The sequence below is a fragment of the Mesoplodon bidens genome (genome assembly GCF_964165515.1).
Source record: "Mesoplodon bidens genome assembly, chromosome: 5".
NCBI classification, from domain to species: Eukaryota; Metazoa; Chordata; class Mammalia; order Artiodactyla; family Ziphiidae; genus Mesoplodon; species Mesoplodon bidens.
Window position 1 is genome coordinate 43,082,412 of NC_138161.1, and position 236,847 is coordinate 43,319,258.

The following is a 236,847-nucleotide window of genomic DNA, read 5'->3' on the forward strand; positions in this document are numbered from 1 at the left end:
TTCTAGTTTTGCTTTTTGCCCATCCCTACTAGATAAGTCTACAAGTCACTGGTGAGTAGGCAAGATAGGAAAGTCACCCAAAGCATGAGTGCCTAAAGACATACTTGTTGTGTATTCCCACCTTCTTTTAAAAATGGTTATTGCTTGCCCCATATTAGGAAAATATATATATATATACCATTACACAATACATAGGCCATCTGGAAACTGTTCCACCATGAGGAATATATACTACAATGCACTGCAGTCCAAGTAAATAGTAAAGAAACCATAACTTGTTAACTATATAAAATGCATACCACTGAAAATGAAAATCAAAATAAATAAGATAAACGTATTCAACCCATTTCTAAAATAGTGGAGTTAACCTGAAATAATTCTGTAAATTCAGGAATTCTTGAGGTCAGCTTATCAAGAGGCTCCTAGATGATGTGGCTTCTTCTAAGCTATTGGTGTACTAGGAGAGTAATATATCTTTGAATTTTTCCTCCTCATCTACAATGGAAATCACAATAACTTAAAGAAAACTAACAAACAAGGAGAAGGAGACAAAGTTTTGCTGATAAAAATAAGGAATGTGCTCAACAGTAGAAAGATCAAGCCAATAGACGCTCATTCATGACACTGTATATCCTGGCATTCCACTGAAACAACCCAGAACATTTTAGAAACTCAAGCTTTCAGGTTTAACAGTTCTAAAACTTTCACTCCATTTTATTTTTTGCATGTAATTAGAGAACTGACAGTAGTAATTTTAGGTAGAATGACCGAAGTTTGCATCAGATTGAAAAGTGGGGAATAGGTTTCAAATAAATATATATTTCCCAAAAACAATTTATAACAGACTGTAACTTGCAGGTCATTTGTGCAAAATTAAAGTTCACCTTATATATATATTTTTTTGTCTGCAGTCTGTGCTCTTCTTAAATAACTCTTACCTCAAAAGCACTTCAAAATCTATGTTGCTAAAATTCCATACATACAATTTCTAAGTTTTCACAAAGTATTGTCAGCAACTCCTCCCATGAATAATAGAAGCCAACATACAAGCTGTAGAACTCAACAACTAAAGCCTCTTCCTTATATTTGAAACCGCTAGTGACAGTCCTGACTGTTTATCAAAGAAATTTTTTCCCACACTTTCTGCTCTTTACCTCTCACACCAGTGTTTTGAGAACCTCTGGTCTAGTCCAATAGCACTCAGCACACACGTCTACAAATAAAGCTGTAATTCAGTTACAAAAACTCTAAAGCTTAAGACCATCAATAAAAGAAGAGACACACAAAAGTAAGCACAAATTCCCAAATCAGCACAAAAGTAAAATCCTCAGATGCAACAAGAGTGAAGAGCTAAAAAGAAGAACCCTTACTCTACATATCCTAATCACAGGTCCCACTTCAATCTTCTTTTTTTTGCTGTTGTATTTTTTTTTAAATATATTCTTCCTTTATATGAAAGTCATGTCAGTGATCTATCACAGCAAACATATCCAGATGGAAAAACAGAAAAATGTTCTCCAATTTACACTACAGAATGGACAAAAGGGCTTAGGTTTAATATCCACTACTACATAAATAAGTCTCTTAGGTACCCTTGCATTCTCCAGTTTAAAAAACCTTTAATTTCAGCATGTGGAAGATGTAGCCACACTGGGCTGTTATTTGTAATAGGTCTTGCCCTCCCTCTCTCCTACAATACTCCACAGAGTGATGAGCAAATGTATTCCCATTACAGTTAAAGAGTTTGGAAATTAAAGCTATCAACCCAGAGGTAGATAAGTAAAATCCTCACTTTATGAAAGTTTTCCAGATGTCTTTACATCCGCTTTTTTCCCTTAAGGCAAAGAAGAACCAATGTGGGAAACCCTGATATTTTAAATAATTCCCTTTCTGTCTGGCAGTTTTTCCTGCACAAGTCAGGCTCCATGTATGATGCTACTTATACCTTTTTTGTCAGACTGATGTTCACAGTCACATGCATAGTGTAAAAACTCAAACATTCTGTTTCTTCTAAGCTCAACAACTACCACTGAATGTAAACTTAGTTGCTTTGACATGGGAAATTATGACAGAAATTTCAATTAAACAAACTATGCTCTTTTCCAAACGGTCCCTAAGGCCAGATTCTCATAGTCAGTGATACATAAATGTCATTGCAATCATTCCAAATAGGTTGCTAACATATGCAAAAATCAGAGTAGTCAACTTTTTTAAGCTGAGTGACCTATCAATAATACCTCACGGTTATTTAAACCTGGTCTCCAAGGATTTCAATATGTTTTATTTACCCCCTGCCACTCAAGTTACAGGTAGGATGTAGACAGAGTTAATATTAAATAAATTAATTAATAAATTTAGAATTAAATAAATTTAGGCAAAAGCACTTTGAAATCAAGTAGCAACCAAGAAGACAGAGTGAGGCAAGAGTGAATCCAGTACCACCTAAGAGAATGAGAAAGTGAACATGATATACTAAATAGAGAGGAAAAGAGAACGGGGGAAGAGCCAGCACAGTTGGGGAGGTGGAGTGGGCTGACTGTTGCACATCTTTTCCAGTAGCAAATGGGGAAGTGGTGTTCCCATTGTGCAGATGGGTTGCTCTGATGACCTCTAGGGTATCTGAAGCTCTGGGTCATGAAGACAGGCAATAAATTTAATTCCATCCTTTATTTCCTCTTCACTAATACTCAAAATGATGACCTTTTTTAAAACATAGAATAAGTTTATGTTTTAATTTCATGTGAAATTCATTGGTAACTCCTGGGCACAAAAACAATAGTGATGAACACAATTTATCCAATTTTAAAGCAAGAAAGGATATTAGAGCTCATTTTCCCAATTATTTCCCTTGTAAAAAGGAAACTGAGACCCAAAAAGGTTACATGAATTGTTCCAGATTATACAACGAACAAGGAACAGAACTGGAACTAGAACTTAGCTCTACTTACTCCCGGTGTCATGTTCCTTCCTTACTTCATCCCTCGTGATAGCTGAGGAATTGCGATCTCTAACCTCGGTCACATTCTGTCTCACTGGTCTACCTTGTTCCTGGGCACCCTGGTTGGCAGCACCCTCCATTCCTTCTCCCTGCACACGAGGGCTGGAGCACCGCGATGGCACCCAAAGCGTCTCCGCAGGGGGGTGGGCACCGTAGCCTGAGGCAGGGCCGGCTCTGTGAGGCCTGGCCTTGGGGAGCATCTTCCATCCTTCACTCTTTCCCCCACTCTCACCATTCTGGCCATTCTGCTGGTCACTGTGTCGCATCCCGTGCGACAGGGAACGCCTCTAGAACGATTCCGCTCTGCTACACATTGACTGCCCCCGCAATCTTTTCTCCAACACAAACTCCACAGTCTCTCCATCCCCTACACCGCGAGAGGACTTCCTGGGTAATTCTTTACGGCAGTCGGCTGTACAAATACATCTTCCTTGGAGTCCTTCCTGTTGAGGAAACCATATCCGTTTCTTACAGTGAATATTTGTTCTCAAAACCTTCCTCGTGTTGTTCTTGCGGTGCCCGCCGGCAGGCGGAGTGGAAGTGGATAGTGCCCGCCGGCAGGCGCGGGGAAGTGGATGTTTCCCGCCGGCAGGCGCAGCGGAAGTGGATGTTTCCCGCCGGCAGGCGCGGTGGAAGTGGATGTTTCCCGGCTTGATGTTAGCCGCGCTGAAGCGGGGAGGCTCGGATGCGGGGTGTCGGCCTCCCAGCTCACGGGTGCGGCGGGGAGGGGGGAGGGAGGGACCCGGGCAGCTGCGCTCCTCGCGGTGTGACGGTAACTCGGACGGCGGCAGGGCTGCCCAGGGCCCACGGGGGTCTGCTCTCCACTCCCGCTCCCGATGGAACTCGGCAACACGTTTCTTGAATGGCTAGTACGTTGGAATAATGTCCTAAAAGCAAGGCCTCATTTCATTCTTCAGAGTTTTACTAAATTGGAAATAAACTATGACTTATGAAAGGAATATGGCTGGGTTTTTACTAGAAAGTACTGTTAGCTGTGGAAACCTATGTTGTGTTCTAAGCAAGGGCTCTCTTTTACGGTCATTTCTTTATTGGATAGTCAGAAGACTGGCACAATTAGTTTTTTGTAACATTGTGACTGAACCCAATTTTGATAAGCCTTATGCCTTAATTTCTGTCTTCAGTTCAACCTGTATCCAAAGCTTCAAGTAAAATAGAATTTCTAACTCCAACTGTGCGTGTTTCCCCTTTCGGTATGTTATTGAACTTAAAATTACATCCAACAGTTGAGGCTTCTAGGTACCGTATGTAATGTTTATTTTGCAAGAAAATGTGGATGATTGTTCCAACACAAAGAAGCAAAGGCAAATTTTTCTGGTGAGAATACATATGTGAATTTTTAGAGGTATTATGGTTTCCCTGGGGCACATTTATTACAGTTTTTGACGCCTAGAAATTTGCAGTATCTCACATTATAGGGGAAGAGGACACATGACTGGTTTTATTTTTTACTACTGTGTAAAATAGTTTACTGAGTTCCGTGTAAACACACTATTTTTCTAATGGTATATTTTGCTTCTACTGATAATGTATTTTGCAAACAAAGCCTTTAAGGATAATAGGTTCTTCAGACTGAGAATGGAAAGCAGGCTTGATGTCTGACTTGAAAGCGACTGTGAATAAAGGTCAGCAGACAGCATCGATATCTGATGGTTTCTCATCAGTGCCTCACAAGGCAATTTCAAGCCAACAAATATTTATTGAAAACTTACTCCACTGTAAGCCAAACCCTGTTCTGGGTTATTATTAGTTCCTGTTCATATGGTCTATAGACAAACTTTAGAATAGCGACTGTGAAGATACCTGGTCTACCTAGGCAGAGGAGGAAACCATCATGGTAACTAAATCTGAGTTTTCACACCAAAATATGAAAAACAATGTAGGTTCTTCTGTCTTTCAAGGGTCCTACAGAGCAAATTTGGGTGACTGTCAAAATGAAGGATTATGTTATACTAATTGACAAAAAAGTAAAAGACTTTATTTCCAATGTTCAGCTTTATGTGTTCTTTTAGGTGTTTGACCTGATATATGAAGTATGGAATCACCCATGGTGACAGTACTTGTATAAAAACTGAAGGTTCAGACTTCCCTGGTGGCACAGTGGTTAAGAATTCACCTGCCAATGCAGGGGACACAGGTTCAATCCCTGGTCTGGGAAGATCCCATATGCCGCAGAGCAACTAAGCCCGTGTGCCAAAACTACTGGGCCTGCGCTCTAGAGCCTGCAAGCCACAGCTACTGAGCCCGCGCGCCTAGAGCCTGTGCTCCACAACAAGAAAAGCCAGCACAATGAGAAGTCTGCACACCGCAATGAAGAGTAGACCCCGCTCACTGCAACTAGAGAAAGCCCACACGCAGCAATGAAGACCCAATGCAGCCAAAAAATATTTTTAATTTTTTTAATTAAAAAAAACCCCTGAAGGTTCTCCTTTTTCTTAAAGATTCTGCCATATTCTATATTTTTAAAACGAGCTCCATTAAAACTAGCGCTTCTAGCAAAAATCTTGCTGTTTCCATTGGAAAGGCATATGGAATTACTGAGCAGTTTCCCTTGTGTACTCAAGAATCTTAAAATAAGAATGAGTTTCACAAATGTAAAGAGATGAACAAGAAGAGAGGAACAAAAGTGAAACCCAAGAAAACCTATAAGTTGGCAAGATGTATCCAGTCAACCAATGGCATACGTGGTCTCCCAAAGACCTAATGCCCTGAGGACAGATGTGAGAATGGGAAAGACAAAAAGTAGGAAGGAGCTATTCCCATTTGGAAGATCTGAGAGGATTTCAAGAAGAAGGTATTATTTTAAATGAGATTTGATTTAGAGTTTCAGACAAGTAATAATTCTGAAAAAAACACATAAGTGCCCATAAAAATCAGGTGTGTAAGAAATATATTCTCAGCACAGAGGGTCAGCTGCTGCAGGCCAGCAAACAGGTGAGGGTGCAGCATAGATGCATCAGCTCGGTAGCTGGAAGCCAAGGAAGCCTTGTGAGTTGGGAGATCTGCAGAGCTGGCAGGTGCAGAGGCAGCCCATGTGGTTGGGAGATTGAGCAAATTAGTTGTGTGTGTGTGTGTGTGTGTAGTGTGTGTGTGGGGGGGTGGTTTCTCACTGTCAGGGAAGAGATTTACAGACATGGACAGAGAGAAGGATAGAAAGAATCTTCAGGAGAGTTTAAGTAAGACATATTAGTATGAATTCTTTTTTACAATTCTAAGATACATATAACAATATACAGAGATATATGAATATATGTACATGTTTTTCCTAGTTCTGTTTTCTGAGAGGTCCTTGAAGCAATGCCATCCCAATAGCAATGATCATGTCAAATACCCAGATCTTGGTTTCTGAACACCATCCTCCATCAGAAGGAACCAAGAGCCTCTTAGAAAAATGGCTGATTCCAGGGCTGGGGTGAGGCAAAAACAAGATGAGCCTGGAACATCTTGTTATGCCAAATATCAAGAAAATGCAAAAAAAGACATAGGAGTCAGCTTGGGAAGCCAAACCTATAACAATTTGTATCAAAATAATTAACAAGAGTAATGGATTACTAACTCATTGAACAAAATATGACTTTGTAAGTCCATAAATAATAAACTAAAAAATAACAAAATAAGTCCATATAATATAAACAACTAAATAAACAAATGAATAAATAGACAAAAAGGAAAATCTCTTCCTTATAGTAGAATGACAACTAATAAATGAAGATAGAGTGATGAAAATGGAAAATCACTCATTTGACAACTATTGTAGACTCATGGCTGATTCAGAAGGAAGTCATCAATGAATGCTAAGGCTGGTTGGAGGTTTGGTAAGTTACAGGAGAGTAGTACACTATCAGAATTTCTCCTTACAGAAAACTAATAAATTACAAAGGGAGAAATTGTGATGCCTGGAACACACGAAACTGACCAAGTGATCAAATTAACATCACTAGTGGTAGGATGACTCAACTTCTGTGCCTCCATTATAATGAACGGAGAAGGGCACAGTGTGATTTTGGTGCTATTTTTGCCAAGAATGCATGGCCTGAGTGGGGTTAGGAAAATAACATCATTTGAACTCATGTTGAGGATCAGATTATCAAGACCCTTAGGGAAACACTGAGGAATTGTTCTAGACTGAACAAAACCAGAGTCATGACGACTAAATGCAATGTGGGTTTCTAGATCATGAAGGAAAAAGAAACATTGTTGAGGAAATTGCTGGAATTTAAATGTTGTCTGTGTATTGGATGGTAGTGTTGTATCATTGTTGATTTTCTCATTTGGAGGCCAGTAAGAATGTACTATAAGGGAGTTTCCTTGTTTCAGAGAGGTAAACACTGTAATATTTAGGGGCAATGAAGGATCACAACTGCAACTTGTTCTCAAATGGCTAGACAAATAACAATGGGTATATACATATATCAAGAAAGGCTGAGAGAATACATACAGAATCAGGGTGGATAGGATGAGGCAATTCTTTGTACTACTCTTGCGATCTTTCTACAGGTTTGACATAATTTCAAAATAAAGTTTAAAAAAGAAACATGACCTTATATTCTATTACTCAGTGTCATTTCTATGTCGAGCCACATTTTACTGAAATGACAATTAATCACAATGAATTCTAGGTTTTCCCTTCTCCAGGAATGTGTCTAACCTGTTGGGGTTGTTGGGAGGGCTGACATGGTGCCAGGCATGGAGGGGTCTGGCCCTCCTCATCCTTGGGTCATCTTCCAAGGCTCGTCTGGACAGAGGAGTCCATCACCACCATTTAGCCCCGCTTTCTCTTCTGCTTCCCACCATTACTGCCTCTGGAGCCCCTCCTTCTTATACATGCCATGTCCATACATGCCATTCAGCTTCTGTGGGTGCCTTTCCCCCCTCTTCACTAGGCTCACTGGACAAATCCCTTTTCTCTTTATGAGCTGTAGCAAGCAACCTCTGTGAGACAAGACATTACCTGTCCCTTTCTTCTTCTGGGTCTACCCTTGTCACTTGCCTCACATCTCTCCCAAGTCACTCTCCCTCACCTAGCCCTGGTTCTGGGGAAATTAATTTTTTTTGAGGGGAGAGAGAAAGTTCAGCCTGGGTTCTAAGTCTACATGTTAAGTTTTTCTCAGAAGTAGCTGCAGTAAACTCTAGTGGGGTCAGATTTTTGGAGAGATATTTTCTCTTCTGTTTTCAACACAGAATTATTTTTCATCCATAATAATAAATACAAAGCCAAGTATCTGCCTGCATGAAGCAGGAGAGTGCAGGATGTAAGTGGAGAACGTTAGGTTAGTTAATATGTTGGAATGGAGTATAACGTGATATTCATCCTGGGACCTCACTCTGAGAACCACTGGCCTAACCTAATATTGTCCCCAGAAATCAATTTCCTGGCTTTATTTGTAACTTACAGAAAGTTCACGAGTTTTGGAATCTGACCAAATCCAGGCTCAAATATTTATATTGCTTCTCTCTAGCTATGTAAACCTAGTCAAGTTGAATTCCAATAATCCAATACTTTTACCAGATTTACCAGAATATAATTATGTAGCATCCATATGACTATTTTCCTGAGGATTTGAATACAATATTGTTATGGACTGAATGTTTGTGTCCCCCAAAATTTATTTGTTGAAATTCTAGCCCCCAATGTGATGCTCTTAGGATGTGGGGCCTTTGGAAGGCAATTAGGGTGGAGCCCTCATGAGCAGGATTAGTGCCCTTATTAAAAAAAAAACACCAGAGAACTTGCATCCTCTCTCTCTGCTCTTTCTGCTCTGTGAGGCTACAGTGGGAAGTCTCAGTCTGCCACCCGGAAGAGGGTTCTCACCAGAAACTGACATGCTGACACCCTGATCTCATTCTTCCAGCCTCCAGAACTGTGAGGAATAAATAACTGATGTTTATAAGCCACCCATTCTATGGATTTTTGTTATAGCAACCAGAACAAAGATAAATGTCATGTTGAATAAATGAACAGAAATTTGTTTTATTTGTCATAATTTTATCATAACAGTATAGTTTACTTCATGATTTTTCAAGATTAGAAAGATAACAAATCTCTGACTTACTTATTAATCAAATAGAAACCATAAGTGAAATGTGTATTGCGGAGAAAGTCCATAATTTCAGTAGGCAATGAACTGTGTGGAGCCTGTAAGGAGCAGGAGTATGGTCTGTATGGGTACCTTCATAGAACATCTTGAACAGCATCCCCCTCATCTTCAAAAGTAGATATAATGAAACTAAGCCTCAAACTACATGACCCATAGCCGAGCCACGGGTGCTAAACATGCATCACAGGAGTGAGCCAGATTTCCTGACAGCTTCCTGTGAAGGAATGTTTCCTTTTGAGGAAAGGTGTTTTGTGAATCACAAGTCTAGCCAGAGCTTCCTTCCTGAAAAAGCCAGAGACCCTGGAAATAATCAATTGAATCAAATAGCAAATCCTAATAAAAATTTTAGAATATTATGATATATGCCTCAGTGCATCAGTTAGTCAGGATCCTCCAGAAAAATAGAACCAATTTTATATTTAAACAAATATAAATAAAGATAGGTAGATAATACACATATATCACATATATGTGTTACATATATGTAGAGACAGAGAGACAAATGTAGAAACAGAGACAAAGAGAGACAGATATACAGAGAAAGAGAGACTTATTTTAAGAAATTTACTTTCATGATTGTGGGGACTGTTAAGTCCAAAATTTCATAAGGAAGACAAATATACTAGAAGTTCAGGTAAGTGTTAAGAGTTGATGTTGTAGGGGTTCTTTTTTGAATTTAATTTTTTTATACAGCAGGTTCTTATTAGTTATCTATTTTATACATATTAATGTATATAGGTCAATCCCACTCTACCAGTTCATCCCACCACCATCACCCTGCCCCTGGCTTTTCCCTCTTCGTGTCTATATGTTTGTTCTCAACATCTGTGTCTCTATTTCTGCCTTGCAAACAGGTTCATCTGTACCATTTTTCTAGACTCCACATATATGCATTAATATATGATATTTGTTTTTCTCCTTCTGACTTCACTCTGTATGACAGTCCCTAGATCCATCTATGTCTCTACAAATGACCCAATTTTGTTCCTTTTTATGGCTGAGTAATATTCCATCGTATATATGTACCACATCTTCTTTATCCATTCATCTATTGATGGGCATTTAGGTTGCTTCCATGACCTGGCTATTGTAAATAGTGCTGCAATGAACATTGGGGTGCATGTGTATTTTTGAATTATGGTTTTCTCTGGGTATATGCCCAGTAGTGGGATTGCTGGGTCATATGGTAATTCTATTTTTAGTTTTTTAAGGAAACTCCATGCTGTTCTCCATAGTGGCTGTACCAATTTACATTCCCACCAACAGTGCAAGAGGGTTCTTTTTCTCCACACCTCCAGCATTTGTTGTTTGTAGATTTTCTGATGCTGCCCATTCTAATTGGTATGAGGTGATACCTCACTGTAGTTTTGATTTGCATTTCTCTAATAATTAGTGATGTTGAGCATCTTTTCATGTGCCTTTTGGCCATCTATGCGTCTTCTTTGGAGAAATGTCTATTTAGATCTTCTGCCCATTTTTTGACTGGGTTGTTTGTTTTTTTAATATTGAGCTGCATGAGCTCTTTGTATATTTTGGAGGTTAATCCTTTGTCAGTTGCTTCATTTGCAAATACTTTCTCCCATTCTGAGGGTTGTCTTTCTGTTTTTTTATGGTTTCCTTTGCTGTGCAAAGGCTTTTAAGTTTCATTAGTTCCCATTTGTTTATTTTTGTTTTTATTTCCATTTCACTAGGAGGTGGGTCAAAAAGGATCTTGATGTGATATACATCAAAGGGTGTTCTTCCTATGTTTTCCTCTAAGTGTTGTATAATGTCTGGTCTTACATTTTGTTCTCTAATCCATTTTGAGTTCATTTTTGTGTATGGTGTTAGGGAGTGTTCTAATTTCATTTTTTACATGTAGCTATCCAGTTTTCCCAAGCACCACTTATTGAAGAGACTGTCTTTTCTCCATTGTATATCCTTGCCTCCTTTGTCATAGATTAGTTGACCATAAGTGCGTGGGTTTATCTCTGGGATTTCTATCCTGTTCCATTGATCTATATCTCTGTTTTTGTGTCCATCCCATATTGTCTTGATTACTGTAGCTTTGTAGTATAGTCTGAAGTCAGGGAGTCTGATTCCTCCAGCTCTGTTTTTTTCCCCCAAGACTGCTTTGGCTATTCGGGGTCTTTTATGTCTCCATACAAATTTTAAGATTTTTTGTTCTAGTTCTGTAAAAAATGCCATTGGTTATTTGATAGGGATTGCATTTAATCTGTAGATTGCTTGGGGTAATATAGTCATTTTCACAGTATTGATTCTTCCAATCCAAGAACATGGTATATCTCTCCATCTGTTTGTGTCATCTTTGATTTCTTTCATCAGTGTCTTACAGTTTTCTGAGAACAGGTCTTTTACCTCCTTAGGTAGGTTTATTCCTAGGTATTTTATTCTTTTTGTTGCAGTGGTGAATGGGATTGTTTCCTTAATTTCTCTTTCTGATCCTTCATTGGTAGTGTATAGGAATGCAAGAGATTTCTGTGCATTAATTTTGTATCCTGCAACTTTACCAAATTCATTGATTAGCTCTAGTAGTTTTCTGGTGGCATCTTTAGGATTCTCTATGTATAGTATCATGTCATCTGCAAACAGTGACAGTTTTACTCATCTTTTCCAATTTGGATTCCTCTTATTTCTTTTTCTTCTTTGATTGCTGTGGCTAGGACTTCCAAAACTATGTTGAATAATAGTGGTGAGAGTGGACATCCTTGTCTCATTCCTGATCTGAAAGCAGGAAATGCTTTCAGTTTTTCACCATTGAGAATGATGTTTGCCATGGGTTTGTCATATATGGCCTTTATTATGTTGAGGTAGGTTCCCTCTATGCCCACTTTCTGGAGAGTTTTTATCATAAGTGGGTGTTGAATTTCGTCAAAAGCTTTTCCTGTATCTGTTGAGATGATCATATGGTTTTTATTCTTCAATTTGTTAATATGGTGTATCACATTGATTGATTTGTGTATATTGAAGAATCCTTGCATCCCTGGGATAAATCCCACATGATCATTAATGTGTTGTTGGATTCTGTTTGCTAGTATTTTCTTGAGGTTTTTGCATCTATATTCATCGGTGATATTCGTCTGTAATATTCTGTTTTTGTAGTATCTTTGAATTTGGTACCAGGGTGATGGTGGCCTCATAGAATGAGATTGGGAGTGTTCCTTCATCTGAATTTTTTTGGAAGAATTTAAGAAGGATGGGTGTTAGCTCTTCTCTAAATGTTTGATAGAATTCACCTGTGAAGTCATCTGGTCCTAGACTTTTGTTTGTTGAAAGATTTTTTTTTTTTCTCTTTGCTGTACAGTTTTTTTTTTTTTTTTTTGAATAGTCACCTTCTATTGAGAAGTTTTTTTCCCTGGGCCTGGTCTATAGCATTAACGCAGTTTTTCTCCCAATGCTTCTCAGTCCTTCTCATTCAGAAGTTTACTTCCTTTGCAATGTTATGATAGATGTTCTCATATGTCTCACACAGATGAACTTGCACTTTCTGTTTTTGCCTATAACATCTTCTAGGGCCTGAAAATCCAGCTCTGGCAGTAAATGGAAGCACTTTAACAAAGAACAATGTCAGGTATAAGCTGGAATAAATAGGCCTTTCCCAAGTTCTCCCAGCAGCTTGGTCACAGTCTATCTACAGGGTCTGAGGTCACCTGGTAGGAGAGATTCTAATAAAATAGTTGCCCATTTCTCACTTAGTGTCTCTCCACATACATGATGAGATGCACTCGTAACATAGCAATACAATTACACAGCATTTGAATTTGATGCTAGTACCTATCACTGAACAGGTATTCAATAAACCTATTTTGAATGAATGTAAAGTAATCCTGAAAATTCAAATTAGTATTATAATGACTTCACCAGGCTATTGATTTTTCTTGTTAAATTAATATTGATTCTTCTTGTAAATTTTATATTTATCATCAAGGAATCAGGGTGCATGTGAGAAGTAGGTTTTCAATTATTACACAAAGCAATTAAATATCCAAACCTATAAAAAATCAGGCCAATGTGTGATCTTAATATGTGAAATACTAGTTTTTGCTGACTGCCAAAAGTATAGTATCTCTATTGGGAGTACTCTGTCTCATTTGTTACATATGGAATAAAATCTCTTATATAGCTTTCATGTATCAACCCAGTCATTTTAGACACAGGAGCCATTCAATTTCCATGTCTTGGGCCTATTCAGTTGTTTGTCCAAAACTCTCAACAGAGAACTACAATGCTCAGTCACTCAACTTCTTATTAGATCACCCTAATGACTAAATAAGATGTTATATTGACAGCAAGAAAAAAAATGTAAAACCCACTGTAAGAAACAAGTAGGTCCCTTTAAAAAGTGTATAAAAATAACCTAAAAAAAAGAGAGACGGTAATTATGTGACATGATGGAGGTGTTAGCTAAGGCTATGGGGGTCATCATTTTGCAATGATAAGTGTATCAAATTTATCCATTGTACACCTTAAACTTACACAATGTTGTATGTCAATTATGTCTCAGTAAAGCTGGGGGGAAAAAAGAAAAAAAGTGTGACCAATACATGCCACGATAACAGTGATTATGTTAGTTAGTGGGGTTATGAGGGATTTTAATTTTCTTCTTTTAATTTGCATTTTCCAAACTGTCTTCAATAAATATAAATTACTTTTATAATAAGAAAAACAAAAAAGAAACAAGTAGGTCTGCGAAACTATTTTTTCAATAATATCTTCATGTTTTCTTTTTCTGCACCTCAACCCAATATTTCCCTCCATCGCTACCAAGAATATAGTAGACAACTACAGGAAAACAAAAGCCCCTAAATATATTAATGTTAAATGATAGCATACAAAACAACAAAAATATTATTCTAACGAGTAAGTGGGAAGTTAAGGAAAATTCCCAATCTGCTGGTGATCGGGACCAGAGATTAGCGTAATGTAAACTAATGTACATGCTAATTCTACATGCAATACAATAACAAACATGGTTTGCTAAGTTTAGAGTCTTGGACTTTTAGCTAAAACAATTACTATAAGATGATTTCATTTTTTTAACATTAAATTTTCAGGAAATTGATCTATAATGCAGAAAGCTGCTAAAAAGATAAATCAATGTATTAAATAAAAATAAAGGGGTAGCTTGAACTTACAATAATTGTTTAAAAAATTTCTAAGTTTTTCAGAGACTAACAATTTTGGAGTAGCAACAAGTATGGATATACTTAAAGTAACAGCAATTCTTAGAATCAAAATCCCTTAAAAATAATTTGCTCATAGAGAGATATTTAGTTGGGTAGACTGAGAGTTCAGAGCCCAGAGAGAATGAGAGAGGCTCAATGAGGCAAGGAACAACTGCTAACTCCGGCTGTCTATAGTTTTACTTGGTGGCTGCAGCACAAGCAAAAGGGTTAGAGTCCAAGAGGCAACAGCAGTAATTAGTAGAGGTGAAAATGAACACACTTAGTGGTGGAGATAAAAGAAATATTTAGTAAAAGAGTAAATATTAAATGAGTCTACAGTATGATCTAGATCCTGTATCAGAACACTTAAAGCACTGCCACTTTAGGGTTCAGAAGAAAAGAGGTTAAATACCACTGCTCTAGTCCCATTTCTTTATTCTATAGATAAATATTCTTAACCATAATGGAAAAATAATTTCCAAAGCAGCAAAGCTACTTAGTGGCAGAATTAGCACTAAAACCCAGGTCTCCTGGACCCCATTTTTTTTACCAAGTACACCATAATGCTTTAGAGAATACTTTTATTAATGTGTTTGGACAATTCAGTGAATCATTGTGAAACTAGATATTTCAATGTTCTGTTGCTGAATAATTTTAAAATGCTGGTGTGTTTTGTTAGCCATCACGTTAAACTTATCCAGAGCAAAAGAAACAGCAAAACACACATAATGAAAAAATGTAGCCCTTCTAGACAATGCTTATTAACTGGAAATAGCATTCTTTACTTTATAATTGCATAGAATTTTATAGTTAAATTTAGAAGAATAATAAATACAAGTTTTTGCACATATTTGAAAAGTTTTCTCTTTGGAGTAAAATTTTCTTGTGATCTTTTTATATATCATCTATTTTCATAAAAGAGAAAGCACCTTTGCTGTGTCAAATGTGGTATAACAAGGTTTTCATTAATTAGACCCATTTCATCTGGGTCTTAATGAATTAATACGAATTTACTGGGCAAAGAATGGTGATAGGAATAGAGAGTATTCCCTGGAGAAGAAATAACCTGAGCAAAGAGCCAAGTTATACAGGTGGCAGATCAGAGTGAGAAAGACCCATGGAAGAGTCTTTGCAGGCTCATGTAATGGTCCAAGTGAAAGATGATCAGTAGAGAACAGTGACAGTTCTACAGATTAGAAAGATTCAAGAAAATTCTGATCAAAACATCTGCATGACTTAGGGACAAACTAGAGATGAATAGTGAGAGAAAACAGAGAGTTATTGAGCATGACATCAAGTTTTTAGCATGGGAAGCTGGGTGGCTGGTGATGCCTTTAACTGAAATTAAAGGACACAAGGAGATAAGCAGAATTGGCCATACTTAGGCTGTGGTTCTTGATGGAATCCACATGTGTTTTCTTGGTTGAGCTGAAGATTAGATTTAGCATGGTGATGGTTATGGTAGGTAGACTTCTAAGATGGCCCCCAGTGATTCCTATGTGCTAGAATTCATACCGTTGTATAATTCCTTCCCCTTACGAGTGAGTTTGGGACTTCCCCAGTGGTCCAGTGGCTAAGACTCTGAGCTCCCAATGCAGGGGTCCCAGGTTCGATCCCAGGTCAGGGAACTAGATCCCACATACCACAACTAAGAGTCTGCACGCCACACCTGAAGATCCCACACTTGGCAACAAAGATCCTGCGTGCCGCAACTAAGACCCAGTGCAGCCAAATTAATTAATTTTTTTTTTTTTAAAAGAGTGAGTTGGATCTAGTGATTTGTGTCTTACCAATAAGATATGACAAAAGTGATAGGATGTCACTTCCATTATTAGGTTAGAAAAATTGTGACTTCCACTTGGCTAGCAGATTCTCTCTCTTGCTGGCTTTGACAAAGCAAGTTACCATGTTGGAAAAGCCCACATAGAACAAACTGAGGGTAGCCTCCAGCCAACATCCAGTAAGGAACTGAGGCCTTCTGTTCAACATCCCTGAATCCTGCCAGCAACCATCAGTATGAGCTTCAAAAGGAGATCCTTACCCATTCAAGTCTTCAGGTGAGACCCCAACCCTAGATGACATCTTGATTACATTCTTACAGGAGATCATAAAGCAGAGGACCCAGCTAAATTTCTGACCCACAAAAATTGCCTAGATTTCTGACCCACAAAAATTATGAGATAATACATGTGTGTTCTTTTAAGCCACTAAGTTTTGGGGTAATTTGTTTCACAGCAATACATAACTAATACAGTGGTACTTAAAATTATGTGAGCAAATGAGATTTAAAATAAATAAATAAAAGTTATCCCAAAATCAATCTTTCAAGGAAATCAGAAATATCCTTTGGGGGCTTCCCTGGTGGCGCAGTGGTTAAGAATCCGCCTGCCAATGCAGGGCACACGGGTTCGAGCCGTGGGCTGGGAAGATCCCACATGCCGTGGAGCAACTAAGCCTGTGAGCCACAACCACTGAGCCTGCATTCTAGAGCCCGTGAGCCACAACTGCTGAAGCCTGCGCCTCTAGAGCCCGTGCTCCACAACAACAGAAGCCACCGCAATGAGAAGCCCGCACAACGAAGAGTAGCCCCCGCTCGCGGCAACTAGAGAAAGCAAAGACCCAACGCAGCCAAAAATAAATAAAAATAAAATAAATTTATTTTAAAAAAAGAAAGAAATATCCTTGGGCTCCTACCTTTTTTTTTTTTTTTTTTTTTTTGCGGTACGCAGGCTTCTCACTGTTGTGGCCTCTCCCGTTGTGGAGCACAGGCTCTGGACGTGCAGGCTCAGCAGCCATGGCTCACGGGCCCAGCCGCTCTGCGGCATGTGGGATCTTCCCGGACCGGGGCACGAATCCGTGTCCCCTGCATCGGCAGGCGGACTCTCAACCACTGCGCCACCAGGGAAGCCCCCTATCTTCTTTTTAATTACCGTTTCTGGGTTCCCAAATTCTCAGTTCTTTAATCTGTCACCAGGTCTCCTTGTCAAAAAAGGAAATAAATCTGGCAAATTTAACACTAAACAAAAAAACCCAGCCAATGTCAGTCTAGATATGTCAAGCTGGATGCCCAGTACCTAAAAAAGAAGCCTGAGTCTTCATGATATCCCAGAAGAGAGATAAGTGATTCATCTGCTGATGTCAAAGGAACCAAAGGAGGGCACAGGGGCTCCCCCCAAAGCCCATGAAGGGGCACTATGAAGGAAAGAATCACCTACTGGCCCCAGAGAGCACACATCAGCTAATGATGGTACAATTTCCAGTCAGATCTCTCCAAATCCCCCACTTTACTTTCTCCTGCTCCCTCCAAACCTGCAGGATAAGACACAGCAGCTAGCGATGGAGGGAGCTAACAAGTGGTGAGAGCAAGGTGATGCGGTGGCTCAGGACTGGTGGAAGAAGGAGGAGAAACCAAACATGGCTCCTTCCCTGCTGCAGATTTCCATATTGAGGCTGCTCAATCTGAGGTTGGAGAAAAGACTTTGACAGTAAATCAAGCCCACAGCCTTTACTAATATAGTCCCAGACATCCTGTTTACCAATTTGAGACTATGCTCTAGACATAAAGTTAATGGAAGACCTGTTACGTAAGAATGATAGAAAAATCATGGTGCCTGCATCTATCTTTATCCCTGAAGAAATAGCCTCACTGAACACATTTTGAATGGGCAGGAGGAAACAAAAATGAAGTTGCCTTTTAACTATGTCATATGATATACTTGTTTGTTAACTTATATATATTTAATAGTGATTTGATTACAGGGAAATAAGAGAACCATGAAATTCCACTTGTGATGTAGATGATGCAGTATTCTGGATGGTTTGTTAAAAAGAAAAAAATTGATGTCTGGACTTAAGAACATTTATGCAGCATTTTTATTTTCTATCCATTGAGACAAAATTTTTATTTCATATTCAGCTTCCTAGAAACCAAAAAACTCAAGGAAAACCTCAAATGTGTAAACTTTACTATCAAAAGTAAGTGTCACACCATACCCTCATGAACACAGTTTTCCTAAATCTACTCTCTAAAAATAAATTCTCATTAAGTGTGGGATCTATACTAAGAGATGCAAAACAGAATCGAAATAGAAGCAAAGATGCCTAAAGCCCAGCTCTTTACCAAATCTCTGGCATCAAAACTTGCATTTGATGCAAGTGCATCAAATATTGCACTTTCAAAAAATATTGGCATATGTAATTAGTTTCCTATAGCTGCTGTAACAAATGACCACAATCTTGAGCTAAAAATAATAGAAATTTATTCTCTCACAATTCTAGAGACCAGAGATCCAAAATCAGTTTCATGGAGTTGAAATCAGGTGTTGTCAGGGTCCTGCTCCCTCCAGAAGCTCTAGAGGAGAATCCTTTCCTTGCCTCTTTCAGCTTCTGGTGGCTGCCCATATTCCATGTCTTCTGGCCACATCACTGCAAGCTCTGCCTCCAGTGTCACATTGCATTATTCCCTTTTCTCTGTGTAGAATCTCCATCTGCCTCCCTCTAATAAAGATACATGTGGTTGCGTTGGGGACCCATATTGATAACCTAGAATAATCCTCTCAGCTCAATATCCTTAATTTAGTCACATCTGTGAAGACCATTTATTCCGAAGTGAAGATAAAGGAAAACTTCACTTAAAATGGAGTTAAGATTCACTTGTTATACAGCAGAAACTAACACAACATTGCAAAGCAGTTATAATCCAAGAAAGATGTTAAAAAAAAAGAAAGAAAATGAAGGTTAAAAAAAGGAGTTAAGAAGGCCTGAAGGGAGAGCTCCCATGCATGTACCACTTGCTGCAGCCTGAATAACCAGCAAGAAGTAGAAAGATAAGAATTATTTTAACAAGGTCTGTTTGTATATCTCTTAGTATAAAATCCTCTCAGTCTCATCTTTTTACCCATGATTAAAAGAATGTTACTTTTCTTCTGGTACAAGGAAGAACATTTTTTCACATGGGAATTTCATCTCCTGCTTTTAAGAAAAGGAAGGAAGATTCCTCCCTGCCCCAAGCAACAACACACTAACCACTGCTTGCAGCCAATGAGAAGCAGCCACAACCTTGAATTCTTGTCTTTCTCCAAAGAACTTTTGTTCAAAACAGCTCTCCCCTATTTCCCCCTAAAATTTAATAAAAGCAAGCCCCTCTCTGTCTGGACTTGCCTATGACCCACAATATCTTGTCCGTTCCAAATTGCAATTCTCTGCTATTCCCAAATAAACTCATTTTCCTGGTTAAAAAAATAAAAATTAAAAAAACAAAAAACCTGGCTGCTTTATTTTTTTTAATAAATTTTTTTAAAATTTATTTTTGGCTGCGTTGGGTCTTTGTTGCTGCACGCAGGCTTTCTCTAGTTGCAGCAAGCAGGGCTACTCTTTGTTGCAGTGTGCGGGCCTCTCATTGTAGTGGCCTTTCTTGTTGCAGTGCACAGGCTCCAGGTGTGCGGGCTTCAGTATTTGTGGCTCGCAGGCTTAGTCGCTCTACAGCATGTGGGATCTTCCCGGACCAGGGCTCAAACCCGTGTCCCCTACATTGGCAGGTGGATTCTTAACCACTGCGCCACCAGGGAAGACCCTGGCTGCATTATTTTTGAGATTGACACCAACATAAAGTAGCATTCCCAGGTTTCAGTGGCTATATTTTGGGGGATCATTTTTCAGCCTACCATGACACATGAACAGCAATAGATACATCACATGCAGAATAAGACTTTTAATCCACCTGTATACTTTAGGTAATAAACTAGCACTCAAAATTTAGAAATTTGCTGGATTTCAATAACATCTTCATTAATGTAATTAATTCTCATATTGTAGCTATAGATGCAATTTTTAGTTCTCAGTAGTGAGAATGGAATAGACTTCTGGAAGCCAAGGTGTTAGTGGAATGGTCTGTGTAAACATGGGACCAGATTATTATAAAATTCCATTACTCACAAATGCTTCTACTAGGAGCACTACACACGGAAAGGAAATTTATTGCTCTCCCTTTAAGAGAGTAAAATCTAAAATAGCTCAATGTGGGACCTTAGCTCACCACAGAATTTTAATGCTGGACAGGATCTCAGCCCTTCATCCTTACTTTTCAGAGAAGAAAACTGAGGCTCAGTGAGACCTGCTCACACATCCCACAGCTAATAAGTAGCAGAATGAGATCAGAATACTTCCTCACTCCTCATCCATGCTCCTCCTTTTGAGCTATGCGACTCTCTTTTTTGTTTGTTCATTTACTGAAATATAAGCTAGTTTTAAGCACTCTCCTGTTTAGGTTTTTCAACCCTTAGAATTAATTAGTATTTAAGCGTTTATTTCTGGATTTAGTAACATAAATATTCTTACTGACCTCTTACCAACAAAAGTCTGATCTGCAAAAGAGGAAATTCAGGAAGACAGTGCTTAGCACTCAACTGCTATCAGGTTAATTCAAAGGAGTTGGTTCAGTGAAGATTTTAATGTGCACAAAAGGAAACAGAACCTGCAATTGCACTCAGTACAGATATATCTAGCAGCAGCAGTGAGCAGGACTGAATTTGTAACAGCTGGGGAAGTTCCCATCCACAAATTAGAGATGCAGAAATTTTCTCTCCCACACCAAACAAGTTGGTTTGTGGTTTTCTAAAAGATTCACCGGCTATATATCTATTCTTTCTCATGAAGAGAGACTTGATAAAATGGCAAAATGTCACTCCGATATCCTTGTAAATCATCTGCTTTCAAGTTTACCGGGCGAGTTTAGCAAGGAGACAGTCTATTACAACATAAGCTGCCCTTGTGTCTCTTAGTTAAGAAATCCAACTTTAAAAAATCTGAATGAGTAGGTGATTTTGAAATGATTTCATTCTTGTAGTTGCTCATAACATAAAATGAGATGTTACAATGCAGTCCAAACTTTTTCTCAGAATATTATATATCTTGTTTAGACAGAACTCCCTGTTATTATTTATTCATGCCAATATAAATTATTCTCTTCAAATGAACTCAAGTCATGTAAACTCTGGCTTCCAGGAACCACAGCATGCTTTCTTTTTGAGAGATGTGAATTTCACCTCATTCCTTGAAAATTGAAAAATCAAATAACAAACAAGCCCAGTGTTTACAATCAATACCTAGTTCAGTAACTCCTTGAGATTGACTCCAGTGTGAGTTGCAGTCCTGGGAGTATTAAGAACTTGGAATCTTTTTTGCTATCAACTCCAAAACAAAGATGAACTATGGTAGAGAGTTGCCTTTATTATGGGGATCTGAAGGGGGGTTCTGGCTTGTTTTATTTATTTTAAAGCCAAAAGCCAATTCAAGGATGATGAATGGTGTCAGTTTGACAGCACCAAAGACTGAAATTCTTCATTTCTTCCAAGGTTTAGCCTGGTAATGCCTGCAATTTCTTTTACAGTTTACACGGCAAAGTGCATTAACTCTTACCTGGATAAGCTGATTCTAAAAGTGTGGTATCGGGATCATGATCTATTCTGACAATTCCTTTTCTCCTGATAGCCCTTGTAAGTATGAGGGTAGATATAATAAAAGAGATTCTTTTTACTTTTAAAGAGGTTTTTTTTTTTTTTTTCAGTTGGAACTGAATAAAGCCTTCTGATTGAATTTATTCAGGTCAGCACACTGATTGAAGGCTAGATCTGGTCTGGACCTGACCCCAACAATGACTGTTCTATGAGCCCAATCTCAGATGGGGTTCAGATTTATTGACCTGAATTTTGCCAGTTTGAAAGAATAGTCTCAGGGAAAGTTGACACTTACACAGTCTACCTTTCGACTTTAACAAAAACTTTACCCTGCTCTTTGGTTGACACCAATAATAGTGGTGATATAGTGGAATGGATATTCCTTTGTTGCTGAGGGACATCGTTGGACAAGGAGAGAAAAAGTCATGTTCAGCTAGTCATTACCATCCAGGTAATAATGACTTCTGGTTGCTAATAGACAATTGGGTTTTAAATGAGATTTATTTTCTCTGAGGCAATTTGTTTTTCACTTATTCACTCCTGTAAGTGACTAATTTACAGCATTTAAACATTTTTATTGAAATAATTATAGAAACTCAATAAAAGGATGGAAGACTTATTTTATTATTTCTTAGGCATTCTTTTCTTCAACTTTTTAAATATTACGTGTACTTTTTAAGAGAAGGCTATCAGTAGAGATTGAAGCTGAGTCTATATGAATAGTAGTCGAAAGTTTGCAGAACCATTATGATAATAAAATTTTGCTGAAGTAATGATGTTAATTAAATTTGTGGAGCAACCACAATGTAACAGCTATTGCTAGAAACTTTTGGCATAATAATGAAAATATAACTTGCTTTAAGGTGTTTATAATCACCTTAGAAAAACAATAATAATACACTGAAAAAAGTAGAAATGTGAAACAAAACTTGTGTTACCATCATATAGTGCTTGTTCTTATAAAAATTAGTCTCCTTTAGAGTGAATCATTTTTTATTACATAGTGAAGTGTTAAATAACGTGGCATGGACTCCAAATACTGATGGAATTCAAATAAAAAATAAATTAAATGAAGTATGGAGTATTTGAATTGTGAACTAGAATTTGGAAAAAAAAAGAAAGTATTTTTAAAAAGTAGGGTTGGAGGAGGACATTGCCAATTAAAAAATACTATCAAACACATGAATAAGCATGAATTGTATTGGAACAGTGAGGCTTTCTCATTTCGCTGGTGGATGAGACACACTTTGAAGTGACCTTAATGAATATTGTTTTTTCCTTCATGCAAAACTTTTAAGAAGTGAAAAACTGAGTGATAGTTAGGATAATTTCAACCCACATCAAAAAAATAAAGCAAATCATAGCAAATTAAGTTGGAGGGTGAAAAAAGACAAAACACAATTCCTCCTCTTAAAGGGTTGAATTTTGGAGTTAAGATTTGCTGCCCACAAGCTTGACAGGAGATTTTTTTAAATCTCTTTCTTGATTTAAAATGATGAAAGCTAAATGAGGAATTTTCTTGAATTCATTACACTTATTTAGCACTTCATAGTTTACAAGTCTAATCACTTATATTACTTATTTTATCCTAGACTGGAGACAGAATAGCTGATTCAAGTGTCATTATTTCCTAGCTGTATGCCTTTGATCTTTCCTTTTCATATTCCTTTTGAAGTTTAGTTTTCTCTTCTGTTATATGAAAATAATAATACTTACCAAGTAGAGTTGTAAATATTTTAAACATGTAGTGCTTGGCGGAGAGTTGGAACTCAAGCATGAGTCCACTATTTAAAAGATGATGTAATCCAGAAAAAGTCAGGTAACTTGCCAAAGACTTCACAGATTGAAGGGATAGACATAATAGTTGTCTTCAGAACTACTATTCTGTGATTTTTCTACTATATTGTGTAGCTTCAAATATAATTTCACATATGATCAAATTGATTATTATGAGAGTCTCTAGATATATTTTTATTTATATTTAACAAGGCCAACATCACTTGTATATTTAAGTGGTATGTGTATCACTGTTATGCTTCTTAAACTATGTACCCATGGGGTGTATGCTGTGTGCTATTGTTTTTCAAAATCACAGATTAAACTTGGAGCACCTTAAAAATGGGGGAAGAGCAATATTCTATATTAAAATAAGCAACCGTATATAAACCATATATAATAAGGTAGACTTTTATTTCTTAATAAAACCAAAAAAATTTGCTTATAGAAGTTTGTTTTAGATCATATTTCAATCCCTAGTTTATATGATCATATTTTCTGCTGTGCTTGGTACTTTCGGGAGGAAGTTTTGATGAGAAATGAAATACCATGTTCAGGATCACAAATGAGTTTGTGTCTCCCAGAAATCTACATTTCCCACAATATAGATTAGAGATTGGCATTGTTTCTAAGCCTCTCTTCATATTGTAATTTCTATATATTCTTATATCTACTCTTTCTCATTTCTCTTTTTCCTCCATTTCAAAGGAAGGAGTATTAAGTATACAATAGCCAAAGGCAACCTAAGGAAGGAAACAAGCCAAACACTTTATGATATGTATCCTGTATTCTAAAGGACATGATTTTCTTGGGGTAAAATTTAAATTCTTGACTATATTAAATGCTCTCATATCAGCGACATACATGCTGGATAGTAAACTTTAAACTCAAACTTCTATACTGCCCTTTGTGATGCTGGGGCTGGAAGTCGTTAACCCATATTTCTGCTTTACTTGGCTGGATTCCTGTTGGACTGTGCCAATAGAGGGAGCTAGAGGGAACCTGGAAAACTGAAGGAGAAAAGATGCTGCTTCCTGTTCTTGTCCCAGGGACCCCAGGACACACCTTCTAACTACCAGTGACACTTCTTCAGTAAGCACAGTTAATTCCAATTTGCAGCTTTTCCAACATTCCCATCCTCTTACTTTAAATCATTGCTTCAGGCACTATTTCTTTTAAAATCTTTTCCTAAGGGCTTTGGTTATTATTGCAAACACCAATGACAGATTTTTGCTTGTTTTTCTTTTTCTTTTTTTTTCTCCAAATTGATCTGTGTCAGAAATGTCAAGAGCAGTCATACTATCTCTCATCTCTCCCCCAAGTATTCCGGATGGGTTGGGTAATCTCCTTTTGTGATTACTAAAGCGAGTATTCAAATAATTAAAATAAAATTTGTCTCAACACTACACACCATGAGACCATGAGATCTTATTTCAAACCCTGTTTAAATGTGTCCATATAAAATATTATTGAATGAAATAATTAATTTGGACTTACAAGTTTAAAAATTCTCTTGAGAGCTTCTATGGGATTAGAGACTTTTTTTTTTTCATTTTCCTCACAGATTCAGCATAAAATACACCAAAATACTAAACCACTATAATTCTCACATCTGTTTTTCCTACTTTATACATCAAAGTCTTCAATTTTTTCTTTTTTTTTTTTGTTCTCTGTGTAATGCTGTAAAGAGCCTTGTGAAACAAAATATTTTCAGTTTGCTACCCTTTCATAGGAAATGAATACTCACAAGTTGCTTTTTAAAATATTTTTTAAACTCTTACTTTGAAGATTTTTAAATCTTCTAGAAAAGGAGAAAGAGTGATATCATAAATTCCCGCATACCCATTATGATGGTTAATTTTACATGTTAACTTGGCTGGGCCACCGTGGCCAGATATTTGGCCAACCTTATTCTAGATGATTCTGTGAAGGTGTTTTAGGATGAGATTAACATTTAAACTAACTTTGAGTAAAACAGACTGCCCTTTATAGTGTGGATGGGCCTCATCTAATCAGATGAAGGCTTGAACAGCACAAAAGACTGGCCTCCTTCAAGCAGGAGAAAATTCTGCCAGTGGACAGCATTCAGTGGACTGACTTCAACTGTACCATCTCTTACCTGGTCTTCAACTTGCTGACCCATCCTAGAGATTTTGGACTTGTCAGCATCCATAACTGTGTGAGCCAAGTCCCTATAATAAATAAATAAATACACACACGCACACACACACACAGACACACACATCCTATTTTTGGTTCTATTTCACTGAAGAACCCTGAATAATACACCCATCATCACCATTACCAGTTGGCAATTGCTATATTTACTTAATCTATTTTTGAGTATAATAATTTAGAGTAAATACAGATATCATGGCATTTCATCCCTCAATATGTCATTACATTACTATCTGTAATCTCTGAAAGTAATGTTTCCCTGCATAAGAAAGTACTATTATTACACTTAATAATAAACTTAATAATTCCTTATATCATTTAATACTCACTTCATCTTAAAATTCTCCCAATGGTCCAAAAAAATGTCTTGTTCAAACAAGAAGCCAGTTAAGAACCAAATATTATGTTGGGGTGTGATGACACATAATACTTTATAGATAATGCTGTGTACCTCATATTGCATCACAGTAAGAAACATAATGTCTACACCATTTGTGATACTAACATTGAACTCCCTGTTTAAGGGATGATGGCCTGATCCCTCCCCTGTAAAGTTACATCTTTTTCCCTTTGTGACCTTCAAATAATCTTTGTGATGATATTTTGGCATCCTGTGAATATCTGTAGCACTCTTTCATCTAGTGGTTTCATCACCCATTAATGATCTTTCCCTGAATCAAATATTTTATTAGAAGTTGCAGAAAACAGTTAGCAGAATTTCCAAAGATAATTTATTGTAGTATTACAAGGGAGCCAGTTCTATTCCCCATCTCCTCCTAATTTGTTTAACTCTGAACATGTTAGCATGGAAATTTGGGTTGTCGTGGCTGCAACCAATAAAACCAAGTAAAAGAGAATTACTCTGGATGGAAGACAGCTTACTTTAAGATCTGGTTTGTATAAGATGAGGGGAGTCTGAAAGAGTAGTAACAGAAATATTGATGTTCAGAATTCCCAACCTCCATGTCACTATAAAAAAATTATTTAGTATGTATTATATGAGATTTCCTGATAGAATGAGGAATAGATAATAGATAAATTATGCTTGGCAGTGCAAATCAAAGAGCTAATAGCCTGAACTTTTTCCCAGCTTTATTGAGGTGTAACTGACAAAGAGTTGAATTATTTTTATAAAGACCTAATTAAATGACATTTAGTGTATGTAACCTATTAACACAGTTTTTACCTATTGCCATGTATTTTTGTATGGTTTGGAGAATTTTAAACCTTTTTTCGTCCCACTTGTTTCTCCTATTCACTTTGAGTCAAAGGTTTTGAATCTCTGAGCTTCACCTCTTTGGCATTAGATTTTCACCTTTTACCTACCACTGCATATCTTCCACATATATAAACTTACCTTCAACTTTACTAAGTCTGTGGTGAAGGAACACCCACTGAGAATGAATGGAAAAGACATTAAACTTAAGAGATATGGGAATTTAGAAATTAACATTTTGATAGGAGTAAGAAGATTCTGAGACAATACTGGAAAAAAGCCAGCTCTGTCTAAGTTTTTGGTCTGCTCTGGTGGATTGTGGAGGTTTAATTAAGATCCCAATAGACTTTTGAACTCAGAATACTTCTTCAAACTCATTGAACCCTTTGAGGTTGACTTGTTGCTAATATTTTTCCATTTTAGGGTAAGATTTTCCATTGACACTCACCAGTACCACCTCAATGTGGATAAGTAGAATAGGAAGTTCAAGATCACTGAACTCTTGTAAAATGACTTATTTATTGTTTTTACTTAATTCCTCAAACATACTTTGTGGGCTTTTTACTACTATTATTATTAGATTTTTAAGGTCTATTTTCCATTCAGTGGCCCTGATCTTCCTAGGAAAATCCTGAACAACAGAGACAGCTGTTAAAAGAATGAATTCACTAATTTGTTTCATATTGGGAAAATAAATAGTGTAACAAGTAACTTACCTTATTGTTTATTTCATAAGGGATAGTGTGGAAAATGTCCACTCATGACTTAATTGCAATAAAATAAATAGGATTCAATTTGTATGCTTTGGTTGACAAATTTTCCAGAGTAGAACTGTTCCAAATTAAAATGAGAATCTGTCTTCACAAGCTTGGTTGTTTTTTGTCTATCTATTTATTTATCTTTTAGTCCAAGAAAAATTCAGTGTTGAATAAATTATTCTCTGAAATCCAGATGGCATGCAAGAGTCTGCTCCTTAAAGTACTCCAGCATTTAGTCTGCATGCCATTCTACCATGGGAAGTAAAATAAGAAACAGCATCTACTGAGAAATGAAAGGTTTCTGTAGATTATAAGTATCTCATACACTGACATTATCAAATTGTTCTGTTTCAATAATAGAGTGTACTCATTTCACCTATTTTTAAAATGGCATATTGCTTTCTTTAAATGTACATCTCATTTTTTTTTCATTTTATTTCAATTTTTCCTTTTCCCTTCTTCACTCAAGAACTTACTGGTCTATTATGGACTGAATGTTTGTGTTCTTCTAAAATTTGTAATCAGAAAACCTCACCCCCAAAATGTGACGGTATTAGGAGTTGGGGCCTTTGGAGGTAATTAAAATTAGATGAGGTCATAAGGGCAGACCCCTCCTGAATGAGATTAGTGGTCTTATAAGAGTCATTAGAGAGGACTTCCCTGGTGATGCAGTGGTTAAGAATCTGCCTGCCAATGCAGAGGTTAGAGCCCTGGTCCGGGGAGATCCCACATGTCGCAGAGCAACTAAACCCATGCACCACAACTACTGAAACTGTGTTCTAGAGCCTGCGACCCACAACTACTAAAGCCTGCACGCCACAACTACTGAAGCCTGTGCTCCTAGAGCCTGTGCTCCACAAAGAGAGAAGCCACCATAATGGGAAGCCCAAGCATCACAACGAAGAGTAGCCCCCGCTCTCTGCAACTAGAGAAAGCGAGCATGCAGCAACAGAGACCCAATGCAGCCATAAATAAATAAATAAAATTTTTTAAAATAAAGAGTCATTGGAGAGAGTGCTTTTCTATTATCTGCCATGAGAGGATATAATAAGAAGACAGCCATCTACACCAGTAAATAGGTTCTTACCAAACACTGGATCAGCAGGCATCTTGATCTTGGATTTCCCAGCCTCCAGAACTGTGAAAAATAAATGTATCTTATTTAAGTCACCCAATCTATGATAATTTGTTATAGCAGCTAGAAATGACTAAAATTGTCTAAGCTAAATAATTGTACATCACATACAAAAATAATATCTTTGAAAGATAATGCTGGTCAACTTCAACACTACATAAAAATACTGTGTATCTCGTTTTATGTTTTTACTTCTTACTCAAAAGATCCAGTGTCTTGCAATTCACAAATTTATCTTCTTTCTGGACAAACTTAAAATTAATGCCCATCAGAATTATTGTGCGGTTCAACACAACTTTGCTTTTCATTTTTGCCTGGCGCCAGTCAAAGTGAAGACAAACCCACAGCCAGTTCCTGTGGGGGCACAAAACATCAATTTGTGTTTCTCTACGACCACCACAGGCTAACTGATGTCTAACCTGGGCAATCCTCAAGAACATCCAACCATTTAGGAATGCCTTTCCTATGCTTTGTCACCTCAGAAAAAAAGTGAGGAAGAGAGTGAGATCAGGGGAAACAGCAAGGAAAGGGAGTGATTGAGGAGAAAAGAAAAAAGACAATAGTTGGGAAGCATTTACTGTGGATTTCTGATTTTCTTTGCAATGTTCTCTAACAGTTCTGGAATAAAGGACCAGTGTAACATGATGTACAACTAGTAAACTATGCAAAAATGGGTAGTTTTACAGAGACCATTAATTAAATTAATGAATGCTCAAAACCAAATAAAAATATTTTATTGATTTTATTAAATATTTTATTAAATTTTAATAAATATTTGAGATATTAATTTCAAGCAGTTAGATAATGTTAACACACTAACTTGAAAAAATGTGTCACATGTTTGCCTCAATTTGTAACATTTAGCTGTAGAATAATTTAGGAGCTTTACTTTGCTTTGAAAACATTTTCCAAAGCAGTTTATTATACTTCTCTGTTTTCCTTCTCTTTCTTACATCCAGCCACCTTCCAGGTTAAAAATAAGTTTTTAAAAATTTTGTACTAAAACTCTTGTCATTCTTTATAAGTAGGTACATTAGATTTAATATAAATGATATCCAATAAATCTATAAATTGCTGAGCAATGTATAAACTCCTGTTGACTTCTGCCCTTGTCTTTTTGGTGATCCTGAAATAAAAGAAAACTATTTATGATTGATTACTTGCTATGATAGAGTACTGCAAGAGAAGATGTGATTAGTGGTAAACCAAAGAGGAGATTCCAATTTATACCCTCAAAGCTTGTTAACCATGTACAGCGTGGCAGAATGTATTTTCAAAAAATGGTCCCAGCAATGTTTCTCGTTACACAGCAATATTTTCAGATCCTTGCCATTCCCCCATCAAGAAGTAAGTCTATTTTCCTTCCACTTAAAATAGAGTGGTACTGTATAAATAAAATGTACCACAAGTGATGCTGTGTGACTTTGAGGCTGAGTTATAAGTGATGACATGGCTTCTGCTTGGCTTTCTAGAGCTCTTGGGACACTCACATTTGGAACCTACCCACCACATGGAACTTGTAGATGCTCAGCCAACAACCCCTGCTAAAAGCCCAGACAACTGCCAGTATCAGTTGCTGGACATGTGAGTAAATGATTCCAGTCCCCAGCCTTCTGGCTGCCCCTGTGGACACTGAGTAGAGCAGAGACAAGCTGAATCTGCTAAGCTTTGGCCAACTGAAAATCTGTGAGCAAACTCCATGTCGTTTTGCTTTTAAGCCACAAAGTGTTGTGGGTTTTTTATTGTTATGGATGGAACTGTGTTCCCCCCAAATCCATATGTTCAAACTCTAACCCCTAATATGACTGTATTTGGAGGTAGGGCCTTTAAGGAGATAATTAAGGCTAAGTGAGGTCATATAGATGGTGTTTTAATCCAACAGGACTGGTGTCCTTAAAAGAAGAGGAAGAGAAAACAGGGGCGCACTCATGCAACCCCTCTTGCTCACACACGCTGTTGCTGTCCCTGTCTCTGTCTCTGTCTCTGTCCCTCTCTCTTTCCACGCACATGCAGAGGAAAGTCTATGTGAAAACACAGGGAGAAGGTGGTCTTCGGCAAGCCAGGAAGAGAGAATTCACTGGAAACCAACATACTGACACCTCAATCTTGGACTTCTAGCCTCTAGAACTGTGAGAAAATAAATTTCTGTTGTTTTAACCACTCAGCCTGTGCTATTTTGTTATGGCAACCTGAGAAGATCAGTACAGATTTTGGTATTATGAAGTAGGGTTTTGCTATTAAAAAAAAAAAAAAAACACCTAAAGATGTGGCAGAAACACTGCCAGCTGGGACTAAAGAGGACAGGGAAAATGGGACAGAAGGAAGGAAGGCTGTTGGATTTCAGGGATTCTATAGGACGGAACAAAAAGAGCTTTCCAACTCTGAACATGCATTATTCTTCACGAAAAGGGAAAAATGATCTTGAAGGCAATTCAGAGACAATCAGGAATGGCACTCCCACCACAGACCCAGGGGACAAGACTGTTTTCCTCAATGATTTCAGAAGGCAAAGCCATCTCCTCAGTTTCTGTGGGCTAGGATGATGCTGCCCAGTGCCCAGGGGCAAGGCCACCCCACAGAGCCACAGAGGTGAGACTGCCACCTAGAAATGTGGGGGTGACACTACTACCACCCTGAGGCCCAGACACAGAGCGCTGAGCCAAAGAGGATTATCCTCAAGCCTTAGGATCTAATGGGATTTGACTTGATTGATTTGACCCCTTTCTTATTTCTAATTTCTCCCTTTTGGAGTAGGACTGTCTATCCTAAGCCTGTCCCACCTTGCTTATATTTTGGAAGCAGATAAAATGTCTAATTTCACAGATTCACAGCAGGGGAGGAATTGTGAGTCAAGAAATATACCTCAAGTCTCACCTATACCTGATTTACATGAATTTTAGATGAGACTTTCAACTTGGAACTGATGCTGGAATGCGTTAGCTGCGGGGAGCTGTTGGGATGGGGTTGAGGCAGGAGGTAGATGGGCTCCAGGCTAGGCATTTACAGTTGGCCTCCTGTTTACACTTCCTGGGGAAGGAGGCAGGTGGTCTCTAGGCTAGATATTTACTACCAGCCTCCTGTTTGTACTTCAAGATGGAACTAACAGGAACAGGGTAAATAGCTGGACTTTGTCTCCTGTGGACACTTTAAGATAACAGTCGTGGCGGGAACAGAGCGGGGCTAAACCCTCTTTGAGTAAAAAGATGAAGAGGTCACATATTACCCATCCTTGTGGCACGGGAGACACTGCACATGTGCAGAAAGGCCCCGTGGGGGTCAAAAAGGAGGGGGTGCCACCCCATAATAGGTGATGCCAAGCCCCCCCATAGGCCTCCGGGAGGGAATCCATCTTGGAAAAAAAGTTGTGCATGCCTGTTGGGGAGGTGCCTAGGGCAGGTCAGGTGTGGAAAAAGAAACCAGACAATTGGCCAAAGTTTAAAAAAAAGACCTGGAAGAACTGCCCTATATTAATGACTTACCCACCTCTTTACTGTGCTCCTCCTCATTAGGGAGGACGCCCACACTCCTGTCGGGGTGTGTATTTCTGCCTTGCTTCTGTTTTAAATAAACTGTTTCTCTGTGTGCTCTCCCACTTGCTGTGCTGTGTCTCTAATAATAAACTTTGTACCTGTTTTTTACAGTTTTTGCCTCCTTGAGAAATGCATTTTTCAGTGGGGGCAAGAACTGAGGGAACTTTGCTTCTAGCCTCTAGATCCTGGTGGACTAGAGGATAGGATTCCTGGTTTTCACCCAGGCTGCCCAGGTCCAATTCCTGGGCAGGGAACTAAGATCTCGCTTCAAGCCACCATTCACTGCTGTCTCTCCAAGATCAGGGTGAACGTATGGCATATGAGAAGGACATGAATTTTGGAAGTGAGTGGGCAGAATGTTATGAACTGAACTGTGTTCCTCCAAAGTTCACATGTTGAGGCCCTAACCCCCAGCCTGACTGTATTTGGAGACAGGGTTTCTAAGGAGGTAATTAAGATTAAATGCCATCTTAAAAAAGAATGAAGTTGTGCCATTTTCAACAACATGGATAGACTTGGAGGGTATGGTGTGTAGTGAAATAAGTTAGAGAAAGACAAATACTGTATGATATCACCTACATGTGGAATCTAAAAAATAAAACACACTAGTGAAATAATAAAAAAAGAAACAGACTCAGTTACAAACAAAAAACTAGTGGTTACCAGTGGCAGGGGTGGGGGGGCGGGGGGGGAGACTAGATGGAGTAAGGGAATAAGTAAGGGTACAGACTACTATGTACAAAATAAACAAGCTACAAGGATGTATTGTACAGCACAGGAAATATGGCCAATATTTTATAAGAAATATAAATGGATTATAACCTTTAAAAATTATGATTCACTATGTTGTACACCTGAAACTTATATAACATTGTAAATCAACTATACCTCAATTAAAAAAAGGAAAAAAAATAAGACCCTAATCCAGTATCCTTATAAGGTGTCCTTATAAGAGGAAGAAAAACCAGGAGCATGAGTACACAGGGAAGAAGCTATATGAGGACACGGCAAGAAGCTGAATGTTAAAATACCCTTCTTCCTTACTTCCCTAAAGTACTTATCAAAAGGGTATGAAATGATCTTTGAAATGTGTTCTAACTACACATACTACAATGGCAGAAAATATCAGGCTAAACCATTTTATTTTATTCCATAATGAATTGTTCACTATTCTGCTTTCTTAAACATTTTCTTCTAAGCTTCTATTATATAAAATGTTGATGGTCGTATCTTGAGAGAGAAGAGATACTTAAAAATAGAATTGAAATTATAATAAGTGTCTCTAGTGGGTATAAGAGTGTAAGAAAGGAAGGAAGGGCTTCCCTGGTGGCGCAGTGGTTGAGAGTCCACCTGCCGATGCAGGGGACACGGGTTCGTGCCCCGGTACAGGAAGATCCCACATGCCGCGGAGCGGCTGGGCCCGGGAGCCATGGCCGCTAAGCCTGCACGTCCGGAGCCTATGCTCCGCAACGGGAGAGGCCACAACAGTGAGAGGCCCGTGTACCGCAAAAAAAAAAAAAAAAAAAAAAAAGGAAGGAAACATGCTGTTTTGAATAACAGATGGAATTTGTTGACACTCAAATCCATCATTTTAACATTTGAGGGGAACTACCAAAGACACATATGCTGAAAATAGGAAAAAAAAAAAAAAGCACACTACTAAATAGCACAATATTAAATTGTTTCATACAACATTTGTTTATGTCTACAAGGTGCAACAAATTATATTGGACTGTGTCCTCAAATTGTAAATAAAATAAATTTGAGTTTGCGCATGTAAACATAAAATCTCCCTCTACTTGATTTATATTTGTTTGTCTATATTTATTTACTTCCTCTTCACATTAAAACTATGATCTTTAAATTTTCTGTATTTATAATATACGAAGAATAATTTCTTTCCATATCTCAGGTATGATTTATTTTTCTTCCTGATTGGGGAAATGGGCTAATTCCCACAGATTATCCGACATTATAGATGGTTTCATTACCTTTGTTTATTCTGATATTATTCAGTTGTCAACTTGATGGTGACTATAAGACACAAGCTAGCAAAAAAAGAGTTTTTCATTTTGATATCAAGAAGTCATTAGGATTAACAAATTAATGTTTATCAAATTACCCTGAACACTTATGTGTATGGTTCTGCATTAGTACAAAGGATTATCTCGTAAGCCAAATTAACAGAAGTGAACAACATGGCAAAACAAGAATCATCTGCTTTTAGGAATTAGGTAATTATATAGAATTAATGGAAAGGAATAATAATTAGTGAATACATAATACTTACACAATAATCAGTTAACACTTTAAAAACAATTAACTTTCCTAATGACCATTTTCAACAAAATTAATGTAGCTTGCATGAGTAGCTGGTAACAACTAAAATACTAATAGCTCCTCATTACAGCACTGCCAGAGGGTGTAGAAAGAATACAGTGAGAGCAAACATTCATGTTTTTCATTAGTATACTCCTCACACTTCTTTTGCTAAAAACTAATAATTCTCCTTCAGAAAACTTAGCTTTAGTAGAATTTAAGTGATAAAATGTATATGCATACATTTACATCACATGTATATATGCTATAAATACATATCAGTATTTATAATTACTGTATTTAAATGTATTAATTTTAGAGGAAGTAATTTTTAAACTATCTCAGTATCATCTTTAACGCTTTCTCTTTCCTTCTTCTAATATTCAGTCATCTACCAATTTGTGTATTTTTTCCCTTCTAGACCTACTTCAATTTTTCCATTCCACATGCTCCCAACACTACATGATGTCCTCTAGGTATCTTGCTTTGTTTTTAGATCCTACATTTTATCTTATACATCATCAGCAATCTTGTTTTCCCCCTAAAACATAGTTTACAACTAGGTCTTAACCAACTCAAAAAGTATCAATGGTTCCCCATTGCTTATAAGATAAAACCCCAACACTGCAGCCTGACATTCAGTCTGATCAAAGTCCAATTCAGCCTGACATTCAGTCTGATCAAAGTCCAATTCAGCTTCCTTCTCAAATCTTACTTCACTCTTCTATTCCTGTTTTTTAAATAGTTCTTGCATGAATTAGGTGGCAACCCTTCTTTTCCTAAAGTTAATAATTCAGACATTCAATGATAACATGATGATCAAAACTCAAAAGTATTCTAAGTTGCCAGCTATTGTAATGATCTTCCAAACTATGCTCAACTTTCTCATTAAGGTAAGTATTCCGAAAAATAATTAGTTACTAGTTAGCACCAGAAAGAGAACTAAGTCCTGGTCAAGGAAACAATAAGATAAAACCTTCCTGCTATGACTATACCTGCTTCTAAGTGCTCTTTGATTACTGCCAACTCTTTCCAGGATAGTGAGTATATGCTGTAAGAATTTGTCTTCTTTTTCTCATGCTTGACTTTTGGACATTTGCCTCAGGATCTTATCAGTTGGGTGGCCCTAGGTTTGCCCATCATAGACTCTTCCATACTGCTATTGGCAGAACATCTCGTGGTAGTCTTTTTGGAACAGGACATTTAGCTAAACTATAAGGGGAAAAATGGTATGTGAGAGACTAAGCCCACAATATTGTCTCAAATACTATTAAGGGGCATCACTATAATAAGAAGGAGATCACATTAAGAGATGGGTCTCCTGAGAAGATGAACAGAGCACAGAGACAGAATGAATTAAACACTGTGTGGTGTTAAGTACAGGGAGACCTTAGACGTTATTTAGTCCAAATGCCTTATCTTGTAAACAAGATCCAAGAGATATGGAGTGACTAGTATAGGGTTCTACAGTGAGTCAGTGAATGTGATATAATTTAAAAATGAGCATTCTGACTGCCGCCTGATCCAGTTTTTCCACTAATCCACATCCTATATTAGGGGTCTCCAAAGTGGAGGGCATGCACTCCAGGATGTGAATAAACCAAACCACTGTACTAAGTGTAGAAAATGTTAGCATTTCTAATTGTATTTACTTTTTAAATTTAAAAGAATAAAAGAAATAAGTCATTAAGTTTTACAAGATTTTAATAGACAGGTTGACACTAGTCCCTTCGGTAGAGCAACATACATGTCAGATGTTCATGTCACCTACAGTATTCAGCTGACCTAAGGAAAGAGTGGAACATCTACATTTAGGAGAAATGGGACAGAGGTTCCTTCATTTATACTTTGTTTTCATTTTATTGATGCATGTAGTAGTCTACATTTGCACCAGAAAGTGGATTTTTACATTTCCTTACTCAATTTTAACCCATAAGTGAACTTACAAATTGTATTATCCAGTTTCAACTAAATTAAACCTACATAAAGTGGGCAAGTGGTTAAGATTACATTATTGCTAATCCTAGTATGAGAACCTCACTGACCACATTGCAAAATAAAATCAATGACAGCCTAATCAGATCTGTCAAGGTATCAACATAAATCTATTAAAATTATTAAAAAAATGATTAAAAATATGAACATATATCCACGGTCAGTAACAAATAATCTCACCCTAAATGTATATTTTGCATAGAGATATTGGTTAATGATAATGGTATTTGTAAATATATTAACTAAATGAATAAATAAATAAATAGCTGCTATAGTCAAAAACTGCTCTAGTTAAGTAACTGGATATCAAATAACAATAGGCCAAAAACTGAAAAGGATCCAAATGTTCATCAACAGAAGAATGGATAAGCAAATTGTGGTATATTTACACAATGGAATACTACTCTGCAATAACAAAGAAGGAATTGTGTATACAATCAACATTTGGAGCTAAATCTTTGAAGTGCTTTGCTGATAACATGAAGCTAGATCAAAAGAAAAAAGAACATACCAAGTGATTTCATTTGTATGTAGTTCAAGTTGAAATTCTATGGTGATACAGATTAGAACAATTGCTAAGGGATGGGAAAGGAATGGAAAAGGACATGGGAGGTCTTTCTAGGATGATGAAAGTGCTCTGTGTCTGGTTTGGGGTATTGGTTATACAGCTGCATACACTTCATTAAAATTCATTAAGTGGTACATATGATGTCTCTCCATTTCACTGTGTACAAAGTTTGCCTCAAAAAATTCCAAAAACACACATTTAAAAGAACATCAGGTGGAATTCACACTTTTATCTGAGGCTCCCATGTTCTAGATTTTTTTATATGATACTACAATTTTCATTTATATGACCACCTTTCCTCCTTATTGGGGGTGGATACTGTGACTCATTTATTCCTGATTTATTCTACCACACACAGAATATCCTTGGCACTAGCTCAAGGCAGGTGTTGTTGAACAAATAAATGAAAGAGGCACTACATTTTATTTACAAGTTGTTTAATGTCCTTTTAATTAGTGAGCAGTTCCCCCACAATAACTTCATGAGGAAGCTTCTCATTGCTCCTAGAACAATAGTAAATAAATTTCTCCAAGTCCCTGAAGGCATCTTGGACTTTGAATCAGCCAGCTTTGGGCCCCAGTGGGTTTCTTACTACGTTGGGGCCTTACGTAAATCAGTTAACCTCTCTGAGCTCATTTTCTCATTGATGTAAATGACAATAACAACACCCAAGACAAAAGGCATTGAGGATTATAAGCGATATAGAAAAGCACTAACAGACAGTATGACACATGTAATAAACATGCCATAAATGTTAGCTTTATTCCCACATTCTATAAGCAATGTGAGTGCATTTCTCCTGCAGTCATCAAAATAATACAGTCAACTATTTCTCTCAACCTTTAAATGTGTGCAGATGGCCAGAGAGATTCAGTAATTAACCTCTTGTTCCTGCATAATTTAGAGTCGCCAAGCTACTTCTCTCCAGTCCTCTGTTTTTAATTTAATGTGACTGGGTAAGTGGAAGTGTTAAGCTCCACACATTTTGTGGCTTGTGTGTCAAAAACCCTCTTTTAAACCCACGAGAAACTTCCTTCAGAGCAAACCAAAACTCTTTCAGTATGTGACAACTGAATCCAACAGCTCCTGGTAGAATTCAGTTTTATGAGACTGATAAATTACCTAAGAAGCTTCCCCCCTTCCACTTATTGTTTTACTGCCTACCTCATCCCAAAATGTGGTGTGTCAGTTGTTTCCTGCTAACTGCCTCATAAGATATCCCATTTAAGAAAGCAAAAACTGGTGGGAAGAAAGCCAGCAGTCTATTCTGTTCTCTGTGAATATCTTATTAAAAAAAAAAAAGAACAGGCAATGTTTTATTTGTAGCAATAAATCTGAACTCTAAACTTAAGAAAGGGAAGGTTTTTCTAGACTCACAAGCCATGAGCTATCACTGGAAATTCACAAGTCTCTATCTAACAAGTCCTAGTTTCCAATCTACTGGCATGTCACATTAAGCCTACAGATCACAGATATAATAAGCCCTGAAATTTTAACTTTCATGGAACAATATCTACCAACTCCTTTATATATGCAATACATTCAAATTTAATGCGTGTGGTTTCAAGAAGAAAACTTTGAAGCTGGAAACTAGTCTCTTGATACGAAAATATTTAGATTTTAGTACTTTAACATGGAATAATTTTTCCTGAATCCTTCCATTCCTACCACATTTTCTAACTAAGTCAAATAAGGAAATAACTAATTTAATTTAATTAACTAATTTAAATAAGAAAAATGACCTTTATTTAACAAAGTGGTACTTTTACTGGACATGATGGAGGGAGATTCATGCAACCTTAGATGATTGCCAAGCCCACAGTATCCTCCTAAGGAAAGTGGCCAGAACTGGTCCATTCCTGCATATGATGCTTTCAAATGTATATCGAGTGAAACCAACCTCAGTCCTTTGGCCACAACTGACTACAGCAATAATCAGTGTGCTAGTCAAAGACAACCACACTGGAGCAGGTCAAAAGTAAGGCCAACCATCTCTGAAGGACTTCATTCTGAAACTCTACCCAATAAACTTACCCCAAATTGAAAGATTATAAGCTAAGCCAATCAAATCCTCATATATTTAGAAACATAAATGTTAAGTGAAAAAATGTCTCACATTCCTATTAGATCCTAGATAATACTGAGTTATGGTTTCAGTTCTCCAAAAGGGGTAGTATATGTGTCAATCTTAGAAGAACTTTCAACCCAATATTTCTGTATAAACTTAATAAGCTCCCTTTGCCAAGGCAATTCCTGTGTGCCTCTTTCTTGTGGTATTAAAGAATCTGACTGATAAAACAATACCAGTGCTGGGAATAATGTATTTATTTTTATGAGTATAACAATAATAAAATAAAATAAAGCCTTAGTATTGACATCATAGACCATATTTCTTACTTGCAGCTTTCCTTACCACTGGGAACATGTTTAAAGGGAATACAATTTGAAGGAACAAAAGGAATTAATTTAGCAAAGCAGTTGACTGTGAAAAATGTATCATTGAGAGACAAATACTAATTGCAAATAAATAAATAGCCTAGTTCATTGTACTAAACTCCCATTTTCCTCAGGCTGGGCCTAGGTAAAAAGTAGAGCTTTGTTTTAAAATAAAATGTTGGCAAATATCAAGTATGAAATGAAAATTCTCCCCAATTCAGACCACGAACCAATTCCGATCATTATTGACTTGCCACCAACAAAAGCAGATAACCAGAAATAAGGTAAACACAAAGGCTACCCAGACAAAAATAAAGAAAAACACCAAGTCATAGCCAAATTTCTTAAATAAACTCTTAGAAAGCAACGTGGACTATAGTTTGGATCATATCAATATCTAGAGTGGATAGTAATTAGATACAGAGGGCTTTTTTATTTTATCATAGCTAATCATTATTTCTCCCATAACTTTGCTTTCTCAATAATGTAAGCCCTGAGTGCAGTTTACACAAATGTCTTATACTTCTCCATAATATATGCTATCCTATTTATAATGTGCATCTAATTACATCTAGTCAAGAAAAGATTAATGATATTTTGCTATTTATAATTGGTTTTAGCCATTATATTTAGCAAGTCTTCTTACCATTCACTTTCTGTTAAAGGAATGTGGTTTCATATATTTCAATGAAACTAAGTATTTTCTCATTTTTAGTCTTGTCTTTCTGATTTTAGCCCTCATTTTTTTTGCAATAATTTGAAGATGTGGATGTGTTTTGCTACTCCATCCATTATATTCCACCTTCTACATACCTGGCCTTGAAATGTTTTACGATACCTCTTCCTCCTGCTTTTCTTGCATGGTGACTCCAAACCAGACTCATCCTCCCTTTTTATCCCAACTTCCCTTCTAACTCCAATCACAACCCCACTTTGTCCTCCTTTCTGTTTGATCTTATTCTAACTCTAACCCAGAAACTTGTGTATATGTTTGTTTTTAGTTGGAGGCGTTGAATTCGTTTTGTGGAGATGATCTATTCCAATAGTTAACTGAACTAATTAGTCTTAGGTAGTAGAAAGGAACCAAAGTTATCAGAAGTGAGTTAGGTATTAGAAGCCAAGGGTGAAAATCTTGATATCCAAAAAGAATATTGTATTTAAATAGCTATCAGCTTTACTTGAGGTTAACAACATGAATTAAAATACTCAAAGGCACCAACCTAGAATCTGACACACTATTAGATTGCAAATTCAAAACCAACTTTAGGAGTTGGCCCACGTTTTTCAAAATGGCAGAACAAATATAGCTTGGCTGGTGAGCATAACTATTCTTCATCTACCCACCACTTATCTAAGGGCAATTTAATTCAATCAGCCCCATCCAAACATTTACTAGTATTCTGTAAGTGATGGTCATCCATGGCAGATATTGTGAAAAATAGAACAATAATTTCAATATAAAAAGTATTCCTCCCTACACAAAAGGAGACAAAGGAAGGCCTGAAACTCAATCTTAGGTACTAAGCATTCTAGTGACTTTGCAATTTTAAATTAAACTAGCCTTTTACAAAGGAGTAGACGATGGATTTTAAATCTAGGAAATGAAACGTATTCTAAACATGCGTTCTGATAGTTCCCTGTACTTCTTAGTAGTGAGAGATACAGAGAAATGTAACTTCAAAGTTTTTAAAGTGCAGTGGACTTATTAGTCCTTGTACTCCACACAAATCATCTAAGAAACAGGCTGTCTTTTGAAACTCTAAGGCCATGAAATAAAATAAAGCTAAACTTAAAGCATTTGCCCCTGAAATTCAGAGTTCAAGTTGCACTGGAATTTCATTATTCAAATGCAACTTTTCAGTAACATCAGATGAGGTTCTTTTTTTGGCTCAGGAGCTCAGGCTATAGTGATGGAAAATTGGAGGGTCATTCCTGGGTCTGATAACACCGATATCTGTGATTGGATTGGTTGGTTTGTATTCATGATTTATGAAACAATCTCTAAGTCAATATTTCTAGAATTCATAGAACCTTAGAGTGGAAAGGGACCAGAGGTGTCACCTGCAGATAGATGACGTAGTGATGGAAATGGAATCTTATGACTACTTAGAGGAGAGAGAGCATTAACACTGGTTTCTCTGCCTCTTGGAGCAGTGTTTTATTCCACTAAAACAAATACAGAGAAAAAAGTTTCTGTCCACTTGGTCGTATTTTTTGGTTCCTAGACCCTTTTACACACTAACACTGTTTTCCATGTCTCTAGGCTCTGCTGGAGTGTTATTTTTCAACGTTTTCTGTTGTAATTGCCATTTATCTAAGCAAAAGGATAATTTTAATTGACTCCTTTTTGGCTTGCATCTCAGCAGAAAATGTGAAATTTCAGCCCTAAGCTATTCTTTCAAATAATAAATACTTTATTTTTATTTGAACCAAAATTACATTTCTTAAGCATGTGCCAAATTGTGGTTCCAAAACACTAAAATGTTATGTGTAGCCAAAAGGAAATACTTTTCTTTTTGTTATAAGAGCCCTTATCTAAAGAGCAAAGGATTCGACTATCAATTCAACATTTTACAACACTCTTATTCTAAATGGTCTGAAAGTATGCTCTTATAATTTTAAGTGGAATGCATAACTCTCCTCAACAAATTAATTATTTATATATTGGCAAAAAAAATTATATATAAATCAGGACGCTATTTCAGTCACCAGGAATAACTCATTAAAATACAGCTGAGAGGGCTTCCCTGGTGGCGCAGTGGTTGAGAGTCCGCCTGCCGATGCAGGGGACACGGGTTCGTGCCCCGGTCCGGGAAGATCCCACGTGCCGCGGAGCGGCTGGGCCCGTGAGCCATGGCCTCTGAGCCTGCACATCCGGAGCCTGTGCTCTGCAACGGGAGAGGCCACAACAGTGAGAGGCCCGCGTACCGCAAAAAAAAAAAAAAAAAAAAAAAATACAGCTGAGTGAAAAAATAGAGAGCCAACACACAAGAAAACCAAAGGAAATAGAACAATATGAAATCTAAGATTCATGTTAAGAGTTTCATTTGCATATAGAAGAAAAAAAAGTGAATACAGACTTCAGGAGCTGAAAATCATAAAACAAAGTAAATTTGACTAAAGCACAAGAGATAGACTAACAAGAAACAAAAAGGAAGAGTCACCAGAAAACAAAAATATTCTTGACTAAGATTCTTACTTTTTGTCTGTGATACAAACTCTGATTTTCCACTGCATGTCTGTTTAATTTTGTCATTTCTACGGAGGAGTAAGAAATCAAATAAAGAGAGGAAAAAATGTATCAGAAAAACCTTCTCCTTAGCCAAATTTTAGGAAAGAAATTTCCAGGATCTGGAAATTGAGGGGAGGAATGCATAAATGGAATGGTAACAGGATTAAAAGAGGCCCAGTCAGCCTTTTTGATCATCTCCAGTAATGACTAATATCAGTCATGGCTGGACCTGCAAAGCTTCCAGCCCTGCTGGGTAACCATCTGAGTATTGAACTAAATGACCCTCCATGATTCTCAAATACTGTAGTAGATCAATTGCATTTTAACATTTGCACAGCTGGTTATTTGGTTAAATGTGGGCAATTCCCCAAGTTCTCATTTGATTTTGGAATGTATTTGTTCACTTAAAACACAGTGTAATGTGCTGCCTTGGGTAGTGTATTTGTACCAGGGGAATTCATTCAGCAAACCTGTGTTCCCACAAGCAAAACATCCCTCCTGGAGAGATGGTGGAAGGCATTCCAGCTTCACTAGTCATAGCCCTAAATACACACTATCTGATAATGGTTATTTTTAAACAGGGATGCTGTTAAGATTAGTAAAAGGATCAAAAGCTAAAAAAAAAAAAAAAAAGGTCCAGGTGGCAAAATTAGTCCCCAAATTATTTATGATCCACTATGCAATTTATCAAATGTTGCCTGAATTTTCCTATGTATAGTTAGAAAGCAACCCAAAGAATTTGGCCACAAAATACCAGAAAAATTGCCCACAGATTCTAAAATAATTTGGTAGGACAAATATTGAAAATTGTTACTAATAAATGTTAAGTTATGGCATCTTAAGTATATCAGAGAGCTCTTAAGTCTTTTTATTTAAAAAAATGTATATTCTTTTTTCCTATTATATGGGGATTTATTTCAACCACCCAGTGAGGAAAACAAAAGCAATGTTTTTCCTTCCTCAGAAAGGAATATAGGTGACATTATTGGATCAATTTAATCCTAGCAGCCCTCCATAGCTGCTCCCAACGGGGGGCTTTAAGGCGTTTCTGCTGCTGTTGTTTAACAGTGAGCCCCTGGTCCCAATCCTCAGATTCTTTCCCCTAAAGCAGATTCTTCTTTCCAGTTGTTGTAGCTCCAGGAGAAAAATACTTGGATATTAAATTTGTTCAATTGCTTCTTATGGAAAGACTGCCTACATGATGTTTATACCCAACCTCTCTAAGTCTCAGTATCTCCCTCTGTGATGGGGAATGATTTCAAAATTTACCTCAAAAAGTTTTGTGAGAAATAAAAGAGTGATTCATGTAAAGTATATGGTACAGCATCCAGCAGTTAGAACATGTACCATGGATGTTAGCTCTTATGATCAAGTGCCCTACTAAAATACAAAGAGGCAAAGACAAATCTTAAAAGGAATTTGTAGCTTAATATTTAAGACAGAAAGAGAGCACAGGACAGAAAAAGAGGATACAGAATAATACCAAAAGGCAAAAGGCACTTTTAATTCACTTCACTTTAATTCATGAAGTCATATCTGCTTCAAGCTCTAATTAGATGCTAAAAGGATGAAAGTTGAATTGATTCTCTCCTCTGTTCCTTTTTTTTTCCTTTACAGAACATTCGATCTTTTTCAAACAAGGGCTACAGCAATATTCCATTTCTGAACATAATGGAAATTAGTTAACACTATGATATTTTTATCTGTTTATATCTTGTGCACCTAAAATAGCACCTATAAAGAAGAAGTGGGAAGTGGTAGTCAAGAGTGGGCTCTGAGTAATGAAAAACCTTACAGGTTTGACAAAGCTGTACTTAAAATATCTCCAAAAAACAATCTGACATGGATAGAAATATGCGCATGCATGAGTCTTTTGTATTTTTAGATGCTTCAGAATTCATTATTTATTTAAAAAGTAAGTGAAAATAAGCATGTATATGGTTGCGTGAGTACAAAGTTAAGAAAAAATGGAAGTCAAAGAAACCTTCCCTAGAATTGTTCAGGTGTCAGCATTGCCATTTACACCTTCATGGACAGAATTAATTATTTGTTTTGCCAGTTGTTTCCTAGAAAATTCTTGAAATTAAAGTTTTGTTTCTTTTGCAAAGAGGTGAGGAAGGATCAGAATAGCAGGAACCGACCCCAAGGGGTTAATGAGGGTGGAAGAGATGGAAGGGAGACAGGGCTAGGTAACTGGTACAGCTGGGGATCGTTAATGGCAATCAAGGGCCACTATAAACAAATCAGCAGGAAATAAGAGAGGCTCTCCATTTTCCTGGCCTAGTAGCAGGAACCATCTGGACAGAGGGAATTTGGCTTAAAGCTCTCATAAGGGAACTTGGCTTTTTTTTTAAGCACTCCAGAATAGTAGGTCACTGAAGTAAACAAATTGAACCTGCTTGTGCTATAACAGATTAAATTACTATCACAAAATATGAAATCCGCAATGGATATGACTAACACAATAATATAGGAAGAATTTTACAGCTGGGAAAAATGGGTATAGTTTTAAGAGTAGCCAGGGAAACTTAAAGAAAGGAGAGAAAAGAAGAAAAAAAGTTATTGGTTTATAATATATATATTCTATTCTCCAGAGTTTAAAAGAGAAATCATAGGTTGTATAATAGCATCCGAGTCAGCAGAACTGGTGAGCATGATCAAATCTGTTTGATCTCTAACATCTCTTAGGCAGTCCTGGTTCAGGGAACTGCTAATGAGGATGGAAGTAAAGAACAATCTGGAAAAACAGCCTGAAAGGCTTTCCCTCCAACAAAAGGAATGGCTAGTCACAACAGAAAGAATGGCAACAGCCCAAGGATAGCTTTTTCCAAGACCTTTCCTTCTGTCTGTACATTTACAAATCTCCATCATCTCTGCCCTACTTCCAAATGTTTACTACATACAGACGAGGCTCCAGATCTTTTTTATTTTTTCATTTTTTTTTAGCTTAGCATTCGCTTTACTCTCTATGTCTCCCTTTGTTTGTATGCATAGGATGCAACATTTAACTACCAAGGGGACAGATAGGCTCATCACCAAAGGGTAAGGGAATTCTCCATCTGTGAATCAGCAAGGTGAATTAGCTCTTTTTCTCCTGACTTCCTTTCTCTTTTTCAGATGTCGACTCTGTAAGGCTGACCTTTCAAGTATTGAATCTAGTCAAAACATGGACTTCAGAAGTTAAACTAAAGAACTGATATAAACTCAAGTTAGCCCCTGTATTTAACATTACTTTGCATTTTTTTTGTTTCTGATGGTTATGAAAAAATGGATAGTAAAAAGTCGCTATGAAATATATTCACTAGTGCTATCAGTTGGGTAATTTAATCCTAAGGGATACCCTAAAGATTTCTGGCCCCATGGAGTTGAGCTTAAACAGCCAAAAATGGCTGTTAGGCTTGCATCCAAGTTGTAGTCTCCATGTACAGTACTATACTGTGTAGTTAAGAGGACCATGCAAGGCAGAATCTCTGTCCTACCATTTAGCAGCTCTGCATAACTGGCAAGCTGCATAACCTCTCTGAAATTCCATTTTCTCATCTGCAAAATGGAGAAAATGTCACCCACTCACAGTGTTGCCAGAAGACTGAGCATTTTAATGTGAGGAAAGTCCTAAGCGTGGTGCAGACACAAAGAGCAGGCTCTTTTAAGATAAATTAGTTCATTTCTTTTTTCTGGGAACTGCTTTTGAAAAATTTTATGACTTTACTCCATTTTAGGCAGACTCATTTGACTTGTACTCAATTGTGAAATTATAAATGTTTTGCTGTGCATAGTTCTACCTCTCCTTTGTCATTATTTTTTGTCAAGTGCATTACATGCACACAATTCCCACAAATAAAAGCAGAAACAATTTCTTGGTTTTTGCTTTTCTCTCCTGGGCAGCAATTATAATTTGCTTGAAGCATAGTTTAAGTCATCAAATACATTTCCCTATGGAGTCATTGCATACCACCTATCTAAATATTTTTTCTGCTGATTTATTTATTTATTCTTTGGAATAAAAATAAAGACAGCCATATGACAAAAAATATAATTTACTTATCCAGCAGTCTTACAAAATGTGTGTACATCTTCAGTACATTCACCCTTTATTTACAATGATGATTTCAAATATCATAGTGGTTTTAAACTAATTCTATGCCTTCTAAAATTCTTCATTTGTATTTATACACAGGAGAGATTTCCATTAATCACAGATTACACTTGAAGAAGGAAAAACTTAGTTATAGGACCAGACATGGTGGAGTTATTCTTTCTTTCGATCATTAAATTAATAAACATGTATGGAATACTTAGACGTGCCAAACTCTGCTAGGCACTGAGATATGACAGTGAAAAAAATGCCTTGTCCTTATGGGGCTTAAACTGTGGAGTGGAAGATAGGAAATACATAAATAAGATATGTGATGTGCTAGATTGTAATCAGTGCTAAGGAGATAGAGCAGGAAGAGAAAATATGAAGTGTAGAGATGGGAGGGTGAATTTTTAAACATTGACTTGTGTGGCTCACTGTAAAGGTAAATTTTGATGAAAAACCTGAAAGCACAGAAGAGCTTAACTCTACCAATATCTGAAGGAGCAGCATTTCAAGGAGAAGGAACAGCAAGTGCCAAGTCCCTGAGTCAGGATTATGCTTGGCTGTTTGTGGAAGAACAGAGAGGAGGAGCATGGCTAGCACGAAGAGAACAAAGGGAGGAGAAGCAGAAGAAAATGACAGAGAAGTAGTGGTAGCTTAGGCAGGAAGAGCCCTACCTTTGTCTATTCTTTGAATCAGTAATAAAAATTGTCTAGAAAATAATTGGAATTTTATTATCCTGTAAAATATGTACCCCAGATTAAGATACCTTAAATAGAACTTTTTAAAGAAGGAATTAGTCTTCTGGCTAGTCACACCAAAACTCTTTATGTGCATGCATATTACCTATAGTGGGTCTTCTGTATACATCATCCTTGATTTAATCTAAGGCTAAAAAAATATATTGGAGAAAATATGACCACTGAATCTATTTTTTTCCCTTCTAAGACAAATCACAAGGTTAATCATTTGATAATTTACCTTTAATTTAAAAATATGGTAGAGGTCAATGGAATCCATTTTTTAAAAAGGCCATAAAGCAATGGGTAAGAAGCTTTCCACACTAAAAAAAAACAGTTTATACTCCATGGCTAAGGAATCTAAATCTACAATGCTCAGTGAAGAAGATTCCTTCAGAAACTCCTTGAATTCACTGTAGGGGAAAATCATTAACAGCAGAGTATTGACAGGTCTATAAAATGATCTAATTGCTTTATAAATTTAAGACAAAAAATGCTCAAACTGAGGCATGAGAACTTTTAATGAAGTAAAGGTTTAAGTACTGAACCTCTGTTACAGAGTGGGGCATTGTTAGAAGGGTCAAATTCAGCTGACATCAATTAGGCAAGGAGGCTGCCTCGCCTAATTGATGAAGAGGAGGATGCTAGATGTCCAAAGAGGAAATGACATTACCACCTAATGGGGAGGACAGATATTCCTTTAAAAATCACACTGAAATTTAGAACCAAAATGAAACCAAAGGCTTTCAGGATCGTTTTTATAACTTCAAGTATAAATTTACTGAGATAAAATAGAAATCTTTAACTAGGGTATGTGAAACATATCCAACAGTATTTACTTACTAGTAAAGAAAACAACATGCTTTTCCTTGATTATTTTGAATTGTTTAGCCATTTCTCTATATTGTAGCCATTATGAAATTTACACTTCCCATATCTGATTGTTTTGCATCTCAAAAAAATTAGTGTCTATCAGTAGAAACACAATCATTTTGATTTGTGAATAATAATGCTGACCTCTGAAAAGGAAAAAATATACAGGAACCAGTTGGGAATTTTCTCTCCCCCTGCCTAGGAAGATAAAAATAGGATGAAAATAGGACACAATTTGGTTTCTATAATTCTAACCCTTCCATTTCATGTGGATAAGAGAACCATTGAATATCAGAAGGTACCTTAACACCCACCACCTCTAATATTACATTCTTCTTCCTGATCAGCACCTATCAGGATTAATATTTACCTGAGCTATCCAACCCAGATCAGTTTAAGATTTACTGTGAGCCAAGCTTAATGGGAATTTATCAGTTTGCTCAATGGTGGCAAACAAAACCTGGAGATGGTCTATTCTGCTCATGCAATTCCTGCCCTATGCTTGAAGATAAGAGCCCTACTACTCACCACCATCACACAGCAGCCATCTCATCTATCTCTTAGCGCTACCAACAGTGTGCTACCAATGTTTCCTCTGGATCTCAAGGTCCCAGAATTTCTTCCCAGAGTTCTAAGATGGATGGGAGGAAGAGAGGAAGATGAATAGTCTTAGGCAGAACCCCAGCCTGGGATTTCTGATTGTTGCCAATCTGATCTTCACCGGATGAGCAAACCATCCTAATACCTTGAACGAGACTCACCTTGAAAAGTTATACTGGTCAAAATCTGGTAAAATTTGACCCCATTTCTCTTAGAACATGGCTTTTTACATCCTGTTAGGTGACATTCTCTGGGACTTGTGTGTACTGCTCACATCTTCCCCTTTTTTTCACTTCCTTCCTGCCCCACCCCACACGATACAGAGGTGGTTGCCCATGTGTTATGCAGTTATGCTTTGAATATAGATGATGGTTATGAAATAATTCTTCCCCGAGTGCTAACGTCTCTCTACAACAAGGATATTCTCATTTCCCACCTATTAAAGTTCTGTGTACAGTTTGATAAGGCTCTCCGATGTATTCATCCTAAGGAACTTAGAAAAATGGAAAAGTTATATTTTACTTACACTTGCCTCCACACTTCTGAAACTACCATAAAATACCAATAAAATGGAGATCCAGGAATGCAGCTGGATCTATGGATCAGCCTTTAAAAGTAGCCTCAAATTTATGACTTTGTTAAATTTTGACAGTTACATGGTCTTGCCATGCTTAATATCAACTGGCATTTGATACAAAATGTTATGATTCAATTAGTATATTTATTATCCAGTAAAACTAGAGAGGGATCTTGTTTTATAATTTATCAAATTATTTCACATTGATTAGGTATTATAATTTGTTTTCAGGTAACCTTATTCACCACCAACAACAACAAATACATGGAAAGATGCCATGAAAACTTTTGTCTAGGCTGATCTGCACACGCAGAGTAGGAGTTTCCCTATAGTCACATCCTACCTAAACTTAATCCATTTGGGTCTTTTCTTCTATGAAGTCTAAGAAACGGGAGCCATCAAAAAAGTCACTTCCGACCTAGAGTCTGTCATACAGAGTGAAGTTAGTCAGAAAGAGAAAGACAAATACCGTATGCTAACACATATATACGGAATTTAAAAAAAAAATGTCATGAAGAACCTAGGGGCAAAACGGGAATGAAGACGCAGACCTACTTGAGAATGGACTTGAGGATATGGGGAGGGGGAAGGGTGGGCTGTGACAAGGCGAAAGAGAGGCATGGACGTGTATACACTACCAAACGTAAGGTAGATAGATAGTGGGAAGCAGCCGCAGAGCACAGGGAGATCAGCTCGGTGCTTTGTGACCGCCTGGAGGGGTGGGATGGGGAGGGTGGGAGGGAGGGAGATGCATGAGGGAAGGGATGTGGGAACAGATGTATATGTATGACTGATTCACTTTGTTATAAAGCAGAAACTAATTAAAAAAATAAATAAATAAACTTAAAAAAAAAAAAAAAAAAAAAAAAAAAAGTCACTTCCAAGTAAATTAACCTTAAAGTGTGATAAATAACTGTCCTCTATCTATCTCTCCACATACATATATATACATGATAAATTCTACTATTTTTATTATTCTCAGTGTAATATAATCTATTATAAATTCTATTATTTCTCCACACACACTCTACCCTTGTAACTTCTATATACAAAACTTCTTCTCACTACCAAAGCCATAATTGTCTCTTTTTTGCAGCATGACTCAATCCATGCTCTTAAAATGATTTCTCGTAACATTTCTAATTAAAACTCACAGCTTTTTTGTCATTTAAATTCACACTGATCTATCTCTAGCTTTCAATGCCTATCTCTCTTTTCTACTCTCTTGTAAACTCACAGCAGCCCACAATATCAACCTTCCCAGCATTCGTCCTTCCTCCCTGAAGATTTCCATAGTTAATAGAAAGAAGCTGGCACCCTCTTCTCCCCGACTACAACATAAAATCTTATAATTTCCCTTCTACCTTTTTTCCCAGATTTATACACATCAATTTAAAGTGATTTTTAAATAAATTTTGCTTTAAAAAGAGCTAAGGCTTGCACATTTTATGTGTCAACTTATTTAGTCTTCACAACCACTGTGTGAGGTAAGTACATTATTAGTCCCATTTTACAGGGGAAGAAACTGAGGCACATAGAAGAGAATTGCCAAATGTCACGCATTAATAAGTAGAAGAGCTGGGATTTGAACAGAGGCATAATGGCTCTTAACCGGGACACTAATCTGCTCCTTTGCACTCAATATTTGTCCTTTACTTTTATTTTTAAAGCTTATGCATCTCAGGTGTCTGTTCTAGTATACTAAAAACGCTGTTACAAGGACAATGCAGTTTAATTCAAACTATATTTGAATTTTTTTTAACATCTATTAATCTTTAGGAGCTGATGTTTTCAGAAGACTAATTTGGACAATGTCGTACAAAAATGCTAATACATAAGGAAAAAAGACAAGGAAGAGATGAGAGAAATATGATGAAGCAGTATAAATAATATATTTGCTGAGATTTTCTTTAGGAAATTCATCATCTCCTTTCAAAGTTCTCTACTGCCTCAAACCATTGCCGAAAGATTATATTAATATTCTAGTCCCTTCAGATGGATTACTTGCTTTGTCAGAGGTATTTGTTGTGGGTTTTGGCGGGTTGGACTAAAATATACCTCAAATGTTAAAATCGTGTTGCTGTTTACAGTATACTTTTATATACATTATTTTACTTAATTATACCTGCCATGACCTCTTCCTTTTTCCTGACTTGGAGTAAGTAAAAGTGACGTAGATGTGGGAATGAATTTCTTAGGCTAACCTTTAGAAAATGAAAGCAGTTCCTCATGATACACATACATCTTCCCTTTCCTAAGAAGTAAATAACTATCTTAATCGGTAAGAAGGTTTAGGCTACCATTGCAGGAGCATCATTTTATGTGTCAGTTTCTGCTAAACAGTAATCAAGACAAAGAAATGAGAAAGGTTTGAGAGCCAGTGTCCATTCCCACACAGTGGTAAGTGTGTACAGTTCTATCTTTACCATGACCTAACTTTTTATGGAAAGATATGCATGGTTAAATTACCACAATTAAAAACTAACTCTCTCTCTCTCTCTCTCTCTCTCTCTATCTCTCTCTCTCACACACACACACAAATAAATATAAAAGAATCATTTTATTAATGGATTAATATATATCCTTTTCTTTTATAAACTTTAAATTAAGTAACAGCTAATAGAAAATAAGTAGGTGGTCTCTTATCTGGTATTATATATTCCTATTTAAGGGGAAATGTGTTAGGTTTAACAGAACAATTGCAGTTAAATGAATTGTGAAAGTGAATTTACTTTGAATATACTGTACTGCCTTAGATTCCTATTATTTGAGGTGAAATTTTATACTTTTTATATTGTTTTTATATTTCATACTTTTAAAGGCCCTGTTCCACAGAGTTTACAACAAAAACAATAACTTAAAGATTTTTACTGGTCAGCAAATAACAGTAGATGAAGTTCGAGCTTTATTAAGGAAAAAAATCACCTCACTGATGCTATTCTTTATTCTGCAACCAAAAATTTTACAATTAACAGGAAATAGGCCAGTTGTTTCTCCAGTATAGATTTTTTCATAGAAATTCTTGTGCTGTGATTGCCAAGAATAGATTTCTACATCTGCTTAATGGTCACTGAAGAAATGATACATTTTCAAAGTAAACCAATCAATTCCTTCAAAAGGTCTCTAACTTTAATATAATAAAAACAGAACAAAACATAACAAAGTCTTCTGAAGTGCTTAAAGAATGTTGCAAAGTGTAAGTTTTACGCCCATAACATTAATAAGAACCAAGTGCATCTCTAAACTGAGAAAAAGAGTCATTATTCTCTCTGAGTTTGTGACTAAATCACTAGATATGCACCAAGCTTCATGACTGTGAGTTTTCCTTTCACAGAAAAGGAATTACTCAGCACATTTTTACCACCCAGCAACACAGATAGCCTGCAATTATGTTTAAGACAAATCCATATTGTGGAATCAAACAATCACTGCTGTATTAAAATTCTCAGGTAACCCAAAGATTGTGTTAACTCACAAAATCAATCAGATTGATGTTTGAAGTCCACAAAGAAGTCACTGTAGCTGTTCTTCAACTATTCCTTTGATTTTTTTTTTAACTTCCTACCCAAAAATCAGACCCTGATACTGGCAAGTTGAATTAAAAACCTGTCATAGAGACATCTGTAAATGATACTGTAACCAATGGCCATGGCCAGACCCCAAATTTAATTATGTGTGAATGATAAATAAAACGGAAAAAGTTCCAGACTTAACTAACATGGTGAACATTAAATAGATCCAATGGATATTATATTTAGAAAGTCCCAACATTTAACAGGCATATAACGCAAATGCAGTATTTTTCTTTGTATCACACACAACACTAGTCGTGAATGAGAGCATGCAACAATTGATTTAAAACCTTTCTGAACTGCGGGTGTATTTTTCTCCACACAAATACATCACTGATGATACCACACTGCTCCATTAATGAAGAGACTAGGCCAGTGTCAGGCTAATAACATGAATCAGAAGACAATTCCTTGTCACCCACCAGAACCTGCTCATTTTGTTCCTCTGGGCTAAATACAAAACACTTTTTATGTCATTCAGATTTTTTTCCAGTTTGAGATATCTTCCAGGAGTCTATTTTTGTTCCTGTGCTTGAGGAGTGGTGACTTATATTCTGGCCTTTAGTTAGCAATGTCTTTTAATGCCTGTGTGGATCACCGAGGCAAATTAGCAAAGATGGCAAATGCCAGCATTCCTCAAGTGGTGAGCCAGCTGCTGGAAAAACATGTATTCAATGACACTCACTAATATTTGCAAGGTAATAATAAAGAGCAAAAGCTCTGGAGCCAGAGTGTCTGAGTTCAAGTTCCTGTCCTGCTACTTTCTGTGTCTTTGGTCAAGTTACTTAACCTATCTGCACTTCAAGTGCCTCAGTTGTAAAAGGAAGATAATTGTAAGGTTGTTATGAGAATTTAATGAATTAATATGAGTATGTAAAACTCTTAAAAATATATACTAGTTATATTGTTATATCTCATAATTTACAGTTACTCAGAGGACGTTTTGACACTATAACCATGTTCTCTGTTCCCAGCAGAAAGTGTAGTTTCTTTATTTATGCCACTGGTTTTTAAACTTGACTGCACATTGGAATCATCTGGGCAATTTTTAGAAATACTCATAACTGGTATAGGCTACAGACTAGGCATTAGAATTTTCAAAAGTTTCCTAGGTTATTCTAAAGTACAGTCAACTTTAAGAACCACTGATCTATGCTTTTTTTTAACATCTTTATTGGAGTATAATTGCTTCACAATGGTGTGTTAGTTTCTGCTTTATAACAAAGTAAATCAGCTATACAGATACATATATCCCCATATCTCCTCCCTCTTGCATCTCCCTCCCACCCTCCCTATCCCACCCCTCTAGGTGGTCACAAAGCACCGAGCTGATCTCCCTGTGCTATGCTGCTTCTCACTATGCTTCTTCTTACTTAGATGGGACACCTCTAAATAAAGAGTCAGAGTGAGGTTAAAGATAGATAATGCTATTTCCTAAAGTTCCCTATGGCCCACGATGGTTGTTCTTAATCTTTAGTGTACATCAGAATTTTGGGGAGGACTCATTAAAATAAAGATTGCTAGCCACACCATAGAGTTTCTGAATCAGTAGGTCTAAGACCCAAGGGTTTGCATTTCTAACAAGTTCCCATGGAATTCTCATGTTGCTAGTCCAGTGATCAGGAGTTGTGGCAGATGAGCATATAGTAAGGACCATGCTATTTACAACTTAAGTATGGCCTGTATTAGGGTTCTCCACAAAAACAGGATCAAAAATATATGTGTGTGTATGAAGAGAGGGGGGTGGAGAGAAAGAGAGAGAGAGATTTTAAGGAATTGGCTCACACCATTGTACAGGCTTGGTGAGTACAAAATCTGTAGGGTAGGCTGGCAGGCTGGAGGCCTAGGGAACTATTGCAGTTTGAGTCCAAAGACAATCTGCTGGCAGAATCCTTTCTTGCTTGGTGGAAGTCAGTCTTTGTTCTATAAAAAGCCTTCAACTGATTGGTTGACACTCACCCACATTTTGGAGGATAATCTGTTTGATCAAAGTCCACCAATTCAAATGTTAATATTCCCCAAAACACCTTCACAGAAGCACCCAGAATAATGTTTGCCTAAATATCTGGACACCATGGCCCAGACAAGCCGACCCACAAAATTAACCATACATGTTCTCATCTGTACACAAGTGTTGAATTCAATATGAAAAAGAAGTAAACTTTCTTCTCCAAATTTCTTTATTATTGCAAGTTATCATGGAAAAAAGTTCAGATTAATCAGATAGTGATAGAAACAGTAAGAAAAGTTGAATGATCCAAAGTGATTGAGCTTGGTCATAAGAAGTTGCAAAGGTCTCAGAGTATTTAGTGACCCAACAGGAAGAGCTTTCTAAATAAAGTTTTGAGATGCTTATGAAAAATAGACACAGGATTCACTCTGGATACAATTATGATGATGGCTCTTCCAAGCAACTCGTCTACATTGGTGACAGGGCTCCAGCACTGTTATAAACCCTCTAAGTTTGTCCTATTTTCTCCATCAAAACATGTGTCCTGTGGTCTGATCCCAAATGTTCCTGATCTCAGCTGTAACTGTAATAACAAATCAAACTAGAGTGTTAATATGCCATGAGATGCAGAGATGATTTGCTGACACTGACGATCTTTATGTGGCTTAATAAACCAAACTCCCGCCAAAATTATTTTTCCAAAGAGCTGCAAATGCACAGCAGAACTAAGCACATGAAGGAACTTATTTTTCACACTGGGGTCTATTGCAAGATTAGAATTAGTGGGAGAGCTTTTTCAAAATATATGCTGAGTCACTATGCACATAGGATAGAGTACTATAACCAGTGTTGGGATTGTTCCAGATAATTCAAATAAAACCCCCTTCCCCCACCAGTGGTTCTCAATCCTAATTGTGTATTAAATCAACCTGTGAGCTTTATTATATACAGATGCCAGGGCTCCTCCTTAATCCAATTAAGAAAGAACATCTATGATGGCTAGGGAATCAGTGTGTTTTAACAGCTCCCTGGGTGATTCTAATATGCAGCCAAGGTTGAGAACAACTGCCTTATATTAAGAAGAAATTGTAAACCATGAAGTCACTGAGTTTGTAAGGAAAACTGACTACACTATTTACCATAAAATATATAAAACCTTATGGTATAAGTTCTACTATGTATAGTTACAAACTTTGTATTTACAGTCAACTGAAGTTAGAAACAGCCTAGTATGGGAGGAAGTTTTGGGGAAAAACAAATAGAGATCTTAAGCACCTTCTAATTTCTCATTCTCTCAGCTTTATAATTTTCACACATTGAAAAATTCTTATCATTGAAAAATATCACTATGAGTACACCAGGTTCTTAGGCATAACAATAATTTTTCATATAAAATAATGATTAAAAAGAGGTTTTTTTCCCCCTAAGTGGGCTTCTTGTTTGCTAGTTTAACAATCTTGAAAGACAAATGCCCTGCAACCATCCTGAAGTGTTCTTGTAACATTTGATCAAGTAGGGACCCTGTCCTAAATCAAATGAGGAATCACTACAGTTCTAACCCAGACAGAAGCTCAATAAGTGCTATTGATTGGCTGGTGGAGGATGAATTGTCTTAACCTGTTTAATTTCCAAGGTATTTTAAATATAAATTGTTTAATATATGTATTTAAATAAGATGTATTTAAATACTTTGATTTTAGAAAAACAATGTAAATCTTCAGAAAACGTTTATACTACAAAAGTTTTTGTCAATCGCAAAGAGGTAACTTGGGAAGAGATCAAAGAACTAATGCATACAAAGAATAAGAAATATTGCAAACTATTATTTCCAAAATTTTCAGATTTTAGTTTTAAGAATATTTTAGGTATTGGGGAAAAAACATTAAGCTACTACAAATCCTTATTCAAAGGAGGCACTCTATAAATAAAATAATCCAAGTGTGAAATTGTGAGTGGAGTAGGCAGGTATCTTCATGGTCAGATTATAAAGGTAACTGCTATAATGCCATACTTTCCTCCCCATATTCCAAAAATTATGACTGAAATGAAAATGTTGTTAAGTATAGTTTTAAGCACTGATTACTTGAAGTAAATACTGCTGAGAAAACTAGTACTCCCAGTGAATTAAAGTAACTTTAACAGGCTATTAACTGAAAGCCCTTGGTGTGAAGAGCAAGATTAGAGGCTTCCAAACAGCATCAAAGTCCATGTTTGTCTACTTTTCAGAAATTGAAATAATGAGCCTCATTTACACCTTTTCAGCATCAGTCTCTCTATCTGAAAAGATGCAAATAACACTGTAGAGCTATGGAATGTTGGAACCACTTACAATTGATGTATATGAACATAATTTTTATAGCTGAAAAATTTGGAAATCTAATATATTTTCACATAACCTTAAATATAGAAATAGAAAATATTTACCAAGAAGAGTAAACTCAAATGGAATTTGAGGGAAGACATTGGGATAATTTGTTAGTACCGAAACAAAAATTTTCCAAGACTTTACCAGTCTAATAAACTAGTCTACAGTAAATGAGTATCACATTTAAATTATTTCAATTATTTTAAGATAACACATTTTATTAACATGAAATTCCCAAGTGAGTAATGCTGGTGATATTTTTAATGGTGCATTTTGTTATATTCATTTTAATTTATTTAATTTTTCAGTAATGTTTCATTTTATTTGTAGTTGTGCCATAACTAAAATAACTGCAATCATATTTGCAAATAAAAAGGTTTAATGAGATTTAAACATAATATTAATATTAATTTTGTATAATGTTAATGATTGTGATACTTATTTAATTATATAATTTTATAATTATTTTAATTCAATTATTAAATTAATTATATTACAATATTAATGATATTGTGCATAATTAAATGCAAATATTAAATATTTTAAATGCATAAAATTGAAGCATTTTACCATATTATATGTATATTATTTGTAAAAGTCAGTTTTGATATCAATACTCAGTTCTAATACTACTTCTGTCCTAAACTTGCAAAACAAGTTTTTTGTTTCATTTTTTAAATGGTTAAGAAATGTTTTATTCAATCATTACATTCACATAGATCTCTTTAGAAGTAAAACTAAACTCTTATAGAAAACATACTTTAATTAGATCTTAATTTTAAAGATATATACTGAAACGGTAATTATATTTGGGTACATAGTATATAAATAAAACATGAATTATTATGAGCCAAACAAAGGTTTTCAATTTTAAATCTCTGCTACTATAGTCACAATTTCAGTCAGTGAAAATATATATAAACCTCTGTAAGTGATAATTCCCCACTATTGTTTAATAGCCATTGATATGCTATGCATTTCCTGCATAGTGCTGGCCTCATTAACAGCTCAAACTAAGATATCTTTGAAAGGATGAGAAATGCCACTAATCAGGCAAATCTTCCTGGATCATCAATTTTGTTGGAAGATTTGGGAGGCACAGAGTCAGAAAAGAAATTATTAAACTAGTATATAATTTAAAACATTTTTTTATATTAAAACAAACACTGATATCATGGAGATAAGGATAAGTCCCCAGAATTTGTAGGATTAAACAGATGTCAAACATATTTGATACAGATGCTTCAGGCTACACTTCTGCCACCTGGGACACTCACCACTCTCCTCAGCTTCAAGGAGGACTTCGAGAAAAAGTTTGAGACATATGGCTGTAGACCCTTCCTCTTGCTCATTGAACTGTCAACTACACCTCTTACCCTGCATTATACAACCAAATTATTGCTTTTTTGTTTAAATTCAACAGGTAATGAGAATGTATTATGAACCCAGCACTTTAATATACATTTAAAGAGATACTCAAGGATAAAACACAGTCATTGAGGAAAGAAAGAAAGCATAGTAATTTTTGCAGCTTATAGGATTCAATAAGCATATAGGACAGATGTATAGAAAATAATACATTTTAGTAAACCTCACAACATTTCCCACAAGAAATATAATAATTACTAAGCACACATGAGAAAAGGAGAGAGGCCTGAGCATTAAAGTGAGGAGTACACACTGCTCTAAGACAAGAGACTTACTTTTGTTCTTAAAAGAATTGGATAGAGAAGAAGGGGGCAGACAACCACATTTGGAGGAACACCCTGAGTAAATTCATATCACTGGCAATAATCAGGATCTGAGAAACATTATAAAGAAAGAAATAGGGACTTCCCTGGTGGCACAGTGGTTAGGAATCCACCTGCCAGTTCAGGGGACACAGGTTTGATCCCTGGTCTGGGAGGATCCCACGTGCTGTGGAGCAACTAAGCCCATGCACCACAACTACTGAAGCCCTCACACACTAGAGCCTGCATACCAGAACTAGTGAGCCCACACGCCACAACTACTGAAGTCTGCACACTCTAGGGCTCGTGTGCCGCAACTACTGAGCCTGCGTGCTGCAACTACTGAAGTCGGCGTGCCCAGAGCCCATGCTCTGCCAACAAGAGAAGCCACCACAATGAGAAGCCCACGCACCGCAATGAAAAGTAGCCCCCGCTCACCGCAACTATGGAAAGCCCGCATGCAGCAATGAACACCAAATGCAGCCAAAAATAAATTTAAAATTTTTAAAAATAATAATATGTTTAACTGTACATAATAAAAAATAAATAATAAAATAAAATAAAATAAAGAAATGATCAGCCATGAAAGATTGGACAAGAGTGAAGATGACAATTAAAGATTTCTAAGTTCCAAACCTGAGAAAACAGGAAAACAATGCCAAGGTAAGTCTGAGGGGAAATTTCACGAGAGAAAAGCTTGAGCTTGGGTTTGAATATGTTGAATTTTCAGTCACTGGGGGGACAGCAAGAAGAAAATGAAGGGTGATATTAACACTTGACCAACATGAAAGTGACAAGGGAAGATTACTGTTACCATTTCTGCTGCTGAGAAAAGCACAATCACTAATTTTTTTTTCTTTTTTTATCACAGCTTCTCTTCCTTCTATATGAAACACACAGCAATGGATATTCTCAGTGAAGGTTTCAGTGGAATCCTTAGGACTCCACAATTTGCAGTATCACTGAGGAATGAAGTTCAACTCAGGGACATTGAGTCAAGCCTGCTTCCACAGATTTTCTTATAGGCTCACTTTCCTACACTCAACAAAAGTTTTTCTAACCCTTCCAAGAGTCTTCTAACTCATTAACTTGAACTTTACTCCAAGGATGCTAGAAAACTGCATGTCTGGTGAAGGGGCCTAGGATACCATGGTAAAGAGTAAGTAAGTGACCCAATCACCCTTGCATCCTTTCACTCTCTGGAAAGATGGCAAGCTCCCTACCAGGAGATGAGCAAAATGACCACAGAGTTTCTTACATTTGGCAACCTGATGTCTTCTAGAAATATAATGTAACCCAAGTAACAACTAGGCCCAGGTGATCCAGGCTCAGCTCAGACTTACAGTCAAAGAAACATAATATTGTCATCCCTCCATAACTTCTGGGGATTTGTTCCAGGACACCACCCCCGCAATACCAAAATGGTGCAGTATTTGCAGATAACATATGCATATCTGCCCATATACTTTAAATCATCTCTGTATTACTTCTAATACCCAATATACTGTAAATAATATGTAAATAGTTGTAAGTACAATGTAAATGCTATGTAAATAGTTGTCAGTGCACAGCAAATTCAAGTTTTGCTTTTGGGGACTTTCAGGATTTTTTTTTTTTTAATGTTTTCCATGGTTGAATCCTCAGATACAGAACCTTGGAGACAGAGGGCCAACTGTTGAGTAACTGGAAGGAATTAAAAGATATTCAAATCATTTAAAGATGTCCTTTATAAAATAGCAACAGGATGGAAACAGACTTTAAAAACTACAAATCACCTTAAATATCCATTTTTCCCACTTTTATAACTCTTAACATTCCCACCACATGGATAGAGCAACTCCTGAAAATCTTCCTCTCTGATACTCTCAACTCCCAACCGAGCACCCGACTCAGCCCCACCATCCCGCGAGCATCTTTGCCTTTCCTTCCTCTCTCACTCTTCTTCAGTCGCTGTTCTTTTTTTCTCTTCCCAAAGTAAATACTCCATCCTCCCTTTTTTTATTTTTTCCTTTTTTTTTTTTCTGTTTTATTTTAACAGCCCAAAGCAGCATCAAAGTAACATAAGAACTGAAAGAATTTTCCTTGGAGGCCAGAGGCAAAGAGAAAAGAGGGGACAAAAGTGGGGAGGGGTAAGCATTCACACATTACCATTTTTTGTTCCCATCACATGTGAATACTTAGTTTCCAAATAATTTACTTATTATGTTTTATTGTATTCTCAAACTCCAGGCTCTTGAGAAGACAACTGGAATTCTCTCGGGAGGTCTGCAGATCATTCTCTTTTAGGACCCCTTGGGCTTTTGGAATCAGTGGGAAACAATAAAAATCTCCATAGTTAAGTCACAGGACAGAGACCTCAAGAGTTCTCTAACCTTGGAGACACAAATGTCCTCAATGCTTCCCTGGCACCTGAGATGAAATGCTGGCACAGTGCAGTGCTAGGTGCTCATGGATGGATCTACAGCTCTGCATTGCCACTCAACAGGAGGCAAGTGTGGGATTTCTGTCTACCCCAAGAACTAGTAAGTTGACATTTCCATGTTGCTTCTTTTTCTCACAGACTGTGTTTTGTCCTATTTTGAATTTAATGAGTAAGGAGAGGGATTTCCCTGGTGGTCCAGTGGTCAACATCACCTTCCAATGCAGGGGGTATGGGTTCAATCCCTGGCTGGGGAGTTAGATCTCACATGCCTTGTGGCCAAAAAACCAAAATGTAAAACAGAAGCAATATCGTAACAAATTCAATAAAGACTTTAAAAATGTTCCACATCAAGAAAAAAATGAGTAAGGAGAAGTTAATGATTAACCAAATTTTATTTAATTTTTTAAGTGTTAGAGTATTACCAAGAAAGAAAAAACCTATAAAAACATAGAATATGCTCCTTTCTTTTCTAAAGTGTCCAAGGAATTTTAAGTTACTGGTGGTAAACATCCAGCTAAGTAGAAATTTTTTTATATAAACTACTAGTTTCAATTACATAAAGTATAAAAATACATAAATATCCTTTGGCACATAGTGGGACCTTAATAAATATTCATAAACTAATCATTCTCCATCAAGAGACTAAGTTATTGACAGTGGTTGCAGATAATAGTCTCTTTACCAGAAAACTAAGATATTTCTTTTTTCTGAAAAACAAAAAATTTTAAGCAAATTTGCCCTTAAGGAATCTAATTTCAGGTAGTTTATTTGAATCATGTCCTCTACGATAATTGCACACATTTTAATATTTACTATAAATGTATCAGGGAGTGCTACATTCTTAATCTTCATTTACAGAATGAGAAATCACAGTATTTGAGTCTGAAGGAATAGGGGTTGTAACTATGGTAGGATATGTACTTCCTACTCAACCTGTCCAGCTCTAATTCAATTATGTGATATGTAACTATCCATTATACCCACCTAACTGTTTATTCAGCTGAGTAAAAAGACATCAACCTAAGTAGCACCAAGTGGTTTCAGATATTACCTAAGTGCAAGATTGCTTTATAGACATTATAGAATTATAATTGCATAGTAGATAACAATTATGTGAAATGGATGAAAATCATCCGGAATGAATGAACTCTTATTTAAAGTATATTATGTACCACTTAAGAAAAATGCTGAATACTTTAACTGGGATGAAAGAAAATTTGAAATAAAGTTCCTTAATTTGGGAAAGCTATTCTGTGGATGCATATGTTTAATAGCATTATAAAATATCACTTCTAAGACACCATTATATTTGCAGACAGCATATTCTTAGGTCACAGAGTTATGATTCGTATATATCAAGTCACTTAGCATGCTGGCAAGTGTTGCCAGCCTGAAATATAAAACAGAGAGGATAATAAAACTTTAACAAGCAGCAATAAAACTAATGAAATATAATCTCAAACATACTACTCTAATTCATCCAGAGAGGAAACACAATCACCCGATCCTGAGGATGAGGAAATGAAGCCAGGTCCATAAAAACACATATTCATCATAGTAACATGGGTCATTTTAGAGTTAGAACTAAAGAGAATTCAAGCTGGTTATAGCAGTGTAATTATCATGGCCAAATAGATGAGGATGACAGGATGAAGCAGCAGTTCACAAATGCTTATTTTGGCTCTATATGTAAAGCTATGGAAATGAAAATATTGATGTTATTTTTAATAGGGATAATCTTTCATGCTGAGGACAGAGAAATTTCATGACAGACTGAGCAGCACTTAATAAGTTAGTTATGACTTCCAAGATTAATATGTAAGTGGGTCACAAGTTTATTTACATATGGTTTGTATGTGCCTATAATAACCATGCAATAAAGTCCAAAATAACTTCAGGTCGATGTTTATTACTGTGTCCCTTGAGGTTGTAATTTGACAATTGTGTGTTTCCCCTCATTCCTTGTCTTTCTTGTCTGATTTTGAGAACTTAGAATTCCAAATTTAAGAGTAAGGTAGGAGAGAGGAGGAGAGAGAAAGGGAGACAAAAGGAAGAGTGAAAAAGAGAAGAGCGAGGAAGGGAAGGAGGTAAGAGGGAAAGTGCAATTTGTTATGTGAGTCCTTTCTCTGTACCTTTGATGTTCTGCACACAAAAGTGATTTAAGTCAGGCAGCTAAATAATAGAGAATGGACTTATCCAGAGATGAAATCAGATAGACAAGCTTTCCTTTTCTTTTAATAGACAACCTCTATGATTGTGCATATAGTATAGTTTACACATCCAAATAAATCAGTAAAGAGAAACGGGTCAATAGTTGTTCCTTCTCAGAAGCATCCACAAGACAACTAGGAGTTCTGTGCTTAGTTTCCCACCATGGAAGATTTAGGGAAAAATTAGAGGCATTCATATCAATGATTGACTTCTATTATCCAAGGAGGCTGAGGAAACACATAATGGCAAGTGGGGTCAAACAATGAATAAGACAGGATATGGGATAATATGAGTAGAAATAAAGAGCAAGATGGTATACAGAGATTATATAAAAGTTTGGAATTTCTGTTAATCAAAGGGCAACCTAAATAGACTAGCAGGAATTTTTTCCTAACAGAATGAACTCACAAACAGATTATCTGTCACAGGCTGAATTGACTGAAGCATTTTAAGCAACTCAAACTAATAAGGTGCTTGAAATACAACAAGGGAAAAAATTGTGTCACATGAAAATCGTATGAATATAGGAATGAATTTTTCTTTTTTAAACCTAGGTTTTATCGGAGTAGAAAACAGAATATAAGGTTTAACTCTAATATAAATAATCACATTCATCTTACTTGCTTTCTGTTGTCTCATATTTCTTTTTAAAATAAGTGTACTCCTACCAATTGGTTTTATTTCAGTTTGGTTGGTAGGCGTGCTAATGTTGGCCTCAAAATTGTCCCCTTTTAAAAGACTCACTGTTTCTCACCTGTCCTGGAATTTTAATATCTAGGTAATATATTTTCCATCTTTAAAATTATAATATTTATTTTATTACTTACCTCTGAGGGGTGTCCTGAGAATAATACAAGAGGAAAAGAAAAAAATAAAACACTTTACAGTAATGAAATACTGAAATAAATGAGGTTTGGAAGAGTTATACGTTGACAAAAAGTTAACACTACTATTTTACTACTCAATATAAATGGATGATCATTCTTTTTACTAAAAATAGAACCAAACAACTATGCCATTAACATCTACCTGCTTTCACTGATTACTAATAATTCTATCAGTCTACGGTGGGAGAGGGGGAATTCTCAATATAAAGAGCATATACTGATAATATTTTTAATATTAAAAATGTTCTGTGAAATAGGAAAACCGAGTTAGGTCACGTTCATGTTTTAATGGAAAATTTGAGTTGTCAGGTTATACAGTTTGAAAACGACTTTTTTTTTTTTTTAAACTTGCTTTCATTGTAAGGCATTCGTTTAGCGCCATCGTGTGGTAAACCAAGCACATACCAGTTTATTTGAAGTAGTGTGAAAGTCCCAAAAGAGAAAGAATGTGCTATTTGTTTGGGTCCATGCTGATAAACTTCATCTTCTCAAAAAGAGCCTAGAAAGAGTAAACTGTAATAAATTCATACCACAAATCTAAGCCCAAGCACTTATTTGCCAGCGGGCTTGGTTAGTGTGTGCTTGAATTCAGAACGAAATCGACATTAGCTGAGAAGACCACAGGGAGCTAATAATATTTCCCATTTCAGAACTGTTCAATATTCTGGGTATCATATGTTAAGACAACAGACGTGAAGCTGACCAAAGCACCTTCTTTAATGTTACCCCATAGCCAGATCTTCTTCTAAAACACCTATCAACTGTTCAAAATTGTGTTCTTTATGTAATTATTTCCAAAATCAAAAGTTACAGTTAAAATGATAATTTATAACCATAGTTCCTTTTTTATCTCACTAAAAAAATCTGGGGACAGGAATAGACAAGTTTGCCCCATATTATTTTCACATATGAGGCAAATCAGAGCAATTTAAATTGGAAATATTAAACACACAGCATGATATTGTACTTTTCTCACATCATTTGCATTTATTTTCAAAAGTACAAAATCAAACATTAGTTCCAACTCTCTTCTAGTTAATTTTCAATATCATCTCTAATACTGAGGGATGGGTATAATCATTCAAATCATGATCACAATGAGATTATTTTAACAAATTTATATTTTACATGTTAAAATTTTTCTTCCAAGGTCAGAACATGGAAATCAAAAACACAAGTTGGTAAGGGACTGATTCTGGATTGAAATACAAAAGTTCTTTTAAAGCCTTTAAAATTCTTTTTCAGAAAAAACACATTACAGAAATTTAAATATAGCAAAGACCACAGAGAAATGCAATTCTGTTAATGACTCTTTCACTTTAGAAAGTATTAAATGAGCCGGTGAAATTTTTGCCTTTAATTGATAGCATAAAGAGAGAGAAATGGGGTCATTTCATTTAAACTCTGTGTTCTTTATATATTGTTTTAAGAAATGCCAAGTACTTTCAAACATATTATTTCAGATTATAAAATTTAAATATGCCAATCAGTTTTGTAATACAAAATCCTAGTTTACTTTCTTCTTTTCCCTTCTCTGTAAAACACCAACCACAAGAGTTTAGGTAGATTAAGAGATACAAACATCCAGTTGCAAAATAAATGTCATGGGTATGAAATGTACAGTGTGGGAAATATGATCAATAACTATGTAATATCTGTGTGGTGACATATTTTTAAAAAGCACCTATCACAAGTTTCTTATTAGATTGAAAACATAAAATTATCAACAGATATAAAATCAGAAAGAGCTTAGCTATGAATTGAAATTTTTGGTCTTAAGCTGTCACTAATTCTATAATTTCCTTCCATTTAACATAGTGTCATTCTACAACACATTAATAAGTTTATAATAGTTCATATAAAATTAGTTTGTTCTGTTGAAATTTAGTAGAAAAAACAAAAGGATATCTGTATATGAGAGAAAAGAAAAAAATGACCTAGTAAGTAAATATCCTAATGAAGAAAGAGAAAAAAAAAATGTGTTGAGTAGAGATAGAAATTATCTAACCCAAAGATAAGATCAGCACTATTATTTTGGTTATGAGTGTCTATTACGGAAAACAAAACAAACCCAATAAATAGACATAATAAAACAAATAGATTGCCTAGAGAAATATTGAACACTCTTAAAGGACTTAATAATTAAGGAAGGTGGAACCATATTAGGACCAGTCCACAAATTTCTTAACTGTTTGACAAAAAAATTTAATTCAGCCATCATGCGTTTTGATACAATAGATGTATCACGGGCAGCTGCCAATGGTAGGGCTGAAAATGTAAAGTCTCCCACATCTTCAGCCTTCGTGAAAGGGAGAAATGGCTTCCAGTAGATTTGGCTATGGCGTAATATCAAGGAAGGAGTATCGGTCAGCTTTATAGATAAATGTCTGTTGTCTTAAGGACAAAGAAGAATGGAGGCAATCTTTAGTCAACATTCTTTTGACTGCAAGTAACTGAAACTCATTTGAGATGGCTGAAGCAAAGAAGGGCATCTGTTATATGGATATAAGTGTACAGTGCTAGTCAAAGAGTGATCCAAAGAACACGATGGGATTAGTTATAGAATATGAGATTAAGCACTTAGAAAGCTATGTAACATTTGATAGAGTAATTTTTTTGTCTACTGATTCTGTAATAAAATCTGTATTAGTTTTTTGTGGCCACAGTGACAAATTACGATAAACTTGGTGGCTTAAAACAACAGAGATTTATTCTCTTATGGTTCTGGAGACTACTCCAGCCATCCTCTTTAAAAGGAGGGCCTTGAGCTAGTGAAGCATCTTTGCCAGCATAAGCAGAGAGCAGGAAGTTCTTGAGAGTTTACAACCACCACTGCCTCCCAAGGTGGCTGCAAGCCAATGAATGATTGGTAAGGGAATATGAAAGCCCAGCAACTTTGCCTTGAGTCAGGACAAACAGTGCATTGTAACTTACATTCTAAAATCCCCTGCTGGATCAAGCTGTCACCACCCTTGCTTGAAATAGCACCTTTGCTGCTTACCTTCCCTCACTCCCTTACCAGTTTATCTGGGAGCACTTCCTCAATAAATTACTTGCATATGAATTCCTTGTTTAAGGTCTCCTTATATTGAAGAAACTGACCTATCACAAAGAGTATTTCACAGACAACTTATTTAATGTCCCTTTAGCTTGGAGAACCCAACCTAAGACAAAAGCTATCTTATACATAGAGCAAGACAAGCATCTATAACGAGGACTGAAGAACCAGAATCAGATCATCCAGCTCTCTCTCTCTGGGCCTCCGAAGCCTTGTGAACTCTTCCCTCTGCTTCTTGCTGCATGTCTATTTTATTTTTGTTTCTGCACAGATCCATCTCTGCTTTACTGTACCTGACCATAACTTTCCATTTAACTTTTGGGTCTCGATTTGTAATTTCTTTTCACTTAATAAAGTAACTTTCCACAATTTATTCATAAATTTTGCAATATTTTTATATAGAAGTTTATTTCAGTGAACTTTAATGGAAAAGAAGTATCACTCCACAGCTCTAAAGATTACAAAACTCTGAAGAAGATTTTAAGAAGATTCACCTCTGTTAGAAGATTACTCTCTTTTAAGAGAAGAGATACATGGTATGGACAAAAACCACCCAAGCTCAGGCTACAGCCGTTATCTGGAGGAAAACATGATGAGCCTCATTCTTGGGTCTTGGAGAACAAACTGAGAGAAACCTTGAGAGGGAGACATATCCTGAACCAACAATGTACTTGTCTTTGAATACAGAAAAGGCTTAAATGTGATATAGAAAAAGTCATTAACAATTAAACTATTTACTGAAGAATAAAACCTTGATTTGGCCAGTGGTAGTTTATTGGTTAGAATAATTTAAGATAACTTTCTTACTAATTATGATTAAAAACAATATTACTGTTATTATTAAAAAAGATAGCTAACATTTACTCAATTCCTGTTATATACCAAGCATTGTATTTAAATCTCTACCTGTAAAAGCTCATTTACTTGTCACAATGATATTTTGATATGTGTATTATCCCCTTCTCAAAGATTTCAAAACTGAAGCTCAAAAGGTAGTAACTCACTCACCGTCATATAGCTAGTAACCTGGAAGGCGAACCTAGACCTTTGTTACCAAAGCCCAAGTCATTTCCACCCTTCAAGTGTTATGGTGTTAATGGAAGGGATCCATGAAGACTGTAAGGTATACCACATACGCACAGGTTCTATTGCATGCCCTATCCAGTTTCTCAGAACATGCACACATGTCCTCTGCATTGGTGGGGGGAAAACCCTCATCTGGTTCCATGGGAGAACTTTCAAACAAGCTTAAGTGTTCCTAACTCCAGAATGAATTTAATGTAATTAGACAATGCAGAAGAATACACAAAATGATCCCTCATTCCATTGTGATTATTTAATTTTTAAAAACTGACTGGTTATAACTGAAGCCACTGAATAATGTTAAACAAGGGAAATAGGTCTTGATTGTCTTTGGTGAAAATGGGAAATTAAATATGGCTTTGTCCCACTGAAGCTTTATATCAGAATTTAATGCTTAAGAAAAGACAGTACAGTGGAAAACTACCACCTTATGGAAGGCCAGAAAAATAACAATATACACTTTAAACTATTAAGATTAACTGAGATATAGAAATTAATGAAAAAATATAAAACTTCATTATAATCTGCATCATAGTTATTTTATTATCTGTACTTCAGTAGGTTAATTTGAACCACATTTACAGATCCCTAAACACCACGCATCTGTCATTGACTACACATTCATGATTGTGTTAAATAATTAAAGCCTAATTCAGTACAGTATGCCTGAAATAAATGTTTGACTCTGACTCAGGCACTGAGTTTGATTCTGAGGATACCCATATGAGGAATCCATGGGTCTTGTTCTCAAGGAGGGAGCTTACAATCTTGCTATAAAATAAATAAGTTCTTGTTCATTCAATGTATATGTTGAATGAGAGAGAGATGGAAGGAGAGACACATTCTCTTAGGAACTGGGGATCAAAGGTGAGGGAAAAAAAGATACCGTTTCTGCTTTAACGTTGTACACGAGTAAGGTAGATGGATATTAATAAATAATCATTACAAATAAGTAAGGCTATGAAGTATATAATAGGAGAAACTGATCTATGATGATTAAGCTGAGATTTGATGGCAGAGTCAGGGCGAGCTAAATAAAATGAAAGGAGGATGCTGGTGGATTTTTAGAGTAAAGGAATAACGTGCTAAAGTCCTGTGAATAACCATTTGAGAAGGCATTTGAGTGAGTGACTTGAGAGCAAAGAATGGGGGCATAGCAAGTATGAGACTCGTCTGGTAATGTAGGCCGGACTGTGCAGAAAGTAGAATCCTAAGGTGAAAATGTTGATCTTCATCTAGGAGCCATGGAAGCCACTGAAGAGATTTTAATCAGAGAGTGGAGACTAGATCACTGAGTAGAACAAATAAAAAGAGCAAGCATGTGGATAATGAACAACCAGAGAGCAAATGATTACAGCAATACAAGAGCAAGGAGCTAACATCAACAAAAATATACGAAAGCATAAAAATGTTTGGTCAGAATACAGACAGAATGATTCATACTTTCTAGAGTAAAACAGAAAGTCTTCACAGAAATAGCATTAAGTGTGGACTTGAACAGTGATTAGAAGTTTGGCAGGGGCGAGTGAGGGAATGATATTTTATGCAGAGAAAACAGCATGATCAAATCAGTGGAAGCTTAAAATGAAGATTCTTGAGAGTAGAAACTCTTTCTGGTGCTTTTTTTTCCCCTTCGGTCCTCAACAGTTATCATAATGCTTGTCATACACAAGTTGTTCAATCAATGAATGTGTTCAGAAAATAAACGCATCCAGAGGAGCTGAACTGTGCACTGCATAGAAGAAATTCAAGAGAGAGAATGACAGTGGAAACACAGGCAAGACGATGAGTTTGAATTTCTTCCTCTAGGTAGTAGATAGTCAAAGACAGTATTAAGGCACAAAAATAACTTGATGGACCTTTGTTTTCAAAATATAAATATTAAGAAAAAAACAGTGAATCGAATACAAGGAGATTAGAAAGTTGAGGCAAAAAGACACCAAAGAGGTGGCTTCCCTGGTGGCGCAGTGGTTGAGAGTCTGCCTGCCGGTGCAGGGGACACGGGTTCGTGCCCCAGTCCAGGAAGATCACACATGCCGCGGAGCGGCTGGGCCTGTGAGCCATGGCCGCTGGGCCTGCGCGTCCGGAGCCTGTGCTCCGCAATGGGAGAGGCTACAACCGTGAGAGGCCCACATACCGGGGGAAAAAAAAAAAAAAGACACCTAAGAGGTGAATGCATAACCCAAATATATAAGCAATGTGAGCCTAGGGAAGGAGAACTACAGTGGTAATTGAGAAGCAGTAAAAAATCCCCAAACTATTTTAGTGGTAGAATTGATGAGACTTGGTAACTAAATGAATAAACTATGAGGGGAGCAGGGGAGAAAGAAGTATGAGGTCACAGATGAATGAGGTTTTTAGAAAAAGTGCCTAAGTAAATGATGATCATTTTATTTAAGATATAAGAACACAACAGGAAAAAAAGACTTGCAGGAATTAATAAAAGTGCAATTTCGGGCTCTATTTAATTTTGCAATGCCAGATATGTGTTGTGGATATGCTAAAGATACAGAATAAAAGCTCACCATAAGTTGGGGCCAGAGATAAATCTTTGGAAGCCATCTTTAAAGAGTTTGAACACTCCAAATAGAATAAGCACAAGATGAGTAAACTCAGCAGTGCAGCAATTTATACTAAGTCACAGGAGATAAAAGGGGTTTCCTCTTGGAGCATCCATTTTACTCTATGGCAAAGAATTTCAAGCATTTGCCATGAAAAACATAATTAAAACCTCACGGTAGATACTTCTTGCTGAAAGAATTTAGTTTTCAAGAAGAGGTTATGGAAATGATCCCTGAAATATCTAGAAGAAGAAAAAAAACATTAGGGAGAGAAGAATCTGAGGCAAATGAAAAAGTATCATATGTTGAGTTAACTGAGAAATTTTATGAATAGGAATGGCTAGTATCAATCTGTAGTTATTTTTTTAATGATACACTTAACTGACATCTGGTGCATTGAAGGGGTTCAAAACAAGCCTCCCCAAAATGTGCCCCAAAACTTTTGCATGAGGATTATTTCGAGCTAAAGGCATTGAGACCCTGCAGGTTCAAGAGAAACTTCTGCCTCTTCTTTAATTAAGTAGGAGAATTTAAATTGCTCTTTCCCAGATTAAGAGTTATGATCAGATATAAATTTTATCCAAGTGGCCCATATATATGGCAGGGCACACATCTAATTATCCAACATCTGCTCTTCTACTTATCATCCTATGAATGACCCACTTGTCCTTGAAAGCCCCAGGCCCCTATCCCATTTCTTATCTCAGGGTGGCATATATACTTTACTTTACCTTTCTGTCTTTGAACCCCTCATATATGTGGGGTCTCTAACCCTCCCATGGATGTGACACTCCTGTACATATAAAATTAAATTTGATTTTTCCTGTTATCATTTCTTATGTCAATTTAATTCTTAGACCAGCCAGAAAAACTTAGAAGCGTAGAGGAAAGGTTTTTTTTTCCTCCCCCATAGCACCAAACCTTTAGTAACTCTGCTACACTTACAAACACCAGCCATGTTCAGGAAAATTTGGAAAAAAGAGTTCCTCTTCTATATCATCTGGTTGATACTGTCCTCACAGGTATGGATGGTCCTAGAAGGATAATGTAATAGTATATAAAATGAACTACACCAGAAGCAGCAGGAACTCAAAGTCAGAGGTGACTAAGGAAAGCTTGAACACCCTCCCTAAGACCCACACATACCACACCCCCAGGTCCCAGAGAGATGGAGAGGGACTCATAGGACATGGGATGAGGTTCAAGCAAAATAATATAATACTAATAATTCCCAAAGACAGACTGCCTCATTTGACATCTTAGTTATACCTTTTATTAATTAAACAATGGTGTATATAATATTGACTAGAACATAAAATCTACCTGAATTAAGATAAAACTCAGAACTTCAAAGTGGTTTTGTGCTTAGGGTGAAAAACTTCAGGTTATGCTTCTAAAACCCCCCAAAGACACAAGTTCACTCTCCTATGCTGTCAGAGCTGATTTTCTAGTTTGCAAATCAACTAAAAGAGAAGACAGGAAATGCCATGAGAAATTATGACATCAGCCACGGAAGATGAGATTTGGAAAAATTCACATTGAAAGGATGACTTTACCAGAATTGCCAAAAAAAAAAATTTTTTTTTTTCCAGAGAAGCTGGAAAAGAAGCCTGAGAGAGAAATGACACAAAATCCAAAACCTAAGAGTGCTTCAGATCTGATAGGAGGCCCTGGTCAACAGGGTCAAATTTGGTTAAAAAATCTTTGAGAATTATAATTAAGACCTTCAGTTTGGCAAATGGGAGGTCAATGGTGGTTTGCACAAGAGCAGTTTTAGTGGAATAGCTGAGTTGGGTGGTGAGTTACCTTATAAACACAAGATTTTTTTTTAAATGAACAGGAGAATCTGGATTACTCTCTTGAGAAGTTTAGCAGTGATGAAGGGAAAGAGAAAAACAGGTAACAGCCAAGAGATAAGACTTGATTTAAGGTCTTTTTTCAGAATGGAGAAATCATGAATAAGCTTGTAGACTAGGGAAAACAGGCAGAAGAAAAATACTGATTAAGAATGCAAGGAATGCAGTTATTGGTGGCATAGGGTACCCACAAAGTGGAGGAAATAGGAAAGGATCACATTGGACAGGATGAATCTTGGGCAAGAGAAACGCTGCTTTCCCTCTGCATTGGGAAGAAAGGGATGAGAGAGAGTGGAAAGCTAGGTAGGCTGAGAAGACTGTGGGGTCTCTGTCTTCTCAGGGAATTTAGACCTTAGGTGAGGGCTGAAGGTGCAGTGTTGAGCTCAGGCATGAAGAGATAATAAAAGTCTGTTAAATTTGTGGCAAAGGGGGTAAACTGGAGAGAAGTGAAAGAATTAGTGAGTACGTTGTGAAGGCACTAACTGGCACTGAATGACTGTAAAGTAGCTGATTATATGTTATGTGAATTTTACTTCAATTTTAAAAAAGTAGTGAGCAACAGTGAAAGTCTGAAAAGCGGCAGTCAAGGTTAGTATGAGACAACAAGAAGAGAAGTAGGATGCTCAAAGAACATGAGGTGTTCTGCTAAATGTGTTACAGTTCTGTTTTGACTTTACTGACTTGACAAAAAATTGACTGAAATATGAGTTTATCTTCAAAGGTAGAAAGAGAGAAAAAGCAGTATCATAGGCAAAAATAGAAAATATACAAAAGGAAAACATGTAGTGGGATATTGGGCATTTAAGTCAGGAGAGGAAAAAACAAGTCTGTTAAATGTAAATAATTGGAGGGTTTTTGTGTGTGTGTGTGACTGAGTAGAATTCATTTGAATTATTCCCAAGGATGTCAAAGTAATGATGAAACACTCCTTTTGTAAAAGTATTTGAAAAATAATGACATGTGCAGGTTGATATAAAAGTTGAGGATTTCCTCTGAGACAGTTCTGGCAAGATTTGTGGATGTGGGCTGTTCATCAGTAATATGAGTCATGTGTTTTGCCTGGGACATGAAATTCCAAGAATCAGGAGGAAAATAGGGTGCATCTTTGCATGTCAATATCTTCCTTAAATTGGTAATATCTCTTTAGAGTGCAATGCCTTTTACCCTAAATCATTTTGTTTGCATTTGAGTAAGGATGGCTCATTCTTGCTTCCTTATGGACAGAACACAAACACAGAAGTCTTCAATGTTTCCCTCCATCTCCTGCAAATGTTTTGCTATAAACACTCAGCTCCAAAAAACTTTGTCAAAATATTCTTTCTTCTAGACAAGATGATGGTGAAGCATGATATAGCTAATCTCAGCATGCTACAAAAGTACTTACTAAAGCTCACACACCTCATTCTTTTTACCTTATTCCTTGTTCTCCCTTTAACCTTCATTGGTGCAATGATTTTAATGAGCCTAGCTTTTTCAAGTATCCATGGAGTCATTGGTATTTTAGGAGGTAGGGAGGTTGTCTAGAAGCAGCTGTGGATTCAAAAATATTAAATAGTGTTTTCCCTGTACACAAATGTTTGCAACCTAGTTGGAAAGAAAGTAAAGCAAGAACATATAAACAATAGAATTTATTTATTTATTCAAAAAAATGTTTTGCTTACCAAATGCCAGGCACTAGGGTACAGGTAATGTCCCTCCTTTCATAAAAATTATAGTCTATGGGAGGACATTGTAAAGAAATAGTATACACAGAAGTATATACAAATGTGGTTAAGTGCTACAAGGGAGAGTGGATGGATTGATTTGGGAATGTCTGAATAAAGATGGGGAGGGCTCTCATAGCGGAATGAAAAACATAATAAGCAAAAGCAAAAGAAAGACAAATGATTAAATGATACCTGTGAAGGACCACAAAATAAATGACCTGATGAGGTAGAGATGATGGCTGGGGACAGTAGGAGGGGAAAAGGTTATGAAGGATCTTGGGAACCCTCCAGAGAACTTAAACATAAAGCAATGACTGGCCAGGGAAGTAGTCTGTTTCAAAATGAGATTAACAATGGGACTAGCATTTTTTGTCTATAATAAGGATTTACTCTTTGTCCTCTGACAGGAGAATTTTGCAGGTGAGGAAGAAGGTAGAAGTCAGGTAAAGGAACTGAGGACGTGTAGCAATTTGTCACATCTGTCCCTCATTACCATGGGTTTTATTTATGCACTAAACTGAAAGCATGAGTGGAGAGAAAGTGGATGCAAAGTGCTACTTTAAAATCTAAGTTATTAAGAACAAAAAAGAAAAGCATTTAATCATATTATTAAATTTGGCCAACTCATAATAAGTATTTTGTGCTTCTTTTCTCAGCCCTAAGATACACTTTATATGTGGTACATTTTATCATGAAATTAGTAGAGCTAAATATTTCTTAAATTTGAAGTATTACTGAGTAGTCTCATGAATGCAGAGTAATAGAAAGTCACTAGAATAATTTTGAAATACACGTTCTTTTCCTGACTTAACCTCAACATGGCCAAGAGACCACTTTTCTAAATCTAATAGCCTGATGCTTTCCAGTTTCCAGTCAAGCATGTAGGTAATAATAAAGCAGATTTTAAAACTACTATCAAAAACACAGCTTTATTAATTAAACTGATTTTTTTCCTTATTTGAGTTATTTAGCATCTCCCATTCTACCCACCCAAAGAGGCCTTATATTTGTTTTTAATAAAAGGGATTTTAAAAATTAAAAAGCAGAAGAACAAAGCATTGAATAATAACTGCCTATATAATGGACTAGGTCATGGAAAATAATTTTTATTTGAATAAATCTATGGTCTACAAGTGAGGGCTAGCTTGAATATGAAATTCTAGAGTCTTCTTTCTATTTTCTATACCACACAATCAGCTATCTGAAAATTATATAGAAGAACCACAATATATCAATGTTCTAAAGTAATTCCTGCAGGAAGCAATATTAGAGGAACTGCACCTAATTGAATTATGCTAGTTAATTATTTCCTAGGTTCCTTACCTTCCCCCTCATATAATTTACAAGAGAGTCAGAATCTATTTCTTTTATTAAATGAACATTAACATGAGTGCTTAGTGGATTAGCATTTCTATTCTTGCACCATAATGAATCTGAATGTATGTTCTAATGGTATTAGTGAAAATTGTGATGGTGTAGACACATAACATTAAATACATCTTTTAAGCTTTTCAAATTTTACCCTTTTTCTAAATCTGGCACTGTCAAACAAAGGGACAGATTTGAGCCACTTTCGATCAAGTGGAAGATACAGTCTCTTCTTCAGCACAAAAATGGAACCAGGTAAAACAAAACAGCCTGTTACCATTTTCAAGAAAGGCCTGAGACAAAATTGGAATGTTTCAGTGAATAAAGTTAGATCTGTAGAAATCACTCCTTTCAAACCTATTTGTGGACTTTCACATGGCAAGTTTCTGGTCCTGTAAAACTTTCAACCATTGTGATGCCACGATTTTAATAAATTCTATGAATTCAGCCAAACTTCCTCTAATAATAACAATAATAAAAATAACAATAACAAATGCTTATATATCACTTATTATGGGCAATTTAATCTTCACATCAACCCAATAAGCTAGGCACAATTATTATCCCATTGTACAGATGAGGAAATAGACACAGAGACAATAAGTAACTTACCCAAGTTCACACAGCTAGTTAGTGATGGAACTGGCATTTAAACCAAATAGTATGACTCCAGAATTCATGCTCATAATACTAACATGATATTCCTCTCAGTCTCTCTGTTCTTTCAAATTTTAACACCAATTTAATATGAATCTTAGACATATAATAAATGTAATGGGATGAATGATGCTACACCCACCCCCCACCAAGAAAAAGGTATGGCCATGTCTTAATCCCCCAAACCTATGGATGTTACTTTACTTGGAAAAAACGTCTTTGCACATGTAATTAAATTAAAGATATTGAGATGAGGAGATTACCCTGACGGGCCTTAAATCAATCCTGGAAAGAGAGATGCACAGAGGAAAAGATATACACAGAGAAGAAAGCAGTGTAACGATGGAGACAGATTAGAGTGATATGGTCACAAGCCAAGAAAGCCAAGGAATGCTGACAGCCACCAGAAGTTGGAAGAGGTAAGGAGTGGATTCTCTTTTAGAGCCCCCAGAGAAAGCACAGCCCTGCCAGATTTTGTACTTCTGGCCTCTACAACTGAGAGAATAAATTTCTGCTGTTTCAGGCCACCAACTTTGTGGTAATTTGTTACAGCAGCCTCCAGAAATGAATACAATAAACAATGAGTTGGCTTTGGATGACTACACTGGAAACACATTTTGAGAAATTGTTGAGGGTGATGTTCTGGAGCCAGCTCGGACAGGCTGGCAAGAGTCGATTTTTGAGTATTGAAGAATATTGCCAACTGGCTGTTAAACTGCTACCAATCAGGGGTCCCCTCACCCCCCAAAGTCACTTTCCCATTTCACCACTACCTCTACTTTAAGCAGTCTTGGGAGCTAAGGTGGTTCACTCTTAGCCTGGGTCTCCAGTCTCTTCAGTTCTCACTCACTGCAGCTAGTAGCCTCTAGACTCTAACAATAGGAAATGTCTTCCTTTCATTAGGAAAGGAATCTTATGTCCTATAGCTAGTTTTAATTATTATTGGTACTATGTATAGGGATAGGAAGAGGTGTGGATAAAACAAGATAGGAATATGAAGAGCTACTAAACATGAGGACTTTTATTATAATAGACCTATTATAAAAGCTAGTTAAGGGACTTCCCTGGTGGCACAGTGGTTAAGAATCTTCCTGCCAATGCAGGGGACACCGGTTTGAGCCCTGGTCCGGGAAGATCCCACATGCCGCAGAGCAACTAAGCCCATGCGCCACAACTACTGAGCCTGCACTCTAGAGCCTGCGAGCCACAACTACTGAAGCCCATGCACCTAGAGCCCGTGCTCCAAACAAGAGAAGCCACTGCAATGAGAAGCCCATGCATGGCAATGAAGAGTAGCCCCCGCTCACCACAATTAGAGAAGCCTGTGCGCAGCAACAAAGACCCAACGCAGCCAAAAATAAAAAAAAATTTTTTTAAAAAGCTAGTTAAGCAGGGCATATTCAACACCCCACCACCACCGTTTCTCTCTACCCATCTCATACACATACTTCTACTCTAACATTAATTTTATATTTTTATAGAATAATTACTGAGATCAGATATGCTCAAGCCAAAAGACATTTTAACTAAAAACTTGGGGGTATGGTGACTGCCTAAAACCTAAAAACATGACTCTACTGCCTGAATGGCTGTCGATTTACCCTATGCTTTTTCTTTCTAAATCAAAACTTTTACCTAATGCCCGGCTACAGAAAACCTTCTGTTATGAATTGAATTTTATTCTCCCAAAATTCATATGTTGAAGTCCTAACCCATGTTATCTCATAATGTGTCCTTATTTGGAGACAGGATCTTTACAGAAGTAATCAAGTTAAATGGGGTTGTTAGAGTGGGGCTTAATCCAATGTGACTGTTGTCCTTTGAAGGAGGGGAAATTTGGAGACAGACATGTAAGAAGGGAGAAGATGTGAAGATACAGGGAGGAGATGGTCATCTACAAGCCAGGGAAAGAAGCCTAGACCAGATTCTCTCCTCATAGCCCTTAGCAGGAACCAAACCTGCCAACACTGCCATCTGGCTTTTTACCATCCACACCGGGCTGCTGAAAGCACTAGGGGCAGGGTGTACAATACCCACTCGGTGCAGTTCCTGGATAGTTTCTTCTATTCCTTATGTTCCCAGTTGGCATTTTCCTTCAGCACTGGTTTGATTGCTCTAACCCACCAACAGAGGTTTGCAGGGTTAGACCTTGTAGGATACCAATGTCCAATACTTTCTCTGGTTTTGGGCATTCTCATGGGGGAGAATGCCCAATTTTCATTAGTAAAGGGATCTTCCTGACTAACCATTTGCCCTTGGTAACTATCAATGGCACAGAGGGGGCTAGAAAACTTCTGAGGGAGACTGTGTGTTAGAGTACTTTCAGCTCCAGTGGTCCTCACCTGGAGGCAGTGCTGGCCTGCATCCTATACTCAGGCTATGGGAGGCACCCACCTCTAATAGGACTGTATCCCTGAGGCTGGAGCAAGCAGAGCATCAGGGATGGTAGAGGCAGGTGGGGCAGGTCTGAACTTTCCACAGGCTGACCAGCACAGTGTTGGGTTACCAATCTATCTGTTTAGCTGTGGTCCCGACAGCAATGAAGTCAAACCACATTTGCTTCTGGGTTACTTTTACCAGACCCTTTACAGCCAATTAGGATAGCCTTTTGGCTTTCCGAGCTCCCTCTGTCTCTGGTCTTTCCCCTAGCCCATACCCATTCTTGGAATTTGTATTTCCCCAGATTCCATTCCTTAGGGTCCTACTCAGGCTTTGTCACAAGGGCTGGGACCTTAATCCATAGCAGTTTGCACCCTCTTAGCTTTGCAAAACACACACTAAGATTTCCAACTTCTTATCCTGCTCTCCCACCTTGTCTGCTCAACATCATAAATGTCTTGTCCCACACCTGAACTCAGTGTGGATATCAGAGTCCCATACAGCATCAGTATACAACAGCATACTGCGGGTGGACTGGAGTCGCTTGGCTTTCATTTCTGCAGCGAATGTGGCCTTATCACGGTCTTCAAAGACAGGGATGTAGGTGGCCTGTCTCATTCCCAACTCCCTAAGAATTCATTGTACCTCCTCTGTATATTTCCAGGGTCCCACATGACCAGGGATTCCCCCTCATTGAGCCAAGCCTCTCTGGAGGATAGAATAATCCAATCTACAAGGCAGTGAGTCCCTTGAACACCTTTCCCACCCAGCACCGTGCAGGTGCTGCTGGAGGGCAGGTGATGTTGCTCATTTTCTCTGCTTCCTGCTGGTCAAAGAAATGCCATCGCCCCCCATATCCTATAACCACACTAACCATGCCTGGATACTTTCCCTGGCCTTTTGCTGGAACTTGGCAACTATATCAATAAGCTCAGAGGGAAAATATTTTCTCATCATGAATGTTTCTTGAATTGGGGGCTGTCCTGCTGGCTGGGATCATTGTTGCTGTGCTTTTGCTTTCCTTTGTATTAGGGGTCAGATGGGCATAGGATATTTCTTCCATTTCACTATTACCACAACATCTTCCTCTTCACTCTCCTCACTTTCCCAGGGATTCCACCCCTTAGGGTCCTAATCAGGCTTTGTCACAAGGTCTGGGACCTTAATCCATGGCAGTTTGCACCCTCCTAGCTTTGCAAAACACACATTAAGGTTTCCAACTTCTTATCCTGCTCTCTCACCTTGTCTGCCAGCCCCTAAACTAGCAGAGCAGTGGACACCTGCACATCCCCTTCTCTAACCTTAGCTCTTCTTCCAACTTTCTAACCTGAGCTTCAGCCTCTAGTTGGGCATCAGGATTCAGCGACCTACCCACAGCAGAGGTCAGCTCACTGGACAGCCATGTATTTCTTTTCTCTGCTGCAGTGCACTCTACACAGTTCCTCAAACAAGTGCACTAGACCAGCTGGTGTTTTCAAGGGCACCCGTGTACTCACATAGCAGTCCACAAGCATCTAACATACAGAACACCCCCACTACCCCACATGGAGGTCAATGGCCAATCCAGAATTTCCTCCAACAATGCCTCTCTTCCTGCATTCATTTCTTGGGTCTCCTGCCTAGCTTGCCAATTGCTAGTTAGAAACCTCAATAAGGAGGTTTGAAATCTGAAATCTGAAACTGGCCCCGTATGTGGAGGGCAGGGAGACACCAAAGAAATTGGCAGGCCACTCCAGATTGGTAGGTGGGAGGTCTAATAAGCAGAGGTGGGAGGTTTAATAAGCAAGGGAACTTACTTATATATAGTTTACTTACTTATAGTTTCAGGCAGCTGCAAGACAAGTGATTTCTGCACCTACCTGCCAAAATCTTAAGAGTGTCTGAAGAGGCCTCAACGGGGTTCAGTCATGTGTACCATCCAGATGGTCTCAACAACACATTGATCTCTCAAGGCTGCATTCTTGCAAATGGCTTCCACTGTGGGAACAGGGGAGAGTGTATATTCTAAGCACAGGGGAGGGGATGAGGAACCTCCAATTGCCCAGATCCAGCTCTCGGATCAAATGGGGGTCACGTCCTCTTGATTCTTCCTCCAACACTATGTCACCACATATTGTATTTACAATAAAAACATCTGTAGGAAGTACAGAGGTTTGTTTATTTTTCCTCAATTTTAGAGCATTCATGTTTAGTGGAGATTATCTAAAGTAATTTTGTTTCCGATTGCAGCTTCGTCAATGGCAGATTTGAGATATTTGTTCATATCTACATGCCAAAATCTTTAAAATCTGATTGCTGAGTTCCCAGTAAGTTTTTAAAAATCATAATTTTGACAGCAACATAGTCCAGTTCATCTAGAAATCCATGTACATATACCTATGCAATATTACAGACAGCACTTGTTTATATTCCAAACTTCTGATACAACCAAATAAAACAATAAAATCAGAAAGTATGAGAATTTGCAAAAGAACTATGTAAGTTTTACCAAGACTCTCTAAACTTGTATAAAGATAAATTCAAGAGAAAATTTGATATTTCAATCCAAAAAGGGTTGTTTTTAGAACATTTTTAAGAGCCATAACAAGCACAGCATGAAACTCATAGAAGAGTTTGCCTCAGCAGATCCACTGCCAAAGCAGTATTTTCTTAACAATGGAAGAAGATGATTTAGAAAAAAGAGTTATCTGCCAGATTATGTTTTATGCCAAAAATTTGGTTTTTTTTAGAACCATACCCATTTTCAGGCTTTTACTTTCTGCATGAAAAGTATACTTAAAGTGAGTTTTTTTACACAACCATTATTTTTCATAAGGTATAAAAGGTATATTACATACTAGAATAAGTTACTTTTCCTGTGGTAGAAGGGGGAATTTTTGGTATGTTTTTCATAAAATCTTTTTATCAAAAACATGGCAAAATAAGACACTTTAAAAATGGGTTGTAGAAATATAGCTTTTACTGAATGACTTAAATAAGAACACTCCTGAAAAACAGCAGGAAATTTTATTTCATGGTGGGCATCTACAAGGGGTTGCCAGGACCTCTTCTTTGAGGTTGCCTGGACTCTCATCACCATCCCACCCACCTCGCTTCATAGGAGATGCAGATTTCTGTGATGCATCTTAGAATCACCTGTAGGGTCTTAACAACTCTCTATTGCCCAGACTGCACACAAAATCAGTTAAAAGAGAATCCTGGGCTGGAGCCTGGAGGCTGAAGGCTGGAGTCTAGAGGCTGGGGGTAGGGGTGGAGGAGAGGAGGTGAGTGGTCAGTGTGTTTAGAGGTCCACAGGTGATTTCACTATGCAGCCAAATTTGAGAACCACTAGTTTAATGTAAGCCCACTTTGCCTTCACACCATTGTTGATTGGTTTGGTATTGAGCACCTAACCCAGGCTGAGCCAATCAGATCTTTCCCTTGGAATTCTGAAACTGTGACTGAAAGGTAATAATGATTATTACTCTGCCATGTCTGAGCTGTATGTGACTTGAACATGTAAATTCAGAAGCAGTTGGCAGCCATGTTCCATAATGTAACTGAAGAACTGAAGACACCAGTAGGTATTGTTAGAGCAAAATGTAGTTGCTCAGAGAGAAACAGCGAAGAGAAACAACACTGAGGAAATTTCCTTAGTTCACTATAGCAATCCAAGCTCCAGAATAGTCTTTCATCCCTTGAATTCCATAAGTTAACCAAATACATTTCAAAAAATTCTCTTTTTGCTTAAGCTAGTTCCAGTTGAGTCTGTTATTTGCAACCAATAGGGTCCTAACTCGTTTATGTCAGTAGCAGTGGAGCATTTAGTGTTAAGTATGGAGAGTCTGATTTTTGTTTACTATAAAGAGCTTTCTAACAGTCAGAGCTGACTGTGGCAGACATGGAAGTGTGCTGTTTAGACCAGGTTCAAGAGAACTTGCTACAGGGAACAGAGTTGACTGACAGCCCCATTCCTGGCAGAATGTTAGAAGATCATCATCCCTATCTACTTCTATAGAGGATTACTGATGACAGATTTCAGGGACACTTTGGGGTGTACACTCTCTAGCAGCTACTTGGCCAAGAGCTCCAACTCCAGGGCACAGAACATCATCTCCACACCAAGCTATTGTTGCCATCCTCACCTTGGATAAACTAGCTGAGCAGCCTCTTCTTCTTCCTGCCTCATTCTGTATTTTTCTATCTCTTATTCTTTCTGACTTTGTCTCTATGTCTCTCTTTTCTATAACTTTCCTGTCTCATTTAACTTTTTTCCCTTTTAATTTTTATCATTTTCCTCATTTCCTGCTTTGTTTTCTCAGACATACTCATCTTTTTATTTATCTCTATGTCTGCCTCTCTTTCTTGTTTTTACTTCTGGCACTCTCTCCCTCTTTCATTCCCTTTGTAATTTGTTCTTTCTTTCTGTCTCTCCTTTCTGTATGCTTGGCTCATCTTCCTTTGCTCAACCTAATTTTTTTCTCTTTCTGTATTTACCTGGTCTTTTCTTCTGTTTCTCTTTCCTCTCTCCATTTGTTCTTCTCTCACCTTTTCTTCTTTCACCTTTGTCTTTCAAATTTCTATTGCTACCAAATTATCTCTGTCTCTCTTTAATCTCTTTGTAGATCTCAACTTGTCACTGCCTACTTTTATTTGTGTCTACAGAAAAGTAGATACTGCTTTTTGTATTTTTTTTCTCTATCTCTACCTTACCTTCTTCACCCAGTATCTTTTTGTATTCTTTGCTTCCTCTTTTTCCTCTCCTTTATTCTTCATTTTGTATCTTACCAAATGTTTCACTCTGTTTTTGTATCCTTATCTTCTCTCATTTTCTCTTTTCTTCATTGACTTTTTTTTTTTTGCAGTACACAGGCCTCTCACTGTTGTGGCCTCTCCCATTGCGGAGCACAGGCTCCGGACGTGCAGGCTCAGCAGCCATGGCTCACAAGCCCAGCCGCTCCACGGCATGTGCGATCCTCCCGGACCAGGGCACGAACCCGTGTCCCCTGCATCGGCAGGCGGACTCCCAACCACTGCGCCACCAGGGAAGCCCTCTTCATTGTCTTTTTCTCTCCTACTGGCTTTGTTCATATACACACATACATACCCCTATTCCTCTCTATCCTTTTCTCCTGTCCCTATTTCAAACTCATTTTTTTGCTTTATGTTTGTGTGCACGTGCTTGCATGCATGTGTGTGTGTGTGTGTGTACACATTCACATGCACACAGGAGACAAAAGAATGGGGAGAAGGGTGCATGAGATTAGAGAGGTACTCGGAGCCTGGATCTGTGGCTTGTTACTCTGGTTAACCAGGGGAATCATCTGATATAGTTGTCTGGGATGGGGCCAGTGAATCTAATAAGCATTTGGGTTGAGATCCACTGGTTTAAAGATGAAAGCCCTTAAAAGCTAGGATTAAATATATGTACTTCAAGCAATGACTGATAGGGAAACAAAAGAGGTTTTGAGGATTATAGTGAAATAAGATCTCTTGTGACAGATCATCTGAAAACATTGTGGAGAATAGGACTTGGAAGCAGAGAAACTAATGGAAATTCATATCTATCTTATTGGGCCTAATTCAAAATAGCACCTTACTAGGTTTCCATTTGAAATCCATTTCTTCCTCCCCATAACCCCCTGCAAATGCTTATGTCTGTTGCAGCTCTTGCCAAACTTGGGTCAATATCTGAATTACTTCTCCATTTGTCTGCTATCCCCTAGACTGTGAATATACTGACAACAGGACTAGGGCACTTTCTCCATTGTTTTCCTAGGACAGTATCTAGCCCAGAGTTCTAATTACAGTAGTTCCTTGGTATCCAAGGAAGATTGGCTCTAGAAGCTCCCCAAGGCTACCAAAATCCAAGGATGCTCAAGTCTCTTATATAAAATGGTTTCATGTTTGCATATAACCTATGCACACCTTCCTGTATACTTTAAATAACCTCTAGAGTACTTGTAGTACGTAATACAATATAAATACTATGTAAGTAGTTGCCAAGGTGTGGCAAATTCAAGTTTTGCTTTTTGGAGCTTTCTGGAATTATTTTTTCCTGAATATTTTCCACCTTTGGCTGATTGAATCTGCCTATGCAGAACCTACAGATACAGAGTGCCCACTGCATGTAAGTTTTCAGAATCATTATCAGCATTTGCTTAATTGAATTAAATAATACACATTTGTCTCAAAACCATTAAGTTGATAATATTGTCAGCTAATACTCAATGAGACAGCAGGTTATATGTAGAGCTGGAGACAGAATTTGTTCACACCAACAATATAACATTTACTAAATGATGGGATAACTAGTAAGAATATAGGTGCACTATAAAGTTTTGAATGTGGCCGTGGACTCTTGAGCTAGACATCCTGGGTTTGAATATTACCCTGACAACTTGCTACATATACAAAGAAGTCTAAGACTGTGCTATTTTCTATACCCAGCTCTTAATTTCTGTGGCTACCTTGTACATGCCAAGTTGGCTCATGAAGATACTCATCTCTGAAGGCTCCAGCCTCACTCCCAGTGTTCAATATGCTTTGTTTAATTACGTTTTTATATTTATTACATTTATATTTATTATTTATATAAATAATTTATTATTATTTTATATTTACTATTTGTGAACACCAGATAATAATGTTAGATCCTTCTTATGTCAGCTAGATATTGTCCCAATCTTCCTTCTCTTCAAACCAATTTAGAGAAACACCAGAGTTAAGCAAGTGGTTTTTCCATCTGGAGACTAGTTACAGAATGAGATTTCAGATTCCACCATTTGAAACTTGAACAAGAAAGAGAATGTCTCACTAGTAAACTGCAAATTTTATCATATTATTTCTCTCATAGGATTAGGGTTATTTTTGGAGAAGGCTTCTTGTGGGAAGTAGGTTAGCAAAAAATGAGTCTGTAAGTCCACTGGATGCTATTCTTATCCACAGGCAATTGCTAAACCATGGCAGGTCCAGAGCACTGCAGAAGTGGTTGACTGTGGCTCAGGAAACACCTCACAGCCTCAGTGCTCTGCTACTTGTTTCAAACCTCTCTAAGCTCAGTTCCCCTCTATTTCTGACCCTCTTAGCTTCACATATCTTGGTTCAATCTGCTTTGGTAATCTGGCCTTGCATTGTTTATATTAATATGTACCAGAAAGCCTCATAGGGTGCCTCCCATGTAACTGCCTCTCACCTTCACACTCTGTAAACATGAACACAAGATAGCCATGGGCTAGGACTAGACCCAAGCACATCACTGGATGAACCTCTGACCAATGCCTCTTCTACAGGAGAAGATCCAATTTTCAAATAAAAGTTCTCTGTTAAAGCTTGAAGCCTGGTATAGCAAGTAACTCATGTGCAAGATCACTGTCAATTCAGTCTCATTTGTAAAAAACAAACTACTCCTATATAGGAGCAATGATTAAGTTTTATTGCTTCAATTTCTGAGGATGACCTAAAAAGGCCCAGCTTTGTAACTCCAAGGAACAGGAGTTTGGGGTCTACCATGGGCCTAATTGAGTATTATCACTTCCTATTCAGTTGAACTTAGCTCATTAGACATTTTACTACCTTTGACTCCACATGCACAGAGTAGGTGCTCGATGAATATTCATTGCTGGACGAATTAGAAATTTATCACACCTGTCCCTAGAGGTTCCAGAGTCCCTGTCTTCTCCCAAGCTCATGTTATTAATAGCAATATCAAGACATCTGAAGTGAAATTATTTTAAATATCACAGTCTTCTTCTATACTGACCATAGAGATTAAAGGCCTAAGGGATTTCTAAAAGAAATAAAGGCAATTATTAAACAGACATACAAAAAAAGTCTTCTCTGCAGCAATAATACCAGTTCCAGAATGAAAAGAAAATTGGAAATATTCTGTAAGACTCACATATGGTGACTGAGACTGCAAGTACGATTTCCAACAGGAGAATGAGGTGAATAACTCTGTTCTCACAAATTAACCATTATTTTCACTAATATGTAACCCATCTCTGTAAATGGTAAAGTCTAGGGGAAGTCTGCAATGACCCTGTCGCTTAGATTTTTTTCATGACGCAAAGCTCAAATAGCACCAAATATCCTGTTTGGCCTTCATGAAATCACTGTTCCCTACTACTCTTTAAAAGTAGGAATCTGTATATCTTGGCAAAGATCAAGATCAAAGATCTAGACCCCTTCTCTTTCTAAGTCATATGTAAGTGCATCTCAAGATAGATACAGTTTATAAATGAGCCTCTGGAGCCTCTATGAAGATCACTGCATGTTGGAAAGTTTCTGTTTTCCATGGGAAATGGGAAATTGATCTCCATAACTATCCTTGTATCTGGGCATAATTAGATGAGAATCAGAGAACTCCTCCCCAAATAAAATTCATTTTTTCCTTTCTTCCTTTTTAAAAATTTTCATTTACTTTCAGTTTTACTACTTCCTTGCTTTTTTACACCACTGTAATTATCAATAGTTGCTTGCTGAAATTCATCAACCACAGTCCATGATGGTAATCAGGAGAGAAGCTACATCAAATAAGATTATCTAGCACAATTTCTGGCACATGTCAAACACTCAATATATGTTACTTTTGCTTTTCTTCTCTTTCTGAGCATCAGTCTACAACTCAACCATAACTATTAATCAAATATTTGAACTTTGTCTTTCCTAAAAAACTACTGTGCTGAATGAAGAGTTGCATGTATATTTTTGTAATTTTATGTTCTGTTCAAAGACGTGATAGAAAAGAGATATTATTCATATAAATTTTTAAAATATCAGCAATTAATTATGTTTAACATGATGTACAATACCTATAGAGGAAAAAGGTTTATTTTCTAAAACTGTCAGTGAAGCATCTGCTACATACCTAATGTGAATGGTAGGTTTGAGAGGGACAAAACTGCCAACTGAAATGCATTACCAGCAAGTACCTAGCAATCTTACCTCCTTACTTTAAAGATATATTACAAAGACACAATATTAACTGTGTCCCTCTGTGCTTATCCTCTCATTAAAATCTGTTCTAGTTTTCATAGTTCCTTTTGTTCTTCAACAATCACATTCTAGGAACTAACTCTGGCAACTGAAGTTTGATCCAGGGAGAACTATGAACGTCCACATTATTCATTCTCTCATTCATTCTTTCCATCCTTAGGTTCTGCCTTTTCTAATCTATAGCTTGTGTGACCCACACAATCAAATTTAAGGAAAGTACCCATCCCAGGTTTCTACACACATTCGAACACAATCTAGAATCTCATCCTCATAAAATCCAATTACTAAACAGCAAGATTCATGTGTTGCTCTCATGAAAATTTGTCCCACTTATTTTCTAATTCAGTAAAGCTACTGGTTCAAATGTGAAACCAGGTGAAAGAAAGATGAAGTCTTAGCTGGTTCCCCTGAGGGACTGTTTTGGAATAAAGCTTTAAGGGCTTCCACTTGATTCATACTTAATAGGCCAATGTCTCTTCTGCCTTCATGAGGAAAAAACGAAAACAAAAAAGTATCTGCTCTGATCAATAGTGTCACCAGCAAATCCCATTAACAATTTCTGGGTAATAAAATAAAGTCTAACCTTTTTCTTTTCCTTTGTGCTCAAGTCTAGGTTCACTTGTTCACAGGGGGCCACACGTGGAGGCCTCACACCTGCCCTTCAGACCAGAGTTCCTCCTAAGAAACCGTGCCAGCACCTTAGTTTAGGGGCCCATGTGCAGAAGCGCCAAGCAGGACCCTCAGTTCAAGATGGCGGCGGCGGGCCATGTGCAGAGATGCTGCGCCAGGCACTGCGATCTGGAGCGTGAGCAGCACAGCTGCGCCGGCCGGGGGAGAACCCCACCCCCTCCTGCTGAGATCCTTGTAAAGCAGCCCCTCCCACGGCCTGTCGGGAGAGCGTGTGCTGCGTGTGCTCTAGAGCGGGAGCTCCTCCACCTCTCCATTCTCTCATTAGAGAACAAAGCTTTCCTTTGCTTCTGAACACAACTCAGTGTCCTTCTATTGGTTCAAGCTACACCAGGCAGAAGGTCCTTTATTGGGGACCGACTTGGGAGGGACTGGTAACAGTGGTATTTAGTCACGTGTACTTTTGTTTGGATTCCAACAAAGGCTTAACTTCCTTGCCTTCCCCCCACACACACACACAAGATATTTAAACACTAGTTCATGATGATAAAATTAAATTTTACAAACATAAAAATGAAATGTCATTTGTAGCAAAAAAATGAAAATTAAAAATTTTTATAGGTTTCATTATTTAATTTCTAGACAGAACAGAAGAATATTTTTAATGCGATTTGTATCACAAGAGAATCTTGTTTTCTTGAAAAAGGACCTTTTTAAAATTCCAGGTTAAAGTACCACGAAATAATCAAGGTCTGCACATCACAGATAAAACCCTTCAGCTATTATTGAAACATAAGTATAATTACACACTGGAAAAAGATATTATCAGCAGAGAAAAGATGCCTTAAGTATTCTTTGTCTTTTTCCAAACTGATGGACACGAGTGAGCTCTAATATCATTATGTTTAGAAATGGCTTCATCCAGATCCAACTGTACACCATTAATGTTCACTTCCATACAGCCATTATAAAAGGCATTCACTGGTGTGGCACTGAATGGAACATCTGTAAAAACAGAATATTAAAATATTAGCCCAGGATTAGCATATTACTTGCTTATAGTTAGAGGAATTATTCAGACTGCCCATTTCCAACCAAAATCTAATCCTAAAGGAAAAGTTAATAATGTAATTCTGTTCAATAAATTCATATTAAGTGACTCCTGTGTATATAAGGTATTGTGCTTGGCACTGAATTCAGCATAGCATGAGTTCCTCTGATTTCGTAAACAGTTCCAGCCAAACCTTAGGTAAAGAAACATACTTTAAAAAGAGTAGAAAATAGCGTATTCTTCCTTGTGATGTTCTACTTTATTATTTCCTCTTTAAATCTGAGCGATAGTTTAAGCATTATTAATTCATTTTTTCAACTCAAAATTATAGTTATTTGGAAATCTTTTTTAAATGCCACAATAAATATATCTCTTTTATTTTTGCTGGAATTCTATATTTTCCAAAGAAATAGTGTCTTGCTGAGCATACAATAGCAGGTCTTGATAGGGAATTCACTGTTATGCAATGTTTGGTGTTCTGAAAAATAACAGTTTTAATAATACTTCAGTAAATAGGGCCTCTAGGCCTTTCTACACTTTCACTCTCCTTATCAAACTTAATACTTAGGTGACACCCTTGGATTCCTAAGAACTGTGGTTCATCTTCAAAACATCCATCTCTCTACTTGCTTCCTCTTTTTTTGGCATCTCATCTCCATAAATTTTAATCCCAATGGATATTCTTCAGCCCTTATTCTTCCTCCTCAGTGTCTTATGCAAAAATATATATATATACTTCAAATGCCCCACTTCTAACTTGCCAATGTAGTGAATAAGTCCATACTTTTCTATGGGCTCATAGCATCTTTTAAGAAAACCTTTCAAGTCTGGCTGACTATCATAGGTTATACCACTATTATAAATATCCTCAGAATCATCTATTTCCCCTGATTTTTAATTCATAACATGCAATTTAACATGCCTATTTTGCATATCAATTAATTTACCCAGCCCATAGTTCACACTCTCAACGTCTCAATTTCCAGTTCTCCTCAATTTTTCCTCACTCTTTTTCTAAACACATCTTGCCTAAAGTCAGTTCTCAGTGCTGTTGCCAAAGTCCTGGAACCACTGAAATTCTGATATTTTCACTGCTTTTGAACCCTTTCATTGTTTGTTTGATTTCCTAAAATTGCATTCAACTAATTTGTGAATAAGGTAGTAGGTGGAGTTCAATGCAGAATTCATTCATTTGAACTGTAATTTTACTTCCTAATAATTAATCACGTTAATGTAACTATGTATCTATATCTATCCATGGATCTATCTATCTATAGGTCTATTTATAACTTTTGCAGCCTATTTACTTCTTTTTTCTTTTTGTATATCTTGGCCGCGCCGCATGGCTGGCAGGATTTCAGTTCTCCGACCAGGGACTGAACCCGGGCCATGGCAACGAAAGCACCGAATCCTAACCACTAGACCTCCAAGGAATTTTCCTACAGCCTGTTTACTTCTATTCCCCCAAAACCCAGATAAAATTTCCATATATGGGAAATGAACACACTGAGCAGTTAAAGTAACTTAATGAAGGTTACTAGAAGTCTAGACATCAAACTCAGAATTCTCCCCATGAGAATAACATGCAAATGGTATTTGAAAATGCTTCTAAAAAACTTTCTGTCTCAATTTTTTTGTCATTTAAAGAAAAGTGTTGATGGCAATTTTATGTTTTCCAATATTAACTATTTTTCCTCCAGTTTTCCCCATCTTGGTAAATGGAATCTTCACCCATGCAACTGCTCATGCCAAATACCTAAGAGCTTCTTTCAATCATTAATTTCTAATAACTTTGTTTCTCACATACATCTCCAATCTATTCACTGTATATTATCTCCACTGCCCTCACCCTAGTACAGCAGCTTCCCCAGCTTCCTCATCTGCAAAATGGAGATAACAATAGTACCTACCTCACAGGACTACTTTAAATATCAAATGGGTTGATATAATTGAAGCACTCTGAACAATGCCCAGACTGTTTATTATGCACTAAATATGCACGATGGCAGTATCGTTGTCACTACTGTGATTATTTCTGCTTCTCCATCTGAACTACTTCAGTAGCCCCCAACTCATCTCATCCACTTTTGTCTCCCACCTGTCCATCTCCATCCATTATGCAGGGGAATTTTTTTAAACTTCATTATTGATATACCGCCTCCTTGTCTAAAACTTTTTAATGATTCTCAAGGCTCTAATAATAAGATGCACGACACTGAACCAGGTCTACAAACCTCCCACCCACCCACCCATTTCACAGCCTCCTCTTGCAGTACCATCCCCCTTGCCCAATGTGCTCTCACCATACTGATCTTCTATATATTCCTCAAGCATGTCAACCCCTTTCCACTTTGCCATGGACACTTTTACCTGCATACTAGCTCCAGTCTCCACCCTCATCACCTGGTTAACTTCATTTAATCCTTCAAATATCAGATTTGTATCTTATTGCCTTCTTCAGAGAGCTTGTTCCTGGCCCCCATAACCAGATCAAGCCTCATTTTCAGGCTCTAATAGCAACCCCTCCTTTTTTTTCATAGAAGTTATGAATTTTTTTTATATTTTCCTAATCACTTGTTTAATATCTACCTCTGCCTCTAGATTGTAAAGGCCTTAAGAGGAGAGATCATATCCATTTGTTTATTGCTGTGTCCCTACTGCCTGAGACGTAGGTTCTTAATAATATTGGGTGACTGATGGTTGAATTGAAGAATAAATATTAAACTCAGAAGATAACTGTGAGGATAAAGCGAAATAATAAATCATCTCTGGGTAGGACAGTCAAATGCAGCAAAGCTTGGTTAGTTTCAGTTTACCATTAAATAAATTAAATGTACCAATAAAATGTTCATGCAAACCCCCAGAAAAAGAATAATGGATACTGGAATTTTCTCTTCCCTTCTGATGCCCCTTTACTCTAATTACATATGCTGTATATATAGATATAGATATAGATAGATAGATAGATGCTGTTTTACTACAATTACATATTTAAAATACTATTAATTTCATTTAAAATATACTTTTTAAAACTGAAGAAAAAGTAAGAAGATACCTGGAAGGCCACCCAAGTAAGTGGCCACTGTTTCTTTCATTGCTTTGTCCAAGATGGCAAATTGTCTTTGAAAGTCTTCAGAGTGGAAGCTGTCTTTTCTATTTTGAGTCAACAGCTCCAAATTGTTTCTGTTGACTCTAATTTCCAGAAGGGATTGTTGATTAGAACACAGACTTAGGGCCTCTATCCGAGCTATTACCATATTTTCAACAGATACCAGGATATCCTGAAGAACAGAGCAAAGACGCAATATAAACATGTACTAACGTTAATGCTGCTTAAGAGAGATTTTAGTTTGTGAAATTCAAAAACAGAATTTCAATGAGGTGGGGAAAAGTATGATAGAACTTTGAAATTTATTTAAATGAAAAAACTACTATTATCGTAATCATAATTTTAAAATACACATTAGTTTTAAAAACTCCAGGTTTAGCTAAGATATACACGTATAGCAGGTTCCGAAAATTCAATAAACTAACAGCATTGTCTCACCAACAATGGGAACCAAAGTAGTGTCTTAAGCAATACATTTCTGTTTATGAGCCTTCCTAATTTCAAAACCTACGTATGGAAAAGGAAGGAGTTGAATCATTCTTTGTTGGGGAAAAGACTTGGAAATTTTGAAGTGCTTTAGTAAGCACATGCCAGCAAGACTGAAAGGTTTATTTGTGCCACACAAGAAATCCTGTAGACTTGGGACAAATTTTATGAAGTCTCTGAGAAGGAAAAACCAGGATTGCCAGCAGTAAGTTACAGAGTATTTACCAGAAGGTTCTCTCTCTATATATATTTTTTTTCTGAACTTTTCAAACTGCTGATAAACTAAATTACTCAACTTTTTGAGGGTCATCTATGCATCTAGCTTCCTGGAGTGTAGAGGAAATATAAAAAGAGAGAAAAAATAAAATCAAAACGAGGGAAACGGTTGTTATGATGCCTCTCAGATGGTAGAAAGATAGTCTGAAGTGTTTACTTAGGAATCCAAGATACCAATGCTAAGTGAAGCCTATACTTCCCAAATACAGCTTAGCTGAGGAAATCTGTTACTGTGTTATACACATGCATATCCTGAACTCAGGAAAAGTCAGCTGAGAAAATGTTCCAGAATGATCAATATTATGTGGAATAATGTTATGAAATGTTGTTCACAGATCATAAGAAGGCAATCTGACACATCAAAAAAAAAAGGGGGTTGTGGCCATGAAGACAAACACAGAAAAGATAAAATAAATAAAATAAATATCAAAGACATGGCACTTGTTAACCTCCTCTACCATGTGAATAGAGTGTTGAAGGCAGGATTTCCATTTTGCTTAAAGAACAAAACAAACAAGCCAAAAAAAAAAAGCTGAAACCCAAATGTAGCAAGCTCCTGTGGTCACTGGAGACAAAAGCTCAGCAGGATCTTTTTAGGTTGCTTACAGTTAACCACCAGAAGCTCCCCCCATCCATCCTTTAAGTGGCAAATAGCATCCCTTTTTATCACTACAGGCATTATTCAATTATATGTCTCTTTCTAAAAGCCACAGAGAGCATCCAAGCCAACCGCTGGCACAAACAAAAGCTGCTTGCTGTAACTTGGAATCCCCCCACTGTGGATGACACAAAGACAGAACTATTAGCCTCTAATAGAAGTTGAATAATACAGATCTGATAACTCTCATGTTTTCTTCTATCCAAGAGTTTTTCCTGTGCTTTCTCCTAATTTCAAGGCAGAGTTGCCAGCAGGAAGCCAAATAGACTGGTTTTAGTTTTCTGTAGTCTTTCCTAATTTACTTATGGGAGAAAAGATTAAGAGTGCCAGAAAACACAAAACATTATAATTAGGCACTGAACATTTCAGAGTGGATTGCAGTCAGACTCACTTCTATTTTGTTAATACATACAAATTCCCATGATACTTCAAAGATTCTGAATAAGGGCAGATCTCTGGGTACTCAGAGAAGACTCCAAGCAACCTTTGTGTGAGTCTGCCTAATCTGAGCTATAGACTGCAATAGGCTTTTCCATTGCCCCCCTCCCACCCCTTTACTTGTTGGTTCAAACCTTGGAAATAAGCCAGCAAAAAAGTAACAATAATGAATATCTATTGAATCTTTAATGATGTGCTAAGAGGTTGTGCCAAATAGCTTATATAAGTTATTTAATTTTGCACTTTGAGGTAAATACTGCAATTTTACCCATTTTATGGATTAAAAAAATTACAAACCAAGGATCATAAAGGTTTAAAGTTACCTGAAGTTCTTCAGTGGTGGAGTCCACCAAGGACAAGGCAAAGGGCACTGTGTTACTGGAAACCAAGGCCAACATAACACCGGTGCCCGACGATGGGCGAATATTCAAGGACACATTTATTTGCCAAGCCTCAGGATTGGATACATTCTCTGCTTAAACAATGAAACAGAAGCAGGATCAATGTCCTCCTAAGGTGCACCAGAAGGAATTAAGTATAATCTTATCAATACTCAAAGCTATCTTTGTGTGATACTAAAGATTTTAGTCCTCTTTTTCAATGATCTATATAACCAAGGCAAAACAAAGCAAAAGAAAAACAGTTTTTAATGCAGGCAAGAAACACAGATGGAGCCTCATCCTTTTGTTCTTCCTACAATTCTGGATTGTGGTGTTCAGGATTACTATGAATTTTCCATTTGCTCTTTAATAGCTCTTCCTTCTGTCATATATTCTCCAGTGGTCAAATCTCAGAGTGGTTGTAGTTTAAAGTACACATTAGAAGAAAGTTCAACACATTTATTGTACTATTTCAGAGGGAAAATTTGGGTATAGCTGCCATCCCCCGCCCCACTCCTCTTCCATATAGGGGTCAGATTAGAGCAGTGGGAAAGCAAAGTATGATTTCTGTACATAGGGGTGTGGGATGGTTTAATGGTAGAGAAATACTCTGAAGTCAATAGTTAACTTTGAAATTCTAATAGGAACTCTTGTGTGATTCTCTTATCATAATACTTAACATTCTTTCTCTTAATTACTAGGTCAATTGTCTACCCAACTAGAGTGTAAGCTCTACATGTCTCAACCATCACTGTCTTCCTCAGCAGTCACTTAACAAATATTTGTTGAATTAATATGATTTCAAAATAGTTTGATTTCTGAAAATATTACTTTACAATCTGAATGCAGTCTTCATTATTCAACATAAAGTAATGTATAACAATAGCCCAAATACTACTTGGAGGCTTTAAAAAGGTGGATGTGAATGGAGAAAATAATTTTCCTTTGACAAGATATTCTTCCATTTAGCCACATCTAATACTATAACATTTTTCACTATAATCCTTTAATTCCCATGCAAGAGAAAAAAAATGCATATAATCATTTTGAAGTAAGTAAATTTACTCTAAGATATTAACAAACTCAAACTAAAATGAACATGCAAATGTACAGAAATTATAATGTAACATTAAATATTAATTATAAAGTAGGTCACTTTCATATTATCTGTGAAATAACTAATTACTTATGAAAGTAATTTCTTTCAGGTGCAATAAAACTCTTATTTTCATTTTCTTTTCAGAGATTTTTTTGTCCTTTGAACAAATTGTGGGCCTAGTTTTTGCCTATGTCCAGTCATCAACTCAATTTAAACTTAAAAAAAAAAAAAACCTTCATATACAGAACAGAGCTAAAGTTAAAGACATTGTATTAATTTATGTTAGGAAACAGAAAGCACTAGTGTAAGATGCTTTCTTAAAACTGTAGTAATACTTTTTAAGGCTGAAAATAAAAAATTTAAAATACGTTTTTTTCTTAAAGCAGAGATATCAAATCAACACTAAATTTATAATACACATTGTTAGTAGCTCAAATAATGAACTCCTAAAACACAAAAAGACAGAGACACTAATAAAATAATTAAGATACACAAATACCTAATAAACATATGGTGAGATATTCAACTTCAGTAGAAACTGGGATAATAATTAGAACTACAAGATTTAATTTTTCTACTCTCAAATTAGAAACAAATCCCAAGCATAAACTTTCTTCTGTTGGTAAAAGTATAAATTGATAAATCATCTTTGGAAGAGAATCTGATTGAACAGTAGGAATTATACCTTTGCATAACCTTTGATGGAGAGAATCTGAGATTCTCTCCTACAGAATTAATCACATGAGGGTACAAGGATAAATATCCAAGGATATCCCAGAAGTATTATTTGTAAAGGTAAAAACCTGGGGTCGGTTTGGCAAGAGTCCCTGTTCCTATTAGACTATAGAAAACCGCAGAGAGTACTGTTCCCATTCTTAAAACAACAAAAGACCAATTATCTATATAAGTACAGCTTTTCTTGAACTATCACCAAGAGCTGAGGTTGCAGAACAACTGACTAGAAACCTAAAGGAAGACAGGTGCTTCGAGGGAGAAACAGGAGGAGAGTACTCTCTTAGCCAAGGCAGACAACAAACACTATACAATTTGGTAAAAAGAATGTAGGTAAAAATTTTAACAAAATGCTGAAGTCCAAGTAGGGGCTGGTGTGAGAATATAGAAGCCAGGGAAACTGCAAACACATGGGAAATTCATACCCATTCAAAGGATCTTACTGGGTGCTCAAGAGAAAAACTGGGAGAAGAGAAAGAGATTAGAGAAAGTTTCCTTCCTAGTACAAGCCCAAGGGGAGAGGAACAGCAACCTGCAGGAAAGGCACAAAGTCTCACCCAGATCACTCTTTGTCTGCTCTAAGCAAGACTTAAAGCATTAGGGGAAAGGCAGCAAACCTTATTGCTATGAGGTCACATCAAAATCCCATTGCACCTACAGATTAGGGAATGAAAATAGCAAAAAAACAACAACAACAACAACAACAAAAAATCATTTACTCTGGGGAAGGAGCAGGAATACACCTTGAATCCTGACCATTAGATATCTCCCTTACTGGTGGGCAGGAGCAGGGCAGTGGAAAGTCCACACCCCTGAGACACAGGAATGTTAACACCTGTCTAAGACTGAATCTGCACCAGAACATTAGAGAATGCTCCTCTGACCCCCAGACCCTTCTAAATTGCTAGCAAATGTCAAGTAACAACTAAGAGCACTTCTGGGAGTGAAACAAGACCAGGGAGAGACACTTTCTTGAGGCAAATGAAAGGAATATCTAAAGCTGAGGGTAGATCAGTTATTAAGAAAAATCCTCCGGCCACTACCCTAAGCACAAGGTATATTAAAGGAACTTGAAGGGTAGTCATGGAAACAAGAAAACCGAAGCAGCTCAATTCTTGACTAGATTGATTCAAGTCCCCTCATTAAGTGTCTAGCAAAAGGAGAGCTGTACTCATCTCCAAATATAAATATTATTTATCTCAGTCTCTACTGTTTTATCTGACACCCACCTTTAAACAAAAATTATTAAATGCAGAAGGAAGCATGGAAAAATGACCCATAGTCAAGAGAAAAAGCAATCAATATGACCAGATTTAGATATGACACAGATATTGGAACTGTCAGACAAGGAATTTAATTATGATTAATAAGTTGAAGGCTTGGGTGGAAAAGATGGACAACATGCATGAACAGATGGGAAATTTTAACAAAGAGGTGGACATTTTAGGAAAGGATTAAACGGAAATGCTAGAAATAAAGATGAATACTTTTGATGCATTAATCAGTAGACTCAGTACAACTGAGAAACTGGTGAACCTTAAAACAGGTCAATTTAACTTACCCAAAATTAATCAGATTATGTGCCAGTAACCTTTAAGTAACAACATAAGCATATTCAACTACATTTTTTCTGCCAATATACTTGGAAAAATTCTATTAAAAATATATAACAGTATGAATAAGCCTAACACTATATCTGGCACATAGTAAGTACTCAACAATGTTTACTGAAGGAATTATTGCTGTTTGTTAATGAATAAATTTAAACAGTAATGAGAAAAGAAAGATAAAATGGGAAATCACTTACTATAATCTATGCTAAATTGAGCAACTCCAGAACCAGGATAGTAGGAACCCTTCTCCACAGTGACAAGACAATGTTTATTTTGTTTTTCTTGAATGATTTCCTTTACTCCTGAAGCTCCTTGATTCATCAAATTCCAGCCTCGAATACATCCATCTAGACGAGGGTTAATCTAACAATTTAAAATATAGATCAATGAAAGCATTTTAAACTTAAAAAAGACAGACTCATAAGTGAAGTGGCTTAATTGATTATAGATATAGGTTTTCATTTAGAGGCAAAATTCTTTCTTTGATGACATTTTAAAGTATTTAAAATATTTTGAATTTTATCTAAATTTTGTTCAAGGTGTCCTTCAGATGGACAGTCTTTTTCAGTAAAAGTGAGCTTACGCCATCAGAGACCTCCACTGGGATCCTAATGATTTTTAACACCTCAAGCCCCACCTGCCCCATCTGCGTCATCCAGCACTAACTCTTCTGCTCTCGAGTTCCATATATGCTTCTAGCTGTGCCCCTGAGTTCTAAGCTGCTTTCTGTTTTTCTTTAATTGCATTTACAACTAGGTTTGTCTTGCCATCAGACACTAAGCCTCTTCAGGAACAAAAGTGTTTGCATTCTTCAGTCTCACCAAAGCAACCAGCCACATTCAAGACATGCAGCCATTTCACAAATAGTTGATTCTTTTTGAGTAATTTATTTTACTTTAAAAATGTCTTGATTTATCAATTTCAAAGGACAGGTATATTCACTCTGACATGAGTTAACTAATTCAGGTTTTATAGCATATCACAGAAATCTTTTAAAAGCTAAGGTAACTGAAATTTGGATACAAAATGGTCAATATTTAAGTTAAATCAGCAAGTGTAAAATTGGCAGAGACACGACTTCAAATGAAAAATTTTAAACTCTTCAAGGTCATTGATTAGTCTCCTTCATGAAACCTTTTCTATGGTAGTTAGTCAAATATCACATACAGAAAATCATCTGTTATATCTAACTTCAATTTATGACAGGCTGCAGTTATATTCCCACAGAAGATTTTTCTTTTTAAAACATTCCACCTTATGTGCTATCCTTATCTCCCAAATTTTGGTCCTAAAACAGACCTAAGAAAGTTATTTGACAGGCTTCTACAAAATCATGTAATTTTGGACTCAAATATATGTATTTATATGTTTAATGGCTGAGTATGGACTATTATGATGTTAACGTTGAACTGATACTTGGAGAATTTTTGAAAATCTACTTCTCCATGAGTAATGCTGGGAATTTAAATGGGCTCAAAAACACTACATTCATTTTCTTATTTCCTTAATATAATTTCAAGGGTTGATAATGTTATTTTTCCATGTTCAATTCAAGTTTTCACAGTTGGTGTGTTCAACAAAATATATTTGACTCTCAGAAAAACACATTTTCAAATCTATTACAGATGAAGGAATTCATCCATGTTGAATGATATAAGCTTGGATCGTTACCGGTCTAATGAGTGCATTCTCCACTTTCCGAGGTATTCCTGCAAAGTATACTTTGGTTTCTAGAAACCCATTGGTAGGCTTAAAAAGGCTTTCAGGTTTATTTATATTCATTACAGCTTCTTTAGCTATTTTTACACTAATACTCTGTTCTAGTTCTTCCACGGAGACCTATAATTAAAAAGACAAAAATTATCAAACAACCAAACATTACTGCATTTCATTTGAAACACCATGATTGAAAAATCCTGTTATTATTCCAGTATATAATTTTCCAAAGTAATCATTTTACTGTACTTGTTAATTTGTTCCAATACATTTGAAATGTCACATTAGTATAAAGGTGATAAAAATGTGTTTTAGTGTGGTAATTCTTGATCGAAAATTAAATCGACACCATATTTTAAAGTTTAAAAATCAATATTTTTCCATTACATTTAAACACCCATGTATAATATATATCTTTCAACACCAGTGTGCCATAAAATTAACAGTTTAAAAAAAGAAAGTGAGTCACTCTACAAAATCTTAGAAAACTTTTAAGTGCCCTTATTTTGCATTTGTCTGATAGTATAAATATGAAATCAATAAGGTAAATCAATTTTTAATATAAATTAAGAGAAGTTAGTACATTCAATATTCTGTTCATTATGCACAAATTATATTTTATTTCAAAATTCAAAGATAGTTGAGGTCATAAGAAAGCACAATACATTAAATTAAATTGGGTTTTTCCAATTTTGAAAGTAGTTTGGATTGCTAAAAAAGGTTGGAAGTAGTGGTAACCAACAATAATAATAATAAAAAAATCTTCCCTGGACTTCCCTGGTAGCCCAGTGGTAAAGAATCCCCCTTCTAATGCAGGGAAAGAGGGTTTGATCTCTGGTCGGGGAACTAAGATCACCACATACCGAAGGGCAACTAAGCCCATATGCCACAACTATTGAGCTTGCGAGCCTCAACAAGAGCCCACGTGCCGCAAATTACAGAGCCCACGGGCTCTGGAGCCCGCGAGCCACAACTAGAAAGAGAAAACCCGCACGCTGCAACTAGAGAGAAGCCTGAGCTCCGCAATGAAGAGACGGCGCGCCTTAACAAAAAGATCCCACATGCCTCAACATAGATCCCGTGTGTCGCAGATAAGACCTGATGCAGACAAAAAAATAAGGAAAATAAATAAATATTTTTTAAAAAAATCTTCCCATAAAGGCAATTTGAAGAACCACTGCTGCAATCTCCTTATGTAAAACTGTAGGACTCAAAATGCAAACTCTTCGTTTACTTATCAATCAGGGAAGCCAAACAATAGGCATATTAAAGCACAACTACAGGAAGGAAAAAACTATGCTCTAAAGTAAAGTAAATAAATTTGGTAACATTTACAGATTTAAAGTTGGTCAAGGCTCTGTCCTTAATATAACCAGTCACCATCATTTTATTCTAATGATTATTCCCTCCTTGAAAGATGTTCTTAACTTAGCCTCCAGGACCTCCATCTGGCTTGCTTCTCCTCACACCCCTTCTCAGCCTTCTTTGCTGGATCCTCTTCTTCTTCTCAACCTCTATAATAAGCCCCAGAGTTCATCCCTCTAGTCATGCAAATATTTTTAAAGGGGGCTTTCCTGCCCCACTCTAGGGCAAATTTGGGGGTGGTGGGCACTTTTAGTTTTCACAGTAAGAAGTATGCTGACATTGCAAGATGCTAGACACACCCTGCAATATGCAGGATAGTCATGCAAAATAAATAATAAAATATCCAATATCCTACAAATTTTCTGAACATTCCTAGTAGATATTCATGTAGGGTATACTCATGCTTATAATTACCTGTGTTTGTGTGTAATATAAACACAAAATATCTGTTGCACCATTTCAGCATTCACTGAATTTTTCAAGAATGTAATAATCTTGTAAACAAAGAACAGACTGATGTTTGTTTTGTTTGGATTTTTATCAAGATTTTCTCACCATTTTGGAAAATTACTATTACTAATGGCAACACCATTTATGCACTTATGGTCTTTGAGTTGCCAATACAACACCCCCCAGCATGTCTTCAGTTGTAGCTTTCATGTTATTCTATGTATAGGAGTAAGCTTTGACAAATATTATAGTTGAACTTGAGCATTTACATATGGAAGTATATATTACTTTTTAAAAATTATTTTCTTTTTTATATAATAATTAGAGCATTATATTGGATGTGATAGATTTTAAAACCATAGATTGACAATAACCAATCTCAGGGCCTTTAAAGCCCTCTTTACACTGAATACCAAAAAGTTTTTATCTACCTTAAATTGAAGGCTGGACCTTCAATTATATACAGAATCTGACCACTTCTCACCACTCCCACTATCAACACTCCAGTCAAAGCTGCCATCTTCTCTCCATTGTGTTACTGCCATAGTCTCCTAACCCCACATCCTATTCTGTCCATACTCTCTACTGTCTAGTTTCCACAAAGCCATTAGGTCCTAACCAGGATTATCTTTTAACATGCAAATTAGATTATGTCACTTCTCAAAATCATCTAAGTTAGCCTAAGACTCTGTACTTGCTGTTCACGTGACAGAATTATCTTCCCCCCAAAAGTTCTCCGGTCTTGTGCCCTCAAGTCTCTTTCTAATGTAATCTCATCAGAGACGGCTTTCCTGATTCCATATGCACACTCACCATCATCATTCTCTATTGCCTGGCCTCGCTTTTCTTTTTTCTCATAGCATTAATCACTATCTGACATGTCTATTTGTTGATGCATTTGTGGTTTTCATCTCACCACCACAATGCAAGCTCCATTAGAGCAGGGACTTTGTTTTATTCACTGTTGTATCCCCACCACCTAGAAGAAGGAATAGCACATAAAGTGCTCAATAAATATTTTGTTGAATAAATGAAGTTATTATACAAATTATATATTTCCCACCAATATTAGGATTATACCCAACTATGAAATATAATAATCACTTACAAAGTAACAATACTTATTCCTACAGGTTGTAGCCATTCTAATGACTTAATCATTACACATTCAATTTTTTTAATCTGAATTACAAAACAATTCTGTTATATGCTTTAATTCTAATTTCTTATTTTTAAAGTATTTTATTTAAAATTTAAAAATAATTTAATATTAGTGAAACAATTGCTATAAAGTGAATAGTCCAGTTTACAGATTAATTTAACTTAACCACTTTGTCATTAATTAAAATTAAAATACTTATTTAAAGTATTTATTTATTTGAAATAATTTCTGTGCTGCATAAATTTGTTTGAAACAGTATATAATTCTTTAATAAATCATCAGGATTAAAAGTTAGTAAAACTACCATGCTCCCATACAATCTCTTAAATATAAAAGATATGGAGTGAAAAAAGAAATGTTATTTATTGCGGGGGGAGGTAAAATGCATAAATTGTTACAATATTGAATTACAATTTAAAGAAAAACAGCCAGCACCAAGTTTATTACCAGAGTCAAGTTTTTTTCTGACTTGCTTATTGTTCTTAAACTTTATTTTTTATATAAACTTGTATTCAGTTTATAGACGGAGATTTTAATTTAAGTGTTTTAGTTAAAACATGGGCATAGGGCTTCCCTGGTGGCGCAGTGGTTGAGAGTCCGCCTGCTGATGCAGGGGACACGGGTTCGTGCCCCAGTCTGGGAAGATCCCACATGCTGCGGAGCGGCTGGGCCCGTGAGCCATGGGCGCTGGGCCTGCGCGTCTGGAGCCTGCGCGTCCGGAGCCTGTGCTCCGCAACGGGAGAGGCCACAACAGTGAGAGGCCCGCATACCGCAAAAAAAAAAAAAAAAAAAGAGAAAGAAAGAAAAAAAAAACCATGGGCATATCATTAAATAATAGTTTCTTTTTAACAAGAATCATAAACATAGGAGACAAATAAAATGAAACTGAACAGCTACCTTCCATCCATCCCGAATCCTGTCTTTAATAATATCACTCATGAACAGTTCTTTAATAAACACTACTTGCAACTCATGATAACTTCACAGATAAATATTTACCTTCTTCTTTATACATATTATATCCTACCTAGAAATTTATCTAAATTCATCTTCAAACAGCTGATATTTTCAATTTGTATAAGCTCATTAGAAAAAATTCTGTTCACTGTCTTTTGCTGCAAAACTGATTTTAGCAGTTTTAGATAGGTGATTTAGGCATTAAAATGTATTATTCAGCTCATTGGAGATATAGCTGTATGCATCAAATATTCTAGATACAGATGTAGTGGGAAAGATGTAGTAACAAAGATACACTAATAAGCATCAGAAGTCAGAGAATTTTAGTGACTTCTCTGACAGTTGCTTTTGATCTTGTGAAGACACTATTCTTTTAGAGTTAGGAGCCCAAAATCCATGGCTGCCAAATGACAGCCAGCCCCCTTGTGGTGAACCACATCTGCACCCAGCTGTTCTTTATTACCACCTTCCTGTAACATATTTCACATTATATTGTATTAGTTCATAATGCAGCATCAGCTACTAAACTGTGAGGTACTAACCTCAAGAGCAAGGACAAACTCTTGCTATAGTTTTAGTGCCTTGAACTCAGGGATGTAGCACTTTAAACGTGCTCACTAAAAGCTTATTGAGTATATGACTGCAAGAGTGGATAAATATAGAATGAAATAATTTAGTGATGACTTTACATGGCTGCTCAACATGGACCTCTTGTCAGTTCCCACAGGCTTAGAAAGTGTCTGTTTGGGGCACAACATTCTTCTCTCAGCTGTTCTCTGCTGAAAGTAGCATTGATTTAATTGCGGAAAGGAATTCTCCCCTCTGTGGACTAACAGTAATCCCTCCTCCAAGTAATTCCTTCTCCACGAAAAGTTCCATTTTAATACAGTAAATTAAAGTGCTGTTCTTGATTATTAAAATAAAGACTCACTTTTAGGGATTATCTAAAAATGCTAGTTTTTAAGCACTATAATTGGTACCAGCTAATGTATCCTGTTTGTACAAACTGATTATACCTACATGATAATATTTAAAATTAAATTAAATTTTTTATTTTGTTACTATGTGTATTTCTCTTTTACATTAAAAATATTGATGGCTATTCAGTGTAGTTGTCCTTGATCAGTGGTCTTTGAATAACCCCTGACCTATAGAAGCGATATCACTGTACACCCAGTGACAGCCACTAAAAAAGGTAAAAAGTTAAGGACAGAGTAGCTGTCTTTAACAAAGCAAATAACTGAAAACAACTTCAGTTATGGGAAATCTGCAATATATTGAGAGATAATAACTTCTCAGGTTGTTTCAGGGATTTACAGCATGTAGAATATACTTCACACAACATCAGATAAACCCAAAATTATTTTGCTTTGGTATCACTATTAAAAAAATGATCAATGATTTTATACAAATTGCATCAAAGTGGAAAGATTCTTTATGAATTCAGCAAAACGTACCATATTCCATAAACCATCATTAATAACTTTGCCTCCAGTTGTGATTTTGGCTGTATATTCATTCTTAAACTGAATTTCAATCTTTCCCTCACGAAGTGCAATCAGGAACCAAGCTGACTGATCAGAAGATTCTGCATACAGGATAACACCTTCTGAATCATATGTCCGGAAATCAAATTCAGCTGAAAATCTAAACAATGGACAAAGAGAGAGCCTAATAGTAAGAAATATTGAAGACTATGTTATTCTCTTTTTTCTTGTACTGCAAACAGCAATACGTGGAAAGAGCCAACTCTCTTTCCCTGGAAAAAATAAAAGAGAAGGGCAGGATTAAGCTGTTCTTGTATTATCTCTGGCTCTATGTGTGTTTAAAATCAAGTTATTATACTTTCTTGCTTATTTGTGGAATCTTTTTTCCCAATGAAAAGATGCTTTGATAATTTTTCATCTTTTGGCATTTGTTTTGAAGGCACTCTTTAAAATGCTGGAATACTCATGTACAAATATTAGGCATATTGTCTTTCTCCTGGAGCCTTTTATACACTATATAATCTGACATTAAGATTCCTTTTTTTTTTTGCTATATCCATACGTGATTAGTAAAAGATGTTACAATTCCATGATTGAAGTTTATCCATCAAAAAGCATATTTTCCTATGATTTCATATATGTCCGGAAGGAATCACTCACAGAGATATACAAGATAGCATCTGGATGATTGCAAGCATAATTAAGACTTCATGTGTGGTAAAGGAATGTAAAGTCAAAAAGTTTTAAATGTATCTGTTCATTTAATTTCAAAAGCTCTCCCAAACCCTAATTGCATAAATCACTATACTAGAGTACATGGAAGGAGAGCTTAAAAGATATAGACATGTGTTTGGGGCTATCAGAGCTCTGATAACACCTGTTGCTGTTAAGACTCTGCACATATATGTATGTAGCTGCTACAGGGGAGGAAAAAATCTTAAGGATGCTAGACTAAAAACTAATATATATCAATTCAGTGCCCTTAGGATACTTTAATGAGAATTAGCATTAAAGTTTCCAAGGGACCAGCAAAGCGAAATGACTGAAAAAAGATAAACAGGGAATAGGAAAAATAGTTGTATAACTATTAGTCATCTGAGTTAAGTTAAAATAAAGGTAATTTAAGTTAAAAATCAAGCATTCAGATAGTTACTAAATAAGGCAAGAAAGAATCCCACACTCTTTCTTATTCCACATATAATAGTATAGTGATAGAGGCACCATTTGCATGGGGCACAAATCTACCTCAAATGGAACAAAGAAAAAGTGATAGAATAAACTTTTTAGTCTTTAGAATTCCAAGAAAATATTATAAAGAGGTAAATGTGGAATAAAGTATGTTGGGTAGATAACAGTGTAGTAGGAATTTACTGAACTCAGATTATATTAAAAAGAACCATTTTGCTTCGAGTAGGGACTTCTGTTCTCTTTCATATTCATCACATTTTGCTGATGTGAAGCATATATTATCTTGCCAAAACCCAAATCTATGTACGCTCAGGATCTTATAGAAGTTCATCCTATTATGGAGATAATTTCCTTCTCTTTGTAAAATCATGCTAAACCAGTAATTCAAAGAGTCGTGTTCTGCACATTTTCTGTCTGGAATACATCAGCGTACTGATTCATTATATTGGGCAACATTTCATTCTTTTTCAGAAGTATTGTAGAGTGAAAAAAAGTAAATCTGCTAACTTTGGGGTAGGGCAAGTATTTGATCATGGGAAACAGAGCTGAAGGAATTTGCAAAAAAAGAAAAAATAAATTAAAAAGTGTTAGCTGTTCTTTGTGTTCGTTACACAGGTGGCAGCTTATAAAAATTCATCAAGCTTACATGTAAGATACATGTACATTTCTATGTTTATATATATATATACATTTATAATACTTCAATAAAAAGTTTAAACTAAACAAATAATAAACAAATAAATACTGAAAGAAATAATTGATCCAATTTGATCCAGTGTTACAGCCCAAGCATTTGTGAATTGTGAAAAATGAATACCTCTGAAAGTGCCTGAAGGTATATAATAATGAACTCTTCTCTCTCATTCTCATTACTCTCATAGCAAGTAAAGGTTGTCTACAATCTATATCACTAGAAGATAGTATTTGCTCTGAGATGTTAAAGGGGAAAACCACAACTTGGGGGAAACGAGAGTGTCAAAAGAGCACAATTAAATCAGTGAATAAATTTCAATGTTCCTTAATGATAAAATTTCTATGGATTGAGTTGAATTATTTAATGAATAATCACTCATATATCTAATGAATTAAATTCTAAATATTCATGCTTATCTAATTAAAATATTTTAAAACTTGGACTCTATAATCAGTCTCAAATGTTTCCTTTCCATTATTCCAACAAAATTGTGAAATTCTTTTCCTAGTTCCAACAATGTATGGTTCTGAGAAAATTTGATAATTAAAGTAGAGTCATGACTCAAAAATAGAAGCAAATACTCCCTCCCGAAAGTCAACCTAACTACAGGAACGGCAGATAAAGTACCCAGATAGTCAACTAAAATCATGTGATGCATTCCTTTAAAATACTACTTAAGCAATCTTATATAGTTTCCTTAATAATTATGAATATAACTATATTCTAAAAGCAGTATTTTTAATATTTCTCATTACTTAATTTTTAACATGTATAAAGAATGAAAATTTCACAAATACATTAAATCTACTTTCCCAGCTTCTTAGTAAATATGTATTCACTAGGAAAGGAAGAACTATGGGTTAAGATAAAATGGTCATTGGAGAAAATCAGCCTAGAACGACCCCAAATGATTCAAGCATGAAAATTACGTGTAAAGATAAAAATGAACTTTAGGGTACCTCATATCATCTGACTGATAATACACCTAACTTATCTGATAATAAAATTTCATACATTTTAAACCTTTCAGTCACTTCTTTTCTTATGTCCTGACTTGCTTATCTCTAGAAATTATCATTGACATTGGTACCTCACCTGGTGATTTCCGGCAAACGAAATTTTAAATACAAAACAACCCCTACAAACTGCTCTGCCAAGTAAAGCAATTCATAATTTTTGTCAAGGTTCAAAGGAAGACACACTGGAACAGCCTGGAGAAAAAGCAACAAAACAAACAAAAAGCGTAGGTTACTGCTTGGTGTTTGTGTCAGGGTATCATCCTTTCTCTATTTCCTAGTATTCTTGTCAAATGTATCCTCTGTGATACACTAAAATAAATTAAGAACACCCATGGTAATAATAAAGCAGTATCTTTTACTTCCTTGTATAGTCCATCAGTATAATCTCCAAGAATACACATGTTTTAAAGTCTTATTAAGCCAAAATTTTTCTGAGCAAAAATTTGCTATCTAGATAGTAAAGGGAATGCTGGAAAACCTGAATGGGTTAAATATAAAGTAATATATCACTGTAATCTCCAAGGAATTCACACAAAAAAAGTGATTTAGAGTCATCTGATGTAACATCAAGGTTTTTTCCTTCTAAGAGCAAAAACAAACATTAAAATGGAAAGTTTTTTAAGGGAGAAGTTCTTGGGCATACATACAGGGATATTCTGGGGGGAACTGTGTAAACAGCACTGTATTAAATCTAGGTCCAGAAATAATATCTCATTTCCTCTTAGAACTTCCATAAATCTATTCCAAGGTAGATGGTAATGTGTAACTACAACAAACACTGAAATAATAGAAAACCAAATTACAAAATAGACATGAACACAATACAGTCCAATGAAGTACTACCAAAGTTATTACGTATGCCAACTAGCTTACCTTACCTTTCTTTACCAAGTAGGTGTCATAACATGAAATGTTACATTTTTTGGACATACACAGCTTTCTCTGGGTAGCAGATATAGAGGTATGTGTAAATTCATGATTAAATCATTATTTAGTTTAGAGCTTTTTTTACTGTCTGCTTCATAAGCATTTGAAATTTCACTTTAACTTTTAAAAATTAAAAGAGATTCAAGAATTTGACCAAAGATCACTAACATGTGATCCTTATTTAGGAAAAAAAAAAGAGCTTCAAATGTTGACCTATTTATTACAATGGAAGAAGAACTAGAACCTACCCCCAACATTCAATTTCTGGATCAATTATGAATTGAATTTTAGTAACTAAAAGCAATTTTGAGAGATACAAATTAACAAAATTGACCTCTTTGAATTTCGATATACTTAAACCCCAACTAAATCCTACTCTGACAAAGTTGTTCCCACCTGAGATTTTATGAGCACTCCTGCAAGTACTAACATGCCTGCGGCACGATCAAACTTGTCAGTGTGCGATAAAGAAAAGCAGACACTGGAAAATGTTTTCTCTAAAGTTCTATGAAAAACTTTTTTCTCACAAAGAGGAGTATAAACCTCAGCTTTTCTTAGTGTCTTAAATAAACATACACTTTGCATTTTATAAATGTACAGGCTATACAGATGAGCACTCTCTGAACTGTGGCCCTGCAGCTTTTCTTTTTTTTAATCCAGTCACTAATTATCCACAATGTTTACCACTTACATGACCAAAATTAGTAAAATAGATTGTGACTCATAGCCTGCTTTGAACTATAGCAATTATGATAGACATCTGTATTCTCTCGATTTATCTCAACTATGTGGAGAAAAGTACCTGGTTCTTTCATTTTAAAAAAGAGATGGGAAGGTTAGCCTTGCAAAATGTTACCTCACAACTCTTCTGATCTTGAGCAAGTTTGAATCCTTTCTTCCCATCACAGTAACAAGAGTAACCTCCAGGGTGATTGACACAAAGTTGAGCACAGATGTTCTCAGAGCATTCGTCCACATCTGGGGTAAAAGAGAACATAAATTTTAATATCTCCTAAATGTTCAATCCCACAGAAGAAGGACTATGTTGATTTTAGTATGAGATAATCAATGATAATAAATCCTTAGTGAAAGAAAATCCTTTGACATCAAATCACATTTATACACTGGCCATGGAAATTTAAGTGAGTTACAAGTGTAATTTCTATTTATTTATATACCTGACCAACAAATTTAATGAATAACTTTCAGTAATTAATAATTAATAAAGATATAACAATTATATTAATTTTATGATTTTGAAGAAAAAAAGACTGAGAGTCTCCACGTAACTGTCACATCTGATCATATGAATTCCATTGACACTACTTCTTAACTCTTTGCTTTGAAGAAAAGGAAGGGAAGGGAAGGGGAGAGGAGGGGAGGAAGAGGGAGGGGAGGATAGGAAGATAGGGAAGGGAAGGGAAGAAAAGATCTCTTTTAATTGAAGGTTAATATAATTGGAGATTAAATGAACATATCAAGAAAATTTCACTTTCCATAATGCAATGATTACTGGTGACAATAAATGTAAGGACATATATTTATTTCTTATGTAAAAACACAAAAAACAAAAAAACAAAAAACCTGACTGTGCTATTACCTCCCATACTGTGAAATCTTCTATATGGTACCTGTTCCTACATCATATTTTAAGAAAATCATTCTTGAAAAGCTGCAATAAGATACTTCAACTAAAGTACACTTCAGAGCTACCTACGATCCTTGACCTTTTTGATGAATACACCCTGTGATCTTTGAAAATTCCCAAACTCAAATACTATTATAGCATTTAAGTTCTCCCTTAAAATGCCTTAAAATAGACCCCCCAAGTTAGTTAACCCTCAGTACCATAAAAATTGAATAGTATAACTAGAGTAATAAAGTATTATATATTTATATAAATATATTTATATTTTCACATTAATATATTTTTTTAAAAATCTGTCATTCATTGAATATAACTACAATATTGATGATGAAGTTGGCTAATAATAAATCTGCAAATGCTTAGGGCTTACTACAGTAATTTCCACCTGGAGTGTTGGGAGAGTAGAAATGGTGGGTTGGGAGGATATTTTTCAGTGAGTGCATAAGGATATAACACATCAAAATCTCAAAAGGAGTACAAATAGTTGAAAAAAAAACGATTCTAAGATTATTATCAATTTAGGCAAACTCATAGAGACAGAAGTAGTTGGAGGTTATCAGGGGCTGGGAAAGGGAGGAGGGGGAATTTATTGCTTAACAGTTACAGAGTTCTGTTTGGAAAAGTTTTGGAACAGATATGGTAATGGCTGCATAACTGTGTGAATGTAATTAATGCCCCTGAATTGTACACTTAAAAATGGTTAAAGGGCACATCTTATATATATATTTTGTCACAATAGAAAAATTATTGATTTGATTAGTTTTAGTCATGGTATTAAATTCATTTTGAAATTTTAAAAAATTCAAAGGAGGATATGAGATAATTTATATATATCCACACTTTAAAAAAAAATCTCTCTAACACAGTGGTCCCCAACCTTTTTGGCACCAGGGACTGGTTTCGTGGAAGACAATTTTTCCACGGACGGTGGGGGGATGGTTCAGGAGGTAATGTGAGTGATGGGGGGCGACAGGGAGTGGCAGATGGAGCTTCACTTGCTCATCCGCCCCTCACCTCCTGCTCTGTGGCCTGTTCCTAACAGGTCGTGGACCGGTGTAGGCCCGGCCGTTGGGGACTCCTGCTCTAACACATCTAAGCTACCTGAGGCACACAGGACAGCACCACTGGAGCCAAACGATGTAATCATAAGCTCCAAGGGGTTCTCCCAAAACCACAGGCACTGACATTACTAATCAGTACTTCTCAAGGTTTTAGAGCTTGGTTATCATTTGGTTATGAAGAGATTTTCTTTTACATATATTTAAGTATAATAGAACTAGGTCATTTACTATTTTACAATAAAAGGCACACTGATATATGCACAGAAAATCATTGAAAAGCTTGGTATAAAACCGAAGGTTTCTAACCACCCTTGTTGTAACACCCACGTGATTTTTAAATTTGCCTTTCTTTTTGTGCATGTGTTCTTCCTACGAGCTTGAAGTTCTTTTTATCTTTGAATATTATAAAATGTGTTTTTTCCCTGGTGGCGTAGTGGTTAAGAATCCGCCTGCCAGTGTACGGGACACGGGTTCGATCCCTGGTCCGGGAAGATCCCACAAGCCAGAGCAACTAAGCCCATCCACCACAAGTACTGAGCCTGCTCCCTAGAGCCCGTGAGCCACAACTACTGAAGCCCGCACGCCTAGGGCCCGTGTTCCGCAACAAGAGAAGCCACCGCAGTGAGAAGCCCACACACGGCAATGAAGAGTAGCTCCCGCTCGCTGCAACTAGAGAAAAGCCCGTGCACAGCAATGAAGACCCAACACAGCCAAAAGTAAATAAATAAATAAATAATTTTAAAAATGTGTTATTTTGCTTCTATCATATATGGGAGGTCTCCAATTCATATACAGTGTAGAGGGCCAATCAGATTGCATACTACTAAAGAACCAATGCTTCTCATATCAAATCAGCGTGCAAACACCCTCTTCACCACCAATGACACCACCAGAACTTTACCTTCACAAGACTTTGATATGGGATTGTATCTGTAGCCTTCACTGCATTCACATTCAAAGTCTCCTGGGATGTTCTTGCACACAGCTGTGCCACAAATGCTTGGCTTCACAGAGCATTCATCCACATCTATAAATGAAACCAGTATATTAAAAAACATTTTTCCCATACCAGAAGATACTAGCAAAGACCCTTTGATTTGTGTTTCCTGGATCTAGTTTAATATATCTAATGAGACAACAAAGTGGCCTGGGAATAACAAAATATTAAATCTATCATCGTATATTAGTTCACTAAATATGAGTTCTTTATACAAATACATAGGGAATTTGATTGATGGTTGCTATTTCCTTTGTTGTCACGTAAAAGAAAAAAAAGCGCTTTTTTTTTTCTTATCTAGCAGGATACAGTATGAAAATAAATGGAAGAAGAGACTCATCATATTCTTAATATGTATTCTTAAATACATGTTTCTGAAATATGGTCTTAACAGCATATTTGCTCTGCATTATCACAAATATAAAAAATAAAAATGAGATGGCTCATCAGTCTTACACCTTTCCTTTGGAAATGGACAATAGCTAAATCTGCATACTATTATTGTGGCTTAAAGTATTCAAGAGTGATTCAAATATAAAATGGGATTGGGTAAGGTGTTAAAGTATTTATAAAGTGCAGCTAATTCAGCATAAATTTTAGTGTTAAATTACTATTCCAGAAATTTCAGATGCATTTATTATATTACATAGTAGAGTAGGAGACGAAGTATTGATTGCAACTAGTTACTGAATAAGCACCTGTGAGAAAAACAAAACAAGTGACAGAAATAGTTCAATAGAAGTGTAATTATTAGTGAACTCTTTTCATTTGTACTCTCTGAGGAAAGGTGAGCTCAGAATGAAAAATATATTTTCTACTCTAAAAAGCTGATATTGATAATTTAATTTTTCCACAGACTAATAGCCAAATTTTCAGACATTTCTCTATTTAAAATGACCTGCACAAAAAGAAATGAATCAATCCCTTGTGGTAAGGGAATTTTTCTGTATGTTGATTGTATTGGTGACAATATCCTGGGTGTTATAAGGTACTATAGTTTTGTAAGATTTTACTATCGGGAGAAATTGGGGAAAGGGTACATGGGATCTCTTTTTATTATTTCTTACAACTGCATGTGAATCTACAATTACTTCAGAAATACTTACTTTTCTAAAAAGAGCTATAAAATCCATATTTTCAACAGAAAGTAAAAACATATGACTAAATTTATTTGGTTTGAGGCATATTACAAGGACTCATTTAAATCATATGAGTGTCGGTTATAGCACGTACATTTTATGACTCTACACTGACATCTAATGTCTGATGAAAAGTTTTATTCTTGCATTTTTGCACATTTACTGGCAGCTTAATCCCAGCCATATCCACATTTTAGCAAAGGCCCTATTGTAACAGTTGTATACATATTCTTCTTCTAGGTCTGTATTTTATTACTTAGGTATCATGGATAAAAGACTATGTAAATGAAGAATACAAGAACATACATTCTGATCATCAGAGACACTCATTTATAAGAGAACTTTTTGTTAAGGTGTATTAGCTCAATGGATAAGGATTAAATTCCTATTAATTAAAAATATAAATCACAAATTCTTTAGCAGTATAGACTATTCAAGTATTTAGATGTAGAAGTTTTAATGGGTATTATTTGCTTGTGGAATGTATATGGTATCCCTTCATTATAATGGTTTTCTATAACTGGTGTTTTAATGATATTGATATTCTAAATCTCTAACCTCAAACACCTTCAATTAGGCAAACAAGAAAGATATATAATCTGAAATTGGATAACTGCTCATAATAAATCGTTAGCTTATACAGTTCACCTTAGAGTCACTCATTTGCACTTTAAATGATATTATAGTAAACTATGCTAGACTAAACACTACAATGCAGTGAGGGACAGACCACTCCTTGAATATGAATTCAATTTAAGGATTTACCAAAGCAGATATGAATAGAGTTGAAAAAGAAAACTTGACATTTTAACTTACTAAATTTTTTTACTTCATCACAAAAAGAGGAGAAGTGGGGGGAGAAAGAAAAAGAGAGGGGGAGAAGGAGGAAGAGAGGGAGGGAGGGAAGAAGGAAGAAAAGGAAGGAAAGAAGGAAGAAAGGAAGGGAAGGAGGAAAGGAGAGAAGAAAGAATAACTTGCTCCCATTTTCTAAAGGCAAAATTTAACTCCAGGCTGGAGAATTTCATTTTTAGTCATCCACGTACCTAGCACTTATATTTGAAGATTTAGTAAAGGTAGTTAAAGCAGTCTAATGGAAAAGACATTATGCAGAAAAAAGAAAGGTAAAATTTGGGGGAAAGAGAAGCATAATTTAAAAAAAAAACAAATACAGTAGTAAAATGACTTAAAAAGCTAAACTAACTGACTGGAATTATTTAAGTCTGAAATTACAAAAGAAAAAAAAGTTATGACCAGTGATGTGATCTTAGATGTATAAAGAGAAGGAAAACCAGAGTTTCGTCTTTTTCAAAATCACAACAGGAAATGAGGTGCAAGATGAAGGGTTTATATTGGAAATTAGAAAGGTATTTCTGACAAGAAAGTATAAAATACAGTGAAAGAAGTTATTAAGGATTGTGGTGATTTATTTGTAAACCGTTTATCTTATCGGAATAAAGGATATAATATTATAGTGTCTGGAAGAAAAAGGATAAACAATGATTTCACAAAGACTGTAGTATACAAGGGCTTGCATTTTATCACCATATAATGAAATTCTTCATTAAAACACGTGCATGTACACACATGCACACACAATAAGAAGACAACAAAATACTCTGTGAATAAAAAAATACTCTATAAACAATAAACCAAAGGCAGTCCCATAGTATCACAAGGTTTCAAGGTAGATAATAATGTATACTTATTACAAGCACTCACCACCTACGAGTTTTCCAAGAATTTCCTGGGGAAATTCCTCTAACTGAATTTTGCTCTCACATAGTAAATACCTTTTTAGTCTACCTTCTTACTCTTACCTTTGCAGTCCTTTTTATTTGAAAGCATAACAAAACCACTTTTACAGGAACAGTGGTAACTTCCAGGTGTATTATCACAAATCTGGCTACAACCTCCATTTACATTTGAAGGACCTTTGCATTCATTTATATCTAAAAAGGAGGAAATAAGTTACTTTTAAAGTAATAAAACCTTCAGAGAACTTATCAGGAGGCCAACCCAGATGAGCCAGCTGGCTTTATTATACATACCAAATTCACACTTCTCTCCTTGCCAACCTGATTTACAAATGCAAGTGAATGTAGCTTGGCCATCTTTGCAGGTCATATATCCATCTTCATTGCATGGCAGAGGATTACACTGGTCTGAAATGGCTGAAGGAAATATATATCTATTTAATTTTTACCACATGCCATGGTAAAATAGAATTATACGCCCTTTAATAAAATCCTGTGCACAAAGCTTATGGTCAATGGAAAAATATTACAACTCATTCCTTCAAATACTTTTTCATTAAGAAAAGTAGATCCATTAGACAAATCTTTATAATTATTTTGTAAAAGGGAACTACTTTTATATTTGCAAATATATACAGTACTTTATAACTGTAATTTAATATTCTTTTCATATATTACCTTATTTGATCCTTAAAACAATTCCATGAGGTAGGCAGAACAATAAAACTACTCAATATCAATAGAAATAGTGTAGTATCAATAGAAAAATTTGGAACTTCCAAATTGGGCTAAGATAGAATAACAGGGACCAGATTTATTCTCCTGCTTTAAATAAATAGAATTCTAGTCAAATGGTTTTCAGACATTGGGCAACAGGTAGCAGAATACTGTGATTCCTAAGGAGGGACATTTTCTTCATGAAATGTCACAGCACTTTATCACTATCTTAAATGATATGCCCATTTGTGTCTTGACTTATTTGTGGTCACTCTCACCTCACTAGACATTGCAATGGTCCCTGGCTCCTGCATGCTTCCACACCTGTTTCTCCAGCCTTCCTAGCTCATCTGCAATTTCCTTCCATCCTTCCTTTACATTCTCCTTTGCTTATGTTAGCAAAGCAAACTGTTACTTGCAAACAAAAAAATTTTTAATCTAATTAAAACCTAATTACTGAACTTTTCAAAAAAGTCCTCATAAAATCAAATTTTTTGAAAATTAGGTATTAGTTAAAATGACAGGAAACAGGTTAATCAGGAAATTAACAAATTATTTTTCTGTCCTTTGGTAAATAAAAAAAATAAAGTATGAATTAAATATACACATTTAGGCAAACTGTTTTACTTGCGTAGTTACAACTAATTTTGAATTATAGAAAATACACATGAATGAATATCTCAATAATGCCAATGCTGCATGTAAAATATTCACTGGACAAACATCCCAATTTACAAGTTGCAATTTCACCTTTTTCTCTCTGACTCTAAGTCAGGAAATTGATAAACTAGAGACAAGTAATCTATGAGAATTATCACTAGGCCTTATGTGAACTTCAGGGGGAAAAGGCTAATCTGATATCACAAGATTTTCCACATTTATATCGTTGATGCCAAAAGTCAGAAAAATAAACGTGGTTCCACTTTGACCTATTAATCAACTGTAACATTTGGTCATAAGTACATGATTATGCAACAACAGCCAAATTAAAGCTCTTGGGAATAAAATTCTGAAGTCAATGACCTAAAGTTTGGCAAACAAGGAACACTTCAATTTAAACATTAGGTGGAAAATTCATTTTAAGTAAAACAGCAGCATTTACTTCTAAAAAACATTCCTTCAGGGAGTTCCTTGGCGGTCCAGTGGTTAGGACTCAGCGCTTTCACTGCTGTGGCCCGGGTTCAATCTCTAGTGGGGAAACTAAGATCCCACAAGCCACACAATATGGTCAAAAAGAAAAAAAAAGAAAAAAAATTCATCTTTCGTGTACATTGCTGTACACATACATACATATATGTATGATATTTCAATAAAAAGTTTAAACTAAATAAATAATAAACAAATAAATAAATACTGAAAGAAATAATTATTTGGCCAATTTGATCCAGTGTTAGAGTCATGTGGCATGGCCAAAAAAATAAAAATAAAAAAAATAAAAAACATTCCTTCAAATGCATTTTGAGAATACCTCCTTGCTGGGCCTTGCAGTCCTTCAAGGGCTCATTTGTTGATTTTTAAACATTAGTTATATTTATATGGGGGTAATTTACTTGCAGGTTTTTGTTTTGTTTTGTTTTTTAAACTGATGGTAGAGGTGTTTACCATTGACACAGCTCCTTAGGTCAGGGTAAGCATTAGTTGACAGACGAGCAGCAGTGAATAATCCAGCTCTGAAGGAGCCAAGACAACCTGTAAATACAAACAAGTGTAATCTTAGAGCAGGCACACTTACTTGATCTGAAATCATGGTAGAAATTATCCAAAGTGGTAGAATATTTATGCTTCTGTAGATTTACATGATTCAGCATTCAAAATGTCAATCCTAAATGTTTCCATCCACCTTTTTGAAAAATTAAAAATCTACAAGCAAGATTGCAATAAACACAGAATCATGAAAAATAGATTTATAGAGGCTTCTCTTTGGAAAAGAACCTTAAAGCCAGAAGTGAAAAATATCTTGAATTAGTAGGGAAATTTATTGCCACATAAATCTATGTTCTTAATTCTGTAGCAGAGACCTAAAGTCACCCTCAAATCTATAGGCCAGAGCTTAATTTAGAAATTGTCTATAATTAAGTCAGTAGAATAAGTCAGTGTTTCTGGTTGCAGTAGGCAACTTCCAATACTTCCAATGTTGCATAGAGACTAACAAAATAATATTTGTATAATGCCTCAGTATTACAAAGCAGGTTTACTTTATTCATTTTATTTCTTACTAGAACTCTGTGAAATTAGATATAGCAATCTGGCAGAAATAACAGCTGAAATAATAGAGATAAAATATGTACAGACTTTAAATTAACCAGGTGTCATTTAGTGCCAACAACATAACATTTCTTAATAGCCACTGAAGACATTATATGTATCAGTTCATTGGACAGATAGTAACCAACTCACTAAAAAGGTGGTCTTTTGGTTATCTTTTGCTGAGTAACAAACAACTCCTGAAATTAGTGGCTTAAAATAATCATTCTATTTTGCTCATGATCTGTGGATCAAATTTTTAGAAAGGGTTTAGTTAAGCTGTTTGTCTCTGCTGCACATGGGATCAGCCAGGGTGGCTGGGTCTGGAAGATCCACCTCCTGGATTGTTTTTCACTCATATGTCTGACAGCTCAGGTTCCTTAGCATCTCTATCTCCACACGGTATGCCATGCTTCAGGGCTTCTCCATGTGGTTGAGTTTCCCTGAGCATGCAGTCCTAAAGTGGCACTGCTTTCATGGTACCTAGCTTGCAAGAGGAAGAAGGCAGAAGTTGCCAGGCCAGTTAAGAGGCATTGTATCACTTGCACCATAGTCCACTGATCAAAGCAGTCTCCGGGTCCACCCTGATTTGGAGGAGGGAGAAAAGGATAGATTCCACATAGTGATGGGGAAGTGGCAAGATGACATTGCAGAAGAGTATGTGAGATGGGAGATATTTTTGCAGCCACCTTTGGAGAGTGCAGTTTATCACAGATGGGTTTAAAGGCTCATTTGAAGTCAGTGTGTATATTCCTTTCCAATTGCTTTTGTGACAAATCAACACAATCTTAGTGGCCTAAAATAACACAGATTTATTATCTTACAGTTACAGGGATCAGAGGTCTAAAATTAAGGTGTTGTTAGGGCTGCATTCCTTCTAGGAACTCCAAGGGAGAATCTATTTCCTCAGTTTTTTCAGCTTCTACAAGCTACCTGCATTCCTTGGCTCATGGCCCCATCCTCATATCACTCTCAACTCTTGCTTCATTGCCATATATCCTACTACCAACTCTGACCTCCTGCCTCTCTTGTTTAAGAAAATTTGTGACTACATTGGAACCACCCAGATAATACAGAATAATGTCTCCATCTCAAGATCCTTAACTTAATCTTCAAAGACAACATTTAAGGTAACATTAGAGGTTCTGAGGACAGGACATGAACATCTTTAGGGGGTCATTATTTAGCCTACCAAAGTAGGTTATAATATTTTCCCATAGAAACAATACTTTACATCATTGTGGTCTTTCTAGAGGCCCAGTGAGACCTAGGCAATCTTAAGTCTTGAGTATTCTTTGCCTGAATTCATTTGTCCCTCCTCTTGAATCACCCACTCCCAGAATTATCTTATTCTAGTGTGAACATTCCATTAGGATTCTCATTTGTAAGAAAGCCTCATTTTGCACTTTTGGACAAATCTGACAGCTAAAATTTGAAACCCTTAAGCTAGAGGTTCAGGTGAAATGACTTCATATGGTGATTAGGACCCCAGGCCAGATTACAAAGTAGGTTTAACCCATAAAGCACCTTATATATGAGTCCATACGTGATAATGTTTTTTTGGAAACCTGCATTTAGAATTACAGTGGGAAGAGCAAGTTGCATGGCTATTCCAAAGCAGTGCAATCCCGATCCCTTACCTTCCCACTTCTCCTTCTTGCTGCCCAACAGGAATGGAGGAAGTTGGAGAGAATGAGTAGGAAGGTGAGAGTTGGAGAGAGATTGCCTTAGCTTTTGTAGCCTGAAACAGAAGCTCTCCTAAGAAATGGAATTAGAACTAGAAACTTGGGCCATCAGGCAGGAAAGCCTAAGAAAGAGGCACTTTCAGGAGAGGTTCCAGTGGTCAGGACAGAACATCCTAGAAAGAAATCTTGGTTCTAGACTACAACAGTTCCTATATCCATATTATTATATGATCATATTTTGTAACTTTCTATGATTATATTTTATTTTATAATCTTTATTTTATGATTATAAATCCATTCTATGTTGGGTTTATAGTATTTCCCCCTTTTGTCCTACACTTTTTGTTTTGGCATTTCTTCTTTCCCTTTTTTCTTTTTCCTTGATTATTCTTGCCAGAGGTCAGTCTAACTTACTTTCCTTACTTTACCTTTTCAAAGAATGAGAATTTCTTTTGTTAATCTTCTCTTTTGTTTTCCATTTAACTTATTTCTATCTCTACTTTTGTTATTTCCCTACTTTTTATTACTCAGGGCTTGCTCTGTTGTACTTTTAAAAATTTGCTTGATTTGAATGCTTAGGTTCTTTTTTAACTATCCAATCTGTCCTCTTACTGCTGCCTCAGCAGTCAGAACCCCAGGTCCCCATACTAGGTCAAACAGCCTTCAGTCTATCCATGGGTTTCTCACATTTCTTGTTGTTTTCATTTTATTTTGTTATTATTAGTGCCTGGAATGCTATTGTTTCTCTTGAGACGATTTTAAGAGAAGTCAGCAGTCTGAGCTAATCCACCAATCTGGCAAGAACTAGAAACTAAAAACTATTTCTGAGGTTTACATTTTGGCTCAGAATTTAGCATTCTTTCCAAGAAGTTCTTCTCCCATTAATTTAATCATCCATTCTATTGGGTGATATTTTAAAGGCCAACATAGATGGCAGAGTGTATTCCATTTTCTAAGGAAAAGAACACAACTTAAAAACTTATCTTTATATGATGAAGAGTATATAATGCAGAGTATTTCTGCCCAAATTCCATGTTTTCAGTGCAGTATATAGATAGACTAATGTGATTTCTGAACACTTACAACTCTAAATCCAAACACTGCCAAAAAGTATGGGTTAGTATTAGTGGTCTAATTTCTTGGGTGACCTTATCTCACTGTAAGGAGCTCCCAGCATGAGCTGTGGTAATTAGTAAAATTACTGTTAGGTTTACCAGAGACAAAATTATAAAGGTTCCCCCACGCCCCAGTTAGGACCATTGGCCTACAGGATATACACATCAAAAGACAGAAAGACTTAGAGTATTTCTTTTCTGTTTTCAACAGTGGAACTCATCACATATGCTTGTAACTAAAGACCAAAATATAAAATGTGAATCAAAAAATATATCATAATAAAAAGTATTTGGGGGGACTTCCCTGGTGGCACAGTGGTTAAGAATCTGACTGCCAATGCAGGGGACCCGGGTTTGATCCCTAGTCTGGGAAGATACCACATGCCGTGGAGCAACTAAGCTTGTGTGCCACAACTACTGAGCCTGCGCTCTAGAGCCAGCGAGCCACAACTACTGAGTCTGCGTGCCACAACTACTGAAGCCCATGCGCCTAGAGCCCATGCTCTGCAACAAGAGAAGCCTGCGCACCACAATGAAGAGTAGCCCCTGCTCACTGCAACTAGAGAAAGCCCGTGTGCAGCAATGAAGACTCAACATAACCAAAATTGAATAAATAAAATAAATAAATATTTTTAAAAGTATATTTTTGTTTCACTATATAAGTCAATTAATAATAATACTTTACATCTGAAGAAAGTTTGACATAAAAGAATCTATTTACATACATATACTTATTTGATATTCCCAACAGCTCTGAAGTTAAAAAATATAGTTATAGTGTAACTTAAATACAGAACCTGAAAAGTTAAAGTTTCCTAAACCGACACAGTAGAAATTTTTATGTCTGAGACTAGAGTCCACATCATATTATTATTATTATTATTATTATTATTTTTTTAGGACTTGGTTTTTCTATCATGCTTCCAAATAAGATAGGCAAATAAAAGAGAAAGTTGGGTAGAAACAGAGGCAGCTGAGAGGAATGGAAGGAAAAAAAGAAAAATATTTTATCTAACTTTTCCAAAACACATAATGTTGTATTAAAATGTTATTTATGTTTATCCAAATGTACTCTGTGATCAAAGGTATGTTATCTTCCAGAGTGTTTATGCCTGCAGAAACACAGCCTCATTACATGGACCTAAAAAACAAGGATTAATACTATATTTTAATGTAAGCTTATAATTTTAACAGCCAAATATTGTCTATTTTAATTACAAAATATTTAAATTCCTACCTAAAATGAAGAGACTGAAATAGTCTTGATAGTCTAGCTTTTCTTGACTTTAAGAGTATAAACCTTTAATTTTTGCTTTAGAAAGTAAGGAGTTAAAGCATAAATTTACAAAGAAGAAATGTTTTTCATGGATGTATATCTCAGACATGACAGCTAAAGTTTTTAGAAAATCTTGTTGAATTTTCATATCTAAAGTCATAAATAATATCACTACACAATTTTTATAGTATCCTCTTTCCAAATTTGAATGAAACGGCTTAAGTCTGTTATTAGCAGCTAGAAAAGGGAAGGTAAGGAAAGAAAAGAAAATGGGACTAGAGGAGAAGTTAGGGGAAAAAAAATGAAGAGAACTAGCATGACATATTTTACTAAGTGCTTTGAAAACATTACCTCATTTTATTTCTTGCTAGAAACTTATTAGGTAAATTGTTACTATCCATTTGACAGATTGGAAAACTATAACTCATAGAGGTTAAATAATTTTAAGATCTTGCGGGAGATAAATGTTCGATGGGAATTAATAAAAAGAAATTATAAAAAGTCAACTGGAAAACACCCAGAAGCCCAAGAACAGAAAAGGGTCATGCTATGGAGTTCTAAAGAGAGATACCATTGAACCGATGTCCTGCAGTTGATGAGAGGGTGAAATGAGAGGCAGTGTATTATAGCTGGGTCTCCTTGACTCTGAATTTGCCACAAAAATAAGACTGACACCATCGTTGACATTCAAAAAAGGGAAGAGTAACCACTTCAGAGTAACCACTATGAAAAAGAGCACTTGGTTCAGAAAGGGTCTTCTCCCAATGATGTTGGGCTCTTATCTTGTTAATTGTCCTGAAGGGTAAATGTAAGTACATACCATCAATTCAATGTAAGGCTCCCTAGGAAAAGGGGAAAGGTATATATAGTCCCCTATCTACAGATGGTTTCTGGGATCTCTGCATGGGTATTCAGAAGTAAAACAAAAACAAAGTGTAATACCCTAAACTATAATTAAACCCTAAAATTTCAAGAGAAATGAGAGTTTAATAGAAATAGTTATTTGCTATATTATATTAACAACACTAAACTGCATAGTTATTACTGTATATCAGAGTACATTCCTACTTTTTTTTTGTTTCAAGGAAGATTTACTTTTCAGTTTTGCAGGCCTTGGAGTCTCACATTGGCTAGCATGAGAGTGAGGTAGAAAGATGCACAGATGGGGACTATTCTGAGCTCAGAGGAGGAGGGAGAGCAAACCTCTGTGGGCTGGACCTACAGAGAATCTCATCAGAAAGACGTGTACAAATGCTACTCCACTTTCATTCTTTGGAAATGCTGACAAGTCTCCAAAAAATATTAATAAAATATTTTTATATTTATTTAAAACAAACTGTAGCCTTTTAATTGACATTAGTTGAAATCATCTAATCTCTTTAGATATGGAAATGCTACCTCACTCCTTTTGCTTTTGTATCCAAAGGCAAAACATGGATGGGATATTGTAGGAAATGAGGAAATGGTGTTGCAAAGTGGGAAGTTGTTAACAATTTCTCTCAATATTTAAATGACAATTATGTCACAAGCTCTGGAGAGTGTAGAGATCTTTCCTTTCATTAAAAGATAACCCATGAAAACTCATGTACTTATAGAGAATATTGTGTTACCTAAATATAACTTTGCATCAGCTCAGTGACTCCTTATGAGAAAGACAAAAAAATGAAAAAGACTAAAAGTCAAAATGTCACACAGTAATTAAAAGAACCATTCCAAATTCATCTACATGACTTGAAATAAAAGAACAGAAAATTTGCATATAGAATGAAACAGATCTTACTCCCGAGGCTAATGAAATTGTACTGGATGGAATATATATGAGTGGAGGGTTGGACTTCATCATATTTAAGTTTTCTTCCATTTCTAAGATTATATGATTGAGGTCCTTTGAACTTACCTAAATATTTTGGATAAAAATATTCCTAGAAAAAAAAAGAAAAGAAAAAATATATCTTAGCAAATCTAAATTTCACTATAAAGTTAAAATGATTTTAAAATGTGTTTTTATATTAAAGATGCAATAAATTACATATAAATGTTATTTCCACATTATAGCATTTTTTCTATAGTAAAATATATACCAGGAGTAGATGACTAATAACATTAAGCCATAAGATGCTTAGGCTTAAAGCAATAGTGATCAATTAAATCATGTTTCAAAGGCTTCTAAACTGAAAACAGGCTCCACTGAAAACAGGCTCCACTGAAGATGTTAAATGTGACTATATATGCCCCCTTCACGTAAATCTTTTAATTTTTCCATGATGGTTAGATACCCATTTGATACATCTCACATCATGCTGAGTACACACACCAGATTCATTGCTGAATAACAGGAACATAATTTGAATTGAATTAAAGTGGACATTTACCTTTTAGCATCTTATGTACATGTAATACCTTACTTATAAATTGGTTATGTACCAATAATTTTTCTGTAAATCAGTAATTTGGACTATGGAAAGCACTTCAGCAAAAGGAGAAAAATGTTAAAAATGAATTCTGATGGTAAGGTTCCCAGGCTAGTTCACAAAAGCCTTCTTAAGCCATAATACATCCAATATGCAGCATTAATAGCATAAGAACTCCTCATGAGAAACCAGTGTTTCTACACAAAAACAACCTCAAGCACAGAACATAACTTTCATCCAGTACACAATTAAAGTCCTCATTCCTTCCTCCTCTCACATATAAACCTACACAACACTTAGCTACTAGTTTATAAGATGAGATCTCCCACTAAGCAATTCAGACATCAGTGTTGTCATCTACAGAACAAAAGCCAGGATATAAACAATGATGAATTGGTTCAAAAGGAGATGATGTAATGGGGAAAGGATTATATTAGGGACAGTGGGGAGACAAGCAATAAGGTGGACCGCGAGTGTGGACTAGGGTATGAGGGCTGTGGGCAGGGAGTGTCTGGAGCAGGATAGAAAGTGAGAAGCAATAACAAATGGGTTTTTTTTCTTCTTTTATTTCTCCCATTTCTTCCTTACTCTCTCCGTCATCTCTTTCTCTTCTGTCAATAACACAACTGTCAGAATGAGTGGAGGAGAAGAAGCACATAAATGAGTTTCTTTTCTCTACTCTTTTCCCTCCCCTCCATATGGCTTCTGTCTCACTCCCCATTTGCTACTCAGAGGCTAAGCTATGAGAACATATTTACAGTGTTAGATATACATGCTCAAGTATTTATGGGTAATATAATCAAATGAAATCTTGAGCATGCAGGCTTGCCTTAAAATGTTCCAGCAAAACAAAACAAAAATTACAGTGGGTGGGGTAGAGAATAGGCAGAACAAGAATGGCAGATTGTTGATAATCATTGAAAGGGAAAGTAGGTATATTGGGATTTATTATATTCTTCTCCCTACTTTGGGATATATTTACAATTTCCATAATAAAAATAAATTTGTGTATGTGTGTGTGTGTATTTATCTGTTTCCTACACAATATGAGTACACTGTTATATTGTGTGAAATAAAATATTTTTGTCTTAATTGCTTTTCCACAACAGGCAACAAAACTAAGACAAACATTTTGATTCAATCTTGGAGAGTGTTAAAAATGAATCTTCGGGTACCTTGGGAAAAATTCCCTTTGAAGCTATTAGAGTAGGTGGAGATAAGAGGATTAAAGGGCAATTCCAGAAAACACAAGTTATTACTGTCTTGGACAAGTTCTCTAACTATAGACAAATGGTTCCTGCTTCTTATGGCTCATCTAGTCTCATGGTTCCAGGAACTAAGGCAGAGGTAAAGGAGGTACTTTGCATATGTTTTCTCCCTCATTTTCTTTTGGTTATACAGTTCATCTCAGGGGAAAAAATCTGAGATAACCCTGAAGGTTATCAAACTTGAATTCTTCACCCTAATTCGAAGAGGCACTATTTATATTCCTGCTACCCACAGAACATGTTGAAGAACCCCTTTCTCTAGGAAAATTAGGGGACTCAAGATCAGATCTAGGGGCTCCATATTTCTGTATGATATTTAGGGGTCTTTGTGATTATTTTATTCTAGACTAAATTGGAAAAATGTATACACTAAAGGTATAAATTCCAACCACAGAGACTATTGATGATTTACAGTGGGCTGAGGAAAATTCCCAACAGTTTATGGAATAAATTAAAAGTATTCTCAGGGAACACAGTACTGTAATGACCCTTTATTAAGCATTTACTGAGTACCTATTATGTACCAAGCTCTGAATTAGAGGCTCTGTTTTCTAAAGCTTGGTTTAAAATGCCAATGGAGAGAATTAATGAAGCATAGTGATAACAATGTAGTCACACACACACACACATGCACACACACACACTTGAGGTGCCTTCCCCTCACCCAACACTACAAAATCCTGGTTGGGAGAAAGTAGTTACGCACCATGAGGTTCATACTATTTGTGATAATTAGGTATAGTTGAATTATAGTTTGGTCAGAGCACATTGGTTTTGGCAAATAATGTCTCCCTAACAAGCCCACTTTCCTTTGAAGGTAATTCCTCCTGAAACGCTTCAGTGGGTACATGTGGAAGGTGATAAACACAATCATTAACTTTAAAAAGAAACACAAGGGAACACAGACTCAAGCTGCAAACATTCCACCTGTAACTGTATGTCTAAGTATGCTAACTTACCACTTTTCATGAATTCTTACCGTTTCAGGGTCATTTTCAAAGACCTCCCTGGCTTCTTCTTTATTGCACAGTTCTTCAATGCATTCTCTTTCAAGATTACCCTTTTTTGTTTCTTCAATCAAAGAATTTGCACGGCTTTTCCTAACCAGGACTTGTGAAGCATCTTGCTTCGACAAAACTGAAGAAAAACAAAAAAAGTTTACATGAACAAATCTTTCATTTCTCCACCTAAAATATTATATTAAGCAATGATATATTATATAAATCATTTTCTGTCGGTAAATTGTATGCCATTTAAAGTTAGTATGTTATTTAAAGTTATGCCTGCCTCAGGACTTCTCTGGTGGCGCAGTGGTTAAGAATCCGCTTGCCAGTGCAGGGGACATGGGTTCGAGACCTGGTCTGGGAAGATCCCACATGCCACGGAGTAACTAAGCACATGTGCCACAACTACTGAGCCTGCGCTCTAGAGTCCACAAGCCATGACTTCTGAGCCCGTGTGCTGCAACTGCTGAAGCCCACGCGCCTAGAGCCTGTGCTCCTCAACAAGAGAAGCCACTACGATAAGAAGCCCCTGCACCAAAACGAAGAGTGGCCCCTGCTCGCCGCAACTAGAAAAAGCCCGCGCGCAGCAGCGCAAAGACCCAATGCAGCCATAAATAAATAAATAAATTTATTAAATAAATAAAAATTAAAGTTATGCCTGCCTCAGTAGGGTTGAACTGAGGAAAACACGTGGATACATAAGCACTTTAGTTAACAGCTCAAAGAGCAGTTTGGTGTGTAGCTACAGCACTTGTCTAATGAGCTACACAAATTATTCAAGCTTATGCTTGAGGTCAAACATACCAAACAATAATTTAATGTTTACCTCATTATGACTACATTGGTAAAAGCATCATGCTGAAATGACTATAAAGTCATAGCCACAGCATCTTTAAAGTTAGAGTAACAAACTTTCTCAGTTTTAATGGAAAACTTGTGTGATCTCTGTGGAGAAAGAGAAATGCAGGAGTACAGTCCAATCAGCTATTTGAAAGATACCTGATAGGCTAAAACACCTGGTTATTTATACAAACAAGAAAATAAGATTCCATGGCAAAAGGAAGACCTTATGCAAAGCACAAAATACAGAAGAGAAAAAATCAGTAACTTTGAGTATATAAAAAATTTTAAGCAGTTGACAAACGATGATAAAAATAACAAAGTTCAACATCAAGCAACAGATTGCAGGAAAATATTTCCATCATATATAACAGAAAAAATTACATCCAGAATTTATAAACAACTTTTGCAAATTAAAGAAAAAGTAATACAACAATATGCCAACCAATACAGGAATGTGTGCAAGGTTAAAAACAAAATAAATAATATAAATAAAATATAAACAAAGCAATACCATTTACACATCACTACAGAGAAAAATTAAAGTAGCCAATAAACATGTGAAAAGATATTTAACATAAATTTTTAAAAACAATTGGATTTTTGCCTAATAGATTTGCAAAAATTTAAAAGTCAGATAATATCAAGTATTGGTGAGTGTAAGTGGAAACAAGTATTCTTGTACAATGGTGGTAGGAATATAAACTGATAGGTATTATTTGAAGGTAATTTGGTAGTATCTGAAAATTAAAAGTACATATACTCTTCAATTCAACAATTCTGCTTCTAAGTAGGTCCTACAGATATGCAAGTGTTGCTGAAAAAGGTATGTATAGAATGTTTATTGAAAGATTGTTTGGAGACTTCCCTGGTGGCACAGTGGTTAAGAATCCGCCTGCCAATTCAGGGGACACGGGTTTGATCCCTGGTACGGGAAGATCCCACATGCCGCAGAGCAACTAACCCCGTGCACCACAACTACTGAGCCTGCGCAGCAGCTACTGAAGCCCGCGCGTCTAGAGCCCATGCTCGGCAACGAAAGAAGCCACTGCAATGAGAAGCCCATGCACCGCAATGAAGAGTAGCCCCTGCTCACCACAACTAGAGAAAGCCCACACGTAGCAACGAAGACCGAAGGCAACCAGAAAAAAAAAAAAAAAGAAGATTGTTTGTATTATCCAAAAATTAGAGGACTTCCCTGGTGGCACAGTGGTTAAGAATCCGCCTGCCAATGCAGGAGACATGGGTGCGAGCCTTGGTCCAGGAAGATCACACATTCCATGGAGTAACTAAGCCCGTGCGCCACAACTACGGAGCCTGTGCTCTAGAGTCCGTGAGCCACAACTACTGAAGCCTGCACACCTAGAGTCCACGCTCCACAACAAGAGAAGCCACCAAGATGAGAAGCCCATGCACCACAACGAAGAGTAGCCACTGCTCACTGCAACTAGAGGAAAGCCCACACACAGCAACGAAGACCCAACGCAGCCAAAAAAACAAAAAAAAATAGAAATGACCTAAATACGTATCAAGAAGGGAATGAAAAAATAAACTATATAATACATTTGTACAGTAGAATAATATGTGGCTATTCAAAAGAAGGAAGATATTTTTGCACTGAAGATCTCCAAGATATACTATTAAATTAAAAAGTGCAAATTGTAGATGCTACATCTATAGCATAATCCTATATATACCAGCCATACTTGTAGATATGTAAACATCATGTGGACAAATACATAGAAAAGATACTCAAGCTACAATCTGCAATTATATTTGAAGAAAAGAATGGAGAGTATGAAGTTTGGGCCTTATCATTTTAGAACGTGAATAGAACATTGTTTTTTAATGAAAACATTTTAACTCACAAGTAAAATCTACAAATAACTTCTTTTAATCCTGATTTTTAACCACAAATGGTTATTTGACTAGGAAGATGAGCAAATAATATAAATAGCTAAATTTATTTTTCTCTTGTTTCTCTTATAACTCTGTAAATAAGAATTAATCAAAAGTGGACAACAGAATGAAGAAAAAGAAAAGCAAAAGGACTAATTAATCAACGCTCACCATAATTATTAGTTGAATAACTGAACATCTTTCAAGAGAGAATTACATTTATTTATCTATTTTAATTTTATATGGGTTTTCTCACTTACCAAAACAGAAGTTTAAATATGATGATTAACCAGCAAAAGTGTTTGAGTTATATTTTTAACCCTATCTCTCACCATCTTTATCACTGCTCAAGATCAAATCAAGGCTGTGTGCGTCTAAAAGATGTTATTCTGTGAGCATGCCACCCGCCAAGTGTATTGCTAACTGATAAATGGCAGCCCAATCAACAATGAAAGGGTCTGACATTGCAATTATCTCATTTATTTGAAATAGTTTTAAGCATGCTACTTGATAATAAATATAGCAAAACCTTGGCCCCTCTGAACTTCAAAGCAAATATGTAAGTCTTTCTGAAAAAACAATAACACTTTGTATTAAAGATAAATATTTTGATACAATAATAAAACAACCAAGGTCAGATGCAGTTGGAAAACAAAACATAAACATCACTCCTTGGCATTTCTTCCTTACAGAATATTAAGTTTTAGAATGCAGAGGTTAATATTGATATTTAGGAATATCTCTTTGCCTATAAGGGCCCCCACTGCAGGACACAGACCAGCTGTAATAACACATCCTATATTCATGTTTGGGGAAGTTCTCAATTGTCCAGAGAGAACCAAGGTGTGGTTTAAAGGAATGCTCACATACATTTATAAAGCTAGAAGGAAACAAAGTAACCTCCATTATTTCAGAGATGATGAAAATCAGGAGCATACAAGATATTTGCTCTAGGTTATAAAGCTAATAAATAGCAAAAGTACAACTTAGATCACAGGCATCCCAATGCTCAGACTTGCAACCAACCATTACTATTTGCTGCTGTTTTTCAAAAAAGAAGGATAAGTTTCACTGTCTCAGATGATAAGAGGAATATTAAAAATGAAAATTGTTACACCTCTGACCTAAAGGATAATGAAGCTAATAAGTTAAAAAATAATTTTGTCTAAATAAATTTTGCCTGAATTTGAACGTTTATGTTTTAGTTCATCTGGGTTCACCTCAATAATACTTCCAATTGGCATGATACTTAAACATTTTCAAAGCGTATATTAATGATTTCATTTGATCCTCATATAAATAATGATATATATTACAGGACAGAATTATCATCCCCATTTACCTACTGAAGAAATTGGAGCTAAAAGAGGTTACATGGTTTTTTCAAGGTCATAGAGCTACAAAGTTGTGCTATTGGGACAGGAATTTAAATGTACCCATCCTCCTAGTCCAACGCTCTTTCTTCTATGTATTCTGCCGCTTAAATGCCCACAATGTACTTGATCTAAAAAAATTAATTATGTGGTTGTGTAGTGGACATGTTTGGTATCTTAAATAAGACATTTACTGTCCCTTATAAAAAAGATCCATCCATCGAACAGAGTGTGCTTTCAAAGGAGTCTACTATTCCTTGTCAAAAAGATACAAACATAATATCACAGATCCAAACTAAGAACTACAGAACTGTAGGATGAGACAAATACATGTTCCAAAGTGTTTTTATCAGCTGGCTCAAAGTCAATCTGCCCAAAAATATCTACCCTGTTGTCATGCAGGAATGTCTAAAAAGTTCCATTATTTATCATAATAATAACTATGGCACCATAAGCACATAAATGCTCTTTTTGCATTATCTCCTATTAATCCTATCACAACTGTTATACACATGAACTAACTGAAACTCAGAGAAGTTGAGTTTAATCTTACCAAGTTCACACAACTGAGAACAGTCAATCAAGCCTGCCTCCAAAACCCATTCTCTTTCTGCATTGGCACATTGTCTCTAATTATTTGTTTCACTTCTTTAGATCAAGAAGTTTTTCAAGAAAGTCCTTGTGAAAACACATCTATGTGCTTGAAAAGTGTTACATTCAGATTCAAATTTTTAGGTTATAATGTTTAGTTATGAGTCTTTCAAGATTAGAAATATGACTGAATATGCTTGATTTTTTTTAACTTAACCTGAACAGTGACCATAGAAGTTGAACAATTATGTCAATAGCATAAACCATTAGGCAAACATTAACTAGAATTCTTTTTTGAAATTGTCTTCACAGCCTTCACATGTTCCCTTCAATATTTTCTGTGGGGACCAATTTTTTTTTCAACATAAATTTGACTATATAACAGAGAGTAATTTATTGTTGTTGGTACTTCACTTAAGCAGTAATAAGGATAGTGAGGTTAGCATTGCCTCTACTCACAGGAAAATTCCCTCACAGTTCAATTCAGTTTGACCTTGGTCAAGGATTAATGAAAAATGTTAAAAGCCCCTTTCCCACTTAGTTGTCCAAGCTTGCCACCCTCTGTTCAGAGGGGTCAGGACCACAGAGCTGCAGGTTGTCCAAAACTGATCAGTCAGATACGGGTCTAAGAGGAGGAGGTCTAAGCTTTAGGATAGTTCATCCTCTGAATCTCTTCCATTCTGCTCTCTTGTCTTTGCAAAGATGGTTCTCACATTCCTCCCTCCAAGAGCTCTTCTCTTTTTAAATTCTGTTTTCTGTCTCTCTTTTGGCCCTTGTTATTTGGCATCCCAAGAATGAAAAACTGTCCCTAAAAGAATGTGTCTGAGAAGGGAATTTTAGGCTAGCATTTGGTTTGGCAGAGTGTTTGAATCTTTGTTTCTTCTTCACTGTGGGACGGGGTCAGGGAAAATGGCATTCAATGTACAAATAGAACAATTAGATAATACTTTGAGATATAATTGTGCCTCCTATGTCTCAACTGTTGAAATGGCATGTTTTGCTTACAAAAAGGCTGATAAAAATAGAATCGCATCATATAGGAAAACCATTAGTTAATAATGATGGGAATTTTATTTTACAATTTTATTTTAAATAATCACATATTAATTAAGTATAAAATCTTTCATTTTTATCATAAAGATTTATACCACAGAAGATTTATAATTGAGGAGGGATATTAAAAATGTGAAGTTTGCAAGGACTAAGAAAAAATCAAAATAGATTTTTAATTAGGCATTCATCAGCCTACATAATTATTACCAACTTTAAGAAAAGCTTGTGTTAGCCTTCAGAAATAACTGCTATGTCTGTATGTATGTTATACTTCCATTTTTTTAAAGTTTATTTTTTTTAAAAGAGAACTAATATACTACCTAATGCACTTCTCTACATTTCACATTTTGTTTAGTATTGAGGACTATGCTGCTGAGCAACTGTTTCTTCTCATATTATTATATTAAGGGTTAGAAAAACTTTAGAAAAAGTATTCTATAAAGGTGAACCATGCCTCTGTCTTTCCAGAGGACTAAGCAATACATAGGCTGATGAGAAATAATTTAAGAGAATCAAATATCATAAGAGGTAGGTCTGGATAGGTTTAAATCTGGGAAACAAAAAGAGGATATAATCTGTGAATTATATGTTGCACATATAAAGGTGAGTTCTATAACATTTGGATTAGAAAGGATGAGGGTTGGCATTTATTTAGAAGTAGGAAAGCCAGTGTCATTAAAAAAATGTGACCATTGACCCCCATTCTGGAACAGATCAATGAATGGGTAGGGAAACAATGCTTGAACTGTTCAGCCACAACAGAAGTGAAACGGACCCCTCCTTACTTGCAGATTTAATTCTAACTAATTTACAGCCCCTAGTCTAGGGGGAAAAAAAGAGTAAATCAAACACTCTAACCAATTCTCCCCAAGATTAAACCTTTGCTTTAGCCATAGACAGAGAAAGCAGTACATTTTACTCAATAGTTATTCCTTCCAAACAACAAATACGTCTACCCAAAAGACAGAACAGGCAGCTTATTACACAGAAAAAAACTACATTGTCCATTCCTGTTATGTCATGTGTTTGTTCTTGGTAAGTGATAAATTAAGGTACTTCTTCTGAAGGAACTCGGAGTTCAGATTTTGGCAAGGTCTGAAGAGGAAATTTCTAGAGCCCTGTCTTTTCTTCTCTAGACCACTACACTGCACACTGACTACACTTTCTGAGGCTACAATGGGAGGTCTCTTTTTAGGATGTTCAGCAAGATATTCACGTAGTTAGCTGGCTTTGTCTTTTTTATCTCCTACACATTAGGACACCAAAACACTATCTGATTCGATGTCACGTAGCAAGAGGTTACAGCACAGTAAACGTCTTGTTTTTGTTCTATTTGACCTATTTTGTTAGGGTGGCATCAATTAATATAATTAGTTCACTGGCCTGTGTCTGTATTTACGTTTGGAAAAGCAAAAGGCAACAATAAGAGAACTGGCCTAATTTTGCAATACCCCACTTCCTGCAACATCTCCCAGATCTCCCCAATAAGCAAGTCTGAAGCACGCTTAGAGGCTTAGAAAGACTCTAGATCTTAATGGCTTCCCTTTTGACTCTTAGGATATTACTATTTTTTAAGTGCTGATGTGGAAATGAGATTATTTGGAATATTGGTAAAGCATCGAGTAGGTGTTTATAATTCAATATAATTTCTACCAGCCTTTCAGAACCCCCTGTTGACTTTCTAAAAGGCCATAAGACACAGTCTAAATAACAATGGAGTAAAATGATAACTTAGGAAAGGAGAGAAAATGATTGGGATAAGGAGTCAAGGAAAAGAAGGAAAATAAAACAAGTAATAAGGAAAGGTGCATTTAACATATACCATGTGAGAGAAGGAGTTATTTTCAAAGAGTCGTGTCCTCCTTACCTTGACAATTGCCCTCGACCAATTCTCACAAAGTCTCCTAAAGAGAAGCCTGCCCAGTTACCTAGGACTGATAACAAGTTTCCCAAAAGCAATGTCCTGTTAGAAAAACAGACCTCAACAACCACAGTAGAACCCTAAGCCAGCTACCTAGTCAATCTAATCAACTTAGGATTGTCTTCAAAAAATATGAAATAACAGCTAAAAATCACTAGATATTTGCATAAAAATAATAACATGAAAGAGAAGGTCAAGAGGAACATACAGACTCCAAAGGAAATAAAGGTAATTGAAGACACAGAAGATAACTTTAAAAAATCTATAACTAATATCCTAAATAAATTGAGAGAACCTGGCATCCATAAAACAAAAGTATGCTATGAAAAAGAAGTAGAGAGCTAAAATATGATTTCAAAATAAAAAACTTAATGGATGAACTGAAAAATAGAATGGACTACTCCCCACCCCCCAAAAAGTCAGCCCTTTTTCATTCCTATCACACTGACAAAGATTTTAAAAGTTAATATCCAATGTTGGCAAAGATGAGAGGAATTAGACACTTAAAATCTACTTTTTTTTTTTTGCTGTACGCGGGCCTCTCACTGCTGTGGCCTCTCCCGTTGCGGAGCACAGGCTCCGGACACACAGGCTCCGCGGCCATGGCTCGCGGGCCCAGCCGCTCCGCGGCATGTGGGATCTTCCGGGATAGGGGCACGAACCCGTGTCCCCTGCATCGGCAGGCGGACTCTCAACCACTGCGCCACCAGGGAAGCCCAAAAAATCTACTTTTAAAATCAGATTTCCAAGGAAAATCTAATAATTTGTGCCCAAAACCTTCAAAATAGGTGCACTCTTGAACTGTTGTATATAGGATGGATAAAAAATGAGGTCCTACTGTATAGCACAGGGAACTGTATTCAATATCCTGTAATAAACCAAAATGGAAAAGAATATGAGAGAAAATGTATATATATGTATGTATAGCTGAATCACCTTGCTGTAAACCAGAAACTAACATAACATTGTAAATCAACTGTACTTCAATACAATTAAAAAAAAAAAAAAAAAAACAGTAATTGGGGGCCATCTTGGAGGCTGTCTACCACAGGCCAAAATGATTTTTCCCTTTGGATGTTTCCTGTATTTTGTTATTGATATTGTGTTTTTCCCCTGGGTAGATATTTTTAGAATTTTTCATTACATTTGAGAGTAAGATTTTCCACCAGTTTAAAAAAAAAAAAATAGGAGCACTCTTTAGATATTCAGCTAAAAATTCAATTGCTAGGACATTAAACTGAGGAAATGAACATGGACATATGTAAAAAAATATACATGAATATGTTCATCAAAATACTGTTGATACAAGCAAAACATTGGAAATAATTTAAATGTCCAAAAATATGATTTTAGTTAAATATATTACGATGAACATATATAAAGGAAAATTATAAATCTACTTTAAAGTGTGACATAGATTTTAATTTATTGATATAAAAACAATTATCATTTTTAGATGAAATATCAAGTTACAAATAATATGTAGAGCAAAATTCCATTCTTTTGCTTATATATTTTAATTTCTAAGAATGTATATATATACAGACAAAGGGGCTTAGAAGAATATAAAGCAAAATGTTACATAGGTCTCTTGCTAGTGAAACTACAGATGCATTTTTTTAGCACATTATATTAAGCGTGGATTACTTGAATGGTTTAAAGATGTAAGGAGATAGTAGGATATAGCTGGTAGTTTAAGTTGAGGAATGATGTCCCATAAGGACAGAAGGTCAAATGGAACCCTAGGAAACTCTAACATTTCCGGAAAAGGAGAGATCATCAAAACGACAGAAATAGAGTTAGTAACACATACATATGCAGAGAGAGAAAGGAAATTTGAAGATAATGCTTATAGACATAAAAGGAGGTCAATTTCAAAAGGATAAGTTTCAAGTGTCAAATGTTGCCAAGAAGTTATTAATAATAATTACTACTATTTAGGATGAGAGCTAAAATGTATACAGTTGGGTTTAACAATAGGATCACCATTAACATTCTCAGTCCCCAATACAGTGGGAGGGTGAGAAGAGAGGAGACCTCCAGAATAAACTATTTCTTCAAGAAGATCAAATGAGAATAGGAAGAGAAAGAGTGGGTGATAACTTTAAACAGAGGCAGAGAAAACGTAACGTTTTCCTAAAGTCGGGAAGGTACATCACGGAATAGCTGTGAAACTCAATGAGAAAATGCTATTTTGAAAGATGGAAAATATCATATAATCGCAGGAAGTTACAGTTTTACCATTTTTACGGAGATTTAAAAGCCAGCATTCTTGAATGTGTCCTTTTAAAGTCCATTCCAAAAAATGGACCAGAGGACTAAGAAGAATTATGCTAATGGCCTAGAACCAGTAAGAGCCCGTCCCTATTACCACTCCTCCATACAAAGACTCAGAATCTATGTGGGTAAACCATCCTTATTTTATTTTCCCTCAAGCCTGGAGATTTCAATTTCTATATTTGGAACAATGTAATATAAATGAAGGGGTTTTCCCCATACTAGACCTAATAACACTTAATTTATTACGTATAGAAAAAACAAAACCACAGCTTTAAAAAATTAAAGCAACGTTTGCACTTTAAAGTTAGCCTTAGAAACCCCAGTTCCTAAAGGTCGTCTGTTACCCTCACATCTAATAATTTTTTACTGAAGACCTTCCCTACAGCTGCGTTCTCCTGCCATGGGGCTCAGCTTCTTTTCTCCCTTCTCTGACATCCTCTCCCCTTCTCTTTCCCTGGCCACTGTCTACTGCCACCCCTGCAAATTTCTGTTCACTTCTTATGCAGAATCATTTATCTATCTTCTCTGCTATGGCCTTACAGACCAGAATGATTCAAACTCTAAGTGTAGGAATTACCTGAGGGTCTTGTTAAAGTGCATATTCTGAGTCAGTAGGTCTGAAGTGTGGTCAGAGATACTTCATTTCTAATAAACTCCCAGGTAAGGCTGCTGCTGGTCCATGGACTACACTTGAATAGTAAAGCTATAGACCATGTTTTGGAGACTTTACTTTCTAAATCTAAAGCCATTTTCAAGGTAATTTCTAAAATAATAACAGTTCTCACCATAGGAATAATTTCAATATCAACTGCTACAATATTTTTTTCAAGCTGCCACATTAATAGCCAACTTAATGTCATTATACTAAGTCATCGGCTGGTCTGTTCGTAGGCATGTTAATTATGCTCTCTCTCTATCACAAATTTTATTCAGATGGTTAAAGCAGCCTTACACTGTGTAATATACATCACCAAAGGTTTAAATGGGCAACAAGTAGTTGTGCTTCTCTTAGAGGAAGAAACAGTAATCTTAACCTTGGAGGAAAAATGTTTGTAGCAGAGACAATGCTGACCAAATATTCCATGTGCTTCCTTGCATTGGAAGCAGATATGAGTTTTGTTACTTCCACGCTAAGACGGTTAAGAACAAGTACGAAACTGAGTTATCTGTACTGAGGTGGATGGACCTAGAGTACGTCATACAAAGTGAAGTAAGCCAGAAAGAGAAAAACAAATACCGTATGCTAACACATACATATGGAATCTAAAACAAAACAAAACAAAATGGTTCTGAAGAACCTAGGGGCAGGACAGGAATAAAGATGCAGACGTGGACTTGGGGACACTGGGAGGGGGAAGGGTAAGCTGGGACGAAGTGTGAGAGTGGCATGGACATATATACACTACCAAACGTAAAATCGATAGCCAGTGGGAAGCAGGCGCATAGCACAGGGAGATCAGCTCATGGCTTTGTGACCACCTAGAGGGGTGGGATAGGGAGGATGGGAGGGAGATGCAAGAGGGAGGAGATATGGGGATATATGTATATGTACAGCTGATTCACGTTGTTATAAAGCAGAAACTAACACACCATTGTAAAGCAATTATACTCCAATAAAGACATTAAAAAAAAAAAAAAGAACAAATACGCCTCCTCCATTGTTTTCCTTTCTTGTGGGGACATTGGATGCCATGTGTTCCAGATGGTACAACTAGAGATGTAAGAGATTTACACAAACCACATTGAACTTTACACGACTAAAAAATAAACTATTATTTTACTAAGTCACTGAGATTCAGTGATTTGGAGACTAATCTGAAGATTTGTGGATTAAAGTGTTATCACACCATAGCATATCTCACCCTAATTAACATAAGATTATGAAAAATTTAAACTAATGCCTATATTCAATAATGTGCTAATTTGCTCCTTCATTAATTCTAAAAATAAAAGAGTTCTAGTGAAAGCATAAAACACATAGATAAGACAGAGTACTTCAGCTTATTCCTTGAATAAAATAAACAATAAAGCAAAAGAATGAAAAAAAGCCCTAAATATATTTAAATATTAGAGAATAGCACCAAGAAAATATCAATTTTCTAAATTACCCTATAATATAAATGGGGAAATAAAGACCTTAGAAACCTTTATCACACATCAATCCATGAGCCAAAAAAAAAAGGAACAAAATCTTATAAAATATCCTAAAGTCTGAGAAGGCTAAGGACAGATCACCTGGTATGGTTGGGGAGGATCAAAAAGGAGGACTGGGCTTCCCTGGTGGCGCAGTGGTTGAGAGTCCGCCTGCCAATTCAGGGGACGCGGGTTCGTGCCCCTGTCCGGGAGGACCCCACAAGCCACAGAGCGGCTGGGCCCGTGAGCCATGGCCGCTGAGCCTGCGCGTCCGGAGCCTGTGCTCCGCAACGGGAGAGGCCACAACAGTGAGAAGCCCGCATACTGCAAAAACAAAAAACAAAAAAAACAAAAACAAAAACACCGCAGATGCCTCCTACTGATTTTTTAGAAGCAAACCGCCATTTTGTGGAGAGGATCACATGGTGGGAATGGTGGGTGCCTTCAGCAGCTAAGGGCCTGAGTCCTACAGCTGCCAGAAACAGAATTCTGTCAATAATCTGTGAGTTTGGAAGAAGATTCCAAGCTTCAAATGAGATCTCGGCTCTGGTGGACCCCTTGATTTTATCCATGTGAGAACCTGGAGCAGTTCCCTGAACTTGTGCCTGGACTTCTGACCTATGAACCTATGAGATAATAAATTGTGTTGTTTTAAGATGCTAAGTTTGTGGTAACTTGTTATGCAACAATAGAAAACTAATACTCAAGGCATATATAATTTTGAAATTGGCTGAATGTATTACTATTGCTGATTTTGTTCCATGTGCTAGCTAGAGCCCCAGCTTCAGTTCTAACAGCTGGTGTGGTTAGCTAATGCTATCGCAGACAAAATCTTGGCACACACTGAACAACACTGAAATGCCAGACATTCCTTGACATAATATCAAAGAAAGAATAGGAGTCAGATGTTCTGGCTTGAATTGTTCATGTGGCTCCTACCTGTTCACCTCCTCACGTATCCACCCCACTCCCTAACGAAGAAAAGAATATATTTTCATGACTATCATAGATTATTGAGGAAATCACCAGAATTTTTAAAAAGCATTGTACTGGCTGTTCTCCCTAGGTAGGAAATCTTGCTGGGAGGGGCTGCAATGAAAATGGGCTCCCGGATCTCAGGTGGGATGGGAGGAATCTGGGTGGCTGAGCTTAGGTAGCAGCCTGTACTGACCTGAATCAAAGTCAGTGATCAAATCTTGGAGAAAGGATTAACAGACAAAGCTCTCCCAAAATTAGATGGAAAGACAACCCACAAAATTCTTCACTAAGTTTTTCACCCCAAACTCTCTGGGTTAGCAAATAGAGGCCGTATAGTCACAATACAAAGAAATCACCACCTCGCTTTAATTACCAGTCGAATCAGTGGATGAATACAGAACCTCTTGAATGAAGGAGAAGAAAGACGCCCTTGAGGAAGCATCTGTAAACTTTTCTCCTAGTTTTCTCCAAAGCAAGAAAAATGCACCAGGTAACTGCACTAAGGAAAAAGACTCTCAAAACTTTATTATTAGATGCCTAAGATCTAAGATCAAAACACCTAAGATCTAAGGTATGCTGTTCAGAATTGAGGATTATGGGGCTCAGTTGATAAAGGGAATTCTGTCCTGAAACTATAGGCTCAATCAGACTCAATCTTCAAACTGTGATTCCTTCTGATTCCTTCCCCAGGCCTAAGAGCACTGAACTATTTTCAGCAAAAATCTGGTCATGTCAGAATATTCCTGCTCAAGTGAGAAACAAGTTGTTATATACCTGGCTGTCCATTACTAAGATGGAAGAATAGATTTTGATGGACCTCTTATTTTTGAGGCATATTCCACTTTTAGATGTTCTACTCTGAGCTTTTTACTATGAGTCCAAAAGCTGCCAAGTGTAGGTGGAAACCAAAATAAGAGAGTGCTGTCTAGCTAGTTCAAAGTTCATTTCAAACAGTCTGTGATGTAGCCGAGCCAGTGACTCATCAGATCTAATTGGGCTTAAATTGTCCATAGGACATCAGGGTACTCTTGAGAAATCCTAGCAAGTCCCAGAAGAAGAATTTCAGTAGTGATCCCTTTGAGTTGGGAGCAAGTCACGTTTGTTTCAGCAATTATTTTCCCTTTGAGAATCTATTCCTGGTGTCCTTTTGGACTTTTGGGAGGTGAAGATCTGATCACAGGACAATGTGATTTGAACAGCTCATCATGAACTAGATGTTATGTTTTTCATCTAGCCATAAATTTAGCTATGACAGCAGCTCAACTGTGAAATGTTCAAATGGTATGAATGGAATGAGCCTAAAGCACCACTAAGTGGCCTGGGCCAGTTTCTCATTCTCCTGACTTCTTTCCCTCCCTCCACCTCCCTTTATGGACTCATGAGGAAAGGCCTACAACCAAGAATGAAAAGGAAAAGATGCCTCAGTGTGATGTATCAACATGAGCCAGAGGTAGACCTGCTACAAAGCTACAGCCAGAAATGAACTACAGCCTCTCTCAAGGGTGATCCTGAAGAGCACAGGAGAAATAAAACCTTCACAAGGGGCAGACAAATAAGCAGTTATTTCTCATTGTACACTTTGCTTAGAATGAGAAATTATCAGAGATCAGAATCTTTGCTACTTTCTCAATAGTTACAAATGGTCTGTCCAGTTGTTCAGAGACCTGTAAAGAGTTAGATCTTAGGCCTAGAAACAAGGAAGTTTGGGCAAGAATTGCCCCAGAGCTGAGAATATTTGTGTTCCAAGTGGATAGCCCCATACCAGGGAGGTTCTTAATTATAAAAGGGGGCAGAATGGCCCACTTAATGATTGTCAGTTGTGGTTCTTCTCAAGGTAATCTAGTGCAAGGCTCACAAACTCAAAAATCAACAAGTGTCTGATAGGTACCATAAACAAGGGAAGAGAATTTGGTGACAAACAATGAGGAATGTTTGGAATTATGGCAAACTGGAGAGGATATAATCTATCTAAAGAAGGTAGCTCTGCATCAGCTCTAGCTGAACCTTTTTTTTTTAAGATTTTTTTTGATGTGGACATTTTTAAAGTATTTATTGAGTTTGTTACAATATTGCTTCTGTTTTATGTTTGGGGTTTTTTTTGGCCACAAGGCATATGGGATCTTAGCTCCCTGACCAGGGATCAAACCTGCACCCCCTGCATTGGAAGTCGAAATCTTAACCACTGGACCGCCAGGAAAGTCCCAGCTCTAGCTGAATCTTGCTGTGTTGGAATGTGGGCCCAGAATTGCCAGATCTTCCTTTGTTTTTCAAAAGAAGTTATAAAAACAAAATTTTGGATGAAATTTTCTGATTTTTAAATTGCTATGAGGACCAACACACAACTCTGTGGGTACATATGGCCTTCAGGCTGTTGCTTTGTATCACTCAGTTTAGTGCTTGTTAAATATTCATAAAAAGGCAGCCATGGTGGCAAGGATGGAGACTACATGTAGACTCAGTTACACAGACTTTCCCTCATGAACGGTCACAGGCTCTTGCTGTTAGAAGAATTGCTATTCATTCAGCTGTTGTACATCAGACAGATTACAAAAGCCAACCAGTTACCTGATGAATGGTTAGGGCACTTTTTTTATGAAGGAGCAGCAAATTGGACTCAGAGGTAGAGACATTTATTCTTTATTTGGATTTAATTTTTCCATCAGCACCACTACTGGAAGACTTGTTCAATGCTTTATGCTAAGCCATACAACTTTAGAATTAACTCCACAATTAAAGAAATAAGTCAACGGGATGATTATTATGCTTTTCATTGGTCTTATTGTGTACTCTAAGACCTGGAAAGAGCTAGCCTTATGGAATTATGGACTGATCAATTATTGAGGGCTTAGTTATTGCCTTTTGAGACACAGTACTAGCTTCCAAAATGTGTTTTTTTTTTTAAAAAGTGGTACATTCGCTGAACCAGCAATCATTAATATTTGGTGCTCTTTTGCCTAAAGCCAAAATACACAGGTTAGGAGTGAAGGTAGAAAGGGAAGAAGTACTTGTCATGATTTGATGGTTAGTGACTGAGTCGAATTGTGTCCTTTATAAAAATGGTGAGGTCCTAATCCCCCAGTATCTATGAATATGAGTTTATTTGGGAATAGGAGCTTTGCAGATGGTCAAGTTAAGAAGAAGTAATAAGAGCAGGCCTTAATCCAACGACTGACATCCTCATCCAAAGGGGAAATTTGGAACAGAGACAGACATGTATGGAGGAAAGATGATGTGAAGACACAGGGAGAATGCCATCTACAAGCCAAGAAATGTCTGAGGCTACTAGAAGCTAGGACAGAGGCATGGAACAGCCCTCAGAAGGAACCATTTCTGCTGACACCTTGATCCCAGACTTCTAGTCTCCAGAACTGTGAGACAATAAATTCCGTTGTTTAAGCCACCCAGGTCGTGGTACTTTGTTATGGCAGCCCTAAGAAACTACAGTAAGTCCCCTGCATACGAATCTTCAAGTTGCGAGCTTTCAAAGATGTGAACATGCGTTCGAGTGTCCAATCACATAAGTTAGTTCAGGTGTCTGGGGTACACTGTCACGTGCGTGCATCCTCTAAAAGTGGTTGTGCTTTTGTGTACTTTACTGTATAGAGTACAGTAGTACAGTAACTTTATTTCAAGCCCAGGATGTCCAGAAGCAAGAGTAAAAGCAGCGGTGATGTAGCTGGTACACCTAAGAAGAGGTTCATGATGCAGGAAATGCCAAGGGGATTTTCTTTATTTGAGGAGGGACTGTTAGTTTTTGAGGCACAGGAACCAAATGTAGAATTGTACACGAAGGTTGCAGCAACCATTCAGAAAGCAATCCAGTGCTACCGTGTCATCTATGACAAGAAAAAAAGAGCTGCTCCCCAGACATTGCTGGATCATTTTTATCAAGAGGGTAGATAGAATTGAATCCAGCAAGGAACCAGAACCTGTGCCATCAGTGTCAGGCGTGAGTGAAATTGCAGCTTGCCGTCCATCTCCTATTGCTGACGATCCTTCAGCTCTACCGTCTCCCACCTCCTCTCCCTCCTCCAATTAGTAACTCTTCTTGCCTGTTCACTTGATGCCAGTCCCTGTATGCCAGCTGATGTACTGTACTACTGTACTTTACAAGGTACTGTACTGTAAGATTAAAAATGTTTATTTTTTGTGTTTGTTTTTTATGTAGTATTTGTGTGAAAAGTATTATAAACCTATTACAGTACAGTACGATTGTGTTACTTGGATACCTAGGCCAACTTTGTTGGACTTACGAACAAATTGGACTTACGAACTCGCTCTCAGAACAGAACTCGTTCGTGTGTAGGGGACTTACCTAACTGACTGACCTGTTCTCAAATTTTTTGGTTTCTTTCTTTACAAGTAGTTTCCGTTCATCTAGAAATTGGGAAACCAAGAAGGAATGCATTCACTAGGAAACCTAACTTATTTTCCACTGAATTAGAAGCTGAGACTGCTATGTAGCCATTTCAAGTTCTTTACTCCTGTTGGAAAAAAAGAGAGAACTATGCTGAAATGACAATAATCAAGGCAAAATAGTGTAGTTGCCACATACAAGTCAGGGTCAGAAGTGTTGCCTCTCCAGGATGACTACTATACACAATAGAAATTGTAAAGAAGAGACAGATACAATCATCCATAGGTGGGAACAACAGGGTTCAGGTTCTTCCTGAATAAGGGTGTGGTACATCTCATTGAGTAGACAAAAAGATCAAACATGAGGAACTGCTTAAAAGCAGGAGACATATGAATTGAGCAGTGAAGGAAGAAGTCATAAATACCAGCTCTAGCTTAAAACCAAGAGAGACAGGCAAGCCCTAAAGCCAGTACCTGTATTCCCTTGCTTGTCTTTTTAAAATTATTTTCTGGAATATAGGATGTGTTGGTATACTACGATGTATCATTTCATCCATAAAGCACAGCACATTGACACAGAATTGTGACAGAACTAGAGGAGGCAAGGACATCACCTGGTGATACTAAACTAGGAAATGGTAGCCTTGAGCCTTCCTCTCTGAGTGTGGTGGCTGGAATCTCTTGAAGAGGAGGTCCTTTCTGCCGTACATTAGTTATTTGCATTGTATTAGAAATATCTGCATTATATTTGAAATGTTTTTCAAATGGTATTCATGGAAAGAAGGCATGTGTGTATGTTGTACAGCCAGTAATTGGAATGTGTAGACTTCTCTTGTTTCTGCTTCCTTCCCAGGATCCATTCCTTTGTGGGAGCTGTCCTTCTGGCACTCCACCTGATTCTACTGAGCTGTCAACCACAGGACTCCAAAAACAAGTTAAGCCAAAATAATCAGGCTCTCTTTTCTAAGAAATTCAATCATGAACAGGTATGCACAGAACTAGAAGGCAGTTAGAACTGAGTCATCTGATGGCAGCTCCTCACATAGTGAGCACATGAGTTCTCACTATATAGATCACCTAAATGCCCAAGTCCCTGGCTTCCCTAGGCCTGGTTATTCAACATGCCATTAAGTAGGTCTTCCAATAAATCCGCTCAGCTTTCTTTTTTCCTCTATTTTTCTTTCTTCCTTCCTCTTTTTAATTCCTTCCTTTCTTCCTTCCTTCCTTTCTCCCTTCCTTTCTTTTTCTTTCTTTCTTTCTTTCTTTCTCTTTCTTTTTCTTTCTTTCTTTCTTTCTTTCTTTCTTTCTTTCTTTCTTTCTTTCTTTCTTTCTTTCTTTCTGCTTTAGTTAGCAAGAGTCTGTACTGTTGCTTGTAGCTAAAGATTAATTAATATATGTATTATCAGGCTTCTCATATTTTTTCTCACAGTATTTTGAAAGTTTAAATATGCATATAGATCATTTAGCTATTAAAGAGGATATTGAACTTGGTGGGCAGAAAAGGTCTATTATGAAAAGCATGACTGTATATCCTAGATAGGATTAATGGCAAGAGAATACAGCATAGGGTGTTGTTGTTGTTGACGATGCTGTACACCAGATATTGTCTCTAACTCTTCCAGCACCAACCCCAACTCTAACCTAAGCTTGATAAAATCTCTCCATCAGTGCAACTTTTTGGACTCTGAAATAAAGGAAATTTAAGAAAAGACAAAGATAGATAAACAGTAAAAGAAATGGTCAGAGAAAGAAAGAGGAAAGCAAAAAAGAGAAGGAAAATATGAGTCAGTAATGTCAAGGGTAGACTGCACCTAAGCAGAAGTGGAAGTCTGGAAAGGGCCAAATTAGCACAGCCAAAGGGGACATCCCCTTTCTTCTATTTTTCTTCACACAGCCTTTAGTGTGGTATACAATATATAGACAGCATAAGTTTTAAATCTATAGAGAGACAGATACACATATACATATAGATACAGATATAGATACAAGCATGTATGAAAAGTCAGTTCACATCTCTGAACAATTTCAAAAAAGTTGAACTGGATGATTTCTCAACTATCTCAAACCTAAAGCTGTGATTTTTAAACTTTTTCTTTAAATAGTGATTGTATTTCTATGGACTAAACAATAAATCAAATACTTGGAATTCGAATTCCATCTCAAATTTACAATCTTAGGGAGTAAACACATTCCATCTGTATCTCAGTTTTCTCATCAGTAAACCAGAAATGATTTTTAATCCAATTAAACTAGAATTAAAGAACTAATTTATATACGCTATCAGTGTCTATATATAACAAGATTTCTCCATATGTATGGTTTGATTATCTCTGTATAATGCACATAGACACACACATCATTTTTTAACTCTGCCTAGATTCCATGAACATGTAACAATCTCTACAAAAAGAAAGGGTTTAGCCAATTCCTGTGGTGACAAGCAGTACGTGTGGCAGGCCATTTTTGCCTTTTTCTTCTCTCTATAACACTGTTATCATGTTTTATGTATTTACCCATATAGTTCTTTGTAAGCACCATTAACAACCTTGTTCTCTGGTACAGAGTTCAACAAGCAGACCCCTGAGAGGACAATGCATGGCCGTCCAGTCCACAAATGATTATCAGTGGCAATGTACTCTAGGCTCCCATGGATGGGAGGGTCATGGCTGGCTCTGGAGGATGCATTCTATGTATTTTGTTGGCTTCACTTGTACACTCTAAAATCATATTTCCCAATAGGAAGTTGTCTCAGTCTGTGTAGGGGTCAATAAAAACCTTTCTGTGGGCTTCCCTGGTGGCGTAGTGGATGAGAGTCCGCCTGCCGATGCAGGGAACATGGGTTTGTGCCCCGGTCCGGGAAGATCCCACATGCCGCGAAGCGGCTAGGCCCGTGAGCCATGGCCGCTGAGCCTGCGCGTCCGGAGCCTGTGCTCCACAACGGGAGAGGCCACAACAGTGAGAGGCCCGCGTACCGCAAAAAAAAAAAAAAACAACTTTCTGTGATGAGAGCATACTCCATATGTTTAAGTGTTATTCCCAAAATCTTGCCTTGCGATGTTCACATTATTTCCTATGTTAGTCTTTTCATATTGATTACAATTTACCAGTTATTTAGACCCAGTAGTTTTTCATGTTTTAATTATCCCCTCTGTGATTATTTTTTCTCTCCATTTCCAAATGTTCTTTTCTCTCTTCAATGTTTTTTTGTTGGTTTTCACTTTCATGAACTTTCATTTCATTCTGGTAGAATATTTTAGTGACTTCCAAAATGGAATGATTGCATTCCAGGAGAGTGTGCAAGATAATTCATTAAGGTACAGAAAGAAAACACCAGTGCTACTGTTCAGATTTATTTTGACTTTATCCTTTAAAAACTCATTTAAATATACGTAATATAATGTTCATATAGTATACTAGGTCAGAAGTGCAGGTGTGTAATAAATAACTATTAAAAAAATAAAAACACTGGTTATCAGACAAATACTTGATTGTCCTACTGAACTATATACTTAATGAGTTACTGTATGTGCTCCATATATAGGCTTAATGATAGAGGTTTGTATGTTGAAATTCTGCTATTGTGAGTCTTTAATATAAAATCAACAAATGTTGTTTTAGCCTTTAAATTAGAATTTTAAAACACCTCATTCATCCTGATCTGTAACTAATAAAAACTAATAAAACTAGTAGAATGTTAGTAAATTCCTACTTAAGTCTCCTGACATTGTCATCTTTGAAAAGTTTACACTGGAGCTTTAACCAATCTAAAAGCTATGGTGTAATTCAGAGTTTATCTCTCCCATGCCATTTCCTGAGAATAAAACATAGCACAAGTAAGCATTTTTGACCAGAGAGCATGCTTAACCTTTAAAGAACAAACGAATTAACTGACAACTAAGATGCACTAAATGCCTTGATATCCCTATATATATATAGAGAGAGAGAGAGAAAACTCAGTATCCTGCCTTGAATCCAGGCATGGGAACATAAAGAACAGGAAACACAAAGTTAAAGTACAAAGAACGCATGCGATGACCTCAGATCAGTGGCACTCCGTCAAAAATCCTCAGTACGAAATTATCTGAGAACTACAATATTTAACAGTCCTTTTGATTTCAAGGTTGAAAAAATGACATCTCCGTATTGCTACGCAAACCCGCACTCATCCCCAAATAATTCGTGTGTCAATGTTGAGATAAGGAAACCAAGCTCAAAGTCCAGGCATTGCAGAGCGGAGGTAGGTTGCAGCAGGGGGTGCTGGTTGGGGACAGGCGCTAGTACAAAGAGAAGACAGAGTGGGCTGACTTTCTTCTCTACTTTTATACTGTAATGTGCTCATCCTTGTCCTCTGACTGGGAACTTCAACTGTTTGGGGCAAATGGGTACGTGTTCTAATTCCTTCATTGATATTTAGTATCACTCTTGTTCTAGAATCTGTCCTGTAGGCAACACTTGATTACCAGAGCAGGGTGAATATTGACCCTGCCTCCACCATTACACTGCCCGCTAGATCCACGGCTGATGGAAGCACTTGCTGGAAACTTTCTAGGAGGCTGCAGCCCTAGAAAAGAAAATCCTCCCAGCAGGGCTCGGAGTTCAGTTGGCAATGCTGAGAGAAGAAGACAAGACGCTAATGATTACTCACAGTTCGCCTCCAAGACGGGAAGCACTAGGGCGAGGCACGCCAGCAGCGCCCCAGAGCGCCCACCCAGGACCCTCATGGCGAAGCGCGCGGAGGCGCGGGCGGGGACGGTGGCGCGTCGCGGCGGGGACCCTTGCGCTCGGCGTGTCGCGGGGCTGCGACTGGAGCGCTGCTGTCTGAGAACTGCGGCGCGGCGGCGCCTGCGAGCGAGCGCGCCCGCGGAGCAGCCGAGCCGGGGGCGGAGGGGACGGCCCGCTCCCAGCCCCCAGCCCGACGGGGACGTGATAACAAGGACATTTCCTGGAAGCTTTTCTTTTCGGAGCTGGGGGCAGGGCTCAGGGAGAGTGCTGAAGGCCTAGTAAACACTGCCGAGACATCTTCCTCGCCCTTTCCCAAACTCCAGCGTTTCGTTCCGGTGTCCGGAATGTGAAGTTTGCCAAGGAAAAGGGGACGCAAACGCAGTAAAACACACACACACACACACACACACACACACACGCAAAACACAACCTCCAGCGAGCCGGAGTGGAAGGTGGAGTGGCCAAGAATACTTTGAGGACTCAGAGGTCGGGTGTCCTGGCTTAGAAGGAAAAGATCTTGAGAGACTGACATTGGGGATGAAGATGTTAACCAAAACCTAGAAGCGAAATGAGAACTCTAGGAAGGCTACAGAGAACAGAGATACTGGAATCAAATGTGATAGTTTTGATTGTCTACATTTTTGTTTTGTTCTTGAATTTATAGCATAAAAAAACTATAGCAAAAAAATGTTTTGGGAAAAAAGAGAATATCAAATTCTATCACCTTCAAACAGCTCGTTTTTGGTTTTTGCATGTTACCTCTGCTTTTTGTGCTTAGGCAAGCGCATTTGAAATATGTTACTTAATGTTTAAGGCTGCCTTTGGAGCTAAACCTCCTGGATTCAAATGACAATGCTCGGCAGCTTACTAGTTGTATCATCCGTAAAATGGAGATAGTAGTAGGTTTTCACGGTGTTAACAGAAGAATTTAAAGAGATAACACATGTGAAGCAATTAGTGTGTTAAAGAGTAGCACACAGTTAAGGCACACTTACTACTATCATTCCAGTATTTCTGCCCAGTGAACAATATCAGTTGATTTCCTGTGTGTGTGAGTGAAAGTCAATAGGCTGATGATCTTTCAAGGGTATATTCCAGCTCTAGCTTTCTGTGGTTTTATGATCCAGGTGGATGAAAGTTGATATTAGAGTCACTTTTTCTAAGAAAATTTCCAAAGGAATTGTTGAATATATCCTTATTCTTCCCTCTTTTAAATTCTCTTCCTTCTTGCTGTGTCTGAATCTACATGTCAATCTATTCACCACTTTATTCCCACCCCAAGTGACTTAATTATAAATATAATTCTAATCTCGGTAGAATTGTTTGGTGGACTAGCAATCAGAACATAAAACAAAATGACCTTTAAATACTATATTTAATTATTGAATATTTAAATGCATTTAGGTCATGAGTCTTTCCTCATTTGTTAGGAAGAATTAGAAGTAGAATATCAATTTTGAGTTCTCAAAATTTCACTAGGGAAAACTTCCAAAATCATGAATCAACAGCGTTCATAACAAATCATCTCCCATACAGACATTAAAAAATATAAAGAGTATGAAGAAAGAAATGTTGGAGAAATGCAAGGTACCTAAAGGAAAAATCTTGATCTTTCAAAGACTCCAACTGAATGTGAAGTTTTAAGTCATTTTAAGACCACAAAGTTACATCACAGTGCTAACAATAGTTGTTCATGTGTCCTACCTACACTGTAATGTTGAACTTTGAAAAATAATACCCTGAAATGTTTAAAATGAAATTTAATAATACATCCTTGGATAAAATTTTCAAGTTTTTAATTTATTGCATAAGTTCACTCTGTGAAGATGATTTTGCCTTTAGCTCAATATTGTTTAACATTTGGTCAATTTCACTTGGCCAAAATTTGTTTTCAGTATACTTTTAAATATGCAATTAAATCTTATTCAAAATATAACTGCTAATCTAATCCCTTTTCTTAGTCCTAATTCTAATACCATTCCCTCACCCAGTTTTACATTTCTCCATGTAATCTTCTACTGGTATTTTGTCCCATTTACTTATTAATTATGTCTATTACCTGCATCCTCATCTCTCTCCACCATGCCAGCTAAAAATTGGCACTTGCCATCTGCCTCTACAAAGATTAAGTCACTAGCCACTGCAGCCGCTGACCTTCAACACACCCTGAAAGGAGTTCCGGGTAATCAGGAATTAGGCACTCTGTGCTCTGGGAAAAACTGACAGAACAGGCCTTCAGATAGTTAGATAATTTCAGAAGATTTTATGAGCCCAAATTCTTTCATCTTCTCATATCTAGAAAAGAAGTAAAATCATTAACAGTGACATCTGCTCCTCGTCACTAGCAGCAAGCCTCTGCCAAAATGTGTGCTTGACTGCATGTACCCCCGGGGCTTCACTAAAGTCATATATAATACTGACTTTCCCCCTGCCTCTTTAGAGCAGTGCCTCAGAGGTATCTCAGATGCTCTTTCCCAGGCTATAGTACTCATTTTGCTCCCAATAAAACCTAACTTGCAACTCTCACGTTGTGCATTTTTTTTTCAGTCAACAACCACTAGAATCCATGAGGGCAGGAATTTTTTAATGTTTGTTCACAGCTATATTCCTGGTGCCTAGAACAGTGACTGGTACATAAACATTCAACAAAATTCAGTTTAACAATATAAGTCTGGGAGGGGATTTCCCTGGTGGCACAGTGGTTAAGAAACTGCCTGCCAATGCAGGGGACACTGCTTCGAGCCCTGGTCCAGGAAGATCCCACATGCCGCGGAGCAACTAAGCCCGTGCACCACAACTACTGAGCCTGCGCTCTAGAGCCCGTGAGCCGCAACTACTGAGCACATGTGCCACAACTACTGAAGCCCATGTGCTTAGAGCCCGTGCTCCGCAACAAGAGAAGCCACTGCGATGAGAAGCCCGTGCACCGCAGCTAAGAGTACCCCCGCTGGCTGCAACTAGAGAAAGCCCACGTGCAGCAACCAAGACCCAACACAGCCAAATATATATATATATATATATATATATATATATATATATATATATATATATATATGGGAATATTTATGCCCAAATATCAACAGTGATCATTTTCAGTGGTGGGGTTATAGATCATTTTCTTTTTGCTGATTTATGTATTTTACTTTTCTACAATAACCTTTTAATATTTGCTTTGTAAAAACAAACAAATACTACAGTAGTTAAACCACAGGCATTGAGGACCTGTCTTGTTTTATTTGTTTGTTTGTTTTAGATAGAGTGATTTTTATGGTTGTACTTTAAGACTGTTATTTGTTAAATGCTTACAAAATGGATCAGATTAGAAACCAAGTAATATTTATACAAGAGATAACAAGTGTTGGTGAGGATGTGGAGAAAAGGGAACCCTTGTTCACTGTTTGTGGGAATGTACACATCAGTACAACCATTATAGAAAACAGTACAGAAGTTTCTCAAGAAATTAAAAATAGAACTACCATATGATCTGTAAACATAGAGTGTTGCCCACGATTCCAGTTCTACAAGGATCAAGTCATTAGCCACTACACTCACTGACTTACAAATACATGCTGAAAGGAATTCAGGATAAAGTGTTCTGTGTTTTGGATCTATGGGCCCCTAGATAGTTAAGAAGTGTATCTAAGGAAGAATTTCAATGACCCCAGATTCTTGAATCTTCCTATACATAGACAAGCACTAAAATCCTTAACTGGAGATATATGTTTATGTGATTAGCAGTAATCTTTTACCAAGATGTATGCTTGACTACATGTATTTTCCAGCCAAAAAATTCATATATATATGAACCTCTTCAGAGCAGTTCCTCAGAGCTATCTGAGAGGCTGTCTCCTGGGCTACAGTCCTCAGTAAGTCTTGAATAAAACTCAACTCACAGCTGTTATGTTGTAAGGTTATTTCCCAGTCAGCAGATCTGACGATTTCACTTCTGGTTATATATCCAAAGGAAATGAAATCACTCTCTTGAAGAGACATCTGTACTCCCAAATTTATTACAGCATTATTTACAAGAGCCAACAATGAAAAAAACAACCGAAGTGTCCATCAACAGATGAATGGATAAGGAACATGTGAAATCTATCTATCTATGTTGCACATTTATGTGTGGCAGTAGGGCATTATGCTAAGTGAAATAAACCAGACAGAGAAAGACAAATTCTGCATGTAATCACTTACATGTAGAGTTTTTAAAAAGTCAAATTCATAGAAACGGAGATTTCATGGGTTTCAGGGGTTTCAGGGGCTGAGGGGTGGGGAAATGGGGAGAGGCTGATAAAAGGGTACAGACTTTCATTTATAAGATGAATAAGTTTTGAGGATCTAACCTATAGCATGGTGACTATAGTTCATTATACTGTATTGTATACAGTATAATTTGCTAAGAGAGTAGCAAATTCTCACAAAAATAAAAGGAGAAAGAAGGAAAGGTAACTATGTGAGGTGGTGGATGTGTTAATTAATTTGATTGTGGAAATCATTTCACAATGTATACATATACATATATATGTATACATACATTTTCACATATATCAAAGCATAAGATTGTATACTTCAAATATATTACAATATTATTTGTCAATTTTACCTCAATAAAACTGGAGAAAAAAAGTAACCACGTGACACTTAGGATGCAAATTCAACAATCTCTGGGAGATGAAACAAGAGTCTTAATTAGGATGATGACAGCAAGATTGTTTTTTTCATTCAGAACAAACTAGGTTGTACTGTAGTCAAACAGCCACAAAATTATAGTAGCTTAAAATAAGTGTTTATTTCTTGTTCATAGGAAGTCTACTACAGGACTTTCTAGGCAGCTGTCTTCCATGTGTTGGCTCAGCATTCCACGCTGTTTTTATATTGTAGTACTTCAGAGTTAAAGTAGGCTTCCACAGTTACCATCGCAAGGGATGATAGAACATGGAGAATTGTGGACCAGCTCTTAAATGCTTTCACCAAGAAGTGATATAACCACTACATTCACATTTCACTGAACAAAGCAGGTCCCATGACTTCAAGAAGGTGGGAATAACTATCACATGTACTTGTAAAAGAAAAAGAGAACTGGAAATAGTGAGCAGCACACATGTCTACCAAACCACTTAATATATTGAAAAACGAATAGTCAGCTAGTTAACTAACTGACTAGTACCAACTGTATGTTGGTACCAGAAATGTTTGGTAATGTATCACTAACAGAATTAAGGAAGACATGAAATAGAGCAGGGGTTGAGTATAGTTCCAGAAATGCTCAAGGATAGTAAGTGTAGTAGGGCTCTTCAGGCACAGAAATAGTTATTAGACTCTCCAAGAGAACATGTTTTTTAAAAGCGAAAGCAGAGGGATAAGGTCAGATCTTAGAGAATACATATAGGAAGATGAAAGAGGAATAACCAGTGAGATCAGAAGATAACCATAAGAGCATATAATTGTGAAAAGCCAAGGGAGGAAAGAATTTTAGAAGAGTTAACTATATTAAATGTAGTTACAGAGGTATTATAGTGTCTGGACAGGACAGTCTGGGCAGAGACAGTCTAGCACTGATGAGGAAGGGCCGGTTAGTTAGGAAAACCAGATGAGGTCATACAGCCTTGAGCAACTGGAAAGAAAATTGAAGTTATCAAGGCAGGACAATGAGAATAGTGAACAAGATCCCTAGCAGTTTGGAGACAGAGGTAGGGGGATATATACCATAAATATTTATGGGACAGGTGACACCAACTTCAAAAATCTGCTATCTATTATTTGTTAGAAATTGCACCTGAGCTTTATTTCTCTCATTTCATCACCTTAGCAACCCTGCAAAGTAGGTATTTTCATTGTCATTTTACAGATAGGGTACTTAAGTTCAGACCCAGTAAGCTGTAAGAGATGTATATGTGTTTGAATTAGGGTTACACGAATTAGTAAAAGACAGAAAATAATTTTAAAACTAGATCTACCTTAATCCCAAACCATTATTTTCTCTTGGATACACTGGGCTGCCCAGGGCCCTCTCTCCTTTTACCAGGATTTGAAAATATATATTTAAGTGGAGACTAAATGGACACACGGGTCCCTACATATAATGCATTCATTTTTTTCCCTATAGGAATGGATTTGTCCTTTACTTATTTCCAAAGAATATAAAGGAAAAGCACATATTACATATCTCTTTAAATAAAATAAAGCATGTTACAAAACAGCCAGTAGATCATGCTCTCCATCTTGCAGAAACCAAATAGCTAGCAATCTATGTATCCAAAAATCCTGGAAAGAATATACATCAAAATATTAACACTGGTTATCTTTGGGTGGTGAGTGTGAGATCTTATTTTCTTCATCTTGTTCCTTTTTCAGTCTTTTTCACACTTTCTACAATGAGCATATTATTTCTTTTGTAAACATAACCCCACACACAACAAATATCATAAATTTCCATTTCACATTTTATGTAACAAGCAGCAATAAACGTTATACAGATTAAAACTTCACTCTCATCTGAACTATTGGATAGTTAGCAAATGAGTTTTCCCCTCGTTCTTAACTTAATTGCCCCAGAGTATTGTTTCTGTAGTTGTGCAGCCAGAGTTGGCTGGAATTCCACAGGATCCTCATCCTTGCTTCATGAAACAAAACAAAACAAAACATGGACAAGACCTGAGATCTCTGGATCTCAGTTGGGGTTGGAGACAGACGAGGACAGCACCCTCACACAGTTTGGATGGGTATGCAGATCGGTCTTAGCCTAAGATCTGTCGGAAATCCCTCAACTCATTTCTAGACGCTTCCGTTGCCTAGTTACGAGAACCACCTTCAGCTCCCCCCTCCCTCTTCAAGACCACTCCCCCTTCTCCCTCCCACCTCTCCGGCGGGGGCGGGGAGCCGGGCCGCTTTAGCCACTCAGAGCCCTCTGCGGTGGGTCGTCGAACGATGATTGGAGAAGTATATGGGCGGTGCTTGGGGAGGGCTTTCCGCGCCTGGGAGGAACGTCAGCACGTCGACGCGGGGGTTTTCTCTCGTCGGCCCCGCAAACCGTTCCCCGGTCTGTGAAACTGCGCCTTTGGCCTCGCTGTGCATGGGCGAGGAGCGCAGTCCTCCGCTCGCTGGTTGGCGCGGTTATTGGCCTTGGTTCTCGGACTGACCGCCCTCACCTCCCTCCCGGCCTCTCCTCCGGGCCCATCCTCGTCAGGGGCGCCTCGCAGCGGCGGCGGCCCCCAAGACTCGGCCCAGTACAACTAGCGGCCCATCTCCGCTCCGGGCTCGGATGGGAGGTGGCGGGAGGAGCGGCTTGGAATGTTCAGTCTGATGGCCAACTGCTGCAGCTGGTTCAAGCGGTGGCGGGAGCCCGTCAGGTAGGCTGGAGCCGGTTGGCCTGGTGTCTTCCTGGGGGAGGGGGACAGCTGCGCCCCAAGGGTCGGACGGGGCGCCGCCTGTCCTCTCTGCGCCTGGACGAGTCTCCCAGGCCGCAGGGGATGCTTTCCCTCCCAGTTTGATAATATCCCCTCAGGGAGCGATAGGAGAACGTAGACTTAATGTTTAGTTGCAGTTAAGTTCTCATCCGTAATGCTTATTATTGTTATAATTTAAATGGATCCTAATTTCTTAAAAAGTTGTGGATTGTGTGTGTGGTGTGTGTGTGTGTGTAATTGTGTATTTTTCCTCTGAAACTTTTGTAATGGGAATTTTTTTTTAATAGGGAAGAATGGAATATAATTTTTGTAACATCCACAAACCCCTTCCCAACACACACATTTTGTTTAAGAACTTGGGCTTGAAATCTGGCTCCACTACTTAATAGTTATATGACTTAACCACTTTTGGCCCCATCCTCCTCATATTGAATGAGAATGATAGTATTTATGCTTTAGGAGTTTTGTATTAAATGAGAATAACTGTTCTTAACTGTAGTGTAGCTTCAATTTTTATATGAGATTAAACCCTTTAGTTGAAAGAGTCCACTTCTTGATGTTTCATTTTGAATGCTAGATGTATTAATATTTAGAGCCTGCTACTTGGTATTCATTCATTTGCTGAGAAAATACCATGTGCCAGGCACTATGCTAGAAGAAGTCAGTGAAAATGATGCTTTTAAAATTGAGCTGCTCGACCAATAAAGAAACCTTAAGTTCGTTGGTCTTTATAAATAATGTTGATTTTTTATAATTCTACTTTAGAATTAGGCCAAGGGTAAATTATAGCAAAAGTTTTGGGGTTTTCAATCATTAGCATTTCAAATAAGTATTTGCCATAAGGATGAACTATCCTTTAAAGAATGGCTCTGAAAAGCTACACTTATAAGGAAAACTATATGCCTATATTTGGAAATTTGCTTTAAATGAAACTTTTGAATTCTTCTCCCATTATTAACTCTTAAATGGATGTGAATCTTTTAGATATAAGTGATGTGATCAACTTTTAAGAGTCAAAGATGTGTTTGGGTGTGTAGACTCTGATTTAATTTGTTTTAATCATGTTCTGGTCTGATTGCCCAGTGTCTACTAAGATGGGAGGGTTATTCATGATAGATGGCCCTTTATGTTTTTCTCTATGTCTGGTTTTTAAAAAATATATTTTATTTTTGTAAGAGAGCCCAGTAGTAGCATGTGTCCTTTTAACTAAAAACACTCAAAAACTTTGCACTCCAAAGGGATTTTCAATTTAATTTATCATTCTTTGTGTTTGCTTCTCCCAGTAGCTATAGTATAATAGTCTCTGGGATGATTAAAGAAAATACAGAGTTCAGAGAACAGAGGATATATTGATTGCCAAGTAAAACAGATAATTGGATTTGATTAATAAAGCAGAATTGAAATTTAACCCTATAACTCAGTTTATTTTCTTCTTTAGTAAGTAGTAGCATCAAGATCTGAGCTGTCCAATAGGGTAGTGACTAGTTGCATGTGGCTGTTGAGCATTTGAAATGTGGCTAGTCAGAACTGAGATGCTGTAAGTGTATAATACAAAGTGGATTTTGAAGATTTAATATGCAGAAGGGAAAAAGATAAATTATCAGTCTTTTTTTCAGTTTGATTACATGTTGAAATGATAACTTTTACATATACTGGATTAAATAAAATATAATATGTACTTTATTTTCACCTTTTATTTTCATGTTTTAAAAGGCAGTTACTAGAAAATTTAAACTGGAAAATTTAAACTTATATGTGTGGCTTGCAGTGTATTTTTATTGGACCTCACTGATCTAGATCATGGCATAATATGAAGGACATGGGTAAAATCTCTCAATGTTGGATAGAGCTGTCAAAGGACTTAAAAACAAATTGGGTTACACCTATCTTTTAAGTACCTTTGTTCAATGCCTGGTTCATAATAGTGGCTGAATAATATTTGCATAGTATTTTATATAGTTTGATTACTCCTTAGCAAATCCTTAAGTAAATATTAAGGAAGTAGTCCATTTACTGGAATAAATGAGAGGTGAGCAAGCTGATTTTAAAAATATATCAACTTTTGTGCGCTTAGGTATTTGTTCTGTATTTTTTAAGTTTTAGGCTGTGCTGTTCCTTACTGAGATTCCTCTTCATGTTTTTATACATATATATGTGTATATATTTTTTGGCTGTATTGGGTTTTTGTTGCGCGGGCTTTCTCTAGTTGCGGCGAGCAGGGGCTACTCTTCGTTGCAGTGCATGGGCTTCTCATTGCTGTGGCTTCTCTTGTTGCGGAGCACATGCTCTAGGCACGTGGGCTGCAGTAGTTGCAGCACGTGGGCCCGGTAGTTGCAGCACGCGGGCCCAGTAGTTGCAGCACGCGGGCCCTAGGGTGCGTGGTCTTCATTAGTTGTGACTCACGGGCTCTAGAGCACAGGCTCAGTAGTTGTGGTGAATGGGCTTAGTTGCTCCTTGACATGTGGGATCTTCCCTGACCAGGGATTGAACCCATGTCCCCTGAATTAGCAGGTGGATTCTTAACCACTGCACCACCAGGGAAGTCCCCCACGTTTATATTTTATGAAGATATGTTTGTAATTGTGAGAGGTGAGTGTGTGTAAGAGAGAAGATGATCATTATGAATACACTATGTTCTGAGATTACTTTGCTGACTTAACTACTGTATACTGCACCCTTTGGATTTACCCACCTGTTCTCATTTAGATTCTCTCCCAACGAGCATATTATTCTAGAGACTGGGATCAGGGATTAGATGGCATATTCAGAACATGTGATAGGGACAAGGCAGGAGTCAGAGGTCAAGAGTTAAAAGTACCAGTCTAGGTCAGGAGTCAGACCAGGATGCTAGGGAATTCAGGAACCCTGTATCTGCTATTGTTAACCACCAGACAGAACCTAACGTAGGCTCTGCAGCTATGTAAAATTAACCTTGAATAGACTAAAAGCTATACACACAGATAAGTAAGTGGCTTGCTCCTGTAGAAGCAGTGCACTATAGTGGGGTTTTTTTTAACTTTTTATTTTGAGATCATAATACAGTGATCAAAGCTAAGGGATTAACTTTGGTACTGTACTATTAACTGAATTATAGATTTTATTCTGAGTTCACTTGTTTTAACATCTAATGCTTTTTTTTCCCTGTCCAGGATCTAATCAAGGATTCCACATTGTTTTGTTGTGTCTCTGTTCTCTCTCAATCTATAATGGCTCTGCAGTTTTTCCTTGTCTTTCATAACCTTGAGACTTTGAAGAGTACCTGTCAATTTGTTTTGTTGAATACCCCTTACAAAGATGTTGCTGCATAAATGGGTAAAGGAAATACCATGGAGGTGAAATGCCCTTTTCAGTACATAATATCAAGGGGTACATGATTTTGATATGTCTTACTACTGCTGCTGTTAACCTTGGTCACTTGGTTATTGTGGTGTCTGCCAGATTTCTCAATATAGTGTTTTGAGTCAAACAGATTTGCATCTGAATCTTAGGAGTCTTGGCACTTTCCCCCCAGTCAATTGTGGATAATTTTTGTTTTACAACATTTTGAGAAAGAAAATGTATGCAAGTACTTGATGCTTTGCACATAGTAATTACTCAGTAAATAATACCTCTGATCTTAGGAGATAAGTGCTGATTAGTAGGTTACCTTCTTCAATTCATTTTATACTTATTAGTATAGATAACCTTCCTTTCCTCTCTTTCTGTTAGTGGAAGAAGGGTTCCTTTTTCTTTCCAAGCCTAATTCTTACACCTGTGTGCTTAATTCCATTTCTTCCCATTTCCTGGGAACTTTCGGGGTTCAGCATTCAGTCAGAGATCACAGAAAGAACTTCTGGGATACAAGAATAAACCTACACTTTTATCCAAAAATTTATTGTCCAATTTTATCATCAAAAATACAAAATCTCTTTCTCTTCTGTCTTCAGAGCTTCACTTCTGTTCTTCCTTTAGTACGTAAACATGTTCAAGCCTCTCTTACCTAAAAAATAAACCAAATTAAATGTTTCTTAATGCTGCTGTAACAAATTGCTATCAACTTAGTGTCTTAAACAAGTTTATTATCCTATAGTTCTGAGATCAGAAGTCTAAAATGGGTCAGCAGGATTGCTTGCATACTTTCTGGAGGGTCTATGGGAGAATCTGTTTTTCTTTGCCTTTTCCAGCAAAGAAAGAGGCTGCCTGCATTCTTCGCTTGTGACCCCCTTCCTCCATCTTCAAAGCCAACATCATAACGTCTTATCATAACGTCTTCTCTCTTCTGTGCTCTCCTGCTTCCTTTTTTTTTTTTTGCGGTACGCGGGCCTCTCACTGTTGTGGCCTCTCCCGTTGCGGAGCACGGGCTCCGGACGCGCAGGCTCAGCGGCCATGGCTCACGGGCCCAGCCACTCCGCGGCATGTGGGATCTTCCCGGACCGGGGCACGAACCCGTGTCCCCTGCATCGGCAGGCGGACTCTCAACCACTGCGCCACCAGGGAAGCCCCTGCTTCCTTTTTATAAGGAAGGACTCTTGTAATTACATCGGGCCTACCTGGATATTCCAAGATAAGCTCCCCATCCAAGATCCTTTAGCTTAATCACATCTACAAAGTTCCTTTTGCCATGTAAGAAAACATAGTCACAGGTTTTGGGAATTAGGATGTGGACATCTTTGGGAGGTTGTTATTCTGTGTCTACCATCCTAAACAACCCTGTCCCTGCAGCCACTACCCTTCCTCCTTCCCTTTACTCCACACTTAACAATTGGCAATGTATGAGTGGTACCTTCTCAGCTTCCTCCCCTCTCAAGCATTCCTTAACTTCCTGCAGTAGAAGGCTTTCACCCAGACCCTTCAGTTTTTCTTGCTACACCAGATGCTGCCTGGTTATTAAATCCAATGGATGCTTTTCAATCTTTTGGCATCAGTTGACACTTAAGAACACTCTCTTCTTGGAATTCTCTTATTTCTTTTTCCTGAATTTAAATTTTTTCATCTTTCCGCTTATTTCCTTTTCTGTCTCTTTTTGCCAGTTAGCCTTTCTTCATCCGACTCCCAAGTTTGCTACAGGTTCTGTCTTCAACTCTCTTTTCTTCTTCTACATATTCTCCCTTTATGGTCAGTCGCACCATATAGAGAGACTTCAGCTACCACCTCAACATTGACTCTCAAGTCCATATTTCCAACACAAAGACTCATCCACCACTTAAGACTTACATATCCAGTTACCACAGAATCTCCAATCCGAACACATCCAAAACTGAACTTACATCTTCTCTCATGCCTAATTGCTTCTGCCTTCCTTTTACCCACATCAGAAGCCAAGAGTAATCCTGCACACCTCTTTGTGCTGTTATCTCAAATCATCAAATCCTTTGGTTTATACCTACTTAATACAATTTGTGTGTCTTGCACTCTTTCAGCCTTTTCATACCCACTGCTCCGTTTTAGATAAGGTTTCCATTATTTCTCTCCCAGATCTCTTTGACAGACTTTACACTGTTCCCCTCTGATTAATGCTCCATACTGTCAATGATCTTTTCAGTATGCAGCTGATTTTAAACCTTAAGTCTTTCCTAATTGCCTTCAGGATAACATCCAAACTTATTACTTACAGAATACTTGCAATTTGACCTGAGCCTGGCTATATGGACTCATCATAAGCCATTCTTTTTCTTCCTGTCATTCCAGATTTGGGGTATTTAAGTTCTCTGGTCCCTCCATTCCTCCCTGAATGCCCTTCTCTCTTTTGACTGTTCCTAATCATACTTAAATCTCACTTGGGAGATTCTCTCCTTCAGGAAACTCTTTGAATTCCAGCTAGATTCTTTACCTTGCATTGTGTTTGCTTATTACCCCCTTGTATTGGTCTCTACTTACCATGTATTGTAATGTTTATTCAGTTTGCCTAGTCATACAGTATGTCTTGTGGACAGGAGCTGCTGTTATTTAAAAACATTTTATAAAATAGATAACTAATAAGAGCATGCTGTATAAAAAAATAAACAAAATTCAAAAAAAATAAAAACATTTAAAAATAATGTATATTTATTGTTATTTAAAGGTGATGCATGTTTATTGTAGAACATTGAAAGCACAGTTAAGCAGAAAGGGGCAAATTTAAGTTAACTCACAATCTCACCCACCAGAGATTACCATTTTTTGTATTTTGGTGTAGAATCTCTTACGTATGTGTAAATTTTTTTAAACAGTAATGAGAAAATAAAGTGCTATTTCATAGCTTTTTATTTATTTTGCCTTAATGTATAATTAACATCATTTTACATCATTACATATTTTCGTTCAACATCTTTTTAATAGCAGCAGAGTAATGTGTTGAATAGATTCACCAAAGTGTTTTTAATTATCCCCGTTATTAAATATTTAGAATGTTTAAATTTTTTTTTTACTGTTATCAACAATGCCTTGGTGAGCATCCTTATATAAATGTCTTTGGAAATGGAATTCTAGATCAAATGATATGAAAAAGTTTAAGGTGTGTGATATATATTGCCAAATTGCTCTTCAGAAAGCCTTCTTGTTTTTTTAAACCAATTTTTACTCCTACCAGCAGGGTAAGAGAGTGCTTTTTTCCTCAAAAAATAGGAGCCATCACTTTTTCATTTTTTCCAGGTTATGGGGGAAATGTTATCTGCTTTCAGTTTCTATTTTCTTGATTACTGGTAAGGTTAAAAGTTTTTTCCCGGGCTTCCCTGGTGGCGCAGTGGTTGAGAGTCTGCCTGCTAATGCAGGGGACACGGGTTCGAGCCCTGGTCTGGGAGGATCCCACATGCCGCGGAGCAACTAGGCCCATCCGTGAGCCACAACTACTGAGCCTGCGCATCTGGAGCCTGTGCTCCACAACAAGAGAGGCCTCAATAGTGAGAGGACCGCGCACGGCGATGAAGAGTGGCCCCCGCTCCCTGCAACTGGGGAAAGCCCTCACATAGAAACGAAGACACAACACAGCAAAAATAAATAAAAATAAATTAATAAACTCCTACCCCCAACATCTAAAAAAAAAAAAGTTTTTTCCCTTAGACATTTGTATTTCTTCTTTTGAGAATTTCCCAGTGATTCCCTTTGCTGTTTTTCTATTGGCACAGGTCCATTTTCTTATTGATTTTTCTAAAAGAGTTTTTAAGTGTTTATACTAGTAACCCTTTCACTCTAGTATATGTTGCAGATATTTTTCTTTCGTTATGTTTTAAAATCTTTTGATGGTTTTTGAAGCGTAAACATTAAATTTTTTTAATTCAAATATATCATTCTCTCAGTGTAATATTTAGGAAGTTCATCACCACTCCAAGATTATATTCACCTATACTTTTTATTTCTAGTACTTTTATGTTTTAATTTTTAACATTTGAATCTCTGTTGAAATTTATTTTGTGTATAGGGAGCAGCCTTCATCCAGGGCACAGAACACAAGGTCTGTCAAGTCATGGTTCTCAGTAAATATCTGGACCCTGTCAGCAGGTCCTCACCCTTACATATTATCATTTACATACTCAGAACTCTGATTATTTATACCAAGTAACATCTAGTTGATGAAATGGTAATATAACATATGATAGAATATATGAGTTTAAAGATGATTTCCAAGATTCTAGCAAGGCTTGGAAGCAGAATTTTGGAAAGGGTGTAATTTTACCTGGGTCTTGAAGAAATTTGTGCTTCCTATGCTTTCCATGAGCGTGATTTCAGGAATAGCCCACCTAGAGAGGCAGAAAATTACATCAATTTAAAGGAAGTAATTTTGGCAGCAAGAATTATGTAGTATAATTTAAAATAGTAAAAACATATTTTTACCAGTATTTAAAGAACAAGAAAAATACAGTAAGTACTCATGTGCTTACTACCTAGGTTTTACAAATATTAACCTTTGGTCATCACATTTCAGTTTTTTTCTGAAGAAATGGATAAATCCTTGAAGCTCCCCGCACCTTATTTGTCTCACACCATCCCTTCCCTGAGGTAACCACTAGCTAAAACTAGTTTTCTTACCCATCTGTGTTTTTCCTTGTCACAATTACGCCTACCAAAGCTTTAATTCAAGTTTATTAGTAGATTGTTATTCACTGTGGCCAAGTCTAAAAGAAGACACTCACATGTCACAGTAAGCAATGTGGATTGGTGCTTTCTGTGTATCAGTATGGTATCTGGTAAAACATGCCATGATGTGGTATGTTATCTACGCTAGGAATTTTTTCAGTGGGGAAACAGCACCCTATTAGCCATCTTCCTTGGTCTAAGTAAATATAACTGTAAATCCTAGACTATTTATAGAAATTGGTGGTTCTTAATTAAGCTGTACATACAGATTAGCAAGGATTATCTGATGTGCCATGGGCAGAACTGGAATATCTTACACTTGTTTTTATCCCCCTTACAGCTTCCTGTTTATTCATAGTAAGAATCTCAGAATTTTAGGAAAGGGATCTAGAGATATGTTGATTCTACCCCTTTATATTTTATTTTATTTTTCAATTAAAAAAGTCTTTATTTTTAGATCAATTTTAGGTTTACAAAAAACTCAGCAGAAAGTACAGAGAGCTCCCATATACCTTCCCTCCTCCTAGTTTCCACTATTATTAACATCTTTCATTAGTGGGGTACATTTGTTACAATTGATGAACATAGTGATATATCATTAGCTAAAGTCCATAGTTTACATTATCCCTTTATATTTTAGAAATGAACAAACTGATACTAAGAATTTCACTTGATCAGGACTTCAAAGCTAGCATATAACCCCAAGTTTTGCCCTGTTTTTAGTGTTTCATAAATTTAGAGAGTTATTTTGATGCAGTATTATCCTGGACTCTACAATCTGAATTAAAATGTCAGAAAACAGTGCATTTGTATAATAAAATCACGCCATAAATGTTTTTGGTAAAATTTTTTCATTGTATTAATTTTTTTTGAGGTAAGTTTTTTGTTTTCTCACACATATATCATAAAACAGTATTCCCAAGTCCCTTTTCATATGTATTTGTTATTTGTTAAATTGCTCCATGTAGTTTTAAATATTTTAAGTAATAGATATTAATTTTGATGTGTTAAATTTTGCTTCATCGTGTTTCAGTGAAGTGTTTTATTTTAACTTGCATAACATTTTTGAAGTTAGAAATAGCTTTTATGTAATTATCTCATTTGAAGTATTGTCTTCCTTAGTTGACAGATGAGGAAGTTTAGAGTTGTAAATGTTCAAAAGGTTGTAATAATGTCTTTCAGAAAAGATTCAGAATTCAGATGTTTTCTGAGTCTAAGTTCAAAGTGCTAATATTATGTGGCTTATATTTTACACATATTAATTTCTATATCTGTTATATAAAAAGGGACCCTGAGATAAAATATGTAAAACAGTCTTTGGCTCTCTTAATCAATCCCTACTTTTTTTTTTTAAACTCAGAATTATTTTAGTTTTAAAAATATTTCTCAGTTAATTATTACCTTGAAACCATAAGCATGTAAATTTATTCAGAAAACTTCAGTCAGTTTGATGTAAGAAAATAGTTAATTTTAATTACATTCTCTAATATTGAACTGTTACTTTGATGTGAAGATTTATATAAATTAAATCCATTATAGTATGTTCTCAACTTAAAGTTATATATTTTAATTTTACTTAGTGTTTACTTAGTAAATGGGGGATCAGAAAGTATGTTTATGTTGTTTCATTCAGTAAAGATGCATGATGTACGCTCAGCACATCTGATCCTGGGGCTGCAGAGTAAAGACAAGTTCTAGTTGAGAAGACTGTATGAAAAGTTGCATGAAAAAGTTAAGGTTTATTTGCTATGTTAACATGCATGGTCAAGAAGGACTGGGGGAAACCCCAGCCTTAAAGCCTTGCTGGGGAGTGGCAGAAGAAGAGGCTGCAGAGTTTGGATTTGATTCTGTTTAAGGATTTTAAACAGAAAAATGCCATTGTTAGATTTTCATTAACATCATGGTTAGGTTTTATTAACAACATACAATTCATAACCTTAGTAATCTACCTATTACTAGGTAATTACCTTCTCTTAGCTCTAGGAAGTAGGTTATGATTGTGATAGACTGAAATGTGGGGAAAAATTCCAAAATATTTTGATGAAAATGAGCCAGACTACCTGGCTATCTGGTTTGTATCTGTGTGTGTGTGTGTGTGTGTGTGTGTGTGTGTAAATGTGAGTAAATTTTATGATAAACGAGATGGTTCAAGTTGCCCTTTAAAATAATTATTATTTTTACAAACCATTGTTTTTAAACTTCCCATGAAAACTGCTGTTAACTAATTTTTATTAGCACTGTAACCTTGGGTAACTTGTATCTGCTCTACTTGCAGGGACAGCATGAAGATAAATGATAGGGTAAAATAGCTTTGAACTATCAAGACGCCATATAAATTCAAAGCGTTGGTATTGCAGGGTTTGGGAAAAGCTGAGAGCATTTATTTCTGAGGTACTTAATTTGTGGCAATTACCAAAAAGATACTTTTATTTTACAAAACTTTGTAGTATTTGATATTGTTCATCTCTTAACCCTTCTGGAAACTGTTCCCATCGCTGCCATTTCTTCGGTGTCATTTCTTTCTGGCTACAATTTTAAGGGTTTCTTCAGAGGTTCTTGGGGTTCTGTGTCCCCTGTCCCCTGTCCCCTGGCTCTTCTTCCTTCTGTGCTCTTTCATCTGTTCTTATAGTTTTAACTACCACATAGATGTCTCATAATCCCAGTCCAGGTCTCTCCTCCAGCTTCAGACTTCAGTGTGAGACAAGCACTACTGTCAACATGTGCAAAACTGAACCCATTAATCCTCTTCTATAATCTGGTCCCTGCCCATCTCTCTGGTCTCATTTGTAGACTCCCTGTCTTGAATTTTATTCTGTAATAGAACAGCTATAGGTTGAGCACTTATTGTGTGCCACAAGCATTGTGCACCTTACTTGCATGTCTTATGTAATTTCACCACATCCCTATGGGATGGATATTTTTATTATCCCATTTTACTGATGAAATTCTGAGAAGTTAAATAATGTGTCCCAGGTCATATAGCTTGGGAATGGCAATTTTGGGATTTGAACACAGGCTGCTCTAACACCAAGTTTGTGGCTATATATCAGAGTACCCACAATCCCTATATGTTACTTGTTACGAGTAGAAACATACTGTACATCTTACAACAGAGTCCTTTCCATGTCAGCCTTTCTAGTTTGGTATATAATTCAAGACTCAGGGATTACTGTGATAAGAGCTAAGTGATCACTTTCAACTTCTGGAAGGTCACATTATTACCTATATTATGATACTGGTTCCTTAAGTAGAAGTATGTCAGGTTCCATTTAGACTCAATACACAGTTGTATTGAGTTGTGATTGTGTATGAATGTAACAAGCATGTTCTCCTTTTGCTTAAGGCTGCTTTCCTGAGATGTACTCTTAATGCCTGGGTTTAGCAACTCAGCACCCTGCCAGTTCTTACCTCCTTGGTGTGGTGTCTTCTCAGGCAGTGTTCTTAGTCTGGAACCTCTTCATCCTTCCTCCTATTTTCACCTTCCCCTTGCTCGGCAAAATTCTACATTTTAAGAACTTAGCTGAGGCATCATCACCTTGTGTAAGAAGCTTCCCAGACCTTCTCCTGTATCTCTAGACTGAATAAAGTCTTCTTGCTCTGTATTCCTTTAGCATCTTGTAAATATCGATAAGCATTTTAAACTGTCATAGTGTCATAATGTACAAATATTTGTTTACATTTTAGTCATTCTCATTAGATGATGAGCACTCTGGGATAGAAATCATGTCTCAGGCATTTTTGTGTCCATATTACTCAAATGCCTTATGTACTTTTATTGAATTACTGCCTGACCAAATGACTAAATGATTGCTTTTATTGCTAGTGTCAACTTTCTAGACACTATAAACCTAAGAACACTGTTTATTATTTTTTCAATTGAAGGACTAGTGTATTTGATCAATAATCATAAGACTAAAAAACATAGTTTTTTATTTCTCTGTTGTTACATAGCATCACAGCCAAACTGTTCCCAATCAGTGATAATTTATCTTATTTTAAAAAGCTATAATGACATGTACATTTTAAAATGTGTTAGATTGAATATATTCAGTGTTTAAAGAGTTCCATAGAATTTTGATTGTTAGGTGATTGTTAGCCTTTTAAACCCATTCTATTCTGAAAGTATAAATTTAATGCTTTGTTATCAGGCATTGCAGTAATTCATACTGTGATTTTCATTTGTACTGCTAATGTTATGTTTTTTCATTAAGGCTTTAATTACCTCAAATATTTAATTAAACCTGTGTTTTCAAGTATATGGCATAATGATCTTAAAGATTAACTGTGTACTTGCAAGTGTAGTCAAAATAAAAATAGAAATCCAGAGAGACTTATTTCGTGCCAGTCTCAGCATGATTATAATTTTCCAAAGTGATTTTCATGTTTGAAGAACTTTTTTTTGTTTGAACCTAATATTCTGTTTAAAAAAGGAAAGCTTTTAAGGTAAAATCTAACATTTTTCCTTGATAGCTGCTTTAAGAGTAATGTTTCAAAATGTGTAAAAGTAATTATTTGGACAGTGATTTTTTTTTTTTAAACTGAAATCTTGACAAGGATGGAGGGGGGAAAACATAAAATGCTACCTTTGTAGTAGAGAATGAAGGGCCATTTTCCTTAAAAAGGTATATTTGAGATTTTTTTACTCTGGCTCATAAGGGATGGGAAACGGATCCATGATGTTCCTAGGAACTGCTGACCCAGTCGATATATGTTTGCAGTATGGTCTTCTGTGACTTCTAGAATAGGCATGGTCATCTGCTATCTCTTCCTGTGCCTGCCTGTGCTTTCCCTTTACAACCGTCATCACACATAAATCTCTAATGCCTCTTTTCTTTCTAGGCTCTAAGGTTTATGATGGCTAGGGATTGTGGATGTTTTTTTGCTACTGTGTAATCGGTGCCTAATCAATAGTTACAGAATAAATGATGCAAACAAGCAGAAAATGGGGATTTGTTCCCCAAAAGTAATTGTTTTGGTCATGGTGATGTTTGAAGCACTGTAGATCTTGAAATAAATTATTAAAGAGCAATTGAATTAGCTTTACTATTATGGTCTAATTTATTATCTATCTAGTAACCTCAGTTATCCAAAATATTGTTTAAATGCTATACAATCCATCTTTTTTGGATAGTCATTTATTATATTTTATTTAAAAATTATTTTGTACTTAAATTTTGTTCTTTGATATTTGGAAGTTATGAATTCTTCAAACAAAATAGTAGAGTTATACTCTACATATCTCAAAGCTTCCTTAAGAAGTAAACATATTTTTCAAAGTTGATAATACAGGTAAAACTTTCCCGTGGATAGAAGTACCCAGACCTCACATACTACCTCAGATCCGTAAATTCATAATTTGCTGTGTGCCTCTTTGGCATTTCCACTGACCCCACCACTGACTGACTGGGAATGGGGTGTGGGGATGCTGCTAACTGTGACTTACCACTGACTCAAGCATAGACATACTTTCGTTTATTCTTCATGGTGGATATAGGGATGGTTGAAGCATTTACAAAAGACTAAGGCTCCTGGATAACAAAGGAAATTAACATGAAGAGTAAATTAATTTCACTTACAAAAACCAAAGTCCTCACCATGGCCTACAAGGCCCTATGTTATCTGGCCTCTGATGCGTTTCTGACTTCCTGTCCTTCTTCCCTGCTCCTGTCTCACTGGGTTTTACCACACTGGCTTCCTTGCCTTTGCCCCAGCTGTACTCTTGCCCCAGATATTTGCATAAGTAACTCCCTCCTTCAAGGCCTTGCTCAGACTTTACCTTCTTTCTTAGTGAGGCTTGCCCTGATCACCTTATGTAAAACTACAATCCGTATCATGCTCTACTTTATCCTTTTTTCTATAGTACCTAATCACCTCTAACATATGATATAACCTGTAATTTACTTATTTTTATATGTATTATATTGTTTGTCTCCTGTAACTAAAATGTAAGTTTGATAAGGGAAGGGTTTCTCTATCAGTTTTTGTTTTTCATTGTTGTTGTGGTTATTTAAATAAACAGGTGTATCTCAGGTACCTAGAACACTGGTGTATGGTATACAGAAGATGGTCAGTAACTATTTGTTCAATAAAGAAGTCCAGATCCAAGAGAGCCAGGCCTAGACAGATGAAAAAACACCCTTTCTTGCCATCTAAGTTCTGTTTTTTAACCCTTGGAATGATCGCCAGTGAAGAATGACTGTACTTGATAGAAACCCTGCCTCTACCCCATGGGAATGTGGCCCAGTTATGCTGTGGCTTTCTCTCTATATTCCCAAAATGGTGTTAATAGATGGTCTCATTTATACTAAGCAGTAGTTAAGCCTGGAACAGAAATGAGCTTTAGTGGTGGAGTGAATCGCTGAGATAATAGGACCAGGATAGTAGGTTTGTTCCTTTATAATCTGCCCCAGGTTTGAGAAGTCCCTAGGAGTTAGGTGAATTAGGTTCTGGTTCTGACTGTAACCAATTCATTGTCTTATCTTATGACTCTGGACTTAACGTTTCTTCAATAGTAAAATTGAACTGGATTGTATTTTTTTTTCTACCTCTGTGAAGTTTAGCTATATCATCAGAAACATTTTAAGCTTTATAATTTAGGAACCCTCTTTCAAAATATGTTAGCGCTTAGGTTAATAATCATGTTACTATACTATGTTTAAGATTTATACTTGGTAAGGTGCTGCATATATAAAAACAGTTGAGCATACTAGTAGTGTCAAGAACGTAACAATCATTCTTTTCTTATGTAATTTCACAAGAAAAAACAAATTTGTGCTAATCCTTAGACTTCAGTTAACTAGAAAATTGAGTCTTTAGACATGATAGATAACTCGTGCTAGGATCCATCTCCCTCCCTTGCTTTCTCTCTTCTTTCCCTTATTTCTTCTCTATCCTTCAGGTTATCTACTGTACAGTTCCCTTTTTTTTTTTTTTGCTTAGAGAACAAAAGGATGACACTTTACAGGTATTTTTTAAGAATTTTGCTTTTTGAATGTATATTTTATTCATCATTGTACCCGCTAGCATCCAGCAGATTGTCTTGTACATGTAGATGCTCCTTAAGTGTTGCTTGGATGAATGAATTTGATTTTATTTTTACCCCAATACTTAATTGACTCAAAGTGATTTTCAAATTTTTATTGTTTTAAGAAAGGTGACTCTTGTGATGGTGGGACTTGATAATGCTGGTAAAACGGCAACAGCAAAGGGAATCCAAGGAGGTAAGCTGAAAAAATTTATTATTAAATTACTCTGATTTATTTATTTAAATTGCTTTATTACATATTCGGGTACATATACTGTGCACTCTATTACTTTATATTCTTAGTATACTTGAGGCTAATGTGGTGAATAGACTCTGGCTTAATAGTACCAGCCTGTTATGTTTCAGATTTGAATGAATGCAGAGGCTCCTCGAGGTTTTTGATCAGCTAAGAGGGATCGCAGCTGTCTTCTAGCCAGTAGGAAGGAAAAAGTAAAAAAAGGACATGCCCCTGCCTTTAAGGATCCCTATCTTCTACTTACATTTTCTTGGCCAGAATTTAGTCACAGGGCTACAGCTAAATGAAAGGGAGGTAGAAATACAGTTAGCCAGCACAGTTCTCTTTGCATCTCTTGATTTTTTTTTCAACATGATGTGTAATTTTTACAGTTACATTAAAGATACATTAAAGGGTTTTATTTCATTTATATTACATCTCATTGGATGTATTTATTTAGTCTTAATTTAATGCTTTGTAACTACAATATAGAGGCACTATACTAATGAGTTTGTTATGTACCCAGAAGATGTAGCATGAGCCAGGCATCTCGAGGGTATGAATTGGGAGAAAACCTAACATATATTTGTTCCTGAAAATGGATTTTGCAAGTAGGTATCATGCATGACAGATAGGGAGCTTTTATTTATGGAAATTCATGAAAGAAAATTGACACCTTGCAAAATTTGCTGTTAGAGAAAAACATTTTGTCACCCCCCCAATTAGATGCAAACTATATATTATTGTTTGAGGAGTCTTCTAAAGCCTTTTTGTACCCCTCATGCTGTCACCTAGGTTATATTCTTGCAAAGCACTCACTGTCACCATCTAAACCAGGGGTTTGCAAACTTCTTCTGTAAAGATCCATATAGTAAATATTTTAGACTTTGAGAGTCATCTGGTCCCTTTCCCAGCTACACAGCTCTGACATAGTAGTGCAGAAGTAGCCATAGAAAATATGTAAACAAATGAGCGTGGCCATGTTCCAATGAAACTTTATTTATAGACCCTAAAATTTGATGTGTTATGAAACATTATCCTTGGGGTTTTTTTGGAAATTATTTTAAAATGTAAAACACATTCTTAGCTTGAGGGCCATGTAAAAACAGGTGGCTAGCCAGATTTGGCCTGCAGGCCATGAAACCTTATCTAAACGTTTTCTCTTTCATTCCTTCAAAGCCTTATGTTCAAGGGAGCAGGATCCAGGAAGGTGCTAATCAGACTGTCTAATTATTTGTGTGTACTTAGAACAAACTCTTTCCATCAGGCCTTTTTCTTCTGAATCCCACCTCCATTAGTTTCTTTTTCTGAGTTTAGAAAATGTTCAAGGTGTCACATCATGAACAAAAAGCCAAAGCTGCCTTCAACTTTGAGCTCCCCTGTGGCTCTGTTTTTGTTTTTCATTTCGTATTTACTCTTCAGACTACTCCAGTGATTGATTTCTTACCATTTTTCTTTTTTAAAGATTCCAGTTATATAGAATGACTTGAAGGTTTTCAAATTGAGCCTTTTGATACCTTTGTGATTTTGTTTATGCTGTTCCCACTTGCCTTATTGAAGAGAATATCAACTTATCCTTAAAGACAGATTATCTACTTATCTCTAAAGATGCTCGTTTGTCATATAGTTTCCTTCTTTATGAAGTTTCTTCTGATCTCCTGCTGCCCTCACCCCTTACCACCACCATCAGTACAATTGACCACATCCTCTGTTTTTGTCTACTCTTATCTGTATCTACTTGTATAGCTACTTAATTGCCCCTCTTTTTATGTATTACTCTACCTCTCCAGACTATAAATTCCCCAAGGGCAGTTTTACTTATTTTGGTGTCCTAGTTCAGGCCATGCCTTAGTAGGAAGTCTTCCTAAAACATTTCTCCCATGGCTTCTCTTAGCTTATTTCTGGCTCTTTTCTGTTTTGTTTTTTATTAAAATTTTTTTTAAATTTTTTATTGTATATTTCCTCCTTTCTTTTGAGATAATCTTCCTCTCCCACTGTATTGCCGTTGTCTGCATCCAAACCCTGGGTTTAGTGTTTCATCTATAATTTTTTTATAGCTTACTAATCTAAGAGTACTTTCCCTATCTTGAGGTTCACTTCCTTCAGTCAGCTTCTCTTCTTCATGGCTGTCAAAGTGATTGCATTAATAGGATATAGGTTCAGTTGTGCTAACAAATAAGCCTAAAATAACAGTGGTTTAATAAAATAGAAGTTTAGGGCTTCCCTGGTGGCGCAGTGGTTGAGAGTCCGCCTGCCGATGCAGGGGACACAGGTTCATGCCCCGGTCCGGGAAGATCCCACATGCCGCGGAGTGGCTGGGCCCGTGAGCCATGGCCTCGGAGCCTGCGCATCCGGAGCCTGTGCTCTGCAATGGAGAGGCCACAACAGTGAGAGGCCTGCGTACCTCAAAAAAAAAAAAAAAAAAAAAAAAAAAGTTTATTTCTCTCTCATATTATAGCACAGGGAAAAGCAGTCTAGGGTTGACATAGCAGCTCTAAGGTATTAGAGACTCAAGTTCCTTTTCCTATTTGCTTTGCCATTCCTAGTGTTCTCCTTTGCCTACCTGGTCCAAGGTGTCTCACTACTACATGTGCATTTCAGCTGGAAGGAAGAAGTAAAGGACAAAGGGAGGCTGTCCTTCTCTTTTTTTAAAGTATGTGAACCAGAAGCCACCACATCACTGCAGTTCACAGGCCATTAGCTAGAACCCATGGTGTTCCAGAGCTGGTTGTTACTTGCTCTTATTGGCTCATATTAGTCAAGGAGAGCCAGTTAGGCACCTCTCCTCCAAACTCTATGTTCAGGTGCCTCATATTGGTAATTTGAAATAGTTCATAGCAGGAGTATTTACACCATGACAATTGGCAAACACTACCTATCAGAGTTCCACAGCCTCCAAAGCCAGTTAAACATTTAATAGTATACCACAAGCACATTATCTAGAACCTGTTCTCATGGCCACCCCTAGCTGTCATAGAGACTGGGGATTGCATTCTTTATCCTGAACAGCCATGTGCTCAGCTAAAAAATCCAGGATTCTCTGACTTTCCAGTGTTATTTCCTAATAGTTCTAAGGAACTGTTGTTATTTTGGGTGGGAAAATTCTTTGTGTAAATTGGTCCCTAGCATTGTTGACATTAACACATCTTTATTATATTGTAGTTATTTGTTTATGTATATATTTCCTCTTTTTCCCTCTATATAAGTGCTCTTTAAGATCAGAAAATATTAATAAATTTTATTAATCTTTGTATATCTAGGACCTTGCATAGTACTTAGCATATAACATAAGCTCAATAAATAGTTATTGATTATATATTTTCATTATATCTTGAACTTTCTAGGCATTGTCTTAACACATATGCTTTACTGAAATCCTCAGGATTAGGGACCATATGTCTTTGTACCCCTGGTTCTTGTATGATGCCTGATTTATAACAGGCCCTCAATAAATGATTACAAGCATGGATGGATGGATAAATATATGGAAGAATGGACATAACGACAGCAGCTTCAGCTGTCCTAGCAGTCTGGTGTTGTAGTATTGAGCAATTATATGCTTTGTACTGAGTGCTAAGGATACAAAGATAGTTCCCAGCTATTGGGAAGGTATAGGCTATTGTGGAGACCAGCAAGAACACAGAATAGTACAATAGATGGTGTAGGTGATACTGAAAGTAGGAAGGAATCATCAGAGAAGGATTTACAGAAAAGGTTGTAACCTGAACGTTTAGTCTTGTCTTGAAACACAGAATTATGAGTAGGAACCAGAGGAAAGAATAGAGAAATTGGGGAGGGTGTTCCATGTATCAAAAGAAACAGGCTTTTAAAGTCCTGAATACCTGAATTTGAGTCCTGGGTCTGTCTACCATGTAACCTTGAAAAAATTACTTAATATGAATTGGTTTCCTGGGAATAGTGCCATCATTTTATCTGTGCTTACATTGTTCCCCTGCTTGGAATTTTGTTCTCCGTTCTTTGTTATAATTTTTTTGTCTTTTAAGACTTTACTCCTATTTCGTTTCCTCTCTGAAGCCTTTCTAGGCCATGACTCACTTCTAGCTCCTCTTTACCCTTTTTCTCTTGAATGCCCTCCATCTTAGTTTGGGCTGCTATAACAGAATACCATAGACTTAGTGGCTTAAACAACAGGTATTTCTCAACGTTCTGGAGGCTAGGAGACTGCAGTCAGGGTGCCAGTATGGTCGGGTACTTAGTGAGGGCCCTCTTCTTGGTTTACAGACAGCCATCTTCTCACTTGTATCCTCATGTGGTGGAAGGAGAGAGAGGAAACAAGCTCTCTTATGTCTCTTCTTATATGGGCACTAATTCCATCATGGGGGCTCCATCCTTGTGACCTCACCTAAACCTAATTACCTCCCAATACCATCACATTGGGGATTAGGGTTTCAACAGATGAGTTTTGGCAGGGACATAAAAGTGCAGTTTGTAATACCTTCACACTGTGCTCTCCAGACTTGTTCGTAGAACATATAGGTTCCTGTGTTATTCCCATTAATGGGAATAACAGTTCTCTCTGAATTGTACTGGATATTCTTTGAGGACAGCAACCCTTTTTTATTCATCTTTGCATTCTAATGCCTAACAAAGTCCTGGTACTGAGTAGGTATTCTGTCTGTGTTATTTCCCTTATCCCTTCCTCAGGATAGTTGATTTATTTTCACTGATAATTTCCTGGGGGTACCTTTCAAATCATACTCAAAGACAGCTGCCTATTTTAACTGTGAAGCCAGTTCTGTCCTGGACTAGATCCACATTTTTAAATGTCTAGTTTAATTCTGTTTTTGGAATACATGGCTGCTTATATTGCTTCTAAACTTGCCTTTTTCTCCTTCTAGATAAGGCAGGTATTTTAAAAATGTGACTTGTGATGTCTGTTAACTTTCTAGGGAGCTGTGTAAACTGCATTAAGATGCTTGCTGAAAGGGAATGGTACATTGCAAGTCTTTTTCTCAGTCACACCTAAGCCTAACGCAAATGCCTCTCAAATTTATCTTTGTAATAGCAAATGTTTTGCTGAATGTGGGAATGATAAGACCCTCTAAACCAGTGTTGTTCAGTAGAGCTATTTATAATGATGGACATGTTCTATATTGGCTCTGTCCAGTAGGGTGGGCCACCAGCCACATGTGACTTTTGAGCACTTGAAATACAGCTTGAACAACCGAGGAGCTGAATTTTTTATTTTATTTAAGTTTAATTTATTTAAGTTTTAAAAGCCTCATGTAGTTTGGTGACCACTGTATTGACCGTGCAGCTGTAAACAAAGTACGGTGGAGTAATATTTGTTGTGAATTCCAGCGATGAAGAGATAATGGAAGAGACAGACATGAAGTTTGAACTCTTCTCTGTAACCACTGAGTCACTTGGTTCTGTTAATCTTTCATGAGTTCTCTCTTGCCATTCTTCTACTTTTATTTTCATACCTCTCCAAAAAGTGGCTATCACTCTCATTTTCAGTCTGTTCTAGAGACTTTTGCAAAGAGGAATCTCAAGGAAGACTACTTAAGTCACCTTAATTATGTTATTGGTCTGCTCAAATACCTTCTGTGGCTCCCAATTCTCTATCTTCAGAACTCTCTTCAGTGTGCATTCAGGCTTAAGGGTTTGCTCCAACTACAATGTTCAACTTGTTCGTGCATCTTGCTTTTACCATTTCTATTACTTAGGTCCCTCATCTGACTGTCTAAATCCTACCTAGCTTTAAGGCCTAGGTCCCAGCTCCTAGTTCAAGTCTTGAACCTTAGTGATCTTTTTAATCTCTTACTGTCATTACCGCTCTTTGGCAGTTATAATTGTATAATACATCCTGTACCTTCTTCTTTGTGCTGTCATATGCAGAAGTCCAAAGAAATTCAATTATAAATTTATGAGAATATCCTGTATTCTATTCTTGTAGAAGAAAATAAAATCTACTCTTTGTATTTGCAAACTGTCCTTAAAAGTCTCTTTATTGCAATTATAGCTTTAATTCAGTTAATTAAAAAAGAAAGGTCCTATACTCTTCATAGCTGCTCCCATTATTTGGTTGTTCTAGACTATTCTCTGAATGTTTAGTTTTTCTTTATAACTCCACAGAGGTTGTAATGGTCCTTGGGGATGTCTGTGGTGTTGAAGGTTGAAATTTTTATTGTTTGTAACTTGAGGAGTCAGTGGCCTTAAAGGCAAGAGTTCATTTGTGTATTTATTCTACAGATCCTTATTAAGTACCCGTTATATGGTGGGCATTAGTTTAGGAACTGGGGTTATATCAATAAAAACAAACAAGCAAACAAAAAAACAGACAGAAATTCCTATCTGCAAGGAGTGTAAATTCTAGTTGGATATTTTATAGTATCTACCTTTCCCCCAAACTAGTGTGCTTAGATGTAATGCTTATTGTGTAAGCAAATAATAAACATTCTATTTAGTACTAAAGTATGATGAATAACACATTTATGTCATTTAAGTTGTGAAGTTAAATTAGTGTTATTAATTTAAAGTCTAAAGATTCTTTCTTTTATATCATTTGAAACAGAGTATCCTGAAGATGTAGCACCTACCGTTGGATTTTCCAAAATTGACCTTAGACAAGGAAAGTTTGAAGTCACCATCTTTGACTTGGGAGGTGGAAAAAGAATTCGGGGAATCTGGAAGAATTACTATGCTGAATCTTATGGAGTAATATTTGTTGTGGATTCGAGTGATGAAGAGAGAATGGAAGAGACAAAAGAGACAATGTCAGAAGTGATAAGACATCCTAGGATATCGGGAAAGCCTATATTGGTGTAAGTAATGTTGGTGTCATTGTAAACGTAGAGACAGCAGCATTAAGTCATTAAAGAAATTTACCTAAGTAACAAAATACTGAATGAGCTAAATTGTCACACCCTCATATGATAAAGTGTATGTAATTTACTGGGAGTTGTTAATATACCAAGGCCTTATTATAATGCTATCTGTAGAGGTTAAGGGCAGAGGCTACGTAATGAAGAAATCTTATAATTAGATCTCTTGGGTTTTCAAATGTAAACTCTTTGTTTTATTTGATCATTTACTTTTGTCAGATTTTTCAAATGGTCTCTTAACAAGGTTCTAAAATGTTTTTCAATTTATTTTCCTCTTTTAATAACTTATTTATGTTTTGCCTCTGTCCTTTTTTTCTTGAAGAGTATTCTTGTTTGAAAGTTATTTAGATGGTTTATTCTTCTAATGCCATGTTGATTTCTCAGTTTTTACTACTATATTTCCGAACTGAACATGTGATCTGTGCCATTATCAACTTAGATGTATGCTTAGCATCATTTTGTCCAGCTGCCTAAACATTTAAAAAAAATTAAGTGACAAAGGACTTTTGCACTACCCGCCCTCATAGCATTTCTGCATAGTAAACACCAGATGGTGCTATAACTTTGAGACATAGTAAAGTGAAAGTGGTTTAAATTGCTCTTAAAATTGGAGTAAGCGGAATGTGTATTTTGCCTTCTTGTCCCCTTTCCCTCATTCTTGTGTTTCATTACTAACGATTAAAAAAAAAACCAAGCAACCTATCACATGGTTAACTGAGAAATTGTAAGACAGAGTTCCTCAGTGGTCCTCAGTAATAAATGAACATTTTAAAATGAGGCAGTTTGTAAGCTCTGATTACAAAAAGTAAAACTTTATTGTATCATTTATTGTTAAGCTTATACTGTTTAATTTTTATACATTTAACTAATTAAACAAGTTATTTGATATATATATAATTAATTCTCACCTTTATTGAATATGAAATAGACTTTAATAGATATGTATACGAAGAGTAAACTTTGAACCCATAGACTAAATTAGTCTCTATAAATGTTTAAGCATAGAACCAGTGACTTCTAAAGTAAAAAGTATTAATGACTGATGTTCATTTGTAAAATAATTGAGTGTGCTTTTTTTAACCCAATAGTTATTTATTTAATTTATTCTTTTGTTCATGTATTCTCTCATGCATTTATTCATTCATACATGTACTAATTCAACAAATATTTATTGAACATCCACTATGTGCTAGACATTGTTCTGGTGATAGAGATACCTTTGGGAACAAAAACAATAAAACTCCATGTATGATCTCAGGAGCTTACATTCTAGAGGGTGAGACACACACACAAAAAATAAATAAATAAATAAATAAATAAATAAATTGTACATTAGGTGATAAGTATATTGAAAACAAAGCAGGTAAAAGAAGATCAGGAATCCTATGGTGGTGGTGGTGACAGGGGCATGTTACTCTTAAAATTAGGATAATCATACTAGGTCATATTGAGAACATGACACTGGAGTGAGAGTCAGTCATGCAGATAGATGTATGTGGCAAAGCCCTGAGGCAGAGGCATGCAGTTTGTGTCTGCAGTGTTTACTGAATAATCTTAATGTCAGCAAGATATCTGCTTTCAGTTCTGTCACCTCTCTCAGCTAGTGAATTTCCAGAATTGGAAAAAAGAAAAAAAACAACTCACAACTAGGATGATTGCTCACATTATAATTTCATAGTCAGTGCGATCTCACAAAGACATGAGAATTAATTAGGGATCAATAATATGTTTATGAAATATGGAATGGTTTGCCATTTGGTGAGTTTTTCTCAAAGGAGTTTTACAACCATAGAACTTTTATTAATAAAGGTGAACTTTCTGAGATGTGTGTGCTTCAAAAATATACAAAATTTACTAAAAAGTAAATATTCTCTTTTTTTTTTTTTTGGCCACACTGCACGGCATGTAGGATTCTAGTTCCCCAACCAGAGATCGAACTCACGCCCCCTGTATTGGGAGCGCAGGGTCCCAAGCACTGGACTGCCAGGGAAGTCCCAAAAAGTACATATTCTTAATAAATTTGGAAGATGTAGGAAAGAATGAGGTTAAAAAAAAAATGATTGACCTATCATGCAGAGCCAGCCACTGCTATCATTTTGATGAGTTTCCTGTGCATATTTTTGTAAAACATGTAACGTATGCAGTGTTCATATAATACATAAAATTTTCTATCCCACTCTTTCTTCTGTTTATAAATCCGTCTTGAATATCCACCCAAGTCCCAAATTTGGAAGTTCTCCTGTTGACCTTTTTCTCTCTGACCTACAATTAATTTGTCTTATTGATGTTACTATCTTAATATCATTTGAGTCTGTTTACTCCTCTCTATTCCCTTTAATGTTACCTCCTTTCAGCCTTTCTTCACTTCTCCCTTGTGTTACTGATTACTCTCCTAACCAGTCTCCCTAGTAGCAGTCTTGCCTGTTCTCTAAGCTCTCCTCTACATTGCTAGCAGGAGCCCTTTTCTTTATTTGATATTTTTCAAGTTACAAAATTGGTACATGCTTTAATAAGTGAAACAATGCAAGAATAGATAAAGTACTTGAGAGCTCTGTTTTAAATCCAAATTTGATCATTTTACTTTTCCTCTGCTCGGAGTCCTTCAGGTTGCCTCCATAGTTCCACACAGATAGGAAAGTCTGTGTTTTAACTGATGTAACCCAAGCACATAATAAGTATGGCATTGAAAAGTCCATTGGATAGTAAGTGGGAGGGGCGTCCAGTAGAGCCCTAGTAAGCTGAGTGCTAGGGGCTAGTGGGTGTGGAGATGTAGGGGAGGCTACCTGAATTAGGAGGCTGGCTACAGTGCTCCTTGTTGCACATAGCTGCTTCCTTCCTGCCCACGGACATCTGGACCTCTCATCTGCAGAATCCTATAATGGCATCTAATTTCTTCCGATCACCACTTGTCTGTCTGAGCCTAAACTACGTGATTTAGGACCTACAAAACCTCTCAGAACTCCCTTCAACGCCTTGATAATTTTCTCTTCCTACCCTCTAATAATGAGCAAACAGAGAACAACAACAGACCTCTGAGAAGATTCAGTCATTCAACAGAAGGAAAGAAATCTGAAGAATTATTATCTCGTCTGTAATCATGAAATTACAGATTGGTAGAGCAGGATTCATTCATGCTATGGGAAGCAGAGTAGATGACCACGATAGCAGGTCCTGGACACTCTAGCTCTGCCTGACCTGATTCTGCACAGCAGTCTGACAGCATATGTCATTGCAAATGAAGGCTCAGTCACATTTCACTTTATGTCACAGACGTGAGGGTTCTCTTGAAAGGTCAGAGTCGTAGATCACTAGGCTTCGGTGTTTTATTAGCTCGGAATTTCTGTTTGGCAGTTCTCTAGTATTTACTGCTTAATCAGCATAATATTCCAGTCAAAATCTCTGAAATAAGTGGTGAAAAGGTGAAAAAACATGGGTTTAGAGAGAAGACAGAGAATCTGAAGCCTGGATTCTAAAAGTTGTGTATTTGTTTATGACCCTGACAAGTCACTTTACTTCTTTGGACTCAGTGGTTAAATGACTCTTCTTTAATAAAAGTAACTGTAAAATATAGTAATTCTGTGATTGTATTCAGCTGTGTATTATAATGTGGACCTTAGTATAGTTTATGCCAAGAATCCATTTTGGTAAAAAGGTAAAAGTGACTTGTATTCCTTCTAAAGAAAGTAAAAATGGATGCCATGCAAATATTTGGCTTTGTTATCATGCTGAGTTGTTTATTTACCTAGAATAGAAAGTCTTTTTTCTCTCATGTCTACTATAGATTAACTTGAATCTCTACTCTGATTAATTAAGGTATGAATTATATTACCCACCCTCACATTCCCACCACCACATACATACTCTTGCTTTAACCATTTATAATTTAATTATTTATTAAAAGCTCTAATACTGGATAGTCTTGACAGATAAAGAAGACCTTTCCAAGAGAAAAAGTAAACAACTTCTGCAGTGGTATAAGCAGCACTGAAATCAGTAGTAATTTCAAAATTTAAGCTCAACATCCACCATAGAAATTTTCCATTAATAATACAAGGTACTATTTGTTGATTCCTTGTGGAAAGGGCTGAGCTAGGAGGTATTTTAAACATCTTAACCTATTGAAATTTTCAGCAGCCCAAGGTTATACCAATGTTATATAAGAAGGCACATGTTCTTTCTGCATCTCTTCTTTCTAGTACAGTCTTGAAAGCTGCCCTCAGAGCGATTGTAAATTACCCTTCATTTTTTGTGGTTGAATCTCCTAATACTTATAACTGAAATAACTCTGGAGATCCACAAGCTAAAATTTCCTCCCAGGATAATAACAATTCTACTTGTGTTAGCATACTTGAACTCTTAGAGTGGTGCCACTTTCTCATTATATACTGTCTGCTTTTCTGTGGAGTTATATGACCTAACTTAACTTTTGGTCGGACCTCACAGATGCTTCACAACAAAAATGTATAGGAGTTTCACTCAGGAAAGAAAACATAATATCTCATATATGATCTGGCTAGATGTCATGAACATTTCAGTAAAAAAATGTTTGACCTGGAGGTCTTTGCACCATGGGTGGCTTCCCAGGACCCTCTGAAATCACATACACAATTCTGAGTGCATGTACATTTTTCTTGGGAGCAGATTCTAGCTCTCATCAAATTCCTAAAGGATTTCATGACCAAAGAGGTTAAAAAAAACATGGCAGTGAGTTTTTATATTAGGAGAAATAATAAGTAAGGTTTTATTATTGATAATTTTTTTTATTGATATCAGACTTTTGTCTTCACCCTCTATATACCTATTTGACTCACCTTTCTTCTAGACAGTATTACAGGAAACTGCAAGTTTCTTTGAGTCATATTCTTTCTTATAAGTGCCCAAGAGAAGTTAATTAGGTTATGGGTTATCCTAATACTGTTCTTAGAATTTGAGTCAAATGTACTTTCATAAGTCAGACCTTTCAATAAGAAATAGGGGAACATGGGTCCTTTTTAGAATTCTGGAAACCCATAAGTATGTAAGTCACGTATGTCACTTAATCACTTGATCCTTAGTTGTAGTGGTGGGTCCCTTAATTTACTATTTTTACTATCTGAAACCCCTACTCACTTTATTTATAGGGTCCATTGGCTTAAGATTTCTTTTCTTTCAGCGCAAACTTACCAAGCTGTCATCTTCATCAACTTTATTTAGTTATACTGTTGACTCACCTCTACATTTCCTTACTGAGGGCTTCCTTTTGTCTGTAATGGCATCCAGCTTCACTAATAGCAGCTGTAGTTTACAGTAAAGCTTCTCAGCTGGTTGACTTCCTAGGTAATTTATGCACAAAGAGCCTGTAGAGGTTCCCATCCTTTCCCTCCCCTGTCCCAACACCCTCTATTGTAAAACAAAATAATGAAGAAAAACCTGTTGACAGTGTCCTCAGGTGGCAAGATGTTATCCAGGGATCACCTGGATCAGCATCAGACCAGACCTGCTGTATTTTTTAGGGTGGGGCCAAGGATGCCTCTGGCTTTTTCACGGGTTCTCCAGATCTCTCTGCTGCACAGCAGAAATTGAGATCTACTGGTGCAGGGGAAAGCATGGGCTTTGAAGTCAGCCAGGCCTTGAGTAGGTTACTTAATCTTCCTGAGCTTCTATGTCTCCACTTGTAAATAAGGATTTTAATACTTGTGTTGTCATGTGAATTCTAAAATAATGTACTTAAAGCATCTAGTGCAGTGCTTTACTAGTTTTCTGTGCATGTGATGGTGGATATGAATAGTTACTATTGATGATATGCTGTGTCTAGGTAGAGATGAATTAGGAGAGCCAGTTTGAAAGTGTCATATGTGAATTCAAGCTACATGAAGCTTTTGATTACAGAAAATGTCATGGCTTAGTGGGTAAGAATAGGAGCCCAAGTGCTCAAAATAATTATTGCATACTTTCTGAACCAGTAGATTCCTAATAGTGTGCCTCCAATGCTTAAGAATTTTTTCTTTTAAGGTAGTAATTTTAAGGAAAAAATGGCTACTTTTAGTGCCTATTGTGTGTGAATAAACAAAATGTTCAACAGGTAATTAGTTAAATATGTTTATGTTGCTTAGGTTAGGGTGCTTTTGAAACATAACAATGAAAATTGTATGTGATATATTGCTCTGCTATGAATCTTTCTGTGATTAAGTCTTGCTTTGAAAGCAGTATGTTTAGAAAATTACTGTTTTCTGAACCCATCTGGATATAATTATGCTAATGAATATTAAATAGTACTCGATATTTTCAGTTTTCAGTTTTCATGATAAACAATTTAGGAACAATTATAAACAAGTATCAGTAAGGCACTACATTAAAGGATATAGCACAAGTGTAGAAGGGACAGAAGAAATATCTCTCACCACCTGATTTAGCTGGGGAGTTTATCACTAGTTTTAAATTTATCTTTTTTTATAATGTTCCTTAAACATTTGAAGCTGACCTATGGGAAACATCTTTTTCTCCGGTAATGCTTGTAACTGACACAGTAGAAAACTCTTCAATTTCTTTATATTTTATAAGTTAAAAATTATTTAATAGTGTTAGGAGACATATATACACACATATATAGCCATATTCCTGTTCACATAAGAATTCTCTCATTTTTCCACTACCAAATTTGCTCAGTTATCTGCTTTTATTCCTTTGTCTTCCCTCCTGTAATATGGAAGAAGTGTTTCTGCTCCTGTCCAAGATCCCACCCCTTTCTACTATTGTATTGGGTTGGCCAAAAGGTTCTTTCGGTTTTTTACGGAAGATGGCTCTAGTAGAGCTTAGTTGTCTTTAACTTTATTTGAAACAATTTTGTTAGATTGTGTGTGACAGCTGTCATATCAGGGTGCATTAAAAAAAAAAAACTTATAAAAATCGGTGAATTTTTGTGTAGCCATTTTAATATTGAAGCCGGAAGGAAAAAAGCAACATTTTCAGCGTATTATGCTTTGTTATTTCAAGAAAGGTAAAAATGCAACCGAAATGCAAAAGAAGATTTGTGCAGTGTATGGAGAAGGTGCTGTGACTGATCAAACGTGTTAAAAGTGGTTTGCGAAGTTTGGTGCTGGAGATTTCTTGCTGGACGACGATGCTCCGCTGTTGGGTAGACCAGTTGAAGTTGATAATGATCAAATCGAGACATTAATTGAGAACAACCAACATTATACCACTCGGGAGACAGCCCACATACTCAAAATATCCAAATAAAGCGTTGAAATCATTTGTACCAGCTTGGTTATGTTAATCGCTTTGATGTTTGGGTTCCACGTAAGTTAAGCGAAAAAAACTTTCTTGACCGTATTTCTGCGTGTGATTCTCTACTTAAACGTAACGAAAACGTTCCGTTTTTAAAACAAATTGTGACAGGTGATGAAAAGTGGATACTGTACAATAATGTGCAATGGAAGAGATTGTGGGACAAGCGAAATGAACCACCACCAACCAAACCAAAGGCCGGTCTTCATCCAAAGAAGGTGATAGTTGTGTATATGGTGGAATTGGAAGGGAGTCTTCTATTATGAGCTCCTTCTGGAAAACCAAATGATTAATTCCAACAAGTGCTGCTCCCAATTAGACCAACTGAAAGCAGCACTCGACCAAAAGTGTCCAGAATTAGTCAACAGAAAACTCATAATCTTCCCTCAGGATAATGCAAGACCACATATTTCTCTGATGACCAGGCAAAAACTGTTAGAGCTTGGCTGGGGAGTTCTGATTCATCTGCCATATTCACCAGACATTGCACTTCGGATTTCCATTTATTTAGGTCTTTACAAAATTCTTTCAATGGAAAAAATTTCAATTCCCTGGAAGACTATAAAAGGTACCTGGAACAGTTCTTTGCTCAAAATGATAAAAAGTTTTGGGAAGATGGAACTATGAAGTTGCCTGAAACATGGCAGAAGGTAGTGGAACAAAACGGTGAATGTGTTGTTCAATAAATTTCGTGGTAAAAATGAAAAATGTGTCTTTGATTTTTACTTTAAAACGGAAGGAACTTTTTGGCCAACCCAGTATATTATTCCTCCCCTTTCTTTTTTTTTTTTTTTTTGCGGTATGCGGGCCTCTCACTGTTGTGGCCTCTCCCGTTGTGGAGCACAGGCTCCGGATGCGCAGGCTCAGCGGCCATGGCTCACGGGCCCAGCCGCTCCGTGGCATGTGGGATCCTCCTGGATCGGGGCGCGAACCCGTGTCCCCTGCATCGGCAGGCGGACTCTCAACCACTGCGCCACCAGGGAAGCCCCCTCCCCTTTCTTATATCGAGTTTCTCTCTCTGGATCATTCCCATCAGCAGAATGTGCTCTTGTGTTTCTTTAAGTATTGTGGAATCCTTTGGCTCTACATCTCTCTCCACATGTTGACTCCTTTTTATAGTGTTCTATTCAAAATTCTGGAAAGAATTGTCTGTAATGGATTCTGTACTTATTTATATCACATTCTTTCCTCAACATGCTCCATTTGTACTTTCATTCCTACAATTCCTTGAAACTGCTCTTGTTGGAGTCAAGAAATTATCTCCATGTTGCCAAATCCATTGTCACTTTGCTGTTCTTATTTTACCTAAAATTGACTATTTCCTCAACTTTGTTTTCCTTTTAGCACTTTTGCACTACAGCATACTTTTCTTGATTTTCCTCCTATTTCATCGATGGTTCCTTCTTAGTCTTTTTTGTTAACTCCTCTTCTGCTTTAAGTCTAAATTTTAGAATATCCCAGGCTCTTTTCTGGGCTTGCAGTTTTTTGCATCTAGATACTTTTGAGACCTTAAATACTGTTTATTTACTCAGAGGACCCAAATCTATAGCTTTGACATCTCCCAAGAGTTCCTACTGATATAGCTAATACCTTAGAAACCTTCACTTTGACATTTTATGGTCATCTCAGATTCTATTGGCCAAAACAGAATTTCTTGATTTCCTTCTCACCCCTCGTGTTGAAACCTTCATCTCTGTCTTTTCCCATCTCAGTAAAAGCTGTCATAATCTAATCAGTATCCTGTAGCTTCTACCTCTTAAATCTATCCCATTTTAGTCTGATTTTGTTTTCTATCACTACAACTTGGTATATAGTATTTAAGAACTGGTTCTGGAATCAGATTGCCTAGGTTCAAATCCAAGTTCTCTGTGTACAGTTTCTGTGACCTGAGTCAGGTTACTTAACCTAGCTGTACTTCAGTGTTCTTGTTGGTAAAATTTTAAAATTATTAGAACAATGCTGGGACATAGCAAGTATGTTTTTTTATTAGTCTTGAGTGTTAGTACTGCTGCTACCACCATCACCACCTCCACTCCCATCCTAGCTCAAGCCTCCATCATCTCTTAACTGGGACTATTGCATTAGCCTTCTAATTGTTTTCTATACCTATATGCTTGTCCTTTACTCACCTGCCCCCAATCCATTCTGACCCGTTCTCCGAACAGTAGACAGGATGATTTTTTTCCCAAATATAAATTACATAACATTACTCCCAGGCCAAAAAACAGCTTTGCCTTTATTACACTTGCTGTAAACTTCAGACTTACAGAGCTTTACATCTAGCCCCTGCTGACCTTTCTTAACCTCATCTCTTACCTCACTGCTCTTTTCCCACTATGATACAACTGTACTGCTCATTCTTTTTTTTTTTTTTTTTTGCGGTATGCGGGCCTCTCACTGTTGTGGCCTCTCCTGCTGCGGAGCACAGGCCTCCGGACTCGCAGGCCCAGTGGCCATGGCTCACGGGCCCAGCCGCTCCGCGGCACGCGGGAACCTCCCGGACCGGGGCACGAACCCGCGCCCCCCGCATCGGCAGGCGGACTCCCAACCATTGCGCCACCAGGGAAGCCCTGCTCATTCTTCTTTGAGTGGAGTAAGTTATACCCTTCTCAGAGTCTTTGTACTATTTGTTTCATATGCCTGGAATATGTGCTTCCCTTGTCCTCATCACTCACATCTTCACTTACATTACCTTTTAGAGAGGCCTATATTTACCACCCAGCCGAAAGAAGCTACTCTGACAATATCTTATCATCCTTATTTTAAATCTCTGCCAAGAACTTAACATTGTCTAATATTTGTATTTGTTATATGCTTCCTCCACTAGAATGTTAGTTCCAAAACTATCCCCATGTGAGTTCAGACTGTGTCCCTAGCCCATAGTCTAGTGCCTGGCTTTACAATAAAGTGATGGAGAAACTTCCAAACATACAATTGCCTTTTATTTTTTACTTTATTTGCCAACCCTCTTAATCTGTAATACAGTGTCCTGAATGGACCCAAGTTCAGGAAAACAGTGCCTTAACTTAGCTTTTTAGTCCTTAAGCTAAAATCAGCTCCTAGTTACCAACTAGACTCTTCATTAAGTACATAGTTGGGTTTTCCTAGGATTTGTTGACCACTGAGTTAACTGACCTATCTGAACATAAAAGATTTGATGAAGGGCTTCCCTGGTGGCGCAGTGGTTGAGAGTCCGCCTGCCGATGCAGGGTACACGGGTTCATGCCCCAGTCCGGGAAGATCCCACATGCCGCAGAGCGGCTAGGCCCGTGAGCCATGCCACTGAGGCTGTGCATCCGGAGCCTGTGCTCCGCAACGGGAGAGACCACAACAGTGAGAGGCCCGCGTACCGCAAAAAAAAAAAAGATCTGTTACAGCTTCTAGTTTGATTTGGCTTTAATAGAGCGCCACTTGAAGTCTTGTTTTATACAATTCTTAAGTACCAAAATACTCTTAAATGAACCTAAAGCATTGTTTAAGTAGTTGTCACTTACTGATATTCATCTTGTTAAGGCATTGGAAGTTACAAAAATATGTAATAGAGCTTGATACCTGACTAGAAACTTAAGATCATTTACCTCATTTTCAATAGTTAACCCATGAGTTTAAAGCTAATATGCTATTTTTAGTTTAATAAATGAAGACTTGTTTTATGTCACTTGCTTTAGAAATTTCTGTAACTCTAGTGGGTAAGGGCGAAAGGGGAGAATTATAACTTAATAGTGATGAAAGTATGTGAATGGCTCTATGAAATGAAGAAAAATGACACAAGACACTAAATTATGGGACATCCTTCATTCTAAAGCTGGAGAAATTTCTAAAATAGCTTCTTTATTTTGAGCCACAGCATGGACAACACCAGCAACACAATACCCTGCAAGGATTTCTTTTTTTGTATTTTACAGCTAGTCCAAATTTTTCTTTAGTAGTGTTAACATACTCTTTTGTGCCATTCACTAACATTTCAATATTGTTGATGCTTTCTCCCTGTTCCTCTACTAAAAGAGATATCTGAATGAAAACGTCCCTTAAATCCTTTATTTTGTTCTCCAAATTAACAAGTTCTTTGTGTCTCTGTTCCATCTCTGAGAGTTGTGCTTTAGTGATACTGATTTCTCGAAGTAAGCTTTCATTAAAAACTTCCCATTTTCCTTGATGAAGCATATCATTTACCTCTTCTTCCGGCACTTCTTTTCCAGCAACTTCAAGCTGACGGAAAATAAATGTCCTGCACTTCTCTTGCTTTGCTGCTATTGTGTCATTGTATATAAACATAGTTTGCTGAAAATGGCGGAACATCGCAGCATGCTGAGATTTAAGTATCCTTGTGACCACTGATGATGGACCGTTTTCATCCTCTGACTTTTTAACTTCTTTTACTAAATCATCCAAACGTCTATTAATGTGTTCTGCTTGGACTTTTATCTCTTTTGTAATGCTAGACTCTCTCTTAAGTAGACTAAACCTTCTCATAGAAGCCACCAGACTTTTCTGTTGCTGCCCAAATTTTTGAACATCATCTGTCAAGTTGTTAATACTCTCCTGTAGTTTTTGTATCTCATGTAGGTGTCTCTCAGCTACAGGCTGTCTTTCATAAATAACAGCTTGCTGCAGAAACACCCCTTGTTCCTCTGCTTCTATAGTCGACACATCCTTTTCTCTAGAGAGCTCAATTTCCTTTGTTCTTTGCTTTAGTTCTTGAAGTCGGTCTTTCATCTTCCCTGTCCTCCTAAAAGCAAAAATGATTGTGTTGAACAAAGAAAAATTTGGTATTTCCCCCCAGTAGCAGTTGGCTTTACATAGCTATGTCTATCTCTCAGGAAAAATCCTCCTAGTTTTCTGAAAAGATGACTAAAAATTAGAAAAATCAATAATTTCCTCATAAAGATCACTGAAATAGCAAAAGTAATGTAAAATATTTTGTAAATCACTTCGCATAATGCAGGGCTTCTATGAGTCCCATACAGTTGAGTAAAGTAGCTGAGTAAGCAGTGATAGAGAAATAATTGCCCCCAAATAAGTTCTCAGTGTCATGATACTGCCACAGAATCGATTTTTCTTGATTTAGGAAGATATATCTTAGAATGGAAGATTTGACCATATCTTTTTAGGATTAAAAAGTCACTCTGAATGTGTCCTTATTACTGAAGATACGGTTCCCAGTTAATTTGGTCTATGTAATGTCAAAAAAACATACTCATTTTGCTAAATGTGTGTAGTTCAGCTAAAACCAGTATAGCGACAGGGCAGATTCCATATGAGAGCTTTAAGCAATATAGGTAATGTTGAATTTATCTCAAAATTTCTCAGGCTTCTGGATTGACTAACACATTATTTGACATAGCTTTGTTTTCTTATCCATTGCATATATATAGAAACATATTCTTGGTTTGATCATGCTGATTTCTCATTATTAGCCTTCCTTTGCAAAGATATCCAGACTGTGTTAGAAAAAATTTTTGTCAATTCATAATAAGTGATATTTTTACAAACATGAGAATATATAAAATCTTATTTGGGGGACACTGATAATATTGACACTTATTGTATGCTGTGTTGGTAGTTATTCATGGAATCAATTTGATGTACATAATTATATAGTGATATACATGAAGTAAATACAAAGAAATCCTTGTTAATAAAATACTTTCTTTTCACAGCACATCTTGACTTTAGAAAGGCATTTAAAATGCCTTTCGTGATATTTTTGTGGATAAGAGGAAGCTGTTAGGGAGTTACAAGTAGCTCATTGAACCACACATAGTATCAACTAGAGAAAAAGGTCTCTAATGTGACACTGTTATGCTATGGGATTCAGTGCTTGATATGTTTATGCAAATATTTTTATCAGTTATTTGGGTGTCATAGAAGGCATACTTATCAAACCTGTTGATGGCACAAACTTTGGAGAGTTCTTTAGTATGTTGAAATACAGAATTGGGATTTGAAAATTAAAATAGAACAGAACACTATACTAAAATAACAAAAACATGTTTAACTGGATAGATGTAAAGTATTGTACCTAGTTGTTTAGAAAACACCTTTACATCTATAAACTGGAAGACCCTTGAGTTCATAGCAGTGCTTATGAAAATCACTGGAGATTTTAGTTAATTTTGAGCTTTTAATCAGAACTCTCAGAATAGTTATTATGCTTTCATGAATAATAATGTGATGTCTAGATTGACTAAGAAAGATATTTGTTCCACTGACTCTATGCTATTGAAAGCAAATGGGAGAGGGACTGTGTTAAGTATGAGATGAAAATCCACAAATTGGGAATTTCCAAACTGTCATGGAAAGGATGAGATTGGAAGACCATAGTATATGGAGAGTTGTTGAAAGAAATGGAAATATTTGTTCTGAAAAAGAGAAGGTCGAGGGAATATCTACAACTGTTTTCTAAAATGTGTAGATCTGTATATATGAGAGATTAGACTTCCTGGCATAACTCCAAAGAGCAGTGTGGGTGGAAATTACATGAAGTGAGGTTTGGTTTAGTATAAAGAAGACTTTTCACACATGTAGAGCTGTCTGAAGATGGAGTGAACTGTTTCATGAGATAAAAACCTTGCCATCACTAGAGATGTTCAAGATGTTCTTGAATGATGACCCAGTCGAGGATACTGTAGAAATGATACCTGTATTACATAAAAAGGTAAACTAATATCCTGATAATATTCCTTTGATTTTAAAGAACTGACGTTCTGTCAGATAATTTTTGAAGCTTACTATATGCAAAGTTTTAAATGCTATAGTGTGTATTCTGTAATACCTGTCCTTGAGTAATTAATATCTGAGGGGAGATGGACAATACACAATTAAACAGATAAATGAGATGATTTTAGATCTTGATAGATCAATTAGGCAAGGCCTCTCTAAGGAGCTATTTGAGTGTAGACCTAAATGTTGAGAAGATGAAGAGCCAAGAAAGTGCATCCTGAGTATTGGAGATGGGGTGCCAGGGCAGTGAATAGGACTGGTATGTTTTAAGAACAAAATTAATGCTTATGTAGATAGAAATTAATATGGGCAGTAACATTGGAGGAGTGAAGTCAGGACGGTACGTGGGGATCAGATCACAAAGGGCCTTGTGGGTCAAAATAAGGAATTTAGATTTTATTCTAGATTCAGTGGCAGACAGTGAAAGGATAAATAGGGTATTGACCTAATATTTATGTTTTTAAAAGATCACTGTATAGAGAATAGTTTCCTGATAACCTCCAGGAGAGATCTGGATGGAAACTAGATGGAATAAATGGGAACCATCTGGGATATATTTTGCAGGTAGAAGCAATAGGACTTACTGGTGATTTTAACCCTTCAGTAGCACTTAACCACCATTACTTCTTGAAACGCTTTTAAGTGTTTCTCCTGGCTTTCCTCTTGCCTCTTTGGCTCTTCCTTCATCATTTTCTCCTCCCTGGTTTCTTCTTGTCTTTCCTCCCGCTGAATACTGGAATGCTTCCACACACAGTCCTCTTTTTACCCACCGTTGTTTTCCAGTCTCACAGTGTTAAATGCCGTCCGTTAGCTGATGACTCAAAGTTATATCTCAAGTCTAGACTGTTCTCATAACACTTGTCTACTCAATAGCTCCATTTGAATGTCTGTGTCTAAAATAATTTCCCAATCTTCCAACTCCCAAACTGCTGCTGCATCTCAGTAAGTGGCACCTCTTCCAGTCTCTTCTTCCAGTCTTCTTCCAAGTCACCCTACCAAAAACTTTGGAGTCATTCTGGACTACGTGACTACTCTGTTTTGTGTCCCCATCCCCCCTCCCCCCGCCCACACACCCTCATATTCAAACTAACAGGGAATCTTGTCAATCCCTTTTTCAGGGTACATCAGGAACCACCTCCCTGGTTCATGTCACCATCCTTTCTCACCTGGATTATTGCAGTCGTCTCCTATATGGTCTCCTTGTTTCTTCCTTTGTATCCCCCTCTCCTCTGGTCTTTTCTTAACACAGAAACAAGAGTTAAAATGTAAGTCAGAGCATGTCATTCCTGTGCCTAAAGCCCTCCTTTAGTGTGATCTCTCAGAAGAAAAGCCAGAGCCTACAAGGTCCAATATGACTTCTCCACCTCTCCTTTTGCCCTTCTGACCATGCCTCCTACAACTCCCCCTCCCTCTGCCTCAATCACACTGTTCTCCTGGTTATTCCTCACACAAACCTGGCAGGATCCTGCCTTAGGGCTTTGGCACTTGCTGTCTTCTCTCTTTTGGAATGCTCTTCCCCATGTAGTGCTGTCTTATTCCCCCAACTTCTTTAAATCTTACTGAGATGACACCCTCTCAGTAAGGCTGTCCTTGGTGACCCTATCTAGAACTGCAACCACACTTCCCAGCTTTAGTTTTTTTCCTAGCACTTTTCACTATATTTTACTTGTTTATCTTACTTTATTGTCTGCTCTATTCCCCAAATATAAGCTCCATGAAGGCAAGGATCTTTATTCATTCTGGTATTCCCAGCACCTTCACAAGTCTCATTTATTCAAGTTCTGATATTGAGCTCTTTATAGTTCATATTTTTCCTAGTTCTTAATATGTGACAGGCACGGTTCTAAGTGTGTTGTATGTCCTTTTAAGAACTCTGAATTAAGTATTATCATGGTCTCCATTTTACAGATGATGACATTAAGACCTGATCTTAAGTAACTTAACCAAGATATCAGCTCGTGGTAGAGTTGGGATTCAAATTCAGGCAGTCTAGTTTGAAGGACTCACTCTTTACTGTGCTATAAAGCCTTCTTCAATGGTATCAGATGCTCTATAGAGACCAGTTCAGATAAGTTCTGAGAAGAGGCAATTAGGTAAGTGAAGTGATTGGGAAAGAAGCCAGATCACAAGGGATACTAAGACCTTGAAATCTGTTTTTGATGGAAAAAGTCTTTTATAGATATTAACAGTTTACTCAGAGACATTTGCTGTGTACCTGTATTGCTGAGCATTTTAAGTACTGGTTGGAAACATTTAACAGCAAGTTTTTGTTGCCTGTAATGCACTTACAGTTTTCTGCTGTTTATTTTAAATTATCTAAATGTGTAATTCATATAGCTTGCAGTCTTTTATTTTACCACTGATTTGCTATATTAAAAGTAAAAAGCTTCAGTCTGTACAATTTATGCAAATAAGAGACTTCTAAGAAGGGAAAGGATTTCATTCCCTCTGTCTCCCCACCTTTCCATTGTCTGTATTCTACCTTACTTGCAAAGAATAATTTCTTTACCTTAGGAACAAAACTAACCAGATCCAGTGGTTTACTAAGATCTGTGGGAAAAAATAATAAGCTATAATATTAAACCTGGAAAATTTGTGAAAAGAAGATTAGTCAAGGAGGACTATGAGAAGGTGGCAATATAGATTGCAAACTTTGGGTATTAGGGGGTGTTAGGAAATTAGATCAATATAAAACACTAATATATTGATCCATGTGTTGGGCATACCTTCTAGGAAAGTATTGATATTTACTGGCCTTTGTCCTTACAAGTAGGAAATAAGCAAACTAGAGAAAAAATATATAATACCATGTGAGCATACTATTTTTTTTAATAAACTTATTTTATTTATTAATTTTTATTTTTGGCTGTGTTGGGTCTTCGTTGCTGCACGTGGGTTTTCTCTAGTTGCAGCGAGCAGGGGCTACTCTTCACTGCAGTGCACGGGCTTCTCGTTGCGGTGGCTTGTCTTGTTGCAGAGCGCAGGCTCTAGGGCGCAGGCTCAGTAGTTGTGGCACGCAGGCTTAGTTGCTCTGCGGTATGTGGGATCTTTCTGGACCAGGGCTCGAACCTGTGTCCCCTGCATTGGCAGGCGGATTCTTAACCACTGCGCCACCAGGGAAGTCCTAGCATACTATTTTTTTAAGTCCTTTATTAAAGTGAAAACAAAGTGATTTTAATTGAGAAAGATTTCAGTACTAGAGCAACCAATTAAACGTGCAGAAAGTTTGATATTATCATTTTTTATATTTTTCCCACCTTTAAATTATAATAGATTAAGTTATATGTATATATAATTTCATGTAATTAAGTTATTTATAATTAATTAGTTAATTGTAATTAACCTAATATAATCCTTAATATAAAAATTCAGATTTTAAGAGATAAATTGTAAAGATTTTTAGCTTTATAAACTAATTTAGGTTGGGATTTCTTGTGAATTTTAAATATTCAGTTTATGAAAAATTCCGCTTGGTCCCATTTTTATCAGTCAAGATATGCTTGGTTATGCCACAGTAATGTCCAGTCACCAAATTTTGATGGATTACAACCACAAAGATGTATTTTTCGTTCACATTTCATGTCCACGTTGGGTTAGCAGGGGCTACTGGTTCCCATCTTGGTTTCTCAGAGACCTAAGCTCCACCTTTCTGGCTGTGGTAGGCTGGTAGGGCAGTTGGAAGTACTGGAGAGTCTCTCATAGACGTTAAAATGCTGTAGCCTGAAATGATGCGTGTCACTTTCCTTTGCAACTCCTCGACCAACTGAAGGAGGATGGTAGTGATATGTAGTCCTCACCTGTTCTCCAAAGGAGAGGTGAACCTGGTTTCTTCCACATCTATTGAATATTGTAATTTGATTCCAAAAATAATCCTTAGAGGTTAACTAATCAATTTCTCATTTTTCTTATGGGGAAATTGAAAATCAGAAAAGTTAAGTGTTTTACCCAGAGCTTGCTAGTAGTAGTACTGGTATAATAATGCAAACTTCCTGGCTGCTAGACCAGTGCTTTTTTCATTATAAGATGTATAATATAAATTTCCTAGAATGTATATGTTATGTAAAACTGGGATCATCTATATGCTCTTTTGTATTCAGTATTTTATAAATATTTGATGGTTATGCTGGAACAGATTTTTTAAAACACCTACAAACACTGGGAAGTGATTGTAGAAACTTTTTTTTCATGTGATAACTTTGAGAAAGCAGAAGTACCGCCCATGATTTATTATATGCCTCTGATAAGGACTAATCTTTCTTGTACAGAGGGAGGTAATTACTAAAGTCAGTTAGCCTAATGATTTATCTTGAATAGCTCCATACTGTTCTCTGTTTGGTTTAATGTTTATCACTTCCTTATCTGTATGCTCCCTCTGGTATTACCATATTGATACTGAAAATAGATTCCTCCAAAAGTGTTTAAAATAGATGTCATGTTGCTTTTGATACAGCCATAAGCTTTTTCTTTTCTTTCTTTCCTTCCTTCCTTCCTTCCCTCCTTCCCTCCTTCCCTCCTCCCCTCCTACATGATTTGAACAAAGCCTTTTCTTTTAAAAATGTTTTTAATGTGATTATTTTCATCATTAATACAGATACACAGTTTAAGAAGTCAGACCACTTCAAGGCTTATGAAGATATACAGCTGACCCCTGCCTGCCCCACCACATTGTATTTCCAGTTCCTCATTCCCAAAGGCAGTCATTTTCAACTCCTCAGCTATATGTTGCTTTTAAACTCCCTATTTTTTGATAATTTGCTTATGTAGATGTTTACACTTTTTTCAGTTTTAAATAATCTTTGCTCTGAAAGATATGAATTTAACTTTTTTTTTTTTTTGGCTGCACCACACAGCTTGCAGGACAGTTCCCTGACCAGGGGTTGAACCTGTGCCTTGGCAGTGAAAGTGCGGAGTCCTAACCAAAGGACCACCAGGGAATTCTCGGATTTAACTTTCTCTTACACCCCCATCCTTCCCTCAAATTTTTCCTCCAATGTAATTATATCACAGTTTTTGTTATAGTCAATATTATGTGTTTATGTTATTAGGACTACCCAAATACTATATTTACCAGAATCACATATTATATATACCAGAATCACACCAGAATCATATTATATATACCAGAATCACTAGGGTTATATTTCCTTTCTCAGAATAATTTTTTTCACTGTATCTAGGCTTTTTCAGTGGATAGAGCTAGGAGATGTATATTTTTATTTTAAGAAAGCTTTTCACTGAAGTATTTATACATATACAGAAAGTGCCCAAAACATAAATGTATAATTTGATGATTTTTCACAAAGCGAACGGACCCATGTAACCACTACACAGATCAAGAACCTTGTAACTTTTAAATTTTTCTTGAAATTATTAATTACCTAAGTTTTTCAGTTGCCTCATTTTGTACATATGCATCACTAATTCATTCTAAAACTCTTCATTTGAACTGAAAATATTCTCTTGATGTATATATAGCAGGTATTCTTTTCTATTTCATTTTATTGTTTTATCTTTTGAGGCTTCTTTCTTGGAACCCTGATTACCACACAGCTGTTGTCTTGACCTGATTACCACACAGCTGTTGTGTTGGAATTTTTCTCTCCTTCTGTGTATTTTCTCCTCATTCCTTGTTCCTCATCTCTATTTTTGGTTTATCCCCTTGATTTGAGGGCATACCGTAGCTTCCTTTTAAAACATAGGTGTGGTGATAACTTGCATTTCGGAAAATGTTTTTATTCTGTCCTTACACCTGAATGATACATTTTCTGCAGATGTAATTCTTACTTGGAAATTGTGTTCCCTTAGAATTTTGAAATTTTTGCTGTGTTTTCTTTTAAGTTTCTTTGTTACCCTTGAGAAATCTGCCATCTGATTCCTGATATTTTGTATAAGATGTGGGTTTTTTTGTTTTTGTTTTTAATTTCCTTCAATGTAATCCTTTGCCTTTTCTCTTTATTCCTCATGTTTTGAAATTTTGCAATAACATGACCTAGGAACGTCTTTTTGCATGTATTTGCTAGATGTTTAGTGGCTCTTTCCAATTTGGAAATTCATGTACTTATGGTTTCTTTTGGAGGGGATCCTAACTTTTAAAAGAACTTCATCTTCTCCATTTTCTTTGTATTGTTTTCTTTGAAATTGCCCTTATTTGGATGTTGACTTTATTAACTATTCCTCTAATTTTCTTAGTATCTGAAAAGTAGAGTGACTTGCCTGAGGTCACACAACTAAAAAGTAGCAGAGCCTACATTCAGATGTACATCTACTTGCCTGCAGATCTGTTATTTTTCTTTATTTCATAGTGAATAGATATAGATTATCCTAGTGAAACATGCTACAAATGAAGTTGATCTGTATCAAATATTGTATTATGTTGTTAATATAAATGCTATGTTTAAAAGAAAAAAGTTCTTACAGCAGGTAATATAGCATATTAGATCTAAAATAATTATGTTAACAGCTGTATTAGGATTTTTCATACAATCAGACCAAATTAAGCACTTTACAATTTAGAAAAAGAAAAAGTATTAGTTCAGGGACTTCCCTGGCACTTCCACTGCAGGAGGCATGGGTTTGATCCCTGGTCAGGGAACTAAGATCCCGCAGGCTGTGTGGCACCCCCCCCCGAAAAAAAAGATAAATGATTGGTTCTGATCCCACACACCTGTGTCACGGAAAATATAAAAAATTTTGAATCCTATCCTTGACACCATGTAGAGATTGGGATTCTTGTATTTTCTTCTGCTGTACCTCATAGTCATAGAATGAGATAAGACCAGAAGTAAGGTACACTGCATTCCTATTTATGTACACAGGTTTCTGTTTCCTATTCATATACTAACCTGTTACTATGAATTCTTACAACTATAATGTATATAGCAGATATGATGTTGTTGTACTATTTTTTTTAATTGACTTGTGTTCCTCATAATATGGGAAAAGAAAAGAGTGATAGTATTGGAGGCTCAGATGAGAAATGAGAGAGGTATCAAAACCAAACAGATTTTGATTTTTTTATTCATGAGAATTAAGTCTTATCTAATGCTAAGTAGCCTGACAATTTATAAATTTCACAGTTCTCAAGAACTACAGTGTCTCTAACTTTCTCTTTGGTTGCATGGCTTGGAACAAATCCTGAAACAACCCCCTCTAATATACTTATGACTAGTTAAGTCTTTCTTTTTTTCATTTTAATTACACATAAATGAACAATGTCAAAAGCCTTTTTCTGAAGCATCATAGTTCAACATTTTTTTAAGAAATTGAATATTTCAAATTGATATTGTAGCACAGTATACTTTTGCAAAGTGCTTTTGAGAAGTAAAATTTTACTGTCACTGATTTTGGAAATGAAGATATTTGACTCTCCCTTATAAAGGTGGTCTTATCCTGGGTTTCTGTGTTCTTGGGATAACAGTTTTATGAAGGAATACCACACTTTCATATTTGAATAAAAGATACTTTAAAGAACTATTTAAAATATATCGATATGTATTTTATATTCATTAACCTTAATAAATTTAGTAGCAAAAAGAAAGTAAATATTCTGAATTTTTTCTATAGATCTCTATATGTTACTGATATTAAAGGAAAAACAGATTTCCTTTCAGTGCTGTATATCATAGCATGCATATTATAGTAAATGATGTTTATATAAAATCAGCTGTAAAGTTTATACTGTGTTCATCTTGGTGTATGTCTTCATTTATTTCTTTTGAACATTTAAAATATATTTATGTTCAAGATCCTTTTACATTATTAGGTTATTTCTGGTTTCTTAGAAATAATTCCTTTTGTTTATTGTGGCCACCAATTGTTTTTCTTGGTGATGGGCAAGTATATTTAGTAAACTTTGTCAGCAGATTATCTTCAGTGGGGAATTATATTATACAAGAATGCCCTGAGTGCCCTGCATTATGGATACATTCTTAACCGCATTTTTGTTGTTGTCACTACTAGGGCCCCATGGAGTTTGCCCATCATAGCCCAGGTAGTATAAATACAGTTTCCCTCTATATCTGTGGGGAATTGGTTCCAGGACCCCCACAGAGACCAAAATCCACGGATACTTAGGTCTCATATAAAATGGTGCAGTATTTGCATATAACTTATGTACATCCTCCTGTATATTTTTACGTACTTTAAAAGTATACTTTAAATCATCTCTAGATTACATGTAATACCTAATACAATGTACATGGTATATAAATGGTTGTAAATAAAATGTAAATGCTATCTAAATAGTGGCTGGTACGTAGAAATTTCAAGTTTTGCTTTTTTGGAACTTTCTGGGGTTTTTCCTGAGTATTTTCCATCTGAGGTTGGTTGAATCCATGCATGTGGAACCTGCAGGTACAGAGGGCTGACTGTATGGGCCTGATCTTTCTCTAGTGATTTCTATAGCCCAGGTAGTATAAATATGGACCTGATTTTTCTGTAGTGATCTTGTAGCCTGAGTGAATACCTCACTCCCTGCTGTACTCCTGGACAAGCCAACAGAGATTTTCCTGTGTCTGTATACAGGCTGTTCTTTTTCTGGTCCATTATTTCATATAGGAAACTCAATTTTAGTTCCCTATTATGAACAAACTCGAAACCGGAGCCTCTAAGATAAAAGTGTTTTCTTCTTGTAGCCCGTGGAGTAAGCGTTAATTCCTACTCTCCACCTTGGCTATGAATGTGTTCCCTCTTCATTTCTGGTACCTGGAAATTTCCCTTTCTTACTTCACATGTAATGATGTAGTTTAGAAATTTGTCTTTTTTTCCCCCTTAAGATTATATCAAACACTTCTCTACGTTTCTAGCAAGAGGAGGAGTTTCTGTATCTGTGCATCTTCACTGAAAGTCATAGGTGATTATCTTTACAGAGTTAACATAATTCAGAATGTTCCCTAAATCCTTATATTCATCTGTGCAGAAACTGACCTAATATAGGTATTCAGGTGCATGCTATACATAAATTGCATTTTCCAGTAGTTGCATATACACAGCTACATGTATAACTATTTCCAATATAACTGTTTAATCTTATATCTTCATAAATTATAAGCAAAGTGAGATATCTAAGCATATTAGAATTTAAAAGTTGGAAGAGACAGAGTTCAAGAAGGCATAACATATTAAGTGCATAGTTGTGAAATCATTTAATTGCTTAGGTAAGTGAAATTGATGATACTACCATTTTATGCAATCTTCTCTCTACCTTAAATTTGTTTTCTTAATATCCGAAGAGTTCTATCCAAATGTGAGCCATCTTTCAGCATGTTTAACTTACTGCTTTGCTGTACAGTTTTGAATTCTACTGTTAATAACTGTATCTTTGAGCTTAAATGTGATATTTGCAAAAAGAAAGTTAGAACACTAATTTATAAATATAGTAATCAAGTTTGACAATTTGTTTTGGGAAATACGAAAGTAAACTTTTATGACTCAAATAAAAGTTTCTCCACTCTATTACAGACAGGGAACATTTCCAGGAACAGAAGTATGAATAAAAATTATCTAGTGCTTTAAGAACTATGCCCTGGGATAGATACTTTATAAATTTATAGATTTTTTTTAACTAAGACATTTCTTTTTATAGTTACTATAATGATTAAATATTTTAAGAAATGTAACCAGTTTTTATTTAACGTAAAATAGAATATTCTTTTGCTTTTGTGTGTGAAGACATGTTGCAACATTTCCCTAGTTCAAGGTGAAAGCAGCTGTTACTGGAATGTTCACCTCTTTGGCTACTTAAATGAAGAAAACAAACTTAAAAAAAATTATTACAAATTGTGTAAATTCTATATAAGTTTAAATTATCAGACTTTTTTTGTAATGCAGCCTTTCAGTGCTTTTCAAATTCTATTTTTTGTTTAGTGTAAATAAGTTAATTGTTAAATTAACTCATTTAATGTAACAAGACCATTTTTGTTTAAATATTAAGACTCATGTAATTTTGAACTCTCACTTATCTGATTAAAGTAAGCTCTACTTATGTAAAATTATTTTTATATAAATTTAAAACTGCATAGCCACAAATATAATGTGTTCTAGGTATTACATAGCCAACTTTCAAGTTTAACCTTAAAACATTTAGTAATAATAATTATTATTTTGATTTGAAATGGGTTATATATTAAAATCTAACATAACAATTGTAAAATAACTTTGAAGAAATATCAAAAAATAAAACATGTTTTGGTTAAGCCTCTATACACTGTTTAATTTTGAAAGTATCAGACCTACCTATGTATGTTGCATTTAAATGATATTGACTTAAATTGTTTAAATTATGAAATCAAATATAGATATTAAATTTTATAATTTAAGTACTTTCAGTACACTAGCTGAAACATTTCAAAATTGAGTACTTTAAAAAAAATTGACTACTTTGGTATTTTACAGTAGTCCTTTTACAGCAAGATTATTTTTTAATTTCCTCAAGTTAATTTTTAAGATTCTGGGAAACTACAATGAAGGAATTAAGGCCTTGTAGAAAATTATCTTAAATTTTTAAACATTATACATATGTGTCATATTGGGCATTAACTTCTTTTCAGAATTAAATGGAAAAGTGTTCTCTAAAGCAAACATTTTATGACTAATTTATATAGTCTGTTTATAGAAGAATTTTAAGTTTGTTTTTATAGGGTCTGACTTTCTAGTGTTTCCAAAATGAAAAGACATTTTTTTAAAGGACATAAAATAAAAAGTTGATTTTGTTTATGGTGGTCTATTTCTAGGAACTCTAAACCCAAATCTCATTCAGCATATCTGTAGTATATATGAGCACATCAGCTGCCTGTAGCCTCGTCCAAATCTGAGCAAAACAGGTAACTTTAATTATCTGTTGGGCTCTTTTTAAATGTCACAGATTTCAGTCTCTGGATATCTCACATTAAAAAGTACAAAAAAGAGTGGTATGTTTACCTTTGTCTTGTTCCTTTTGTTGCTTTTCCACCTGCACAGTTGGAGTCCTGCCTGTGAGAGGAAAACTGAGTACCACCTGTAATGTTTTACTCAAATTCTATTTGTCTCTGTCTTATAGTTCACAGGATAATTTCTGTATGGTTTTCATTTAGTTAACTTAATTGAAAGCCACATAATGAAGTCAAATAAGTTAAAGTTATCGTTTTGTTATTAATATCAAATGAGAAGAATAAATTTCTTACCTCACCCCTGGGGAATCCAGTTCTGCCTGTTAGCTGCGTGTTCTTTAGATTAAAGGAAGTTTGTTTTCAGTGGAGCTAGTTGGTAACAGGAAGTCCTTGTTAAACTGCCTAAGGTGTACTTGGCACAGGCTCTGTAGTTCCAGTCCTATATTACATACAAAGTACATTACTCACAAAAGAGGGGGTTTGTAATTAAGCAAAGATTACTTTGTTTTCTTTAGGTATGAAAACTTGCTAAATGTATGGAATTTGGAATAAATAGGAATGGAAAGAACCTTGGGTAAAGGCTTTTTGTTCAGTTTACTTTAAAATTATTTAATTCTATCTTATTTTAAGGAATTCCAAGAACTTAACTGAGAAAATTACCAAATTTCAGAACTACAACAGCCAGAAAAGAGTTCATGTCTTTAAACCTGCCACCTTACCTTTCTTTTTAGTATGCCTGCTATTTTTAAGTTTCTTTCATAGTTTTCAATATCAAAAACTAAAATTGTGCAGCACTATATGTTATGCTATTTATTATATCAATATAACAATTCAAAATTAATTTTTACTAGAGTGAAATATTTGTAGGAAAAATCAGAAATAAAATTTCTCTCACACAACTAAATTTTCTTACATTCCCTTTTTCTCTGCCTGAGTTGTTATGATTTGAGAGTGAGAGGAGGGACATTGCTATAATATCTATCAAAATAACATCTGTATTTATTCTTTGGTCTAGTAGTCCTACTTCCTGGAGTCTGTTCCCAAAATAAGAAATAACATCTTCACACACTTTATTCCTCACAGCCCTCTTTGTAAAATCAAGACATTGGAAACAACCCATGATGAAACATCTATATAATGAACATTTTGTTCATTAATAAAGAGTATAGTAATAAATAAGATTTCTTTATACTAAGAGTAATTTTAGGATTTACTGTTTTAACAAAAAGCATGCTGATGCACAAGAGTGCATCTAACTTTCGAGGAAGAACAGGAGGGTAGAGATACATGCACATAAACACCCCTTAACCAGCCAATAGCAGTGAATATCCATAGTGCCCAAATTGTGGTCTTTAAAATACCATTTCCCTCTGTACATGTTTATATTATTTAAAAAAAAAACAAAATCAATGGGAGGATGAATTAAAAACTAATGAAACTGCTTATACTGTTGGTGGATGTGAATTGGTGCAGCCACTATGGAGAACAGTATGGAGGTTCCTCAAAAAACTAAAAATAGAGTTACCGTATGGTCCAGCAATCCCACTTCTGGGCATATATCCAGAAAAGACCAAAAACTCTTAATTCAAAAAGATACATGCACCCCCAATGTTCATAGCAGTACTATTTACAATAGCCATGACATGGAAGCAACCTAAATGTCCATCGACAGATGACTGGATAAAGAAGATGTGGTATGTATATATATATGTATATGTATATATAAAAATAAAGGAATGTTATTAGGCCATAAAAAAATGAAATAATGCCATTTGCAGCAACATGGATGGACCATGGACCTAGAGATCATCATACTAAGTGAAGTAAGTCAGAGAAAGACAAATATATGATATCACTTATATGTGGAATCTAAAAAAATAAATACAAATGAACTTATCTACAAAGCAGAAATAGACTCACAGACATAGAAAACAAACTTATGGTTGCCAGGGGGAAGGAGGGGAGGGATAAATTGGGAATTTGGGATTAATAGATACATACTACTATATATAAAATAGATTAAAAAAACAAGGACCTACTGTATAGCACAGGGGAGTATATTCAATATCTTGTAATTAATGGAAAAGAATCTGAAAAAGTATATATATGTACACATATATATGTATAACTGAATCACTGCTGTACATCTGAAACATTGTAAATCACCTACAATTAAAGAATAGTATAATAAAAATCAATAAAGAAAAAAAAATAATGAAAATGCTTACCTATAGGAGACTAGGAAGAATAGTGGAAAAGAGGGAAAATTGTTTTTTCTGATTTCATTTTGTTTTTATAGTTTTAATTTGGAACCATATAAGTGTTTTAAAAATTAAATCTTAACATAAAGAATAAAACTATCTTTAAAAAACAAAAGCAGCCTGAAACAAATGAACCTAGTTATGTATCTAGATGGTGGCATAAACACAGAGAAGGATTACTTCAAGTAATTTTAAAATCAGTATTTTGACTGCATCTCTTGTGGAATATATCTTATAGGTTATTCTCAAGAATAACCACAAAGGGATCTTAATGTGCATTTAGTAGTGTTATTTTTAGTAATAATGTTGGTATTATTGAAACTCATAGGAGAGAGCAAATAGTTAACGATGGCGTTATTAGGAACTGTAGTTTTCAGCATAAGGAAAAAGAGATACAAATTAAGAAGCTAAGTAAAAACTTGGTAATATTTTATTTGAAATGGAAAAATCAGTATGACCTCGTGACTTAATTTTTTCTTTCTTAAAAACTATATTTTTCCTAGCTTTGTCCACTGAAATGGTGTAGAAACAATGGCAAGTCAATAACGATAAATGTCCAGAAGTGCCCAGATTGTGGTCTTTAAAATACCAGTTCATACTAAAAGGAACCAGGGCTCTTTAGGGAATTGGATGAATTCAGGTCCAGACCATTGTTCCTTACAAAAAAGCAAAGAAGCTATCAAAGACTCTTGGAGTTGTACCAAAAGAAAACAGGAGCCAACACAAAAGGGACTCCCACTAACCAAAAATGGGTAACTTTGAGCCTCAAAAAGAACAGTAGCTATAATAAGTTGAAGCATCAAATATATTTTAAAAATCCATGAGTCCATAATGATATCTCCCACAAACCAAAGAAAGCAACTTGATCAACTTTGGAGGTTAATAGGACATCAGTTCATTATGAAAATTAGGAAATGAAGGCAAAGGATCAAATATTCATCTTGACTTTTCTCTGAATTGTACTTGAGTCACCAAGTAGTTAATGAAAACTTACTTTTTAGCAAAAATCCAGCTAGTTAATGCAGATGGAATACAGAACTAAGAAAGTCATGATTTTACAGCCACTTTTAATGGTATTAAACACAGGTCATTAATGGTTGCTGAAACCATTAGATGAAAGTTTAACGGAAAACTATTTTGGACAAATCAGGCTGACTGCAGCCTGAATCCATGGATCCATTTAACCATCACTGAAAGTGGTGCACTCAGATATTAAATGCCTTCTAAGTACTAGCAGCATCTATGAAATATGCTTGCCAAAATATTTCAACTTGAAAGCCATTCAGCCTGTATATTTAACTACTAGATACAGGAAATACAGGGTGTGTATGTTAAATGACTTCATGAGGAAGATATCAGCCAAATCCTAAACATGGGAGATTCTATAGAAAAATGACTTGTTTTGTTTTATAGGTAGATGTCATGGGAGGAAAAGAAGTGTTGCAGGAATGGGAGGTGTTGGCGTCGGGGGGTGATACTGATTCAAAAACACTTAAAAGAATAAATTGTAGTAATGTGTATCTGGTTTGGATCTGGATTTGGACATAGCACTTGGAAAAAGATATTGAGGAATATTAATTTTTTTAAGAACTTAGGTGTGATAGTGATATTGTAATATTTTTTAATTTTTAAATTATGGGGTGACGTGATATGACTGATGGGGGGAAGTGGAAGATACGTAGATGAGCAAGAATGGTACAAAACATAATTTTTAAAGATAGGTGATAGGGTTCATTAGATTTATTTTTCTATGTACTTATTAAATAATATATATTTGAAACATATATCAAACCCTGACCAAGACTGTTTTATTCAACTTTTTGACCTCTGCCATCTGATAGGCAAATATGGTATTTTGTGGTAATTCCTATTTTTTTTAAACTTATTTTGTTTTATTTATTTGTTGTGCCTCAGTTTGTTCCTAATTGAGTGTAAGGTTTTCTATGCACAGTGCTATGCTAAGTAAATTAGGTAAAAGTGGCCTCACTTCTCCAGTAAATTGCACATTTATGTGGACACATTCACACAGTGCAAATACAGGTGAGCTCAAATAATACAAGCTCTGAATGAATATTTGGGTATTTAAAACATGGTACAGATTGTACTTAAGAAGAAAAGGACATGGGATAAGAGCCTTTACATCATGATGCAGTGTATTTTAAGAGAAGGATATAATTAATGTGAAAGTTGGAATTGCTGGCTAAGTGCTGTGGAAACTAGTCCACTTCTTTTTCTATTTGTACTTTTTTTGTTGGCCTGTTGACCTATTGCTTGTTTTTTTGACACTTCTCTTTACCTGATTTCCCTTTTATAGGCCAATTCTTACAAACTTATTTTAGCGGCAAAAAAAGGAAAAATGAAGAAATAAATTGTACACTACTCTCTAAAACCAGTATGTTCTGTAATCAGTAGGGTTAAAACTTTGGAATAAGAACATGGTCAAAACGTCTTTTAAGTGGCTGTCTGATTATATATTTGCTATAAAACTACTTATGTCTCTCTAGGTTGGCAAATAAACAAGATAAGGAAGGGGCTTTAGGAGAAGCTGATGTGATTGAATGCCTGTCTCTGGAAAAACTGGTCAATGAGCACAAGTGCTTATGTCAAATAGTAAGTTTTGGGGGTTCATCTGCCCTATGAATTATGTTCGGTATAACTTAGTTTTTGTAAAGGTGATAAGCAATTAGGGGGTAAGTAGCTAACAAAATAATTTATTAGTGTTTTTAAAAAAATTTTTTAACCTGTTCTCACTGTTTTTTAACAGTTCTCACTGTTCATTTGATATTATTTATTACAGTGATATTTGTTTTCTATTTAGTTGTTACTGATTTCTATAAACTATCTTTCATGATTTCAAAGACTTTAGGTTTGCTCTTTGTTTAAGACATTGCTGACAGGACCTGTAAGCTATACAAACATGTCATGCTATAAATTTTATAAAATGGTAGAAGTATAAATACAAAATTTATACCTAGGAGAAGTTTATAATGAATTTTGAAAAATTATATCAGGAGAGTTATCATACAGTCTTGAGAAGATGGACTGAGGATTTAATAGTTTATTCTGGTTTCAGAAAATGATTGTTAGGCTGTCAATCTTAAAAGATGGTTACTGGGAACTCTCCAGCGGTCCAGTGGTTAAGATTCCGCACTTTCATTGCCAAGGGTGCAGGTTCGATCTCTGGTTGGGGAACTATGATCCCACAAGCTGTGTGGTGCAGCAAAAAAAAAAAAGAAAGAAAAGAAAAAAAAGCGCACTGCCATAAATTCCCTGGTATAGCAAATTAAAACTTTCTGCTATCTTTAATAAGTAAGGGTATTTTTCTTCTGTAAGTTCAATTTTGTCTGTCAGTGAGTTTGTTTAAAATTTAACTGTCAACTTCTTGTGTCGTAATTGCTCTCAAATCTTACAGATATAATCCATAAAATATTTCCACTCCTACGTACATACTAATGTAGTGATCATTACAAAGGTGTGTTTTGTAAGTTGAAGCAGGTGCTTCATATCATTTATTTAATGGGTTAATTAATTTTGATTCGCCAGTAATTATATCTTAATGGTTTATGAATAAATTTTTGTAGAGATCTTTTAGTTTTAATCTTTAAGTCAAACAAATTGCTGTTTTTAAGGAACCTTGTTCAGCAGTCTTGGGATATGGAAAGAAAATTGACAAGTCCATTAAAAAAGGCCTTTATTGGCTGCTGCATATCATTGCAAGAGACTTTGATGCCTTACATGAGCGCATCCAAAAAGACACAACAGAACAACGTGCTCTTGAGGAACAAGAGAACCGAGAGCGGGCTGAAAGAGTACAAAAATTACGAGAAGAAAGGTAAGTAGATTAATTTTGTAGCACAGTGCATATGAAAACTCAAAAACACCACACTTTTATTAATAATTTTTTTAGTTTTGTCTGTTTAGGTTCCTCTTTTTGTATGAAGGAAGATACCAGGTAAATTTTTTATTTCTGTAGACCTGCACAAGTTTGGTTGATAGGGTTCTAAGTTTGGTTGATAGCACAATTGGCATCTAGTATGAAGAGGCCAGGGATGCTGCTAAACATTCTGTGATGCACAGGATGCAGTTTCCCATAGCAAAGAATATGTCAGTAGACTGAGAAATCCTTCATTAGTCTCAGCAAAGATAGAAGGTAAGCAGTTAGTGGATCAGCCAGCTGAAGCAAAATCTGATCTTCGACACTAGTTTTGTCTGAAAGTGGACTAAATTGCACTATCTCAGGTTTTAACACATGTTTTTAAAATTATTTTAAAAATATGTTGCCTAAAGGGAAATTTAAAAAATAAGTTTAGCAAACTCTACATTAAAAAAAATGTTTACATAAATTCTACCACAGAATCAGTTATAATAATGTTAATGCTGGAAGAAAGTACTCAAATTTGATTAGAAGTTGAATTTAGTTCTTAATCCCAAGATTTCTCTTTCTTTCTCCACTTACATGGCAGGGGAGGGAAGAAACAAAAAGATTTCTAAGTGAGCTCCTGTGAGATCCAAAGTGGTCTTCCATCTACCTAAGTAATATTGGCCTTCCATTTGCTTTAACAGTTGCAGCTTGGTAGGCAAGAACCCACTAACTGCCCTTGGTGAGGTGCTCCTTTATGCTGTCAAGGAAATCCTCTGATTACTGGTATCTTTCATTTAATTCAGAGATAGGACTTAAAGGAAAATATTTGGAGAGATAACTCTTCTGTCCTCAAGGGCTCAATAACATGAGCAGGTCAGTCATCTCGGTCTCTCTTGATAACCATATGAGGTTTTAGTTCCTATGAGAATCTTTATTTTCTATTCTAGTGTATATTTTCATGATATAAAGCTCAGTACAACCAGTCATTCATACAAATATACCTTCCGTGTATTTATAAAAATAAAATATATGGCCATACTTTTCTAAAGGCTTCTTTGCTTTTCCTCTACTTAGAAAAACAAAAAGAACAAAAAAATTGAGTTGGGTAAAAGAAATCTAATTAGTATTTTTTTTCAAGTTTTTACTTTTTCCATAAAGATATTCCAGGTCATGTTATGGCAGGCTTTTCTGGTACCCCATTCCCCTTTCCTCCTTTCTCCTAGCCATGCCACTTGTGGTCTGAGTCCTCTTCTGTTGAGAAGAGACTGCATAATTAAATTTAGGAGTAATTTAAAAAAAAACCTTTTTATTGTTAAATACAATCTAATAGGTTTGGATTTTTTTGTTGGTTTGGATATTTTTGAAAAAAACAGTAAAACAAGCTATTATTGTTAACTGAAAATAGTATATTAATACCAGATACCTGAAATTGCTTACTAATAAATGAGTAACATTAATGACTGTTGGGACTTCCCTGGTGGCACAGTGGTTGAGAGTCCACCTGCCGATGCAGGGGACACGGGTTCGAGCCCTGGCCCGGGAAGATCCCACATGCCGCAGAGCAACTAAGCCCGTGCACCACAACTACTGAGCCTGCGCTCTAGAGCCCGCGAGCCACAACTGCTGAGCCCATGTGCCACAACTACTGAAGCCCGCACGCCTAGAGCACGTGCTCAGCAAAAAGAGAGGCCACTGCAATGAGAAGCCCGCACACTGCAATGAAGAGTGGCTCCCACTCACCGCAACCAGAGAAAGCCCGCGCACAGCAACAAAGACCCAACACAGCCAAAAATAAAAATAAATTTAAAAAAAATTAAAAAAAAAGACTGTCCTGTAAGTATGTTTATATGCAGAGTGCTTTCACACATATTACTTTACCTGAAATAACCCTATGAACTATGTATTTTATCCACATTTATGGGAGGGCGGAGGCTCAGGTATCCAGATAGATATCCAAGGTCACAGAAGTAGTAAATTGCAGATCTCTGAATTTTGGCTTCCTAGGTTCAGAATGAAAGTATATATCTTTCCATCATAGAACTTAATAAGTGCCGTAGTAATGAACATTGACATTGTTATACTATATACTATTGTTATACAGTCTAGTTGCAGATCTACAATAGTTATGTTTCTATCTTCAGCTGCTTCTTTTAGTAACTTATTACCTTCATCTATGGGGCAACATTAGCTTTAAATCACAGAGTAATAAAAGTCTCAGTGGTGACTAATATAGAAATACTTATTTAATCTAAGTGATATAGGGCAGCTTATTTCTATAGCCTCTTCTAGTTATGCAAAGCAACAGTTGTTATCTAGTTCATTTATGATATATAACTAGACACAGCTCTTAAGATGAAGGTTAACAACAGGACTTATTTATCTGGTTAACATCAGTGAAGAAGACAGCATTTGTTTGGGAGCGTAATTAATAAATTGATAAATATAAACCCTTGTTACATAGAAAAATAATTAATATGCATCACTGACGTTAAGAACTCAGTCATAGGGAATGTCATTTTTGTCAGCATTTCTTTTTAAAAAAATTTCTCTCTCTCTCTCTCTCTCTCTTTTTGGCTGTGTTGGGTCTTCATTGCTGCGTGCAGGCTTTCTCTTGTTGCAGCCAGCAGGGTCTACTCTTCGTTGTGGTGCGCGGGCTTCTCATTGCGATGGCTTCTCTTTGTTGTGGAGCGCAGGCTCTAGGCACGTGGGCTTCAGTAGTTATGGCTCATGGACTCTAGAGCACAGGCTCAGTCGTTGTGGCGCACGGGCATAGTTGCTCTGCGGCATGTGGGATCTTCCCGGACCAGGGATCGAACCCATGTCCCCTGCCTTGGCAGGCAGATTATTAACCACTGCACCACCAGGGAAGTCCTGTCAGCATTTCTTTCTTTTAAAATTCAAATGATTAATCTTTACATGGGGATAGTGACCTGTTACCTGCATAAAGATATCTGAAAATCTCTCAGTAATTCAAAGCCATGTCCAGATGTTTAAATTACTGAACTCAATAGCCTTAAACCTATTGGAAATGTTCTTAAATATGGTTCAGCATTTTCTCATAAAGAATTCCAATTTTTTCCCCTCAAACAATAGAGAACAAAGAGAGCGAGAGCAGGCTGAACTCGATGGAACCAGTGGTCTGGCTGAGTTGGACCCAGAACCGACTATTGTTAATCCTTTCCAGCCGATAGCATCTGTAATCATTGAGGTATGGATGGTGGCAAATGTAATTTTTATGTCTTAAGTTATAACGTTGGAAGTTCAGAAAGGAGGCAGGGAGATAGAAGTGTTTCACCAGAGGTTGATTATTTGTAAAAGAAATTAAATGGGGGAGATGGGTTAAAGGTTTGCTGCTTTTTCTTCCTCTTCAAATTTACCTTCTGATCTAGTATAAAAAGGGAAGATGACTTCAGAATTAACTGAGAATGAAAATAAAGATTGAATGTAGCAACTATCACAGTTACTGTTCTGATAATTTTTTTTGTCACTTATTTCATATGATAATAGTATGTTTACTCTTATTTACATTATCTTTATCCCTGTATTGCTATTACTATCCCTTTACAGTAATATTTAGATGCTTATGGTGCATTATAGTACATAAATGATTTTCTAGTTATTTTCTTAGGATACTTAATGTTTGAGACTATAATAAATTCTCTTATATCTGAATATTATTTATTTTAATTTTAAATGTCAGAAGTTTTACCAAAAATTAATGTGTAGATTTTAATCATGAAGAAGTTATAGGGTTTTGTGTGTGTGTGTGTGTGTGTCCGTGTCTGTCTCTCTGTGTATCTGTGTCTTTGTTTTCATTTGCTACTGGTGTTCAGAGTTTGCATTGGCCCTGCTTCAATCACCTTCAGCAGCTATGCCTCCTCAGTGGTAGAGCTTCCTAAATCTCCTCTCTGTTCCCTCAGAGCTTAATGTGGCAGGTGGCTTGCTGGACCCGCCTGTATGTTCTCTATTCCTCTTCCCTTTCACTGCCTCCTTCCACACAGGTACTCATCCGAAAAGGTGGATAATTATTTCTTCCTTGGGGCTGCTGCTGAGGAGGGAGGCAGCTCCACAGGTAAGAAGATGAGTGTAGAGTTTTTGGTGTTGCTTTGTGTTTGCAAAATAATTGGTAGTATGAGATATTTAGTCTGAAGTTAGTTAGATACTAGAAGGTTAGCTGTATTTAATCTTTTTATTAACCCCATTGCATTTACCTTAAGCGTGTGCTTTTCTAAGTATAGTAAAGCAGTCTTAATAACTTGAGCTATTGTTCTGTGTCCATACTATTAAATATTGTGTTTATCAAGTTTTATATTCTTTTAAAAATATTGGTAGAGGAAAAGAAAATCAAGTTTGGTTTTTCACTTTGAAACATTGATTTACTCTATATGTGTAATAAAGCTCAACTTATAAATAATGACCAATTATTTTATAGTACCATGGTTGTAAATTACTTAGAAGGCCTTAGCATTTCTACCAACATTGTATTTTTCACGATATAAAGATATGAACAATACTGGTATACAGCACAGAATATCTTATATTGAAGTCCCTGAATTAATTAGAGGCATGGGGAAAGTACAGTTATTATGCTTTTAAAATACAGTAATTTTAAGAAGATCATCAGTAAAGGAATGAAATAAATGGAAATAAATTATCCATAGTCTCTCTTTTTTACCAGGCAAATTTTCTTTTCTTCCCCATAAAACTTCTCCTTTAAAATATTACCTTACATTCATTCCTTTGATTTTATCACAGACAATAAAAATGGTGAGGTATTGGTTCCAGAATAGACAAACAGATCAATGAAACAATAGTAACAAACCAAATTATATATAAGCGTTTAGTGTAAGATAAATGTGGCATTTCAAATCTGGGAGAAAAGGATATTGGGACAACTGAACAATCATTTGGAAAAAAATAAAATTATTGAACACTGTATACCAAATTAAATTTCAAAAGACTTAAATGTATAAAAAAATAAGCCTTAAAAATACTCACATAATACAGTTAGACATTGGTATACACTTGGAGGAGGTTGAAACTTTCAAAGCAGGACAATGAGGCCACAAATCATAAAGTGAAAAATAGGTAGATTGTATTATATTCAGTATTTAAAGAGATGCTCTGCAAAGTTAAAGACAGAAAAAAAACCCAAGCTAATCCTAATGAAAAATGTTTGAGATCCAGGGAACAACAAAAAAAGAATCCTTAAAAAATTCTGTGTAATAATGAGACTCTAGTAGAAAAACAAGCATTGGGTTATCATGGGTAGTTCCTTAAAGAAAAAATTAAAATGGCAATAAGCATATTTAATAACTTATCTTCAGTTGTATTGATACTAAAAATATTCAATGATAAATCAAATCAACACTGAGGTAAAAAATATTTATTAGTTTGGCAGAGATATAAAAGATTGATAATGATTAAAAAAGCATTAAAAAAGATGTCATGGGGAGGACTTCCCTGGCAGTCCAGTGAAAACTCTGTGGTTCCACTGTAGGGGGTGTGGGTTCGATCCCTGGTTGGGGAATTAAAATCCCACGTGCCGAGTGGCGAGACCAAAAAAAAAAAAAAAAAAGATATGGGAAAATACACTCTCTCAACCCTTTGCCTGTGGTGTAATTTTACTTTAGTTTTTCTGAAGGAAAGTTTGTAGTATGGAACATTTTAAAATGTGCTTACTCATTGATCCAACAGCTAGACTGTTAGGAATTTACTCTAAAGAAGTAATTCAATAATTATATTTCTTATAATAGTGAAAGGTTGAAAATCACTTATTTGTCCATTGATTGGATATTGGTAAAATAAGATGATAGAACCATTCAAAATGATTGTATAATTGATGAAAGTAGTAATGGCTTACACATATAGCATTATATAATATTTTCATAGCTAACACTTTACTTTGTACGTGTCATGCAATATTCTAAGCACTTTATAGGTTCATTGACAAAGAAAGAAATACATTTTTAAATTAAAATTTCAATTCTTTTTGTTTAAAAATATACATAAATATGTATATATAGACAATCAATCACATTTATGTATGTTTGTGGATGGTGTATGTCTGTACATGTGTGGGGTAGGCAAAGAAAAGCACCTCTTTGTGACTATACATCAAACAGTGGTCATCTATAGATTGTGGAATTACTGGTAATATTTGTTTTCTTTCTTTATACTATCTCTGTTTTCTGAATGTTTGACAATTAGCATGCTTTAATGATATATTCAACAAATAATTTTTAATAGAAATATCACATTGCCTGGAAGTTACAGAATGCTCTTGGATTATTTGATTTCTCCCTTAAAACTATCTTAGATATGACTATTATATTAAAAATGATATATTTCATTTTTGTCAGAATGAAAAAAAACTTGAGAGAGAGAAAAAGAGGCAAAATGTGGAGGAAGACAGTGATGGCTGTCCCCTGAAACATAAAATGGAGCATGAGCAAATAGAGACACAGAGCCAGATCAGTGACAGTAGCCAAAAAACCAATGAGTTCGGAATAGTAGAAAATTATAAGGAGACATTAACACAGCAGTTGGAAAATGAAGATGAGACAGACCAGCAGTCATCAGAATCAGGTGATAAATCTAGTTATTAAAAATATATATACTTATTTATTTTTATATTTATTTTATTTATTTTAAGTTTTATACATTACATATAACATAAATAATATATATAAAGCTTAAAAATACCTCTTTCATTTGTCATGATTATTTTCATAAAAAATGTATCGCAAGATTTTTCATCTCCAAATGCATTGTTTATCATGGTTTTCTCTTGAATTTTAGGTAATCATTAGTCAGTTTGCTAATTTATGTTTTTATTCATGATGCCTTAAAATCTAGTCCTTTGTAACTTAAAAGAATTTCAGCTGAAAATTCATTTTTAAAAATTGGGAATATTGCATAGCCTCAGGAATCTTTGGAACGTATTTAAAACCTTTAAAGCTTTTGGAGGTTTGTTTTGTTTTTCTTAATGTTTTTTCTCTTTGTTTTGTTTTCTTTTTGTTTTTCTTAATTTCTTGTTTTTCATAATGTTATGATCAGCATCATTTCCTTTATTTACTTGTTATTTCTATAGGATGCAGACATAATCAATAGAACATTTTGAAAGTTTTATCAAATAGCCATAGTACTCTTATTTTAATATTATACATCTTCAATTCATAATTATTTTACTTTTTCTAAGTGGTTATGTAATTTAACAGGAAGTACACATCTTTTGGTATCATAGAGCCTCTGCCTTTGGACTCAAGACATCCTGGGGTAGCATCCAGATTTTCTCACCTACTAGATATATGTTACGTTATATAGTGTTCTTCAGTCCTCGTTTCCTCTCTAAAATGGGGTTGTCATCTTTTTTTTTCACCAGGCTTTTAGGTTTACTTATAATAAAAGTAACCCTATAGTGTTCCTAGCACAGGGACTGACACATGGGAAATACTCAATAATCATTGCTTCCTTGCCATTCCTAGTTAGCAATATGGTTCCATGGTATATAAGAATTTTTGTACAGTATCAAAGAGTTTATGAAAATAAGATCTCAGTCCCTGAGCTGCAGATTAGCTAAATGGATATTTTGCTATATAGAAATAATTAGATTTGAAAGTTACAGTTTTGTAATTTGGGAAGTTAGGGTAGCCACATTTGTACCCATATCGTTCTATCAACAGGGTAAAACAAAAAGTAGACTTAAAGTAGCCTCTCAATATATTGGAAGAACTCTTTCAAACACTAATATGTTGTTAAAGAACAAAATGATTTGGTAGATGATTTGAAAATATTATTTAACACAGCACTATGTTATTTACCATAGCAGTCCTCGAGTATATTATTCTCATTATACAGAATAGGAAACCAGGGCCTTGGAGAGGTTGAGTAATTTAAGATTATACATCTCATCTGTGGCTGTACTGAGACACACTTCCCTCAACTTCAGGTCCTCTGCTTCATATCCTATGCTTGTCCATGACCCTGTTCTACTGCCCATCCGAAAGTACCATATGGTCTGGGGTTCTCTTTCCTTTCTCCCAGCTGTAAAGCTTACAGCTTTAATTGTAAAAAGATGTCTCTGTTTCTATCTAGAGTAAAATGTCTCAAGTGATACTAATTTACTTAGAAAAATAATGTTTCTAAATATATTTGTATTTCTCATTGCTTTATAGGTTTCATAGATGTTGGCTGCTTGTTGTGTAACAGATAATTTCCATTTTAGAAAATGTATTATATATATAAATTTAGCAATTTGGGATTGTCAGTGAAAATATTTCAGTGACTGTGTTGTTTGGTTATTTAACTACTATGCCATCCTGGTTCACATTGTTAAAGTTTACATGTCAACGACACAGATGCACTTAAAATGTTCATATGTGCTTAAGTGAGAATCTGTAAATAGTTATTTTTAGAAAGATTACAAATTAAATTCCGTAAGGTCTAACAATGTGAGTTTTGGTTACATATATTTAGATTGGGCATATCTTATTTGGGGGTTATTTTCATGGATAATGTGTTTAGATTTGATTGGGGTGTTTTTTCACATTTCAAAGGATTATTTTTGAACTTACACCTAGAATCATTCTGTATATCCTATTGAGACAAACCAATACCTCTTGTTTTTCCCCAGGTCATTCTGAGTTTCATGGAAATCCCTGCAGCTAGATAATTCCATTTACTTAGTATGATATTTGGGGGAAAAAATGTTACTTTTGGAAATATGGACTTTTTTTGAATTCCAAATCACCTCTCATAGAACTTAAAATATGGCTTTTTGCCATTTGTGTCATATTCATTAATCATTCATCCAATAAACCATCACTTAAAAATTTATTCTTAGTAAAGGAAAGTTCACAGTTCATTATTGGTAACAATTTTTAAGTTGAATTGAAGATATATTCCTATGGCAATAATAATATCAATATTCTAATTCTGTTCTTTAGTTTTTATTATAGAAGTAACTTCTTCACAGAGGCATAAAGTTTCATGTTTATATTCTTACAGATAACAGTAAAAAGAAAACTAAGAAGCTAAGAATGAAAAGGAGCCACCGTGTAGAACCTGTTAATACAGATGACTCTGTTCCTAAGAGTCCAACACCACCCCCACCTCCTCCTCCTGGTGAGTTAATTGATGTTGATACTGAATTTAGAAATACTGCTTTAAACATTGAAGAAAAAGAAAGAAATTACGCAGTTTTTATTCAGTATGTTTATTATCTTGTGAATTGTGAAAAAGGTAGAATTCTTTGCTCCATCTACTTTGTTCAGAATTTATCAACGTAAATATCTATTGCTTTTTTTATTCAGAAAAATGTTTTATGAAAGTAAAAAAATAAGTAAAAATTAATAAGAAAACTTTACCTAAGCACTTCTTATAATGGATTCAAGTCCTATTTGAAATATCAGTACCCAGATTGCTAAAAGGAATTTAAGTTTAAGGAATGGATGGCTAACATGAGCTTTTAAAAAATTAGATCTTTCATCCTGAAAGTTAACATTTGAAACCAAGATGTGTGTTTCCATTACATTTCCAACATTCATCCTGACCTTCTAAGCTGTTATGAGGATTAAGTGGAATACTGCATATAAAGCACTGGGACATACTAACTGCACAATAATTGTAATTTTTTAGCACTGGGCATAGTACCTCACATACTCAATAAATATCAAATGTATATATTTATAGTTTCCTTTTAGCCCTGCTAGAAGACTTTAGATGGTAACATTTTCCTTTGAGAATTATTTTAAGACTCATTTCTAGTATTCCATTTAATAAGTGTACATTTCTTTTAGTCTCTGTTGGGGGTTAGAATAATAGCCTAAGGTTATTTATGATGGTAGTGAGGATGCTTATATTTTTAACGAAAGGTAAATAAAAACTTTAAGCAGATATTACCAACCTATAATTACATTTTTAAATAGAAGCCATTTAAAATGGGTTTATGGTTATTCAGTACTGCATCATTCAGTATATATGAATTGTTATTGAAGTTATATACATTCCTGTCAAGAAAGGGATCCTCTCAACAGACCTAAAGAGATATTGCTTAACAGTGTTTTTAAATGTTTTTCTTTTTCTTTAGTTGGCTGGGGAACCCCCAAAGTCACTAGACTTCCAAAACTTGAGCCTCTTGGTGAAACACGTCATAATGGTAATGCAAAAGGATCAGTTTTCAAAGCTCTACGTATCACATTCACTTTTCTTTACCTCATTACTTCAACAAACTTTTACTTTTGGAAGCCTTTCAAATCCACAACCATCCTTTTTCATTATACTCCACTTTTTTTCATTTATTTATTTTTTTATTCTTAGGTGCCCTCAGCCTCTATATAACTTGATTTGACCTTTACCTTAGAATACAGAGGTAAAGACCGTCAGAGCTTGTGTTTATCCATTATATATTAGTGTAAATAGTTGTGAAAGGGAAAGATTTTTAAATATCTTAAATATGAGACAGTACATTTATAGTGTTAAAAACTTCATTGTCCTATATATGCTCAATATACTCAATGATAATGCCACGTAATTGTTCTTTCTCTGCTTCTAATGATACTCAGCTGCTGTATATTACAATGAAGAATAGAGTAACACAGTTTGTAAGATCAGAGACCAAATCAGTAAGCCAAATAAAGTTCAGCTAAATAGAAAGTTACTAAAGGCTTCATTGATTAAAGAAAACACTTTTTTTTTGGATGAAATTAACACAAGGTTTAGTGCAGCCAGTATAGGGCATAAGATCTTCACCTGGAAAACTAGAGAAAGGACAGTTGGGAGTAGAGAACTGCCTTATACAACAGGCAGAAGTTCTGATTTCAGACCATCAGCCCAGATTATTTTAATAAAATATTTCTAAAATGCAGAAGGATAATTTTATATATAATAGTAACTCAATAAACTTCTTTATCAAGAACATTTCATTTCCTTTCTGATAGCTCTGTTTACCTGATCTAGAACTTGGTTTCCTAAGAAGACCCATTTACTAGGGAAAAAAAATTCAGAAGTTTAATCTTTAGAAAAGCATTATATATAATTTGAAATTATATTGAACTGTATAAAATATTTTATTCAAAAAGTATATAAATTTAAATGTGCTGGTTGCTTTCTTTTTCTGAATACTGTGTCAATAATGAAATATTTCTTCATAATCATTAGTGAAATTAAAAGATTTTTTTCAATTCTAAAGACAGAAAGTTTGTCCTTAGACTATATCAAAATCACAGTGAAATCACATGTCTTTTTGGTTGCTGACTTTACATCATGATGTTTTTATTGACTATAATAGGTTAATTCCTGTTTTATTACACTCTGAAATTGTGTATGCTAGACTATATTATCAGTTTAAATATTCACTGTGTTGTTAGAAACAATTAGATAATGCTAATATGTATGTGTATAATACATATACATGTGTGCATGTATTTATACACAGATATATTAGCATTACCTAATTGTTTCTAACAACACAGTTAATATATATAAATACACGTATATAGAGAAAAATATTAATTTCTCATATAACAGGTACTATTTTTTCTTACTGAATTGGGCATCCAACAAACAACTGTTTTATATCTGACACCACCTAAAACATTGGTGATGCCAAGATGAATAAGACGTAAATTCTACTTTTCTGGGGATCCTAGTCTAACAGAAAAGATAATACTCCCGCTTACTATAGTATATGTGACAATTCACAATATATGGTAAAAGGTTCTATGGTGTACAATTGGAGTACTGTGCACAAACTGCCTAGAGTGAAAGTGGTATTAGAACTGGGTCTTTGAAGAATGAGAAGAGTCAGTAAGTAGAAGAAACAGACTATTCAGAGGTGGAGAGGTGGGAAAAGACATCGCTTATTTGGAAAATAGTATGAAGTTCCTTGTGACTAGAGCTTAGGTTCATGTGGGTAGAATGGGTAAGAAAGAGGAAGTTTAAAGTTATAGAGAGTGCTGATCCTTGAATTATGGCTTATAGCCAGATTGTTTAGGGCCTCACATGTATGTTAAGATGTCTGGACTCGCTATAATTTTACAGGAGACACTATACATTTTTAGCAGAGAAATAGTATTACAAGATTTATTGTTGAGGATAATAATTTTTGTCACAATGTAAAGTATAGAGTAGATTGTGGTCACACCTGAGGTAAGGATCCCAGTTAGAAGCTTTTGCAGTAGTGAGAGTGAGAAGTGAGGAATAGGAATTGGAATTGAGAATAAAAATGTATGCAAGGAATATTTGAACAGTTATAAGTACTGTATGATGAATGGATGTATGGGCTAAAAGGAGAGAGGAACAGGAAATTATTTGGCTTAAGGAGCTAGAAGGTTGGTGCTATTTCTAAGACTGAAAATACATGAGGAGGAAGGAAACCTGCTCTGGAGGTGTCTGTAGTCTTATCTATTTGGAAATTTCTATAAGCCAGTACAAATAAGATTCTGGAGCTCTGGAGAAAAGGGACACAGGTGGGTGGGAGGGTATGTAGGTAGTTTTTTTTTTTTTTTTTCAGTTGTCATCACACAATAGGAACCCTTTGTTCTGTAATAGGTGTTCTGTAATTGTTTACTGAATGAATGCAGTTGAAAGAATGATAGTTTCCTGTTTCTGAGGGAAAGTATGTAGAATAAGGAGAAAAGAACTAATGGTAGCATCTAGGGGGAACATTATAGTTAGAAGCAAATAAAAAAGAGGTTGAAAATGGGCTAAAAAGTTTGTTTTTTGTTGTTTGTTTTTGCTTTGTTTTTCTTTGTTTTCCTGTATTTATTTTTAAATTAGAACTCCTGGGAAAGAATTATAATCAATTAGTTAAGTTTAAGACCACCATTGTTCTAATATATCAGTTAATTTTAAGTATGTATCAATAAATTTAACTTCTCAGAGCAAAGAATTAGACATCCTAACTTCACGAGTTTTAAAATATCTTTATTATTTTTTCTCATAAATTTTAAGGCAAAGTATACCTTATCTAGGTAAAAAAAAGATGTACAATCAACTGTGCTTTCATTAATGGAGAAGAAAGTAGGTATAATAAATTTAAAATTTTAATTAAAAAGCTTAAATTAGTTTTTTAGTGTTTATCATGAGATTTTCATCTGAGATGCTGATAGTTGCCAATTTTATAATCTCATTCTCTTCTCTTCCCTAACTTTGTTCACATTTATTTGAATGTGGTTGATGGCAAGTAGACAACAGATATATGACAAACAAAGGTAAATAATTAAAAGTTAACTACATTTGGGTTTGGCACTTAAAATTTACTGAGATGAAAAACAATTTTTTGTAGTCAAATTAGGAATTAAGGCAGATTCTTATCCATTCTTTGATTAGAGACATTTACCTTGATGGCAATTTAATTTTATTACTTTTCTAATTTCTTTTATTTTCTGTAAACCTCATTCTGTGTAACAGGTAAGACAGATGCATTCTTCACTTTGTAAATACTCTCAATCTGTACTTCATCAACATGTTACATGTTATACATTATGAGAAATAAATCCAAGATTCTGTTAGCCAAAAATACCAAGTGCAAAACTAAAGAATATTTTCAAATCTTAAAATATGAATCAAGATTAAATTTTGTATGTTAAAAAGTTTGAAGCCCTTTATAAAAATGGGTGTCAATTAATTTGGTCATATTAGTTGGGCACTATGATCAACTTATATCCCCTACATTTAAGGCAATAAGAAACCTATTTTGTGTAGAATGATTTAATTCTGGCAGTTAAATACAGAATCACATTTAATCAAAAGAAACTTTTTCCTTGTGATGATTAAATTAAATCAAATACAGAATTAAATACAGAATTATCCTGAAATAATACAGAATCAACTGCAAAAAAAAATAATTTCTTGGGAGGGAAAAAGATACTTCTTGCCATGTGTATGTGATTTACCTTTTTAGTAGGGTACTTTTACATTCCACAAGTAAAACATAATAGAAATGGTATTCATTCTGATTTAATCTTGAGTTCTGTTATGTGTTATAATTCTCATTAATTTTGAAATCAAGAAATGAGAAAAGGCATACTTTAAATTTATCAAAATAATTGTCTCTGTTATAATTTTAATTATAGCAATAGTAATAACTGTATATACTATGTGACTGGCATATTGCTAAGCACTTTAGGTACATTATCTCATTTTAATTCTTCTAATAGCCTTGTAAGATGGGCAATTTTTTGTGTGAGGAACCTATACCCCAAGGTCACATAACTATAAGTGGCAAAATCAGGATTTGAACTTAGGTCTGTCCAGCTTTGAAATCCATACTTGGAATTCATTATATTATACTATTACATTAAGATTTGTTAGAGCATCATTGCAGCTTAGTAGTTGCTTTAAATTTATAGTTGCTTGAAGAATCGTTTTCTCCTAATTTTTTTAAAGAGGCAAGAGTATACAGTTTATTATTAAAAATTTTTTTTGTGTTAAGCAATGATATAGCTGTGGCAAATCATGTATTGTGTATGGTACACTCTGGTAGAGGCTGCGAATTGATGACACAAGAGCAAATCTGACTGTTTAACCAAACTGATGACACAAGAGCAAATCTGACTGTTTAACCAAACTGATGTTCAAAATGTTTGAAATAGGGGGTACATGATGTTGGTATGTCTCATTACTGGTGCTGTTAACCTTGATCATTTGGATAAGGTGGTATTTGCCACATTGTAAAATGTTACTGTTTTCCCTCTTTGTAATTAGTAAATAGAAGTGGTTCTTTGAGATTATGAAAATATTCTGTTCTCCACAAACTTTAGCCTATTAATTTTAGCCTCCATCATTGGACTGTGTCTGCAATAATTATTACTGTGGTATTTGCCTAATGGTAATTTTCTATTTCTCTTTCTTACATTGAAATTTATTCAGATTCATTATTTTATTTATTTTTTATTTTTTCCTTCCAGTTTTATTGAGATATAATTGATTTAAAGCACTATGTAAGGGCTTCCCTGGTGGCACAGTGGTTGAGAGTCCACCTGCCGATGCAGGGGACACGGGTTCGTGCCCTGGTCCGGGAAGATCCCACATGCCGCGGAGCGGCTGGGCCCGTGAGCCATGGCCGCTGAGCCTGCGCGTCCAGAGCCTGTGCTCCACAACGGGAGAGGCCACAACCGTGAGAAGCCCGCATACTGCAAAAAAAAAAAAAGAATAAAAATAAAGCACTATATAAGATTAAAGTATACAGCATAATGACTTGACTTACATACATCATAAAGTGATTATCACAATAAACTTAGTGAACATCCATCATCTCATACAGATAAAAACAAAAGAAAAAGAAACTTTTCCCTTGTGATGAGAACTGTTCGGATTTATTCTCTTAACAACTTTCATATATAACATATAGCAGTGTTAATTAATTAATCATGCTTTACATTACATTCCTAGTACTTACTTATTTTACAATTGGAAGTTTGTACCTTTTGACCACCTTCATCACCATACAAAGATACTACATTATTATTGACTATATTCCCCATTCTGTACATTTCATCCCTGTGACTCATGCATTTTGTAACTGGAAATTTGTACCTCTTAATTTCCCTCACCTACTTCACTCATCCCCCCCGCACCCTACTGCCCTTGCTACCCACCTCTCCTGTCCAGCAGCTATCTGTTTGTTCTCTGTATCTATGACTGTTTCTGTTTTATGTTTGTTCATTTGGGTTTTTTTTAGATTCCACATGCTAGTGATATCATACAGTATTTGTCTGACTTGTTTCATTTAGCATAATACTCTCTAAGTCTATCTATGTTGTCAAAATGGTAAGGTATCCTTTTTTTTTTTCTGGCTGAGTGATATTCCAGCGAGAGTGTGTGTGTGTGTGTGTGTTTGTATGTGTATCACATCTTCTTTATCCATTCGTCTATTGATGGGTGCTTAAGGTTGTTTCGTATCTTGGCTATTGTGAATAATGCTGTAATGAATATGGGGGGTGCACATATCTTTTTGAATTAGTGTTTTTGTTTTTTTTGGAAAAATAGCCAGAAGTAGAATTGCTGGATTGTATGGTAGTTATATTTTTAATTTTTTGAGGAACTTCCATACTGTTTTTCATAGTGGCTGCTGTGCTGTTTACTTTCCCACCAACAGTGCATGAGGGTTCCCTTTTCTCCACATCTTCACCAACATTTGTTATTTGTGTTGTTTTTGATGATAGCCATTCTGACAAGTGTGAGGTGATATCTCATTGTGGTTTTGATTTGAATTTCCCTGATGATAGTGATGTTGAGCAACTATTCACATGTCTGTTGGCCATCTGTCTGTTTTCTTTGGAATAATGTCTATTTAGGTCCTCTAGCCCATTTTTTAATTGGATTGTTTGTTTTTTTTATGTTGAGTTGTATGAATTTGTATATTCAGATGTTAACCCCTTATTGGATATATCATTTGCAAATATCTTCTCCCATTCAGTAGGCTTTCATTTTGTTCATAGTTTCCTTGCTATGCAAAAGCTTTTTAGTTTGATGTAGTCCCATTTGTTTATTTTTGCTTTTGTTTCCCTTGACTGAGGAGACATCCAAAAAATATCGTTAACACTGATGTCATAGAGTGCACTGCCTATGTTTTTTTCTAGGATTTTTATGGTTTCACATTTTACATTTAAGTCTTTAGTCATTTAAAATTTATTTTTGTATATGGTGTGAGAAGGTAATCCAGTTTGATTATTTTGCATGTAACTCTCCAGTTTTCCCAGTGCCATATATTGAAGAGGCTGTCTTTTCTCCATTGTATATTCTTGCCTCCTTTGTCATGGCCTTATTTTTAGTGGCAGCCCTAGAGTTTGCAGTATACATTCACAACGAATCCAAGTCCACTTTCAAATAATACTATACAACTTAACGGGTAGTGTGAATACCTATAATAACCAAAGAATCCTAATTCTTTCCTCCTGTCCCTTGTTTCATTGCTATCATCCATTCCATTTATATATAAGCATACATAAGCATATATATAAGAATATATAAGCATTTATATATAAGCATATATGTACATAAGATATACATATAAGTATATATAATCAGATACATTGTTGCTATTAATATTTTGAACAAACTGTTATCTGTTAGATCAATTAAGAATATGAAAAATAAGTTTTCATTTTACCTTCACGTATTTCTTCTTTGATACTTTTTCATCCTTTATGTAAATCTGAGTTTCTGATGTTTATTATTTTCCTTCTGTCTGAAGAACTTTTAACATCTCTTTCAAGGCAGGTCTAATGGGAACAGATTCCTTCAGTTTTTGTTTTTCTGAGAAAGTTTTTATTTCTCTTTTACTTTTGAGGAATAATTTTGCAGGGTATAGAATTCTAGGTTGGTGGCAGTGTTTTTTCTCTAAATACTTAAAAAATTTCACTCTACTTTCTTCTTGCTTGCATGGTTTCTGGGGAGAAGTTGAATGTAATTCTTACCTTTGTCCACCTACTGGAAAAGTGGTTTTTTCCCCCCTGGCTTCTTTCAGGATTTTTTTTTTCCTTGATTTTCTGTAATGTGAAAATGATACACCTAGATGTAGTTTTGGGGACATTTATCCTGCACAATGTTCTCTAAGTTTCTTGAATCTGGTGTTTGGTGTTTGACATTAATTTGAGGAAATTCTCAGTCATTATTGCTTCAGATGTTGCTTCTGCTCCTTTCTCTCTTCTCCTTCTGGTATTCTCATTACATGTATGTTAGACCTTGGTGCTTGAACAGTTCTCAGATGTTCTCTTTTTTTCTTTTCAGTTCTTTTTGCTTTTTAGTTTTCAAGGATTCTGTTGATATATATCTCTTTTCCCAGCCATGTCCAGTTTACTAATAAACCCATCAAATGCATTCTTCATTTCTGTTACAGAGTTTTTTTCTCTTTTTCCAAAAGCATTTCTTTTTGGTTCTTAGGACTTCCATCTCTCTGCTTACATTTCCCATCTGTTCTTGCATGCTGTCTACTTCATCCATTAAAGCCCTTAGCTGATTAGTCATAGTTGTTTTAAATACCTGGCCTGATAATTCCAGTATCAGTGCCATATCTTGTTTTGATGCTTGTTCTGTCTCTTCAAATTGTGTTTTTGCCTTCTGGACTTTTTTCTTGATAGTCCAGCATGATGTACTTGGTAAAAGGAACTATGTAAATAGGCCTTTAGTAATGCCATGGTGCTGTGTGGTGGCAGGGGAAGCATTCTATATTCCTGTGATTAGGTCTCAAGTCTTTTAGTGAGCTTGTGCCTCTGGACTGTTAACTTCATAAGAGTTTCTCAAATTTTTTTTCTCCCCCACTAAGTGGTACAGCATGGCTAGGGTCAGCTGGAATTGGTTATTGCTCTTCCCCAGGTGGGTTAGGTTCTGATAATTCCCCAGGTGGGTTAGGTTCTGATAATACCCCAGCGGGTTAGGCTCTGGTTAACTTGTTTCCTCTGAGTGCAGGCCTTGTTAAGAACAAAATACTCCAAGGTATTTCATAATGGTTCCTTTTCCCCTGCTCTGCTGTGAGCAGGAGGGGATTTTTCTCCAGTATTTACTGTGGGAATTTGTTCAGGCTCCTGGAGCTGAATCTCACAATATCGGGGGGTGGGGGGTTATCCCCCTTATGACTTAATTTCCCTGGAGGTTTTAACTCTCAGGCTTGTCCACACTGAGCATCCAGCATTTTGTCAATCACATTTCAGGTTTTCCTACCTGGGCACTGGTTCCCTCAGCACTTTCCATTCATGAATGTCTGGCCTGGTAAACTGAGACTTCCTGTGTTTGCCTGTCTCTCCAATATTGAGGGTAGTGGTTTGTTTTGTGACCTCCCCTCTCTTATGGATCCCAGAAGAACTGGTGATTTTTTAGTCTGTTCAACTCTTTACTTCTCGTTAGTATGGAGTGACTTCTAAGCTTCTTAAGTGCTGTTAGGACTTTGCTAAATTAATGTTTGTTAAGTAGAGCCCCTGGCCTCAGTTCAAAAAGACCAGAAGAGAAATTGAAATAGAGAAATTACTCACAGGTCCTGGAGGAAGTACATGACATGCTTCAAGGGTTCCACAGTGGGAGGTGGGAGGTCAAGGCAAGGTGTAGGCAGAGAGAACTGCAGTACCTGGGCCACATGCCTTTATTGGGGTCTGTGGATGGAGTGCTTTGGGGTTGCCAGGCTAAGGCCAGATTGGTCAGTTTAAACCAAAACAGCAGAATTTTGGTAAGTTCCTCTGGGGTATTATCTAAGGGAAGGTGAGGGAGACAGTTGATCACGAAGGCCATTGGGGAAGTCATATCAGGAACTTAGCATTTACCTGTGATTCTGCAGGCCGTTTTCTAGAGCATGTTCTTGCATGAGGTGCTAGTATGTATTTAAGGCCCCCACAGGCCATTTGGCCAGACAAAATAGATGCTGAGGCAGCAATACCATGGAGTAGCTTAGCTAAACTCTGGCACATGCAGAACTGGAAATGGGCCCCTAAATATATTTTTAATATATTTATTTCAAGTAATCTTGAACACCTGTGCTTCTAGAATAATTTTAAGGTAATAGGCCAGAAAATACTTACTGAAGGTTTCCATATGCTATTAAATTTATAAACCTAAATTTATGATAATTAAGGGCTAGGAACTTACTATGAAGTACAAATTAAGACTGTTTCTGTATCAAATATGCCCTAAATCAATGAACTATATTGAAGCATCATTGTAAAAGATTCCTATGTACCAGAACACTCTGATAATTAATGAATTTTTCTCTGCAAATTCCTAGAAGTAATAACCATTGGACAAGGACATGGATTGTACAAATACTGATTTTATCAGGGCTTTGGCAATAGGTTCCATAAATTTTAGATGTTTGTTGTTTGTTTTGTTCTAATGTGAACACTTAATTGGAAACAATAATAGTAATATATACATTAGGTGCAGCTTTTTATTAAATCAAGTAGAGATTAATTTATAACCTAGAGTTATGAATTTATGCTAGTGGTTGTGTTTTGAACTTATTCAAGTTTTTTTGGATTCTGCCTTTTCTTTCCCCTGTCCTCCCCAACCACTGCTTCACCTGTAAAGTCAGAGTGTCTTACTCTTTTAAAGGCGGAAATTAACGAATTGTGTCAGAAATCTTGATTTACCATAAGACTTGTATACTTTTGGTATCCCTTCTTTGCACAGACTTCTACGGGAAGCCACTGCCTCCCCTGGCTGTGCGACAGAGACCTAACAGTGATTCTCACGACATCATATCATAACCAGCTCATGTGGACATGCTCTGTTAAGGTCGGCAAGATGAGCTGGAGGACCTTCTTTCTCAAAGGAGAAAAACCCTGAACATCGATGACGGGGGCAAGACAACCGTAGCAGTATCAGTGAGCCAAAGACCTGACTGTTTTGATAATTACTTACCCATGGTCTTCATGGTTCAAAGAAAAAAAAGAAGCAAAATGACCAGCAAATGGGACAAGCATTTGGACCAAGTTAGCAAAAATTGGTGTTGACTCTGATTTATACATCCCCACTCATGGGCATATTCCTGAAGGAAAAGCTGTTCAGAAAAAGAGCCAATGGACTCTGTACACTTTCTTTACTATTTGTTTAATAGTCTTTATTTCTGTATCTTAAACATTTGTAAGATATATGTGCATGGAAAGGGAATTCTTAGGAATTTATAACCTAAATTTTTAACTTTTTATATTTTTCTAAAACTTTGGTTTAAGAATTTTAATTACTAAGATATTGACTGTGCACTTTTCTATAGATGCTTTGTTTAAACTGTGTCTGGAAAATGGAGTTGATTTACTTGACAGACATGAACTATACAAACAGGATATATTTATATGGTTTGAGGTATGTTTTATAATAGTACTGTTCTTGAAATATACATCCTAATTTTACCTTATTTTAAGATATCTTTTTAAAATCGATTCTCAGATTTTTATTTTACCAAATAATGTTATTTGAAAGCACTAATTAATTAATTGAATTTTTGTTGTTGTTTTTCTTTGGTGATGTTCCCAATAAATGAGAGACACTTGCAATACCTTTTGACTTAAATGCCTTTTAAATTAATAAAAATGTTTTCTGAGATATTATTAAAAGTCACAATAAACACCTCTTTCAAAGATTAGATCTTTTCAGAGATCAGTGCTCCTTCTCACTCCCTTGTTCTATCAGAAGCTTCAGTGACTCTTTTAGGTTATTCTAATTCTTTTTTGCCTTGAAATTAAAGGCAAAAAGACCAGAAAAGCTACTGTAGTCCAGAGACTTCATTTTATAACCGGGAAATACTTGGGTACTAAAGAAATAAGAATGAAATGTTGGTTTAAATTACATTTATAAAGAAATAATTCCAAAATAATTACTTAATTTAAAATAATAGTACTTCTCTTGCACTGAAGAACGGCATCTATAGGATTCTTTCCTCATCTGGCATTTAGACAAACTTTTAGATATATATTTTGAATAATAGATTCAAGTGTTTAATTAAAAGCATCCATTTACATCAAGGTGAAAATAGTCTAACCCAGCAGTCCCCAAACTTTTTGGCACCAGGGGCCATCCCCCTCACACACCGTCTGTGGAAGACAATTTTTCCACGGACGGTGGGGCGGGGGGGGATGGTTCAGGAGGTAATGTGAGTGATGGGGGGCGATGGGGAGCGACAGATGGAGTTTCGCTTGCTCGCCCGCCCCTCACCTCCTGCTCTGTGGCCCGGTTCCTAACAGGCCAAGGACTGGTATCGGTCTGCAGCCCGGGGGTTGGGGACCCCTGCCCTAAACACTAATCACCTTGTTAAAATTGGTCAGTTTGGCAACTTGTACTGATAACAGACTTATACTGGTATCTGACAATAACATGATTAAGTATGTCTAAGACAATACGATTATTTACTTTTAAAATTTTCCTTTACAGCATCACATTTTATTCACATTTTTTAACTCATTGAACGCGTTTATTAATCAGGTCACTTATTACTGTAGTCAGCATCATATGCAGTTTTTTGGAGTTTTGTACATGGGACCTACTTAGCACACTGAGTAGAAAAAGCATTCTATTTCAGATACAAAATTCATAACAACCTAAATTTGATACGTGACTGAAGTGTAAGGAAAAGCAACACAAGAAGACAATGTAAATTTTGAATTGGATTTTAGAGAAAAAACTTGTTTGTATATCTTTTTTGGTTCCTTTTTGTAAAATTTACATTTATTCATTTTCTAAAACCTAAACTAACACTTTTGCCATTTTTAATATTCATCTAGTTTGGTAATAGATATAAATCTTTAAAATTTTTGTTTCCTAACAGTGATTACTGTAGTGTACAATAATTACTGAATTCATTTAATAAAAATAAATAAAAATTATTTTCAAGATTTTGAAATTAAATATATGATAAAATGGAATAAATGTTTTATATCACTGTCTCAAAAATTAATTTGTATTCTTAAAGCATTCTAAAAATATTTTTAAAGTTTTGTAAATCCAGGTGGCTTTTAACAAGTAAATGCCTATTTTGTTATATGCTGCATTTTTATTCTTAATCATTATGAATTACGACATTTTCACACAATAAAAATAATTTCATCAGTATGCTGTTTTGCTTTTCATTTGAGAAACTTAAATGATTTCTTTTTGGTAACAAAATAAAGACTTTTTAAAAATATGATTGTTGACATTTTAAATCGATAGATTAAAATGATAAATTTTTTGTTACTTTACATGAAAAACTTTTTTCTCTGCATGCATTTTTATATATATGGGAAAGAACATTGTCATTTTAAATTCAGTTAAACATACATCATATCACCTTATGTTTCTAGATGATTTGATGTCTGTCTCTTGTTAAGATAAAGCTACTAACCAAAAGATAGTTTCACTTTTTTGAAAGATAATTCTCTATACTTAGATGTGTAAAATGCATATATAACATATATACAATTCTGTATGTAGTTGATTTAAGTAGAAAACTATTTTTAGAAGCAACACTAGAAAGAAATGTTGCAAAATGCTAATACTGAATTTTTTAGTTATTGGTCGTGTGTTTTCCTCAATTTTTCCAACTAGTTTTTTGTAATTTGCCTACTTTTATAATGGAGGAAGCAAATTCATAATTTTGTAAAAATTAATTGCCATGTTTTCTGCAAGTTTAAAATGAAATGCTCTTTTAAGTGCCGAATGATGGAATAGAATTCACCTAATTTGTAAAACTTTCTGTGAATAGTCAAGAAACATTCAACAATTGAATATGCCATTATATTTGAGGCTGATCTCTTACTAAGTGTTCTTTTACTATGGCAATATTTTATTTTATTTGAAACTTGGTTCTATATGCTACGCTTTTTATGTTACTTAGTTTCTCCCATTCCACACTAAAGAAATACTATGCTTCCAGATGGCAAAACTTATCAAAAGTGAAACTGCTTATACAAATAAAGCTGTAGGTTATTCATTTCGTTATCCTTGGCTTTACTATTTAAGTTTTTCTCTAACTGAAGTATACTTTGCAATTGAGATTCTGCTAATACTGACCTTCTAATTTATCAAGAAATACATTCCAGTGGATCCAAAAAATAAATTCGTATATTTCAAACCTTACATTAAAGAATGGTATAAATTATCAAAATAACAATAATCCATTGTCTTTGTGGAAACAATAATAGAAGTCTATTTTTTTGAGAAAAAGTAGTAAATCAGAAATGAATTTCCTTTAATGAAGGGGATCCGTTTCTATTAAAGGGAAAATATGAAGAAAATCATTTGCCAGTTTAGAGCATGAGTTGTAAATTCCTTTTGTGTGCTGATGAGGAAACAATTTATGTTCTGGGTAAATGAACCAGTGGTCTCCAAATTTTATACATCCTCTTCAGTAAGCATTTTTAGTATACATTAAATATAAAGTTACTGCACTAGTTTGCTAGGGTTGTCATAACAAAAAGTACCACAGACTGGGTGGCTTAAACAACAGAAATTTATTTTCTCATAGTTCTGAAGCCTGAGTCCAAGATTAAGGTGTTGGCAACCTTATCTGAAACCTCTCTCCTTGGCTTACAGATGGCTGCTTCTAGTGTCTCAGTGTACCCAAATTTTCTCTTTATAAGGACACCAGTCAGATTGGATTAGGACCCACCCTAAAGGGCTCCTTTTAACTTAGTCACCTCTGAAAAGGCCCTATTTCCACATGCAGTCACATTCTGAGGTACTGGGATGGGAGAGTGGGCGGGGCAGGGGGGAGTTAGGGCTTCAACATGAATTTTGAGGGGAAAAGTTTCAGCCCTTAACAATTATATACATGTTCTCCTGTGTTTTGCATATACTCCCCTAAACTTATTTTAAAGATTAGAAAAAATTAAATAAAAATACAAGTTATTATATTCACTTCCCAGTCCCAGTGGATTGTCTGCTGGAGTTTGTACACACCACTTTGGAGGACTATGATTAAAAAAATGAGAGCCTCAGCTAACTAGCTACTCACCTAAAGTGAAGTTCAAGATTGCCTATAACTATGCTTTGTTCTCTTGCTTTGATGGTATTAACTATAACTATGCTTTGTTCTCTTGCTTTGATGTGTTTTTCTGCTATTAAATTTAAGGAGCTTACACTCTCTTGATGTCAGATTGTTTTACTACGAATCCTGTCTTTACCTTTTTGATGCATAAACCTGAACGAGAAGGGCTTTGAGAGATGTTTTATATAAATATGAAAATTCATAAAGTTTATTCTGAAACACTTCTTATATCAAATGACTTCACAATAAAATTGCTTAGGTATGTAAAAATTATTTTCCTGCATAGCAGTAAGTCCTTATATTCTTAAGCTGCCTCAGTCTTTAAAAATAATAATAATAACAATAACAATAATAATTTAAAAACCCTAGTACAATTTCTGGTATTTGTGTCAACTTAATTTCTTATCTCATGTCTGCAGAAACAAGCCTGCCTCTAGCCATTTCTATTCTTTTTTAAAAAATATTACATAGTATTTATTTTTATTAATTTTTTTTGGAGTATGGTTGCTTTACAATGTTGTGTTAGCTTCCACTGCACAGCAAAATGAGTCAGCCGTACACATACAGATATCCCCTCCCTTTTGGACTTCTCTCCCATTTGGGTTACCACAGTGTATTAGGTAGAGTTCCCTGTGCCATAAAGTATGTTCCTATCAGTTGTCTATTTTATACATAGTGTCAATAAATTATACGTGTCAATCCCAATCTCCCAATTCCTCCCTCCCCATTCCTTTCCCTTTTGGTATCCATACATTTGTTCTCTACGTCTATGTCTCTATTTTTGCTTTGCAAATAAGATCATCTATACCAGTGGTCCCCAAACTTTTTGGCACCAGGGACCGGTTTCACGGAAGACAATTTTTCCACGGCTTGCCCACCGCTCACCTCCTGCTGTGCGGCTCGATTCCTAACAGGCTGAGGACTGGTACCCGTCCATGTCCCGGGGGTTGGGGACCCCGGATCTATACCATTTTTCTAGATTCCCCATATATGCATTATTATATGGTAGTTGACTTTCTGACTTACTTCACTCTGAATGACACTCTCTAGGTCCATCCAGGTCTCTACAAATGACCCAATTTTGTTCCTTTTTATGGCTGAGTAATATTCCATTGTATATATGTATCACATCTTCTATAGCCATTCCTCTGTTGATGGATATTTAGGTTGCTTCCATGTCCTGGCTATTGTAAATAGTGCTGCTATGAACATTGGGGTGCATCGGTTTTTTTGAATTATGGTTTTCTCTGGGTACATGCCCAGTAGTGAGGTTACTGGGTCATATGGTAATTTTACTTTTAGTTTTTTAAGGAACCTCCATACTGCTCTCCACAGTGGCTGTATCAATTTACATTCCCACCAACAGTGTAGGAGGGTTCCCTTTTCTCCACCCTCTCCAGCATTTGTAGATTTTTTTTTTTTTTTTTTTTTTAGCTGTACACGGGCCTCT

The 236,847-nt window shown here is 36.1% G+C and overlaps 3 protein-coding genes across 6 annotated transcripts; 1 reads left to right on the forward strand and 2 right to left on the reverse strand.

Annotated features, from left to right (window-relative positions):
- Positions 1-89,752: 89,752 nt before the first annotated feature.
- Positions 89,753-150,590, reverse strand: PROS1 (protein S). 2 transcript variants are annotated; one of them, XM_081235753.1, is made up of 15 exons: positions 150,349-150,590; positions 128,255-128,412; positions 125,494-125,518; positions 118,879-118,965; positions 116,854-116,976; positions 116,623-116,754; positions 113,571-113,696; positions 110,817-110,938; positions 109,110-109,225; positions 106,103-106,292; positions 100,667-100,834; positions 99,190-99,358; positions 95,495-95,646; positions 93,260-93,485; positions 89,753-90,158 (listed from the first exon to the last, which is right to left on the reverse strand). In XM_081235753.1, the coding sequence occupies exons 1-15, from the start codon at positions 150,422-150,424 to the stop codon at positions 89,998-90,000; spliced, it is 2,031 nt and encodes a 676-aa protein (XP_081091879.1). In that variant the 5' UTR covers positions 150,425-150,590; the 3' UTR covers positions 89,753-89,997. The 2 variants fall into 2 exon arrangements, with proteins under 2 accessions (XP_081091879.1, XP_081091878.1); XM_081235752.1 differs by having other exon boundaries at positions 95,495-95,643; positions 150,349-150,587.
- Positions 150,591-157,409: 6,819 nt separating this feature from the next.
- On the forward strand, positions 157,410-231,932 carry ARL13B (ARF like GTPase 13B). Of its 2 annotated transcripts, XM_081235085.1 has the most exons (10): positions 157,411-157,774; positions 173,012-173,082; positions 179,660-179,909; positions 209,589-209,694; positions 210,714-210,916; positions 214,040-214,154; positions 217,309-217,534; positions 219,956-220,072; positions 221,037-221,105; positions 231,068-231,932. In XM_081235085.1, exons 1-10 carry the CDS (start codon positions 157,716-157,718, stop codon positions 231,142-231,144), a joined length of 1,293 nt encoding a protein of 430 aa, XP_081091211.1. In that variant the 5' UTR covers positions 157,411-157,715; the 3' UTR covers positions 231,145-231,932. The 2 variants fall into 2 exon arrangements, with proteins under 2 accessions (XP_081091212.1, XP_081091211.1); XM_081235086.1 differs by lacking the exon at positions 221,037-221,105 and having other exon boundaries at positions 157,410-157,774.
- Positions 190,605-205,160, reverse strand: STX19 (syntaxin 19). Of its 2 annotated transcripts, XM_081235866.1 has the most exons (3): positions 205,118-205,160; positions 195,125-195,197; positions 190,605-191,964 (listed from the first exon to the last, which is right to left on the reverse strand). In XM_081235866.1, exon 3 carries the CDS (start codon positions 191,949-191,951, stop codon positions 191,067-191,069), a length of 885 nt encoding a protein of 294 aa, XP_081091992.1. In that variant the 5' UTR covers positions 191,952-191,964; positions 195,125-195,197; positions 205,118-205,160; the 3' UTR covers positions 190,605-191,066. The 2 variants fall into 2 exon arrangements, with proteins under 2 accessions (XP_081091992.1, XP_081091991.1); XM_081235865.1 differs by lacking the exon at positions 205,118-205,160 and having other exon boundaries at positions 195,125-197,206.
- Positions 231,933-236,847: the final 4,915 nt, after the last annotated feature.

Bases quoted from the DNA above. Each gene is read 5' to 3' on its own strand.
- STX19 (XM_081235866.1), bottom strand. From the start codon at position 191,951: ATGAAAGACCGACTTCAAGAACTAAAGCAAAGAACAAAGGAAATTGAG.
- PROS1 (XM_081235753.1), bottom strand. From the start codon at position 150,424: ATGAGGGTCCTGGGTGGGCGCTCTGGGGCGCTGCTGGCGTGCCTCGCC. The intron at 128,413-150,348 runs GTGAGTAATCAT...GTTTTTCTTCAG, and splicing joins TCCCGTCTTGGAGGCGAACT to TTTTGTCGAAGCAAGATGCT. The intron at 109,226-110,816 runs GTAACATTTTGC...CTTTTTCTCCAG, and splicing joins AAGATCAGAAGAGTTGTGAG to GCTGTTCCAGTGTGTCTTCC.
- ARL13B (XM_081235085.1), top strand. From the start codon at position 157,716: ATGTTCAGTCTGATGGCCAACTGCTGCAGCTGGTTCAAGCGGTGGCGG. The intron at 217,535-219,955 runs GTGATAAATCTA...ATATTCTTACAG, and splicing joins CCAGCAGTCATCAGAATCAG to ATAACAGTAAAAAGAAAACT. The intron at 221,106-231,067 runs GTAATGCAAAAG...TTCTTTGCACAG, and splicing joins TGGTGAAACACGTCATAATG to ACTTCTACGGGAAGCCACTG.